Source organism: Notechis scutatus, chromosome 2, assembly GCF_049901735.1.
Source record: "Notechis scutatus isolate UNSWTSFEM ecotype Mainland chromosome 2, rNotScu1.2, whole genome shotgun sequence".
In the NCBI taxonomy this organism is placed as follows: Eukaryota; Metazoa; Chordata; class Lepidosauria; order Squamata; family Elapidae; genus Notechis; species Notechis scutatus.
The window spans coordinates 265478486-265748485 of NC_142010.1; the positions used below are offsets into that span (position 1 = coordinate 265478486).

The window sequence follows — 270000 nt, forward strand, 5'->3', positions numbered from 1 at the left end:
CCATCCATCCATCTATTTATCTGTTTTATTGCTTATTGTACCTTATGACTATCATTAAGTGTTGTATCTGATGGTTCTTGACTCTTGACAAATGTCTCTTTTCTTTTATGTACACTGAGAGCATTTGCACCAAGACAAATTCCTTGTGTGTCCAATCACACTTGGCCCATAAGGAACTCTATATTCTCTCTCTCTCTCTCTCTCTTTTGCTTGCTTATTGTTCCCTATGACTATCATTATCATTATCTTTTATGAACACTGAGAGCATTTGCACCAACACAATTTCCTTGTGTGTCCAATCACCCTTGGCCAATAAAGAATTCTATTCTATTCTATTCTATTCTATTCTATTCTATTCTATTCTATTCTATTCTATTCTATTTCTATCTATCTGATTTGATTGGTTATTGTACGCTATGGCTATCATTAAGTGTTGTACCTGATGATTCTTGACTCTTGATGAATGTGTCTTTTCTTTTCTGTACACTGAGAGCATTTGCACCAAGACAAATTCTTTGTGTCTCCAACCACACTTGGCCAATAAAAGAATTCTATTCTATTCTATTCTTTCTTTCTTTTTCTTTCTTTCTTTCTTTCTTTCTTTCTTTCTTTCTTTCTTTCTTTCTTTCTTTCTTTCTTCTTTTTCTTTCTTTCTCTTTCATTTTCTCTCTCTCTCTCTCTATCTATCTGATTTGATTGCTTATTGTACCCTATGACTATCATTAAGTGTTGTATCTGATGGTTCTTGACTCTGAGGAATGTATCTTTTCTTTTATGTACACTGAGAGCATTTGCACCAAGACAAATTCTTTGTGTCTCCAATCACACCTAGCCAATAAAAGAATTCTATCCTACTCAATTAACCAGTGGAACAGCTTGCCTCCAGAAGTTGTGGGTGCTCCACAGTGGTGGGATTCTACCAGTTTCCCTACTGGTTCAGTGATCGCACATGTTGCGTGCGCGCACACAGCTTTCCAAGCGCCAGCTGAGGCTCTGCCGCACCTATCAGCTGAGAGCATAAAGAACAGAGGGCTGACCCTGCGCTTTGCTCTTCTTTCTCCTGTCAGCTGATTGTCGGAGGCTTTTTTTTTACTGCTAGATCGGCTGAACCAGGCCAAACTGGTAGCATTTCACCCCTGGCGCTCCAACACTGGAGGCTTTTAAGAAGAGACTAGAAAGCAGGAACTTCCGGTTTGAGCTTCTTCAGCGACAGACCGAAACCTCGTCTCTGCGAGGCTTCGATCCGTGCTCACCGCTGGAGCGCCCCGAGCCGGCTGGTTTCGGGGCTAAGCCACCCCATAGAGGTGATGAAGAGGGGAGACTGCCTGCAGGGTTGAGGAGAGCCGCATCTCTCCTCCCCAGCTGGCCATTACTCCCTTTCGAAGGCGGTTGCAGCAGTGGTCAGAAATGGCCACCACAAAGAAGAACTCAACCGGAAAAGAATGTGCAGGAGGAAGATAAGAAGAGAAAGTTTTGGTTGACTGGGTCAAACAGCAAAAGCAACAAATAAGGTACCCTGGAATTGAAACTATTAAAAACAATAACATTGTTCCCGAAGAAGATTTTTAAGCTGCAAAGGAGAGAAAAAGGGAAAAGATTTGGTTTTCTCCTTTTCCTATACTGACAGCTAAGAGACTTAAGCAAGAAATTGGAAAAAAATCCACTTTGACATCAATAGGCATTTAATGCTGAAAATAAAAAGTCAAAGGGATAATAAAGATTTCTGGATAATTAAAAGCTTTTGAAAACAGGAAAGGAGAGAAAAAGAATAAAAGGGTAGGATCAGGAAGGGAGGAGGAGACTGCCTGGAATTAAAAAGAACTTACAGCAAAATCTCAACAAGACTTCCAAAAGATACATTCTAACTGAAATATCGCAACAAAAACCCCAGGAAGAGAAAGTCGAAAAAGAAATAAGAAGATATAACTCGGGACTATCTGGATTACTTGAAGATTTCTGGATTCTTGATAATTGTTTTGAATGACTAAAATCAATCGGGTGGTTGTTTAAAACTGTTTAAAATGGCCCCACTTTTAGAAGAACTGAAAATGGAACTTAAAAAGTACAAAGAAGATGCACAAGAAGGGAGAGGTTCTTTTGGCTTCGTATTTCAGTTTTTAGAAATGGAGATTTGGAATTATGAGAAGCAACAAGAAATGCCTGCAGAACAAGAAGATTGCGACAAAGAAGAAGCCATCTTTAATGAACAAGTAATCTTAGATTGGGGGGGGGAAGAAAAGGGGGGAAAGAGAATAGAAAGTTTAAGATTGGGAAAAACAACTCCCCCCCAAAAATAGAGTGAAAAATAAGTATAAAATCAGAAAGCAACAGAAGAGGGAAATGCAGAAGAGAGAATTAAAACTAGAGAGACAAGGGGGTAAAAAGGGGAGGGAGAAGATGAGAGGGAAGAAAGAAAGGAAAAGAAGTTATAAAGGACACAAGCAAAATATAGAGAAACAGGGCCTATTTAGAGATAATGGGTGAAAACTTAATGGAAAAAGGGATTCTGCAAAGGTACATAAGATAGTATGGTTACATTAGAAACAAATAATTTTAGAAAATATGAAACAATGTATGATTAAAATGTCTGATAAAATAGCTATCGTAATTCAGTGGAATGCTTGTCAATAAATAAATGTAACAAAAGGTATATTTAATGATTTATAAAACATGTGAAGAGAAATAAGGGAAAAAATTAATTATGGAGATTATATGTGTTTTTAAGGAAGTATGATATTTAATTGAAAAGAAGTGTTAAAGATGTTAAGATTTTAATGATTATTAATGATAGAAGTGAACTGGAATGGAATGAGGGTTTATAATTACATATATTTACAATCTTTCTTTCTTTTTTAAGAATATAGTGTGTATTATAAGAATGTGCCAAGCAGAATTCGATTGGAAGTTATGTATTATGTATTATATTGAAGGTCATAAACTTAAGGTATATATTGAAGTTTAAATAAGAGTTGAATGGATGTAATTAAAAGATATAAAGGTGCCATACTCCAATTAGTAACTACAGGAGAAAATTTGTTTAATGAGAAAAGATAATATGAAATTGAAACAGAACAGACAAAAGTATAAATATAATGATTTGAATTGAGATGAGATAATCAAAATAAAATTGAGAAAATTAAAAGAGGGAAAAACTATATAGAAAATGTAAAATAGTATAAGATATGGAATAGAATACAAAAAGGAGCATGAAATTGAGTTTTGTGTCTGTATAAAGAAGTTCAACCCGGGACCATGCTATTTTCAAAAAAGATGTTTTACTTGTATTTTGTGTGTGAGAAAACCCAAATAAAACTATTTTAAAAAAAGAAGAAGAGACTAGAAAGCCATTTGTCTGATATGGTCTGCTTGAGAGAGGGGGGTTGGACTAGAAGACCTCCAAGGTCCCTTCCGACTCTGTTATTTTGTTATTCTGCTAATTAACCAGTGGAACAGTTTACCTTCAGGAGTTGTGGGCGCTCCAACACTGGAGGCTTTTAAGAAAAGACTGGACAGCCATTTTTCCAGAATGATATATGGTCTCCAGCTTGAGCAAGGGTTGGACTAGAAGACCTCTGTGATAAAAATAAAAAATTTAAAAAAAACCTGGAGACACGTGAACAATATAGAAGAGCTTTAATATGAAGCTTTTGCAAAAGGGAATTCTGCTCATGGCAGAAGACATTTTCCCCAGGAGGGCTGGGGTTTAGATACAGGTTCAAGTATACAGTCTCTGCCCCTTTCCTGGGCTCACAATCTATCCAAGCTACATATCTCCCTACGCCACACCCATATTATTGTAGCATAACACCTGTTTCCTTGTCCTTGGAAACTACCTTCGTTTTCATCGCTTCTTCTTTCTGTTATGGTCCTGTTATAACCTTCCGTAATACAGTAGATCATTAACCAGTTCCTTTTGGGTCAGGATAACCTAGTATCTCCTTCTCATATCCTTATGCCAAAAAGTACAGACCTGCCGTTACTTTAGAACATCACAAGTTACAAAACATAATGTGTTTGTTAGATAGAGTTATATAACTGTCCAATAATCATTGCATAGTTCAAATATTGGATAAGTATGGCTTCCCTTCTGTTCTTCATTTCCACAGGTGTAACTCAGAATATGTAATTTCTACATATAACAGCCTCCAAGACCCCTTCCCGCTCTATCCCTGCTGAGACTGAGAAGCCACATTGAGTTCTGTTAAAGTACTGCAAGCTCCAGAAGTGTTAGGATTTAGAGCCCATCGCTGTGGTTGTGTGTTTGTGCCTTGCAGGAAGTGAAAGATGTTTATGCTTGATCTTTAGGAAATAGGCAGAGCTGAGATAGTAATAACACTCTTTATCAATATAACGATCTAATTAATCAAAATTTCTATTACGAAGAGAAAGAGAATAGAATTAATTAAGAACGTTCAGCATACAGATCAAAAGGAATTAACGCAATATATTGTATAAATAAGACAAGAACAGTGAGAAAAAGCTTGGCTGACAGGTAAATATTGGTGATGAGTGTATGCTTTGTGATTGGTAGAGATATAGTAAATTTGAAAGGTTTTAAGTATTTAAAACAAGGAAAACCTGAGAGAGTGGAATAAGTTGTAAAACAGAAATAAGTAGAGAAATTAGTAAAAAAAGAAAAAGAAAAAGAGACTAACCTAAACTAATTCTTAAAATAAAATATAAAGTGGATGGTAGTATGGGCAGAAGTAAATAGAAGCTTAAAAAATATGACAAGCGCCATAACATCAACCTTGAAAACGACAAAGAAGACAACATCTAACCCAGCACTTCTATTAAATAATAATTATCTTAAATTATCTTAACAATCAATTAATGTTTCAATAGGTGAGATAGTAATAACACTCCTCAATATAACAATCTAATTAACCAAAATTTCTTTCTATAGAATGGGGATGTATGTATTTCAATTCTTCACCCACCTGTAGATGATCCTCAAAGTGGAGAACTGCCATCGGAAAGGTGGAACCCCACCCAGAATGTCAGGTGAGACCTTCCCCAAGACCAAGAATCACTTTCTGCCCAACTGTAGTACAGGAAATCCTCGACATACGACCACAATTTAGCCCCAATTTCCAATCTACTAAGCGAGGCCGTTGTTAAATGAATTTTCCCCAATTTACAACCTTTGTGGCCACGCTTGTCAAGTAAATCACTGTATTTGTTAAGTTAGTTGACACAGACGTTAAGTGAGTTTAACTTTTCCCCCCATTGACCTTGCTTGTGCGATGGTCGCAAAAAGGGATCACATGACACCCCCCAGGACAGCGCAACTGTCGCAAATGTGAATCAGTTGACAAGCACCCAAAGTTTGATCCCATGGCCCTGGAGATGGTACAATGGTTGTAAGTGTGAAAGATGTAAGTGCAGAAAACGGTCCCAAGTCATTTTCTTCAGGGCTGTTGTAACTTTGAACGGTCACTAAACGAACTTCTGTAAGTGGAGGACTACCTGTAGAGCCCAGGAGGGCCCCTTCACGCATGCAGCCCCTAACCTGCCAGTCTGAAAAAGAAGGCCTTGGTAAGGCCACACCTGGAGTACTACTGCATCCAGTTTTGGTCGCCATGATGTAAAAAAGAGGTTGAGACTCTGGAAAGAGGGCAGAGAAGAGCAACCAAGAGGATGAGGGGACTGGAGGATAAAGCATACAAAGAACAGTTGTAGGAATTGGGGATGTTGAGTTCAATGAAGGGGGAATGCAGCGGCTCGGTGGCTTTCGGACATCCTGAAAAAGTGCCTAACCCCCTGGAATCAACCTGGGACATCACAGGAAGGCATCGAGGGTGTGAGGGAGCATCAGTCCATCGGGCAGTTGGGGAACACATGGACCCAACACGTTTTATATACTGTTTCTAGGCCTTTAATGGGGGACGTGGTGGCTCCGGGGCTAAGATGCGGAGCTTGTCGATCAGAAAGGTTGGCGGTTCGGCAGTTCGAATCTCGAGCGTAACGTAGTGAGCTCCTGTTCCTTGTCCCAACCTAGCAGTTCAAAAGCACATAAATAAATGCCAGTAGAAAAATAGGGACCCCTTTGGTGGGAAGGTAACAGCGTTCCGTGCGCCTTCGAAGGCATTGAGTCCTGCCAGCCACATGACCACGGAGACGTCTCTGGACAGCGCTGGCTCTTCTTTGGCTTTGTAACGGAGATGAACAGCGCCCCCTAGAGCCAGAAACAACTAACACGGATGTTCCAGGGGAATCTTTACCTTTAGTTTAATGAAAAGAAGGAGTAGGGGAGACAGGATAGCAGTCTTACAATCTCTCAGGGGCTGCCCCAAAGAAGAGGAAGGGGTCAATCTATTCTCCAAAACCCGTGAAGGCAGGACAAGAAGCAATGGGTGGAAATTCATCAAGGAGAAAAGCAACCCGAACTAAGGAGAAATTTCCTGACAGTTGGAACAATTAATCAGTGGAACAACTTGCCTTCAGAAGTTGTAAATGCTCCAACACTGGAAGTTTTTAAAGAAGAGGTTGGATAATCGTTGGTCTAGGGTTTCCTGCCTAAGAAGAGGGTTGGGCTAGAAGACCTCCAAGGTCCTTTCCAACTCTGTTTATTCTGTTGATGTGTGCTTAGCTCTGAGTTCAGTTTCTCCTCCTCCTCCTCTCTTTTCCCAGGACTATCCTACTGAGCGTAATCTCCTTGCTTAATGAGCCCAACACATTCTCTCCGGCAAACGTGGACGCCTCCGTTATGTTCAGGAAATGGAGAGACAGCAAAGGGAAAGACAAAGAATATGCGGAAATCATCCGGTAAGTCCACGATGGGAGCAACTGGTGGAGAAGGGGAGACGGTTTGATGCGGTGACTCTTTGGGATTCTCTGAGTTGGGCCGTTTCCTTGCAGACATTTCATGACTCTTAACTAGATAAACATCTTCAGCGCTAGAAGGGAGTGGGGTGTGAACAGGGGGGAAGAGAACTATGGAGTCCTTGGTGCTCTCTGAGCTTGGTTGGTTTTTTTGCAGACGTTTCATGACCTAACTAGGGAACGTCATCAATGCTAGAAGGGAAAGGAGGAGGAGGAGGGAGGACTGAGGGGCCCTTGGTGCTCTCTGAGCTTTGTTGTTTCCTTGCAGTCATTTCATGACCCCAACTAGCGAACATCATCAGTGCTCAAAAGGTGGGCAACTTCTACCACTGATAATGTTCCCTAGTTGGGTCACGAAATGTCTGCAGGAAAAAAACGAAGCTCAGAGAGCACCAAGGGCCCCAAGGTCTTCGTCCTCCTCTTCCACAAACCCTATTGCTTCTAGCACTGATGATATTACCCACTTGGGTCATGAAACGTCTGCCGGAAAACTACCAAGAACCCCACACTTGTCGTCCTCCTCCTGCCCTTCTCACCCCCTTCCTGTTCCTCTTCTCCCCAATCTCCACTCTAAGCACTGATGATGTCACCTACTTGGGCCATGAAGCGTCTGCAAGAAAACCACCAAGCTCAGAGAGCATCAAGGATCCCACAGTCCAACCCTGAGCTACAAATGGTGTAGAGCGGGGGGCACATCTGGCCCACAATGTGTTTAACTCTGGCCCATGGGGCCGGGCCGGAAATATCAAAGGACTGGCCTGCGGTGCCTCTGCCAGGCAAAATGGGCCGCAGGGTTGAGGGCGTGCGGTCATTGCACAGCCAATTTTCTGCCTCCAGCAGCACTCTGCCAGTCAAAACTGGGCCTCGCGATGGCCCGGAGGGGTCCGTTTTTGTCCAGCAGAGTGATTCAGGAGGCCATGGAGGCTGAAAATGGGCTGCACAGGACTTCGCGGGGCCTTGGTGCACCCCATTTCGTCCAGAAAGGTGCTGCAGGAGGTGTCTGTCCTGTCTTCCTCCCCTCGTTGCCTGCTCTTCCCCGCCGGGCCACGGAGCAGAACTATAATGCTGATCCGGCCCTCGACGAAACCCAGTTTGATACCCTCATTCTAGAGGAACATATATATCTCAGAGGCAGAGAAGAAATCCTAAGCTGCTGCTTCTCTGGGTCGATCAGGGAGTTTGCGGGGCTCCCCGAGATCAGCATAGTGAGCTCTCTTTGTTCATTGCCCCTTTGAGGCGATTTCGGTCCAAATGGACCATCCCGGCAGGTTGGATTTGGTGCTATCCTCCTCCAGAGCTCCCAAGGGACGCGTCGTCTTGCCACGACGCTAGCCATGCCCTCAAGAGTTCAGCTCTCCTCATCCAGGGGCACTAAAGGTTGCCAGGCAGAGCCAGGGAGGACCAGCTGTCTCTCGAGCCTTTATTATTATAGGTAGTCCTCAATTTGCGACCACAAGGGAGCCCCAGATTTATGTTGCTAAGTGAGCTCAGCCCCATTTTACAACCTCTCTTCCCTCCGTTGTTAAGTGAATGACTGCAGGTTAAGTGAATCACTGCCTTCAGGTTCAGACAGCAATGAGGCGGGGAAGCTTCTGGAACCAGTTCCTAGCCTGCACATGTGCAGAGCTAGAGGACGACAAGAACAATTGAGAAAGCAGGGTCGACTCAGGAGTAAGGCCACACCTCGGAGATGATTGGCCCCTCCCATGGAACATAAAAGAGGAGCAAACGGGATGTGAGCTTTTGCAGGAAGCAATTTGTTCGTCTGGTCAGTTCAAGCTTTGAAACGTTCTGTTTGACTCTGTGTCAGGTTTGGCTTTGCCCTGCCATGTCTGGCCATTCGTTCTCTGGCCGCATTCCAAGTGTGATAAGGTGGGTGTTTATAAACATTCCCGACAGACTGTTCGCGAAGACTTGCAGGCTGGGAATGAACGTAATTCACAGCCATGGAAATAAAAGAGGTTTTGCTGGGATTTAAGATTGTGTTTTCTGCTTTCTAAGGAAGCCTAAGGTCAGAGCAGAGGCTGACCTCAACCCCGCTAACTTCCCCTGCCCTCCCCCCCTTGCAGGAAACAAGTGCAGGCCACCAAGGCAGAGGCGGAGAAGGACGGTGTGAAGGTGCCCACCACGCTGGCCGAGTACTGCATCAAAACTAAAGTGCCTTCCAACGACAACAGCTCCGACTTGCTTTACGACGACCTGTACGACGACGACATCGATGACGAAGACGAGGAGGAGGAGGAAGAGGAAGACGCCGATTGTTACGACGACGATGATTCTGGCAACGAGGAGTCGTGACCTGTCCCCTTCTGGCCCTCCTTCCCTCCCTTCCACCTGTCCAGCCTCCCAATCATACTGCCCCGCCAGTTTTGCCAGAGGGGATGCAGCGGTAAAGCCATTGACCGTTCAGCAAAAAGAAGAAAAAGAAGAAAAAAGAGAGAGATACCTACAAAAGGGGCAGGCGGGTGGGGCAAAAAGACCCCAACCAAAACGTTGCATTTCTGCTTTTCTCCTCGTACGGATTCTCGATTCCGTCAGTCCTCCCCCCCCCCCGCCCCCCCCTCCGCCTCCATCACTTTTCTGGTCCTTTTGGCCTCGTAGCGAGAAAGACCTGCGCAGATGATCTTGGATCGCACTTCCTTTTCCCGTCCCATCACTGTGTTTTTGATTTCCCTCCCTCCCTCTCCCCTCCTTTTTTTTTAAAAAAGACAATACCTCTCCCCACCTGCCTCTCCCCCCCTGCCCCCTCCCTACCTGCCGTCTTCTGGAGAGTTCACAGTACAACAGAACAGGCTCGCTCTGTGTTTAGGTTCTCGAATTAAACCCAGTCTTTCATCAAGAGGTTTCGATGTATTTTAACGGCCGGCCGGAGACCATGGAAGGGGAGGGGAAACAACACTCTTCCCCCACTAGCTTGCGTAGAGACCCCCCTTCTTTCTGGGGCCTTCTTCGCTGCTCTCCTCGTGTGCGCACTTGTTTAGCCTTGTGGTGGTTGGTGCCGGTGGTGGTTTTTCTCCTTTTTTTTTATTTTTATTTTTTTTTCTTTTTCCCCCCAAGGCGGAGGGTGAAAAGCTTCTGTGCTGTTTTGTTTTTTTTTTTTGAACTGGGCCGCCGCCAGACCGGGTGCCGAGAAAGGCCCCCGCTGTTCCAGTTTCAAGTTTGCTAAGCTCACGGTCGGGATGAGGGAGGTGGGTGGGATTAGCAGCTTGGCGAGGAGGGCCGAAAACCTCCGAGGCAGATCGAGGGGGGGGGGGGAATCGTCCGAGTGGGAGAAGCGGTTTTCTTGTGATATGAATCTTCCAATAAACACGTCGAAACGCGCTCCGTTTTCTGTCCCGAGTTGCAGTGGTTGCATCCAGAGAACGGCTGCCCTTCTCCCCGGTAGCAAGAGAGCGGCGTCATCATACGGATGGGATCTGGAATGTGGCTTCTCTCCGGGAGACCCAGCGGCTTTCTGCATCCGGAGGTTTGCAAGTGACGCCTTGCCGCTGACGGGTCTTTCTTCGGAAGAAGCGTGCAGTCCTGGGGCTGGAGAGAGAAAAGAGCGGTTGCCCCAAAATATTGCTTAAACCGAGGCTCTGTCCAAGCTTGGCAACTTTTTAAGGCTTGTGGACTTCAACTCCCAGAATTAGCTGGCTGAGGGATTCTGGGAGTTGAAGTCCACAAGTCTTCAAGATGCCAAGCTTGGACAGAGCCCTGTCTCAGACCACACCAATGGTGGAGGGGAAAAAAAGAAAAAAAAGACTTGTCTAAAAGGAAACAAGGATCGCAGGTTGAAAATTCCCGAAGAGCCATTAGAAAACGGGGAGCTGGCAGGGGGAGTCTTTGGGGTGCATTGCTTGTGTTCCTTTTGGGGCAGTAGGCCTGATGCCGTCGGAGCGATAGCTTCTTGGCAATTCCATCAGCACCAACTGTCCAGATGAAGGGTTCCCCAAAAGAGGATTGAAGTGCTTTGAGGAATGACGGTGGGAGGCTCAGTGACGGTCTCAAGGGAAATCAGTCAAGATCCGATGAGTGTTTCTAGGGTTCCCCCCCCCCCTTGTGTTAAAACCCCTCTTCCTTTCCCCCATGCATCAAATTGCAGGAAAAGCGAGACTGCTGGGATGATCCCAGGTGCCCATCAAGAAATTTCGCTTCTTCAAACAGTGGCTTTTGCCTTCCACGCACCCCGTTTCTGAGCCTGGCCCTTGGGGGCCATGGGATCCCAGCTGGGAAGGGCCCACTGGGACCCACATTGACCCAGAGCTGCAGTTGGGTCTTCTTAGGTTGGATGGCACTTCCGAACAGGAGAAGGTTCCTTGAATGCTGAGCCCTTCAATTTTGCTTCTGGTCCCCTTCTGGTGGAAAGAAGGGGTAACTGTGGATGGGTTGTCTCCCTATTGGACAAGGAGGGCTGTCCAGAAGAACCCCAATTTGGGCGAAAAAACAAACGGATAAGAAGAAACAACGAGGGTGGACGGAACGATCAAAACGCATACTGCTTGGTTGCAAAGAGCCCAACTTTGGACAATCTTATTTTTCATTCCCTCCTGCGAGACGAACTTGTTAAAAACTCTGGAAATCTGCAGGAGTGGAGAACAGGAGCGGTTGCAACAGGCACCCCAAATGTCAGCCCTTGAATGGGGTTCTTGAAGGGTGGGGGGGTTATCTGTCCGTGCTGGGTCCAGCATTGGCGTCCTTAGCTTGGCTCGAACTGAGGTTGCCGCGTCTTTTCAGCTGTTTTTCCTTGTATTGTATTCTCTCCAGTGACTTGTATGCTGAAGCTTGGCGGTGTGCGAGATGCGTTACTCTGTCTTTCCCTTGGGCTACATTTTTAGAGGGTCTGGGGAACTCCCCGTCCCGTCCCGCAGCCAGCCAGGGCTGCGTCTCCTCCCCTCCGGCCAACGGACGTTCCTCTCTGCCCTAGCAACTTGCTGGTTTCCCCTTTCAGGATCCCACTGGTTTTGCTGAAAATGCGGATTGAAGAGATTGGAGGACAACGGTTTCCTTAAGCCATCATCCCCAACTCTGGGTCTCTTCTACCTTTTGGGTCTGCGTTTACATCTTTCCGATTTGAAAAAAAATCTCTTTCTAATCTCCGATTGGAGAATATACATCCAGGGGATGTGGGGGGAAGACCAGGGTCAAGGGGGAAATGCTGTATTTTAGTGTTGGATGCACCCAGCTAACGTCAACGTGGCCACTCCCAATAAATCAATTTTTTTTTACTCGAGACATGCGGCTAGAAACCTTTGATTTGAATGGGGGTGGATTTGTTGGGAGACCTGACATGTCGGTTACTTCCTTCTGTCCGTTGTTGTAGCAGCAGGAGCAAAATGTGACTTTTGGATAACCAAAAGCTTCCCACCCCATGCCAAGCCCCAGAACCGATCTGTGGTTCTTAAGTCGAAGGGTGCGAAGGCTCATGAGGGTACAACACTTGAGTTGACAATCAGTTGCTTCACGTTCGAGACCCGGTTGCTGCCAGGGGTGAGCTCCCGTCACTCGCTCCAGCTCCTGCTTAACCCAGTAGTTCGACACTAGACAACTGCGAGTAGACAAGTGGGTACCACTTCAGTGGGCAGCTTAATGGGGACGTGAAAGAAGCCCCCCCCCCATTGGGTGTCCACCAGGCAATGGTGATGTCACAGTTGAAATCCTTTCAATGTTGAAGTGCTTCAGCACTGCCCAACATTGACAATAGTAGTAGTAAGTAGCAGCAGCAGCAGTAGTAGTAGCAGATTCTTAAATTGCCAGCGATGACCTACCATTTCTGGAGACACTGAAAGTTCCCTCCATCGATGGTAAATAATAATATTTATTTATTTATCGAGATGATAATCTCAGTCTTCCCAAGCAATCAATTCCTGTGCATTGACCCCTTCCCTAAGTGACCAAGATGCCCACATGAACTGTTGGAGACCCACCCAACAGGCCCACGTCTTCCGAGACTCACTAAAGAAACCCAACTCTCGACGGAGTAGATGGCTTCTGTTCTCCGTATACTCATTCCTCTACCCTATGAAAAGAACGTTGGCTTCTACTTTTTGGCAGTGGCACATGGGTCTCCTTAGAGCTGCTGCTGCTGTGTTGCAGAGTCTTAGTTCAGTTACCGAACCACCCACCGAATCCGGTTGGGAAAACGAGACGGCAAACACTGTTGTTGATATGCTTAGAACTTTTATTAGGGGAGGGTCTGGGCTAAAAAATAAATGAAATTTCTGAAACCTTCATTGAGGTGAGGAGGGGGAGTTTTCTGGCACCCGCACCCTTCAGTCTTGGAGCCCCTCTTGAGAGGGGAGGAAGAACGTGACCGTGGAAGGCAGGAGGGCGTCCTGGCCGAGTCAAAACCCTGGCCAAGGAAAGGGAGCTCAACAGATTGGCAGACACCGTTTGGGGAGAAGCTGGACAGTCCAAGAACTGGCTACCGAAAACAAAAACTGGAAGATGGGAGTGAAGGGAGACTTAATAACCCTTAGCTTATTTCTTTCATTGTCCCCCAAGAAAAGTGCAAGGTTGCAATTTATAACTAAGCTGCCCACAACTGTTCAACCTTCCGGCTGGCGGGAATGAGGCCAAATGAGCGTCAAAATTATATTTTAAAAAAAGAAACTGGGAACAGATTTAAAAACTACTTTTTCTCGAGTCTCTGACTGCTTGCCTGAGCAAAGTAGTATTTTAAAAGTCAGAAAAGGCTTTCCGGGGTCCAATATATATATATATATATATATACATATATATATATACATGTATTTTAAAAAGTGGCACACTCTTGTCCTTCAGACGAGCACTAAAATCCTCCAAACTATACAAAAAAAAAGAGAGAGAGAGAAGCTGCCAGAGGGCCCGAAGGGGGAGCCAGTTTGCTTAAGCCCTCCTGATCGGGAAGAGAAATCAAAAACAGTCAGTCTTCAGAAACATGCGGGAACCACGGTTAGGCTCTACTACCTTTACAAATACATACATAAATATTTTACACAAAACAGCCAATCGGGAAGAGTCGCGGACGAGGGGAGTGAGTGGCTGCCAATTCTTCCCACGGGGTGTCTGAGCCGTGCCCTCCCAGGAAGAGCGGGGGGGGGGAATCTCTTCCCTCCGCAGTCGACGGTCTCCGGTGGAGGGTGGGAGCCCGAGAAGGACCTGGGCTACTTCGGGTTGTCTTCCTATCCTCCGCGCCAGAGCTTAGTTCGTCCAGTATGGAGATGTCCCGTAGGTGGTTTTTGTAGCCTGAGGTTTCTGCTGCAGGACACTTGGTTGGTTGCGCTGGATGGATCCACCCTACAGCGGAAGGGAGGGAAAAGGTATTATTTAGAATATATTTAAGGCAGCAGACATCTCCTCTGGCCGGTTGTATAAATCAAATATTAAAGGTAAAAGGTTCCCCTCCTTGCACATCCGTGCTAGTCGTTCCCGGCTCTAGGGGGCAGTGCTCATCTCCGTTACGAAGCTGAAGAGCCAGTGCTGTCCGAAGACGTCTCCGTGGTCATGTGGCCGGCATGACTGGACGCCGAAGGCACACGGGACGCTGTTCCCTTCCCACCAAAGGGGGTCCCTATTTTTCTACTTGCAGTTTTTACATGCTTTCAAACTGCTAGGTTGGCAGAAGCTGCTGGGACAAGGAACAGGAGCTCACTCCGTGATGCGGCGCTGGGGATTCGAACCGCCGAACTGCCAACCTTTCTGATTGACAAGCTCAGTGTCTTAGCCCCTGAGCCACCGTGTCCCCAAATAAAGGCCTAGAAACAGTATATAAAACTTGTTGGATCCATGTGTTCCCCAACTGCCCTATGGACTGATGCTCTCTCTCTCTCACACACACACACACACACACACGCACACTTCCTGTTTCCTATGATGCCCCAGGTTGATTCCAGGAGTTTAGGAGGTTGCAGGATGTCCCAAAAGTGCTTTTTCCAAAAGGCAAGTCCTCTTTCTTGGGTTTTGCTTCCCATCCAAGATGACAAAAACTTGTTTCTGCTGCTTTGTGAGGCCACACTGGGAATACTGCATCCAATTTTGGTCACCACTTTATAAAAAATATGTTGACGCTCTAGAAAAAGTGCAGAGAAGAGCAACTGAGATGATTAGGGGACTGGAGACTAAAACACATGAAGAACGATTACAGGAACTGGGCCTGGCTAGTCTAGGGAAGAGAAGCACCAGGGGAGACAGGAGGGCAGTCTTCCAATATTTGAGGGGCTGCCACAGGGAGGAGGAGGAAGGGGGTCAAGCTATTTTCCAAGGCACCGTTGAAGGCCAGACAAGAAACAATGGATGGAAACTGACCAAGGAGAGGTTCAACCTGGAAATAAGGAGGAATTTTCTGACAGGGAGAATGATCCACCAATGGAACAGAAATTGCCCTCGGAAGTTGTGGGAGCTTCATCCCTGGAGGCTTTCAAGAAGAGACTGGACTGCCCTCTGTCAGAAATGGTGTAGGGTCTCCTGCTTGAGCAGGGGGTTGGACTAGAAGACCTCTAAGGTCCCTTCCAACTCTGTTATTCTGAAGAAGCTTCATCAGTTCTGAAATATTTTCACATCAAAGCCCAAGAAAATCCAGTTGCCTTTTGGAGAAAGAACCTCTGGGACAACCGTAGCCTGGATGATGGAGACGCTTTTCAATCCAGGCGGAGGGCTCCTCCTGCGCCCTTAAAAGGGGCACCCTGAAACTTATCCCAATTTTTCCTCTGGGTTTAAACCACGGTGGGGAAGGTGGCTGTTCTCACGGAAGACCTCCCCTCAGCACCAGAATTCCTGGAGCAACGGTTGAGTAGCCTACATGACTGAAGACCTAAGCAGGGCCGACAGGTGTGGGGGGAGGGGCTTCACAGGCCTTCCTCTCTGTTTTGGAGATGGAGAGCGGATGGGTGCAGAGAGCTAAGAACCGATAGGATGATTTTAACAGACGGCCTTGCAAGTATTTCCTGAGCAAAATAAAAAAAATTCATAATTTCCTCCTAAATACTAAATGTGGAATTTTTTTCTAAAGTGACGGTTCTTTACTCCCTCCGTCAGGCCTGCCGCAACTAGGCAAGGGTATGCAGTACAGGCAAGTCCTCGACTTACAACACTTCATTGAGTGACCGCTGGAAGTTACAATAAAGTGACTTAATGAGCGTTTTTCACACTTACAACCGCTGCAGCATCCTCATGGTCATGTGATTGACAGTCAGGTGCTGGACAACTGATTGACATTTCACACAGTTGAAATCACCCGTTTTGGGTCATCACCCAGGGTGGCACAGTGGTCAGAGAGCAGGATTGCAGGCTACTTCTGCTGCCTGCCGGCTGCCTGCAATTTGGCAGTTCGAATCTCACCAGGCTCCAGGTGGACTCAGCCTTCCGTCCTTCTCAGGTGGGTCAAATGAGGACCCAGATTGTTGGGGGCCAGAGGTTGACCAGGTAAACCGCTTAGAGAGGGGCTGTAAAAGCACCGTGAAGCGGTATATAAGTCTAAGGGCTATTGCTGTTCCTTCCTTATCTTCTTTCCTTATCTTCCTTCCATCCATATTTTTCCTTCCTTCCTTCCTTCCTTCCCTTCACTTTCCTTTCCTCCCTCCCTCCCTCCCAGTGGTTAGAATGCAATATTGCAGGCTAATTTTGCCCACTGCCAACAGTTCAATCCTGACTGACTGGCTCAAGGTTAACTCAGCCTTCCCTCCTTCCGAGGTGGGTAAAACAAGGACTTCTTCCATCCTATTTCCTTCCTTCCTTCCTTCCTTCCTTCCTTCCTTCCTTCCTTCCTTCCTTCCTTTTCCTTTCCTTTCCTTTCCTTTCCTTTCCTTCTTTCCTTTCCTTTCCTTCCTTCTTCTGCTGCCTGCTGGCTGCCTGCAACGTGATTGACAGTCAGGTGCTGGACAACTGATTCACATTACACACAGTTGAAATCACCCGTTTTGGGTCATCACCCAGGGTGGCACAGTGGTCAGAGAGCAGGATTGCAGGCTACTTCTGCTGCCTGCCGGCTGCCTGCAATTTGGCAGTTCGAATCTCACCAGGCTCCAGGTGGACTCAGCCTTCCGTCCTTCTCAGGTGGGTCAAATGAGGACCCAGATTGTTGGGTGCCAGAAGTTGACCAGGTAAACCGCTTAGAGAGGGGCTGTAAAAGCACCGTGAAGCGGTATATAAGTCTAAGGGCTATTGCTGTTCCTTCCTTATCTTCCTTCCATCCATATTTTTCCTTCCTTCCTTCCCTTCCTTCCTTTCCTTTCCTCCCTCCCTCCCTCCCAGTGGTTAGAATGCAATATTGCAGACTAATTTTGCCCACTGCCAACAGTTCAATCCTGACAGACTGGCTCAAGGTTGACTCAGCCTTCCCTCCTTCCGAGGTGGGTAAAACGAGGACTTCTTCCATCCTATTTCCTTCCTTTCTTCCTTCTTCCTTCCTTCCTTCCTTCCTTCCTTCCTTCCTTCCTTCCTTCCTTCCTTCCTTTCCTTTCCTTTCCTTTCCTTTCCTTTCCCTTTCCTTTCCTTTCCTTTCCTTCCTTCTTCTGCTGCTTGCTGGCTGCCTGCAACGTGATTGACAGTCAGGTGCTGGACAACTGATTCACATTTCACACAGCTGAAATCACCCGTTTTGGGTCATCACCCAGGGTGGCACAGTGGTCAGAGAGCAGGATTGCAGGCTGCTTCTGCTGCCTGCCGGCTGCCTGCAATTTAGCAGTTCGAATCTCACCAGGCTCAAGGTTGACTAGCTTTCCATCCCTCCAGGGTGGGTCAAATGAGGACCCAGATTGTTGGGGGCAGAGGCTGACTCTGTAAACCGCTTAGAGAGGGGCTGGAAAAGCACTGTGAAGCAGGATAGAAGTCTAAGGGCCTCTGGCTATTGCTATTTTGACCAGAAAGAAAACCAGGGTTAGAAAAGTCCCCGACTAAGAGGGATCCAGCCACTCACCTGCCCGTCCTGCTGAAGATGATGGTGCAGCACCTGGGAATGTGGCTGTTGGTGCGCAGGCAAGATATGAAGGAAGGGCGCCGGAGCGTAACCAGCAGCAGCCCCGGGGTTCAGAGGCCCCGTGGAGCTGAGGGCCGAGGGCAGGTTGAAGGGGGGAGGGGTCCCGGCATGGAATCCCTGCTTGTCAAAAGTCTGGAAAAAGGAGAGACGGGAATGAAAATGGAAAGAGGCACCCTTTAAAAGTCCAGGGTGGAGAGGAGGGTAGAGAAGCATCATCTGTCGCAGAGCCGTTGGAAGGCCAGAAGGTGGCTGAAGAGCAGGATGTCAGGGTTCCGGCAGTGACCCCCCAATTAAATCACGAGTCTCGAGCCAAACTTCCAAAACTTCTAAAGGATTTATTGGGAGTTAACATGCCGGCACTGCCTGGGTGTAGCCGACTCTGAGGCACATCATTCATGGTCACCCTTGGACCTGGTTTTCCCTCCAGCCCCCTGGGTGTATCATAATTCATATTCTCCAATGGGACACCTCCATAGCCCAGAGTCATCAATCAGGCTCTCCAGTTAGAACTTTGCCTGGCAGAAACTTCAGTCACCTAGTTACTATCTTTGAAAAACTATTTATGGAATGCGCTTTCAATTTCCAAGCTGCCGCATTGCTCTTTCAAACCCCTTTCCCCCCTCCCTTTCTGTTGGCAACTCTAAGAAGACAATAGAAATATTTTATGAGTTGACACCTTTTACATTGGCTTTCTTGACAGCTGGACAGGACCACTAAGCCTTCATTTATTTATAATTTTTCTCCCAAATCCATGCTGCTGTCAGGGTTCCAGCAGTTACCCTATTTAAATCAAGAGTCTCGAGCCAAACTTCAAAAGGATTTATTGGGAGTTAACATGCCGGCACTGCCTGGGTGTACCCGACTCTGAGGCACATCATTCATTGTCACCCTTGACCCTGGTTTTTGCTCACCCCCCTGGGTGTATCATAATTCATATTCTCCAATGGGACATGTCCATAGCCCAGAGTCATCAATCATGCTCTCCGGTTAGATATTTGCGTGGCAGAAACTATCTTTGAAAACATTTATGGAATGCAGCTGCCTTCCCTGCTCGATCCAAGGGCACGGAGAGCAGAGCAGAAGCAAGCTCAAAGGGAGGTCTGCAAGGCTGCTGGCGAGGAGGCCGCCTCTCCTCGCAAGGACCACCCGGCGTGGAACACTGGACTTATGGAGAAGCCAGGGAGGAGTTTGTCTTTGTTGGGAACTGTTGTTTGCTTTGGCTTACACTCCCCCAGCTTTGACTCACACTATTGCCTGTGGCCTTTGTCCCTGGACTCTGGGCCTTTCCTCCTTGAGCTTGCATTTGCTTTGGACTCTGCCTTTGCAAAATTGGTCCGTTGCTTATTAGCTTTGGTTTGTGGGACTGTGGGAAGCTGCCTTCAGGGAAGGGTGGGGTGTTGTAGGGATGTTTATTATGAAACAACCAAGTTTGACTGAAGGCAGGACAAGAAGCAACGGATGGAAATTAATCAAGGAGAGAAGCAACCTGGAATTGGGGAGAAATTTCCGGGCATTGAGGACAATTAATCAGTGGAAGAGCTTCCCTCCAGAGGCTGTGGCTGCTCCATCACCGGAAGTTGTTAAGAAGAGACTGGACAACCATTGGTCTGAAATGGGATAGGGTTTCCTGCCCGAGCAGAGAGTTGGACTAGAAGACCTCCAAGTCCCTTCCAACTCTGTCTATTCTACTCTACTCTACTCTACAAAGCCCCTGAAGGCAGGACAAGGAACAATGGATGGAAGCTGATCAAGGACAGAAGCAACCTGGAATTAAGGAGAAACTTCCTAACAGTGAGAACAATTAACCTGTGGAACAGCTTGCCACCAGAAGTTGTGGATGCTCCATCACTGAAGGTTTTTAAGGAGAGACTGGACAGCCACTTGTGTCAAATTGTATAGGGTCTCCTGCTTGAGCAGAGGGTTGGACTAGAAGTCCTCCAAGGTCCCCTTCCAGCTCTGTAATTCTAAATTTAACAGAGCAATAAAGGATTCTACTGAGGCCGGCCTCTACGTAAGTTACCTGGGTCGTAACATTTGCAGGGCAGGGCAGGATACATCACTACCTGGTTCTTGGCTTACAAACTCTTTAAGAGAGTGAGATGGGATGTTAAAATGCCACCAGGACAACGTGGGGTCCAAAATATGAAGATGGTGATGACAACAATGCCAAGAAAATGCAGGTGGAGCTTCAGTGATGCTGCTCTGTAGCTGCCATCTTGATGTTTTGGACCACGCTCTCCTTGGGAGCATCCCTGGTGAGGAAGCTGAACACTAAATCAGTCTGGAAACAAAGGTGCTGAACTCACCTGAGCTTTGTTGTAGACAGAGCCACTAATGTCAGGCATACCTGTGTTACTTGAGCTCACAGAAACACCTTGGTGAGAAAGAGAGAGAGAGAGAGAGAGAGAGAGTTGTGTTAGCCATGCAAGCAGCCAGGGGGTGAGAGCATTTCCTATGACTGGACCTCCACAACTTCAAAAGGTGATGGGCAACCGTGTCCTTTGGACCTTAAGTGCTCAGACACCTTCCAAGTGCAGCTTCCTTTCGAGTGGAAGAGCCACATGGGTCACAGAGTGAAGCAGAGTTGATGCTCCCTTCATGCCTTAAGAAAACAAATTCCATTTTTCTTTCGGAGGAGAACAAACTGGGATTTTAAATGTATTACTCCTGCAGTTGTTACCCTGCTTTTTCCTATCCGCAGAGCACTAAAATCCATAGAGAATGAATGAATGAATGAATGAATGAATGAATGAATGAATGAATGAAATGAAATGAAATGAACCAACGACAATATAAACATTCAAAGTGTGGCAGAATGTCAGTTCTTAAAACAGTGGCCGTTCCCTCCACACTGGTGGAAGTCCATATTTGCACCACCCGCTGTTTGTTTTATTATATATTATATTTTATTTGACTTGGGTGCCACCCAACAGCATCAAAGCAAAATAACTCTCAAAATATGACCTAAAACAAGAAGCGACCAATGAAGTGAGTTAAAGCCAGGCAGAACCGTCTCCAGCACCCTCCAGAATGTCATCAGGACAGGGGCTGTCAAATCTCAGACCCAACTAGGGACCATCCTCAGTGTTGGAAGGGAGAGGGGCTTCGCTCTCTGTTAATCCGCAGGTGGCTTGTCTGGGTTGGTGGGAGGGGTCTTGCTGATTTCCTTGACTGGGCTGTTCTTTGCTGATTGATGGACCATCTGAGTTTGAAATTCCTTGATTGGGTACCTGGAACACTTCCCCCCAACACTGGCAGGGCAAGCCGCTCACGTAAAAACAAAGAGCCCCTCTCTCTTCTAGCACTGGGTGAAGTTACCTAGTTGGGTCATGAAACGTCTTGAAGAAAACAGCCAAGTTTTGAGAGTCCCAAGGACCCCACAGTCCTCCTTCTCCTCCTCCTCCTCCAATTCCTTGCAAAACCTGCTTCCTTCTAACACCAATGAGGTTACCTAGTTGGGTCATGAAATGTCTGCAAGAAAACAGCCAAGCCCAGAGAGCCCCAAGGACCCCACAGTCCTCCTCCTCCTCCCTGCTCTCCACAAACCCCACTCCTTTGTAGCACTGATGATGTTCTCCAGTTGAGTCATGAAACGTCCACCAGAAAACCACCAAGCTCAGAGAGCACCAAGGATCCCACAGTCCTCTTCTCCCTCCTCCATAATCCCCATTCCCTTCTAGCACTGATGGTGTTCTCTAGTTGGGTCATGAAACGTCTGCAAGAAAACCATCAGGCTCAGAGAGCACCAAGGACTCCACAGTCCTCCTCTTCTCCCTCCTCCTCTCCCTCCTCCTCCTCCATAATCCCCATTCCCTTCTAGCACTGATGATGTTCTCTAGTTGGGTCATGAAACGTCTGCAAGAAAACCACTAGGCTCAGAGAGCACCAAGGACACCACAGTTCACCCCTGAGCTCCAAATCTTCTCCTTTGTTAGAAAGAGAGCACCCCCTATATTACCTTTCCCTGCTCCACCTCCAGCTGACTTGTTTTGTGCTTGAGTGGCAGCAACATACGGCCCTTTGCTGTAGTCTCCAGCCACTGTCCCCTGGGTGAGGTCATCATAACCTGAAGGAGGGGAGGAGGAAGGAGAAAGGCCATCTTCATGGTTACTGTCATGATTGCAATTGCCCACCAAGCATCGCAGCCCAAAAGTGTAGGCGCTTCCAAAATTTACATTCCTTGGGTATAAATGATAACAACTACGATTATCTTCATACCCATCTTGAAAACTCAACATGGAACAGAAGTAAGAGAGTATCAATTCAATGAAATAGACAAAAAAGGGCAGAAGGAAACCTAGGTGGCTCAACTCTAAAGGACAAATAGGCTGAAAAACAGCTTCTATCCCAGAGGAGTAAAAATATTGAATTCTACTGTGTAGTGCAATATTAATGCAATCAGGTGTTTTAAATACAATTGTATAGAATGTGAAGGAAGGGTGTTTGCGTTTTATTTTTAGAGTTATAACGTACACAGAAGGTGGCATTTAATTTTGTTGTACGAGGTGCAATGACGAATCTGCATACAGATAGGAGGTTATACAACTTGCCTTGTGGTGTAACTGGAACAATCTGGAGCTGAACACACTCAAACTCATAGAAATGGTAGTAGATTTTAGAAGAAACCCTCCCACACCACCACCTCTTACAATATTAGACAACACAGTATCAACAGTGGAGACCTTCAAATTTCTAAGTTCTATCATATCACATGACCTAAAATGGACACCTAATATCAAAAATGTCATCAAAAAAGCACAAATGTTCTGTATATAATGTTTATATAATGTTCTTTATGCCCCAACTCAGAAAGCTCAAACTGCCCAAGGAGCTGCTGATCCAGTTCTACAGAGGAATGATTGAGTCCGTCATCTGCACCCCTATCACTGCCTGGTTTGGTTCTGAAACCCAACAGGACAGACACGGACTTCAGAGCATAATTAGGACTGCAGAAAAAACAATTGCTACCAACCTGCCTTCCATGGAGGACCTGTATACTGCATGAGTCAAAAAAGGGGCTGTGGAAATATCTACAGACCCCTCACATCCCGGACATAAACTGTTTCAACTCCTTCCCCCAAAACAACGCTATAGAGCACTGCACACCAGAACAACTAGACACAAGGACAGTTTTTTCCCCGAACGCCATCACTCTGCTAAACAAATAATTCCCTCAACACTGTTCAACTATTACAAAGTCTGCACTACTATTACTGTTAATCTTCTCATCACTCCTAATCATCCATACCCTCCCACTTGTGACTGTAGGACTGTAACTTTGTCGCTTGTATATTTACGATTTATATGGACTGTTTCCTACTGTGATTTGATGGCTTATTGTACCCTATGACTATCGTTAAGTGTTGTACCTGATGATTCTTGATGAATGTATCTTTTCTTTTATGTACACTGAGAGCATTTGCACAGAGACAAATTCCTTGTGTGTCCAATCACGCTTGGCCAATAAAGAATTCTATTCTTCCTTTCTCTTTCTTTCTTTCTTTCTTTCTTTCTTTCTTTCTTTCTTTCTTTCTTTCTTTCTTTCTCCCTTTCTTTCTTTCTTTCTTTCTCTTTTTTTCTATCTATATATCATCTATCTATATCTATCTGATTTGATTGCTTATTGTACCCTATGACTATCATTAAGTGTTGTATCTGATGATTCTGGACTCTCAACAAATGTACCTTTTCTTTTATGTACGCTGAGAGCATTTGCACCAAGACAAATTCCTTGTGTGTCTAATCCCACTTGGCCAATAAAGAATTCTATTCTATTCTATTCTATTCTATTCTATTCTATTCTATTCTATTCTATTCTATTCTATTCTATTATTCTATTCTATTCTATTCTATCCTATCCTATCCTATTCTATTCTATTCTTTCTATCCATCCATCTGATTTGATTGCTTTTTTAAAAACAAACTTTATTGATTATACAACTAAAATGTCAAACAAACACATGCACAACACACAGAAAAAAAAGAAAAAGGAAAAAAACAATTAAAAATCTAGCAATTCTATTATCAACAGTCTATGGTTCCTTGTTTGTTATCAATATTGGTGACATATTTACAAATACATCTTATTGCGAGTATATAATTACTACCTCTTTTACATTTTACAGTGTTTACTAATATATTTTCTATTTTTGTTCTATCTAGTCATACCAGCATTCCCAGCTTTTGTAATATTCCGATGTTTCTTTTTCCTTAAGTGCTAAGGTTAACTTATCCATCTCTGCACAGGCTGTTATTTTCTGAATGACCATTTCCTCTGTTGGAGTGTCTGCTTCTTTCCAACACTGTGCAAAAGTTATTCTGGCTGCAGTAAGAATGTGCAGTATTATATATTTGACTTCTTAAGAAATTTGTCTATTAAATTTCCCCAGTAAGAAGAATTCTGGTTTTAATTCAATTTGCTCCACCGTTATTTCCTCTAACCATTTTTTTTATTCTGTGCCAGTATCTTTGGGCTTCAGTGCAGGACCACCACATGTGAAAGAATGTTCCGTGTTTCTTTTTACATTTCCAGCAATTCGGATTCATGTTAGGAGACATCTTCGCTATTCTCGAGGGCAAGAGATGCCATCTATAAAACATTTTATAGGCATTTTCTTTATATGTTGCTGATTTTGTGATTTTATTATTCCTTGTCTAGACCTTTTCCCATTCTAATAATGTAATGCTACGTCCTATGTTTCTACTCCAAGCTATCATGTTGCTTTTGACTACTTCCTCTTCTAATTCTATCTCTAATAAATAACTATAACATTTAGTTATATTTTTTTATTTGGGCCTAATAGGATTTTATCTAATTGTTGTGGCTTAGCATAAATTCCAAAAATTTTCTTATCCTGACTGTATCTATTTTGAATTTGCAAGTAAGCCCACCGGTCTACTTGTAGCCCTTGTTCTTGGAGATCTTGCCATGATTTTAAAGTTCCTTGCGCATCAAGAAGGTCTTTGTATTTTTATCATTTTGTTAAGATCTCAATTATTTGGATGTATCATCGCCTCCATCATTGAGATCCAGCTTGGGATTTTTAAATAATGTTTATTTTATTTTATTCCAATTAACCAATAAGGAGTCTCTAATTATATATGTCTGTGGAAATAATTCTGTTTGGTTTTTCCGGTGTCCCATAAAAATGCATGCCATCCCCTCTGTAGGTCGTGGCCTTCTAGGAATAAGATTCTTTTATTCGACAAATTTACCCACTCTTTCAACCAAAGTAAGGAGGCTGCGCTATAGTATAGTTCCCAATTTGGGAGTGCCATAACCCCCCTGCTCTTCATATCTTGCATTGCCTTTAGATTTATCCTCGGTTTTTTTCCAAATAAATTTGGTGGTTATCTTGTTAAGTTCCACAAAGTAATTTTTATGTATTTTTATTGGTATTGTTTGGAATAAGTAAATACATTTGGGCAGAATGTTTATTTTTATAGTGGCAATCCTCCCTAGTAAGGAGATTTGCAATTTGACCCATATCTCTAAATCTTTTTTGACTTGTTGTAATAGTTTATTATAACTATTTTCCATTAAGGTTTTGCATTGAGCTGTCAGCCAAATTCCTAAGTATTTAACTATTTTTACTATTTGTAATCCCATTATCCTTTCCAATTTTAATTTCTGTTTTTCTGCTAAATTTTTAGTTATTAATTTTGTTTTTTCCCTATTGATTTTAAGTCCTGCAACTTTCCCAAATTGATCTAACTCTTTCAATAGTTCTTGACCTGTTTCAATTGGTTCCTCCATGAAAAAAAACCATATCATCCGCAAATGACTGGAGTTTATATTCTTCTTTCTTAATTTTTATTCCTTTTATTCCTGGGTTCTGTCTAATTCGTGTAAGCAATGTTTCCAAAGATAATATGAAGAGCAGGGGAGATAGTGGACATTCCTGCCTAACTTCTTTCTCTATTTTTATTGAGCGCGTGTACTCTCCATTAATTACAATATTCGCCTTTTGTGAGTCATAAATTGTAGTCACCATGTTTTCAAATTTAGTGCCTAAATTCATATTGTAAATTTGTTGGATTAGGAATTGCCAGTTTAGGTTGTCAAAGGCCTTCTGTGCATCCAAGAATACAAGGGCTATTTGTTTTTCCGGATGGGCTTCGTAGTATTCCAAAACATTTAGCACTATTCTTAAATTATTCCTAATTTGTCTATTGGGAAGGAATCCGTTTTGATCTTTATGTATATTCATTCAATATTTGCAATATTCATTCAATATTTTTTTAATCTATTTGCTATAATTGTGGTAAATATTTTATAATCAGTATTTAACAGGGAAATTGGTCAGTAATTTTGTATAAGTCATAATCGGATCGACGATATCAGTGTCTCCTTCCATGAATCCGGCATTGTTGCTGCAAGTAGGACCTCATTATATACTTCCACCATGAGAGGTCCTATTTGTTCTCCTATTTTCTTATAAAGTTCCCCTGGTATCCCATCAGGTCCTGGGGTTTTATTGTTCTTTTGGTTTTCTATTGCTGTTTTTAACTCGGCCCACATAATGTCTCTAGTTAACATTTCCTTCATCTCCTCCCCGATAGTTTATCATGTCCTCGTTTACCTCCTTCTTTTTATATAGATCTTCAAAAAATTTACATGAAATTTCTTTTTTCTGTTCTATTCCCTGTTGGGCATCCCCGTTTTCATCTATTAGTTGGAAGATCAATCTTTTTTGTTTTTCTTTTTTAAGTTTATAGGCCAACCACCTTCCTGGTTTATTGGCCTGTTCAAAAAATATCTGTCTAGCTGTATCCAACTTTGAAACCATTCCTTCTTGTTCGATTAAATTTAATTTATGTTTAGTTATTATCATCTGATTTTTCAATTTACAATCTTTTGGGGTGTTTTGTAGCTGAATTTCTAATTCTTTGATTCTCTGTTCCAATTTATTTTGTTGGGCATATTTTTCTTTATTTCTCTTAGCGGTGTATGATATCGTTGTGCCTCTTATTATTGCCTTCATTGTATCCCAAATATTCTGTTTCGTAGTTGCCTCATTGTTATTTTCTTTTAAGAAATAGTCTAATTCCTCCTTAAGTCTATTCATAAATTCTTTCTCTTTAATTAGCTGTGTATTTAAAGTCCACCTTTTCCTTGGTTTCTTCCTACCTTTCCACAATATCTGAATCGGATTGTGATCTGCTCATTCGCCTGGTAAAATTTCAGTCTCTTTTAATTCATTTACTAGCTCACCATTCATCCACACCATATCAATTCGTGTCCATGACTGATGAGGATTAGAGTAAAATGTAAATTGCTTTTTCTCAGGGTTTAATTTCCTCCACGTCTATCAGATTTAGTTCAATCATCATTTCCTCACATGTTTTCGGTAGTTCTCTTTTTTCTTCTCCCCCCCCCCCATTACTGTGATCTTTCTGATGGTCCACAATAGCATTGAAATTCCCCAAGATACAAATATTCCTTTTCTCTAATTCCACTATATTCCCATGTAATTGTTTAAAGAATTCCTTTTGGTTATCGTTAGAAGCATAAATTGCCACTAATAGAATTGGAGTTGATTTAATCCAAATTTGTAACACCAGAATTCTTCCATTGGGGTCTGTCCAAATTAAGTCTGCTTTCATGTCGTCCTTCATGTATACTGCTATCCCTTTCTTTTTCCTAAAATCTCCTGGCGACGTATACAAATTCCCTAGCTTGGGGCATTCTAGATATTTTTCTTCTTCCTTCCTTATATGAGTTTCCTGTAAACATATTATGTCTGCATTTTGTTTAATTAGTTTGGTTAGCATTCTTTTCCTTTTTATCCTAGAGTTTAGGCCATTTATGTTAATTGATAATATTTTCTTTTCTTTGTCCATCACCTAATTGACTCTTGCACTTTTTTCTTGTAATTACTCCTGTCTCTCTTTGTAGCTGATTGTGCATCTTTGGTTATTCTCTCTCTTGATGTTGTATATTTTTCGAGTTCCTATTATTCCCATCTCTATTCTTTTGATACTCTTGGTCGTCTTGCGAATTTGTTTCTAGTTCGTCTCTACTACTCGATTCTTCAGGGCCTACCAATCATTCATAGAATTCTTGGGCTTTTTCCACGGAGTCTACTTTAATTTTTCTTTCTTCCCATGTGATTAACATCCCCTCTGGAATTAGCCATCTGAATATGATACCTTTTTGGTTTAATTGGTTTGCCAAGAATTTATAATCTTGCCTGTGCTCTCTCACTCTTCTTGGGATTTGTTTAAGCACCAAGATTTCTTTTCCTTTATATGTAATTGTTTCTTCTCTAGAAATTTTATATATAACATCCCAAACTTTTCTTCTGGCAAATCTCACGTGGACCTCTTTTCGATATTTATGTCGTCTTGCGTAATTTGTGCTCACTCTGTAGACTTCGTCTAGCTCTTTCAGGATATCATCCTTATCTTTTTCCAACAGATCTGCAAATATTCCTGCCATCACTTGTTCCAAATCCTCTTCTTTAGACTCCGTTATGTTTTGGAATCTCAAATATGCTGTGGCCTTGTCCATTTCCAGATATACCAAGGAATCGTCCATTTCTTTGCTCACGTTTCTTAATTGCTCACCAACCATTTCCAGCTTCTTTTCCGTTTGTTCCGTCCTTTTCTCAACCTCCTTGATTGTTGATTCATTCCTTTCTAGTGCTTGCTGTATTGTTTCAATTTTTTGATCCAGCTTTGAGATGTCTAATTTCATTTCTGCCTTTAAGCTCCCCATCTCTTCTTTTAATTCATTTGTGTCAGCCCATGTTTCAATATGATTTTTCGCCATTATTTCCTGAAGTTTCAGCATGGATTCTTGTAAAGTAAGAAGGGTCGACTGGATATTAGCATTCGTGATGACAGGTTGTTTCTCTCCAGGTAAGAGTTTCTTCAATTGTCTTTTGTGCCATCACTGAGAGCGATGGCATCGCGGTTTTTTGTAGTGAAGTAGTCTTCTTCCCAGTTTTAAGTGTTGCGTTAGTCACAGAGGTCATTTCTTGTAAAATTTATTTTTGTTTTTGTATTATACTAAATATGTTGTCCCAAATTAGCATTTGCTATTGAAAAGTATCAGCTATATATGGCCACTACTCTAATTAATATGTTACAGGGTTAACCTCTCTTGTCAATATATATATTCTCCAGAACAATTTTAAAGCTATTTTCTAAATCAAATACCTGGATTTGTAGATCTTAATAATATATCAAATTCCTCTATTTAAATTTAACTACTATTAATCTGTATATCTATCATTTCAAATACTTACAAATCTAAATGAAAATATATCAACCTTGCTATACAATAACTAATTAGTTAATCTGTAGTAATCACAATTAGTCACAATTAATTATTTAATTCAATATAATCAATGCCTATAATCAAATTTCAATACCTAATTAATTATCACCTCCTTTTTTTGTACTATAACCAAATATAAACTTCAATATTTACTAATGTATCAATTAAATCATATATAAATTACGTTTACTACTTTTGAAAATCAGTTGAGTTGGTGTCAAGAAATAATTACTACAGTCAGCAAAGTTTAAAGGCTTAAAGTGTCTTAATGTAGTTGTTCAGTTCTTCGTCTCTAAATCAAAGTTTCTTTACCAAGCACACCGGAAGCACAGAATTGCTGAGTAATGTCTCTGGTTTCACCGTCTCAGCACACTCTCGGCTATAGCCGTTCCTCCTTTCGTTTAAAAGTCTTATGAGTCAATCTCTTCTTTTAATAAATCTCTGCAGCTGCAGTCCAATAATCCAAAAAGAGTCCAGTAAATTATTCAGTTTCGTCCGTGGAATATTTAAAGTTGTAATAAGGCTATTTAATTCCTCACTTCAGATCTCCCCCAATCTCAAGTTTGTCCTTCCAATTTTCCCAAAATCCACAATTCAACTCCTCTCGAAGTTCCCTTAAATTAAACTCGTTCTTTCTTTCTTTTTTCCCCCCAATTATTGTCAGTCATTCAGGTCCCTCCGATTCTCTTATCTTCTCTATCCGATCGCTCACGTTGTTATCCTCTTTCGTCTCACGAGCCCTTTCGCTTTCACCGCCACTCGTATCTGCTTTGGCTGCTGTTTTCGGGCTTCGCTCCGACGAAGGTTCTCCAATATTCAACGCTCAAATCAGGATCGCAAATTCTTTCACCCGCACTCTTCGTTCACCACAGTCTGTCACTCACTCGCTTCCTCTTGTATGTAACGATCCAGACTTCAGGACCACCATTACGGACGGTCTCTTGATGTCGGTCTCTACAGGGTCTCTCTGCGTCGCGATGAGAATCGCCTTCTCCACACCGCGACTTGAGTCTCCCCACACCGGCATGCTTCTCTACAAGATGTGTGCACCCCTAAGGGTCACTCCAACAGTAAGAGGAGATAGCGTGAAACCCAGAGCGAGCTTCAGCACCTCCATTCGTCCATATCTCGTCACCAGAAGTCCTGATTTGTGATTTGATTGCTGATTGTACCCTATGACTATCATTAAGTGTTGTACCTGATGATTCTGGACTCTTGACGAATGTATCTTTTCTTTTATGTACCCTGAGAGCATTTGCACCAAGACAAATTCCTTGTGTGTCCAATCCCACTTGGCCAATAAACAAAGAACTAAACTAAAAAAAAAAAGCAGGATATCAAACCGGTACAGCCAGTCCTCCCCATACAACCGCAAGGGAGCTCAATATTTACATTGTTAAGCGAGAGATTCGTTAAGTGAGTTTGGCTCCGTTTTTATGACTTTTCTTCTCCCGTTTGTTCACTGAATCATTGCAGTTCTTACTTTAGTCACATGGATGTTAAGTGAACCTTCCCCTCCTCCTGTGCCCTCCCCCTGAGCCAGGTTTGCAGTGGTCCTTCTGCCCTGCCCAAAGATGGAGAGGGAGCCCCCACCCACCCACCCCACCCAGCTCCTCCTGCGCCAGAGCTGTCACCTGCTCCATAACTGTGCTGGCTGTAGCTGCCGGCCTGCTGGAAGGGCGTGGAAGCAGCGTTCAAGGTCACGCTGTGCTGCTTGGCCGAGGCTGGAGGGACCTGGAGGAAGGTAAAGGGAGAAAGGTCAGAGCTTGGGGGGCCTCTGGGGACCCCATTGCAAAAGGCCTCTGGACATTCTTGGGTTTCTCCTCTCCCTTCTAATCCTGACAACGTTCCCTAGTTGGGTCATGTCTGCAAGAAAACAACCAAGCTCAGAGAGCATCGAGCACCCACAGTCTTCCTCCTCCCCCTCACAGTGATGATGTTCCCTAGTTGGGTCATGAATTGTCTGCCAGAAAACAACCAAGCACTGAGAGCATCTAGAACTCCCCAGTTCTCTTCCTCCCCCTCCCTCTGCTCCTCCTTCTCCCCCTCCTCTCCCCCTCTTCCTCCTTTCCTCCTCCTCCCTTCCTCTCCCTCCTCTCCCTCCTACTTTCCCCCTCCTCCTCCTCTCCCTCTTCCTTCCCCTCCTCCTCCTCCTCACAGCAATGATGTTCCCCAGCTGGGTAATAAAACTGCCTGCTAGACTACAACCAAGCTCAGAGAGCACCGAGGGCCACTCAGATGCAACAACTGTGGGAGCATCCCAGCTCATGCCCAACCGCCCTTCAGGACAGAGACTTACAAACATGGTGGGGCCGTACTGGAAAGCGCTGGGAACTCCTGGCACGCCGGCGTAGTATGGTAAGCCAGTGTAGCTGTAGCCGGGCGGCAACGTGGGGTTGAGGAAGGCTTGTTGAGCCGTGTGGTGGGCCTGGTTCTGGTTCTGCTGAGCCTGGGCAAGGGTGGTGGCGGGCACGGGCGAAGCTGAGTCTCCGCGGCCAAATTTCGCAATATCACCTGGACAGGAAGGAGGAAGTGACAAAACAGAGAGGTTCAGGGATGGACACGATGGCAATTCCTCTTTGCGATGGCTGGACAGGTTGTCCCAAAGGCGCTTCTTTTTCCTCAAGAGGCAACTGGACTTTCTGGTTTTTCTTTGAAGAAGACGTTTCACTTCTCACCCCAGAAACTTCTTCAGCTCTGACTGGATGGTGGGGAAGGGAAGGATTGAAGCTGGTCATTTGCATCCTTTTTAGAGAGTCGTTGAGGCCACTTGGAGGTTTGTCTGTGTCCTCAGGGTCACCTGAGTGGTGCAAATGGGTGTGGAGCTTTCTTGGAATTGCTGAAAGGATTGTGTTGAGCTCTGTTTCCTAAAGGATGTTTCAACAGTTCCCAGAAGGCCCCACATCCATTTGCAACTACTCAGGGGACCCCAAGGACACAGATAAACCTCCAAGTGGCCTCAACGACCCTCTATAAGGATGCAAATGACCAGCTGGTCTGTGATTCTGAACTTACGACTGCAATCAGGAACAGAATTTTCATTGCTAAGTGAGTTGTCCCAAAGGTACTTTTTTCAGGAGGCAACTGGAATTTCTTGTTTTTTTTCTTGGAAGACGTTTCGCTTCCCATACAAGAAGCTTCTTTAGTTCTGACTGGACGGTGAAGAATAGAAGGGTTTATACTTCTTGCAAACAGCTGGTCATTTGCATCCTTTGAGTGGGTTGTTGAAACTCCTGAAAAAGCCCCTTTGGGACAACCATGACCTGGATGACCGAGAATCTCTACGGACTTTTTAGCTATGCAATTTGGGATGGACACCCTTGGAATGGTGTGGGAATAGGAACGGATTTCCAGAGGAAAAATTGCAGACTACAGGAACCATTTGCACCATTCAAGTTACCCTGAGGACACAAATAAACCTCTAGGCGGTCTCAAGGACCCTCTAAAAGGATGCAAATGACCAGCTGTCTGCAAGGAGTATAAATCCTTCCATTCTCCACCCTCCAGTCAGAGCTGAAGAAGCTTCTTGTACGGGAAGCCCGGCCAGCAATACTATTTCAAGTCTTCCACCGGTACACCAAATGACTTTTTCACCCTTTTGTGCTTGGGGTTATTCATCACCTCGGTAAGTGTTTAGAACAGGGGTCTCTAAACTTCGCAACTTTTAAGACCTGTGGACCTCCATTCCCAGAATCCCCCAATCAACCAACAGGGAGTGTGAAGTCCACAAGCCTTAAAGTTATCAAGGTTGGACCCCCCTGCTCTGCACTCTGGGAGGTTCAACAGAAAGTGTGTGTATAGAAGGAGACCATGAGGAGCCTTAGATAGTCCAGATGAAAGACAACCTTGTGTCCAACCAGGTGAGCAAGAGTCCTGGAGGTGGTGTCGATATGATCCTGAACGTTTGGTCTTCTTGGAAGTTGACAGAAAAGGCATAGGAAGCCATGGACTCCCCCACTGTGGTAGCCATCGCAATGCCACGATCAAGCAACAGACAGCCTGGCATGGACACGGGAGATCCACAGCCCTACCTGAGCATTGCCTCACCTGAGTAAGGGTTGTTAGCAAGGGCTCCATCTCTGCTGGTCAGGTTCGCAGGAGCAGGGAATGTGATTCCATAGTAATCCTACCAAAGAGAAAGCAACACAACAATGTAGAGGTAGTCCTCAACTTACGACTACAATGGAGTCCACAGTTTCTGTTGCTAAGCAAGGCAATAGCACTTAGACTACACCGCTTCACAGTGCTTTACAGCCTCTCTCTGAGTGGTTTATAGAGTCAGCCTCCTGCCCCTGCAAAATCTGGCTCCTCATTTTACCCACCTAGGAAGGATGGAAGGTGAGTGAACAACTTTCAGGCGGTCAGAATCGAACTGCTAGCAGATGGCAGAGTTATCCTCCAATACTTCATTCTAACCATTGCTCCACCAGAGTTCTATATCTATCATCTGTCTGTCTGTCTGTCTGTCTGTATCCATCCATTCATCCATCCACCCATAGCAAAGCATAGCATGGCAATAGTGCTAAGACTTATGTACTGCTCCATAGTGCTTTGCAGCCCTAAACGGTTTACAGAGTCAGCCTCTTGCTCCCAACAATCTGGGTCCTCGTTTTATCGACATCGGAAGGACGGAAGGCTGAGTCAACCTTCAGCCGGTCAGAATCGAACTGCTGGCAGAGTTAGCTTGGAATGCTGCATTCTAACCACTGTGCCACCATGGCTCTCTCTATATATATATCTGTCCCTCTGCCTGCCTGCCTGCCTGCCTATCTATCCATCCATCTATCCATAGCAATAGCACTTAGACTTACATACCGCTTCACAGTGCTTTTACAGCCAGAGTGGTTTACAGGGTCAGCCTCTTTACCCCAACAATCTGGGTCTTCATTTTACCAACCTCGGAAGGATGGAAGGTTGAAGCTATGTTGAAGCCCTGAGTCTGTCTATTGAAAATGAAACTAACTTGCTTGCTTGCCTGCTGAAGTTACTTGCAAGATGTTTCTATCTGAGTTTGCTCCATGTTGGAGAAATCTACAACTGGTTTGTAAAATCTACTTAATATGTTTATAAAGATGTTAAGCCATCTGTGTTTATTTTTCTGGTGCTGAATTAACACTGCAAAAACTCTGGATAACTCGGGACTGTGCAACTGTCCTAAGTACATGCCAGTTGCCAAGTCTCCAAATCCTGTTTCTGTGACCACGGGGATGCTGCAGTGGTTGTAAGTCACTTTTTCCGGAGCTGTTGTGACCTCAGATGGTCACTAAGGAGAATGGTTGTAAGTCAAGCATCACCTCTATTTCTAAAACCAGATTGCAGCCTAGACTACAGGTAGTCCTTGACTAATGTCCGGTCATTTAGCGACGGTTGAAAGTTCTGACAGACTTAAATGCAAGCACCAAGGCAAAGTTAAGAAAGAATTAGTTGCTTTGAATCAAGTTATAGTAAATGGCAACATTTAAAAATTGCCATTTATGCAAGGGTGGGTTTCTACCAGTTCGCACCTATTCACTAGAACCGGTTAACATTCTAAGCAGTTTGGAGAACCGATTGTGAGAAGAAATTACTGGGCTAATCCTGTAAGGAAGGCAGGAAGGAAACATTCTGGTGTTGCTTACAGAGAAACTGCCTCTCCATTAACCCTTATTACATTTTTGGCAGGACTAGATTTCCTGTCTCAGGAACTTCTCTGGAGTTGTTTTTCCTTCCTTTGCTGGTACTTTGCTTGTGTGGAGTGACCATTCAAAGTTAGAATGGCACTGAAAAAAGTGACTTACGACCGTTTTTCACACTTACGACTGTTGCAGCATCCCCACAGTCATGAAAGGCCAGGCGACGAGATGCTGCCTCGATGTACCATGCCCAGCCAATAACATGACCACCAAACCATGTCCACCCAGTCACATGACCACCAAGCCTCACCCACCAACTAAGCCACGCCCACAGAACCAGTTGTTAAAAAATTTGAATCCCACCCCCTGGCATTTATGTAGTTAAAAATATATCTTGATTTTTTTTTTTTTTAAAAAAAAGAAATGATTCATGTTTTGTGGGTTCACTCAGGTGACCCCGGAATCTGAGCAAACCAAGCCCATTACTTTAAACTGGAGCCTCCTGCAGTTCTTAGAAGCTCTTGCGGCAGAGAAATAGGAAGAATAAGAGAGTAACAGAATTGATGTAACTATGGTCATGTTTGTATTGAAATTTAAAAACCTGGAATCACACTGCTTGCCAGAGAGATGTCCCCCCCCCCACCACCCCCAAAAAAAGAAGAAATGGAATAATGAAATTATCATGTCTGTTTAAATAATATTGTGATTGGCATTAGAAGAATGTATTGGACTATTGAATAATTAAACGATGAAGGACTATAATACGATATAAATATGTGTATTAACATTATAATCATATAAGTTGGATAAATGTAACAGGTATGATGAATGCTGTTACTGTTTGTTGGCACCAAAATGCATGATGCTTAGGTGAAACACTGTCTATGTATTGATGTCTATAAGCAGAATAAATAAAAAACTTCGGGGGGGGGGGGAGAGAATAACAGAGTTGGAAGGGACCTTTGAGGTCTTCTAGTCCAACCCCTTGCTCAAGCAGAAAACCCTTCAGACAAGTCCAAGTCTCTTCTTGAAAACCTCCAGTGATGGAGCACCCACAACTTCTGGTGGCAAGTTGTTCCACTGGTTAATTGTTCTCACAGTCAGGAAATTCCTCCTTAATTCTAGGTTGCTTCTCTCCTTGATTAGTTTCCACCCGCTATTTCTTGTCCTGACTTACTCTAAAGGCCCTTTTAAAGTAGGGGTTAAGTTATCGTTTTGGGGTGTAGAAAGGAGAAGGAACACAGCTTGGCCAAGTTTAAGCTGGACTTCAGTAACGTTTAAAGAACTGCAGCCCTCACTGTGCTCCAGGGTATTTCAAATTAATTCTTGGCATGCTGCCTTTTTTTCCTCCTGCTTTGTTTTCACATTCTTCACAAGAGCATGCAAGTAAGAAAAGCGCTTCACAGCAGTGGCTGCATGAAAACCTCTGAAGGAGACTGAGACATTACTTCCGTGTCCATATTTGGAACAGTCTTTCTCCGCCTCTCGCTTTCAGTTTCGGGTCTGTTTTATTTTCAGTATCTCAGCTCCGACTCTTAATTCTGACGTTGGAATTTCCCAAAAAGGAAAAAAAAAAGGAAAAAAGAAAAAAAATCCAGGGCTGATGCCCAGGAATTAATGCTGCCAAGTACTTAACAAACAATGCCTCGACTTGGCAGCATTCACAATTTATTTTAAACATCGAATAAAGGCGGAATAAAAGGAAGAGCGTTGGAAAGGAACCAAGGAATTCCGGTGGGAATAGAATAACGAGGTTAGAAGGGACCTTGGAGGTCTTCTAGTCCAACCACCTGCTTGGGCAGGAAACCCTTTACTCATATCATATATGTTAATACTATGTGATGTGAGTTATTGGAAGAGGCCAATGTTTACTGAAAGCAAATGATTGATCGACATACTGTAAAAGCGAGCTATAGATGTTAGAATTGGGCAGTTTTGCTCCTGGTTTGCCTCGGGGGAGTTATTTATGATTTGGACCTCTTTTAAAATAGCTTCTCGAAATATAAAATACAAATGAAAATGAAAATAAAATAAAATAAAGGAAAACTAGAATTACTGAATGGGGAAACTAGCATTGGTTACCTGAGGGAACATCCCTTGCCGGTCACATCTATCCGACCCATTAGAGCGAGGAGGCAGGAAATGCTGCGGGTCCCATCCCTGAGGGAAGATACACCTGATGGGACCCAGAAGAAGGGCCTCCTCCGTGGTGGCTCCCTCTCTCTGGAACATCATCCCCGCCAGAGATTAGAACGGCCCTGTGGCTATTCTGCCTTAGCTATTTTGCCATAGAACAAATCTTGCCCAGCACGTACACCACTCAGGGCAAATTCCACTGAAACTGACAGGATTAACTACAAAAGTCTGTGTCAGCTAGAAACTGTGTATTTGGTATTAAGACATGTCTACCTGAAAACTATCAGTCATGTGGTTTGCTCCTTGTGTCACGTATCTTGGTTTTAATGATTAATTCTGTAACTTCTTTGTTTCCTGCAATCACCCCCGCACCCCGTCTTTGGAATCAGCACAATAAAAGGGGACAGCGCAAAGCAATCGGGCCGCCGGGACAATTCCATCTGCCCCAGGCGCGATGTGTTTCCTCACCTAAAGAAACTGTTTGTTTTGTGTCTTTTCTTTGTGCCTTGGCACTCACCCTCGCGAGGGCTCCGCTAAATTATTTCTTGAAAGGAATTCAGCAACAGACTGGAGAATTGAATCAACGGACCGGTCGCTCGACGCGACACGGCCCCCATTCTAACTCTCTTCCAGAAGGCTCTGAAGAAGACCCGGTTCTGCCAGCGGGCCTGGGGAACTTAGAGCGGGATGGAGCCCATCAAATGGCTCCTGTGATCTGCTGTCGTCGGGGTTGGGTGGGTGGGAGTTGGGGAGTGACTTTTTTCATTTTTATTTTATTTTTTCCAGATGTTGTTCTATTGTACCTTAACTAATTTATTTGATTATTTTTGTTAGTTTTTATTGTTTTTTATTTTTATCATTTTTTGTTTTAAATATGGTTTTTACATTGTGTAAGCTGCCTCGAGTCGCCATAGGCGAATAGGTGGCAATATTAAATAAATAAATAAACAAACAAACAAATAAATAATCAAATAAATAAATAAATAATCAAATAAATAATTAAATAAAAGATTAAATGATTAAATAAATAAATAAATATAAATAAATAAATAAATAAATAATTAGATAGATAGATAGATAGATAGATAGATAGATAGATAGATAGATAGATAGATAGATAGATAGATAGATAGGCAGGCAGGATAGATAGATAGATGATAGATAGATAGATAGATAGGGATATAGATAGATAGATAGATAGATAGATAGATAGATAGATAGATAGATAGATGATAGATAGATAGATAGATAGGGATAGATACAATTTGAAAAGACAAAATAAAATGATGACAATAAAATGAGGGCAAGTGGATAGCAAGAGCTGGCAAGTGGTTAAAACAGCAAATAATAGGGCCAGCCCATCACTGTCTCTGTTGCCGCGTCCTGGACCAGTTGTCGCTTCCGAATACTCTTCAAGGGCAGCCCCACAGAGAGCGCATTGCAGTAACCCAGCTGGGAGAGGCCTAATGCAGAAGCGATGTCCTCTCACTTCGAGAGCATTACCGACGGCATTCAACCGCGAAAGATGATGATGACAGCAACCGTCATAAATGTGAATCGGTTGTCAAGCCTCCAAAAGATGTGACCATGGGAATAATGTGATATGAAACTGAATAAGTAAAATGATGAGGTAACTATGGTCATGTTTGTATTGAGATGTGAAACCTGGAACCACACTGCATGCCAAATGAGAATTTTTGATTTAAAAACGAACAAAACAAAAAAACAAAAATAGGAGAGGAAATGGAATAATGAAATCACTAGGCATGTTTAAATGACATGGTGGTTGGCCCTAGGAGAGGGAACTGAAATGTTGAAAATAAGCCATGAAGGATTATGATTTAATGCGAACATGTGCATTAAGAGATAGGATTGGTATTATTAATTCTGCTCAGGCTAAAATGTATGATATATGGATGCCACCACTGTTTATGTATTGTTGTGTACATGTAGATTGAAATAAAAAAAAAACTTGATTACAAAAAAAAAGGGGGGATTCGACCAGGGGGACACTGGAACGGTTGTTAAGTGTGAAAAACGGTCACTAAGTCACTTTTTTTCAGTGCCGTTGTTAACTTCGAACAGCCATTAAGTGAACGGGTGTAAGTCAAGGTCTACATATATACTGCAAGGCTCAAGGGTTGACTTGCAGGCAATGAAACCTCAAGCATATTATCCTAGCAGTGTTGGCCACTGGGGGGTCTTTTGGGGTGGGAGGAGGAGGTAGGAAATATTTTTTTTAAGGGGGGGGGAGCTGGAAGAGGTCCCATCTCAGCCACAAGCACCTAAGACTCACCAGCCCCACCAAAAGGGGGGAAAACCTCCATGGAAGATGAAACTGAAAACTGAAAATGAAACTGGGGAATTTGGGAGAGAAAATGATGAAAGAGAACATGGGCTACCAAGGGCATAAAAGAGGATGCCAGAGAGCCCTTCACTTCAATGGTGCTGCACCACAGAAGGGGACCCATCGCAGAACCCAGGTCCTTCCATGGCGGCCACATCGACTCCGGTGCCCATGGGGCTGCTCTGCTTGGTGCTCCTGCTGGCTGTCCCAGCCTCGGGACTTCACTGCAACCTTCTGAAAAGGCAACAGCAGAGATGGAACCAGCAAAGCATGGAGCTGTTGAAAGGCATGGAGGCAAAGCTCCCCCCGGAGTGTCTGCAGAAGATGCCGGAGGTCACTTTCCCCATAAAAATCCTCGGGATACGACAGCCACGGGTTGCCACCAAAGCCATCCTGGAGATGCTGCATGGATTCCTGCATCTCTTCAAGGAGGACCATCTGTGGGTCGCCTGGGATGCCACTTTGCGAAAAAGGTCAGTCCGTGGTTTTGTTTTTCTTCCTTCCTTCCTTCCTTCTGCGCGCGCGTGTGTGTATCTCTATAGAGGTAGTCCTCGACTTACAACGGTTCACTTAAGTGACCGTTCGAAGTTGCAACGGCACTGGAAAAAAAAGGGGCTTAGGAACGTTTTTCACACGGCCGTTGGGAGCATGGTCACGTGAACAAAATTTGGATGCTCGTCTTTATGACGGTGACAGAGTCCCTGGGGTCACGTAACCTCCAAGTCAACGGGGAAGCCCGATTCACTTAACAACCGGGTTGCTAGCTTAACAGCTGCAAGTGGTTTACTTAACCACGGGGGTGGGGGGGTGGGGGGCAAGAAAGGTCGTAAAAAAATGGGGCAAAACTACCACTTAAGCAATGTTTGCGCTTAGCTACAGAAATTTTGGGCTCGATTGTGGTCGTAAGTCAAGGACTTAACTATAGTAGGATGGGATCCACATAGTGAGACAAAGTGGTTGAGGAAAAGTAACTTTTTTCCTCTCAAGCCCTACTGTTTTGACCCAAAAGTGATGGTTAAAAAGGCAACTGGATGATTTTAATAAATAATTATTATTATTATTATTACTACTACTACTACTACCACTAGTATTACTAGTATTACTAGTACTACTATTACTATTACTATTGTTGTTACTACTACTATCATTATTACTATTACTATTATTTAATCTTTAGTGAGACTCACAGTCTTTGGGGCTGGTTGGTAGCTCAACAGCTCGAGTCCTAACCAAGGACCCAGGAACTGTTCAGGTAGCATCGGAGGATATAAACTGTTCCAAATAGGGTGTTTTTTTTGTAGAATCAGGGTATTCAAGTCTGATAAGTTCAGGATTTCCAGATAGCGAGGCAGCCCTTTAGGTATGGCTCCAAGGGCTCCAATTACAATTGGGATAACACACGATTTCTTTTTCCAAAGTCACTCAACTTCAATTATTACTATTATTACTATTGTTATTATTGTTATTATTATTATTATTATTATTATTATTATTATTATTATTATTATTATTATTATTATTAAATAAAATAAATAGCTGGGGAAATTTGCAGCCATCCGAAAGCAACGGAAAGGATTCTGATTTAATTCATTTTAAAACTCCATCTTGCTTTACTCCTCCAGGAGCTCAAAGCAGTAGGCAGAAGACTTACGTTTTCCCATTTTTCTCCCAACAACATCCCTGTGAGGTAGCTCCCAAAGGTGCTTTTTCAAAAGTCAACTGGACTTTCTTTGCTTTATTTTTCTTTGAAAACGTTTTTCAGCTTCTCATCTGAAAAGCTCCTTCAGTACTTGAGAACCGAGGAAGTTTCTTGGACAAGAAGCGAAATGTTTTCAAATAAATCCCAACGGTGCTTTTTTTTCAAAAAAAAAAAAAAAAAAGGAAACTGGGCTTCGTTTTGCCTTGAAGAGGTTTTGCTTCTTGTCCGAGAAGCTTCATCAGTACTGGCGCTTCTTCCAGCTGAGGCAGAACTGAAGAAGCTCCTCGGATAAGAAGCAAAACGTCTTCGAGGAAAAACAAAGTCCAGTGGCTTTTTGCAAAAGCACTTTTGGGACAACCCTGTTGTCCTCCGCCAGCGGCCTGTGGAGCTGGCAGCAGAGTTGGACAGTGGGGAGGAACAGGGACCAGTCTGGGGAGGGCTCAGACGAGGGATCTCCGTCTGACACAGAGAATGGGGCCAGGGCCATCTGAGAGTTTTGTGCTAACTCTGGAGCCTCCAGAATCTGACAGCAGCGAGGCAGAGGAGCAGAGGGAGCCTGTTCCCAGTGTGCGCTTGTGCAGAGCTGCCAGAAGGCAAGAACAGTTAAGACAAAAGGGGCGACTCGGGAGTAAGGCTTGGAGGTGATTGGCCCTCCCATAAGACATAAAGGAGGAGCAAAGGGACATGAGCCTTTGCAGGAAGCAACTTTGTTCGCTCTGGTCAGTTTAAACTCTGAAGCTCCGTGTGGACTTTGTGCTCCGTTTGGCCTTGTACAGCTAATGGGCAATTTAGTGTTGGCAACATTTCAAGGGAGATAAAGGTGGGTGCTTATCCGCCTTATCCCAAAGGATTGTGGCAGAACTTCTGTTGGACTATGCATAAACTGTATGGGACTCATTACGGGCTGGGAATGCATATAATTCACAGCCGTTGAAATAAAAACAAAGGTTGTTGGGAACAGCGTGTGATTGTTACTGTCTCAGGAAGCCTTGGTCAGAACAAACCCTGACCTGGATGACTGAGAATCTCTACCAACATTCTCCTAACTGTTTTGCCATTCTAGGTTTTTCAACAATCTGTACGCGCAAACTCAGAGACTCGAGAGGTGCCTCGAAGGAGAAAAACTGAGGCTGGGAAAAAGTAAAAAGGAATGGATGCACAAACTTCAACTGAAGAAGTATTTCCGCAGCATCGAGAATTTCCTCAAAGAGAAAGGACTGGACAGGTGCACGCAGGAGTTCATAAGACATGAAATCCAAGCAGATTTCATGTATATAGACTGGCTGACCGAGAGAATGTAGATCTATTTATTTTAATCTATTTATTTTATTTATGTATTTATTGGAGCTCTGCCTTTATATATTTATTTATTTTTACAAATGATACAAATGATTTATTTTTACAAATGAAGGTTGTATTAAATGTTACGTTCAATGAAAGATCAAATTAAGAGTTGTTTTAATGTGGGGGCCACAAGAAAGTATATGAAGATTTGATTTTGAACCAAACTGCACCCACTGGACTTTTCAATAGTTTTTTACGCGTTCTGTTATTTGATTTGTAATGATACGATTTGAAATAAAAGTGGGCTTTTCTTTAAAAAAAAAAAAGAGAGACTATACGTAGTCTTTGACTTAGGACGACTTACAACCATTTGTTTAGGGACCGTTCCAAGTTACAACGGCACTGAAAAAAGTGACTTATGACCGTTTTTCACACTTATGACCGCTGCAGCATCCGCATGGTCCCATGATCAAAATTCAGATGCTCAGCCACTGATTCATAAGTCCACTAGGAAACCAGATTTACTTAATAACCAGGTTACGAACTTATCAACTTCAGTGATTCACTTAACAACGGTGACAAGAAAGGTCATAAAATGGGGCAAAGTTCACTTTGGTCGTAAGTTGAGGACTACCTGCATGTAGGACTCCAGGCAGGTTTTATCCCAACAGTTCCTCTCTGGGACTCTTCATTTTGACTTTGGGGCAGAGAACTGGGTTCCATGCTTACATTTGAGGTGGAAGTTTTGGCCCTGCGTTATATTCCTTTATTTGCTTGATGGTTTGCATCCTGCCTTTGTTATTTTTACAAATAACTCGAGGCAGTGAACACATCCAACACATTTTCTTCCGCCTATTTCCCCCACAACAACAACCCTGCGAGGTGAGCTGGACTGAAAGAGAATGACTGGACCAAAGTCACCCAGCTGGGCTTTCATGCCTATGGTGGGACTAGAACTCCTTGTCTCCAGTTGGTTGACTCAGGTAGCTTTCACGGCTAAGGCGGGACTAAAACTCACCGTCTCCTAGCGATTGGCTCAAAATCACCCAGTCAACTCTCATGCCTAAGGCGGGATTTGAAGTCACCACCTCCTGATGATTGGCTCTAAGTTATCCAGTCTACTTTCATGCCTAAGGCAGGATTGGAACTCACCGACTCCCATTTTCTAGCCTAGTGACTTAACCACCAGACCAAACTGGCTCTCTTTAGTCTCTTAATAGAATTTATGTGTGGTACAACAGCACAGGTAACTCTCTAGTTTATGACCGGTTGCTTAAGGGTTGTTTGAAGTTAAGACGAACCTGTAAAAGAGGAGTTGCAAGCCAGTCCTGGGACTCGGCCCTCTCCAGAAAATGGAAGGCCGCAAACACAGCCCAGTTTGTGCCTTTTACAGTCAGTCCTTGACTTACAACCATTCAAAGAAGAGACCACAAAGAACAGGGAGTCAACCTATTCTCCAAAGCACCTGAGAAGGCAGGACAAGAAGCAACAGGTGGAAACTAATCAAGGTGAGAAGCAACTTAGAACTAAGGAGGAATTTCCTGACAGTTAGAAGCAACTTAGAACTAAGGAGGAATTTCCTGACAGTTAGAACAATTTAACCAGTGGAACAAGTTTCCTCCAGAAGTTGTGAATGCTCCAACACTGGAAGGTTTTCAAAAGATGTTGGATAACCATTTGTCTGAAATGGTATAGGGTTTCCTGCCTAGGCAGGGGGTTGGACTAGAAGACCTCCAAGGTTCCTTCCAACTCTGTTTCGATTCGATTCTATATTCTATTCTATTCTATTCTATTCTATTCTATTCTATTCTATTCTATTCTATTCTATTCTACTCTACTCTACTCTACTCTACTCTATTCTTTCCTGGTTCTGTTCTGTTCTGTTCTGTTCTGTTCTATTCTATTCTATTCTATTCTATTCTATTCTATTCTATTCTATTCTATTCTATTCTATTCCATTCCATTCCATTCCATTCCATTCCATTCCATTCCATTCCATTCCATTCCATTCCATTCTTTCCTGATTCTATTCTTTCCTGGTTTTATCCTTTCCTGGTTCTATTCTATTCTATTCTATTCTATTCTATTCTATTCTATTCTATTCTATTCTATTCTATTCTATTCTATTCTATTCTATTCTACTCTACTCTACTCTACTCTACTCTATATTCTATCCTATTCTAATTCTATTCTATTTTATTCTATTCTATGTTATGACGGTGCTAAAAAAAAAGGTGATTTATCGCCAATACTCACACATAATGACTATTAATACAATCCTGTCCCTCCAGCGAGGTCTCCTCAGATCTACCCTCCCAATTATGTTTCTTTTTGCCTTCAACAAAAGAGCAGGCTTCTCTTTGCTTAGTCATTTACCCGATGAATTATACGGTAAACCAACCCAACAGTGCCCGCAACAGACAGGAAACACCCTTCAGAGACATAAGGGAAGACCAGGAGCTTCCTTGACAGGTAAATGGAATGCCATGCTGGAGACAACTTTGTTACACTACAATTAATCTTATTGGTACTACACAGAAAGAAAAAAAATAAGTGGAGGCTAAAAAAAAACAGGAAGAACGGTTGCAGGAATTGGGATATATCTCATTTAATGAGAAGAAGGATTAGGGGAGACATGATAGCAGCGTTCCAATATCTCAAAGGTTGTCACATAAGAAGAGGGAGTCAATCATATTCTCCAAAGCACCTGAAGGCAGGACAAGAAGCAACGGGTGGAAACTAATCAAGGAGAGAAGCAACTTAGAGCTAAGGAGGAACTTCCTGACAGTTAGAACAATTAATCGGTGGAACAAGTTGCCTCCAGAAGTTGTGGGCGCTCCAAGTTTTTAAGAAGAGATTAGACAGCCATTCGTCTGAAATGGGAGAGGGTTTCCTGCCTGAGAAGGGGGTTGGACTAGAAGACCTCCAAGGTCCCTTCCAACTCTTGTTATCCTTTTACAAACAAGGCAGGAAAACTGCTCATTAAATGCTTCCTTGGGCGAAGGCTGGTAGCCCAATAAATGCACCCGGCTGAAACAACTGTGAGCGTACAACTGTGTGACACGCCAATTTCCCTTTATCCAGTCTTTCTTTTTTTTTTTTGGGGTGAGAAGGAAACACTCGTACATGAAGGTCAAGATAAAGCTGCCATTGCAGCATGAAAAGCAATCTTGTCTGCTCGCCTCCCTTGACAATTTGGAAGCTTTTATTGAAAACTATCAGAACTGCAAACCTACCTTGGTTTTTACAATTAAAGACACGGGAACGCTGAAGCTTATTCGATTCCACTTTCCATATACAATTATATATATATTTTAAAATGTATATGGAAAGTGGCATTTAAGTTTCAGCATTCCTGTGTCTTTAATTGCAAAAAGCAGAGTAGGCTTTCAACCTTTCCCTTTCCGATGGTTTTCAATAAAAGCTTAGAAATATATATATATTTAAAGACTCCGTAGTGAGAAAAGCATCAATAAAAAGGTCACTTACCACAGGCAGCCTGGATTGGAGCATCTGAAGATCGTCATAACCATAAATCTGCTTAAAGACAGAAAAAGCACACACGCAAATCACAAGGTTGGTGTTTCACTCCACAAACCCCACTTCCTTCTAGCACTGATGATGTTACCTAGCTGGGTACTTAAATGTCTGCAAGGAAACCACTAAGCTCAGAGATCGTCAAGGGCCCCATTGCAAATCGAATAAGTTCTGAGTCCAAGAAGATTCAGGTCAGGGATTACTTGTGAACGGAGGGCTTCCTCTTCTTTGCTTGTTCTCTGAATTCTATAGGGGGCCATAGTGTGCAACCCATAGACGAGATCGTGACTGCCCTACACATCTCCAGATTCAATCCGTGGCATCTCTTCCTTAGGAGAACACGTAATATACACATCCTGGGGAAATACCAACCCAACAGACTCTATACTGATTGCAGGATCCAATCTGAGGGCATCACCAAAACTGAAGGTTTATTCTTCCAAGCTTTTGGGCTGGTGCTGGAGCCCATCCTCCGGCTGTTCTACATGCTGTATTTATATGCTACATTTTTATATATGTGGAATAACTCAATGCACATATTCTGGGCAGAGAGAGAGAGAGGGAGGGAGGGAGACAAGAGACAGAGAGAGAGAGAGAGAGAGTGACAAGAGACAGAGAGAGAGAAAAAGAGAGAGTGACAAGAGACACAGAGAGTGACAAGACAGACACACACACACACACACACAGAGTTACAAGAGACAGAGACAGTGACACGAGACACACAAGAGACACACAGAGAAAGAGAGAGTGACAAGAGACAGAGAGAGTGATGAGACACACACATACAGAGGAGACAGAGACACAGTGACAAGAGACACAGAGTGACAAGACACACACACACAGAGTGACAAGAGACAGACACAGAGTGACAAGAGAGAGTAACGAGACACAGAGTGACAACACACACACACAGTGACAAGAGACACAGAGTGTGTGACAAGAGACACAGAGAAAAATAGACAAGAGACAGAGTGACAAGAGATATAGACAGAGAGTGACCACACACACACACACACATACTGACAAGAGACAAAGAGACAGAGTGACAAGAGATAGAGAGAGACACAAAGACAGAGTGACAGGACACACACACAGAGAGAGAATGACAAGAGACACAGAGAGAGAGAGAGAGACAGAGGGAGTGACAAGAGACACAGAGAGTGACAAGAGATACAAAGATATAGAGAAATAGACTCCAGCACCAGCTCAAAAGCTTGAAAGAATAAACCTTCGCTGCCCACAACCGACTCAGACTGAATCCTGCAACATTATCCAGGAACACGTATATTCACCTTGTACACTGATTGCATCAAAAGCCAGGCCAAAGTATGTTCTCCTTGATTTAATAGGGCAGACCACGGGGTCTTGTGCCTGAGGTTTGTAAATGGGTCTCACGGGACCTTTGCACGCAAGCTGCCTCCTCCTCCTCCCCCAAGAACAATTTGTGCTGGACTCTTCGCAACTGAATGGCTGACCCACCTCCACCCCAGAGCCCTCCCCAGAGCCAGTGGCTCAACGGTAGCAGGGCAAGGCAAGGGAGGGAAGGAAGGAAGGAAATGGCTTACTGGGTAGGCAGGCAGCAGCCCTCCAGGTCCAACAAAATACTGGTTATGCAACAAGGGGGGTACACCTTGGGGCAGGTTGGGGGGCGCTTTGCCTGCAAATAAAAAAAAACACCTTTAAAACAAAACACATCCTGCATGATAGCATGGGTAAAAAATGTTGGACATAGTATAGACTTAGCAGATTGGGAAACAATGTGGAATAAAAATTATACATTAATAAGATCAGCGCCCTATAAAGAAAATATGTATAAGATGTTCTATAGGTGGCATTTGCCCCCAATGAGACTAGCCAAAATGTACCCTAACATGAATCCAACATGCTGGAAAGGCAGAAAGAACCAAGGTAGCTTCTACCAAATGTGGTGCTTATGCCCAGGAGCCCAGAAATATTGCACTGAAATATGGAGTTGGCTAACAAGAGATAGTGGAAGAACGAACAGAATTTAAACCGGAATTGTTTCTATTGGGAATAGTCAAAGGGAATTACAGAAAGATTAAATATATTTTATTACACATTCTGACAGCTTCAAGGATAATATACGCACAATGTTGGAAACAAAATAATCTGCCTACTGAGGAATTAATAATTCAAAAAAATATTAGACGGTGCCTAAATGGACAAATTGACATTAAAACTTAAAGAGAAAGAAGAGTCGGAGTATTATGAAATTTGGTATAATTGGTATAATTGGCTGAATAATAGAAATAAAGATAAAGGTAATAAGAAAATTATAGATAAAAATGATTGTATATAAAGATGTATCAATGTAGATATCTGTATGAGATTGATGTGTAGAATAATTTGTAAAATAATGATGACACAATACTGTTAAAATCAAGATTAACGTGTGTTAAAGCTGAAAAAGAACAATAAAAATCACTAAAAAAAAACATCCTTAGCAAATGGGGAAAGAAGCAAAGGAGAGGACAGACGGTGTCTCGAGAAAGCTTGGTGTGACTTCCAATCCCAACAAAGAGGCAACGAAGACATTGCAAATCAAAATATATAGAGTGATAAATGTATAGAGAAGCATGTTATAACCATGGATATACAATAGATAAAAGTATGTTGTATCATATATCAAGTTTTTATTTATTTATTTATGCACTATACCAGGGGGTCAGCAACCCACAGCTCTGAAGCCACATATGGCTCTTTAATCCGTCTGCTGCGGGCTCCCTGTCGGCTCAAAATATGTGTCACAACCGCCAATGTGTGTGACACCTGGCGACACATGATTTATTGAGCTTTTCGACTCCTGGTAGGCCAACCGTGGGTACATCCAAGGAAAGTTTCAGAAGAAAACAGAATGCTTAATTCAAGTACTTAGGCTAGTTTTGTGGCCACTCAGGAAATAGTCAGGCAACGGGAAGGGTTTTGTGACTCCCGGCTTTTTCTTTTCTATGGGAAACGGGTTCCAATGGCTCTTTTGAGTGTTTTAAGGTTGCTGACCCCTGGACTATACTGTATGAAAATGGTCGTAACTAGGATGTATAACAGAGGTCTCCAAACTTGGCATCTTTAAGACTTGTGGACTTCAACTCCCAGAATTCTGGCTGGAGAATTCTGGGCGTTGAAATCCACAAGTCTTAAAGTTGCCAAGTTTGGGGACCCCTGATGTATAACATCAGGTCTATTTTTTTAAAAAAGTGCTGATACAACCAGCATATCGTTGTTGCAAAATTGAAATAAATAAATAAATTATGTATGTATGTATGTATGAAGCTACCATTACAGAGATCTCTGCCTTTATATATTCTATAAATACCAGGCCGACCACAAGGTCACAAGCAAAGCAACAAATTGCAATAGCTGGCATTCAGCTTTGTTCAGGTATTTTCCCACATCATTATAGTTGTGCTTTTAAAAGTTGTAGCAGCGTTTGGCAGAATCTCATCTGCCATCATCAGGCTTCTGTATTGTGTTCATCTGTGAGTCAGACTTTTACAGTGGTTTCAGTTTTAAATTTGGGGCTAGCCTACTGCTGTGCCAGATACTGCTGTGCTAGCCCAATTTAAAACTGAAACCACTGTAAAAGTCTGACTCACAGATGAACACAATACAGAAGCCTGATGATGGCAGATGAGATTCTGCCGAAACGTTGCTACAACTTTAAAAGCACAACTATTATGACGTGGGAAAATACCCGAACAAAGCTGAATAACATACATGTAAGTACCCGCGAAAACTTAAGAAAACATATACATACATACATACATATATAAAGAAGATAGATAGATATATCAACTATATTTATCTATCTATCTATCTATCTATCTATCTATCTATCTATCTATCTATCTATCTATCTATCTATCTATGAGGTTGTGGCAAGCAAAAAGAGATCCAGTAGATCACTTTGGTTCTCAGACCCCGCTCCAACCCGATCTCCCCCCAATGCCTTCCGTTTTGCCGTCTCTCTTCACTGGAAGTCTTCTCGGATCACCACAGACCGTTGGAGAGCAACTGAGAAGTTCGTTACTTAACTTAATCTTGAGGAGTGGGAGGGAATCTCATTGGTTACGTGTTGGGAGATCTTTTTTTTTTTCCACAGATGAAGCAGGCTACAGGGAAGTCCTCGAACTTAGCAACCCCAACCGAGCCAAAAAAAAATCTTCTGTCGCTAAGCAGGGTGGTGGTGGCGTTTGGCCCCCATTTTGCCAACCTGTCTTGCCAGAATCGTGCACTTAATCACTGCGGTTGGGAACATGGTTGTTCAGTGAATCTGGCTTCCCCGTGGATTTTTTCTTTGTCGGAAAGTCGCAAAAGAGGAATCCACGTTGACCCCGGGACACTGCAACCGTCATAAATGTGAGTCGGTTGCCAAGTGGCCGAATTTTGATTAAGGGACCACGGGGATGTTGCGACAGTCGTTAAGTGTGAAAATCATTCTTCAGTCACTTTTTTCAGCACCGTTGTTACTGCGAGCGGTCCCCGAATGACTGTTTGCAAGTTGAGGACTTCCTATGCTTTCAAACTCACAATAACTTCCACCTGGTGCCTTCAGCACTATCAAAAATCATCCGTTGTGGAGGCTTCTGTGGTTAAATTTATAGCCAACAAGAATGGGATTAGCCATGATGAAATTTATTTATAATATTCCATTTGCGTACAGTCCGATTCTCAACAACTCTGGGTTGTTCACAAGAGAACCTGAGACTTCAAATGATATCTCATGGGCTGCCCCAAAGGAGAGGCAGTCAAGCTCTTCTCCAAAGCACCTGACAAGAAGCAACGGGTGGAAACTAAGCAAGGAGAGAAGCAACCTGGAACTAAGGAGGAATTTCCTGACTGTGAGAACAATTAACCAGTGGAACTGCTTGCCACCAGAAGTTGTGAATGCTCCAACACTGGAAGCTTTTAAGATGAGATTGGACGGCCATTTGTCTGAAGTGGTGTAGGGTTTCCTGCCTAAGTAGAGGGTTGGACTAGAAGACCTCCAAGGTGCCTTCCAACTCTGTTATTCTAAATTCTATTCCATTCTTTCTGTTTTCTACTTTATATGGGGCAAAACTTCCTGAACCACTGTCTCACTTAGCAACGAAAACTTTGGGCTCACTGGTAAATGTCAGTTTGAGGATTATCTGTCACATGAAGCACAGTTTAACACACCCACCCTTGAGAAGTTTGAATTAACTCACTGATACAAGCAAACCTCAGACAATTGTGTGCTTCTGGTCACACAACAACAAATGAGGATTAATCACAAGAATGATTTGCTTTTGGTTCCGTAAGCATAATACTCAGCTAAAACTTTGGTGCTATGGTTCCCATAACTCGGTGATTCCATGTATTCTCTATGATAAAAACAGAATGGCAGCACTAGCAGCATAACTATGGCAAAACAAGGGCGCCACGGACGCATACGTGGTTCTAAAACAGGGTTACCAACATCCTAGTTAAAAGGCCAGGGATGCCATTCCAGAGGGGCAGGCAGAAATGGCCTGACAGTGAGAACAATTCACCAGTGGAACAGCTTGCCACCAAAAGTGGTGGGTGCTCCATCAACGGGAGGTTTTCCAGAAGAGACTGGACAACCGTTTGTCTGAAGTAGTATAGGGCCGGGATGGTGAACCTATGGCACGCATGCCACAGGTAGCACGCCGAGCCATTCGTGCGGGTATGCGAGCCCCAGCCAAAGTTAACCTGCATTGTGCATGCATGCGCCTCCCGGCTGATTTTTGGCCTTTTTCACCCACCTTTGGAGGCCAAAAAAATGGGCCTTCTGGAAATACCGGAAGTGCCGAAACGGGCCAGTTTTTCTGCCTCCAAAGACTGCAGAGGCTTCCCTCGAGCCCCCAGGAGGGCGAAAAATGCGCAGTGCAGGTAAGGGGGGAGGGTTGTGCGTGCATGGGCAAGGGGGGGGCAGGGCGCATTGCATTGTGGGTGCTGGCATGCGCACGCTTTCAGCACAACCACAACAAAAAGGTTCCCCGTCACTGGTATAGGGCTTCCTGCCTGAGCCGGGGGTTGGACTAGAAGACCTCCAAGGTCCCTTCCAACTCTTGATATTCAGTTATTCTAAAGCAGCTGGGCAGACGGGCTGCTCCTTGTTCCTCAAGGACGTCTCCTTGTAAGGATTTATAGACCCAAGAAGAGAATTTGCAAAACCTCCGCATCCTCTTTCTTTCTTGTGTCATTGCGCTCTGGACTGTTAAAAAGCTTCTGGATGGTTTTCAAGGGCAGCCCCATGTAGGTTGCGTTGTAGCAGTCAAACCTCCCAACTGAGAGAGGGGCACAACTGGCAGACCAGAGAGAGACCTGAGCCCGGGTCTTCCTGGCCCACAGCCACCACCGGCTGATGTAGCAGCTTTGAGTCCAGGAAGGAGATTGGATTATGTGTCATTCACCAATGAAGAGGTGCGATAGGTAGTCCTCGATTTACGACGAGCATTGAGCCCAAGCATTCTATTGCTGAGCGAGACAGCTGTTGTGCGAATTTTGCCTCATTTTACCCCCTTTCTGGCCGCAGCTCTTAAGTGAATCACCACAGTTGTTAAGTTAGTCACACGGTTCTTAAGTGAGCCTGGCTTCTCCCCCCTGGCTTTGCTTGTCAGACGGTCACAAAAGGGGATCGCGTGACCTCGGGACACTGCAACCGTCGTAAGTACAAGCCAGTTGCCAAGCATCTGGATTTTGATCACGTGACACAGGGAGGCTGCAAGGCTCTAAGTATGAAAAAAACGGCCGGAAGTTACTTTTTCAATGATGGTCACTAAAGGAGTAGTTGTAAGTCGAGGACGACCTGTATTCCATCCAAGGTCAAGAGAGAGAAGGTGCTCAGTCCTGGTGCACCCTAGAGTCCAAAATCATTCGGTCGCTTTGCGTCGGAGACAGTTCCTCCCATTACAAAAACAGCAGAGTCTTCAAGCCCTGGGAGAAAAAGGCTCACCTGGCTGGCTCACCTGGCTGGCCCAGGGCTCAAAATATATAATTAGAGATCATCAACATACCGAGGAGAGTGAACCCCAAATCGATGGTTGACTTTACCCCATGATTTCATGTCTATGGAGATTCTCCGTCCTCCAGGTCATAGTTGTCCCAACAGTGCTTTTTCAAAAGCCCACTGGACTTTTTGATGTTTTGGCTTGAAGATGTTTTGTTTCTCATCCAAGAAGCTTCTTCACTGTAGAACTTTTTTGGATGAGAAGCAAAATGTTAGGAGGGAGGGAGGTTTTTCAAAAGGCAACTGGACTTCATTTTTTTTCTTGAAGACATTTTGCTTCTCATTTGAGAAGCTTTCTTCAGTTCTTGGATAAGAAAAGAAAAGAAAAGAAGAGAAGAGAAGAGAAGAGAAGAGAAGAGAAGAGAAGAGAAGAGAAGAGAAGAGAAGAGAAGAGAAGAAAAGAGAAGAAAAGAGAAGAAAAGAGAAGAAAAGAGAAGAAAAGAGAAGAGAAGAAGAAAAAAGAAACCAAAAAAGAGAAAGAGAAAGTAAGATCAAAAAAGCAAGACCAAGAAAGAAAGAAACCAAGAAAGAAACCAAGAAACCAAGAAAGAAACCAAGAAACCAAGAAAGAAACCAAGAAAGAAAGAGAGAAAGAAAGAAACCAAGAAAGAAACCAAGAAAGAAAGAGAGAGAGAAAGAAACCAAGAAAGAAACCAAGAAACCAAGAAAGAAAGAAACCAAGAAAGAAACCAAGAAAGCAAGAAAGCAAGAAAGAAAAAGAAAGAGAAAGTAAGATCAAAAAAGCAAGACCAAGTAAGACAGACCAAGAAAGACCAAGAAAGCAAGACCAAGAAAGAAAGAAAGAAAGAAAGAAAGAAAGAAAGAAAGAAAGAAAGAAAGAAAGAAAGAAAGAAAGAAAGATCAAGAAAGAAAGCACGAGAGAGAAAGAGAAAGAAAGAAAGAAAGAAAGAAAGAAAGAAAGAAAGAAAGAAAGAAAGAAAGAAAGAAAGAAAGAAAGAAAGAAAGAAAGAAGAGCAAGAAAGCAAGCAAGAGAGAAAGAGAAAGAGAAAGAAAGAAAAGGTTGCCTTTTGTGAAAAAAAAACACCTTTGGGCCAATGATTCCATGCACATGTTGAATAAGGGGTGGGTGGGAAGAGCAGGTCCCTACAGCACCCCCACAGAGGAGGGGACCTAGGGAACAATCTCTCCATCATCCCCCCCCTCTCCCCCAGCTCTCACTGAGTGCAGAGCCATCTCCAATCCCGGAGCTCAGGATACCGTGATGAACGGTATCAAATTCTACTGAGCAGTGAAGGAAAACCACGAGAGACACCCCATGCCTACCCCAGGCTCTGCCAAGGTCAAGCATGACCAAGGCTGCCCTAGAGCAGCTGTCGCCGACCAGTGGGCCAAGAGAAAATTTTGGAGGTCAAAAATGGGCCTTCTGGAAATACCGGAAGTGTCAAACGGCCCACGGCCCACTGGTGGGCCATGAGAAAATGTTGGTGGGCCACAGAGAAATCTCACCCCAGAGCACCCCCAAAGTAATTAATCCAGGCTGCGCAGGAACACAAGGCTGTGCCGCCCACATGGCCCATGGGAACCCTCCCGGCCAACTCACTCCTTACCCGGCAAACTTGCCTGCTAAATTTCTATCTTCCCTTTTTCCGACCATCATCTGTTCTGCTGTGCTGGGAGATTTAGATTAGCTAGGAAGCAGGAAATGGTTGGATTTCTTGCTTTCTAGCTAAGCACAGCCGAACCTCCCTTAGGACTGAAGGTTTGCTTGCAAGCAAACCTTCAGTGCAGACTCAAGGCAAGCAAATTTGAGAGACTGAGCTAGCCGATGGCAGATAGATTGATTTCTGAATGAATCTGTGATTCTGTGAGCAACTCAATCTGCCTGTTTTGCCTGATTTTGAGTAAAAGTTGCTCTTTTTTATTTAAAAAAAATCATCAATATTTACATACATGGTGTGTTGTGAGTTAATTTTGTGAGTTTGCTTGCAAGCAAATTTTATGTGACAGACTCAGGTAGCAGATTGCAAAAAGGTAGATCTCTGAGTGAACCTGTGATTCTGTGAGCAACTCAATCTGCCTGCCTGCTTTGCCTGATTTTGGGTAAAAGTTGCTCTTTTTTTAAATAAAAAATTCAATATTTACATACATGGTATGCTGAGAGCTAATTTTGTGAGTTTGCTTGCAAGCAAATTTTATGTGACAGACTGAGCTAGCCAATGGCAGATACATTTCTGAATGAATCTGTGATTCTGTGAACAACTCAATGATTTTGGGTAAAAGTTGCTCTTTTTTATATAAAAAATTCAATATTTATATAAATATTTATAATATTTACATATAAGCCATGCCCAGCCAGTCCATGACCACCAAGCCACACCCACAAATTAGGCCATACCCACAGAACCAGTTAGTGGTCCCTGGGATCTAAAATTATGAGTTTGGTGGTCCCTGAGGTCCAAAAGGTTGGCAACCCCTGCCCTAGAGAACCTGAAACAGGATTGAAACAGGACTAAAATGGGTCTTAAGAGAAAACCAAAAGTAGACAAATCTGCTTGAAATGTAGACAATTGAGAATACAGGTAGTCCTCGACTTACGACCACAAGTGAGCCCAAACTTTCTGTTGCTGAGTGAGACACTTGGCCCCATTTTACAACCTTTTTTACGGGCACAGCTGTTGAGTGAACCACTGCCATGGTAAATGAGTGACATGGGTGTTAAGTGAATCTTGGCTTCTCTGTTGACTCTGGTTGTCAGAAGGTCGCAAAATGGGATCGTGCGACTCTAGGATGCTGCAACCGTCGTAAATACGAGTCAGTTGCTAAGCGTGCAAATTCTGACCATGTGCCAATGGGGATGCGAAAAATGGTTGTAAGCGTGAAATACTTTCCTATGTCGTTTTTCCCCCCCAAATGCTGTTTTAATTTTGAACTGTCGCTCAACGAACGGTTGTAACTTGAGGACTACCTGCGTTGCATGAAGTGAAAATGATCAAAATCAAGGGAGGAAAGAAGGAGTTTGCTGAAAAGAAAACTGGGGGGGAGGGGGGGACACAAAGCAATTATTTCTGCAAAAGGCTGCCAGAAATTCCTGTGGAAGGTAAAAAAAAAAAAAAGATTTTGCAAAACAACCTTCTCTGATTTTTGATGACAAAAATTTATCCATCTTTGGAGGAAACATCTCCAACCGTTGAGTTTTGAATTCAGTGCTTCCCATGCTGAAGGGGAGCCAGAAGATACGAGAAAACCCAATTTAAACTGACATCTCCTGGAAGAAATGCAACACAGGTAGTCCTGGACTTACAACCACAATTAAGCCCAAGATTTCTGTTGCTAAGTATGACATTGGTTAAGTGAGCTTTTTATCATCTTATGGACCTTTCTTGGCCCCAGTTGTTTCCTGAATCCCTGCAGCTGATAAGTTAATAACCCAGTTGTCACATGTTGTCGCATGTAACAATGCAATGCAACTGTCATAAGTACATGCCAGTTGCCAAGCATTTGAATGTTGATCACATGATTCAGCATGGGGATGCTGCGAAGATTGTAACTGTGAAGAACGCTCATCAGTCACATTTTTCAATGGTGGTGTAACTTTGAACTGTCACTCAATGAACTGTTGTAAGTCAAGGATTACCTGTACAGGAAGTTCTATCCCCCAATAACTGCTGCATGAACATGACCCTAATTTCCACATTTTGGGTGGGTGGGGGAATAAATGGAAATTGACTAGCAAGAGAAAGGGGATAATACGGATTCCATTCTAAGGTAAGAGTAAAGGTAAAGGTTCCTCTCCTCGCACACCGTGCTACTTGTTTCTGGCTCTAGGGGGCGCTGCTCATCTCCGTTACAAAGCCAAAGAAGAGCCAGCGCTGTCCAGAGACGTCTCCGTGGTCATGTGGCCGGCATGACTAAATGCCTTCGAAGGCGCATGGAGCGCTGTTCCCTTCCCACCAAAGGGGTCCCTGTTTTTCTACTTGCATTTTTTCATACCTTTGAACTGCTAGGTTGGCAGAAGCTGCTGGGACAAGTAACAGGAGCTCATTCTGTTACGTGGCGCTAGGGATTCGAACCGCCAACCTTTCTCATCAACAAGCTCAGCGTCTTAGCCACAGAGCCACCACGTCCCCCATTACAAGGCCCAGAAACAGTATATAAAACTTGTTAGGTCCATATTTTCCCCAACTGCCCATGGACTGATGCATGCTGTCTCACACACAATGCCTTCCTAATCCAGAACAACTGGACACAAGAACAGTTTTTTCCCAAAAGCCATCACTCTGCTAAACAACTAATTCCCTCAACACTGTCCAACTATTTACAAAGTCTGCACTACTATTACTGTTAATCTTCTCATCCCTCCCACTTGTGATTGTAGGACTGTAACTTTGTCACTTGTATCCTTACGATCAATATTGACTGTTTCTACTATGATTTGATTGCTTATTGCACCCTATGACTATTATTAAGTGTTGTACCTGATGATTCTTGATGAATGTATCTTTTATGTACACTGAGAGCATTTGCACCAAGACAAATTCCTTGTGTGTCCAAACACACTTGGCCAATAAAGAATTCAATTCAATTCAATTCAATTCAATTCTATTTCTAATTTGAATTCTATTTTTCATTCCTCTATTCTATTCCATTCCATTCTATTCTAATTCTATTGTACCCTATGACTACCATTAAGTGTTGTACCTGATGATTCTTGATGAATGTATCTTTTATGTACACCGAGAGCATTTGCACCAAGACAAATTCCTTGTGTGTCCAAACACACTTGGCCAATAAAGAATTCTATTCTATTCTATTCTATTCTATTCTATTCTATTCTATTCTAATTCTAATTCTATTTTTCATTCCTCTATTCTTGTACCCTGTGACTATTATTAAACGTTGTACCTGATGATTCTTGACTCGACAAGTGTATCTTTTCTTTTATGTACACTCAGAGCATTTGCACCAAAGACAAATTCCTTGTGTGTCCAAACACACTTGGCCAATAAAGAATTCTATTCTGTTTTGTTCTATTGTACATGCCATTCTATATTTCTATTCTATTCTATTCTATTCTATTCTAATTCTAATTCTAATTCTAATTCTATTTTTCATTCCTCTATTCTTGTACCCTGTGACTATTATTAAACATTGTACCTGATGATTCTTGACTCTTGACGAGTGTATCTTTTCTTTTATGTACACTGACAGTATTTGCACCAAGACAAATTCCTCGTGTGTCCAATCACACTTGGCCAATAAAGAATTCTATTCTGTTGTGCTCTATTCTATTTCCTATGATGCCCTAGATTGAGTCCCTATTTTTCTACTTTCATTTTTTTAACATGCTTTCGAACTGCTAGGTTGGCAAAAGCTGGGACAAGGAATGGGAGCTCACTCCATTACGCGGCGCTGGGGATTCAAACCGTGACCTGCCCACCTTTCAATAACTGCTGCATGAATGTCATCCTAATTTCCATGATTAATTTTTGGGGAATAAATGAAAAGTTGACTAACAAGAGAAAGGGGACAATACGGATTCCATTCTAACTTTCTCACAATTGTGAGGCCACACCTATTGGTTGCGGCTACTTAACCCTTTACGTGGAGGAATTTCACATATTTCCATGCATTAAAAAGCCAGGCATTTTTTTTTTATTTCGTAGGCCGTGTGCAAAGCGTGCTTTTTTTTAAAAAGCCAGTCTTTTTTTTTTTTTTTTTAAGAAAAGCATCCTGTTTTCAATGCTCAAGGGCTCAAATCCTCTCTTGCTACAGCCATGCGATCGGTTAAGATTGCGAACCTGAAGACGCTAAGGGAGCAGCCCGGCTGGTGGGAATTGGCAGAGAGACGCTGGCGGCATTCAGGCCGAGGCTGTGGGTGGTGCTGGCCAGGCTGGTGGCTGGAGAGGTGGTAACCAGGGTGGCGGCAACCGAAATAGTGTTGGCGGGCGGGAGCGCGATGGCATTCTCGACACTGTTGTGCTGGAAAGGAAAAAGCGGAGGCGTCAGGTTAAAAACAGGAGCAAGGAGACTGCAGCGAGGAAACTGTAAGCTTCGTCAACTACAAAAGGGATGTCCTCAGCGCTCTCTGAGCTTGGTGGTTTTCTTGCAGATGTTTCGTGACCCAACTAGGTAACGTTATCAGTGGTAGAAGGGAGAAGAGAAGGCGGAGGAGGATGGAAGGAGGAGGAGGAGAGGAAGAGGAGGAGGAGGGGGAAGAGGAGAGGACTGTGGGTGTTCTGATCAAGGCTTCCTAGACCGTAATTATGCACATGCTCATTTTAAAAACAAGTCTTATTTTATTGCAATGCTGGGAATTGTTTTCATTCCCAGGCAGTACTGAATCTCAAACAGTCCCTCGAGATAAGCACCCACCTTTCTCTCCTGTGAAGTGCTACCAATAACAGAAGTGTCAAATGAACTAGAAAAAACAACAACAACCAAAGTACAAAGAGCTTCAAGAATGAATCTGATCTGAATGAACAACTTTGCTTCCTGCAAAGGTTTCATCACCTTTGCCTGTCCTTTATACCTTATGGGAGGGGCAATCACCTCCCAGCCTTACTCCCGAGTCACCCCTTTTGTTTCAGCTGCTCTTGCCTTCTAGCAGCTCTGCGCACACGCGCACTGGGAACAGGCTCCCCCTGTTCCTCTGCCTCGCTGCTGCCAGACTCTGGAGGCTCCGGAGTCAGCAATTACTCCCAGGTGGCCCTGGCCGCCTTCTCTGCATCGGACGCAGGACTCTCATCCAAGTCCTCTCCAGACTCCCGGACTGGTCCCCTTTCTTCCCCACTGTCCAATTCCACTGCCGTCTGCACAGGCTGCCAGGGACCACAACAATGGCGTCCTTGGTGCTCTCTGAGCTTGGTTGGGTTCTTGCAGATGTTTCATGACCCAACTAGGTAACGTCATCAATGCTAAAAGGAAGGGGTTGTGCTCTCTATTTATATATGCAAGTGGTTTGGACAAATGGCTATCTAGGTTCTCCTTAAAAACCTCCAGTGATGGAGAACCCACAACTCCAGGAGGGAAAGGCATTGTTCCACTGATCTGCTTTCGCTGTTGGGAAATTTAGTCTAAGGGAAGGTATTTGTTTTCACAATGAAACAAAATTCATTTAGCAGCTTTTGAGATGATAAAGGAAAAGCTCAAAATTGCACCATTCAACGGTTCAGATAACGATACAGGTAGTCCTCGACTTACAATAGTTCATTTAGTGACTGTTCGAAATTACAACTGCACTGAAAAAAAGTGACCGATGACCATTTTTCACACTTACAACCATTAACAGCATCCCCTTGGTCACGTGATTAAAATTCAGATACTTAATTTTGGCAACTGGTTCACGTTTATGATAGTTGCGACCTTTTGACAGGCAAATTCAATGGGGAAGCCAGATTCACTTAACAACCATGTTACTAATTTAACAACTGCGGTGATTCGTTTAACCACTGTGACCATAAAGAACGTAAAATTGGGCAAAACTCACTTAACGAAAGTCTCGCTTAACGACAGAAACCTTGGAATCTGTTGTGGTTGTAAGTCAAGGGCTATTCGTGTTTATGAATCAATGCAGAAAAATCACCTGATGGCCAGTCACTGAAACAAAAGGATTTGTAAATGAGACGCTAACGGATCTGATAGAAAGCAACCTACAGTTCTTCGCCTGATTTTTTGTCCCCGCAACCTCCTGACACTGTATCCATGGAATTTGGAGTCAAGAAAAAACACTTATTGAGGAGTGTTAAATTCATAAAGGACCATTCAACCCAATACAGCACAACCAACACAAATCCTAAAAAGAATCACACTGCCATACATCAAGAATATCTCAGAAACCACCAAGAAACTCCTACAACCACACGGAATCTGCGTAGCACACAAGCCAACTCCAAGCCCATCAAAACATCCTAAGCAGACCAAAAGATCCAACAGCCCCAGAAGGAAAAACAGGAGTCATCTACAACATACAATGTGTAAGGACTGCAACAACCACTATGTAGGGCAAACAGCCTAGGCTCCAAAATCACTGCAGAAGCGGATTGCAGTCAAGAAATTAAAAGACGCTTGCTCCTGGGGAGGAAAGCTATGGCCAATCTAGACAGCATACTCAAAAGCAGAGACATCATCCTGCCAACAAAAGTGCGTAGAGTCAAGGCTATGGTTTTCCCAGTCGCAATGTATGGGTATGAAAGTTGGACCAAAAGGAAGGCTGAGCGCCAAAGAATGGAGGCCCTTGAACTCTGGGTGCTGGAGGAGAAGACTTCTGCGAGCCCCTTGGACTGCAAGACCATCCAACCGGTCAGTCCTAGAGGAGATCCAGCCTGACTGCTCTTTAGGAGGCCAGATCCCAAATGAGAAGGAAGGAGAGGAAGAGCCTAATGCTTGGGAGGAGGAGGAGGAGGAGGAGGAGGAGGAGGAGGAGGAGGAGGAGGAGGAGGAGTCACTGAAGCAGTTGGAGTGAGCTTAAATAGACTCTGGAGGATGGTAGAGGACAAAAAGGCCTGGAGGAACATTGTCCATGGGGTCGCGATGGGTCGGACACAACTTCACAACTAACAACAAAGGACAAACAGGCAGAAGACTGATAGAACGCATCCACGAACGCCAACAGGACAAAAATTCTTTAATTTCACAACATATTGACAGATTTATCCTTTCAATTGGGAAAATGTGACCAGGCCGAGTCCAAAAATGCCAGGGGATTTCTAGAAGCCTGGCACTCTGACAAATCAGCCACCCATAGACACATGGACGTTAACAACATCTATAGACTATGCAGAAGAGACCATCAACCAGCGCCCCCAAAAAAAAACAAACTCCAGCACCTCTCTGCAGGAATCAGCACTCAACTCAGCATAGATTAACTTCAGACCAACAATCCAGTAAATTAATCCCCCCGCAAAAAAAAAACTGTCAAAGAGCCATCAGCAAACAGCCCAACCAAAGAACTTCTGTCAGCCATTCCTTGAGCATTGAAGATTTGTCTTTAAATGAATCCAAACTCCGGCTCCTCTTTAGGACAATGATGGTTTATTCAATATATTGGCAAACAACAAATACTCTAAATCAGACAAGAAGGGCTAAAAGCCAGGCGAAGTTATTATCATGAGACACATCCGCACCACACTCAGGCCTATACCCAGTTCTAATTCTGCCCACGCCTAACCTATTATCTCTAAATGCTATTAACCCTATAACGTGTCTACATCCCTAACCTCTTCTAACCCTCACTAACTCATAGCCACCCGGTGCCACCTTCACCATGTCTTAATTCAATGCTTAATTACCACCTATATGTGCCCCAACCCGCTCTAACAATATGCACCACATCAATACATGAAAAAAAGCCATTTCTAGCCCCGCAGTTGTTTCAGAATCCATCCTGCAAGCTCACAGCTCCAGCGCACAAGCATCAATGCAGATCCGGCATCAGCAGAGCTAAGGTGATATTCTCTGTAGCGAACTCGGAGCCTGACAACTTCTAAGACCCACACAGACAGGCAAGACACCGGAATGTCAACTGACGGCAAACTGCATTCCCTTCTGACACTGATGATGTTACCTAGTTAGGGTAATGAAACGTCTGCAAGAAAACAAGCACCAAGGACCCCTCAAAGTTACTGTCTGGAGAGTGATAGAAAATCAGTTCAAGGTGTCTAAAAGGGGTAAGTGGGAAATCGATCTCAGGGAAAATAAACACCGATAAAGATGTCGTGGCGATGAGCATATTTCACGATTTGGGAGAGAAGTTGCTCTTACCGCCCCTTAATTTGCTTATATCTGTCGAGGCTGAGATATGAAGAAGTTAAGAATAAACCTGGGAGAGTGTAAACAATAATCATCTTCATTTCATCCCTTGTGGGGTGGAGTCCCGGGCAACTGAATGGAGCGCTAGCAGAGTGTTTTAAGGAACGGACGCCCTTCCTGTTGCCAATGGGGAGTTTTGTTCAGCAGATACATTCTGTGTCCCCAGAGAGAGAGAAATATCTGCCTCTACCTAGGATTGAACTCACAGCCTCCAGATTGTGAGGCGAGAGCTCCCTCTCTAGGCCACCACACTACTCTAGTAGGAGAGTGTAAACAATGCTGAAAATATATTAACTCTTCAAATGCCGAGTCTTCCCTGCGTATACACGATTCAAACAGGTGAAGCAATTTATTTGCATTGATCGCTGGAACGCTAAGCTGCTGTGCTAACCTAACAATATTTTGGTATTTTTTATTTATTCATCTTGTCGTGTTTATGCAGTGTATATAGGAGGTGGTGACCTTTTGAGAGTTGCATGCAACGAAATTTCATTTTAATGTATGCCGATTAGTGTCGATAAAGTTATTCAAAGTGTCGATAAAGTTATTCTAAGTTTAAAATCTAAGTACTATTTTTGCCCGTTTTAAAACAACAGAACTGTGTTTTAGTAACCAGAGAGTTCACCCTAAATCAGTAGGTTGTCTAACCTTGGTGACTTTAAGACTTGTGGACTTCCAACTCCCAGAATTCCCCACCCAGCATAGCTGGCTGGGGGATTCTGGGAGCTGAAGTCCACAGGACTTCAAGTCACCAAGGTTGGATTTCCCCCGTCCTAAAATGTTAAGTTAAATGGAAGACACCACGAGGACATACGTTTTCTGTGAAATTAAACAGGATGCTTCAAAATATTTCACTTGGAGACAGGACTCACCGTATGTGACGAGGCAGAAGAGAGGCTACTTGGATGATCTGAGAGGGAACTGAGCAGAAACCAAAAACAAAGAGTTATGTTACGTTCAGTCCGTTCTTATCTAAGCATCTCAAAAAACATTCAAGTCTCTGGCCTTCCTCAAAGTCAACAATCGTATGGAGACCGTCAGTTCAAGAATCTCAGAAGAACCTTTAGAACAGGGGTGTCCAACCTTGGCAACTTTAAGACTTGTGGACTTCAACTCCCAGAATTCCTCAGCCAGCTTTGCTGGCTGAGGAATTCTGGGAGTTGAAGTCCACAAGTCTTAAAGTTGTCAAGGTTGGACACCCCTGCCTTAGAAGAAAACCACCACACGGAAGTCTACCTGCCTGGGGAAAGTTTAAGCTACTGAAGATTTTGGGGTCCAATGTTGCTAGACCTAGGCCTCCACAGAATGAATGAAATGTATTTGTTTTATATCCTACATCATCATCATCATATTATTATTGTTGTTGTTGTTGTCGTTGTTAATACCAACTCAAGATGTGGATCATATTGTCCTTCCACCACCTATTTCCTTACAACAACAATCCTGTGAAGTGGATTGAGCAGAGAGTGAGTAATTGGGTCAAAGTCATCCAGTCGGCTTTCATGCCTAAGATGGGACTAGAATTCTCCATCGGTGATTGGCCCAAAGTCACTCAACTGGCTTTCTTGCCTAGGGTGGGACTAGAGCTCACATCTCCTCATGATTGGCCCAGTCACCCAACCAGCTTTCTTGCCTAGGGTGGGACTAGAGCTCACATCTCCTTATGATTGGCCCAGTCACCCAACCAGCTTTCATGCCTAGTTTCATACGGGTGGGACTAGAGCTCACATCTCCTCATGATTGGCCCAGTCACCCAACAAGCTTTCATGGCTAAGGTGGGACTAGAACTCAGAGTCTGCTAGTGATTGGCCCAAAGTCACCCAACTGGCTTTCATGCCTAGGGTGAGGTAAGAACTCAACATCTCCTCAGGGACTGGCCCAGTCACCCAGCCAGCTTTCATGGCTAAGGTGAGACTAGAATTCAGTCTCCTGGTGACTGGAGTGAAGTCATCCAGATGGCTTTTATTGCTAAGGTGGGACTGGAATTCATCATTTCCTCATGGTTGGCCCAGTCACCCAGCCAGCTTTCACGGCTAAGATGGGACTAGAACTCAGAGTCTCCTGGCGATTGGCCCAAACACACCACCATCTCGCTCCCAATCTGGGCACTTTCTGGATGTAGGTGCTTCCATTGCTAGAATTTCCCTAGCCAAATGGCCCTTCCCATTGCTGGGGATTCTGGGTGCCCCTAAGCTGAAGAAGCTGTTAAGATCTTCTCCCTTGTTCTTCTCATCAGTGCCAGGCCAACCAAGAAAAAGGAAGGCAGCTCAGAGTCATCCTGAGTCTTAGCAGGATGGAACACTTTTATCAATGAAATAAGCTAACTTATCAGGATCTCCATGAAGTTCTCTGCTCACACAGCGACTGGTGTAATGGAATGGGGTCTGGATTCCCAGGAGGGAGGGGCCGCATTCCAGAGGAGCAAGAAACAATGCCACTTAGATAGCTTGTGAGAGAGAAAGAAGGTGAAGACTGCTCCTCCCTAATACTTCCCAGAGCATATGTCTTATGGGGATGTCAGATGCTTTAGTTTGGCAAGATTCTGTCTTATCAGTGAGGAACAGTAAAGAAATCTGCTAGGAATAATCACAATGTGTGTTTGGGAGCTGGCTTCCCTTTTCCTTCCTCCCTTCCCCTTTCCTCCTTCCTGTCTTTCCTCCCTCCCTCCCTCCCAACACATTCCTTCCTCACCCTCCCTCCCTCTTTCCCCCTCCCTCTTTCCTTCCTCTCTCCTTCTTCCTTTCCCTTCCTATCTCCCTCCCTCCCTCCCTCCCTCCCTCCCTCCTTTCTCCAGATTTCCAGAAGAGAGGCTGAATTCCAGAGGAGCAAGAGACAATGCAGCCTAGATAACTTGTGTGAGAGAAAAAGGGTGAAGATAGCTCCTCCCTAATAGTTCCCAGGGTATATGATGCCTTATGGGGGTGTTAGCCTGCTTAACTTTGGAAAGGTTCTGTCCACAGGTGAGGAACAATAAAGGGATCTCCTCAGGAGAATCACATTGGTTTTTGGAGCCTGGCGACTGCCCACAAAGCTTTCCCCTCCCTCTTCTGCCATACCTGCTCAACTGAGAGAGGGAGTTGTTGGCCAAGTCACTTGATGGAGGTGCTGCCGTGTGAGAAGGTGCTGAAGGCAGAAGCAAAGAGGTGGAAGCCGTGGTGCTCGGCAACGAAGGACCTTGGGCAGGTAGCGATGGAGGAGAGGTTTCCAGCTTGGACGGGGGAATGGACGAAGCAGCTGCAAAGTTGGGGAAATGGTATTCAGACAAGGGCTGAAACTTCCCCAGCAAGATTATGGAAGTGAATTGTTTTGTTTGGGCGATAGAGAAAAATGGAAATATATCCAACCATTTGTGCCAATAAGGACTTGGGTTTTTGTTTTTTTGTTTCGGAAGGTGTGTTTCTGCTATGGTAGGATTCCTTCTCACAAGAGTTCAGGGGCCCTTTCAGCTACCTACTCCATCCCCTTCCAGGGGGGATGCAAAAAAGAACGACTGAGTCATACCGCAATGAGACTACTCTGCAATTAAAAGTTGCCCAGCTGAAATATTGTTGAAGGAAAACCAAAGATGCAAGACAAGTCTATCCCACCATCGCTGTTGTCCCAAAGGTGCTCAGAGAGAGTGCTAAGGACCAGGTGACTGTAAGGAATATAAATCCTTCCATTCCCCACCATTCAGTCAGAACTGAAGAAGCTTCTTGGATGAGAAGAGAAACTTCTTCAAGGAAAAACAAAGTCCAGTTGTCTTTAAAAAAAAAAAAAACACCTTTGGGACAACCATGTCTTGGATGACTGAGAATCTCCATAAACGCCATCACTATTATTGATTTATGACATCACTACTATTATTGATTTATGAATGAAGATACAACAGCCTTCAAAACATATTTTAAGGTGAAACAGATAGTCCTCAGCTTATAACCACAATCGGGACTAGAATATTTGTTGCTAAGCAAGAGGATAGTTAAGGAAATTGCACCTGATTTTATGACTTTGTTTTTGCCATGGTTACTAAGCAATTCATTGCAGTTAAGTGAACCACGTGCCCAGCACCCAACTTTCGATCACGTGGATACAGCGATGGTCGTAAATGTGAGGGCCAGTCATAAGTCACTTGTTTCAGTGTGGTTGCAATGGTCACTAAACAAATGATTTGTAAAACGAGGACTGCCTGTAATGGATAGAAAACTGACTTGCTGCTGCTCACTTCTGGAGTATTAAAACTGCTTTCTGCTGCAGCCGGAGAAATTGGCGAGGGGCAAATAATCCAATATTTAGGGTAAGGAAGAGTAATATGGACCTTATAATTTAAACTGTACAGCTGGGAGGGGAGAGGGGGTGGAAAAGGAGAGATAGGGAGCCTACCCTGTTTGGTTTTTATTCTACTATGAAAGTATTTTACACCAATGTTTCTCAACCTTGGATATGTGGACTTCAACTCCCAGAATTCTCCAGCCAGCCATGCTGGCTGGAGAATTCTGGGAGTTGAAAGTCCATGCATCTTAAAGTGGCCAAAGTTGAGAAACGCTATTTTATATCAAACGAGAAAGAGGTAAAAATGCTACGTATAAAATTCAACCACACTGAAAAAGTCAGCTTCTACCCTGCAGCGGGGCAGTCTTCACAATAAGCTTTTAATATTTTTAAAGTAAAGACACTGAACTGTAACTTATTGTGGGGTGGGGGGAGATTTGGGAAGCAAATCAGGAAGGGGGGGTAGAGAAACACAGGCACGGACGACATGCAGAAGCCGCCAAAAACTTTTCAGAAGCGAGATTTCATCTACTTACTGTCAAGAGATGGCTGCATTCGAACACCGCTGTGTCCATTCTGAAAGCCAAAAGAAAGGAATTAATTGATTCATTCAATTAAAAGATACAAAGTATATCAAATGATCCTCATGTGTTCCATGTCCTTCCTCTCCCAAACGTTTAATTATCACATTAGCTAATGTTCTCAACTTACAACTTATCACTTAGCAACCATTCGAAGTTACGATGGACTTACCGGTGTGTGTGTGTGTGTGTGTGTGTGTGTGTGTGTGTGGTACTTATGACCTGGATTTGAAGTTCTGATAGTAAAGGTAGTTTCCCCCCCCACATGGTCACATGACTACATTCATGAGCACCTGAAATGTAATTGTGTTTTATGATGGTTGATGTTTTGCTCAATATTGAGTAATAAACCAGCATTTATTTCTGGGTGTTGTTGTTTTTTTGGCAAAATTGTCCCCTAGTGACTGCATTAACCATCATTGCAAAAAATAAAAAGACTTAATGATGTCTTGACAACCGTCACAATTTATGACCATAATGGAAAGTCCTATTATGGTCTTTAATTCAAGGACTGAACTGTAAGGAAAGGATTAAAAATTAATTGCCTGGGAATAAAATATAGAATTTTTCTCCCATGCTCAGAGTTTTAAAACTTGATTGACGCTCCAGGTGGGGAAATCCGATTTGATCTGTTAAAAACAAAACGCCTTAACACCACAGAACACAATTGTGGGTGTGAAGGTGCCTGCCAGTTTAGATGCAGGGACAGGAGTATTTATAGCTCTTTCTCCCCAAACCTGTGAACGAATTTACACAATTAAGGATCTGCAGAACCTAAAAAAAAACACCAATTGCTAGGAATTACAGTGGGAAAAGCCCTGAATTCCTGCCCCGCTTGTCAGGTTTTCTGGATGAATCTTCCTCGTTCGTAAAATAAATCAAAATAGATTGATAGATTGTCCTTAAGGCAGAGTTGACTCCAAACTGGATGGGTAGATTCCAACTGGACAATTATTATTTGGGGGGGGGGTTACAAATCCATCAGCATTTCAATTGGGGTCTTCACTGCAGCCCTACAATTTGCCTCTCAGGCTGGAGGATTTTTGGACTGCTTGGCTGCTGATAATTAATCCTAAAATACTTACAATACTAGACAACACAGTAACAACTGTAGAGACCTTCAAGTATCTAGGTTCTATCATATCTCAGGACTTAAAATGGACACCTAATATCAAAAAGTCATCAAAAAAGCACAGCAAAAAATGTTTTTCCTGCACCAACCCAGAAAGCTCAAACTGCCCAAAGAGCTGCTGATCCAGTTCTACAGAGCAATTATTTAGTCTATCATCTGCACCTCTGTAAACTGTCTGGTTTGGCTCTGCAACCCAACAAGACAGACACAGACATCAGAGGGTAATTAGGACTGCAGAAAAAACAATTACTACCAATGTGCCTTCCATTGAGGACCTGTATAAGAGGGCTGTGAAAATATCTACAGACCCCTCACATTCTGGACATAAATTGTTTCAACCCCTACCCTCAAAATGATGCTGTAGGGCACTGCACCCCAGAACAACTTAGACATAAGGATAGTTTTTTTCCCTGAGCATAGCAAGAGCACTTAGATTTATATACCGCTTCACAGTGCTTTCCAGCCTTCTCTAAGTGGTTTACAGAGTCAGCCTATTGCCCCCAACAATCTGGGTCCTCATTTTACCGACCTTGGAAGGATGGAAGGCTGAGTCAACCTGGAGCCTGGTGAGATTGGAACTGCCAAATTGCAGGCAGTCAGCAGAAGTTGTTCTGTCCTCGGCTTCCCCAAAAAGCCCAAAGCAGGCTCTTTGTCCCAGCAAAACCCCTTTTATTAAACAAAGGTGAATTTCTTGCATCCACTTTCAGCCAAAGGCCTGGCAAACAGTCTTCCAAGGTTTAATGAGGAGCACAGCCCTGATCTAGCCTGGAGAGCTGCCAAGTAACTATTTCCAAACGCAGTGCTGACAAGGAAGGACTCGGCACGAGTCTCTGAGATGCACAGACAGACCTTCACAGATGCTGCCACAAACCGTTTCTTACAAAAGCCCCCTCCCCTTTTGCTCCTCTTTTAATCCCTATGGGAGGGGCCATTCACCATCCACCTGTGGCTTTACTCCCGCATCAATCCTGAGTTCGTAACTGCTCTTTTCTTTTGGCAGCTCTGCGCATGCACAAGCTGGGAACTGGCTCCAGCTGTTCCTCCTCCTCACTGCTGTCTGAGCCCGAAGGCAGCTGATGACTGCCAGCCTGCCCTGGCCCCATCTCTGCCTCTGATGCAGAGCCTTCCTCAGCCTCCAGGACTGGCCCAGGTTCCTCCCCAACCTCCTCACTGTCCGACTCTGCTGCCAGCTCAACTAGCTGCTGGCAGGCCACAACAGAAGTAGCCTGCAGTACTGCAACTCTAACCCCTGCGCCACCGTGGCTCATACTTACCATGACAGCCACCGAGGCGGGTTCTGACGGAGGCACCGAACTTTGGTATGTCACCCTGTTATGCGCAGAGGCCTGGTCATAAGAGGAGGAGGAGGAGGAGGAAGAGGCCGTTACAAGGCTAGTGCTCTGGACAGAGCAAGTCAGGCTGGATGTGGCGGCAGGGGTGACGTAGGCGGACTCCTGTACTGTATTGGACATTGGCAAAGAGGTATTCAGAGGTTCACTGGAAAAGGTAAAAACCACGTATTGTCTTGGTCAAGGTTTATTCAGGATTCACTCAGCAGCTCAAAGCTGGGAATACAGGCAGTCCTCGAGTTACAACAGCTTGTTTTGTGACTGTTCCAGGTGGCAACGGCATTGAAAAAAGGGACTTAGGAACATTTTTCACTCTTAGAACCACCGCAACGACCCCACAATTAAAACTCAGATGCTCGACAACCGACTCCTATTTATGGCGGTTGCAGCGTCCCCGGGATGTGGGGTGAGGTGGGGGTCACGCAATTCCCTTTTGCAACCTTCTCACATGCAAAATCCATGGGGAAAGCCCGATTCACATAACGACCATGCTGCCCACTGGACAGTGGCAATGTTTATTCATTGAAGAACCATGACAAGGAAGGCGGCAAAAGGGGGCAACGCTGACTTTGCAAACGTTTCGCTTAGCAACCAAAATATGGGGCCCGGCTGCGCTTGTAAGTCGAGGACTACCTGTAACATGAACGGGGAGGAACAAGGAATACTGGACAAACATTCCCACAACTTAAAAAGACCAGGTGGCCTTACAAGACATTCGAGTCCTGGCAGAAGTGAGGCAAAGTCAAGGAAACCTTCAAGGAAATCCAGCAGTTTATTGATTCAAGGCCAGGTGTGGCCTTTCTAAGGCTTTATAAAGCGGTACTAATACTTCACGTGATTTGGAGTCTATGCCTGTTTATACAACCCAGGACGCTATAAGCTTCAGCCCCTGAAAAATGCATTCCGAACGGTGGTGACCCAGGAAGTGAAAAAGCACCACAAAAGCACAACGCATAAGGCAAATGACAGGATTAAGATTCGTCCTCCTCCACACACACCCCAAGTTTAACCACAATTCTGTTCATGCTTTGGTAAAGCGTGAAAGACCTGGCTGCTTTCCCAGGCATGGGAAGTGCCAGTGGGTTTGGCCAGCGCTGTTGGTTTGCGGTGTTTTTGGCAGCCCCGGGTTGTGTTTTAAGTTGGTGGGGAAAGGCATGAGGTGGGACGGTTATGTAAATCGATTGAAATGAAGAAGGAAAAAAAGAGGTGTGTAGAAGGTTATGTATGCTTTTTGAGTCTCCTGAAAACGCTTCATCGGAAAAGAGGCTATAGAGGAAAAAGCATGGGAAAGGGGGCCGGAGAGTTCAAGCCACGAGATCTACAGTTTAATATTCTGTCTCAAGAGGCAGATCGAAAGCACCGAGCCAGAGGAATTATTACTGTGGGGCCTGGATAGTCCAGCATTTCAGGGAGATGTGTTGGGACAGGTTTTGCATAGTTCTCAGATGGTGAATCGGAACAGTGCCAATAAGAGAGAATATTTGTAGCTCAGGGTTGAAAAGGTTGAAGGGTGAGGGTGCTTGGTGGTCTCTGAGCTTGGTGGGTTCCTTGCAGACGTTTCATTACCCAGTTAGGGAATATTATCAATGCTTGGAGAGAGGGAGGGAGGGAGGGAGGAGGACTACTGTGGTGTCTTTGATGCTCTCTGAGCTTGGTTTTCTTGTAGATGTTTCATGACCCAACTAGGTAACATTGTTAGTGCTAGAAGGAAATGGGGTTTGCGAGGAGGAGGGAGGAGGGGGAGGAGGGGGGAGGACTACTGTGGTGTCTTTGATGCTCTCTGAGCTTGGTTATCAGTGCTAGAAGGGAATGTGGTTTGCAGGGAGAAGGAGAAGAGAAGGGAAGAGGGAGGAGGAGAACTACTTTTGGGTCCCTAATGCTCTCTAAACTTGATGGTTTTCTTGCAGACCTCAGATTACTCAACTAGGTAACATCATCAGTGTTAAGAAACTGTTTTCCTCTCCTGCTTCCTTCTTCCCAACCTGTCAGCTTGTGTAAGTCATGCTTGAATCCAGCATCATCCACAAAGAAATGGAACTGGATGCCGCCACCCCTTCCGAAGTTCTTAGCCTTCTCTGGTACCCTCATTTTCTAGGTAGGTCTTTTCAGGAACTCAGAGAGAAGTTTCAGCCTTACGTCCCTGCCTCTCAAATCGTCTCATTTCAAAGCAGCTCTTGTGTCAAGAGCCCAGGAGGGTCATCCTAACACCACCACTGCTCAAATGAACTCCTTTGTGCCCGTCGCATCCTGTGCCATCGTTGATGATGACGTGGACAGCCTCTCCTTGTCGTCCCCCCACCCTCCCTAGACCTAAAATCCACTTACTTTACAGGCTTGGTGTACAGGATATTACTGGGCGCTGGGCTGCTTTCGTAGCTTGAAGCAGGTCCAAACTCTGAGACTGCAGGTTCCAGCCCAAATTCAAGGGCTCCAAATTGTACGTTTAGGCCCGAAACGTCCGTCGATCCAGGCATTTCCACTGCAGATGAAGGGATCTGAAAAGGGACACAGCAAGTTTGTAACCAGGAATGCCAGCTGGGAAAAAGGAACATTTCCTGTTTAATGCATTTTATCAACTGTCATTGGAAAGGATCTGTCAGACCTGCCTCAACTTGGTCTTCTAAGTCAGGGGTCCCCAACGACACGGCAGCGGTCTGTGGCGTGGCAGAAACCGGGCCAGGCAAACAAGCAAACACGTCTCCTCTGGTCCCTAGAAAAGCCTCTCTCCACAGAATTGGTCCCTGGTGCCTTCACTCCATTTGTTGACAAATGTATAGTTTATTAGAAGTCAAGTGAATTGTGGTACAGGTGGTACCATAAATATGACCACCATTGAGCCCAATATTTACGTTGTTCAGTGAGAAATTTGTTAAGTGAGTTTTGCCCCACTGTACAACTTTTCTTGCCGCATTTGTTAAGCCAGAGGGTCCCCAAACCTGGCAACTTTAAGACTTGTGACACTGCGATGCTGGCTGGAGAATTCTGGGAGTTGAAGTCTTAAAGTTGCCAAGTTTGGGGACCTCTGTGTTAAGAGAACCATTGCAGTAGTTGTTAGGAATATAAGTCACCTAACAGCTATTTGGGTTAGAAATATATAAACCAGGATAAACATTTTAAAACTGTAACTTTTAAGAAAATGCAAAACTGTAATTAGGTGTGGTTTCTCAAAAGGCCATAAGATGGAGCCAGAAACCTGGTTTGTTTTAGTCTTAGTCTCAGAAGAGAGCGTGAGTGTATCTCTGTTTCCTTCTGTTGGAAAGTATTGCCGTTGCTCCATTTCTTCTAATTGACTGATATTACCGGATTTAATGTGTCTGATACTGAACTGTTTTTGACACTGGACTTTGATATTTGGATTATCCCTGGATTGAAAAACTGACTGATTTACCTGTGAATGACTTTGGATTGCTTGTCTGGACTTTGCTTAAACCTTTCTGGAAGTAAAAACCTACATTTACTGTACAGTGTATCTGTGTTCTGTGTGTATATTATTCAAACACTACTCTCAAATACGTCTCCCTGTATGCGCTCATTCTCCTAACGGGGAATTACCTCAACAGTAGTTAAACTGATAACCTGCTTGTTCAGTGAATATGGATTCCCCACCGATTTTGCCTGTTAAGAAGGTCACAAAAGGGGAATCACATGACTCCTCAGATGATCCGGTAAAATGGGACAGGCTGTCAGGCTCGTCTCGACTTGAGCCATGAGGAAAGAAAGACCTTCGACTCCCTTTTTGAAAGGAAAGGTTTACTTTTACTAAAGTCAGGCTGTTAACGTGTAAGCAAAGCTGGACAGGAATATTCTTGTGCCAAGCCCGTGTTTTCCCTCTTCCACCCCCCCAGACCATCATTGTCTAATGATATTCGAATTAGATGTTTTGGGAACGTCTTTTGAGGTTTGGCACCTGTTTGTAGAGTTCCACATTCCATTCTCACAGCCCTGTCCTTGATCGGCCAGTCTGTTCCGGATTGACATCTCTGGTTGCTGTAACCCTTTTATTCCTTCCCCCACTGCCTCCCCAATCTAACCCCCTATCCTGTATTTTATGGCAGGGTGGCACGGAAGGAGTGGTGCGGTAGCCTAGAGTTGGAGCTCTCTCGCCTCACAATCAGGAGGCTATGAGTTCGATCCTAGGCAGAAGAGACAGGTATTTCTCTCTCTGGGCATGATGAGAATATCCGCTAAATGTAACTCTGCATTGGTGACAGGAAGGGCATCCGGCCAGTAATCACTCAGCTCCGTTCAATTGCCCAGACTCCACCCCGTCATTAAAAGAAGAAGATAGCCACAGAAGTGGTGAATGCGGGAGATGGCAGACCTGACACAGGCGGTCTTCATTTGCATTCAGTTCAGCCACTTACCATAAATTCCCCTACTGTCTCTTGACCCCCCTGCAAAATTACTCACTTTTGAAACTGGGGGCGTTCTCCGCTTCGACAGCTTGATCTGCTTCTGCTGCGTTTGGTGGGCTGGCACCCCTTGATTTTCTGGAGATAGGCTGGAGAGTGGACTGGTTTTGTTGCCGGCCGCACAGCTGTCCACCAACAAGGGCTCCCGGGCCTTCTGTGAGGCGAAATATTCCAGTCCGGGCGGTGGGACGGCAGCTGCCTGTGAGGGTGGCGGTTGTTGCTGCCGTTGGGAAAGTTGACTCAGGACTGGCGACGGCTCAGGCTGGGATTTGAAGTCTGGACAGGATTAGCCAGGGGGAAAAAACCATGGAAAAACCATCATCAACCCTCACTTAAGCAACACCTGAGAGCAGAGGTAGGGAATAATGGCCCTTTGCTGACTTGTGGACTTCAACTCCCAGAATTCCTAAGCCAGCTGAGGAATTCTGGGAATTGAAGTCCAGAAGTTTTTAAAGTTGTTGTGATGACCTGGGACATGGCACAAAAATAACAAAGTCACAAAAGTAGATAAATTCCCTTTAATATCTCCAGCTTGGCCCCCAAAGTCCAGTTATCCTTAGCTGGAGATCAAACTCTTCCAAAAACAGCCTACAAAAGGAAGAAAAGCAGTACGAACCCAAAGGACAGATAAATAATAAAAAAAAAAAACCCAACACAAACCACCCTGAAGTAATAAATACGGCAGGCCAGGATAATACATTGCAGACTTCCAAAAGATAACCAAGCACCCACAGTTGGGAGAACACCGAAATTCAGATAATCCTCGACAAAGATAATGCACACTTTGCTTCCAGCAAGGTGTTGTGTGCAAACGCCCCACTTATATCCTGTTCTCCCAGCTGCAACTAATGAAAGGGATCGGGGCCCTTTTCTCTCCCATAAGCCATGTTGCTCCCTTCTCCATTTCTCCCTGCGTGCCCTAGGATGAAGAGGGGGTGACCCTGGGTCTTCCTTTGAATGCCCAGCTGGACTGTGCTTTTCCTCCCTTTCTTCCACAGCCATCGGAGTCACACTCCCACTCCCTGTCAGCTGCTCAATCTCCCCCTCAGAATCAGACTGCACCAAGGGCATGACAATTGTCAAGTTTGGAGACTGGTCCATAAGCTTAGGCCTGCCAGCCTCAACTCTCGCTCGAACTTCCTAACAGTGAGGACAATTAACCAGTGGAACAGCTTGCCTCCAGAAATTGTGGGTGCCCAGGTTTTCAAGAAAAGAACTAAGAGCCAGTTGTCCGGGATGATATAAGATCTCATGCCTTGGGAGTTTCCGGTTTGTCGGCTTCGCGAGCGGCAGGGATTTTGGAAGCTGCGCGATCCCTGCCGCGCTAGCCGCTTTGGGGGCTCCGACCCAGACGGGTATGGAGCTAGGCTGCCCTGCAGGGGCAGCTGAAGGTAGGGGATCCGGAGAAGGGTTTGGGGGTGTTGCAGACCCCTCCCGGCCGGCAGAACCCCTTTTCCCAGGACGTGCAGCGGCGGTCTGTAATGGCCTCCACAAAGAAGCTGGCAGCCGGGTAAGAATGCGCAGGAGGAAGTGGAGAAAGTGCTTGAGAGGAGAAAGTCTTTCTTGGTTCCTAGGACTCTAAGACATATTTAACAAAATTCCTGAAAAGTATGACTTTCTGAATGATACCTTCGAGAAGAGGAAAAAAAGCGGCAGTTTAATGGTGCTGAAAGGATAGCTTACCCTCTTTTTTTACGGAATAAAAGTGAACATTAAGAAACCTATTTTTTTAGGTGAAAACTGGCTCTAAGCGGTGAGTGGGAAAAGAGAGGACTTAAAAAAAATATTTGTATGCTAAGACTTTGTTGGAGGAGATGCCTTAAGGATTGAAAGACTAAAATATATTGTAATAAGACTTTAAGAAACAGATTTGGACTTTCCTTTTCTTTAATTGATACTATCCCAGGAGGAGAGAGTGGGAACTCTGTCTTGGTTTGGACTGACTGAGAACTTTGGGATTGTCTTATTTTTCCTTTGGAATATTTTGGCTGTTGTAAGAGAAAAGAAAAGAAAAGATTTATAATGGCTTCTTCTATCGAGGAACTGAGAAAAGACTATGAGCAAGCAAAACAAAATGGTAAAGCTGGTTTGAAAGAAGCCTTCCTTTTTTAGAAATGGCGCTTATTAACTATCAACAAACATTGCAACAGATGAAGACAGCAGAAGAAGAACAAAGAAAGGAAGCCATCTTTAATAAATCTCAGAACTCGACCAAGAGGGAAGGAAGAGGAAAAAGAAGAGAAATAAAGGACTTAAGATTTAAAAAACATTTAAGAAAGGAAAAACAAGGTGCAAAATCAATATAAGGATGGTAAACAAAAGGGAAGAGGAATGCGACAGAGAGAAGGAAGCCAGTAAGGCAGAGGCTAGAAGAAGGGGGCTAGAAGGGGGCTAGAAAGGTTTGTTGGGGGAAGAAAGAAAGAGAAAAGGTGGAGAAAAGTTACAAAGTTTTGAAATTAAATGAGAAAAAGAAATTTTTTTAGGGATAAAGGATAAGTATAATTTCTTCAAAGAGATTTTGCAAGGTACATAAGATTACATTGTAGTATTGTATCAGAAATAGAAAATTTAAATGGTTTGAGAGTTGATAAGAGATTAAAATGTTGGAATGTTAATAATGATTGGTTTGAAAATATAATATGAGGGGAGATTTAGAATATTAAACTTTAATTAAAGAGTTTATTAAGATTCTGGTATTGATGTTATTATAAAACTTTCATTATAGTATTTTGTTTTTAATATTTAAATCTATTGCTTAACTAGGTATTTAATTGTTTTAGATGTATTATTCAGTTAGAATGTACCAAGCAAAATCGGATTGGGTATTTTAAAGATTAATTTGATTAATTTAGTGGGGAGATAGAAAGGCATCATACTCTGATTAGTGATTTCAGGAGAAATTTCTTTCTTTTAAAAGGAATGAGACAAAGGTATAATAGAGAATGGACAAAAGATATAAATATAATGACTCAAATTAAGATGATTAATTAAGATAGAATCAAGAAGAGTGAAATATGTGGAGAAGTTAATATAGAAGACTTAGAATGGTAAATAAAATAAGTAATGATATGTAAGATGAGCCTGAATATAATTGAAGTCCGTGAAAAGAGAGATACCTGGGTCCAAGTTACTTTCCAAAAAGATCTTTTATATGTTTTGTGTGTTGTGTGATTATGTTGTTTTTTTGGGGGGGAATTAATAAAACCTTGTAGAAATATAGAATGAGAATAATGGTAACTAAGTCAGAAAGAAGTAGATGAAATAATAATAATAAAATTGAATAAGAGTGAAGAGAAATAAAGGGAAATTGGATAAGAGGTTTTTGTATGTTTATATGGAAATGGTTTAAAATAGTTTACCTGACTTGTTAAATTTATAATGGAAAAAGGTTTAAACATGTAATGGAAAATGATGACTTGTGTGTTTTGAAAATTAATAAAACTTGTTTAAAAAAAAAAAAAAATAAGATCTCATGCCTTGGACAGGGGGTTGGACTAGAAGACCTCCAAGCTCTCTTCCAACTGTTACTCTTACTTTTACTGAGAACAATTAACCAGTAGAAGTCTTCAGACGTTGTGGGGGCTTCCTCATTGGAGGTTTTTAAGAAGAGACTGGACAGTCACTTGTCTGAAATGGTACAGGATCTCCTCCTTGAGCAGGGGGCTGGACTAGAAGACCTCCAAAGTCCCTTCCAGCTCTATTCTGATGCTGATTCAGGAATTCTGGGAGTTGAAGTCCACAAGTCATAAAAGGGCCATCGTTCCCCACCCTTGCCTTAATTAATGATCGATCTTTTGATTTTTTAAAAATGTGATAAGTCCCTCAGTTATCTATATGTGAATTGGTCAGCCATATAAACCCAACAATCTGGGTCCTCGTTTTACCCACCTCGGAAGGATGGAAGGCTGAGTCAACCTTGAGCCTGGTGAGATTCAAACTGCCAAATTGCTGGCAGCTGGTAGTTAGAAGAAGTGGCCTGCAGTACTGCACTCTAACCACTCCGCCATCATGGCTCTATATCTATCTATCTATCTATCTATCTATCTATCTATCTATCTATCTATCTATCTCAATAACAGACTTATATGCCAATTCATAGTGCTTTACAGCCCTCCCTAAGTGGTTTACAGGGTCAGCGTCTTAACCCCAACAATCTGGCTCCTCATTTTATCAACCTCGGAAGGATGGAAGGCTGAGTCAACCTTGAGCCGCACAGGATTGAACTCCTGGCTGTGGGTAGAATTAGCCTGCAATACTGCATTCTAACCACTATGCCACTAGGGCTCTGTCTGTCTATCGTCCCTCCCCCTTCCTTCTCCACAATCCCCCCCCCCCCCCCCCCTTCCCCCCCCCCCCCCCCCCCCCCCCCCCCCCCCCCCCCCCCCCCCCCCCCCCCCCCCCCCCCCCCCCCCCCCCCCCCCCCCCCCCCCCCCCCCCCCCCCCCCCCCCCCCCCCCCCCCCCCCCCCCCCCCCCCCTCCCCCCCCCCCCCCCCCCCCCCCCCCCCCCCCCCCCCCCTCGACTCGCGACTTAGACTTATTTTCCACTTCACGGTGCTTTTACAGCCCTCTCTAAACGGTTTACAGAGTCAGCCTCTGGCCCCCAACAATCTGGATCCTCATTTTACCAACCTGAGGAGGATGGAAGGCTGAATCAAACCCTGAGCCAGTCAAAATCGAACTGCTGGCTGTGGGCAAAATTAGCCTGCAATACTGCATTCTAACCACTGTGCCACCATAGCCCTTTTTAACAACAATACACTGTAGGAGCTGAAACCCCCAAAAGGAATGTTTCATCACACAATGTTAAATTCCATTTCAACAAAATATGTGACTGTGTGTGTGTGTGTATGTGTGTGTGTGTGTGTGTGTGTGAAGAAGATGGGGTGGAGGGGAGGAGAGGGGATGTTCTACTGACTTGCTTCTTGCAAGTCTGAATACTTACCGAAATGGCTGAGGATCGAAGGCTGTGAAGTCGAAGATTTGACATCCCAGGATGAGGTTGGGGTTGTGGACACCGGAGAGGCTGTGCTGAGAGGACCCTGTGAGGCGAACTGGCTCAAACCAGGAGATTTCAATGGCTCCAAAATCTGAGGACCAGCAGAGTTGGCTAACTTTGAGGAGTTAAGTTCTCTGAATCCAGAACTCAGCACCGAAGACTAGGAAAAAGGAAAGTAGCAAATGTGAGACACTGAATAACATCCACGCTGCTTGTATTAAGATACTACAAAATAGGAAATATAGAATAAGGGCGTTGGAAGGGACCTCAGAGGTCTTCTAGTCCGACCCCATCCAAGCAGGAGAACCTTATATACCATATCAGACAAATGTTGTCCAAATCTCGTCTTAAAAACCTCCAATAGTAAAGCACCCACATCTTCTGGAGGCCAGTCATTCCACTGATTAATTGTTCTCATTGCCAGGAAATTCCTCCTTAGTTCTAGTATGATACATTATAAGGAGCAGACTCGAATTATATGTCACTAACAATGTAAACAGGGGTGGCCTTCAAAACATTTAGCAACCGGTTCTCTGCCCAACGGCTGGGTAGACATGGCCGTGGTGGGCGTGGCCTAGTCGGCCTCCTGCACCGTGGCAGAGAGGGAGAGCATGGAAGGATTGATACTCCTTACAGACAGCTGGTCATTTGCCTTCTTTTTAGAGAGTCACTGAGGCCACTTGGAGGTTTGTCTGGGTCCTCACAGTCACCTGAGTGGTGCAAATGGGTGTGGAGCCTCCTTGGAACGGCTGAAAGGCCATTTGCGCTACTCAAGATGACCCTGAGGAGACAGATAAACCTCCAAGTGGCCTCAATGACTCCCTAAAAGAGTGCAAATGACTAGCTGTCCCAAGGAATATAAATCCTTCCCTTCCCCACCATTCAGTCAAAAACCGAAGAAGCTTCTTAGATGAAAAGCGAAACCACTTCAAAGAAAAAAACCGGAAAGCCCAGTTGTGTTTTGCAAAAGCACCTTTAGGTTTTGTTGCAGACATTTTATTACCAACTACACAGCACCAATGATGTTGCCTCGTTTGGTAGTGAAACATCTGCAAGAGAACCACCAAGCTCGGAGAGCACCAAGGACTCCACAGTCCTCCCCCTCCTCCTCTCTGCAAATCCCACTCCCTTCTAGCACTGATGATATGACTTAGTTGGGTCATGAAACATCTGCAAGAGAACCACCCAGCTCAGAGAGCACCAAGGACCCCACAATTATCCCTTTGCAACCCACAATTATCCCTTTGCAAAAGACAAACAGGAGTTTCCATCGCAATCCAAAGCCATCCCATTTTGTTCTTCAAGATTGGCAGCAAGATCTTTGACCACGGGGTCCTGAGTCCCCAGGAGGAGGGACATTACCAAGTTTTGCGCAGAGTAAGTGTTCACAGTGCTTGGATTGCTTGTTCCCGAGGCCGCCGGAGGGTTGTGCTGGGAATTGGTGAAGACGAGCGCCTGGCCGAAGCCTTGCTGCTGAGAAGCATCGAAGGGTGGGGCCTCCAGGTCTTGGTTTGGAGCGCCAGGGTTCTGAAGCAGAGTCACCAGATCAATGCTAAGTATCGAAGGAAAAAAGAAAGAAAATTAAGAAGACGGAGGAAGGAAGCTAGGAGACAGGCCGGGAGGAATGAAAAGGAGCCAAAGATTCCTGAGTACACACAGCGGGGGAGACCAAGGGATGAATGGTGAAAGACCAGGACTGAAGAATCTGGGTTCAAGCCCACCCCCCAGCCACAAGAGTTCCCAAGGGGATGTTGGACGGGCCAACCTCTCTCAGCTCAATCTAACCCTTAGTCCCAAAGGGGCTTTTTTCAGGAGGCAACTTTGTTTTTCTTCTTTGAAGACGTTTCGCTTCTCATCCAAGAAGCTTCTTCAGCTCTGACTGGATGGTGGGGAATGGGAGGATTTATGCTCCTTGCAGGCAGCTGGTCATTTGCATCCTTTTAGAGGGTCACTGAGGCCACTTGGAGGTTTATCTGTGTTCTCAGGGTCACCTGAGTGGTGCAAATGGTTCCTGTAGTCTGCAATTTTTCCTCTGGAAATCCATTCCTACTCCCACACCATTCAAAGGGTGTTCATCCCAAAGTGCATGGCTAAAAGTCATCCAGGTCCTTTAATAAAGGTGCTTTGTTCAGGAGGCAACTGGACTTTCTTGCTTTTCTTTTTGAAGACGTTTCGCTTTTCATCCAAGAAGCTTCTTCAGCTCTGACCGGATGGTGGAGAACGGGAGGCTTTACATTCCTTGCAGGCAGCTGGTCATTAGCATCCTTTTAGAGGGTCCTTGAGGCCGCTTGGAGGTTTATCTGTGTCCTCAGGGTCACCTGAGTGGTGCAAATGGTTCCTGCAGCCTGCAATTTTTGAAAATCGATTCATACTCCCACACCATTCAAAGGATGAGAAGTGAAACATCTTCAAAGAAGAAAAAAAAAACCAGAAAGTCCAATTGCCTCCTGAAAAAAAAGCACCTTTGGGACAACCATGACCCGAATGACTGAGAATCTCCATAGATGTCTACCCGTTAGGTTTGCTGTCCTGGGGGAAAAGGGTGCCAGGACGAGGGAGAGAAGCTGCCTTGAGCTCTTACATCAAAGGGAGGATATAAATCTAACAAGTACATAATAAAGCTTGAGTCCCTAATACAAATAGTTCTCGACTTACAATGTTCACTTAGGGACCTTTCAAAGTTAAAACAGCACCGGGAAAACTGACTTATGACCATTTTTCACAACTGTGACATTGCAGCACCCCCCACGGCATCCGTTGCAGCATCCCCAGGGTTACGTGATTTACATTCAGATACTTGGCAACTGACTCATATTTATGATGGTTACCATGGGGTCCCGTGATCCCCTTTTGCAACCTTCTGACCAGCCATGTCCACGGGGAAGCCAGCTTCGCTGAATAACTGGGTTGCTAATTTAAAAACTGGGTTGGTAATTTTTAAAAAAAGAAGTGATTCACTTAACAACTGTCTCGCTTAGCAATGTATATTTTGGGTTCAAGTGTGGTCATAGGTTGAGGATTCCCTGTATGCCACAATAGTAGGGTTCTTTTTTATATCGTGGCGACCGAAAATGGATGCCGTATTCCAAGTGTGGCCTTACCAAGGCCTTATAAAGTGGTATTAGCACTTCACGTGGTCTTCATTCTGTCCCCTGTTGATGAAGTCTAGGATTGCATTGGCTTTTTTGGCGGCGGCTGCACAAGGCTGGCTCCTATTTAAGGGATTGCCTAAGATTCTTTCCACAGTTACTGCTACTGAGCCAAGTGTCACCTAACCTGTAGTACATTTGGTTTTTCTTGCCTAAATATATATTGTATATCGGACATTAATACAATCGAGCGAGTCCAGAAGTATTTCATGAGAAGAGTATTACACTCCTCTGCTCGCAACAGAATACCCTACGCCACCAGGGCTTGGACAACCTTGAACTACGCTGTTTATGGTTGGACCTAAGCGTAGTATACAAAATTATCCGCTACAATGTCCTACCAGGCAAAGACTACTTCAGCTTCTACCACAACAATACAAGAGTACACAACAGGTACAAACTCTAAGTAAACAGCTCCAAACTTGATTGCAGAAAGTTCGACTTCAGCAATAGAGTGGTCAATGCCTGGAATGCACTACCTGACTCTGCTGTTACATCCTCTAACCTCCCATTCCTTTAACCTCAAACTATCCACTATTGACCTCACCCCATTCTTAAGACGTATGTAAGGGGCGTGCATAAGTGCACAATCGTGCCTACCGTCCCTGTCCTATTGTCCCCATTTATCTGTACCTATTTCCTGTATTCCTACTCATGTTTATACTTTAAATCAATTTAGCAATTGACAAATCAAAATTAAATAAATAAATAAGCGTAAAACCTTGCTTTTTTCTATTTTGAAGCAACATCTCTACATTAGAAGGAGCTTCACTGTGGCTGTGGGGGGCATTAAAATTAAGCATTTGTGTTACATTTTCTTCAGTGAGGAGCTCAAAGTGCAACTCTGATGCAAGCAGACTCCAAAAGAACCAAAGCAATTTATCCCCATCTTTAAATTAGGGAAGCATTAAAAAAAAAACATACAGGCTTGTCAATTTGAGGTCTATATCGAGCAAGACCCTTGAACACATTATTCAAAAGCTGTTGCATGTCAGCACCAGCAGAGGAATGTCACAATTAGTCACAACTGGCTGACTTTATCTCCATTTTTTTTGACAGAATTACTAGCTTAATAGATTGGGAGAATGCCATGAACATGGTGTACTTTGACCTCTGGCAGAGCACTTGACTAAGTGTCTCACGATAGTCTCTTTAATTAAATGGCAAATTAATGGCTACAGGGATTTATAATTGGCTGAATAGCTGCACTTAGACAGCCATCATAAATCACTCCATTATCAGCTTGGAGAGCAGCATCAATCAAATTGGAGGGCCAGGATTCTCTATCCTGGCGCCTGTGAAGTCCAACGTTTTTATCAGTGAGTTGGGGGATCTAGGACAACTTGACACAGGAGGCTCATCTTGGGACAATTTAAAGGTAAAGGTTCTTCTCGTCTGGCTCTAGGGGGCGGTGCTCATTTCAGTTGCAAAGCCGAAGAGCCAGCGCTGCCCAAAGACGTCTCCATGGTTATGTGGCCGGCAGGACTAAACGCCCAAGGCGCATGGAACGCTGTTCCCTTCCCACCAAAGGGGTCCCTGTTTTTCTACTTGCATTTTTTACATGCTTTCAAACTGCTAGGTTGGCAGAAGCTGGGGACAAGTCATGGGAGCTCACTCCATTATGCGGTGCTAGGGATTCGAGCCGCCAAACTGCCGACCTTTCTGAACGACAAGCTAAGCATCTTAGACATTGAGCCACCGCATCCCTTATTGCAGGGGTCCCCAACCACCGGTCCCCGGACCGGTTATGGTCCGTGGATCATTTTTTACCGGGCCACAAAGCTTGGGCACCACCATCTTGTTTCAACGGCGCTTCCGGGTTTTCGGTTGGAAAGTGGTGTTTGGGTACTCGCACCTTAGTTTCGTCGAAGAGGGGGGGCGGCTTCGAACGAAGAGCCGTCCCGATGGTGGTGGGGTCTCGCGTTACTCTGGTACCGGTCCGTGGAAGAATAAATAATCGTGAAACCGGTCCCTGGTTCAAAAAAGGTTGGGGGCCACTGCCTTATTGGGACAACTTACTACAGGGCAAAGGTTATATAGAAATGGTAGAATAGAACCATCAAGGAAAGGAGGAACAAGGAGGGACAAAACAAAATCTGAATGACAAAAATTGAAGTAATTTTTAAACTTATTTTAAATAATTAAATAAAATTGTCGAATTGTCCCGGCAGTGAATTGTCCCGCAGCATGTTGGCTGTGGCAAGGTAGTCACAGTGAGTAGACCACGCCAAGTTGGCTGTGGCGAGTCACCCTATTCCGTGAGTTGGATGAAGGGGTTGTGAGAAAAACTATCAAATCTGCAGGTGACCCAGAATTAAGGTGAATGGCCAACATTTCTGAACAGAGAGAGAACATCTGTGGTTATGTATGAATCGTGGGCCAAAATAAACAGTGTGAAATTTGACAGGAAACATGATAAATGAAAAGTCACAAAATACAGGTAGTCCTCAACTTACAACCACAATTGAGGCCAAAATTTTTGCGGTTAAAGTGAGTTCCCCCCCCCCCCATTTTATGACCTTTCTGGCTACAGCTGTTAAGTGAATCCCTTAGGTTGTTAAATTAGTAACATGGGTTTTTTAAAGTGAATCTGGCTTCCCCATTGACGTTGCTTGTCAGAAGGTTGCAAAATATGAGCACACGACTCCAGGACGCTGCAACAGTCATAAGTACAAGCCAGTTGCCGAGCTTTTGAATTTTGATCATGTGACAATGGGGGAGCGGCCATGTGTGAAAAAAAAGTCGTGTCACTCTTTTCCAGTGCTGCTTTAGCTTCAGACAGACATTAAGGAAATTGTTGTATGTCAAGGACAACCTGTACAGTACCGTATTTTTTGGAGTATAAAGTACGCTCCAAAGCATAAGATGCACCTAGCTTTTGGGGAGAAAAACAAGGGGAAAAAAATTCCCTCTGTACCTCCCAGCCATTTGCCTCCTTGCAGCAGCTTTAGCACAGCCTGATTAGCACAAGCAGCTGATCGTCAGTTGGATTGGCTTCCCGATCGATGATCAGCTGATTCAGGCTGCTGTCAGATTCCAGCAGTTACTCCAATTAAATAATTTGTATATACATTTTATAGTTGACACCTGCAGGGATTGTCACAGCCTATTGCTGACTCCGCATACCCCATTTTTGGCCTCCGCACACTTTGTTTTCAGCCTCCGCGTGCCCCATTTTCACCCCATTCCAGGCGGCGGGGATCAGAATGGGTGGAAAATGGGGCACGCCGAGACTGAAACAAAGTGTGGAGGCCAAAAAATGAGGTATGGAAACAAAGTGTGCGGAGGCCAAAAATCGGGGGGTATGCTGTGACAATCCCTGCAGCCTGAAACAGCTAATCAGCGCCGGGAGGCCAATCCAACTGACGGGAGGCATTCCCGCCTCTTCCGTCCTCCCCGCCTCCCTCGCTGCGCGCCCCCGACGCGCGCTCCTTTCAGCCCAGCGAGCTCTTACCTCAAAGAAAGGCCAGGCTGGCGCTGCGAACAGCAGCAGCGGGTCTGAGCCGCCGCAGCGGAAAGAGCCACCACCCGTAGCCCGACACGGGAGAGCGAGCGAGGCTTGCGCCCGCCAGCCCGGGCGAGATTTGGGAACGAGGGGCAGGAGGAGGCACGCACACACCCCGCGGCTCACTTTCCCAGCTTTGCCCAGCCCTTACGGCTCTGGCGCGGCCCTGGCAGGATGAGCGGAGGATCCGGCGACGGGAGCCTCCCCACGTGGGGTTGGGCTGCCCTCTCGGGCAGGGGAGGCTTTGTAAAATAATTCGCTTTACCTCTGAAAGCAAAGGAAGACGGGAGCGCCTGACAAGTGTGTCTCCTCAGGGCTCGGGTTGCAGGGAGGAGCCCTGACTGGCCGCACGTGGGCTGCGCCCAAACGCCGCGGCAGCAAGGGAGAAGGCAGCAAGGGAGAAGGGAGAAGCGGTGGAAGGTCTCCGAGTATGAAGTGCCCCACCAACGGGCAGCACCATATCCGGGCATGCAACAAAAGCTAGCAATGCCAAGCCCCCCTCGCTCTCCCCCCATTTCGCATGCTTAATATGTGGCAGAACTTAATTTGGGGAGGGGCTTGAGCCTTGATTTTATGCCAATAAAACATGGTGGGGCTTCCTATTGGTGGAGGCGTATTGTTGGAGAAACACGGTACAATCAGCTGCTTGTGCTAATCAGGCTGTGCTGAAGTGGAAACAGGATGTTTCCTATTTGCTGCAAGGAGGCAAATGGTGAAGGGTGGGGGAGGCAGGTGGGCGGGGGCTTCGACAGCATTTGCTGTGTAAGACACACAGACATTTCCAGCCACTTTTGGGGTGGAAAAAGTGTGTCTTATACTCCGAAAAACATGGTATGTTCCCCTCCATGGAGAATCATCAGAGAGAAGCTGGATGGACAGTCACCTGTCCTAAATGGACAATGTACCTGGCAGGAGGCTGCAGGTGACACCTCTCGGGTTCAAGGTTTCAGTGCTTCTTGTCTATGGGTACATTTTAGGACCAACAATTCCATCTGAGAAAAAGGGCATCCCATAATAGCCATTAAAAGACGCAACATAGGAAAATATGTACCTTTGGCCAGAAGCGACATGGTTCTCGGCTGGAATTGATGAAGCTGTGAAGACCTTTGTTTCCGAAAGCTAAAATATCAGAGAAAAGAACAGAATGATATATTTCGCATTAATTCCCACTACCACCACCACCTGCAGGAGATAGCAAGAAAAAAACATTAGGTACCGAAAAGATTTTAAAGTACAGACAAAATTATATAACATTTGCAGGCAATAATTTACATGGATATGGGCAAAGTGTCAACTCATAAAACATTTCTATGGTCTTTTTAGAGTTGCCAACAGAAAGTGCGGGGGAAATCGAAAGTACATTCCATACAAAGTTTTTCAGAGATTGTAACTAGGTGACTGAAGTTTCTGCCACGCAAAAATCTAACTGGAGAACGTGATTGATGACTCTTGGCTATGGATGTGCCCCACTAGAGAATATGAATTATGATGCACCCAGGGGGTGGGGGAGGAACCAGTGTCAAGGGTGACAATGAATTGTGTGTCTCAGAGTCGGCGACACCCAGGTAGTGCCGACATGTTAACTCCCAATAAATCCTGCTTAGTTTTGGAAGTTTGGCTCGAGACTCGTGATTTAATTGGGGTAACAGTCGGAATCCTGACACAAAGAGGAAATGACTAAAAAACAGCACCGCATACATGTTTAGGGGAAGGGAAGGGTCTGAAAATATATCAGATGGATTCATTAATGTTCCTGGGAAATTAAAGGTTTTCCCCACACCGCATGTATGTTTAGATTGAAGGCAGCCTTCCCCAATATATCAAAGCTTCAGCCCACCTGCTCCTCCATGAATGTATATTCCAAACCAGAATAAAGTTCTTCAGGTCAGATCTGACCCTTTTCTGTACAGGTAATCCTCAACTTATGACCACAATTGTGTTCAGTATTTCTGTTGCTAAACAAGACAGAATTTTGCCACATTTTGTGAGCTTTCTTGCCATAGGGCTGAAATGCATCACAATTGTTGTTAGTAATATGGTTGTTATAGAGATTCACGTGATCCTGGGACACTGCAACCGTCATAAATGTGAGTCAGTTGCCAAGCATCTGAATTTTGATCATGTGACCATGGGGATGCTGCAACGGTCATAAGCCACCCTTTTTTTTTTTTTTGCTGATAGAATGTTGAACCGTCACTAAACAAACCGTTGTAAGTAGAGGAGAGATTGCCAGGTATAGATATGTCACTCTCATCCCACGCAAACTGTCTATAATGCCAATTTCACTCACGTGAAATCCTCATCCTGCGTAAATCCTAGCTGAATGCTGAAATATTTTCAGCGGGGAGAGGCTTCCAGGCACCGAGTCTGGAATCTTTTCCATGCAAAGAGAGAAGTTTGAGAGCCACTTGGATGTAAGGGTTAAGATGCTAGTCTAGGAACCTAGAATTGGAGTTCTACAACAGGAGTTCTAGTCTCGCTTTAGACATGAAAGCCAGCTGGGTGACTTTAGGCCGATCACCAGGAGATTGGGAGTTCTAGTCCCAGTTTACGTCAGAAAGTCTGCTGGGTGACTTTGGGCCAATCACAAGGAGACAGTGAGTTCTAGTCCAGCCTTAGGCATGAAAGTGGGTTTTGTAACTTTGGGGCAATCACCAGGGGATTGGGAGTTCTAGTCCCACTTTAGGCATGAAAGCTAGCTGGGTGCCTTTTTGAAGAGGTGGGGGAAGCGCCTTTGAGTCACCAACTTTCAGGAGAAGGAACAACATATCACAATTTTCTACCAGAGCCTCTTTCAAACAGAAGTTTTGTGCTTCCTTCCTAGGACTACTGGAGACCAGATTTAACAGTGACTGGTTAAATCCAGCAAGCACCTGTTAAGGAATGTCCCAAAGGTGCTTTTTCAGGAGGCAACTGGACTTTCTGATTTTACTTTTGAAGATGTTTCACTTCTCATCCAAGGAGCTTCTTCAGCTCTAACTTGGAGGGTGGGGATTGGAAGGATTTATATTCCTTGCAGACAGCTGGTCATTTGCATCCTTTTAGCAAGTGATTACTGGGGGTTTACCTGTGGCATCAGGGTCACCTGAGTGGGCCAAATGGGTGTGGAGCCTTCCTGGAACTCTTGAAAGGACTGTGTTGTAGATTGGAGATAGATGATGTATCCCTCCCTCTCCCTTGAGAGGGCGCTATTCACTCTGGACGCAGATGGCCTCTTTGACCCCTTTTCAAACCAGTGGTCATCTCTGTCCAAAATGTGGACTGTGCTGTCTTCAAAAGAGTAGCCTGTGTCTTTTAAATGCAGATGGACTGCTGAATCTAAATCCTGATGGGTTTGTTCTCCTAGGTTGTGCCATGTGTTTATGAAATGGCTGTTTTGTTTCCCCAGTGTACAGATCTGCACATGGTTCACTGCATTGTACTGCATAGATCACGTTGCTCAGTTTGTGTCTGGGCGTTTTATTTGTGGGGGTGGACAAACTTCTGTCTTAGTGTGTTCTTGGGTGACCTGGATGACTGAGAATCTCCAGAGACTGTTAAGGAATGTTTATTTCAAGAGGCCACAAATGCCCCAATAAATTGGTCGGTCAAACCCACGACACAACCCCTTCAAGCAACTTCCAAATCAAGAGAGAACTTGAAAAGAGTCTCTATATCCTAAAATAAACCAGCCTATAACTGTCCTCTGCTTGTGGGTGGAGCTGCTTGTCCCGGCCTGTCCAGAAAGGTAAACAGGACGCTGCCCATAACGTGGCAATTATGGGGTCACTTGAGCCACACAACAGCTGAAAGGTTTTAGGTTACACAGAAGCCTGCAAGATTTCTGAGAAGCAACTTAAATCTGCTTGTGAAATGCTGGCCAGAATCTAAGTGAGGCACAACAACAACATCAAAAAAACACCAAGAATTCCTTTCTGGAAAGGGACAATTCCTGAAAACCAGCAGCTGGTTTAAGTTGGGAGTTTTGCTGGAATCAAACGACCAGTCAGATTCTCTACACCAAAATTTCCACTCTTGAAAAGCAAACTCAGTTCCAGCCAGTTCTGAGGACAAACCACGGATAATCATCCCTTGAATGTATGTATGCTTTGTTGTTTTGGGTTATCTGAAGAAGTGATTTGAAGCTTCTCAATCAGACCAATGGTGTCATGGCGAACCTACGGCACATGTGCCACAGGTGGCACACAGAGCCATTTGTGCGAGCATCAGCCAAACTTACCTGCACTGCACTTGTGTGCGCCTCCCAGCTGATTTCCGGCCTGTTTGAGGCCTTTTTTGGCCTCCCTGAGGCTCAAGGGAAGCCTCTGCAGCCTCGAAAAACGGGCCTTCCGGAAATACCGGAAGTGCCTGTTTTCAGCCTCCGGAGGCCATTTTCACCCTCCCGGGGGCTCGAGAGAAGCCTCTGCAGCCTTTGGAGGCTGAAAAATGAGCCCGTTCTGGAACTTCCGGTATTTCAGCCTCCAAAAGCTGCAGAGGCTTCCCTCGAGCCCCTGGGAGGATGAAAACGGCCTCAAACGAGCCAAAAATCTGCTGGGAGGCACACGCATGTGCCATGCAGGTAAAGAGACGTGGGAGGTGTTGCGCCGTGCATGCGCAGGGAGGACAAGGCTCATTGCCTTCTGGGTACTGGCACGCGAAAGCGCGTGCACCAGTGCGTGTGCAATTTTCAGCATGGGAGCCGGAAAAGGTTAGCCACCACTGGACCAATGCAACACCTGTGGGCACTTTCAGCCATCATCTGCACAAGGAACAACAATAGAGTCAGGTAACCCTTGACTCACAAGCACAACTGAGTCCCAAATTTACGTTGTTAAGCGAGTTGTGCCCCGTTTAATGACTTTTCTTGCCCCGTTTGTCAAATGAATTCCAGCAGTTGTTACGTTAGCGACACGGTTGTTAAGTGAATCTGACTTTACTTGTCAGAAGGTTGCAAAAGGGGATCGCGTGACGTTGGGGCACAGCGACAGTCATAAATATGAGTCGTTTTGCCAAGCTGCTGAATATAAATCACGTGACTATCGGGATTGCTGCAACAGCCATAAATGTGAAAAATGGTCATAAGTCACTTTTTTTCAGTGCCACTGTAACTACGAATGGTCACTAAACGAATTATTGTAAGTCAAGGACGACCTGTACAGATAATCCTTGACTCACAAGCACAAATGAGCTTCAAATTTCTGCTACTAAGCTAGACTGTCGTTAAGTGGGTTTTGCCCCATTTTACGACATTCTTTGCCATAGTTGTTAAGCGAATCACTGCAGTTGTTCAGTGCAGTTTTTGAGTGAATTTGGCCTCCCCCTTGATTTTTGTTTGTCAGTAGGTCGCAAAAGGGGATCACGAGACACCAGGATATTGCAACCATCATAACTATGAGTCAACTGCCTCCAAATTTTGACCCCGTGACTATGGGGATGCTGCAACGGTCGTAAGTGTGAAAAATGGACATAAATCGCATTTTAGTGCCATTGTAAACTTAGAGTGGTCACTAAACGAATGGTTGTAAGTTGAGGAATACCTGTAGCTGTATTTTCCCTACAAGTACGTATTTTTTAAAAAAGTGCAGATTTTCAGAAAGTTGTGATAGCACAGATTTTAGGAGATCTATCTAGTCTCCACTTAAATTCTCTGAAAAAATATATCTGTTAACTCATAAAATATTTCTCTGGTCTTTTAGAGTTGTCAGCAGAAAAAGAGTGGGGGGAGCAATGCATTCCTTAAATGCTTCAGATAACTGGTAGGCAGCCGAAGCTGTTGGCGTGCAAGATTATTACTGGAGAGCATGATTGATGACTCTTGGCTATGGATGTGTCCCATTGGGGAATGTACATCCAGGGGGTGGGGGCGGAAGACCAGGGTCAAGGGGGAAATGAACGATGTGTCTCAGAGTCTGCTGCATCCAGGTAACGCCGACATGGTCACGCCTAATAAATCTTCTTTAAACTCTGAGAGATGCGGCTAGAGACTCATGATTTGAATGGGGGTGGATGCTGGAGCCCTGACCATATCTGAACAATTACCCCAGGATTAAACTTAGCCAAATAACAGTCAAGAGAGGTTAAAAGTGTTTAAAAGTCAGGCAAAGTATTCTGCAACAGTCTTTTCAAAGAGAACTGGCATGGCAAAATAACAAAAAACAACAAAATCTAGACTTACATCTTCGTTCCAGTCTTCGGCCGTCCATTCTTCTATTGAATTCTTCCATGCTCCTGTAGAACAAAGGGCTGGTCAGAAAAACTGCTCATTCCTTAAGGAAAACTGGTACCTTGTTAAAATTACAATTCCCAAGCAGCCAAACCCAAAATGGACAACGGTTAGGGATGTTAGGGGTCACAGAAATGGCGGTAGACTTTAGAGGAAACCCTCCCATACTACCACCTCTTACAATGCTAGACAACACAGTACAAGGAGTAGAGACCTTCAAATTTCTAGGTTCTATTATATCACATGACCTAAAATGGACACCCAACATCAAAAACATCATCAAAAAAGCACAACAAAGAATGTACTTTCTGCGCCAACTCAGGAAGCTCAAACTGCCCAAGAAGCTGCTGATCCAGTTCTACAGAGGAATGATGGAGTCTGTCATCTGCACCTCTATAACTGCCTGGTTTGGTTATGCAACCCAACAGGACAGACACAGACTTCAGAGACATTAGTACTGCAGAAAAAACAATGGCTACCAACCTGCCTTCAATCGAGGACCTATAAACTGCACGAGTCAAAAAGAGGGCTGTGAAAATGTTTACAGACTCCTCCCATTCTGGACACAAACTGTTTCAACTCCTTCCCTCAAAACAACGCTATAGAGCACTGTACACCAGAACAACTAGACACAAGGACAGTTTCCCCCCCGAACGCCATCACTCTGCTAAACAAATAATTCCCTCTACTAAACAAATAATTCCCTCAACACTGTCCAACTATTTACAAAGTCTGCATTACTATTTCTATTAATCTCATCACACCTTATCACCCATCCCTTTCCACTTGTGACTGTAGGACTGTAACTTTCTTGCTTGCATCCTTACGATTTATATTGACTGTTTGCTAATATGATTTGATGGCTTATTGTACCTTATTATTAAGTATTGTACCTGATGATTCTTGACTCTTGACGAACGTATCTTTTCTTTTATGTACACTGAGACCATTTGCACCAAGACAAATTCTTTGTGCGTCCAATCACACTTGTCCAATAAAGAATTCTATTCTATTCTATTCTATTCTATTCTATTCTATTCTATTCTATTCTATTCTATTCTATTCTATTCTATTCTATTCTATTCTATTTCTATTCTATTCTTTCTTTATTTCTTTCCTTTATTTCTTTCCTTTTCTTTCTTTCTTTCTATCTATCTATCTGATTTGATTGCTCATTGTGCCCTATGACTATCATTAAGTGTTGTACCTGATGATTCTTGACTCTTGACGAATGTATCTTTTCTTTTCTGTACACCGAGAGCATTTGCATCAAGACAAATTCCTTGTGTGTCCAATCACACTTGGTCAATAAAAGAATTATAATTCTAATTTTAGTCGAGGGCCACAAATTTTCCATGTCTTGGATTACAGATGTGATTACATCTGACAGGTTAAAACATGTAGGATTAAAACTATGGCCAGCCAAGCAATATTACAATATTACATTAGACAAAGAAGGTAATAATGATTCTGCCCTCACAGAAGCCAAAAATCCAAACTTTTTTTTTTTTTTTGGACAAAATCTTATCCACAGAAAACAGCCTGAGCTGCATGCAAAACCTGTAAAACCAACTCTCAGCTACTCCGTGTCCTATCCACCACAGAGGTGTAAGTGGGAGAACTGAGGTTAGGAAGGAACATCTGTTTCTCCGATTGTTTGAAAAATTTTCTGCTGTGGTCCAGGAGGTGCTTGTTATAGCAAATTATCACGCTAATAAAAATGATAAAAACGTATGAAAGAAGAGGGAAAGGGTACACTGAACCACACAGTTCAAAAGAGCCAGTTTGGCCTAATGGTTAAGGCATCAGGCTAGAAACTGGGAGGACATGAGTTCTAGTCCCACCTTAGGCATCAAAGCCGACTTGGGGTGTTTGGGCCAATCACCAGGAGACGGTGAGTTCTAGTCCCGCCTTAGGCATGAAAGCCAAGGGAGTGACTTTGGGCTAGTCCTCTCTTAGCCCAATCCTACTCGCAGGTTGATATTGTGAGGAAAAGAGGAGGAGGAAAGCCTACAAGTGTCCTCAACTTACAACAGTTTGCTTAGCGACCGTTCAAAGTTACAACGGCACTGAAAAGAATAACTTATGATCATTCTTCATTGCAACATCCCCATGGTCATGTGATTTACAGTCGGATGCTTGACAACCAGTTCCTATTTATGACCGCTCCTGTTTTTCCAAGGTCATGAGATCCCCTTTTGCGACCTTCCCAGAAGCAATGGGGGAGCCAGATTCACTTAACAACCAGGCGTTACTAACTGAACCGCTGTGCAGGTCATGACCAAATCAGGTGACAACTGAATTCCTGGAACGGATTACGGATGTCACCTGAGGCTCTGCTGTAATTCACTTAACACACATGGCAAGAAAAGTCGTAGAATGGGGCAGAACTCCCTTAACAAATCTGTCACTTAGCAACATAAATGTTGGCCTCAATTGTGCTCATAAGGCAGGAGAGTCTTCAAACTTGACAGCTTTAAAGGCTTGTGGACTTCAACTCCCAGAATTCCTCCTCCAGTCATGTTTGCTCAGGAATTCTGGGAGTTGAAGACCACAAGTCTTAAACTTGCCAAGTTTGAAGACCCTTGTCATAAGGCAAGGACTACCTGTATAAGGTATGTTCACCATCTTGAATTGTTTATTTAAAAATAATAATAAAAGGCAGGATAGAAACTAGAGTCTTCTAAGCTTTGGTTCAGGCCATCCTTACAAAAGCTGTTCTCTAGCCCAGGGATCTCCAACCTTGGCAACTTTAAGACTGGTGGACTTCAACTCCCAGCTTTGCTGGCTGAGGAATTCTGGGAGTTGAAGTCCACAAGTCTTAAAGCTGCCAAGGATGGAGACACCTGCTCTAGCCCAGTGGTCACCAACCAATGGGCTGGGGACCACTGGTGATCCATGAGAAAAATTTGGTAGTCCGCAGAGAAATGTCACCCCCAAAGCAACAATCCAGGCTGCACGGGAACACAAGGCTGTGCCGCCCACATGGCCCACGGAAACACAAGGCTTGCATCACTTGCATTGCGAACAACATGAGGTAGTGAGGGGAGTGGGGAAAGGGAAGAGGGGGGAACTTGCCCCACTTGCCCCACACGCCTGGCCTGGCCACTGGGCTGCTTCTTTCCGCTTCTTCCTTCTTCTGCTTTTGGCTGCACGCAAGGAAAGCAGCAAAAGTCTTTCTTTCTCTCCCCCAAACTCCGCCAGAAATGAGTCTTGGGGACCCTGCAAGGCCTCCTGCTCCAAGAGGCTGCACCGGCAAAGACTCATTTCTGGCGGAGTTTGGGGGAGAGAAACTGCTTCTGCTGTTTTCCTTGCATGAAACCAAAAGTCTCTCTTTCTTTGTCTCCCCCCGAGAATGGAGCTGGAGATGGTATCCTGCGATCCCAAATAAAGAATGATTTAAATAAATAAATTCAAATAAATAAATTCAAATCAAGAAGGTAGGAAAATGGGGTGGGGGTTTTCCTGCAGACTTTTTGGGGGATTTTCCCGGGGTCTCTGGTCCGCGGGATTTAAAATGATGAGCTTGGTGGTTCCTGAGGTCCAAAAGGTTGGTGACCCCTGAGTCTAGCCCACATGGCCAACTTCTTAAAACAGCCTTCCCAGCCTGCTACTGTGATAAATCATTTTTAAACTGCAAATTAACAGCTCATGGCAAAGACAGAAGAGCCAAGTAAAGTTCAGAGCGAGGACACCTTCGTTCTGTGTCACCGGGCAAAGTCTCCAGTAGTCAAAAAGATTTTTTTCTGCCAAAATTAAAACGCTTCATGTTTAGAAATCATTTCATAGGTGGCCATTGATTGTGTGTGTGTGTGTGTGTGTGTGTGTGTGTGTGTGTGTTCAGTGGGATTTCTAAAAATATTTTTCAGGGTTTTTATAAAATTTATTTTCTTACTTGGAAGTCGTGATACATATAAACTATATCGGGTAGTGAGGATTATCGTGACGCAAAGACATTGAAAGAGATTTCAAGTAAAGGTGTTTTAAAATTACTTAGGTAGATTTTATATAGTATGGAAAACTGGGCCATTGAAGATATTAAAATGTTTTCCTAAACGAGGAATATTCCCACCCAGGGGAAATATGAACTATGGGTTCCCAAAAACAAAAGGGTTTTTTTCCTTCAGTGCTTCCAAACCACTGGCAACTTTTCCAGCACTCGTGAGAATTCAAAAAGAATGACAACAAATTTACCTGGACTTTACATGTAGAGGACCCAGATTGTTGGGGGCAATATGCTGACTCTGCAAACCGCTTAGAAAGGGCTATAAAGCACTGTAAAGTGGTATATAAGTCTAAGTGCTCTTGCTATTGCTAGATGACATTTATTTACATGTGAGTTTCTTGGGGGCTATTTTGACCCCAAGCCACCTTAAACTAAAAAGAACACAGCCTGGCATGCCTCCATTGGTTTGCAAACCAGGAAATCTTAACTATGAAGCTATTGTAAAAACTTATCTTGACATCCGTCCTGCAAATATGTTCAGACTGTGTTTATTTTGCATTTCGGAGTGTCTCTTCTGTTCTAAGTTTAGACTAAATAAGTTAACACAGGAAAGAAATTTTAAAAAAATGGGTGCTGCAGTAGCAGGTGGAAAGTTTCAAACGAGCCAGTCTTCCAAGGTTGCCACAAAGAAGAGGGGGGGTCCATTTATTTTCCAAAACACCAGAGGGCAGGACAAGAAGCAATGGATGGAAGCCAAGGAACGAAGCAACCTGGGATTAAGGAGAAACTTTCTAATTGTTCTCACTTCCTAAGAGTGAGAACAATTAACCAGTGGAACAGCTTGCCTCCAAAAGTTGTGGGTGCTCCAACACTGGAGGCTCCTAAGAAGAGACTGGACAACTATTTGTCTGAAATGGTATAGGGTTTCCTGCCTGAGTAGGGGGTTGGACTAGAAGACCTCCAAGGTCCCTTCCAACTCTGTTTTTCTGTCTCTTCTTTGTGACACAGATCAGAGTATGATATGATATGAGCCAGCAGTGTGTGGTGGCAGCCAAAAAAGCTAATGCAATCCTAAGTTGCATTAACAAAGAGATATAATCAAGATCAAGTGAGGTACTAATACCACTCTATAAAGCCTTAGTAAGGCCACACCTAGAGTAGTGCATCCAGTTTGGTCACCACACTATAAAAAAGATGTTGAGACTCTGGAAAGAGTGCAGAGAAGAGCAACCAGGATGATGAGGGAACGGGAGGATGAAACATACAATAAACGGATGCAGGAACTGGGCCTGGCTAGTCTAGGGAAGAGAAGGACCAAGGGGGGCATGATAGCAGTCTTCCAATATTTGAGGGGCTGCCACGGAGAGGAAGGGGTCAACCTGTTTTCCAAAGCATCAAAAGGCCAGACAAGGAATAATGGATGGAAACTGACCAAGGAGAGATTCAACCTGGAAATAAGGAGAAATTTTCTGACAGTGAGAACAATCAACCAATGGAACAGAAGTTGCCCTCGGAAGTTGTGGGAGCGTCATCACTGGAAACTTTCAAGAAGAGATTGGACTGCCATCTGTCAGAAATGGTGTAGGATCTCCCGCTTGGGTGGGGGGTTGGACTAGATGACCTACAGGGTCCCTTCCAACTCTGTTAATCTATCTATCTATCTAAGAGTAAGAAAGAAAAATTCACAAGCAGCTTCGATAGAAAAGATCAAAATAGTGACGAGTTTGGCATAAAGTGGTTGCAACGGCCTTCCCCTTTTGTGGGGAGAAGTCAGGATAAGTGGTGGATAGAAAACCAAGTTCTTAGTTCCACATCATTCTCATTCTCTCTCTCCCTCTCCCTCACACACACACACACACACACACACACACACATCAATGGAAAACTCTTTTGAGGTTCTCTGAGCTTGCTTGTTTTTCTTGCAGACGTTTCGTGACCCAAACTGAGTAACACCTTCAGCACGGATGACGTTAGCCGAGTTTGGGTCACGAAACGCCTGCAAGAAAAAAACAAGCAAGCTCAGAGAGCACCAAGGAAAACCCTCCTGTCAACCCCGAGCTACAAATATTCCCCTTTATTGAAAACTGCTTTGCGGGTAAGATTACAGACAGCTCGTACGCCACCTATCCTTCAACTAGTCTTAGCAAAAGATGCACGCTCTGCTCTTATCGGGGAAACACACAGCCATTATCGCCTGCAATGATTGGCAATTTGGGAGAGGCTTGTAATCTGCAACCTGGTGGTTCCCTCACCTGTTCCTTCAGCTGCATCGTTTTCTTCCCAAGACTCCTGTTTTGCTCCAAAGCCGTCAGTGGCAGAGGAATCGGTGTAATCTGCAGGGTTAAATGTCCTACAGGTCAAGAGAGGTGGAGAAAGTCAGAACTCTTAGAAAAAGCGAGGCTTCGGTAATTGTCTGGTCAGTCTAGCCCACCATTTCCCCTTCCAACCTAGAGAGGCCTCAAAGGTTCTTGGTGCTCTCTTGGACTTGCTGGTTTTCTTGCAGATGTTTTATGACCCAACGAGGTAACATCGTCAGTGCTACAAAAGGGAAAGGAGGAGGACTGTGGAGTCCTTGGTGCTCTCTGAGCTTGTTTTCTTGCAGATATTTTATGACCCAACTAGATAACATCATCAGTGGTAGAAGGTAAAAGGAGGACTGTGGGGTCCTTTGTTCTCTCTGAGCTTGTTGGTTTCCTTGCAGACGTTTTATTACCTATCTAGGTAACATGATCAGTGCTAAAATGTTCCAGTCTAGTGTTCAGAAACATGTGCTTAGCATAATATCTTACTCTCCTGAGCACCCGTAGTCACTACTTCTATTCCCAGCAAAGTGAAACGAAAGTTTTAAGATCCTTAGTAAAGGCACAATCAGTGCTAAAAGGGAATGGAGTTTGGGAGGACTGTGGGGTCCTTGGTGCTCTCTAAAGTTGGTTGTTGGTTGCAGACATTTTATTACCCAACTAGGTAACATCATCAGTGCTAGAAATGAGTGGGTTTTGCTCTCAATTTATATTGCCCTGTCAGTGCTGGTGAGGCAGGTCTTGGAGAGTTTTGTTTGGGCTGTTTAAGAGGGACGCGGTGGCTCAGTGACTAAGACGCTGAGCTTGTCAATCAGAAAGGTCGGCAGTTTGGCGGTTCGAATCCCTAGCGCCACATAACGGAGTGAGCTCCCGTTCCTTGTCCCAGCAGCTTCTGCCAACCTAGCAGTTCGAAAACACTAAAAACTGCAAGGAGAAAAACAGGAACCACTTTGGTGGGAAGGTAACAGAGCTCTGTGCACCTTTGGTGTTTGGTCATGCCAGCGACCTGACCACGGAAACATCTTTGGACAGCGCCGGCTCTTCGGCTTTGTAACAGAGATGAGCACCGCCCCCTAGAGCTGGAAACAGCTAGCACGTATATGCGAGGGGAACCTTTACCTTTACTGTTAGCTTGCTTGGCAGTTCCTTGACTGGAACATGGTTTATTTCTTGATTGTTGGACTAATGTTAATCTTGAAATGTTAAATCTATGCTCAGCTGAGTACCGACTGCTAGTAGGAAGGTGTTTTGGTCTTTCAGATCCCTTTTTGATTTGTGGATTGTCTCTTTCCCACAGTATGTAGATGTTGGTTTATGTCCATGTGTCTATTGATGGACGATTTGTCGGACTGCCAGGCTTCCAAGAATCGTCTAGCATTTTGGGACTTGGCTTGGTCTAGGATGGTCATAGTTTCCCAGTTGAAACTATGGTTGAGTCTACTGTGAAATTACGAGTTTTCATCCTGTCTTCCAACTGCTAGTTGTGTTAAAGGATGCACTCTGCTAATCTTCTGTCTGTTTGTTCTACATTACCAGAATTACCAGAATAACAAGAGTTGGAAGATCTTCTAGTCCAACCCCCCCCCCCCCCCCCCCACTCAAGCAGGAGACCATTTCAGACAAGTGGCTTTCCACTAGTGTTGGTCCCAGTCTTTCCACTGTATGTTGTAGGTGGCTCCTGTGTTCACTCTTTCAGCTCAGTCTTTCAAACCCTCCGCTACCTCTGGGGATTGAAGCCAAGATCTCACGGGCTTTCTGGAGGAACCCAGACGGGTGGAAGGGCCACCAAGACTGGCCACATCCAGGAACCCTTCATGTTTAGCATCCACAGAAGTAGAGGAAATAGGATGAATAGGGGGGAAAGAAAAACTGTTTTAGTTTAACCCAAAGGTGTTTTTTTTTCCAAGAGGCAACTGGATTTTATGGTTCTTCTTGAAAGGAGTTTTGCTTCTCTTCCAAGAAGCTTCTTCTGCTCTGACTGGATGGTGGGAAAGGGAAGGATTTAAACTTCTTGCAGACAGCTGGTCATTTGCACCCTTTTGGTGGGTTGTTGAGATCACCTGGAGGTTTCTCTGTGTCTTCAGGGTCACCTGAGTGGTGCAAGTGGATGTGGAGCCTTCTTGGAACTGCGGAAAGGACTGTACTGTAGATTGGAGATAGATGACATCCTATCCCTCCCACTCTCTCAAGAGAACGCTGTTCAGTTTTGACACAGATGGCCTCTCTGACGCCTCTTTCAAACCAGCAGTCATTTCTGTCCAAAATATGGACTTTCCTGTCTTCAAAAGAGCGGCCTTTTGTCTTTTAAATGCAGATGGACTGCTGAATCTGGTCGTGATGGGTTTGTTTTCCTATGTTGTGCCAGGCGCTTACGAAGTGATTCTTTTAATTTAATTGCCGGTATGGATCTGAAAAGCATTTCCTTTTGAACTGGTCTGGTCCTTTCCAAAATGCTTGAAATGGGATATTTCACAACATGGAATGTTTTGTGGGTCTTCATACTCACAACTGTCTAAAACAACACACCCATAAAAGTGGATCAAGGCATAGATCAGCGGGGCAATATTGATACTTCATACGAAATTTCCAGGTTGAAAGGGGGGAATTGGAAAACTTTGCGTGGGTGTGGAGACAGAGGGAGAAAAACAACCTGTAGTGTAACTCAGCACAAAATAAGTCCCCTTAGATTTATTAGTCAGCACTGAAAAAAATCCCTTTAAATGTCAAGGTTGCTGTGATCTTTTTGTCCATTCAAACAGATCTGCTAACAAAACGTTGTCCTGTATGACGATTTATTCACTGCCACTTTACTTATTATAGTAAGTTATATAGCTGCCCACTTCTCAACTGTGACTCTGGGCAGTAAACACAAGGTCAAAATCATGCAAGATCACTAAAGCAAAAATAAGAAAAGGACATGGAGCAAACCTCCATCCCTTCTAAAGCTGATCATGTTACCTTGTTGGGTAATGAGTTGTCTGCAAGAAACCCACCAAGCTCGGAGAACACCAAGGACCCCAGAGTAAACAACAGCCTAATCAATGAATTACCAGGAACAATCTTATTAATACTGACAGGGCAAGCCATCTGTATATAAACAGAGACTAAGCCCCTTCCCTTCTAGCACTGATATTACCTAGTTGGGTAATGAAATGTCTGCAAGACAACTACAAACCTCAGACAGCACCAGGGGCTCTACAAGAGAACCACCGTTTCCACACTGTATTAACCTAGATCTTAAAACCAAGCTATCAATGCAAGATACCACTTATAGCTTTTATGTACACTGGCAGCTTATGCACCAAAGACAAGTTCCTTGTTCGGCCAATCACACTTGGCCAATAAAAAATTCTATTCTATTCTTTCCTTATTCTATTCTATTCTATTCTATTCTATCCCATCCTATTCTTTCCTTATTCTATCCTATTCTTTCCCTATTCTATTCTTTCCTTATTCTATCCTATTCTACTCTTATTGTTTCCTTATTCTATTCTATTCTATCCTATTCTTTCCTTACTCTATCCTATTCTTTCCTTATTCTTTCCTATTCTTTCCTTATTCTATCCTATCCTATTCTATTCTATTCTTTCCTTATTCTCTTCTCTTCTATTCTTTCCTTATTCTATTCTATTCTTATTCTATCCTATCCTATTCTTTCCTTATGCTATCCTATTCTTTCCTTATGCTATCCTATTCTTTCCCTATTCTATCCTATTCTTTCCTTATTCTATCCTATTCTATTCTATTCTTATTCTATCCTATCCTATTCTTTCCTTATTCTATCCTATTCTATTTAAAAGCTGTGGTAGTGCAATGGTTAGAATGAAATATTGGAAGTTAACACTGCCCACAGCCAGAAGTTCAATCATGACCAAACTAAGGTTGACTCAGCCCCCTACCATTCCGAGATCAGTAAAATGACGACCCAGATTGTTGGGGGCAAGAGGCTGACTCTGTAAACCACTTAGAGAGGGCTGGAAAACACTGTGAATTGGTATGTAAGTCTACGTGCTATTGCTATGATGCAATGAGATTTTATTGATTGGCCAGCTCCTCAAAGAGTCTGAGGGGGGAATGAATAGCCTACGGTCATCCAGCTGGCTTCCATGCCTAAGAAAGATTTATAATCTGGATTTCTGATTTGACTGGTTTTTTTGTCCTTTTTCAAGCTTCTTTGCTAAGGGAAATAGGCAGAAAGTCCTGCTCAACAAAATTTCCAGCCATGCATAGTTAAGCAGTATTGTTTGGTCCACATGTAATTAAAGTACAAATCTTACGTCCAACTTGCTATTAAAAACCTACCCCATGCCTTGGGCTGAAAATCTCCCAGTTCCTCTTCCTCTGGCCCGTCCAAATCCTATAGAAAAAGGAAGAACTTAATTTCAAAGGGCAAGGTGGATAAACAGAATTTCAAGAGGAAAACAAGGAAAGAAAGAAAAACACAATTTTTTTCTCCTTCTAAGGGTAAAATACTTCTGGATGCTCTGAACAGCTCATGGGAGAAAATCTGGTTCTACTTCTTTGTCCAAAAAGTAGGAAAGCAAGATCAAATTGATGAAGGCTCAGTTAAAAAAAGCCACAGGTCCAATAGAAGAAGAAGATATTTGTAGCGGAGGGTTGAACTTTGGATTCCTTGTTGCTGGGTTGTTTTCTTGCAAACGTTACATGACCCAACAAGATAACATCATCCGTGCTAAAAGGAAATGGGGTTTGCTCTTCGCTTATCTATCTATCTATCTATCTATCTATCTATCTATCTATCTATCTATCTATCTATCTATCTATCTATCTATCTATCTATCTATCTATCTATCAATCTATCTATCTATCTATCTATCTATCTATCTATCTATCAATCTATCTATCTATCTATCAATCTATCTATCTATCTATCTATCTATCTATCTATCTATCTATCTATCTATCTATCATCTATCTATCTCCTCCTACCTACCTACTTACCTACCTTTATCTACCTACATCTACTACCTACCTACCTATGTACCTACTTTTATCAATCTAAATCTACCTACCTCTACCTACCTACCTCTACCTACCTTTATCTACCTACCTTTATCTACCTATCTACCTCTACCTATCTACCTACCTATCTACCTAAATCTATCTACCTACCTACCTTTATCTATTTACCTTTATTTACCTTCATCTACCTACCTACCTACCTCTATCTATCTACCTATCTTTATCTATCAATCCATCCATCCATCCATATCTAGGGCAAGCAACCTGCACAGGTAGTTCTCAACTTATGACCAGAGTCGAGCCCAACTCTTCTGTTGCTAAGCAAGACAGTGAAGTGAGTTTTGCCCCATTTTACAACCTTTCTTGCCACAGCTGTTAAGTGAATCACTGCAGTTGATCAATGGCTTCCCCATTGACTTTGGTCGCAAAAGGGGATTGCATGATCCCAGGACACTACAACCGTCATAAGTACATGCCAGTTGCCAAGCACCTGAATTTTGATCATGTGACCACGGGGAGGCTGTAAAGGACGTAACTGTGAAAAACGCTCATAAATCATATTTTTCAATGCTGTTGTTAACGGTCACTAAATGAACTGTTGCTAGTCGAGGACTACCTGTATATAGGCAAGAGAGAAAACCCTTCCAGCACCGATGATGTTACCCATTTGGTTAAACCCGGGGTCTTCAAACTTGACAGCTTTAAGACTTGTGGACTTCCAACTCCCAGAATTCCTCCTCCAGTTATGTTAGCTCCAGGAATTCTGGGAGTTGAAGTCCACAAGTCTTGAACTTGCCGTGTTTGAAGACAACCAAATCTGCAAGAAAACAACCAAGCCCAGGGAGCACCAAGGATCCACAAGAATTTAGCCACTGCAGTCTAGGCCTGCCAATGCATCCAGTCCCATAGAAACGACCTCATTATTCAGATTGACTTGACTTCCAGAACATTTTTACTGCTCGGATTCCTGCCATCTTCTTTTTTAGCTGGGTCCTTTTCCATTCCCCTCTGTGTCTGACTATAAATCATTTTCTTAAACGATCAGTCGGTGCTCAAGGGCTGGTAGGGTTTTAAAAACACAGCAGGGATCTGGATTTACACGTCAACATCAACTGAGGAATTGGAAGCAGGCAGGCCCTTCACCTCTAGAGCAGAAGACAACAAAGGGGCAGAACAAGAAATGCAATATGTTATTCTTATTATATGTAAGAATGTAAGCAAGCAACCCCAGGTTTGCAGGACACACACACACACAGACACACACAGGAAAAATAAAAACTGAAATTTGCAACAGGTGAGCTGCCTACTTTGAGATACAGAATTTATCAGTCAACCCATCTGGAAAGGTGAAAGAAGATTTTATTTGGGTTTGTTTTTTTCTCATGTCTTTATTTTCTTGTCCCAAGGCAACAATGACCGAACGTGCTCTGAACCAGGGGTCGGCAACCTTTTGGACCTCAGGAACCACCAAACTCATAATTTTAAATCCCTTGGACCAGAGACCCTGGGAACATCCCCCCAAAAGGCTGCAGGAAAATTCCCCACCCCATTTTTCTACCAATCGATCATCCTTTATTTGGGATCGCAGGATACCGTCTCCAGCTCCGTTGGGGGAGACTTTTGGTTTCATGCAAGGAAAGCAGCACAAGCAGCAGAAGTCTTTCTTTCTCTCCCCCAAACTCCGCCAGAAACTAGTCTTTTCCAGTGCAGCCTCTTGAAGCAGGAGGCCTTGCAGGGTCCCAAAGACTCATTTCTGGCGGAGTCTGGGGGAGAGAAAGAAAGACTTTGGCTGCTTTCCTTGCGTGCAGCCTAAAAGGCAGAAGAAATGGAAAGGAGGAGCCCGGTGCCAGGCCAGGCATGTGGGGCACGTGGGGCGAGTTTCCCCCCTCTGGCCTTTCCCCCCTCCCCTTACTACCTCCTGTTGTTTGCAATGCAAGCAACGCAAGCCTTGTGTTCCCGCGGGCCATGTAGGCAGAGCAGCCTCATGTTCCCGCCCAGCGTAGATTAATTGCTTTGGGGATGACATTTCTCTGCAGACCATCAAAATTTTCTCGTGGACCACCAGTGGTCCCCAGCCCACTGGTTGGCGACCACTTCTCTGAACAACACTTTCTAATCCTCAAGAATTTTTGAGACATGGAAAGCAAGGTGAGAAAATGTTGGTATCAAAGATCCAGCCTATATTCTCACTACCATGTCTACATAAATACAGGTAGTTCTTGACTTATGACCACAATCGAGCCCAAACTTTATGTTGTTAACTGAGACAGTCATTAACTGAGTTTTGCCCCGTTTCACGACCTTTCTTCCCATGGTTGTTAAGTGAATCCCTACAATTGTTCAGTTAGTAAACATGGTTGTTAAATGAATCTGCTTCCCCCCTGGACGTTGCTTGTCAGAAAGTTGCAAAAGGTAATACGGGATACTGCAATAGTCATAAATAGGAGGCAGTGACCAAGTGTCTGAATTTTGATCACGTGACCACTGGGATGCTGCAACGGTCGTTAAGTGTGAAAAATGATCGTAAGTCACTTTTTTCAGTGCCGTTGCAGCTTTGAGCAGTCAGTGGATTGCCTGTATTGTAGATTCATTGCACAATAATGTTTTGTCCCACTGCCGTAGTTGGTATAAAAGCAATTAATACACAGACTGGACAGACGAAGAGAAAAAAAGTACTAGGGACTATGTTCCTGTCCTGATGATCTGACACATCATGCACTCTGCTTGTTTAGGTTTTATTAGTTATTCGGATAAGCAGCAGCCCTCTAGAAAAAGAAAGGCATTTTGACACCAGATCCCCAACCCTCCTAGGAAAAGAGACACTTGACTTTACCAAGTCTCATCCTGTTGTGGTTCGCCGGCAGCAGGTGCGGACGGCTGAGGTCTCGGAGAGCCAGGACCTGTGTGTGATGCAGGGATGGGGCCAGGACCATCAGAGAGTGGGGTGCTGCCTTTGGAGATTGTGGAGGCTGGCAGCAGTGAGGAAGAGGACCCCGGGGAGCCTGTGCCCAGTGCGCTTAGAGCTGCTCGAAGGAAAGAGCAGCTGCAGCAGCACGGGCGACTCGGGAGTAAGGCTGCAAGGTGATGGCCCCTCCCATAAGGGATAAAAGCCAGCCCTCAGAGGTGGGATTCTTTGCAGGAAGCAAAGAAGTTCTTGCACTTCAAGTCCTCATGGAAGTTCGGTCTATCCTGGTTTGTTTTTGGAGACTTTTGGCTTTGAATATTTCCTGGCACTTAATCTTGTGTTCTTGGCAGCCTTGCAAAAGCTTGACAGGGCTTGCTCTTATCTGGGACAATTAGATTTAATAGCGCTTTGCTGTGAATGAACAGAATTCGCAGAGATGGATTAAAAAGCTTTTGCTTTTATCTATGTTTTGCATTTGTTTGATTTGAACGAGGGCTTGGGTCAGAACACATCCGAAGATAAACCTTGATCCCTGATAATGATAAGCCCTTTTGCGAGAAAACATCCCCTTCCTCCAGGTTTTATTTGGGACTTGGCTATCAGATCTTCCGCCATCTTTCATGACAATGGCATCTTCAAATGAGTATTCAGCCCTAAAAATGTTCATAAACATGATGATGATTGATGATGATGATGATGATGATGATGATGATGATGATGATATCCATTCAGTCGTGTCTGACTCTTGGGAGATTCTCTGGGCCACGTCTCTCCACATCTTCAGAAATCAGAATTCAGAAACAGAATAACAGAGTTGGAAGGAACCTTGGAGGTCTTCTAGTCTAATCCAACCCACTGTCCAAGCAAGGGACCTTATGCCATTTCTGACAGTCTCTTCTTGAAAGTGATGAAGCTTCCACAACTTCCGAAGGCAACTTTTGTTCCATTGGTTGATTGTTCTCACTGTCAGAAAATTTCTCCTTATTTCTAGGTGGAATCTCTCCTTATTCAGTTTCCATCCATTGTTCCTTGTCTGGCCTTTGGGTGCCTTGGAAAATAGTTGGACCCCCTTCTCTCTATGGCAGGCCCTCAAATATTGGAAGACCGCTATCATGTCTCCCTGGTCCTTCTCTTCACTAGACTACACATGGCCAGTTCCTGTAACCATTCACTGTATGTTTTAGTCTCCAGTCCCCTAAACATCCTGGTTGCTCTTCTCTGTACTTTTTCTAGACTCTCAACATCTTTTTTGTAATGTGGTGAACAAAACTGGATGCAGTACTCTAGGTGTGGTCTTACTAAAGCTTTATAGAGTGGTATTAGTACCTCACTTATCTTGATTGTATCCCAACGTTAATACAATTTAGCTGTTCCAGTCAACAATTGGTTGATTGTTCTCACTGTCAGAAAATTCCTCATTTCCAGATTGAATCTCTCCTTGATCAGTTTCCATCCATTATTCCTTATCTGGCCTTCAGGTGCCTTGGAAAATAGCTTGACCCACTCCTCCTCTCTGGGGCAGCCCCTCAAATATTGCTTCTGATCTTGCACAATTTCCTTGAGTTGTTTAATGCTCTGGCTGGCGTCAGCTTTGATGGTGTCCATCCACCAAGTTCTTTGATGGCCTAGTTTGCTTTTACCAGTAACTTTTCCGAACATAATTGCTTTCTCCAGTAAATTTCCCCGCATGACATGGCCAAAGGAAGTGAGGCGCAGTTTTGTGATTCATAAACACAACAGCCCACTTTGCAGGTTATGCCAAATCCAAACCATAGGACCAAGAATAATGTTGACAAACGGATTTACGTTTAGAACATTCTTATATTCTAAAATCCTTCCATTCACCACCATTCAGCCAGAAGAAGCTTCTTGGATGAGAAGCGAAACATCTTCAAAGAAAAAATCCAGAAAGTCCAGTTGCCTCTTGAAAAAAAAAGCACCTTTGGGACAACCAGGACCTGGATGACTGAGAATCTTCATAGATGAGAAATGTTTTCAAAGAAAAAAACCAAGTCCCAATTGCCTTTTGAAAAGCACTTTTGAGACAACCATGAGCTGGATGATTGAGAAGCTCCACAGACAATGTTGACAAACATGCTTATTAGGGCGGCCAAGTTCTCTGCCGGGTGGCCAAGTCCAGCAGCCCAGGCTTCTGCCATAATCTGCATTCTCAGCTGTGCTTCTGGACTCCAGAGTTGACGGGCAGCTGGCAGGCCTGGAAGGAGACAACGGGGCCAGTTGCTCTGCTGGGAAACGTTCGTAGATTTTCACGGGTACAGGTATGCAAGTCTTGGCGTGTTCGGGTCTTTTCCCATGTGAGATTGAGAGCATCTTGGCAATGTTTCGATAAGGTCCCACTCGCCATCTTCAGGCTGGTGCTTTCGGCTTCGTGCTTGTTCGTGCTTTTTGCTCACACAAACACGAAGCTGAAAGCACCAGCCTGAAGATGGCGAGTGGGACCTTGTCGAAACGTTGCCAAGATGCTCTAAATCTTACATGGGAAAAGACCCGAACACACCAATACAAACATACATACATACATACATATATTTAAAGAAACTATGATTGCTTGGGGGAAGAATTTTGGATATGGGATTGATTTAGAGAAATGGCAAAAATTGTGGTCTCAAAATTATAAAATGACAACGTCAACAGCATATAAAGAAAATTTGTATAAGATGTTGGTGGCATTTTCCCCCAACAAGAATAGCAAGAATGTTCAAGAATCCAAAAAATGTTGGAAATGTCATCAGACACCTGGCTCATACTACCATACATGGTGGACTTGTGCGGATGCGAGAAAATACTGGACTAAAATCCACATGTGGTTGGAGAAAATGACGAAAAAACATATAGACCTGAAACCAGATATATTTTTATTGGGAATTTTACCTGAAATATATAGCAAAGACTTGAAATACCTGATTGTAAATGTATTAACAGCGGCTAGGATTGTATTTGCTAAAAACTGGAAAAATGAGAAGATACCATCACAGGAGGAAATAATTAAGAAAATATTGGAATGTGCTGAAATGAGTAGATTGACATTTGAAATTAGAGAACAAGAGGATATTTATAAAATTTGGGATCTTTTCTGTCAATGGTTAGATAACAAAGTAGAGTAATGAAATATGTAGATTTCTAGAAAATAATAAATATATAAAGATGTACTTTTTTTATTATAACTACAAAATGATTTTAGGATAGATTTGGGATGATAATATGAACTGTTATACAATAAATTAATTATGGTTATCTTGTAAAACATGAATGAATAAAAGTATAGTCAAATGATTGATTAATAATGATACTAAGGTATTTAGTTTTTGATTGACAATATGAGATTATATGTAATGTAATTGTAATTGAAGACTACGAAATGGAAGCACAAAACAATTTGTAAACCAACCAGCACACTGTATGTACACCTATGTTTTGTTTGTTTATGTTTGTTTTTAAAAACCAATAAAATTAAATAAAAAAAGAAAATAAAAAGGTGAATCAGGGGGGCAGTTTACCAGAGATTTTTACTGAGAAGGCTCCACAATCTTCTGCACAGCCCAGCCAATTTGAGACTTAACTACAGGTGGTCCTTGATTTACAGCAATTTATTGAGTGATGGTTGGAAATTACAAGGGCGCTTAAAAAGTAACTTAGGACTGTTTTTCACACTTACGACCATTGCAGTGTCCCCATGTTCATGTGGTCAAAATTCGGATGTAACTGGCACATGTTTATGAGGGTCGCCGTGTCCCAGGGTTGTGTGGTCCCCTTTTGCAACCATCTGACAAACAAAGTGTTCTGACGCAGCTCCCCAGACACGACAAACCCTCTGAAGTGAACTCAAAGATTCCTTTATTAGGAGCACCAGCAGCCCCGGGAAAAAGGTTCTCTCTCAACGCAGGCTAATAAATATGTCTGGCAGGGAGATGAATAGTTATCTGCCACATCTATCCATCTCCGCCCCCTCTCAGAGCTAGGGTGGGGCATCGCTACGTCCCAAAGACCGGCCCATAGATTTCCACTGCTCTCCTCTCCTCTGGCTTCTGCATGTCAGGCACTGGACCCAGCTGTTCCTCCACTTCCTCATCAGCCACCTCCAGACCTGGAGGCTGTTGACTCTTCATCTGAGGGCTGACGGATGGCCCAGGCTCCTCTCTCTCTCTCTCTCTCTCTCTCTCTCTCTCTCTCTCTCTCTCTCTCCTCCCTCCCCCTCCCTCCCTGCTCCCTCTCCTCTCCCTCCCTCTCTCCCTCTCCTCTCTCTCTCCTTCTCTTTCTTTCTCTCTCCTTCTCTTCTCTTTCTCTCTCTCTCTCTCCTCCTCCTCTCTCTCCCTCCCTTTCTCTCTCTCTCCCTCTTTCCCCTTTCTCTCCCTCTCTCTCTTTCTCTTCTCTCTCTCTCTCTCTCCTCCCTCTCTCCTTTCTCTCTCTCCCTTTCTTTCTCTCTCTCTCTCTCTCTTCCTCCTCTCTCTCCCTCTTCCTCCTCTCTCTCCCTCTTCTCTCTCTCTTTCTCTTTCTTTCTCTTTCTCTCTCCCTCTCTTACACTCTTCCCTCTTTCCCCTCAGAGCTCCCAGGTTGCCTTGATGCTGACCCTGACTCCCACCTCCTCCTCCTCCTCCTCCTCCTCCTCCGATTTGGCTACTGGAGAGGCCACAACACAAAGTCAATGGGAAAGCCAGATTCACTTAACAACCATGTGACAAATTTAACTGCAGTGATTCACTTAACAATGCTGGCAAGGAAGGTTGTAAAATAGGGCAAAACTCACTTTAACAAATGTTTCACTTAGCAACATAAAGTTTGGCCTCAACTGCGCTTGTACACGGAGGACTAACTACACAGTTTTAGTCTGCGCTCCTTTGTGGTTATCTGATAAAGGGGCAAATTCTGTCAATTCCAGTCACTTTTAAGCATTTCAGGCGATGCTTTTATTATTTGTATAAGATGTTCTTTTGGGCCACAACTTCTCTTATTCTTTTATTTCTCTTATTCTTTTTTTTTCTTATATGTACCTATTTCATGTATTCACAACTATGTATACATTTATACTTATTATCTTGTAAACAATTGGCAAATCAAATAAATAAATAAATAAATAAAACGTACCTTGAACACAATCACAAACCCAAAAGCAAACAACCCCCTGCAGACCTCCCATCCAAGAAGTTGCAAAAAGTGCATTGCGAAAGCTTTTCACCCAAACTGTTCCTTTTGAGGTGGGTTTCTTTTTTTAAAAAAAAGTTACGAGAGGTGGCTTAACTACTTGGACCACGAATAGTTGAGGAATATAAAAACACTGGTACTTTACCTCTCCCCTTGCCACGTTTGCCACGATCGGAAGGCCTATCCCCAGGTGGTGTTTCTACTCCATTTTCTTCTACTCTAACTAGAGAGGAGAGAAAAACAGAGATATAATCTCAGAGCGTACGTATCATTTTTACGTATCAGAGAGTTCAGTCGGATATTTTCAACTGTACACAAACGTTGAAGACAGCAAGAGGGGAAGGAGGGAGGGTGCAAGGATTGGTGGCAAACGTGACTGTTGCCACCAACTGTCTTTGTCCTAAGGTCAATGTGGTTAACCCCGTGTGGTAATCAACCCTTGTTTAACAACACACCTTCATTTTTCCACCGACTTGCAACTTGTAGCCTCTTTCCATTCATCTGCTTACACATTTTCATGCTGCCTTTCACTTACCTAAATGATTTGGGGCTGGGAGTTTTTTTGTTTCTGATGGAAGAGAATATTTGTAGCCCAGGATGGAACTTGGGGGTACTTGGTGCTTTCCCTTGGTGGTTTTCTTGTAGATGTTTCATGACCTAACTAGTTAACACCATCAGTGCTTGGAAGGAGTGGGGTTGGAGGAGGAGGAGGAGGAGGAGGAGGAGGAGGAGGAGGAGGAGGAGGAGGAGGAGGAGGAGGAGGAGGAGGAGGAGGAAGAGGACGACTGTGGGTTCCTTGGTGCTCTCTGTTCTTGCTGGGTTTCATCCAAACATTTCATAACCCAGCTAGATCACATCATCAGTTTGTATTGAGTGTAGGGGTCTGCTCCATAGCTTGCCCTGCCAGTGCTGGTGGGAATAGTTTCTCAGTTAGGGCAGTGGTCTTCTCCAACCTTTCTGGCTTGGAGGACTGGCAAAGGCAGCAGTGGAACAGCGCAGGGAAGGAGGGATGGTTTTGCACGAGCACGCTGCTTTCACAAATGCGTTGCACACACACACAACACTTCCATGGCCCGGTTCTGAACTGGCTATGGCCCAGCACTGGTCTGCGAACCGTAGGGTTGGGGACCCTGAGTTAGGGCACTATTTTCTGCCTGTTTGTCGGATATTAATCCCTGCTTATCTTGGTGTAGGTTGCTGGAGAGGATGTGTTCTGGGACCAAAACAAAGCATGCCGCAAAGGCCACCCTCGCTAGCTCTAATGATGTTACCTAATTGGGTAGTGAGACATCCACAAGAAAACAACCAAGCTTAGAAGCACCATGGTTTTCTGTTGTGTTTGTTTGTCTGTTTATATGGCAGAGTTGTTTTACTGAGTGTTACGGTGCCCTCGCAGTTTTGAAATGTCTGTGAGGCGTCCCAAGCCTTCTTCAAAGGACTGCAATGAAGGCTGTTCAGGGCCCGCAACTGAGAGTTTGTGAGCTGCGTTTCGCACATTCTCCATCACAGCCCCAAATCACCCCGGTGTTCTCACCCTGGGATGGAGAGGAATCAAGGACAAAGCAAAAGCCGATCGGGATTAAGCTACTTCCCAGGGCATCTGTGTGTGTGTGTGTGTGTGTGTGTGTGTGCACGTTTCTCCATCAGCCTCTACTGCAAACATACAACGAAGCAGCTCAAGCCCACTGTGTTGTGCTCCTTGTCGAGCTGCAAGCAACTCCACAGACCCCTCACATCCTGGACATAAACTGTTTCAACTTCTCCCTTCAAAACGACATTATAGAACACTGCACACCAGAACAACTAGGCACAAGGACAGTTTTCCTGCCCAAGCCATCCCTCTGCTAAGCAACTAACTCCCACAACACTGTCAAACTATTTACTAGGAGTATTACTATTCTTCTTCCCATTCTTCCTATTACCTATCGCCTTTTCTACCCTGTTTCTCCAACAATACGGCCTCCCCCAATAGGAAGTCCCAGCATGTTTTATAGGCATGAAGTGAAATTAAGCCCCTCCCCCCAAATTAAGGCCTATATTAAAACATGTGAAATGGGGGGGAATGGTGGGAGGGCTTGCCGTTAGGAAATACTTTTGTTGCACACCCGGATATGATGCTGCCTGCGTTGAACCCGATATGAAGTGCCCCACCAATGCCGAGGTCAACATCCAAGCCAGCGCTGCCTGCCCACCCGAAGATGCAAGGGGGGGAATTAAGTCACCCCCGAAAAGACAGCCTAGCCATTTTGGGGGGGGCTCAAAAAAAAAAAAGACCCGGCCTTATTATATGAGAAACACGGTACTTAGGACTATAACCTTTGTTCCTTGTAATCTTTATGATTATATTGTTTTATCTGGTTTCCTAGTATGACTTTGATAGCTTATTTAGTACCCTATGACTATCGTTAAGTGTTAAGTCATAAGATACATGATTCTTGATGAACATTTTTTATGCACACTGAGAGCTTGTGCACCGAAGACAAATTCCTTGTGTGTCCAAGCACATTTGGCCAATAAAGAATTCTATTCTGTTCTGTTCTGCTCTAGACACTATATGCTATAGGCTATACTCTACTCTACTCTAACTACGGCCACCCTGCACCTCGCAGTCCGAAGTCTGGGGACTTACACTCTCGACCACGGCTGCCCCCTCTTCCTCGTCTGTTGGGAGTTCCCCGTCCACGGCTTCCTTCTCTGTCCCCTCGCTTTTCTCTGTTCTCTTTGTTTTCTGAGCTCTCTTTTCCAAGGCTTTTCTTCTTGACTCCTACCGTCTCCCACGAAGTCTAGTTAGGCGGAGGAGGAAAACAAGACAGAACAATTCAAAATTAAAGACGGTCTTACAGAGCCTTGCCCAAACACCACCTCCAAAACCTCTCCGAAAACATTTTTGGACCCTTCCAGATACACCCGGACAACACTGGAGCAGGATTCTTAGAAAGGAAGGTACCGGGTAAGTCCTCGACATATGGCCACATTGGAGCTCCTTCCAAATTTTCTGTGGCTGAGAGAGAGACAGTTGTGAAATTGGCTTGCCTGGAGGCCTTTTGAAACCTTCTGATAAGCAAAGTCAATGGCAACAGCCAGATTCACTTAACAACCGTTTTACTAACTTAACAACTGCAATGATTCACTTAACAATTGTAGCAAAAAAGTCATAAAAGGGGCCAAAAACTCATTTAACAAATGTCTCACTTAGCAACAGAAATTTTGGGCTGAATTGTGGTTATAAGTTGAGGACTAGCTGTATTTTTTAGTCCCAGGAAGGGTTGAACAAAAATAGGACACTGGGGGAAAGGGTTTGTTTGTTTATTCATTCATTTCTTCATTTATTTGTTCGTTTGTTCGTTCATTCACTCATTCATTTAATTTCTACAGTTGCCCATCTCTATCAATGACTCTGGGAGGCTTACAATTAAAAAAAAAAGTACTTTACAATTTAAAATGCTAGTATTCCCCCTTTCACGCTTCAGTCCTAATGGAACTTTTTTTTCTCCAGCCTGTCATTCAGAAGATTTCTTCGCTCTCTGGCCTTGTGTCATGACTCCAAGGGAGAGGAGGAACAGCCCACAGGGAGTGGGAGTGTGGCTCCGGAGGTTGTGGAGGAGGCTGGGGAAGGGCAGAGGCTGGCTGAGCAGTCAGAGGAGGACCCAGGCCCATCCCCTCTCCATCCTAGGGCACGCAGGGAGGAGAGGATAAGGGAGAGACGTGAATGGCATGGTCTACAGGGGAGGAAAGGGTCCTGATCCCCTTCATGGGCTGCAGCTGTGAGAACTGGTTAAAAGGACGGACATGCGTATGGCCCAATGCTGGAAACAAAGCATGGAAATATCACTGGTCTGACGTTCCTCTCTCAGTTTGGCGTCCTTCCCAATGTGTGTTCCAATATCTGTGGACGTCTTCAAGCCCTTATCTTGCCTGGTTCCCTTAATTGCTTTAGTGTGGTTTGTGTTGTTTTTAACTCTTACAATTTATAGGCATTTTTAATTTAAATTTAATTTAAATTAAATTTAAAAAATTTGTAACTGCTTGTGGGGCAGTTTTTTGTTTCCAGTCAAGCATATTTGGAGCTTTGAAGCAAAGTGAAGGAATAAAAGGGGCTTCATCTGTTTTGGGGACGTGGGACAAATATTTTGTATCCCACCCTGAGTCATCACACCTTGCTAGGATCTCCAAGACACCGTACTTAGTAAAAAATAAATAAACAATAAAACAAAATACTAAAGATATTTATGTGTTTTTGCACTACACATGCCCTCATTTCTTTGAGACACTGCACTTATTCCTCCTTTTGCAAGGCCAGAGATGAGGGTGGCTGTACAGTTTTTCACGTTTAGGTCTTCTGTGCAAAAAGTGTGAGTTGCTGCCTCTGGTCACATCTTCAAGGGGAAGAGAGATTCCAAACAGCTCATCGGTCAGTGCTTAAAGTGCCAACTGGCTAGATATGGGGCTAGATAAACGGGAACACGAAAAAAGGGGTTCCTTGTCTGTAGAATGCTAAATTGCCTTTTATCCAACTGCTCGCTCACAATGCAGTGCACACAATGTGGACCACCAAAATTTTCTTGCGGCCCACTGGGGCCACTGAACTAGTGGGACTAAGAAGAAGGGCCTTCTCATTGGTGGCTCCCTCCGGGTGGAACATCATCCCTGTGGATATAGGGTTGGTCCCCCACCTTGACATTCTTTTAAATGGCCCTCAAGACATGTCATCCAAGTCATAGTTGTCCCAAAGGTGCTTTTTTTCAAGGCAGCTGGACTCTCTGTTTTTTTCTTTGAAGACCTTTCGCTTCTCATCCAAGAAGCTTCTTCAGCTCTGCACTGCTTCTCATCTGAAGCAGCTTCTTGCATAAGAAGCGAAACATCTCCAAAGAAAACCAAGATAGTCCAATTGCCTCCGGAAAAAAAGCACTTTTGGGACAACCAGGACCTGGATGATGGAGAATCTCTACAGACTTTTAGCTATACAATTTCAGTTGAACACCCTTTGAATGGGAGTAGGAATGAAGTAGGAATGATGTGGGAGTAGGAATGGATTTCCAGAGAGAAAAAGTGCAAACTACAGGAACCAGGAGCACCACTCAGGTGATCCTGAGGACACAGATAAACCTCCAGGTGGCCTCAATGACCCTCTAAAAGGATGCTAATGACCAGCTGTCTGCAAGGAGTATAAATCCTTCCCTTCCCCACTATCCTGTCAGAGCTGAAGAAGCTTCTTGGATGAGAAGCGAAAAGTCTTCAAAGAAAAACCAGAAAGTCCAGTTGCCTCTTGAAAAAAGCACCTTTGGATCCCTCAAGACATAGTTTGCCTGTGAGACTGAGGAACCCAGTGTGACATGAAGCCCATCAAGTGGTGTGTTTGTTTGCAGTCACCAGAGAGGTGGGAATTTATTGGATTTTTAAATTTGGGGTTATATTTCTGTAGGCAACCTAGACTCATCGTGAGTGAGTTGGGCAGCCACTGAAATTTTCTAAACAAACCAACAAGGGGGGGAAATCTGTCATCCTGTTGCCAATGTTGTCTTGGCTGCCTTATAAGCAAGAAGGCCAACTGAACATTAAGGAAACTGTCCTTAACTTCACAAAAGAGCAAAGGTTTCATTTTTCATTATCTGGATGAAAAAGAAAACTGTCCTGGCTTATTTCATGCACACTAGACCATAACCGAGGTACTGCCATAACAGAGGTTGCCAGCACTAGACCAGGGCCTAGACCATAAACACGAGGTTACATGGGAGACCACACAGACGGCACAATTCTTTAGAAGGGAAGAAAAGGATAAATTGGATGGCAGAGAGCAGATAATTAAGTAACGTAAAAATATCTGTTGTTTTTTTAAAGCATGCTCCTTTTCCTTAATGTGGGTCAGGTATGTTTGAATAATATTTTCTGAAATTTCAGATCCCAGAAAGATGAGAAAGGCAAGGTGGAGTTGGGCATTTCAATTTCCTGCATGGTTCATCGTGATGTTTTAAAATTCCGCTTTCTTGGAGAATAAGCAAAAGTTTAAAAAGCACACAGGAGCCTCGCCAGGAGAACATGGTTAATCTTCATATTTGCAGAAAAGTGATGGGAAGATATTAAATATTGGAGGCTGTTTATTCCACATTTCTGAGCTCTTAGCTCTGCAAGATTTGTCCTAAAAGGATGAACATTTTTCAGCCTTCACATTTCTCACTAAAAGTAGGAGGTCTTCCTCACAAATACTTTTAGAAAGGCAACTTTTTAAAGAACTCTAAAGGCTCTAAATTGAGCACTTACTGTATCTGAGCTTCCTTCCAGCAAGAGGTTGATTGCTCTGTTCACATCGCCATTACAATCGTGCAGAGCTACGATGCAGTCATCCTGATTCTTCCCTGTCACTTCCATCAGCTAAAAAAAATAAAAATAAAAACCCACATACAAACACATATTTTAAAAAAAGCAGCTCAGAATAACCAGGGTGACTTTATACAAGGAACAGAAATAAAACATGGCAGTGAGTGTGTCTGTATGTGGGAGTCTAATTAATATAAAATTACAACTGCTCAGATGGTTAGAGTCTACAGCAAGTTATAGATTAGCTCAGAATCACTGCTACTAACTTTAGAATTTATGAATTTAATTTGGACACAAATAATGTTTAAAAATGCAAATCGAAACCATGATGAGATCTTGGCACAATCTGGGATAGAAAACAAAAATAATGAACACATCCAAGGGCCCCACCTACCTCACTCCAAGGTGTGGGAGAATAGTCTAGTCCCCAAATATGCTTTTACTTCTTCAAGAACAATACAGCCAAAAGCCTGGGCTGAACTTGGAATGTAAAAGACTGTGGGATCCTTGGTGCTTTCTTACAGGCGTTTCATTACCAAAGTAGTTAGTGCTACCTGGGAGTGGGGTTTGCAGAGAGGAGTGGAGAGACCCTGGGGTCCTTGGTACTCTGTAGATTCGTGGTTTTCTTGCAGATGTTTCATTATCAAACTAGGTAACATCATCAGTGCTAGATGGGAGTGGGGTTTGCAGAGAGGAGGAGGAGGAGGAGGAGGAGAAGGAAGAGGAGGAGGAGGAGGAGGAGGAGGAGGAGGAGGAGGAGGAGGAGGAGGAGGAGGAGGAGGAGGAGGAGGAGGAGGATGATAACAACTGTGGGGTCCTTGGTACTCTCTGAGATTCATGGTTTTCTTGCAGATGTTTCATTATCAAAGTAGGTAATATCATCATGATGTTACTTAGTTTGGCCATGAAATATCTACAAGAAAACAGCCAAGCTCAGAGAGCACCAAGGACCCCACAGTTTAATCCCAAGCTACACAAATGTTACTTATCTGGGGACTCAAACTGATTCAGTTTCTTCATTCCACCCCTCCCACGCACAAAAACTTCCTATCAAGGAGGGATTGGTTTTACCTGCAAGCCATATTTCAGTTTCTCTGCTTACTTCACGGAGCCAAGACAGGCTTTTAGGGAAGGGATTAATATTTCCTGCATGCTCAGAGTGCAGACAGGAGCTACACGCATTTTCATGCTTGCACTGGTGGTGAAGAGGGGAAAAAGGGATAAAAACATCTGGGCGGGTCGAAGGAAGCCTCTGTGGCTCCCTGGGAGTCAGAGCCAGGACGAAGAATCTCAAGGATGGAAATCCACCTCCACAAAAAAGATCCCAACATAATTTTAATAGGATTCGTCACTTAATGTGGGTAGTCCTCGACCATAGTCCTTACAAGCATTTGTTTGGTAACCTAAAGTTACAATGGAACTGAAAAAAAGTGGCTTGCGACCATTTGTCACACTTACAACTGTTGTGGCATCTCCGTGGTCATTCAGAGGCTTGGCAACTGACTCGCATTTATGACGGTTGCAATGTCCCAGGGGTCACCTGATCCCCTTTTGCGACCTTCTGACAAGCAATGGGGAAGCCAGATTCGTTTAACAACCATGTTACTAATTTAACATCGACAGGGATTCACTTTACAACTGTGGCAAGAAAGTCCGTAAAATGGGGCAAAACTCACTTAATAACCATCTTGCTTAGCCATGGAAACGCTGGACTTAATTCTGTTCGTAAGCTGAGGACTCCCTGTATCTTGTTCTGGCTTTTCCACAAATCCCACCACTTTTTCTTGAAAAGTGTGATGACCCGGGGTGTGACACAAAAATAACAAAGTCACAAAAACAGAATAAATTCCCTTTAATGCCTCCAACTTGGCCCCAATGTCCAATTATCCTTGGCTGGATATCAAACTCTTTTTTTAAAAAAAACAGTCTTCGGAGGGAGTAAATGCAGTCCGAACCCAAAGTAAAATTAATTAGAAATTAAAAAACCAACACAAACTACACTGAAGGAATTAATACAGCCGGAGACATTCAGCTTCTCAGCCCATTGGAAGGAACAAACCAGATAAGTGGCACCTAATCCAGCTTGTTAGCATCCATGCAGTTGTCCTTTTATAGTCCTCTCAGCTTCACCCTTAGATCCGGGCCCCCTCCCCGCCCGCCATGTTTCTCCCTTATCCGCTCCTCCCTGCATGCCCTAGGATGAAGAGTTGATGGCCCTGGGTCTTTCTCTGAATGTCCATCCAGCCTGTGCCCTTCCCCAGTTTCCTCCACAACCACCGGAGCCACACTCCCACTCCCTGTCAGCTGTTCCACCTCTCCCTCAGAGTCAGACTCCAAAAAGATACAAGTAGTCCTTGGCTTAGGACCACAATTGGGACTAGAATTTCTGTTGCTAAGCAGGGCAGCTGTTAAGTGAGACACATCCAATTTTATGGCCGTTCTGGCCACAGAGAAATCACTGCAGTTGTTAAGTGAATCATGAGGCCATTAAGCAAATCTACTTTCCCTCCATTGACTCTGATTGTTGAAAGCTGGCTGGGAAGGTTGCAAATGGCCATCACACAACTCCAAATGCTGCAACTGTTGTGAATACACAACAGTTGATGAGCAGCTTGATCATGTGGCAATGCCGCAATGTTATTCAGTGCTATGTTGCCCTCAAATTGCCACTTAATGAATGGCCGTAAGTCAGGGACTGCCTATGCTAATCATCACAGCAACGCATCAGAAGGCAGAATTAATTCAGTTTCAGGAAGCAAGAGGATTTGGATACAGCTTTAGAATAGATAGGCAAGTCCTCCGCGTATGACCACAATTGAGCCCAACGGTTCTGTTGCTAAGCGAGACATTCGTTAAGTGAATTTCACCCCGTTTTATGACCTTTCTTGCCACAGTGGTTAAGTGAATCGCTGCAGCTGTTAAATGAGCAACACGGTTGTTGAAAGGAATCTGGCTTTCCCATGTACTTTGCTTGTCCAAAGGTCGCAAAAGGGGATCGCGTGACCCCAAGGGGACACTGCAACTGTCATGAATAGGAATCAGTTGCCAAGCATCTGAACTTTGATCACGTGACCATGGGAATGCTACAATGGTCATTATGTGTGAAAAACGGTCATTGGTTACTGTTTTCAGTGCTGTTGTAACTTTGAACGGTCTCTAAACGAACTGTTGTAAATCGAGGACTACCTATATAAGACCGGACTCCACTCGACTACATGAAACAGCAATCCCCTCTCCTCATTCCCCAAAGCAAAGCTGGGGTGGATACTGACTTGTTTCACTTTATCTTCGAAGTCTGCATCGTTCTTGTCGTATATCATTTGAGCCAGGCGGATTTGCTCTGCTGTGGCCTGAAAAAACACACACACACAAAAAAAAAACCATGAAATATAAGACGCAAATTTGCATTCAAAATCAAGTGTATTGCACCATAAGTCAGATTAAACAGCGTGGGAAGGGACCTTGTAGGTCATCTAGTCTACCCCACACACAAGCAGGGGACCCTACACCGTTTCTGACAGATGGCCGTCCAGTCTCTTCTTGAAAGCCTCCAGGGATGAAGCTCCCACAACTTCTGAAGGCAACTTCTGTTCCACAAGTTGATTGTTCTCCCTGTCAGAAAATTTCTTCTTACAACTGTAATTGAGCCCCAAATTTATGTTGCAATGTGAGAAGCTTTGTTAAGTGAGTTTTGACATATTTCACCGCTTTTCTTGCCACGTTTGCTAAGTGAATCAGTGCAGTTGTTAAGTGAGTGACGCAGTTGTTAAGGGAATCCAGCTTCCTCACTGACTTTGCTCGTCAGGAGGTCACAAGAGGGAATCACGTGACGTATTTATGACACTGCAACAGTCATAAATTTGAATCGGTTGCCCGGCATCTGAATTTTGATGGCGTGACCAGGGGGATGCTGCAGTGGTTGTAAGTGTGAAAATTGTTCATACGTCACTTTTTTCAATGCCGTTATAACTTTGGTCACTAAATGAACTGTTGTAAGTCAAGGACTTTCTGTACTTCCCCCTCCCCCCACTACTTATTTTCCTGCAACTTACTCTTCTATTTTTAATTCAGAGGGGGGTGAAATAAGACATTTTCTGTGGGTCTTTTCCCTGTCCAGCAACCCCATTTTAGATTATAAGCGAGTGTTTAAAAAATAAACGATTCCTAACAACAGTCCAACAGAAAACATTTGATTGAATATGAATATGAATAAGAGTGAATAGAATAGAATAGAATAACAGAGTTGGAAGGGACCTTGGAGGTCTTCTAGTCCAACCCCCTGCTTAGGCAGGAAACCCTACACCACTTCAGACAAGTGGTTGTCCAATCTCTTCTTAAAAACTTCCAGTGTTGGAGTATTCACAACCTCTGGAGGCAAGTTATTCTACTGATTACCATATTTTTCAGACTATAAAATGCACTGGACCATAAGACAAACCTAGGTTTAGAGAAGGAAAACAAGGGAAAAATAGTTTTTGGCCTCTGTGCATCCCGTTTTCTTCCTCCCCGGAATCCAGAGGCACTTTGCAGGCCAAATACGGGCCCGTTTTTGGCCTGCAGAGTGTTTCTGGACACCGGGGAGAGCAAAAACGGGACGCACGGATGATTTGGGAGGCCAAAACGGAGCTGTATTTGCTCTATAAGATGAACAGACATTTCCATCCTTTTTTTTTTTTTGGGGGTGGGTGGGTTGCGTTTTATAATCCGAAAAATACAGTTATTTTTCTAACTGTCAGGAATTTTTTCCTTTGTTCTAGGTTGCTCAGTTCTAGCTATTTCTTAAGACGTACGTGATTTAACCTACAGCACAGTAAAATGGACTAATATTTTATCAAATGAAACATAATTTCAAGGAGATTAGGAGCCGTAATTAGCACTCCAAAGCATAGTTAAAAAGCCTTAAGAAACTGTAAGTCTTTATAATGGCTTTAAGCACATCACATTAAGATGGTTCACTTGAATAACGCTTGGCTGAACAACAATAGTGACCTGGCCAGGGCTTAACACTAAGTCTTCTCTCCTTTAAGCAGAGCCAATTATAATTATGTTGGAAAGCAAAATAGTAAGTTATTGGAGCTGTAGAATTAGCACGGCTGGCCCTTAGATAACTTCCTCCGTTGGCTTTTAGGCTTCATGATCCAATTGATTAAAACATTTAAATAAATCATCGTAAAAAAGAATGGGAAGCTGATATTCTGTAAAACAAACATGCCTTCGGAATCATTATCCAGCTGTTTCTGGGGCCTATGAGCATTATTTAGAAAATAAATAATGGTGGGTGGCTGCAAATTGTTGCTTTTTGGGGAGGAATAAATTAAGGATTATATTTGAAATAATTGAAATGAAATAAAAAGATGTTTAGATTGAGATTAATGAAAGAACTTAGAATTAAACTTTATTATTATTATTATTAGGCAAACACATATTGTTTATCTTTATGTTTAAAAACAAATACCAAAGAATTATATTTGAAATAATTGAAATGAAACAAAATCGATTGAGATTAATGAAAGAGGCCAGAATTAATGTGTTTGTTTCTCTCCTTACTGAAAATTTGGAATGGAAAAGGCAATAATAGAATTAAGTATGCATATATCAATGTATAATTGCTGTCATATTTGTATGTAAAGATGATGACCCGGAAATATGTTGTCCACTAAAAAGAGATTTTTGTTTTTAATGTGAAAAACTGAATAAAGTTTCTTAAAAAAAAAAAAAAATAAGGTTCTTCATCTTCATCGTTCTTAAGTTTGTCTCCTGGCAACTAAATACATGCTGACATTAATTACTTTAATATTTTATCTTGTTCTTTTACAAGTAGACCTAGCCTTACCGCAACTGAGCCTAGAATTTCTGCCGCTAAGCAAGACCATTGTCAAGTGAGCTTTGCTCCATTTTATGACTTTTCCTGCCACAGCTGTGAAATGAATCTAGGCAGCGGCTAAGTTAGGAATATGGTTGTTACGTGAATCTGGCTCTCGCTTTGACTTTGATAACTTTTGTTGTCTTTTTTCTTTTTTAACTGCGAGCCCACTGGCACACAGTAAAAATGAAACGGGCTTTGTCAGAAGGTCGCCAAAGGGGATCACGGGACGCTGCACACGCCATGAATACATGCCTGTTGCCAAGCACCCGGGTTATGGTCATGTGACCATGGGAACGCTGCAACGGTCCCAAGTGTTTAAAAAAAACAAAAAACAGTCATAAGCAGGGGTGGGATTCAGCCGGTTCAGATCGGTTTGAGCGAACCGGATGTTACTTTTACATCTGGTTCAGCGAACCGGTAGTTCCAACAACTGGTTGGCCCCGCCCTGCCCTGCCCAAGAGTCTCCATGCAGCCCGTTTTGGATCCCAGGTAAGTGCAGGGGGTGCATGGAGCCCGGGGAGGTAGGAAACGGGCCATCCAGAGGCTCGTGGAGGGCGAAAACAAGCCCGTTTCTGCCCTCCAGGGCCCAGGGAGGGTCCTGGAAGTTTTGGAAGTCCGGAAATAGGCCCGTTTCTGGTCTCCGAAGGGCCTCTGGAGGCTTTTTCCACCCTTCCAGAGGCTCGAGGAAAACTTCCAGAGCCCGGGCAGAGCGAAAACGCCCCTCCTTCCCACCGTGGTGCAGGAGGCTGACTAGGCCACGCCCACCATGACCACGCCCACCCAGCAACCGGGCAGAGAACCAGTTGCTGAAATGTTTGAATACCACCCCTGGTCATAAGTCAATTTTTTCAGTGCCATTGTAACTTCGAATGGAACTGGGCCTGGCTAGTCTAGGGAAGAGAAGGACCAGGGGAGACACGATAGCAGTCTTCCAATATTTGAGGGGCTGCCCCAGAGAGGAAGGGGACAAGCTATTTTCTAAGGCACCTGAAGGCAGACAAGGAATAATGGATGGAAACTGAACAAGGTGAGATTCAACCTGGAAATAAGAAAAAACTTTCTGACGGTGAGAACAATCAACCAATGGAACAGAAGTTGCCCTCGGAAGTTGTGGGAGCGCCATCACTTGAGACTTTCAAGAAGAGATTGGACTCCCCTCTGTCAGAAATGGTGTAGGGTCTCCCACTTGGGCGGGGGGTTGGACTAGATGACCTACAAGGTCCCTTCCAACTCTGATTATCTGTTATCTGTTAAGTAAACAAATGGTTATAAGTCAAGGACTACCTATGCTTGGTTGTAAGTTGCCTCAAGTCTCCTCTAGGGGAGTTTGGTGGCCTATAAATTTAATAAATTAATGGGTTTTTCCAGCTGGTTATACCTCCCAATGGAGCTACTCTAGCCAATGAATGCGAACCACAGGTGATGATTTGCACTTACCATCTAAGCAAAACTGCAAATGTATTTAAAATTATGGTCTGAACTCTGACCTGGATGTAAACAAGTTTGATTAAACCAAGAAACACCTGGCATCTCTTAAGAGTCCACACATGTAGTTTCTGGCCAAAGTTAAACCGCACCGTTAAATATATTTGCATTTTTCATTTCAATGCACCAGCTTTAGTTTATGAAATTCAGAAAAAGGAAATCTCAGCAAGACTACGCATGATGCCACTTGGGGATAATATCTGACAACTCCCTGGCACGGGCAAGAGGCTTGCAAACATAATGGTGATGAACAAAACTAAATTTTCTTTATCCTGGCTTGTTATTTTTTTTTTTTGATTAGCCCAAAACTCCCATTAAAAAAAAAAAGAGCATAAACTGAGGAAGCATTTAGGGGAGAAAAAAAAAAAAAACATTTTTAAGCATGTAATTTGAAGAAGGACAATCCATCAGCGGCATCTGACGAGGTGTTTTAGTTACTCCTCCAATTGGAAGCCACGATTTTGCTGTGCTAAGCAGCTCTTGGGGGTCATCCGGTCGCCAGAAAAAAATGAAAATAGCAGGAGGATGACAGGATGATCGGTTTCATTATAGCTTTTCCTCACTGCCACTAGTTGAGAGAGAGTACAGACAGTCCTCGGCTTACAGTCACAACAGAGTCCAAAATTCCTGTCGCTGAGGGAGTTTTGCCCCATTTTATGACCTTTCTGGCCAGATTGGTTAAGTGAATCACTGCAGTTCTTAAGTTAGTCGCACGGTCGTTAAGCGAATCTGGCTTCCCGCATTGACCTTGCTTGTCTGGAGGTCGCAAAAGGGGATCTGTCATGCCCCAGTTGGAATCTGATTCTGAGGGAGAGGCGGAACGGCTGACGGGGAGTGGGAGCGTGGCTCTGGTGGCTGTAGAGCAGTGGTGTCCAACCTTGGCAACTTTAAGACTTGTGGACTTCAACTCCCAGAATTCCTCAGCCAGCAAAGCTGGCTGAGGAATTCTGGGAGTTGAAGTCCACAAGTCTTAAAGTTGCCAAGGTTGGACACCCCTGCTGTAGAGGAAACTGGGGAGGGCACAGTGCAGCTGTGCAGTCCGAGGAAGACCCAGATCCACCCCTCTTCATCCTAGGGCACGCAGGGAAGAACGGATAAGGGAGAAACGTGGTTTACAGGGGAGGAAAGGGCCCTGATCCCCTTCATGGGCTGCAGCTGGGAAGACTGTTTAAAAGGGCAAACTGCGCATGGCAAAGTTGCTGGAAGCAAAGCATGCATTATCTTTGTCAAGGCTTATCTGGGTTTTGGCGTTCTCCCAACTGCGTGTGCCTTGTTATCTGTTGGAAGTCTGCAAGTTATTATCCTGGTCTGTCGTGTTACTTCAGCATGGTTTGTGTTGGTTTTTTTTATTTCTACTTTATCTGTATTTTGGGTTTGGACTGCATTTCTTCCCTTTGTACACTGCTTTTGAAAGAGTTTGATCTCCCGCCAAGATAATTAGACATTGTGGGCTAAGGTGGAGGCATTAAAGGGAATTTATCTACTTTGGTGACTTTGTTATATTTGTGCCACACTCCGGGTCATCACAGGATCAGGTGACTCCGGGACATTGCAACCGTCATAAAAATGAGTGAATTGCCAAGAACCTGAATTTTGATCATGTGACCCTGAGGATTCTGCAGTGGTAATAAGTGTGACAACATGGTCATGAGTCATTTTTTTCCAATGCCTCTGTGACTTTGAATGGTCGCTAAATGAGCTGTTGTAACTCGAGGACTGTCAATAGGTACACTGAAAAACAGAACAAGAAGGTTTTTCAGCTTAGTCATAGTCTTCAAACTTTGGTGCTGGTTTTGGGGCACCCACACCCCAAATGTACAGAATACCTCCTGGCAAGGGTAATTTACAGACTTCACACGAGTGACATTCTTCTTACTTGGCCATCAACATGTTCAGGATGTAGAGACAACGCTGCCAAATTCCTACCTGGACTACTGGTTTCTGTGGTTGTGTCGGCTGCGCGGCTGGAATCTGTGGTTTTTCTCGAGTGCCCCGAGTACGTTCACTGCCCACCGAAGTCATCATATACAGTATATACAAAACAATGTATGTACAAAATAGAAAATCTGAAACGAGAAAGAAACAGGCACTGAGATTCAAGAACAAAGTGCAGACAATAGTCTAGGACCATGATGGTGAACCTATGGCACCTAGAGCCATTGGTGTGGGTATGCGAACTCCAGGCAAACTTACCTCACTGAGCATGCGCGTGCCCTCCCAGCTGATTTTCGGGCCGTTTGAGGCCTTTTTCGGCCTCCCAGAGACTCAAGGGAAGCCTCTGCAGCCTTTGTAGGCTGAAAACCAGGCTCGTTTCGTCACTTCCTGTATTTCTGCAAATACCGAAAGTGATGAAACAGGCCCATTTTTCGGCCTACAAAGGCTGCAGAGGCTTCCCTCGAGCCTCTGGGAGGCCGAAAAAGGCCTCAAACGGCCCGAAAATCAGCTGGGAGGCACAGTGCAGGTAAAGGAGCAGCGGGGGAAGGAGGGGGGGAATCACACACGCATGTGCAGGGGGTATGAGGGGGCCACAAGCATTGCAATTTTTGGCACAGGAGCCCAAAAAGATTAGCCACCAGTGATCTAAGATAGGGATCCCCAATCCATAGGCCGCGGCCCACCACTTGTCAGCGGCCTATTTGCAACCAGGCCATGTGATTGGCCGGCTGGTGTGCCGGCATCTGCGAATGCGCACACAGGTTCACTCATGCAAGCGTCACGGGGACTCACAGGCCCACTCTTGTGGGTGTGGGTGTGGGTGTTCGCAGCCCCACTCGAGTGAGTTGTGGCCCCACTCCAGCAAGCCACAGACGCTCATGTGCACGCACATGCCTGCCTCTCCCACAAAACCATCCCCTCTTGTCCCCCATCCATTCCCGGCTGCCAACCTGGAAAGATTGGGGAATTCTGGTCTAACAAGAACAGAAAAGGGACTGAGCTGTATTTGCATGTTAGATAAAACCATGAGCCTTTTTTTTTTTTTTAAATCAAAAGATGGTATTAGAAATTCACCGGGCTGGGGTCTAAGCAAGGAGAGAGGGAGGGAGGAAGAGGGAAGAGGAGGGAGGAAAGAGATAGGAAAGGAGGGAGAGGTGGGGAAGGAGAGGGAAGGAGGGAAGGGAAGGAAAGAGAGAGGAGGGAGGAAAGGGGAAGGGAGGGAGTGGGAAGAAGAGGGAGGAAAGAGACAGGAAGGAAAGGAGGGAGGGAGAGGGGCTGGAAGGAGGGGAGTGCGAGAGGGAAGGGGAAGGAAGAGAGAGGAGGGAGGAAAGAGGGGAAGGGAGGGAAGGGGGAAGAAGGGGAGGAAAGAGGGAGAGAGAGAGACAGGAAGGAAGAGAGGGAGGGAAGAAAGGAGGGGAGGGAGGGAGGACCTTGGGTGATTAAAATGACTTCTAAAATAACTAAAACTATCTGGGGAGTGTGGAATATGGGAGGGAGAATTTTGCACAGGATGTGGTTTCCTAAGGAGCAGGGAAGGCTGGCATTGAGAAGCTACCAAGTTCTGCACAAGCAATGTTTGTCTTCCTGCACAATTAAAATAATAACCTAAAAGATCAAAAGAGAATGAAAATAATGGCATAAAAGATACAAAGCGGTGAATTCTTTAGACGGATGGACTTTTTTTTAACTGTCACCTGTGTGTACTTAATTTACACCTTAAAGGGGGAAAAAGCCATGAAAAGAATCCACCTTGCTTACTCGGCAGAAAGGAAAGAGATGACAGATCTGTCGTTTCTGAATATTGCTAAAAATGAAATATGAAAGTGCCAGCTATCACCTATAAACCTACCCCATAACACACACAAACACACAAATACACACCCCTACACAGTGTACCACATATCAGAGACTGCCTTCCCAAGCTCATCCCATCCAAACATCAAGAGATGCCTTGCTAAAGAGGCACCTCCTCTGTGTGAAGTACAGATATTTCTCATTTAACAGCCGTTCATTCAATGACACCTTAAGAGATGACAGCAAAGATATGCCATATGTCTTAAGATAGGACAAGCAAAGACAAGAGGAAAGGTAGATTCACTTAACGACTGGCTTGGTTTACTTAATCACCATGTGTAATTACCCAAAGGGGTGTGGCACAAAAGCAACAAAGTCACAAAAGTAGGCAAAGTCCCTTTTAATACCTCCAACTTGGCCCCCAATATCCAGTTATCATCGGCTGGAGAAAAAAACTCTCTCAAGAACAGTTTTTAAAGGGAAGAAATTCAGTCTGACCCCAAAGTACATCTAAATTATAAATAAAAACCAACACAAAACACACTGCAGCAATTAACGAGACAGGGCAGGGTAAAGAATTGCAGGTTTCCAAAAGATAACGAAACACACCCAGTTGGGAGGACTCCGGAATCCAGATAGGACTTGACAAAGATAAATCACGCTTTGCTTCCAGAAAGGTGCTGTGCACAAACACCCTTTTTAAATCCTGTTTTCACAGCTGCAGCTAATGAAGGGAATCAGGGCCCTTTTCTCCCCCATAAACCATGTTGCTCCCTTCTCCATTCCTACCTGCATGCCCTAGAATGGGTCTTCCAATGAAGGCCCAGCCAGCCTGTGCCCTTTCCCAGTTTCCTCCACAGCCATCAGAGCCACACTCCCACTCCCTGTCTGCTGCTTGACCTCCCCCTCAGAATCAGATTCCAACAGGGGCATGACACCGTGGCAAGAAAGCTCGTAAAATGGGTCAAAAACTCACCTAACAACTGTCTCGCTTAGCAACGGAAATTTTGGGCCCAGTTATTTTTTTAAGTCAAAGACTACTTGCAAAACCAAAACTCCGTTGGTTGTCCAAGTCACAACAGAACAAGAATCACCCTATCTGAGCCTATTTATCAAAGTTCTTAAACAATGCTCTCTGCTCTGGTCCTGGCTAAACTGTTGAATAATTGTATTAATACTGTAAAGGCTTCTTCAGTTAACTTACACTTGGGAAGGAGACATCTATCTATTGCAATAAGAAACAAACCAGATTCTCTAATTTGCCAGAATTATCCAACCTATTAGCATTAAACTTAAAGTAACAATAGATCTGATCAGAATAGTCAGCTTCCTACCAGTAATAGCTCTTATTATACATGTAAGCAGTTGTGATTGATTATCCTTAAATTCTGTAAATTCACTACTAGACCATTCTTAAAAGAATCTCTTTTATAGTTTATCTATCATTACCACAAAATCTGATGCCATCATGAATAAAAGTATTAACGCATTAAGCACTTACAAGAAAATATTCTCATACACGAGTTAGGAATCTACTTTTTTCCTCTAATTACAGGCAGTCCTAGGACTTAGATCAGTACATTTAGTGAAAGCACTGACAAAAGTGACATGACCATTTTTCTCACTTACGAACAGAATAACAAGAGTTGGAAGGGACCTTGGAGGTCATCCAGACCAACCCAACACTCAAGCAGGAGATCCCATAACATTCTGGACAAAAGGTTGTACAATTTCTTTTTGAAAACCTCCAGTGTTGGAGCACCCACAACTTCTGAAGGCAACTTCTGTTCCACTGGTTAATTGTTCTCCCTAAGTCACACGTGGTTGTTAAGTGAATCAAGCTTCCCCGTTGACTTTGCTTGTCATTAGGTCGCAAAAGGGAATCACAGGCCCCAGGACATGGAAACCGTAATAAATGTGAGTCAGTTGCCAAGGATCTGAATTTTGATCACGTGAGCATAGGGACACTGCAATGGTGAAAAACAGTTGTAAGTCACTTTTTTCAGTGCTGTTGTAACTTTGAATGGTCACTAAATGAACTGTTGTAAATTGAGGACTACCATTACAGGGAAAACTGGATCCATCTGTAAAATTCATTTTCAGTGACTTAGTAAATGGGCTCAAACAATTCCTCCTGGACTAACCACAATATTTGGCTCATTCTATCCATATTATCATTCAGAAAAATGAAACGTACTGTCAGGAACACATCAAACATTCTCCTGCTGAGCATTTGCAGGTGACGTTTGATGGCAATGAGTAAGCCATCTTTCCAGAAATTCTATCTGCAAGTCTTAGTCAATTTTACTGGGATGAGCCTGAAATAAACGATTCTTTTCATTTTCTGCAAGTAATAGGAAATTTAGAGTAACTGGGGCAATATATAAGCGTATTTTAGACGAACTGAGGATTGTGATGGAATCTGGTCCCAATTGCCAGGAGGGAGGGGACGTATTCCAGAGGAACAAGAGGCAATGCAGTGAGTTTTGTCCCATTTCACTACATTCCTTGCCATATTTGTGAAGTGAATTATTGCAGTTGTTAAGATATTAAGATTGTTGTTAAGTGAATCTGGCTTCCCCTTTGACACGGCTTATCAGAAGCGTCATGGGGTGCTGCAACGGCCGTAAGGGGGAATAACGGTCCTAAGTCACTTTTTTCAGTGCTGTTGTAACTTCGAATGGTCACTAACTTGTTATAAGTTGGTTACAACAAACAGTTGTATATGCCTTGCGGAGGAGGGGGGGGAGAGGGGTGTTAGTATGCTTTAGTTGGGCAAGTTTCTGTCTATAGGGAGGAACAATGAAGAAATGTGCTTGGAAGAAACCCAATATGTCTTCCTTGGTTTTTGAAGTCTGACAAGAATAGAAAGGAGAACTTTCTTGTTTTGGTCCTGAGCTTTGCATGCAGTAATGGGTTAAGGGTCACACTCTGAGATCTTCAACGCGCTTGTTCTCCGGTATCACAATATGGCGATTCCTTTGAAGGCAGGCTCTCACAAGAGACAGCCAGCATAAATCCAGATATATTTTTTTCCTGAAGAAAGGCAGAATTGTCTTTATGCCTGCCCCACCCCTCCCAGGAGTCTCCATGTGGCCCGTTTTGGATGCAGGTAAGTGCTCTGGAAGGGCGGAAAATGGGCCTTTTGGAAGTCCGGAAATGGGCCGGTTTCTGGCTTCCGGAGGGCCCAAAAACGCCCCTCCTGGAAGTTCTGATAGGGCACGCCCACCATGGCCACGCCTACCCAGCAACCGGTTCACTGCCCGGTTGTTGGGATTTTTGAATCCCACCCCTGTGTACAGGTAAGTCCTTCGGAGGGACCATTCCTTTGAAGCTATGAAGGTGCTGAAAATAAACCCATCCTCAAAATTTCTGTGGTCACGTCATCACAACATGAGCACTTGGCAACTTATTCACATTTACGACGGCCGCAGCATCTTAACGTCGGTGTTCGCCATTTGAAACTTCATCACCGGCTTCCAAAGGAGCAAATCCAATAAGGAAGAGGGCAGGAAGTTGTATGTCGCAACCACTCAACATCGTGCTTAGCGGTGATTTGCTTAACAACCGCAGCTGCCGTCGTAAGTCGGTGAGGTTATGTGTTTACTTAACCACCATGCTGCTTAGTGATGGAGTCCCGACTGTGGTTCTAACCTGGAGCTTCTGAGAGCCTAAAGAGAAGCTCAAGGTACAGAATAGAATACAGAATAACAGAGTTGGAAGGGACCTGGGAGGTCTTCTAGTCCAACCCCCTTGACCCAGATGTCTCTTGATCTTGTGTTAAGGAAAGGAGCTTCCTTCAATCAGACTAAACACACACCTGAAACACTGTTTCCCTGGTTACCATTCAACAACCACCTTATTTTGCCAAACAAGGTTTTAATTTCTGGACTTCTTTCTTTATGTAACTCGAATTCTATTATCTAGGTTTAGAGATGCTGGAAAACAACTAAGTCAAATATTTGACTTCAGGGAAGAAAAGAAATATCACATAGCAATCCATGCAGAACAAATTAAAGCATATTATACAATCCTTGTGATTTCCAAACACCAAATGATTCAGTTAATTCACTGTCAAAATAAAGCAAAATAAATCCCAGAGATCATTTCTCAAGCTAATTAAGAGGTGAAAAGTTCATATATACAGGTAGTCTTTGACTTATGACCATAATTGAGCCCAAACGTTTGGTGGTTATGTGAGAGATTTTGAGGGAGTTTTGCCCCATTTTACAACCTGCCTTAACACAGTTGTTAAGTGAATCACTATAGTTGATAAGTTAGTAACCTGGTTGTTAAGTGAATCTGGCTTCCCCATTGACTTTGCTTGACAGAAGGTCGCAAAAGGGGAATCGCGTGACCTTGGGACACAGCAACCGTCATGAATATGAGTCAGTTGCCAAGCGTCCAAAGTTCGATCACCCGATCATGGGGATGCTGCAAAGGTCATAAGTATGAGAACAGTCATAAGTCACTTTTTTCAGTGCCGTAAATTTGAATGGTCACTAAATGAACTGTTGTATGTCGAGGACTATCTGTAGTGCTTGAAGTTCTCGTCTTGACTCATCCATCCGATATATGAGATTATCCTGAATTAATTGCTGATATTTTAATCAATTGAATTTCAACAGGTAAGACAGAGCACCAACCCTAAACGTGAATTAATAGAACCCAATTGCTGAGTTCACACAATAGAGCTGGGGTCACCAACTTTTCGGATCTCAGAGACCACTAAATTCATAATTTTAAATCCCGCGGACCACTAATATGATTTTTTTTAAAAAAAGATAAATAGTATTTAGTGCAATATAGAAAATGCAAATAATTTTTCTGAGGACCGCCAAAAATTTCTTGCACACCACCAGTGGTCCACAGATCACCAGTTGGTGACCGCTGCAATAGAGGCAGTCCTTGACTTACAACAGTTCATTTAGTGAATTATAACCATTGAAAAAAAGAGACTTCTGACCATTTCTCACACTAACAACCGTTGCAGCCTCCCCATGGTCAAAATTCAGATGCTTGGCAACTGACTCACTTTTATGATGGTTGCAGAGTCCCGGGGGGTCCCCTTTTGCGACCTACTGATAAGCAAAGTCAGTGGGGAAGTCCAGATTCACTTAACGACTGTGTTACTAATTTAACAACTGCAGTGATTCACTTAATAAAAGCGGCAAGAAAAGTGGTAATATGGGACAAAACTCACTTAACAAATTTTTCATTAACAACATAAAATTGTGGGCTCAGTTGTGGTCATAAGTTGAGGGCTAGCTGTGTATGCTCTTATCAGACAATCTAGCATGCTGTGTGAACCCAGTTTAAATTGGGTACAAGGAAACAACCCTTGAGAAGGAGAAGAACGTATTACTAACAAGGGCAGAAACAAAATCCTACAGGTAGCCCTGGACTTACAACCACAATTGGGGGAATTTCCACTTCTGAGCAAGGAGGTTGTTAAGTGAACTGTGCTTCATTTTGCAACCTTTTTGCCATTGTTGTTAAGCAAATTACTGCAGTTGTTAAGTGAATCATACTGACTTTGCCTGCCAGAAGTCAGCTGGGAAGGTTGGCGAATGGCCATCACGCGACCTCAGGATGCTGTAATCATTGTACACACCATCCTGGTTTGCAAAGTGGCCAAATTTTTATCATGTGACCACAGGGTTGCAGCAACAATTGTGAAGTGCAAAGACCAGTTACAACTCACCATTTTCAGTGCAGTTGAAATTTCAAATGGTCATTAAACGAATGGTTGTAAAATTGAGGCTTGCCTGTATGCAACCTCATTGCAACAATAGAATCCACTTTGTGACAGAGGAATTTGTGACTTGACAAGCCAACGAAACCCCAGGTTTAGAGAAGACTTATCTAGCATCCTTTAGATAGAATTCTTTATTGCCAAGTGTGATTAGACACACAAGGAATTTGCCTCCAGTGCATACAACAATAGTGACAGATCATTATCATAGGCGTTGTAAAAATACATTCATCATAAAACATTAGATATAAGCATTTAATAATAGTCATGGGTACTAAATAAGCAATCCACATAAATCATACTAGGATGCTAATTAAGCAATTTAAATTGTAAGATATAAGCAACAAAGTTATAGTCATAAGAAGAAAAAGGTGATAGGTAACAGGGGAGAATAATGGTGGTAATACTGCCTTTCTAGGTAAGTTTGACACTTGTGGGAATTAGTTGTTTAGCAGAGTGATAGCATTGGGGAGTGGGGGAGGGAACTGTCCTTGGGTCTAGTTGTTCTGGTGTGCAATGCTTTATAACAGGGGTGGGCAAACTACAGCCCGCGGGCCACATCCGGCCCGTTGGTCTGTCCAATGCGGCCTGCCTCTGAAAAAAAATCGCTGCCATTGGTCTGTCCAATCCGGCCCGCCCCTGAAAAAATATCGCTGGGCGTGGCATATTGCCCTGTGCCGCGTGGCCCCCAAAGCTGCAAAACAGTGCGGAGCGATCTAGGGGTAGGAAAGAAAAGAAATTTGCAAAGGCCTCGGCTGGGAGTTCAAATCATCTTCGAGTGCGACCTCTCCGAAGGTGAGTCCCCGCCGATCCCCCTTTTTTTTCCAGGGCTTCCAGGCTTAAACTTTGCAAAGGCAAAGCTTGCAGGCTGGAGCGTCTTCCTGCCGAGGAGCGGGAAGGGTTCCAACCGACGGGCGGGGCGGGCTGCTTGGAGCCACCTAAAGCTAGGCCGCTGCTGGTGGAGCCTTGCCCTGCCTTGGTGCCCCGCTTCCCAGCTCGGCGGTCCTGCTCGGGCGGCACTTTAAAAGCCTGCTCCCAGCACCCGAGCAACTTCCCAGCAACTTTCCGCTTCCTTTTAACTCGCGGGCGCCGCACCTGGCCCCGAGCCGGCGGAGGGGAAGCCCGGCGGGCGGGCGGGCGGGCTGCTTGAGGAGGCGACCGGCGGCGCCCAGGCTTCCCCTCGCCGTGTGGCTCGGGAGGGCGGCGCCCACGAGTAAAACGGCCAAAGTTGCTGGGAAGTTGCTCGGATTTCCGGGCTTCCAGGCTTAAACTTTGCTCAGGCGGCACTTTAAAAGCCTGCTCCCAGCACCCGAGCAACTTCCCAGCAACTTTCGGCTTCCTTTTAACTCGCGGGCGCGCGCCTGGCCCCAAGCCGCGCGGTGGAGGAAGCCCGTGGGCGGGCGGGCGGACTGCTTGAGGAGGCTCTGGCTTCTCCGCCAGGCACGAGCGCCTGCGAGTTAAAGGAAGCCGAAAGTTGCTGGGAAGTTGCTTGGGTTTCCGGGCTTCCAGGCTTAAACTTTGCAAAGGCAAAGTTTGCAGGCTGGAGCGTCTTCCCGCCGAGGAGCAGGAAGGATTCCGCCCGGCGGGCGGGCGGGCTGCTTAAACTTTGCTCGGGCGGCACTTTAAAAGCCTGCTCCCAGCACCCAAGCAACTTCCCAGCAACTTTCGGCTTCCTTTAACTCGCGGGCGCTTGTGCCTGGCCCCGAGCCGCGGCAGAGGGGAAGCCCGGTGGGCGGGCAGGCTGCTTGGAGGAGGCGACCGGCGGTGCTCCGGCAGCAGCAACAGGCAGTTCCACCCGGGCTCCGCTCAGGTGTCCGGCTGGGGCTGTCAGGAGTTGCTACCGCCGGCGCAGCTCCGTGCGGCTCCAGTCCCGCATTGCCTTGGGAATGAAAAGGCAAAACCAGGAGCCGCTGAGCCTGAGCCTCCGGTGCCGCTGCTCCTGTTGCAAAGCACCGCCGCGGCTCTTCCTTTTTGCCTTTCCCTTCCCGAGGCAACGCGGGACTGGAGCCGCGCCGGCGGTAGCAACTCCTGATTCAGGGGGCCTCCGAGGGGAGGGGAAGGAGGAGAAGAGGGGGGGAAGGGTGGGGGGGGGGCGATTCCCAAAAAATCTTGTGCTGACCCGGCCCGTCTGTCAAATTTTAAAAGTCAATGCAGCCCCCGAGCCAAAAAGTTTGCCCACCCCTGCTTTATAATGTCGTTTTGAGGGTAGAAGTTGAAACAGTTTATCTCCAGGATGCGAAGGGTCTGTAGATATTCTCCTCCATGCTGTGCTACGAGAGCCCAGGATAGGGAGAAGCTCCTCCTCCTCCGTCATCAAACTGAGTCTGCCAAAGCTATGAAAACCAGCCCATGCTGCTGGCCCCCAGTTTGTGTCCTTGTTGTGTGTGAGCAGCGTGTCTCTGGAGGTAGGAGCAGCAGCAGAAGGGAAGCAGCGAAAGCGAAACTAGCAGCTCCCGGGGATCCAGTGGAGCCCAGTGGTCGCAGAGAGCGGGGAGCCGCTCTCTTTTAACACCGAGGCTTCGGAGCTGGGGCTTTGGACCAGCCAAAAGTGACTTCGGGCCTGGGATCGCTTATTGAGGCAGCCTCCCCCACTGCAATTTATAGCACGCAGCCTGGGTAAGTCTTTTTGTCGAGAGTGAGTCGGAAGAGTCGGGACTTGGTTTTGGAGCGAGGCTTGCTCAGGCCTCACAGAGGGACGACGCCATTCACCTGGCCTCTAGTTAGGGCGGTACTTTAGTGAGGCATCTCTAAGCGCCTCCAGTGATTAGGCCACACAAAAATGGGAGAGCACACAGGCCCGATCTGACTGACCTACAGGGCCTTGAAGAGGTCCATTGTTCGGAGGTTGCCCAGAAGCCAGCAAAAAGGAGGAGGCCATGGGGCCATTCAGCCAAGAGGGAGGCAGCTGCAAAGATTATGGCCAAGGCCCTTCGCAACTACGAAGGCTTTGAAATCCAATCTCAGGGCCGAGAAGAGAAGTCGTGCAGCCTCGGAGAAACGATTTGCAAAGATCCTGGAGCAGAGAAGTGGAAGGAGCCAACCGCCTCCTCAGGCTGGAGATCTGCAGGCCGGCCTTCAGGCTGTATTCAGGGCTGGAGAGGCAGAACTAGGCTCCACCAGTTTGTCTTCAGGCATGGTCCCCAGAGAGAGCAGCTGAGATGTTTTCCCCTCAAGATTTGGGTAGATCTGGGCCTAGTTTTAGGCAGGCTGCCTGCATCCGATCCTCCGAGTAATTTACCCCAAGGTGGCCACAGACAGAGGGCGAAGGCCACCTTTACACCTACTACAGCTGCTGGCCTTCGCCCAGTGGATCCACCTATAAGCAGCAGTCCTGAGGATCTTAAGGAGATGATTTCTGTAGCCATCAGACAGGGGACTGCTGAAGGATTTCAGCAATTCCTTCACCCCCCGCTGGGGTGGGCCCAGGATTTTTCCCTACCTTCCCTCAGGTGGTCGCTCCTGAACAGAGGGGATTTCCCAGGCCCCCTGAGCCAAGGTTTCCATTCTGATTGGGGGCAATATGAGGAGAGGGGCTCTATGGACCCTTCAGACCAAAGTCACTCCTCCATGTCTGAGGAGGAGGAAGGGGAGGTTAGAGATTTCAATCTATCAGAAGATGAGGGATTAAACCCTGAACAACCCATTTTTTCAGGTCTTTCTAAGCCATCCTTGTTCAAATCTCTATTGCACAAGGCTCTAGTTACTGCCCAGCTGGGACCTGATGAGGTGGCATCAGAACCTTTGAGGGAAGGTTCAGCCCAGGGCGATTCTTTATTTTCAAAACCAATTGTTCAAGCTGAGGTGCTTCCATCACCCAAGTTATTTGTAGATCTGGTGCGTGAACAGTGCACCTCTCCAGGGTCTGGGCCACGCCCCTCATCCCATGACAGGCATTTTTATAATGTAGGCCCTTCCTTGGCCAAGGCCCTTCTAGTGCCACCAGTTGATGCTCCTGTGGTTGCCTCTCTCTCCACATCTGGGCCTCCGACAGAACCGGAAGATGTCCTTAAGACTGACGACAAGAGGTCAGAACAGACTCTTAAAACGTACTCATCAAGGCACAGCATGGGCGGTCCGAGCCTCCACCGCAGCATCCTTCTTTACAAGGTGTTCTCTGCATTGGCTGCGTCAGCTACACAGGATCGTTTGCCTCCTGGTGATACCAGGTCTCACCAGAACATAAATAAGATCATTGCTGCAGCAGAGTTTACAGCGGATGCCACCTTAAACTCTGCAAAATTTGCATCAAAAGCGATGGCATCCTCGGTGGCAGAGAGACGCCTTCTGTGGCTGCGCAATTGGCAGACAGACTTGCGTCAAAAATGGAAGCTTGCTTCTGCCCCGTACTCGGGCGAGAGTCTGTTTGGGGACGCCCTGGAACCATACCTGGTAGAAACCAGGGACAAAAGGAAGATTCTATCATGGTCGGTAAAGAGGTCGGATTTTCGTCAGGCTCCGTACTTCCTACCATCTTCCTTTCAACTGGAGTCCAACATCCGTTTTCCTCAGGGCCAAAGGGTGTTCCCTCCTCACCACGAGCAACAACCTGATCGATTGGGTAGACCAGCAGTTTTCCAGCAAACGGCCCTTTTGAGGCGGAAGAGGTTGTTCATTCGCTATAAATGACTGCCCTCTTTCCCCTCCCATTGGAGGTCGTCTGGCCTTCTTCACTTCATGGTGGGAGGAGTCAACTTCGGACACCTGGGTTCTCAGGACTGTGAGGTCGGGTCTTCAACTCAAGTTCCTCTCCCCTCCTCCAAGGTTTTTTGTCTGCTGTGCAATTTCTCCAGACAGTTCCAGATGGGCCCTCATGGAATCAGCCATTCAACATTTGGTAGGCATAAAAGCCATCCAGGTGAATCATAAAAGCCATCCAGGTGAATCAATGGGGGCTAGGGTTCTGCTCCCAGCTCTTTGTGATCCCAAAGGCCTGGGGGGGGGGCAATCCTCGACCTCAAGTCCTTGAACAAGTTCATTCCTTACAGATGCTTCAAGATGCAGCCTCTACAGTCTATTCTGGAGAGCGTTTGGGAGGGCGACCTCCTCTCATCCATAGACCTCACCGAGGCATATCTCCATATCCTGATCTGGCCCCTTCATTGCCAGTTCTTCGTTTTTGCTACAATAACAAGCACTACCAATACCGGGCCCTTCCATTTGGCCCCTAATCAGCCCTCAGGGTATTTACCAAGGTTCTAGCGGCATTGGCAGCGTCCCTACGCACCCTCCCTGTGAGGGTCCAATGCTACTTGGATATACTGATTCAGTCATCTTCAACCCACTCCTCCAGCAGTGACCTTTAGATCATGATGCAGATCCTGCAAGAACATGGTTTTTCCATAAACTTCAGCAAGAGTCATCTTCTACCGACCACCCGTCTCCTATACCTATGGGAGATCATCGTCATGACCCTCTGGGAGGTTTTCCTTTCCCCGATCGTCAAGCGAGTCTGAAGGACTTGATAAACCAGATTCAACAGCAGCAAACAGTTCCTTTGTCTCTACCATCCCAGCTCCTAGGAGAGATGATTTCTTGTAATAGGCATCGTGCCATGGACCCGCCTCCATGCCCAGAATCTGCAATGGTTCTTGTTGCCATTTCAATGGGCAGGAACCAGCCACTCATCCATCAAAGTCCGTGTTCCTCACCTGGAAACAAAAATTTATGGACACTGACTATTGAAAATAAACATCAAAGACGCTGATTGAAATAAATTACTGGACAATTGGATTGGACTTAAATATCAAAGAAAGGGAAAAATAAAAATTAAAAGTATATAAAAATGGCAGAACTTTGTGTGGAAATAAAATTTGAACTAAGAAACATAAAGGAAATGATGCATGAAAGAGTGGAAATGTGCAGTATTATACTACAAAAATTAGAAATGGCGACGCTGATTAAAGAAGAACAAAGAGAACCAGAAGGGGAGGAGTTGAATAAAGAGGAAACCAGCCTTAAAGAACAAGTGGAACAACAAATATTGAAACAAAGGAAAAAAAGAATAAAAACTAAAATTTGGGGTTCGATGGGATCATTAAAGGAGAATTGTTTGGAAAGTTAAAGAAAAGGGAATTACAAAAGAAAGCTCAAGAGAGGGAGCGGAATAAAAATTGGAGTAAGAAATGGAGGGAAATAATAAAGGAAAAAGGGGGGATTAAGAGAAAGGACCAGAAAATGAGGGGATGCAGAAAGCAAACAAAAATGAAAAGAAATTACAATGGGTAGATGAAGAACAGGAAAGGGGATTCTGCAAGGTAAAGTGTTGTGATATATAAGAATATAGATTTTAAAATGGAAAAGACTGGAACTGATATTTCTTTTTAAATATTTAAATATTTTTGTAAGAGTTACTGTTAAATTATATATCGGCGTATAACACGCACTTTTCCCCCTGAAAATAGGGGCAATGATGTATGCGTGTTATACGCCGATATAATGTTAAGAAGCCTTCGGTGAATGCTGCTGGGATCGGGGATCAAGGACACAAATGAAAGAAGGGGAGGGAGGAAGCAACCGAAGCCTGTCCTTCTCTCTGGGTCAGCTCTCTCAGTTGCTCTCTCGCTCCTCCACCAGCACAGGAAGAAACTGCTTCAAAGAAGCGGGGGCTTTTCCTGTCGCCTCTCCCCACCCCCACCCCGTCCGCCCGCCCGCCCGCCCGCAGTGCTCCAGTTTGCCTGCCTGCCTGCCCTTCGTTAATGGTTGAACCGGAACAGCTTCGGCTGAGTAAAAGAGGCGAATAGTTATTATTCTCAGCCGAAGCTGCTCCCAAACAACCAGAAACTAAGGCAGGCAGGCAGAATTTTTTAAATTTTTTTCCTGAAATTTCCCCTTAAAATGAAGATGCGTGTTATACGCCTGTGCGTGTTATACGCCGATAAATACGGTAAATATAACTGGTATAAATGTGGAAATGGACATGTATAATAATACTATTTACATTTAACAAAATGATGACTAAAAGTTAAAATGAATTATGAGAATTGCAATAGAAATATCGATATCAGTTTCTATAATTAGTTGAATAAGTTAATATTTTTGAAATAATTTAGAATGTAATTGAGGAAAAAATATGCGGAATCTGACTCAAAATATATATACATACATATGTGGTATGTAGCAGTTAGAATATTGTTATTCTAGAATGTGATAATCAAAGTGATTATAGTAAATTTCTATTATGAGTTAAGGGGGGTAAATTGAGGGATGTATAAGGGAAAGGTGTGGCACACTCAAATTGATAATTTTTAATAATTATTATAAGATGAAATTTATTGAATAACGAAATGAAATAATAGTATGTGATAAAATTTGCAAATGTAACACATAAAAGTATATAAGTATAATGAATATAGAAATGAAATAAGAATTTTAGATAACACTGTAAAATAGACATGAGAATATTTAAAGAAAAATGAAACAAGTTATGATACAAATTGGAAACGGATAAGAGTGATGAATATAAGAATATCTGAGAACATTTAAAGGAAAATGGGGAAAGTAATGATATGATATGAAATTGAATATGAAAGATGAATACGTAACTAAGGTCATGTTTGTATGGAAATGTAAAAACCTGGAACCATATTGTTCACCAAAAGAGATGTTTTTAAAATATAAAAATAAAATTATTTTTAAAAAGTCTGTGTTCCTCCAACGGTCTTACATTCATTCAGGTGATTCCAGTGGTGGCGGTCCCAGGCCATCAGGAGAGGTCATTTTTTTCAAGGAACCAGACAGATTCACCATCATGACAGATGCCAGTCTTTATGGCTGGGTGGGGGGGCACATCTGCAAAGCGAGATAGCTCAAGGTCGTTGGTTCCAGACAGACAGGTCTCGGCCCATCAATTGGCTCAAACTCAGGGCTATCTTCCTGGCTTTGAGACATTTCCGGGACAGGGTGACAGAGTCCCACTTGCTAATCATGATGGAGGTGGCCACCAAGGCCCGTGTCAACAGATGGGGGGACCCGGTCCAAATCCTTGATGCAGGAGGCCCAACATCTGGGGTGGTAGGCAGAGAGGCACCTTCTGTCCCTCAGAGCAGATCACATCTTGGGGGTCGACAACATCCAGGCCGACTGGCTGAGTCAAGCCAAGGTCAACCACTCGGAATGGTGCCTTCGCCCATCCCAGTTCCAGGAACTGCCCAACAGATTCGGTCCCCAGTAGTCAACCTATTCGCCCCCAGAATGAGCAGGTAGAAAGATTCTTTACCAGGTTCCCTACCCAGGGAGCAAAGGGGACCAATCCAATTCAGAGCAGGTGGCCTCCAGGTCTCCTCTACGCCTTCCCCCTCTTCCTATCATTCTGGCCATTCTTCAGAAGACGTTGGAGAAGGCAGAGCTGATATTCCTGGTGCCTCAAGACAGCCCCGGTACGACGACCTGGTGAACTTGTTGGTCACTTGACCGTGGAGAATCCCACCCAGCAGGATTTCCCTCAGCCAAGGGGCCTTACTCCACCTGGAAGCTCAGTGGTTCCAGTTGGCGGCATGGCGCTTGAGTGGAAATCTCTGAAAGATACTAACTTACACGATAAGGTGATAAAAACTATCCAGGCATCATGTAAAGCATCCACCAATCGCATCTATGCCACCTGGAGAGCCTTTTGCAGTTGGTGCTCTACGGCTGCCCAGGACCCTTCATCAGCCATTGTCTCTGATGTGCTGGTGTTCCTATAGGAAGGTCTGCAGACAGGTTGCAGCATTATCCTCAGTGTTGTCGTGGAATAATGATAACTCTGTCCCACCACCCATCAATACGTAGGTTTTTGAGGGAAGGCTCAAACCTGCATCCCCCAGTAGTTCATAGATATCCCACTTGGGATCTCCCAAAAGTACTCCAGTCCCTGATGGGACCCCCATTCAAACCTCTAAGGTCAGTGGGTCTCCATTACTTCACACTTAAAGTGTCCTTTCTGGTGGCTATCACGTCAGCCAGGAGTGTGTCGGAGTTGGCAGCTCTCTCTGTGAGACAGGACTTGTGCATTTTTCATGGGAACAGAGTGATGCTACGCTTAGACCGCACTTTTATTCCAAAGATCAATTCTTGGTTCCACAGGGCACAAAAACTAGTCCTACCGGACTTCTGCCCTAAGCCTCAACGTAAGTTGGAACACAAGTAGCAAACACTGGATGTGCGGAGAGCTCTCCGTACATATGTCAAACGAACTGCAACTTTTTGCAAGACAGAAGCAATGTTTGTGTCTTTCCAACCAGCCTCCTTAGGGACCAAGGCTTCCGCATCCATGATAGGCAGATGGATCAGGGCTTATATTTCCACAGCATATGAGACTTTATCCCTCCCGGTCCCCAAGAAGGTTACAGCCCACTGTACTACATCAGCAGCCTGGGCTACTCAGGCATCCATTGAGATTTGCAGGATAGCGACCTGGGCGTCGCCTTCTCCATTTATCCGGCACTATCAACTGGACTCCTTCACCTCTGCAGAAGCAGCATTTGGCAGGAGAGTGCTTCAGAAGGTTCTTCCAGTGTCGGAAAGCGGGGATCAGACGTAGACCCTCCCTTGGACATGCAGGCTTTGGTATGTCCCTATCCTGGACTCTCATAGCAGCATGGAGGAGAATGGGCGTTGGTAAAAGCTTACCTGTGGCGCCCTTTCTATACACGCTGCAAGAGAGTCCAGCCCCACCCTGTGTTTGTCTGGTCATGGCTGGGGAGGGGTCTTCTTACTGTTTTATTTTTCAGAGACACGCCATGTCTGTCAAGTTTCTTCGTCGAATAGCTGGGGTCCAGCCGCAGGGGCTGGCTTTTACAGCTTTGGCAGACTCAGATCGATGATGTAGGAGGAGGAGTCTTCCCCTATCCTGGACTCTCTCGCAGCATGTATAGAAAGGGCGTCTCAGGTAAGCTTTTACCAACGCCCATTTTCACAGCCTTCTTTTTGACTCGTGCAGAATACAGATCCTCAAATGGAAGGCAGATTGGGAGCAATTGTTTTTTTTTTCTGCAGTTCTACTTTAAGATTTACCGGAGATCAATACATATTATTCAACTAAGAATAGGTAATTTAAATAAATTCATCTGTTAAGCATTAGTCCTTCCCTCTAATATGGCAACCTGTGAAAAATGTCCCTCAAGCAAATAAGCTGTGAAACGGAAAGGTAAGCACTCACAAGGCCTTTACTTAAGCCATGTGTTTATTTCTATCTGCGTATATATATATTTTGACCACGCATTATTCAGAGTCTCGCGTTATGAGATAAAACAGGGAAACATAAACAGTGAATTAGTTAAAAACACAGACCTTAGAAACACACCATTATAAACAAGTTACACTAATTGCATTGAATAAGTGACGAAGAAGAAAAAAAGAACGTCAGGCCATGATATTAATAGCTCCCTAGTGGCTCAAGCCAACTTTTTCCTGGTATTGAACAGAAGACGATGGCTATGTCACTTTGGCCTCTAAAGCAAGAGCCTTCCAAAGCCACAACTAAGAAGGCCCTGCTCAGATAAGGTGCCACTCATCTTTTTGGAAGCTATATAATGGGAAGGTTATGCCTTCAAATTTCATGCACCAAATGAAACCAGGAACTATTACAGGTAGTCCTTGAATTACAAAAGTTCATTTAGTGACCATTCAAAGTTACAACGGCACTGAAAAAAGTGACTTAGGACCGTTTTTCACACTGTGCAGCTTTCCCAAGGTCACGTGATCAAAATGCGGATGCTTGGCAACTGACTCATGTTTATGACGGTCACAGTTTCCTGGGGTCATAGAATCCCTTTTTGTGGCTTCTGACAAGTAACGTCCATGGGGAAACCAGATTCACTTAACAACCGTGTTACTAATTTGACAACTACCATGATTCACTTAACAGCTGTAGCAAGGAAAGTCATAAAATGGGGCAAAACTCACTAAACATATGTCTCACTTAGCCACAGGATTGTGGGATTCATTGATGGTCATAAATGGAGAATTACCTATACTACCAGAATCTGCTAAGCAGAGAACAGAAAGGATCTTGACATTTTTCATAATTTAACACAGTAAATTTTCATTTCTAGCAGATGAGAAATTCCTGGCATCGATTATTAACAGCCTTGGGCAGTTTCCTGGCACAATGGCAGCAGCTTTAATTTACAATGCTTGCTCTAAAGATATTCTTGTAAACCAATTAACAAAATCAAGTTAATGTTAAGTTTTAAACACACATTGCTTCATTTATCATTAAGCAGAATTGGAAGCATGTACACTTACAACAATGGTTAATTATAAATCAAGAAAAAAGGATTTTAAGTTAAAGACCCCATTGTAAAATGAGTTTTCCCACTACATTTGATCTTGTATCTCAACAGTATCAGAAATATAATACTGGCTATTTCAGAAATGTTTCCTAAAATGTATAATTTACCGTCAAAAAAAGGATAATTATCTTTTAAGCCACTGAAAGTGAGGCTACACTATGGTCTGGGCTGGGTAATACAGTACATATTCTCTCACATCAGAACCACTGTCTGTGATTGCACAAATAATCTGTTATTCCTTTTCAAACTGCCACTAGTGTTAAAATGTCTTGTCTGAGAAGCTTTTGCCCACCACAGATGTAATTAATTGGTGTAATATCCTTATGATTATGGTGTGTGGTACCCAAATTTGCAGAAGGTAACTATCAACCATCAATCAATAACCCTAACTCCATAAGTGGTAGGGGTAGAAGAAAGCAGGAGACAATTGAAATTTTAAAAATCTAGTTGGCTACTTCCTGGTTATCATGTGAACACAGTCATTGTCATACCATAAGAAGGGGTAAATCCAAATCTATCCAGCTTCAAGAATTACTCAACACAACTTAGTTGTTACTTTTTAAAACGCACCTGCAACAGGGCTGAAACTTAATCTGAAATATCCCAGATTACAATTTTAATAATTTATCACATTCAGGATCCCAACAGCCACTACAACAGATGAACATTGTACAGTAAAGCATCCTTTAAAATCCTCAAAACGCTAGATGTAAATGCTTAACAGGCTCCCACATCCAATGACTTTACCTTGGCCACCCCGTGCCACATTTTTTTCAGTGGCAAGACTGAAAACGAGCAATATTTATCTTCTCCTTCTATTCTTCTTTCAAGCCTACTGTGGTAAGACTTTAACTCACCCCTAGCTCTGAATTTGTGACATCATTCTGTTGTCACAGAAAGAGATCTCAAGTCAAGATGGGCTCACAATGTACGTAAGAGTGAACAACCTCAAGAGTCTTGCATGTTTCCCCTCTTTTGCAGTTCTGAGAGACCCCAACTATTAAAATGTACCAGATGATTCCCTTTATCTAAAGGTAGGAAATAAAGTATAGTGAAGCCCTAACATAGGGCTTAAGACAGCCACTTAGGAAAAAAAACCTACTTTTTTAATGTTAATTTTAGTTGCTTGGTTTATTGTTTATTCTGTGGCTTACCGTTTTATGGATTTTAGAAGCCTGCCTTGAGATTTTAGAGATAAATTGAGGATAGAAATAATTTAATAAATGAACAAGTTAAAAACCTTGTAAGTTGCTGCTTGCTATTGGAGAAAACACCAATGTACAAGGGGCTGGAAAAAAATTAATACTTCAGTAACCAATACAAAGAAGGATTAGGGGTGACCTGATAGCGGTCTTCCAGTATTTGAGGGGCAGCCACAAAGAAGAGGGGGTCAAATTATTTTCCAAAGCAGCTGAAGGCAGGAGAAGAAACAATGGATGGAAACTAATTAAGGAGAGAAACAACCTGGAATTAAGGAGAAACTTCCTAACAGTGAGGACAATTAACTAGTGGAACAGCTTGCCACCAGAAGTTGTGGGTGCTCCATCACCAGAGGCTTTTAAGAAGAGACTGGATCGGTGGATAGACACTTGTCTGAAATGGCATAGGGTCTCCTACTTGAGAAGGGTTGGACTAGAAGACCTCCAAGGTTCCTTCCTGCTCTATTCTGATTGAAAGAGCAGTACAAAAGGATTCTCAAATTCAATCATCGTGTATTTCAGAGAATTTACCAAGTTTGATTTTTAAAAGGGTAGGGGAAACAGCACATGCTGTTGGACAAATGACTTTGTCTACAACCCTATGCCTAATAACTGAATGCACTAAACTGATTTCAATGCCTTGGGAATTGGGCCTGCCACCAACTGGTTTGGATTAACAATGGAATTCAGATCCTCATGAACCTTATCCCAAAAGATCACTGGCCACTGCAAGTAAAAGGGCATTCAACTATATCTTTCTTCTGATTTGACTATAAATAGTGACGGGATGTTTGGAAAAACTCTGAAAGGTGTTCCTTTAAAGATAAAACTTGTGCAGGAAAGAAACTTTCAACAAGCTTTTAACCTACATAGGAGCAGATTTGGCACTCGGCCTCCTTCGTCTGTGTTCAAGCCGTCTCTTCAACTCCTTCAGATTTTTGCTTACTATGTTGGTTTATTATAGACAAGACAGCTGCTAATAACATGAGTGAAGTGGAGGAGGGGAACTTTGTCCCTAGAAGGCAACCCCCCTGGATGCCATCTGTGCCACCCAATCCTCAGTTTGGGCTGGAAGAAATCTGCACCACAATGCTGGCTAAAAACTCAGCATCTTCTCCAAAACGCGCTGATTTCGTAACGGAAACCACCGCGGTTCCAAAGAGAAAGTCTTGAGCTAAAGCATTTTTCTTTCATGTTTCTATTTCCTGGCTATTAGCCCTAGGAATAAAACTACTGACTCTTTCGACTATAATCTTGAATTTATTGCCCTGCTGGATTGATTGAAAACACAAATCAAGCTGAATCATTACAGGTAGTCCTCAACTTACAACAGATGGTTTAGTGACTGAAGCTACAACAGAACTGAAAAAGGTGACTGATGACCGTTGCAGCATCTCCATGGTCACATGATCAAAATTTGGACCCTTAGCAACTGGCTTATACTTATGATGGTTGCCCCCCTCCGGGGGGGTCACGTGATTTCCCTTTTGCAACCTTCTGACAGGTAAAATCAATGGGGAAGCCGGATTCACTTAACAACCGTGTGACTAACTTAACAGCTGCAGTGATTCACTTAACAACTATGACTGTAAGGGAAGCCCGTAATATGGGGGCAGAACTCACTTAATGAATTCCTCACTTAGCAACAAAGTTTTGGTCTCAATTGTGGCTGTAAGTTGAGGACTACCTGTATAGTACAGACTCCAGGCGCCCACATGAACCACTGAGAGAGGAAAAACGCAGGTGGAAAGCACAGGCAAGAACAAGATCCCAGGGCAGTTAATGGGCTGAGGCATTGGGAGGAACCAGTACAGGTTATCCTCAACTTACAAGCATTCCTAATATGATTTGACTGCTTATTAGTAACCTATGACTATCACTAAGTGTTTGCATTATGATTCTTGACAAATATATTTTTATTTTTTCTTTATGTACACTGAGAGCAGATGCACCAAAGACAAATTCCTTGTGTGTCCAATCAGACTTGGTCAATAAAGAATTCTATTCTTTCTTCCTTTCTTCCTTTCTTCCTTTCTTCCTTTCTTTCTTCCTTCCTTCCTTCCTTCCTTCCTTCCTTCCTTCTACCTGATGATTCTTGACTAATGTATCTTTTTTTTATGTACACTGAGAGCAGATGCACCAAAGACAAATTCCTTGTGTGTCCAATCAGACTTGGTCAATAAAGAATTCTAGTCTAGTCTATTCGTTTAGCGACCAAAGTCACTAAAAGTCACAATGGCACTGAAAAAAGTGACTTAAGACCGGTTTTCACACTTATAAATGTTGCACCATCTCCAGGGTCATGTGATCAAAATTCAGACACTTAGCAGCTGGCATGTATTTGGTTGCCGCCTCTCAGGAACACATTTTCAACCATTCCAGCCAGTGTCCAACAAGCAAAGTCGATGGGGGAAGCCAAATTCATTTAACAACTGCACAATTCACTTAACAACTGTGGCAAAAAAGGTCATAAAATTAGGCAAAGCTCACTGAACCACTGCCATGCTTAGCAATTGGGTTCCATTGTGGCCATTAAGTCGAGGACTTAGTGTACTATACAAAATCTGTAAGGATACAGAGATCTGTACCTCCCCATACCAAAAAAAAGTCCATTTGTTATACGCTAAGCGAGACAGTTAAGTGAATTTGGCCGCATTTTATGGCCTTTTTTGTCAGTTAAGTGAATCACTGCATTTTTTAAATTAGTAACATGGTTGTTAAGCGAATCCGGCTGCCCCATTGACTTTGCTTGTGAGACGGTCCCAAAAGGGGATCAATCACGTGACCCTGGGATGGGGCAGCCGTGCCAGTTGCTAAGCGTCCAAATTTTGATCCCATGCCTCTGGAGATGCTGCAACAGTCATAAGTGTGAAAAAACAATAATCAGTCATGTTTTCCAGTGCTATTGTAACTTTGTACGGTCACTCAACGAATGGTTGTAAATCAAGGACTCCCTATATTGAGCTGGGGAGGAATCGCGGACTGTCCTCACAGCTGACTCTCAAAATATTCAGTGCAAAATAACCTTACCAAGCCCCTGTCCAAATTCAAGGGAAGTCTGCACTGCTAGAATCAAGCCAGGTTCTCCAGAAATATCAAGATGCTTAACAATCAGGCCTTTTTTTCCCCTCCAACTCCGAAAGAAGGATGTGACCCAAGATTTGGGCCCTGATCAAAGCATCCTGTTTCTCTCTCTCTTCCGCATCCACAAGCTTGGAACTTTAAAGGGAAACATGAGGCGGTTCCTAACCAGCCGCAGCCTCAAAAACCGAGTGCACGCATCTACCCCTACCCTCCTCCCAGCATAATAAAAAGCTCCAATAAACCGTGGAGGAATTCTATTAGCAGGAATATGCACAAAATTACAAGGAAGCAAACTTACAATCTTGAAAACTACAAATTTGGGCTTGCCTCCCACCATGAGTGAAGAAAAGGGGGGGGGAGGTCAATTCCTTGAATGAATGAAAATGTATTAGGAAGAGTGCAGAAAAAGAAGAAATCCCCCTTTCCTCCCCGCATAGGAAATGGCCAGAACTACCTCTGTAGTGGAATCTGTTCTCGACTATGCAATTTAGGCATCAGATTAAACCAGAAATGTCCAACCTTGGCAACTTTTAACAGTTGTGCACTTCAACTCCCCAAATTCCCCATCTGGTTGGAGAATTCTGGGAACTGAAGTCCACAGATCTTAAAAATTGCCAAGATTAGACATCCCTGGCTTAGAGGCTAGATTGCTTATATTTGGAGTTATCTAGCCCACTCCCTTCTAACACTGATGACATTACCTAGTTGGTTCATGAAACGCCTGCAAGAAAACAACCAAGCTCAGAGAGGACCAAGGACTGCCCACTTCAACCATGAGCTACAAATATTCTGCAATATCAGTAAGACTGTACAAGTAGTCCTTGACTTACAACAGTTCATTTAATGACCATTCAGTTACTGAAAAAAGTGATTCACAACTGTTTTCCACACTTGCGACCGTTGCAATATTTCCATGGTCACATGATCAAAGTTCAGTAACCAATACAAAGGAGGACTAGAGGTGACATGATAGATATATTCCAGTATTTGAGAGGTAGCCACAAAGAAAGGTGGGGGGGTCAACCTATTTTTCAAAGCACTAGAAGGCAGGACAAGAAGAGATAGGTGGAAACTAATCAAGGAGAGAAGCAACCTGGAATTAAGGAGAAACATCAGTGAGGACAATTAACCAGTGGAACAGCTTGCCACCAGAAGTTGTGGATGCTTCATCACTGGAGGTCTTTAGAGACTGGACTGAAATGGGGTCGCCTGCTTGAGCAGGGGGTTGGACTAGAAGACCTCCAAGGTCCCTTCCACCTCTAGTTTTGAGTCATTGATGTGGTCTCCAACTCCATGATTTTATGACAAATGGCTGCTTTAAATGCAAGGGTGCTGATATGCCAACTATGAAACATATTAGGTGAGACTGCCCATGATGTGTGTTCCCTAGAAGATTTGCATGAAGCAATGCCAGAGGTGATTCGTGGGACAGCTGAATTGGGACCAACTGAGTTATGGGACCACACTGTACCCCTGCAAACCTTTATAATTGACTATGTTTACTTCTCTTCTGTCATGTTCTCGTCATATATACTAAATAAATAAAAAGTGCAAGGGAGGCTACAATTAAGTCGACAGTGGCATAGAAGCAGAGAGCATCTGTATCTCTTTCCTGCCAGCCCTCAGTCATTCAGATTTGCTGCAACCCAAGAAGCTTGTTCCTCACGGCCAAAACATCCTAAGCTATTTTGGATTTTGATCTCACCAAAGAATGGAAACACAAATTGTTCAGGGCTTGTTTCTTCTGGGCCACAAAATGCTTTCCATTTTTCATGTACCCTTCTTTCTAAACAGTGCCCTTTGCTAGCCACATGGTGTTCAAGGCTGGCCTTGGGCCTTTCGCAAGCTTTGCTTTTGGTCTGGAGAAAAAAACCCTGAAAGCACAATTTTTGATGGGCTTTCAGATAATAATAGCAATTTTGATCCAGACTTCCAGTGTCAACAGCTGGAGCTTCAGCGTTTGCATTTACCCTCCCACTAACTACCATAACAGAAATTTATGATAATTGAGTCTCTCAGTTATGAAAAGACACGACTGAGTTATATAGCAACATGCCGTCACCATCTATCTTTATAATTCCAATTTCACCTTTATAGACGGGTTAATATTTTGGAATCTGTCTGGAAGAAACTGGTTTTGGACAAATGTTTTATGCTCCTTGGGATAAACTCCTGCCACAATCAGATTTTAGAGACATAGCTTTCCTTTAGAAAGCAGGAGGAAGATGAGAAATGTCTCAAAATATAAATTTGCTCCAAAATGAAAATCACAACAGAGAGGTCTAGTTCCTAGTCATTCTAAAATCAATAAACCACAGAAAGATTTAGTAGGAATCCGAAACAGAAAACTACCTAGTTGTCCTTCGATGACCTTGTAATAGTGTAAAAATTAAAATATTTTTAGTGGAAAACAATATTGTGGAACTATAGTTATAAGGATTTTCTGCTTGATAAATTTGAGAGAGAACAATATTATGCAATATGGTAATCTTACTCCTAATTATTTAAATAGCTAGGAGTATTTCCCTTCATTCCATCACACATATATTTATAAAAATCCATAGTTACAGCCATCTCCTATTTGTATTTCCAAGCACAATAAAATTGCATACAAAGCATAAGGTAAAAAAGCAAGCCAGCATAAATATTTAAACAGACCAGTGGAACACTTTTTTTAATTCTTAAAAAGGATTTTTTCCCCCAAGGATAAGGAATGATATCAAAGCTTATTCAATACTACAAAAACTTCACCAATACTAACATTAACTGTTTTATCAGATTATCTGGCTGTTCTGTTAAAATATGAAATAGTAATAAATAGGACTTGAATTTTTTTAAAAAAACATTTCATTTAACACTAGTTTGAGTAGTGACACAAATGAAACCCCCAAAATACACTCTACGCAGAATTCCTATTTCACACAAATGTTACTAGGGAAGATACAACCAAGACATACACAAAACAGCTACGCACAAACTAGCTTACATTCATGCCTAGGGAGACAAGAAAATAGTTACTGAAAAACCAAGGTTACACAGAATTATGTTCATGGCTCAAAAAAAATGGACACTCAAGAAGAGAAGAAACATTTCTAAAGTTGTTTTAACTTTACTTTTTTAAAGAAGTTTTTAAACCTTGGCCCACAGGGAGGTTGGCAAATCAAGCAGGAGGAACGCCTGGTGATATAGAATTCCTTTCCAATTCATGTCAATAAATTATCAAGCTGACCCCAACCTTAAAATACATTTTTAATTGGATCACTACTACTTGATTGTGTGGGAAATTGCCCTGGCTGAAACTTTAACACAACAAAGAGCTTTTTTAAAAGGCACAATACAGTACAGGTAGTCCTCAACTTACAACAGTTCGTTTAATGACCATTTGAAGTAACAGTGGCAGTGAAAAAAGTGACTTACAACCATTTTTCACACTTATGACCAATGCAGCATCCCCAAGGTCATATAATTTACATTCGAATGCTTGAGAACTGATTCATATTTAGGACGGTTGTAATGTCCCAGGATCACGTGATCCCCTTTTGCGACCTCTGACAAGCAAAATCAATGGGGAAGCCGGATTCACTTAACAACCATGTTACTAACTTAGCAACTGTAATGATTCACTCAACAAACGCGGCAAGAAAAAAATTGTAAAATGGGGGGGGGAAAAACTCACTTAACCAATGTGACACTTAGCAACATAAATTTTGGGCTCAATTGGGGTTGTAAGTCGAGTACTACCTGTATTGGAAGTGAACAAAACCGAGGTTTGAGTTTTCTGACCTCAAAATGTCCCTTACTGGATATATTCCAATCCCACTAAAACAAACTGAAATTCAGGTAGTTCTCGACTCACAACCATTTGCTTAGTGACCGTTTTTCACACTTATGACCATTGCAGCCTCCCCCATGGTCAAGCGATCAAAATAAAAGGCACTTGGCAACTGTGATGTATTTATGACAGTTGCAGTGTGCCTGGGTCATGTGATCTCCTTCTGGGACCTTCTGATGAGCAAAGTCTGAAATGATATAGGGTTTCCTGCCTAAGCAGGGGGTTGGACTAGGAGACCTCCAAGGTCCCTTCCAACTCTGTTATTCTAAAGTCAATGGGGAAGCTGGATTCACTTACCAGGTTACTAATTTAACAATTGCAGTGATTTACTTAATACATGGGGCAAGAAAGGTCATAAAATGGAGCAAAAACTCCATTAACTATTGTCTTGCTTAGCAACCAAACTTTTGGGTTGAACTGTGATCTTAAATAGAGAACTATGGTTACCTGTATTAAAGAAGGAATGATTCAGCGTAGAAATATTTTAGCGTCAGTGAAAAGAAAAATAGTAGAGTAATGCGTAGGTGCTCACATACCATCTTGTTTTGGGAAGATGGAAAGTGAAGTTATTTTGGCCAGGGCTGGATTACTGAATAAGCTAAAAAATATCTTAGTAGCCCAGAGCTTCTACTGCCATAACACAACCCTGGGGCAGACTACATCTTTTCCATAAAAACCTACCAGTTCAATGGACATCCCTCAACAGAATGGTCTAGTAATCCTAACCATTTTTGCTGTGTGAGAGTACTTTTGACAGTTATTGGTGCTGATGGGGTGAATTACTAAAACATTAAGGACCTTGGTTTCAGAAGATATAACTCCATATAAATACAGATTGAGGAAGACTAACTTAGTTCAGGGTTATATGCTGAAAGGTTATCAAAAGAGATAAATTGTTTTTAGAAACGGCTGGAAAGTTTCGTGTTTAATTATGCCGTGATTATTTCTTAATTTGCAGTTTACAAACTTTTAAAGCTTAGAATATTTAAGAAATCTTCAATCTCTGTGTGTTTCTTTTTAAAAAGAATGGGGTACTTGAGATTAACTGTATTCTTCACCCTACCAAATGATTTTAAAATAATAGCTTGAAGGAATGCAAATCTAATGCATTCAACAAAAGTTTTCAAGAAAGCAGAATTCAATCTGAAGGCATTTTGTCAACACCAGAAAAAGCTGCATGGTAATGCTTTCGCAATCTCCTTTTCTTTTGTTGTTGATTTTTCTCACAAACAGCTCCACATCTTGTCATTACAGAAAGGAGAGGAAATACTGAAGATGTCACAAATCCAGCAATAGAATTGTTCACAGTCGAACAAAAAATTAAATGAAATTTACTAAGCAAACAAATACACTGGCAGAAGAATTGTGTCCAACAATCTAAGCTGTACCTACAGTGAGGCAAATGTGGCATTGTTTTAGTGATACAGACACAGGGAACAAAAAATAAGTAAGCCTGTGCATTAAAGTCATGCTTAAATTAATATTATTATTAATTATTATTAAATTAATAATTTGAGGCTGTACATACAAATTTAGGCATACAATTTTTTTCTTTACCATCAAGTAAGAGGGATCTAGGAGTCCTAATGTGGATAATCACTTAAATATGAGCCAGTAGTGTGCAGCCGCCGCCAAAAAAGCCAATGCAATCCTAGATGTCATCAACAGAGGGACAGAATCAAGATCACGTGAAATGCTAGTACCACTTTATAATGCCTTGGGTAAGGCCACACTTGGAATACGGCATCCAGTTTTGGACGCCATGATATAAAAGATATTGAGACTCCAGAAAAAGTACAGAGAAGAGCAACAAAGATGTTTAGGGGACCAGAAGCTAAAACATATGAAGAACAATTGCAGTAACTGGGTATGTCTGGTTTAATGAAAAGAAGGACTAGGGGAGACATGATAGCAGTGCTCCGATATCTCAGGGGCTGCCACAAAGAAGAGAGAGTCAAGCAATTCTCCAAAGCATCTGAGGGCAGGACAAGAAGCAATGGGTGGAAACTAATCAAGGAAAGACCCAAAATAGAATTAAGAAGAAATTTCCTGACAGTTAAAACAATTAATGTGTGGAACAACTTGGCCCCAGAAGTTGTGTTTGCTCCATCACTGGAAGCTTTTAAGAGGGTGAAACAGCCATTTGTCTGGAATGGTATAGAATCTCCTGCTTGAGCAAAGGGGACTAGAAGACCTCCAAGGTCCCTTCCAACTCTGTTATTCTGTATTTTAATATCCAATTTAAAAGTTCACCAATGAGTACTACCATAAAAGCCCAAATGTATTAATTACTACAATAAAGAAGATCCAACAGTCCTAATAAAGTTCCATCTGTTGAATTTCAGAACTATGTTGTGACCTAAACAAAACCCAAATAACAGATTTTAAAGAAGGCTTGCATATTTTTCTTGATCCCTTCATCCTTACACCGCCTGTTTCTTGGGTGAAAGGGGACAATTGTTTCAAAAGTCAAGGGGGGCCCTTCCACTTCTCCAGCCAAAATTACCCCCCTAAACCCATTTGCTCATTTTAATTTCTTTTTCAATGTTCACTCAAATTAAGAGAAAAGCTTGAATTCTACCAAGCAACTACCGTACTTAATTGTTTCCAAGGCTTACTTAGAAGTGGAGACCAGTTAACGATCAACGATTCACTCCACAAGAAATACCAGTTTCAATTTTGCAGAATCATCTACTTCAGATATAAGCAACATGTGAACTATTTTTTGACTTTTAATTCACCTGTCCAGGACAGCAGTTCAACACCTGGAACACACTTTCCCTTTGTTGCCCTCTAGATCAGTGTTTCCCAACCTTGGAAACTTTAAGACCTGTGGACTTCAACCAACCAACCTTCCTTCCTTCCTTCCTTCCTTCCTTCCTTCCTTCCTTCCTTCCTTCCTTCCTTCCTTCCTTCCTCCCTCCCTCCCTCCCTCCCTCCCCCTCCTCCCTCCTTTCCTTCCTTTCCTTCCTTTCCTTCCTTCCTTCCTTCCTTCCTTCCTTCCTTCCTTCCTCTCCCTTTCCTCCACACCTCTCTTCCATCTATCTCTCCTCTCGTATGCATGGCTGGCTAAGGGGTTCAAAGAATCGAAATCCACAAATCTTAAAAGTAGCTCAAGTGGAAAAACACTAATCCTTGCTTTCAGCACAACTTAATAGTTAAGGCTAGGGCTATAATATCTGCAGGATTGGACATACAGGCAGTCCTCCATTTATGACCACCACTGAGCCCAAAATTTCCACTGCTAAGCAGGACAGTTAAGTTAGCTTTGCCTCATTGAATTATCTTTTTGCCAGAGTTGTTAAGTGAATCAATGCAACTGTTAGCAGCATGGTTGTTAAGTGAATCTTTGCTTGTCAGAAGATCACAAAAGGGGATCACGTGACTCTAGGACACTACAACCCTCATAAATACTTGCCTGATGCCAAGCCGTGCAATTTTGATCATGTAACCATGGGGATGCTGCAATGGTCATAAGTGTGAAAAATAGTCATAAGCCCCTTTTTTCAGTGTTTTGGTCACTAAACAAGCAAGTCGAGGATTACCTGTATACAGTTACTAATGTTACTCTGCCAAATAGATTCACCCTGCGCTCCCTGCTGTTACACCTGAAAACTGTTTTTTTAACTTTCACCGCCCCAAAAAGAAATGAGTCACTAGTCCACAGCAACAACAGACTTCACAAAGTAAGTTTATTTAAATTCTGTCCGTCTCCAGGACTGTGAGTTGGGTGGCTTTATATTTAGGTAATCCTTGACATAGGACCACAATGGAAGCCAAAATCTCTGTTGCTAACTGAGACATTTGTTAAGTGAATTTTGTCTCATTTTATGACCCCTCTTGCCACAGTTAAGTGAATCACTGCAATTCTTAGGAGAGTAACATGGTTAAGTGAATTTGGCTTCCCCATTGACTTTACCTGTCAGGACATAAAAGGGGATCATATGACCCCAGGACACTGAAACCATCATAAATACGAGTCAGTTGCCAAATATCTGCATTTAGATCACGTGATTATGGGGGGGGGAGGGCTGCAATGGTCTTGAGTGTGAAAAATGATCACTAAATGAACTGTTAGAAGTCTTACAACAGTTTATTTAACTACCATTTAACGTTACAACAGCACTAAAAAAAATGACTTATGACGGGTTTTTCACTTTTACAACCTTTCCAGCATCCCCACGTTCATGCGATCAAAAGTCAGATGCTTGGCCACTGGTTCATATTTATGACCGCAGCTGTGTCTTGAGGTCACGTGGTCCCCTTTTGCAACCTTTTGACAAGCAAATTCAATGGGGAAGCCAGATTCACTTAACAACCAAGTTACTAACTTATCAACTGCAGTGATTCACTTACCAACTCTGGCAAGAAAAGCAAAACTCCCTGAACGAATGCCTCGCTTAACTACAGAAATTTTGGACTCAACTGTGGTCGTAACTCGAGGACTATCTTTCCCTGTATATCATAAATAAGTCCAAACTCAGGGACTTCTCTGGAAAAGAGCCAGATTGAAACCTTTCTCCCACCAGCCTAACCCAGGAAGGGCCACACAAAGCAAGCAAGCAAAGAAGGGGAGAGGAGGCCCTTCTGTCCCACGCAGACCCCAGGCTGTGCCAGAAAGGGATGGGGGGATGGGAGATGGTCGATCCCGGGAAGGGAGCCAAGGGCGGCCAAGTCACCCACCCGGGGAAGGGATTGCTATCCTCCCAAAATAAAACTGGGCTCAAGAGAAGGGGAAGCTGGGAGGGGGCACATTTTCGGATTTTCCATGACAAATGCCAGGGCAGCCAGGCAAGGGTGGGGCACCCCACATAAACTTCTCGTCCCCTCAAATAGACTGCAAGATATGGAATCATAAATAAGAATTAAATATAAGTGGAAAGTGACCTCGAAGGGGGGAGGGAGGGGAGAGAATAGAGCTGCATAGGAATGGAATAATAAATAATAAATAAAAGTGATCTCAAAAGGAGTGGGGAGAGAATAGGGTGGCACAGAAATGGAATAATAAATAATAATACATGTAGAAAGCGATGGGGGGGGCAGAGAATTGGGTTGTATATAGAAATGGAATAATAAATTAATAAATGAAAGTAAAAAAAAGTTATCTCAAAAGGGAAGGAATAGAATAGGGGGTGAAATGAAATAATAAATTAATAATTAATAAAAGTAAAAAGTGATCTCAAAAAAGGGTGGGAGAGACTAAGGCTGCATACAGAAATGGAATAATAAATTAATAATAAATAAAAGTAGAAAGTGATCTCAAAAAGGGAGGGGCAGAGAATAGTGCTGCAAATAGAAATAGGATAAATTAATAAATAAAAGTAAAAAGTGATTTCAAAAAGAGGGGGGGAGAGAATAGGGCTGCATAGGATAATAAATAAATAAAAGTAAAAAGTGACCCTGAAAAGGGGAGCAGAGGGCTGCATATAGATATGGGATAATAAATAAATTAATAAAAATAAAAAGTGACCCTGAAAAGGGGGGGCAGAGAATATAAATGCGGTAATAAATTAATAAATAAAAGTAAAAAGTGGCCCCAAAAAGGGGAGCAGAGAATAGGGCTGCATATAGAAATGGGATAATAAATAAATTAATAAATAAAAGTAAAAAGTGATCCCAAAAAGGGGAGCAGAGAATATAAATGGGGTAATAAATTAATAAATAAAAGTAAAAAATGACCCTGAAAGGGGGGGGCAGAGAATATAAATGGGGTAATAGATTAATAAATAAAAGTAAAAAGTGACCCGAAAAGGGGAGCAGAAAATAGGGCTGCATATAGAAATGGGATAATAAATAAATTAATAAATAAAAGTAAAAAGTGATCCCAAAAAGGGGAGCAGAGAATATAAATGGGGTAATAAATTAATAAATAAAAGTAAAAAATGACCCTGAAAGGGGGGGGCAGAGAATATAAATGGGGTAATAAATTAATAAATAAAAGTAAAGTGACCCAGAAAAGGGGGGCAGAGAATAGGGCTGCATATAGAAATGGGATAATAAATAAATTAATAAATAAAAGTAAAAAAGTGACCCCGAAAAGGGGGGGCAGAGAATAGAAATGGGGTAATAAATTAATAAATAAAAGTAAAAAGTGACCCCGAAAAGGGGAGCAGAGAATAGGGCTGCATATAGAAATGGGATAATAAATAAATAAATAAAATAAAAAGTGACCCCGAAAAGGGGGCAGAGAATAGAAATGGGGTAATAAATTAATAAATAAAAGTAAAAAGTGACCCTGAAAAGGGGAGCAGAGAATAGGGCTGCATATAGAAATGGGATAATAAATAAATAAATAAAAGTAAAAAGTGACCCTGAAAAGGGGGCAGAGAGAATATAAATGGGATAATAAATAAAAGTAAAAAGTGACCCCGGGAAAACGAGGGGGGGGAATACAGAGGAAAATTGCTCTCCCCACCGAAAATTTCACTTATTCTGCCTCTTCTTTTATAAGGGGAGGGAGGGTTTTAACCGGGCAGCCCCCGGCAAAGCCCTTTTTAGGCCCATACCGGCTCAGCGCTGGGGAGCATGGGGCGTGTAGTCCGCGTGAGGGGAAAGTTCTCGGGAGCCCACCCCTTCCTTCCCTTCCCCCTCACGAAGAGGGCGGGTGTCCCTAAAAGTCTCCCTCAGGGGGTCGCGGGCCCGCCTCCTCCTCCTCCCCCCGCGAGAGGACGCCATTCTGAGGGGACGAAAAGAAAGGGGGGGCGCTGAGGCGCTTCTGAAGCCCCCCATCCACCCACCCCGCTCGCCCACCGCCCTGAGAGAAAACGGGAGACCCCCACACACACTCCGCCGCCCACGCGCGGGCCCGCGAACCCCCGCGCACCCCACCCCACCCCGCTCACGCCGAGGACGCGCGCGCTCGTTACCTGCCCAACGTGCTCACAAAGCGGCGGCGGCAGCACTGGCGGCGGCAGCGGCGGCGCCCCCACAGTCACGTGACTTCCTCCTCCTCCTCCTCCTCCTCCCCTCCGCAACGCGCGCGCGGCACGTGACCAAGCCGGAGGGAGGCGCGTTGACCGTCTTGGCCCGTCCCTCACCCCGAGTCGGCGCTTGCGCAGCAGGCCCCTCCGCCTCGCGCGCCCTCTTCTCCTCAGTATCCTTCTCGGGAGGTTCCCGGCTCCGCGTCTTCGGTCACGTGATCCTGACAGGGGCGGAGGAATAGGAATATGAAGGGGAAAAAAAAGGGAGGGGCAGGCGGGGGGGGGGGGCGGGAGGGATTCCGAAGGAAGTCTCTCGTTCCGGGGCTGCCCTACCTAACATGATCGATTTACTAGCGAATCCGGAGGGGGAGAGGGGGAGGGAGGAGCCGAGTGACGTCACCAACACGTGACCTCTCCGGCCAAAATAAAAAGGCGGGATCGCCGGTTCCCTGAGGAGAAAGTAATGGTGTGAAATTATTATTTGGTTTTGTTTTAAGAGGCATGTTATCCTGTAGCATAATTTGTTTCATTCGGTAAATTTATATACCTTCCCGTCTCTTGGGTGACTTTGAACCGGGTGCAAAGTTAAAAAGCAAAAAAAAATTTTTTTAACAAAATAACCGAAAACCCAACAAAAACCATTAAAAGACCCCAAAATATATAAGTACACACACAAACAGAGAAATTATATATAAAATGTAAATGTGTATGTGAATCCACCCAATAGCAATCAACCAGCCCAACCTGCCTCACAGGGTTGTTGTGGAGAAAATACAGGAAGGACTTACTAGAAATGTTCACTGCCTTGAGTTATGATAATTTGCTTAATGGCAGTGATTAGCTTAACAAAAAAAGATACAATTGGGCGCAACTCACTTAATGACCACTTTTGCTTAGTAATGGAAATTCTGGTCCCAATTGCTGTCGTAAGTGGAGAACTACCTGAACACACATGGAAATTAAAACAGTTGAATGCATGGTTGCATTGGGAGCCTTGCACAACAAATAGACAAAATAGCCTAGAATTCCACAATCTGAGGACATCTTAGGAAAAGGATAAGAAACCAAAAAAAAAAAAATGGAGACAAATTATTTGTGTGTCTAATCACACTTTGCCAATAAAGTATTCAATCAATCAATCAAAAATTCAATACAGTGTCTCAAAAAGTGCTTTTTTTTTTTTCAAGAGGCAGCTGGGCTTTCTGGTTTTTCTTTGAAGACGTTTCGCTTCTCATCCAAGGAGCTTCTTTAACTCTGAATGAAGAAGAGCAAAGCTGAAGAAGCTTCTTGGATGAGAAGCAAAACGTCTTCAAAAAAAAAACAACCCAGAAAGTCCAACTGCTTCTTGGAAAAATAAAAAAGCACTTTTGAGACAACCATGACTTGGATGATTGAGAATCTCCATAGACATTCAATACAGTGACTGAAGGAGAGATCTTTCCTGGGACTGTTGAACCCAGAACATTCTCCATAGAAAGTATTTTCTCTGCTATGAAGACAATTTCTCCAATCCATGAAACCTCCAGATCCAGAAGTTTGGCGCTCCAAAGAGTGGTGCATTGGGCCCTGCACAACAAAATGCAATTCAGTGGTGAGAAAAGCAACGTTTTAACACTTAGGCAAGAAAAGCCAAATGCAAAGGGATAAAATAGGAGGTGCCGATAAAGGAGAATATTTATAGATCGGGGTTGAAATGAGGGGTCCTCGGTGCTCTCTGAGCTTGGTGGTTTTCTTGCAGACGTTTCATGACCCAACTAGGTAACCTCATCAGTGCTAGAAGGGGGGTGAAGTTTATGGAGAAGAACAGGAAGAAGAGGAAGGGGAAGAATGGACTCTGGGGTCCTTGGTGCTCTCTGAGCTTGTTTTCTTGCAGACAATTTCATGACTCTAACTAGGTAACAGCATCAGTGCCTAGTAGGGTAATAAAACATCTACAAGAAAACTACCAAGCTCAGGGGGAGCACGAAACACCTCAACAGTCTTCTAGTACTGATGGTGTTACCAAGTTAGGGTAATGAAACGTCTGCAAGAAAACCAGCAACCTCAGAGAGCACTGAGGACCCCTTAGACTAAGACAGGGGTGTCAAACTCAATTTCATTGAGGGCCGCATCACGGTTATATTTGACCTCAGGGGGGCATGGCCAGCATGACATCACTTGTGTTGGGGGCGCCTGTGGTGGCCCGAGCCCTGCCAGCGAAAACAGGCCCCAAGCTCCATTTTTGGCTGCGACAGCCTCCTGCAACCTTCTGCCAGCGAAACCGGAGCTCGGAAGGGCCCTCGCAAGCTCCGATTTTGCTGGCAGAGGCACCGCGGGCCAGTCCTTTGTTATTTTCAGGGCGGTCCCACAGGCCAGATGTAATCCCCTCACGGGCCAGATCCGGCTCCCAGGCCTTGAGTTTGACACCCCTGGATTAGGAGATGCCTGGCTCAACAGAAATAATTTCAAGACGGAACTTGGAATCTTAGTGGACCACCACTGAAGTGCAGAGGAGACCCACAGAATTGAATAAGGGAGCTGGAGGCTAAAACATGAAAAACAGCTGCAGGAATTGGATATGTCTTATTTAATGAAAAGAACTAGGGATGACCTGATAGCAGTTTTCCAATATTTGAGGGGCTGCCCCAAAGAAGAGGGGATCAGCCTATTCTCCAAAGCCCCTGAAGGCAGGACAAGAAGCAATGGGTGGAAACTAATGAAGGAGAGAAGCAACCTAGAACTAAAGAGAAACTTCCTATCAGTGAGAACATTAATCAGTGGAACAAATTGCCAGCAGAAGTTGTGAGGGCTCCATCATTGGAAGTTTTTAAGAAGAGATGGGACAACCATTTGTCTGGGATGGTATAGATCTGTTGCTTGAGCAGGGGGTTGGACTAGAAGACCTCTAAAGTACCTTCCAGCCTTAGAATCCTGATTCTAATCCACTGATGGGGATTTGGTAGCCTTGGCTTTGTTTCCAGGCAGGGATAATTACAGATCTCAACATTTTTGCAAAGCTTAATCTGTTCAGCACTAACTATGGTTATTAGAGAGCTCTAATCGTCATGCAGCGTTGCTCTTCTAATGAAGATTGCCTGTTGGCATCAAATAACTAGCCAGAGGGGGAAACCCCACAAGAAGACACTTCATTCTGATAAATACAGCTGGAATCACTTTTCATTCCAAAACTTATTTGTGTTCTTATTTATTTAAAGCATTTCTGTAGCTGCCTATCTTTGAACCAACTTCCACTTATGAAACACAGTGGAACTTTTACAGGGAGAAGTTTAAGGTGTGTATGGAATGTAATCCAGTTCTCAAAGAGTTTATGAACTAAATTTCTTTTTTTTTTACAGGCAGATCTCTACATTCCGTCACACTGATGTTACCTAGTTGGCTAAAGGAGCTATCAAGCTCATAGAGCACCAAGAAATCCCTTGGTGCTCTCTAAGTTTGGTGTTTTCTCACAGATATTTTATTACTTGACTCGGTAACATCACCACTTCCTAGTTGGGTAATACAGATTTGTACCAGATTAACAGAGTTGGAAGGGACCTTGTAAGTCATCTTTCTAGTCCAACCCCCCACCCAAGCAGACTCTACACCATTTTTGACAGATGGCAGTCCAGTCTCTTCTTGAAAACCTCCAGTGGTGAAGCTGCCACAACTTCCGAGGGCAAAGCTGTTCCATTGGTTGATTGTTCTCCTTGTCAGAAAGTTTCTCCTTATTTCCAGGTTGAATCTCTCCTTGTTCAGTTTCCATCCATTATTCCTTGTCTGGCCATCAGCTGTCTTGGAGAACAGCTTGACCCCTTCCTCCTCTCTGTGGCAGTCCCTCAAATATTAGAAGACCGCTATCATGTCTCCCCTGGTCCTTCTCTTCACTAGACTAGCCATGCCCAGTTCCTGCAACTGTTCTTGGTATGTTTTAGCCTCCAGACCACTAATCATCTTGGTTGCTCTTCTCTGCACTCTTTGTAGAGTCTCAATATAATTTTTATAGTGTGGTGGGCAAAATTGGATATAGTAAAAAATATAAAAAATAATACCTACAAGAAAACTACCAAGTTGAGACAGCACCAAAGACCTCAGAGTCCTTCTCTTCTCCACAAACCCTTCTCTTCTAGCACTGATGATGTCACATAGTTGGGTCATCAAATGTGTGCAAGAAAATAACCAAACTCAGAGAGCACCAAGGACCCCATAGCCCCCCCCTTCCAGCTGAAAACGAAATCCTCTTTTTAACTATATTTTTAAAGGATTAAAAACATATGCAAAATACTATTGTTTTTAAATGCAGTCACATCCTGAGCATCCATAATTCAGTGCCTGAATTGTGTAGATTCTTCTTCCTTTCCCCCAAACTCTGTAGACTTTGAATGTCAGAGTAGCCTTTTCTGGTTATTTTTTCCAAAGTTGTTAAGCGAATCATTAAGCGGTCATTAAACAAATCTGGCTTCCCTCATTGCCTTTGCTTGTCACAAGCTGTCTGGGGCGGTCACAAATGGTGAACGCTGCAACCGTCATAAATATGAGTCAGTGGCCAAGCACCTGAATTTTGATCACGTGAACACAGGGATGCTTCAACAGACCCCAAGTGTGAAAAACGACCATAACTTTTTTCAGTGCCGTTGTAACTTCACTAAACAAATAGTTGAAAGTCGGGAACTACTTGTATGCTTTTTGATTTTCTTTCAGATCTGAGAGTGAAGGTGTTTTTGTCTACTAGCAGACTTTGTACGAAGGCAAACACCCAAGCTACATCAGCTGCTGAAGTACAGGTAGTCCTTGATTTATAATGGATCGCAAAATTTCTGTTGCTAAGTGAAACATTTGAGTGAATTTGTTCCCCATTTTACAACCGACCTTGTCAGTGGCTAATTGAATTGCTGCAGTTAAATTAGTAACACAGTTGTTAAGTGAATCTGGCTTTCCTTGGACTTTTGTCAGCAGGTCACAAAAGGGGAATCACACTGCAACTGTCATAAACATGAGCCAGTGGCCAAGGGCCTGAATTTTCATCGCTTGATCACAGGGACGGTGCCAAGGTTGTAACTGCGAAAAACGGTCCTAAGATCAATGCTGTTAACTTTGAACGGTCTCTAAATGAACCACTGAAATTCAAGGACTGCCTATAGGAGCATAGCTCCACCCTCCATAAGAATTGGGTCTCTGTGTGTTTTGTTCCTATTTTAGAAGCCTGAACTACAGAGGGCATGGCTGACCTGAGTTATGGGAACCGGAGCACCCAAGTTTTAGTTGAGTATTATGCTTACGGAACCAAAGGCAAATAGTTCTTGTGATTAAACCTCTTTCGTTGTTGTGTGACCAGAAGCACACCATTGTCTGAGGTTCGCTTGTATCAGTGAGTTAATTCAACCTTCTAAAGGGTGGGTGTGTTAAACTGTGCTTCATGTGACAGATAGTCCTCGAACTGACAATCACCAGTGAGCCCAAAGTTTTCGTTGCTAAGTGAGACAGTGGTTCAGGAAGTTTTGCCCCATTTAGAGTGGAAAACAGAAAGAATGGAATAGAATTTAGAATAACAGAGTTGGAAGGCACCTTGGAGGTCTTCTAGTCCAACCCTCTACTTAGGCAGGAAACCCTACACCACTTCAGACAAATGGCCGTCCAATCTCTTCTTAAAAACTTCCAGTGCTGGAGCATTCACAACTTCTGGTGGCAAGCAGTTCCACTGGTTAATTGTTCTCACAGTCAGGAAATTCCTCCTTAGTTCCAGGTTGCTTCTCTCCTTGATTAGTTTCCACCTGTTGCTTCTTGTCCTGCCTTCAGGTGCTTTGGAGAATAGCTTGATCCCCTCTTCTTTGGGGCAGCCCCTCAAATATTGGAAGACTGCTATCATGTCATTTGCCCCAAAGGAAAAAAAAATCTTGTTCCTCTTTCCCATTAGCTGAAGAGGAAAACCCCATTTCTGAAGACCCCCGTCTGCAACCTCCCCTCTGCAATTTCTCTCCTTTGGGGCATTCATAGTTGTTTACTTAAAAAAAAATCTAGAAACACAATCTATATGAAGCCGTTTAAAAAAAAACACCAATCTAAAAGCTGGAAAGCAACTAGTTTCAACTGAAGATTATTTGATATTGTGGATGCAAAATTCTGTTCGCAGAAGGTAGCTAATCGCCAGTTTTTAAAAATAAAAACAAACAAATGTGTGCCTATGCACTGGTTTAGAAGCAGTTGTGAACTGGGTATGTGTACAAGTACTTTTACGTGTGTGTGTGTGTGTGTGTGTGTGTGTGTGTGTGTGTAGATAGGTGGATGGAGATGGATGGAGAGAATGATATGGATGGATAGATGGAGGGATACCATGTTTCCCCCCAAATAAGACCGTCTTATTTTATTTTTTTTGCCATCAAAAAAGGCACTAGGTCTTATTTTCAGGGGATGTCATCCCCTGAATAACCTCACGTGCATGCATTGCCCCCAGCCTCCTTTTCGCTGTCAGAGGCCTTCAGGAACTTCTTCTTCTGAGGCCGGCAAGGCTTTCCTGAAGGCCTCTGCAGCCAATAAGAGAGCTCAGGATCGATCCAGAGCTTTATTCTCAGCTCCAGAGGTCTTCAGGAAAACCTTGCCAGCCTTGCCAGCTGCAGAAGAAATGGGCTGGCAAGCAGGTGTCGGGGGGTGCGAGGCCTGGCTACAACTGTCCAAAGGTAAGTAATAGGGCAGCTCCACCCCATCCCTAGCTTAATTTTTACCCGTCACTCTGGAGTGGGCAGGATCTTAATTAGGGCTTATTTTTCAGGGGGGGGGGAGGGCTTAAATTGGATGCACATATAAAAAAAATCAAGCTAGGACTTACTTTCAGGGTAGGTCGTATCTTGGGGGAAAACAGGGTATACATATACAGTAGATATATAGATACGCACACACACATACACACATGTAAACTTAACAGAATGTTGAAGTTGTGTTCCTGGTTCTCAGTGGTTGGTTGTCTTTAATTATCTCTCTCTTGAATTAACATGGTAGACTTTATAAATTAAAAAACGACAACGGAGGTCCCACATTGGCTCAGCGACGAAAACGGCATCCTTATAAAACCTGCACTTCTTAAAGATTGACCCAGAGTTTAGGGGCAGGGCAGACCTAACTCTGTGGCTTAGGTAGAAGGGTCTGCGGTATAAATACATGTTGATTTTTAATTAGATCATTTTTATTCCAGGAAAGGTGACCGACAAAAATACCTGCACATACATGTACACACACAAGTGTGCGCATGCGCACACACACACAGCCCCTGGGCTTTCATAGAAAGCTCGGCAGCAGCCGATCACATCGAGGAATCCTACCTCCCAGCGAAGTAAGAGAAGAAAAATGAGACTTATGGTCGGTCAGTCGGTTGGTCTGAGCTTGGGCCCAAAGACGCCACTGTTTGTTAGGAAATGCAATAAAAAGGGTGCCAACCCTCACTCTATCGTAGAAAGATCAAAGCAGGTCAACAACCACAACAACCACAACAACCCAAAAGAAATTTAAAAAAAACAAAACACCACCCCATTTTAAAAAATGTACAAAAACTTCTGGGAGACTCGACGGTTTTCCCTCCTTTAAAAAAAAAAAATGTGTGTGTGTTTTTTTAAACCCCGAGTGGCATCAAAACCAGAAGACGGGAAGGTCCACAAATCCTTTTGTTTTTAAAAAAGGAGAGGAAATGAAGGCGAGGGAGGGGGAGGAGGAGGAGGAGGAGGAAAAGGAGAAGAAAGCCACGCTTTCCAGAGGCTTTTCCTTTTTCAGGGGGGGAAAAAGCATCATTAGCTCCAGAGGCCGGCGTAATTCCCGTGGAGTCCAGAAGGGAGAGGGCCTCCTGCCACGAAAAGCTTCGTGCCCGACGAGTCGTAGCAGTGCGTGTAAACCGCGTTGGGGAAGAAACTGATGTCCGAAAAGTAATTCCTCCAGGTTTCGTCATGATTCTGTCAAAAAAGGAAGCGGACGTCAGTTAGCGATGCAACCCACTGCCTCCCCGAGAGCCGGTCTGTACGGGCAGTCCTCAGCTTATGGCCCACAATTATTGAGCCCTTTTAGTGGCCAGCGTCACAGCCGCTCGCCGAGTTTGGCCCTGTTTATGAGCTTTCCTGCCACCGTCGTTAAGCGAACCACTGCAGGTTGTCAAGTTAGTCACACAGTCGTTAAGTGAATCTGGCCTCCCCCGTGGATGTGGCTTGATAGAAGGTCGCAAGAGGGGATGACGTGAGCCCCGGGACACCACAACCGTCATAAGTACGAGTCGATGGCTAAGCCCCCACATTTTAATCATGTGTCAATGGGTTTGCTGCAATAGTTGTGTGAGAAATGTTCACTTTTTTTTGTTAGTGCCGTTACTTTGGTCATGAAACAAAAGTTGAGGACTACCTGCATCTCCCTGGGACCAAGGAAGACAGACAGGAGAAGCTAAACCAATTCCTGGTTCAGCCCCCACTTGCATCAATTGTGTGTGGCAGCAGGAATCGACTGACCAGCTTGTTACCCAATGATGTCATGGGCTCAGAATGAGGGACCGGCCCAAAATGACACCCTGTTGGATTGCTTGCCTAAGGCGGGACTAGAACTCACCATCTCCTGGTGATTGGTCCAGATTCACCCCGTTAGCTTTCATGCCTACGGTGGAACTAGAACTCACCGTCTCCTAGTGATTGGCCCAAAGTCACCCAGCTGGCTTTCACGTCTAAGGCAGGACTAGAACTCACCATCTCCTGGTGATTGGCCTAAGGTCACCCTGCCGGTTTTCATGCTTAAGGCAAGACTAGAAGACTAGAACTCACTGTCTCCTGGTGATTGGCCCAAGTTTCCACCCTGTCAGTTTCCATGCCTAAGGCAGGACTAGAACTCACTGTCTCCTGGTGATTGGCAGAAAACCACCCAGCCAGCTTTTATGAGTAAGCCAGGACTTGAACTCACCATCTCCTGGTTTCTAGCTGGACCAAACTGGCTGTCCCTGATTGAGTGATTGCTGGTGAAGTTTTGGAGTCCATCTTGCCTCTGTTTCAGCTGACCAACTATCAATTCCACCCCGATAATGCAGACTGCCGAAGGACAGACCTACGCGCAGCACCTGGTTTCTAAGACTCCCCGTAGCCTGACGACCCCTCCCGCGGACTTCTCGGGAGCCCCCGAGCCCCCCTAGTCTCCTCTTTCTGCAGCTACTCACCAGCCAACCTTTGCCGGTTGAGAGCTTGAGAATTTCACTTCCTGCCAATTTTGATCCGTAGAAATTCTGGGTCGGTTTCTCGTCCAGGAACCTCTGGGCTCGGATGTCATAAAACAGCAAGGAGCCCTGCCCGGTCCCCACCGTGATGATGTGCTCGTAGAAGCTCACGGAGCGAATGCCTGTCGCGGAAGAGGGACGGGGGCATTAGGGGACACCGGCAACCAATCCTGGCCCTGCAGGTAGGTCCTTGACCTACGACCACAGCTGAGCCCAAAACTCCCCTGGCTGGCTAAGCAGACAGTTGCTAAGTGAGTCTCGCCGGGTTTTACTGTACTTAAATTGCTGAAGTCACGTGAATGACGCGGTCATTAAGTGAATCTGGCCCCCCCCCCCCCCCATTGACTCTGCTTGTCCCCAAGGCTGCAAATGAGAACCCCCAGGACGCTGCAACCATTGTAAGTACAGGGAAAGAAAAGGGAGGGAAAGGGAGAAGAGAGAAGGGGAGATGGGAGGAGAGGGAAGGAAGTTAGGAAAAGAAAAGAAAAGAAAAGAAGAGAGAGAGAGAGAGAGAGAGAGAGAGGGAAGGAAGGAAGGAAGGAAGGAAGGAAGGAAGGAAGGAAGGAAGGAAGGAAGGAAGGAAGGAAGGAAGGAAGGAAGGAAGGAAGGAAGGAAGGAAAGGAAAGGAAGGAAAGGAAAGGAAAGGAAAGGAGAAAGAAGGAAAGAAGGAAAGGAAAGGAAAGGAAAGGAAAAGGAAAGGAAAGGAAAGGAAAGGAAAGGAAAGGAAAGGAAAGGAGGAAAGGAAAGAAGGAAAGGAAAGGAAAGGAAAAGAAAGGAAAGGAAAGGAAAGGAAAGGAAAGGAAAGAAGGAAAGGAAAGGAAAGGAAAGGAAAGGAAAGGAAAGGAAAAGGAAAGGAAAGGAAAGGAAAGGAAAGGAAAGAAGGAAAGGAAAGAAAAGAAGGAAAGGAAAGGAGGAAAGGAAAGGAAAGGAAAGGAGGAAAGGAAAGAAAAGAAGGAAAGGAAAGGACACAGGACAGGACAGAATAGAATATGTGGAATGGAACCCAATGGAAGGGAACAGAACAGAACGGAATAGAAAATATGGAATGGCATGAATAGAAATAGGAATAGGAATAGAACAGAAGGAAGAGACCTTGGAGGTCTTCTAGTCCATCCCCCTGCTTAAGCAGGACAACCTATACTGTTTCAGACTGTCTAGTAGTCTCTTCTTAAAGAGAGAAGGAAGGAAGGAAGGAAGGAAGGAAGGAAGGAAGGAAGGAAGGAAGGAAGGAAGGAAGGAAGGAAGGAAGGAAGGAAGCCTCTGAGTTTGTGGGGGGAAGAGCTGGATCCCCACACATTTTTCATACCACACCCACGAATGTTCCCCGGAAGGCATCCTTACCGCTTCCTCGCTCTCTGGAGCAGACAGACTTAACCTTGTGGGAAGGCTGTCGGGGGTCCAGGAGAGAGACGTGGGCCTGAGACCCCACGGCGTACACCGACCACTCCTGACCATAGGCCAAACAGACGTTCTCCCGGCAGTAGGGTAGCTTGGTGGAGAGGAGCTGCAAAAGCCAGAAAGGGGGGGAAAAAAACCTGGATGAACATTGGGGGACCCCACAAACCACGGAAAATCCGAAGGACATTTAAATAAGCCGAATCAGAGCCACTTCTGGATATATTTTACAGCTGGACGCCATGGACACCCTCCATAGCAGGGATTTCACACAAGGTACGCAATCCGCCACACAACTGAGATTGTAACCAGACCATACAGCAGGGGTGGGCAAACTACGGCCCGCGGGCCACATCCGGCCCGTTGGTCTGTCCAATCCGCCCGCCCCTGAAAAAAAATTGCTGGGCGTGGCGTATTGCCCTGCGCCGCGTGGCCCCCAAAGCTGCAAAACAGTGCGGAGCGCTCGGGGTAGGAAAGAAAAGAAGAACTTTGCAAAGGCCTCGGCTGGGAGTTTGAAATCACCTTGAGTGCGACCTCTCCGAAGGTGAGTCCCCGCCGATCCCCCTTTTTTCCGGGCTTCAGGCTTAAACTTTGCAAAGGCAAAGTTTGCAGGCGGGAGCATCTTCCGGCCGAGGAGCGGAAGAGGTTCCGCCCGGCGGGCGGGCGGGCTGCTTGGAGGCGGGCTGCTTGGAGCCACCTAAAGCTAGGCCGCTGCTGGTGTAGCCTTGCCCTGCCTTGGTGCCCCATTTCCCGGCTCGGCGGTCCTGCTCGGGCGGCACTTTAAAAGCCTGCTCCCAGCACCTGAGCAACTTCCCAGCAACTTGCGGCTTCCTTTTTCCTCGCGGGCACTCGTGCCTGGCCCCGAGCCGCACGGCGGAGGGGAAACCCGAGCACCGCCAGGTCGCCTCCTCCAGCAGCCCGCCCGCCCGCCGGGCGGAACCCTTCCGCTCCTTGGCGGGAAGACGCTCCCGCCTGCAAACTTTGCCTGTGCAAAGCCCCGAAACCCGAGCAACTTCCCAGCAACTTTCGGCTTCCTTTTAACTGCGGGCGCCGCCTGGCCCCGAGCCGCGCGGCGAAGGGGAAGCCCGGCGGGCGGGCGGGCTGCTTGGAGGAAGCGACCGGTGGTGCTCCAGCAGCAGCAACAGGAAGTTCTGCCCGGCTCCGCTCAGGTGTCCGGCTGGGGCTGTCAGGAGTTGCTACCGCTGGCGCAGCTCGCGCGGCTCCAGTCCTGTGTTGCCTTGGGAAGGAAAAGGCAAAACCAGGAGCCGCTGAGCCTGAGCCTCCGGTGCCGCTGCTGCCGTTGCAAAGCACCGCCGCGGCTCTTCCTTTTGCCTTTCCCTTCCCGAGGCAACGCGGGACTGGAGCCGCGCAGAGCCACACCGGCGGTAGCAACTCCTGACTCAGGAGGCCTACGAGGGGAGGGGAAGGAGGAAGAGGGGGGAAGGGGGCGATTCCCAAAAATCTTGTGCTGACCCGGCCCGCCTGTCAAATTTTAAAAGTCAATGCGGCCCCGAGCCAAATAGTTTGCCCGCCCTGGTATAGGGTCTCCTGCTTGAGCAGGGGCTAGACTAGAAGACCTCCAGAGGTCCCTTCCAACTCTTGTTCTGTTCTGTTCTACTTATTATTCTATTCTACTTATTCTATTCTATTTTCTAGTCTATATTATTTATATTCTGCATTCTATTCTATTTTCTATTCTCTTGTTTCTCTTCTCGTGTTTATATTTTTATTATAGTCTCATCTCTTCTATTTTCTCTTCTACTCTACTTATTCTTTTCTTCTCTTCTCTTCTCTCTTCTTATTCTTATTCTATTCTCTATTCTATTCCCTATTCTGTTCTTATTCTCTATTCCATTATTCTCTTGTATTCCATGAACTTCTGTGGGCAGGTGTGAAGGGAGTTACCTTGGACAGCATGTGTTCCGCTTTCCAGAGGTGAAAATATCCATCCAGAGAAACAGCTCCCAGTTCCTGGAAGAGAAAAAAATATTAACCGTTCAGGCAACTGGGACGTGAAATTTTCCGCTTCCACCCCTTAATAATTAGCCATTTTGATTTTTTTCTGAAAACAGAGGCTGAGTTTACAGGCAGGTCGTCCTCAACTTACGATCGCAATTGAGCCATTGCTTCGCGAGACAGTTGTTAAGTGAGCTTTGCTCCCATTTTATGACTCTCGTCACAGTTAAGTCGAATCACTGCGACTGTTAAATTTAGTCACACGGTTGTTAAGTAAATCTGGCTTCCCCACTGACTTTGTCAGAAGGTTGCCAGAGGGGATCCCACGACCCAGGATCCTGCGACCATCATAAATGTGAACCCATTGCCAAGCGTCCGAATTTTGATCACATGACGAAAAAGTGGGAAAAGCAGCTTTCTTCCAGTGCCATTGTTACTTCAAACAGTCACTAAAGAAATGGTTGTAAGTCAAGAACTACCAGTATTGCAGAAATCTTCAGATTGCTTGGTTTTGGCTTAGCACCATCCGAATGTAGCCATTATCATCATATCTAAATGATGGTTTACCGCTTAGCAGGGCACTAGACCAGGGTAGCTGTCATGCCCCTGTTGGAATCTGCTTCCAAGGGGGACGTCAAGCAGCTGACAGGGAGTGGGAGTGTGGCTCTGGTGGCTGTGGAGGAAACTGGGGAAGGGCACAGAGGAAGACCCAAGGCCACCCCCTCTTCATCCTAGGGAACGCAGGGAGGAGCGGAGAAGGGAGCAACGTGGGTTACGGGGGAGAAAAAGGCCCTGATTCCCTTCATTAGCTGCAGCTGGGAAAACAGGATTTAAAAAGGGTGTTTGCACACAGCTCCTTGCTGGAAGCAAAGCGTACATTACCTTTGTTTGTCAAGTCTTATCTGGGTTCTGGCATCCCCCCAACTGTGTGTGTTTCGTTATCTTTTGGAGACCTGCAATTCCTTATCCTGCCCTGTCTCATTAATCGCTGCAGCGTGGTTTGTGTTGGTTTTTATTTATAATTTAGATGTACTTTCAGTTCAGACTGAATTTCTTCCCTTTAAAAACTGTTCTTGGGAGAGTTTTTTCTCCAGCCGATGATAACTGGACATTGGAGGCCAAGTTGGAGGAATTAATTTACCTACTTTTGTGACTTTGTTGCGTTTGTGCCACGCCCCTTTGGGTCATCACAGTAGCTGTCTGCGGTCTAAACAAACTATTGTTAAGTCGAGGATTACCTCTAGAAATACAGGGAAGCCTTTGACCGGTCATTTAGTGACCGTTCAAAGTTACAACAGCACTGAAAAAAGTGACTTATGACCATTTTCCAGAGTTACGACCTTTGCAGCATCCCTGTGGTCGTGTGATCAAAATTAAGACACTATGAGAATATCCTAGGAAAAATGAAACAAGTTATAACATGAATTGGAATTGGATAAGTTTAGTATTTAATACTAACAAGGAAAATGTGATATGAAATTGAATAAATAAAATGAATAGGTAACTATGGTCATGTTGTCATATTGAGATGTGAAACCTGGAACCACACTGCTTGCCAAGTGAGAATTTTTTTTATTTTAAAACAAAAACAAAATTGGGGAGGAAATTGAATAATGAAATTACTAGGTATGTTGGTACTAGGTGGTTGGCATTAGGAGAGAGTATTGAAATGTTGAAAATAAGCAACGAAAGATTATGATTTAGTGTGAACATGTGTATTAAGAGATAGAATTGGTATTAATTTTGTCTATACTAAAATGTATGATATATTGATGCCACACTGTTAATGTATTGCTGTGTATGTGCAGATTGAAATAAAAAAAACGTGATTACAAAAAAAAATTAAGATGCTTGGCAACAGGCACGTACCTATGACTGTTGTAGAGTTCCAGGGTTGCATGGTCCCCTTTTGTGACCTTCTGACAAAGGTCAAGGGGGAAGCCAGATTCAATTAACAACTATGTGGCTTACTTAAACAACCTCGGGGACTAACTTAACAACTGGGGCAGAAAAGGTTGTAAAAAACAGGGAGTCAACTCATATTTCTCTGCCAGCAGAAAGGGAGGGGAGAGCAGTGTAGCAGCTTGCAAACTGAAAGTGCATTCCATAAATAGTTTTCAAAGGTAGTAACTAGGTGACTGAAATTTCTGCCCCGAAAAATTCTAACTGGAGAGCATGATTGATGACTCTGGGCTATGGATGTATCTCATTGGAGAATATGAATTATGATACACCCAGAGGGCTGGAGGGAAAACCAGGGTCAAGGGTGACAATGAATGATGTGCCTCAGAGTCGGCTACACCCAGGCAGTGCCGGACATGTTAACTCCCAATAAATCCTTTTGAAGTTTTGGAAGTTCAGCTCAAGACTCATGATTTAATTGGGGGTAATTGCCGGAACCCTGACACAGGGCAAAACTCACTTAAGAAATGTCTCACTTAACAACGGAAATCATCTTCTTTAAATGACCCCATAATCCCTTGGCAGGGTGGAGTCTGGGCACCTGAACGGAGCTGAGCATTGCCTGGCCAGATGCCCTTCCTGTCCCCAATGTGGAGTTTTATTCAGCAGATATACTGAATGTCTGCCTCTACCTAAGATCGAACTCACAGCCTCCTGATTGTGAGGCGAGAGCTCCATCTCTAGGCCACCGCACCACACGCTTAACAATGGAAACGTTGGGCTCAATTATGGTCGTACGCCGAGGACTACCTGTCTCTGCATTTGAATTGCTTCGTTGTCCCAACCTTGTTCCTGTTGTTGAAAGCAAGCGCCCGGACTTTGCAGTTGGCTGGGTTGGTGTTCTCCTTGGGTATGTCCTTCAGGGCCCTGTGGGTGATGTGGGCATAGACGGGGACGGGTTGCGACAGGTTGCGCCGGGCGTCACTCTTGGCCAAGACGTCATCCGTCACTTCCCAGAGGCCCATTGAACCATCTCGGGAACCTGCCGGAAAGAAGCCTGTTCAAGCCCACTTCGAAAGCAGGTCCAAGAAAGGAGAATATTTATTCATTCGTTCAATTTAAAGAACGGTTGCTGGAATTGGGCGTGTCTAGCTTAATGAAAAGAAGAACCAGGGGTGACATGATAGCAGTCTTCCAATATTTGAGGGACTGCCCCAAAGAAGAAGGGGGGTCAAGCTATTCTCCAAAGCACCAGAGGACAGGACAAGAAGCAATAAGGATGGAAACTGATCAAGGAGAGAGGCAACCTGGAATTGAGGAGGAATTTCCTAACAGTGAGGACAATTAACCAGTGGAACAGCTGGCCACCAGAAGTTGTGGCTGCTCCATCCCTGTTGGTTTTTAAGAAAAGATTGGACAGCCATTTGTCCAGAATGGCATAGGATCTCCTGCTTGAGCAGGGGTGGGATAGAAGACCTCCAAGGTCCCTTCCAACTCTGTTAATCCACAGAGGGAAAGCCAACTTAGAACTAAGGAGAAACTTTCTAACAGTGGAGGCAATCAACCAGGGGAACAGCTTGCCACCAGAAATTGTGGGTGCCCCATCTCTGGATGTCTTTAAGAAGAGGTTGGAGAACCATTTTTCTAAAATGCTATCGGGTCTCCTGTTTGAGCAGGGATTGGACTAGAAGACCTCCAAGGTCCCTTCCAACTCTGTTATCCTATTCTATCCTATCCTAATTTGTAGGCTGTCCAGTAAGTCCGGATGGCTTAGAATGTTAAAAAAGGACAAAACTATACGAAACATGCATATAGTGTGAATAAAATATTATAAAATATGAATTCGATATGTTTCGCATAACAGGTTTTACTCTTATCACTGGAGAAGGCAGAAATATTATTATAAGCTAGATGATAGATAATTGATTTATAGATGATAGATGAGATAGATGAATGATATACTGTAGATAGATGATGAATGAGATAGATGATAAAGATAGATGATAGATGAATGATTAGATAGATAGATAGATAGATAGATAGATAGATAGATAGATAGATAGATAGATAGATAAGATAGATGAATGATACAGATAGATGAGATAGAGATGATATAGATCAGTGGTCCCCAACCTTTTTTGTACCAGGGACCAGTTTCAAGCACAAACACTTTTTCAAGGACGGGGTGTGTGTGTGTGTGTGTGTGTGTGTGATGTTGTTACCTAGTCGGGTAATAAAACGTCTGCCAGCAAACCACCAAGTTCAGGGTGCGCCTGGCCCTGCCTCCTCAGCCCCATCCTCAGGTGTCTCCTCCCTCCCTCAGGTGTCTCCCTCCCTCCCTCAGGTGGCCTCGTTCCTCTCTCAGTCGCTCTCTCGCTGCTCCACCAGCCCAGGAAGAAACTGCTTCAAAGAGCCGGGGCTTTCCTGTCGCCGCAGCTCCTCCGAGCGCCCGTTTACCCCCACCCCGCCCGCCCGCCTTCTGCCTGCCTGCCTGCCTGCCTTCTTCATTTCGGAGCAGCTTCGTCTGATAAAAAGAGGCGAATAGTTATTATTCTCACCAGAAAGCGAAAAAGGCAGGCAGGCAGGCAGAACGGAGCACTGTGGATTGAACCGCGGGCGGGCGGGGTGGGGGTGAACGGCGCGCCGGAGGAGCTGCGGCGACAGGAAAAAGCCACCACCCCCGGCTTCTTTGAAGCAGTTTCTTCCTGGGCTGGTGGAGCAGCGAGAGAGAGCGACTGAGAGAGGAACGAGGCAGGAGGAAACCAAGCCGCTGAGCCAGAGAGCAGGACAGGCTTGTTGCTTCCTCCCTCCCCTTCTCTCATTTGTGTCCTTGATCCCGATCCCAGCAGCATTCACCGAAAGTGAAGAAAGCCGCCATTTTTAATTTTTTTTTAATTTGCGGCCCGGTATAGAGTGCTCCACGGACCGGGACCGGTCCGCGCCCGGTGGTTGAGGACCCCTGATATAGATGATAGATGAATTAGATAGATAGATAAGATAGATGAATGATACAGATAGATGAATGAAATAGAGATGATAGATAGATAGATAGATAGATAGATAGATAGATAGATAGATAGATAGATAGATAGACAGACAGACAGACAGACAGACAGACAGACAGACAGATGTAGGAAGGTAGGTTGGTAGGTAGAGGTATACGTATAGGTAGAGAGAGAGAGTAGAACACAGTGGCCTCGAACCTTGGCAACTTTACCACTTGTGGACTTTAACTCCCAGAATTCCCTAGCCAGCATGCATTGGCTGGGGAATTTGGGAGTTGAAGCCCACAAACCATAAAATAGCCAGGGTTGGAGACCCCCTGAAAGTTGTAATATTTTTATTCAACATTTTGTTTATATCTGGGCTCATGGCTGTAATGAAATTTAAACACATCTCCTCTAAAAAGTATGATTTATTTGAAAATAATAATAATAATAATAATAATAATAATAATAATAATAATAATAATAATAATAATAATAATAATAATAATAATAATGTTTTGAGGGTTACCAGAAACAGCCATCGTATCACTAATCCATGCAATAGAAAATATCCAATCTTTGTGTCCATCCTAAAAAGAAAGAAAGAAGAAATAACGTGAAGGCGAAGAAATCAGGTGATTGTAGCACAGTCAATGCTCACCAACCGTTGAAGAAATTTGAACATATTTTTACAGTACTTGAGTACAGGTACAGTACAGTCCTTGACATACGACAACTGGGACCAGAATTTCCATTGCTAAGCAAGGCATTTGTTAAGTGAATCATATCCGATTTTACTACCTTTTGGGGTTACCGTTGTTAACTGAAACTGCCGTTCTTAAGTGAGTCACCTATTAAGTGAATCCAGCTTTCCCCATTGACTTTGCTTGTCAGAAGCTGGTCGGGAAAGGTCACAAACGGGGATCACGTAACCCGCAGAATAGTGCAAGCGGCGTAAGTACATGACAGTTGCCAAGCACCCAAACTTTTGATTACATGACTATGGGGGCGCTGCCACGGTTGTTAAGCATGACAAGTGGTCATAAGTTACTTTTTTCAGTGCCAGCGTAAATTTAGTGAATGGTCGCTAAATGAACTGTCATAAGTCAAGGACTAACGGCGTAATGAAAAAGAGAACAAGCTGGCTCAATCAATTGCCTTTTAATGCCTCTGTCAACTCATAAAATATTTCTCTGGTTTTTTTAGAGTTGCCAACAGAAAGGGAGTGGGGAGCAGTGCAGCAGCTTGCAAATCCGAAAGTGCATTCCATAAATGTTTTCAAAGATAGCAACTAGGTGACTGAAGTTTCAGCCGGGCAAAATTCTAACTGGGGAGCCTGATTGATGACTCTGGGCTATGGAGGGGTCCCATTGGAGAATATGAATTATGATACACCCAGGGGATGGAGGGGAAAACCAGGGTCAAGGGTGACAATGAATGATGTGTCTCAGAGTCGGCTACACCCAGGCAGTGCCGGACATGTTAACTCCCAATAAATCCTTTTGAAGTTTTGGAAGTTTGGCTCGAGTCTCGTGATTTAAATGGAGGTCAGTGCCAGAATCCTGATAGCCTCAACAATTCCATAGGGATTTTAAACGACTCTTCACCGAAGTTACCAAGACAATACAGGTAGTCCTCGACTTACAACCCAAACAGAGCCCAAAGTTTCGGTGAGTCATTTGCAAAGTGAGTTTTGCCCCGTGTTATGACCTTTCTTGCCTCCGCTGTTAAGTGAATCACTGCAGTGGATAAGTTAGTAACCCAGCGGTTAAGCAAATGGCTTCCCCCGTTAACTTTGTGTCAGGGTTCCGGTGATTGCCCTAATTAAATGACGAGCCTCGGGCCAAGCTTCAAAAGAATGCAAAAGATTTATTAGAAGCAACATGCCGGCATTAACCTAAATGAAGCCAACTCTGGCATATGTAATTTACAGTTACATGTGACCAGGCATGATATTCCCCTCTGGAAAAAAAATCGGGGCCGGCCAAAAGAGACCCCCGCCGCGCGCCAAGAAATCGCACACACAACACCAACGCTACACACCCTTCCTTTCCAGCTGGTCAGGTGTGGATCAGCTCCCGGAGCTGGGCAGCCGTTTCCCTGGTGGTGGGGCCAAGGCCGCTACCGGGAGCACCGCTGCTTTCTCGCCAGGGCCGGGCGGTGGTGTGTTGCATGGAGGCTGGTCTGTGGCTGCCCAGCTCCCTTTTCCTGCCGCTCAGCAGCCTCCGCTCACACCGCCCGGGCTCCACTCAGGTATCCGGCTGGGGCTGTCAGAAGTTGCTACTGCCGGCGCGGCTCCGTGCGGCTCCAGTCCCGCGTTGCCTTGGGAAGGGAAAGGCAAAACTGAGAGCCGCTGCTGCCGTTGCAAAGCGCTGCTGCGGCTCTTCCTTTTGCCTTTCCTTCCCGAGGCAATGCGGGACTGGAGCGCGCAGAGCCGCGCCAGTGGTAGCAACTCCTGACTCGGGGCCTCCGAGGGGAGGGGAAGGAGGAGAAGAAGGGGGGGGGGAAGGCGATTCCCAAAAGAATCAGAATTCCGATTTTAATCGGAAAAATATCATGTCTGCGTGACCCTGTTTCCCCCCTCCCCCGGGTGTGTCATCAATCAGATTCTCCAATAAAGCACATCCACAGGCTGGATGTCATCAATCACATTCTCCAATGAAGGATTTTCGGGGCAGAAGATCCGGTAGCCTAGGCTACAATCTTTTTAAGATGCGGGTGGAATGTACTCCTGGTTTTAAACTGATGTACTGCTCCTTCAGATTCCCCACCCCCTTGTTTATGGCAACTTGAAAACATGCATTGGAATGCTTTACGAGTTGACACTTGGTCTGTCGGAAGGTCGCAAAAGGGAATCACGTGACTCGGGGACTCTGCAACAGTCATTAAGTACACGCCGGTTGCCAAGCCTCTGGATTCTGATCAGGTGACCACAGGGATGCCACAAAGATTGTACGAGTGAACAACAGCCCCAAGTCACTTTTGGTCAGCACTGTTGCAACTTTGAACGGCCACTGAACGGACTGTTGTTAAGTCGAGGACTTCCTGTATCCAATCCGACCCCTCTTGAGAGCTCGTCTCAAAGCTCTCCCCCCCTCTTTGCCCCTGGAAAGAAACTTACGTCTCCCACGCAGATGGGATCGAGGGTGGGCAGGCGATAAATAGCCAGGCTGTTGGGGTTATCGCCCCCGGTGGCCAAGAGGGTCCGGGAAGGGTTGAGCTCGATGGCGTGGATCCCACAGCCCTGCTGGTTGACGATGTGGGGCTCTCGGTCCTTCAGGATGGGGATCTTGGTGATCTGCCCAGTTTGGACGTCGACTACAAACAACTGCAAGAGACGAGGGGGTGGCGGGGAGAGACATTTCAAGAAGGTATTATGGATTAGGAAGCTACACGGAAAGGTGAACGATGGGCTCATTGATAGCAGAGAATATTTGTAGCTCAGGGTTAAACGGTGAGGTCCTCGGTGCTCACCTTTGCTTTCTTGCAGACATTTCACAACCCAACTAAGTAACATCATCAGTGCTAGAAGGGAGGAGGAGGAGGAGGAGGAGGAGGAGGAGGAGGAGGAGGAGGAGGAGGAGGAGGAGGAGGAGGAGGAGGAGGAGGAGGAGGAGGAGGAGGGCGACTGTAGGATCCAGGGTGCTCTCTGAGCTTGGTGGTTTTCTTGCAGACATTTCACTACCCAGCTAGGTAACTTCATCAGTCCTAGAAGGGAATGTGGTTTGTGGAAAGGAGGAGGAGGAGGATGACGACTGTGGGGTCCTTTGTGCTCTCTGAGTTTTGTGGCTTTCTTTCAGACGTTTCATGACCCAGCTAGGTAACGTTATCAGTGCTAGAAGGTGTGGAGTTGAGAAGGAAGAGGAGGAGGACTGTAGGGCCCATGGTGCTCTCTGAGCTTACTGGTTTTCTGGGAGATATTTTATGATACAAGTAGGGGACATCATTAGTGCTAGAAGGCAATGGCGTTTATAGAGAAGAGGAGGAGGAAGAGAATTGTGAGGTCGTTGGTGTTCTCTGAGCTTACTGGTTTCCTTGTAGACATTTCATGACCCAACTATATAATGTCATCAATATTAGAACAGAGTGGGGTTTGCAGAATTAGGAGAGGAGGGAGAAGAGGTTGTGGGATCCCTGGTACTCTTTGAGCTTGGTTCTTTTTGCAGACATTTCATGAGCCAACTAGGTAACATCATCAGCGCTAGAAAGGAGTGGAGTTTGCAGAGAGGAAGAGAGGAGAACTGTGGGGTCCTTGGTGCTCTCTGACCTTGGTGGTTTTCTTGCAGATGTTTCATAACTCAATTAAGTAATGTTATCAGTGCTAGAAGGGAGTGAACTTTATGTGGTGGTGGACAAGGAGGAGGAGGAGGAGGAGAATCGTGGGGTCCTTGCTACTCTTATGAGCTTGGTGATTTTCTTGCGGACGTTTCATGACCCAACTAGGTAACGCTATCAGTGCTAGAAGGGAGTAGGGTTTGCTCTTCACCAAGAACAGTCCCTGACAACAACGACAGGGCAAGTCCCTAGTCTATCACGGGGGAAATCAATAGCCCACCCCTGATCTGAGGTACGTACAACTTTCTCATTCGTGCATTACAAGCATGACGGCTCCCATTTCTGCATGGAGGGCATCACCTTCCAGGAAACCACGGTTATTAGTACGCCAGATATGATATCCAATGAAATTCAGGAGCGCCCAAACCATGTTTAAGCACCCCGAGGCAGAAGCCCAGAGGGACCTTTCTGATCGTTCCAAAATCAAGTCAGAAAAGCAAGTCAGTCTGATAGAGGAGGAGGTGATTAAGAAAAGAATGGAATGTGCAGAAATGAGTAGATTAACATTAGCAATTAGAGAGCAAGAAGAAAAAGAATATTTTAAGATGTGGGATTTATTCTATCAATGGTTAGATAGAAAAGCAGGAAATTGAAGTATAACACAATAGTAATGATATGTTATAATCGATTATTATAGAATGATAATATGAATTAAAAAGTAAAATCATTACTCCAAAGAATAATATGGATTTGAAATTAAAGTCTAATGATGATGTAATAATAATATAATATGTAAAGTTGACTAATGTAATATGAATGTAAACTTTAACTTGAGGAAAAAAACTACAGTTTTCGTGCACAAGAAATACGTACCAACTGACACACTGCATAATTGAAAGAAGACTTTATTTGTTGTTTTATGTTTATGTTTGTCTATGTTTGTTTTTAAAAATAAAAAAAAAACTTTTTTTCAAAAAGAAAAAAGAAAGAAAGAAAAGCAAGCCAGGTGCAATTAGTCAACAAGACACCATTTAAAAAAAAAAAATTAAAGCCTCATCCAGGCCGATCCAGTTTGGCCGCATTTTCTCCAAGCTCTGCCAGTCAACAAAAAGGGACACACCTGTTGTGTGTACGGGGCACACCTGGTCTCCTGACCTCCTCTACGCAGACGTTGGAAGCGAGATGTGGCCAAAAATAAAGACAAATTGCAAAAAAAAAAAAAACAACACCTGGCAAAAGGAGAATAATTCCTCAAGGCCTCCGGGGTCTTTTGGACAAGGTGCTTGGATGCAGCAACGAAACGTAGTCCTTAACTTACAACCATTCATATTGGGCTGTATTTGGAACACGGGTAGTCCTCGAAATATGACCACAATTGAGCACGAAATTTCTGTTATTAAGGGAGACTATTTCTTAAGCGTGTTTCCCCCCCACTTTTTATGTTTTTTGTCACCGCGGGTAAGGGAATCACTGCCGTTGTTAAGTGAGAAACACGTTTGTTGAGTGAATCTGGCTTCCCCATTGACTTGGCTTGCCAGAAGGTCGCAAAAGGGGAATTGCGTGAACCTGCGACTGTCGTAAATATGAGTCAGTGGCCAAGCGTGTGAATTTTGATCACATGATCAGGCTGCAAACGTCATGTGAAAAACGGGCGCAGGTCGATATTGTAACTTTGAACGGTCACTACATGAACTGTAGTACAGGTAGTTCTTGACTTGGACAAGGGGTTAGATGGGGAACTCATCAAATCTGCAGACGACACCAAGCTGGCAGGAATAGCCAGCGCTCCAGGAGATGGGCCTAAGATATAGGTGGATCTTGACGGACTTGAACATTGGGTGCTATCTAACAAAATGAAATTCAAGAGTGAAAAAAGTCAGGTTCTGCATTTAGGCAAGAAAAACCAAATGCACAGGTACAGTATATGTGGTACCAGGCTCAACCGTGAGAGAGGGATCTTGGAGTCCTAGCGGACAATCATTCCTTGCTCCTGTGTACAGGTATAATATAGGTGTTACCTGGTTTAACAGCAGTAACTGTGAGAGGCATCTCGGAGTCCTAGTGGACAATCCCTTAAATAGGAGCCAGCCATGTGCTGCAGCTGACAAAAAGGCCAACGCAGTTCTAGGCTGCATCAGCAGAGGGACATAATCAAGATCATGTGCAGTGTTAATATCACTTGGGAAGGCCACACTTGGAAGACTGCATTCAGTTTTGGTTGCCACGATGTAAAAAGGATGTTGAGACTCTGGAAAGAGTGCAGAGAACAGCAACGAAGATTAAGGGAGGCTAAAACATACAAAGAACAGTTGCTGGAATTGGGCATGTCTCGTTTAATGAAAAGAAGGACTAGGGGAGACATGATAGCTGTGTTCTAACATCTCAGGGCCTGCCCCAAAGAAGAGAGAGTCACCCTATTCTCCAAAGCATCTGAGGCAGGACAAGAAGCAATGGATGGAAACGGATCAAGGAAGTTGGACTACTTCATCCCTGGAAGCTTTCAAGAAGAGACTGGACTGCCATCTGTCAGAAATGGTGTAGGGTCTCCTGCCTGGGCAAGGGGGGGTTGGACTAGATGACCCACAAGGTCCCTTCTAACTCTTTGTGAATCTGGTAATCAGCCGAGAAGACCTCCAGAGTCCCTTCTAATTCTGTTATTCTATTCTAAGGAGAGAAGCAACCTGGAACTAAGGAGGAATTTCCTGACAGTGAGGACAATTAACCAGTGGAACGGCTTGCCTCCAGAAGTTGTAGGTGCTCTAACTGGACGTTTTTAAAGAAGAGATTGGATAACCATTTGTCTGAAGTGATGTAGAGTTTCCTGCCTGAGCAGGGGGTTGGACTAGAAGACCTCCAAGGTCCCTTCCAACTCTGCTATTCTATTCTATTCTATTCTATTCTATTCTATTCTATGCTATTCTATTCTATGCTATGCTATTCTATTCTATTCTATTCTATTCCTCTCCTCTCCTATTCTTTTGCATTCTGTCTACTCTACTCTATTCCTGCTCCTGCTCCTGCTCCATTCTATTCTATTCTATTCCATTCCATTCCATTCCATTCCATTCTCCTATTCTATTCTATTCTATTCTATTCTATTATTCTATTCTACTCCTATTCTTTTGCATTCTGTCTTCTCTACTCTACTCTACTCTACTCTACCCTATTCCTGCTCCCGCTCCCGCTCTATTCTATTCTATATTCTATTCTATATTCTATTCTTATAACCATTCGTTTAGGGACCAAAATTACATTGGCACTGAAAAAAAGTGACATGATCATTTTCCCTCATTCTCACATGATCAAAAATTCAGATCTTTGGCAACTGATTCATCTTAATGACTGGGGTCACGGGATCACCTTTTGCGGCCTGACAAGCCGAGTCAGTAGGGAAGCCAAATTCGCTTAACAACTGTGTTAGTAACTTAACCACTGGAGGGGATTCAATTAAGAAAAATAATGTGTGGCAAGAAAGGCCGTAAAATGGAGCACAACTCATTTAACAACGGTCTCACTTAGAATGGTTGGGCTCAGTTGGGGTTGTAAGTCAAGGACTATCTGTTCAGCACTTATATTACTGAAACCAGTCAAGAGCTTTGCAGAACAGTAACACATTCTCTCTCACGCATACACACTCACACACAGACCACACAACACAGAAGGCAAAATGTCTGCAGTCTAGGTGAGAGGCAGGCAATACATGAACTGAGTTTACTTGCTGCAAATCGTTAATCATGGTTTCCAGCTGCAACAGCTGGCCTCAGAACAAATGCTAAACCAAAAATAAATCCAAGCCATGTTATGGCTGGGAAAATCAGAACTGTTCCTTCTTATTTTTAATAAAAAGTAGTGGGGGGTGGAGCCCATTTCTGGGCAGAAACATTTCATTTCTCTAACATGAGGGATGGAAAATGAGCTACTGAAGAATTTACAGAGTATTATGGGTTAAACCATAGTTGGTGAAGAGAAAAGAGAAGAGTTGGAAGGGACCTCAGAGGTCTTCTAGTCCAGCCCCCTGCTTAGACAGGAAACCCTATACCATTTCTTATTTCTTATATTTCTTCTATAACCCTATAAATTAACCTAAATCACTAAGCCAACTTCAATGAAGCCAGAATCCATTCAACTTGGTCAGGCAATAAAATTGAAATCTTAATTTGAAAAGGGGGCATTGAAAGAATATCTGAAGGACAGAGAAGAAGATGCACTGAAGCTCGTAGGCCTGGAAGGCCTACCAGCTACAGGTGAGACCAAACCGGCCTACAAGAAAGACCCAATGAAGAACAGAATGGCAGCATGGGAAGACAAAGTATTACATGGCCAATACATCAAATGCTTCCCCCCCACCTGCAATGAAGCTGAAGAAACAGGGGGGACCACCTGGTAAGCTGCTGCCAGAAGATTGCCCAGGCTGACTACAAACAGTGGCATGACCAAGTAGCAACAATAGTGCATTGGAAGATCTGCAAGAAATATCATTTGCCTGCAAGCAAGAATTTGGTGGAACCATAAAATAGAGAAAGTCATAGAAAATGAAGAATTGCACTGGGACTTTAGAATTCGGAGAGACAGGCACCTGCCACACAACACCCTGGACCTAACAACTGTCGATTAGGCGGTTGTCTGGAGGCAGCAGAAGAGAAAGAATTAGAGAAGATCATAAAATGCAAAGACCTATAAATAGAAGTCAAATGACTATAGCATAAGAAAGCAAAGATAGTACACCAACAGTAATAGGTGCCTTGGGTGCAATCCCAAAACAACTGCAACCCCACTTAATGGTTAATTGGCATTAACAAAAAACCCATTAGTCAATTGCAAAGGTAGCTTTGACTTCGAACAGCTTCCATCCTGCGACGATAAAACCTTTAACATCATAAAACATCAACATCTGCCTATCTCAGTTCCTTGGGAAGAACTCGATACGTGAATAAAAATGCCAAATCCAGTTTGAACATCTGGATAACTGTGATGAGCCATAATTTGCAATTAAAAGATGGGGAGGAAGGGAGCAAGATGCACACAGGGAGAGGTATCTTCTCTTAATCCAGAAGTCTCCAAACTTGGCGAATTTAAGACTTGTGAACTTCAACGCCCAGAATTCCCCAGGCAGTTTGTGGACTTCAACGCCCAGAATTCCCCAGCCAGCCATATTGGCTGGGAAATTCTGGGAGTCGAAGTCACAAATCTTAAAAATTGCCATTGGAGATCCCTGTCTCATTCCTACTGTCACCTCCTGTCGCCTGTGTGGTCCAAAGTGATTTTATAAATTCACACATTTTTTTAAAATGCCATTTTTCCTCTCACCTTTCTGCCTGGTGTACCCTGGAGGACTAATGGCAAGAGTTACCTTTTGTGCCATCCATCCGCTGGTGGAAGAAACACCAAGGCAATGACCACAGGAACGCACACTTACCGTGTTGCATTTTGTCCCACACACCACTTGCCGGTGGTTCAACCACTGCGATGCAAAGACTTTGTTAAGAGTGCCCAGGTGAAATTCTCTTTCCTTCAGCAACCCAGGCAGCTGCTGAGCCGCGTACGCATGCAACAAGCGGTGGTAGCTGGACTCGTTGGAAAGCCGCACCTCTCGTCCTTTCAGGTAGCACACCAGGGACCGCTTCACTGGAGGAAGCCTCTTCCTTTTGTGAACTGAGTGATCCCAGCCGTACTGCGGGAAAATTAATGACAAGAAATCGCTCATGAGTCGCAGTGGCACAGTGGTCAGAGTGTGGTACTGCAGGGCTACTCCTGCTGCCTACCAGCTGCCTGCAATTTGGCAGTTCGAATCCCACCAGGCTCAAGGTTGACTCAGCCTTTCGTCCTTCCACGGTGAGTAAAATGAGGACCCAGATTGTTGGGGGCAAGAGGCTGACTCTGTAAACTGTTTAGAAAGAGCTGTACAAGCACTGTAAAGAGGTATAGAAGTCTAAGTGCTATTGCCCTTCCTTCCTTCCCTTCCTTCCTTGAGTAATCACAGTGGTTAAAATGCATTATTGCAGGCTAATTCTGCCAACTGTCAGCTGTTCGACTCTCACCAGACTCAAGGTGGATTCAGCCTTCCATCCTTCCAAGGTCGCTAAAGTGAGGACCCAGATTGTTGGGGGCAAGAGGCTGACTCTGTAAACCACTTAGAGAGGGCTGGAAAACACTATAAAGCGGTATATAAGTGTAAGTGCTATTGCTATTCCTTCCTTCCTCCCTCCCTTTTTTCATGTTTCCTTCCATTCATATTTTCCTTCCTTCCTTCCGCCAGAGTGGCACAGTGGTTAGAATGTAATACTGCAGGGTACTTCTACTGCCTGCCGGCTGCCTGCAATTTGGCAGTTCAAATCTCACCAGGCTCAAGGTTGACTCAGCCTTTCGTCCTTCCAAGGTGGGTAAAACGAGGACCCAGATTGTTGGGGGCAAATAGGCTGACTCTGTAAACCACTTAAGGGAGGGCTGGAAAGCGGCATACAAGTCTAAGTGCTATTGCTAAACCGGAGCTCCCCAACGTTAGCGGCTTTGCCAACAGGCGAGGGGGAGAGGGGATGGTTGCGCGCAAGCAACTGGCAACTGTGGAGCTCCCTTTGCGCGATCGGCTTACATGTGTGGCAGTCGCTCACTTAAATGGAGCGTGCACAGTCGCCCGCTTCCGTCTGGTAAAACTCGCAGGACTCGTTTTTCTCGCCGTGTAGATGTATACATCCGAACGACACTGTTGTTATTTCTCTGGGTCATAGATGTGTGTATGTACATGGGTATATATGCATTAATTTTTTTTTGGTCATGTTTAGGTAGTATTATGTTGTGGCATAGTGTTATGTTGTAGTGTTATGTAGGCAACGAAATTTAATTTTAGGCATGCTGATCAAGTGTGCCTTTCAAGTTATGCTTCTGTCCTATTCTTCTATTGTATTGTACTGGGTGTGCTCGCCCCTTGCTTGGGCAAAGAAGAATGCATGAGCGTGCACTTGCAAACAAACCTGGCAAGGAAGGTCGTAAAAGGATGCAAAATTCACTTGACAAATGTTTCACTTAGCAACAGGAATGTTGGGCTCAATTGGGATCGTAAGTTGAGGGCTACCTGTCCCTTATTCTACTGGGGCTCTGATGTGGATGTGCTTCTCTAAAAAAACAACGAATCCCCCCCTCATTAGCTGAAGGACCCCCCCTCCCATAAAAACCCCCTTCTGCTTGATTATCTCCCAATTCACTTTTAAACAGGCTGTTTATACAGTCCTCCTTTGCATAATTGTTCCATTTTGCATAACTTTAAATTGTTGCTCAGACAGCAAGATTCACTTAACAAATGTCTCACTTAGCAACAAAAATGTTGGGCTCAATTGTTGTCCTAAGTGGAGGATTCCTTAGTACTCCAAAACTATTGTGTTTTATAACTCCAAAGTAACGTTTGTAAGTCACTCAGAGTCATCTGTAGATGAGATGGACAGTGCATAAATCTAAATTATTAATTACTGTTATATGATAACATAGCATACATACATAAACATACACACACACACACACACACACACACATATATATATATATATATATATATATATATATATATATATATATATATATATATATATATATATATATATATATATATTCTTAAGTTTTTGCAGGTACTTACATGTATGGTATTCAGCTTTGTTCGGGTATTTTCCCACATCATTGTAGTTGTGCTTTTAAAGTTGTAGCAACGTTTGGCAGAATCTCATCTGCCATCATCAGGCTTCTGTATAGTGTTCGTTTGTTAGGTATATAATTCAGAATCTCATTTGCATTCTCACGAACACAATACAGAAGCCTGATGATGGCAGATGAGATTCTGCTGAAACGCTGCTACAACTTTAAAAGCACAACTATTATGACGTGGGAAAATACCCGAACAAAGCTGAATAACATACATACATACATACATACATACATACATACATACATACATCATACATACGAATTCCCCCCTCACACACACACACACACACACACACACACACAAAAAATATATACATACATAAAATGATATGTAATACATCCCTAAGTAATAAAATAAAAAATGAATAAAAATAAAACATAGAAGGAGCCAAGCCCAGATGGTTGGCTTGAGCTTAGATAAAGTCCAAACTCTTGTAGGATTCCTGCAAAAAGCTTCGGCTAAACTAGCATAACTTAACCGTGGTGTCTTAAAGATGGCTGGACTGCAATTCCCAGAATTCCACAGCCACCTTTGCTTACCAACTCCGGGTTTTTAGAGGAGGGCTCTCCAAACTCAGCAACTTGAAGACTTGTGGACTTCAAGTCCCAGAATTCCTCAGCCAGCCATGCTGGCTTGGGAATTCTGGGACTTGCAGTCCAGCCATCTGAAAGTGGAGAGGGTGGAGCAATGCTGAGCTCGGCTGTTATTAATCGGCTCATTAAATCACCCCAACTCTTGTAGCCTCGCCTCCTCCCCAGCCAAAGAGGCGTTAATCCTTTCCTGCCCCTCCCTCCTGCAAACACGGGATACAGAAGAAACGCGTTCACACGACCTCAGCCCCAAGCGGGTGCCCTACGGGCCGATCTTGGGGTGCAAACCCCCGTACACCCCGTAAAGGGACCCTCTCCCCTCTTCGGGACCGGCTCCAAGGCCAGCCCGGGCCGCCCACCTTCCCCGGGCCGGGCCGCTTGATCCCCGCCGCCGCCCAGGCTCCCTCCGTCGGTTCCCTCCGCCCCGAAACATCGCCGCCCGGTCGGTTACGGGGCTCCGAACGCCAAGCCGCCCGCGCCCCGCACGCCCCCCTCCCCACGGCCGATGGGCGCTATAGTCCCGGCTGGGAGCGATGGGCAAGAGGTCCCGAAGGTCACCACCCAAGGGAGGAAGAGGAGGGAGTGATGAGCTCTGTAGTCCCAGCGGGCAGCGAGGGAGCTGCCGCTAGGAAGAGGGGAGGGAACGATGGGCTCTGCAGTCCCAGCGTTGAGCGATGGGCAAGGGGTCCCGAAGGCCACCGCCCGTGGGGAGGATGGGAACTGAGGTCCTGCGACCCCCGAAATGCGGTTAGGAAGAGGGCAGGGCTCTGTAGTCCGGGTCGGGAGCGATGGGCAAACGGTCCGGAAGGCCACCGCCCGCCGGGAGCATGGAGGCTGGAGTTCCGAGACCCCAGACGAGCTTAGAAGAGGGCAGGGAGCGATGGGAGCTGCAGTCATGCCATTCCCTTGAATGGGAGCGATGGGCATTGTAGTCCTGGCTGGGAGCAAGAGGGTTGGGAAGGGCACCGCCCGCCGGGAAGGATGGGAACCTTCCTTCCCGAAGTCTCCTCCCCAAGATACGCTTAGAAGCGAGGAGGGAGCGATGGGTGTTTTAGTCCAGGATGCGAGCGATGGGGAAGCATGGGACCTGAAGCCCCCAAACGCACTGGGGGACGACGACGATGGCCGCTGTATCCCCTGATAGGATCCCCGTTTCTGGCTGGGGGCGATGGGGAAGGTAGTCCAGCGCCCATATCCTCCCCCCGTCAGCGTGCTTAAAAGAGGGACGGGGACGATGAGGGCTGTAGTCATCCCATCCCCTCGAGTGGGAAGGAGAGGGGCTGTAGTCCCGGCTGGGGGGCAATGAGGAAGGAGGCGGGGAGCATAGTCCCTGTAGTCCCCAGAGGCGCTCAGAAGAGGAAAGCCAGCCATGGGGACGGCAGTCCTCCCCTCCCCTCGAACGGGAGCCATGGGCTCTGAGGTCCCGGCTGGGAACGATGGCCGCCACAGTCCAGCGCCCCCTCCCCCTAAGTGAGCGTCCTTAGCCGTGGGAGAGGCCCATGGGCGCTGTAGTCCTCCCACCCACTTGAACGGGAGCCATGGAGTCTGTAGTCACGGATAGCAGGGAGGAGAACCAACCCGGACCCGAAGCCTCCAACCCCCCCTCCCCACGGGGCAGCGAGCCATGGGAAAGGCGCCTCCTCCCCCGCCGCGGAGCGAATGGGACTTGTAGTCCCGCCAACCTCCCAGCCGGGGGTGGGAGAGGCGATAGCTGCTGTAGTCCCGGGGTGACGGGGGGGGGGGAGCGATGGGCGGCCACCCACCTGCTCTCCGCCGGGCCCCGCCGCGGAGGCGGCCGCTCTCCTCTTCCTGCTAACTGTCTTCCTGGCCATAACGGGCGGGGGCGACTCGGGCGCGGCCCCGGCCCGGGCCCCGCATGAAGGGGGAGGGGAAGGACAGGGACAACCGCCGCCGCCGCCGCCGCCCCCGACGGAGCATGGGATGCCGCCGCCGGTCGCCACCCGTCCGCGGTCCTTCCCGCGCCGTCCACCGGCCGGATGCGGCTCACGACATTTTCCCGCCAGCCCGCGGCGGGAGGCCAGCAGGAACGGCTCGACAGCGCCGCGCTTTACGGCTAGCCCCGGCTTGGGGGAGAATCTGCGCAGGCGCGCGAGACAAACCACGCCCCGTTCTCCCAGCTCGCGGTTTCCCAGCAACGGATTCCCCGCCAGTCGGACTCGAGTTGCCTCTGCTGTCCCGGGGATAAACCAACCCTGCACTGGGCAAGCGCAGGAGAGCGAGCTGGGATCGGTCGGCCGCGGAGGTTTTTTCTGATTGGTCAAAGCGCGCGTTGGGTGGGGGGGGGAGCACGCGCCATTGTGGTTGTTATGGCGCCCTCTAGGTGTCGCCAGGGGAACCTTCCATGGCTATTTATTAGGAGTATTTATTTATGATCATATAGTCCTCGAGTTACGACCACAGCGGAAGTCAAAATTTTTGTTGTTAACGGGAGACCTCAGTTAACTGGGTTTTGCTCTGTTTTACGAATGTTCTTGGAACAATTGTTAAGGGAATCATCACATTTGTTGAGTTAGTAACACAGTCGTTAAGTGAATCTGGCTTCCCATTGACTGAACTTGTCAGGTTACAAAAGGGGACACTGCGACGGTCATAAAGTCGAGTCAGTTGCCAAGTGTCTGAATTTGGATCAGGGTGACTCTGGGATGCTGCAATGGTCATTAAGTGTGAAAAATGGCCATAAGTCACTTTTATTCAGTGCCAATGTAACTTTGAACAGTCACTAAATTAGTCACTAACTAATGATCACTAACTTGAGGACCACCTGTAATAAAGAAACAGCGAGATGCATAAAGGCAGTCCTGGACTTATAACAGCTCATCTAGTAACCACTGAAAGTTAAAACGGCATTGGCAAAAGTGACATTTTACGACCGTTTTTCACTCTTACGACCGTTGCAGCATCCCATGTGATCAAGATCCCCTTTTGAGACCATCTGACAAGCAAAGTCACTGGGGAAGCCGGATTAACTTAATGACCGTGTGACTGACTTAACTGCAGTGACTCACTTAACAACTGCAGCAAGAAAGAGCGTTCAATGAGGCAAAACTCCCTTAACAAAGGTTTTGCCCCATTTTATGACACACTTTTGTGCCACACTTGCTAAGCGAATAGCTGGCGTAGTTAATAACTTCGTTGTTAAGTGAATCTGGATTCCCCATTGACTGAGCTTGTCAGAAGGGGGATCCCGGGATCCCCAGGACACTGCAACCATCATAAATATGAGTCAATTGGCAAGCATCTGAATTTGGATCAGATGACCACAGGGACTGTGATGACCCAGGGTGGGATACAAAACAAACAGAGTTACAGAAAACAGGTGAAGCCCCTTTTATTCCTTCACTTTGCTTCCAAGCTCTGAATATTCTTGACGGAAACCAAAAAGCTCCCACACAAACGGTTACAAGAAGAAGGGAAAAAGCAACACAAACCAGCCAAGATAAGGGCTGGAGGATGTCCACAGATAACACACCCTGGGTAAGTTCCAAACTCAGAAAGGAACAATAAACTAAAGATATTTCCATGCTTTGTTTCCAGCGCTTGCCTATACGCATGTCCATCCTATTAACCAGTTGTCACAGGTGCAGCCCATGAAGAGGATCAAGGCCCTCCCCTCCTGAGTAGACTGTGTCTCTCCCTTATCCTCTCCTCCCTGTGTGCCCTGGGATGGAGAGGGGATGGGCCTGGGTCCTCCTCTGACTGCCCAGCCAGCCTCTGCCCTTCCCCAGCCTCCTCCACAACCTCCGGAGCCACACTTCTACTCCCTGTCAGCTGTTCCTCCTCTCCCTCTGAATCAGTCTTCATCAGGGGCATGACAGGGACGCTGCAATGGTGGTAAGTGTGAAAAACGGTCATAAGTCACTTTTTTCAGTGCTAACTTTGACCTGTCACTAACTGAATGGTTGGAAGTCCAGCATTTTGAGTGCCTTCTGTTTTTTTTAATTATCATTATTTTGGACTCTGTTCCCAACAGCAGTCATGAAAACTTTTGTCTGCTGGTATTATCATCTTGAATTGAATTCTTTATTCTTTATTGTCATTGTACGTATATACACAGTATACATACAACGAAATTCACATAACACCCAGAGACCAGACTCAACATGCACACGCACATGACAATCCCAAAACACCTCCCCACCTGCCAAAATTCCCCACCCCCTAAAAATACACAAGCATCCACACAACAGACCAATAATACCGTCCAACAGCTCACTGGTGGTGGTCTTTAAGTTCATTGTTAAGTGCCATTATAACTCTCAGATAAAAAAAAAATTCAGAAAACTCGTGTGGTCCGAGTTTGAATGGCTCTGTATCTTCTGCCAGAAGACAACAGTCCACAAAGATTGTGAGCAGGATGGGAAGAGTCTCTGAGAATGTTGTGCAACTTCCTTAAACAGCGCGATGCAAAGATGTCATCCGAGGCTGGTAGCTGGAGCCCGATGATCTTCTGGGCAGTTTTAATGATTCTCTGTAGAGCCTTTTTTGTCCGCTACAGAGCTGCTCCCCTACCATGCAAGGATGCCGCATGTCAGGACACTCTCAGTAGTGCTGCGGTAGTAGGGCAGAAGTAGATGCTGAGATAGATTTATCTTCCTGAGCATTCTCAAGAAGTACAGCCTCTTCTGTGCCTTCTTTACAAGCATGTTAGCATTCATAGTCCATGAGCAGGCTGTTGCACTACTCAGGTGACCCTGAGGACCCAGACAAACCTCCAGGTGGCCTCAATGACCCTCTAAAAAGGATGCAAATGACCAGCGGTCTGCAAGGAGTATAAATCCTTCCATTCCCCACCATCCAGTCAGAGATGAAGAAGCTTCTCGGAAGAGAAGTGAAACATCTTCAAAAGAAAAAACTAGAAAGTCCAGTTGCCTCCTGAAGAAGCACTTTTGGGACAGTTTGGCCTGCATGACTGAGAATCTCCATATAGACAATCGTCTGGTCTTTCAAAAGGCTGGAAAAGTAGAGGTAGTCTTCAGCCTATGACCACAACTGAGCCCAAAATTTGTGTTGCTAAGTGAGAAATTTGGCGAGTTTTACCCCATTTGACAACTTTTCTTGGTACATTTCTTAAATGAATTACTGCAGTTAAATTAGTAACACGGTTGTTAAGTACATCTGATTTCCCAGCTGACTTTTTATCATTTATTTGTTTTTCATTAAGCAAATATTTAAAAATAATAACCAGAAAGGGCATGAAACCACTGAGAAAATTGTCCCACAATACATTTATATATTTTTAATAAATGTATTTTATATATATTATACATTTATAATATATATTATAAATTCTTTTGGGAGTGGGAATCAGAATTTAATTTTTAATGTGTCCTAGTGTTTACATACAGTAGAGAAAGTGACCATAAAACTTTTCTTATCTTATTTATTTTATTTTATCCTATCCTACCCTATCCCGTCTCCTGGACTTGGAAGTTTGGAGTATCCAGGGTTGAATAAATTATTATTAATTTAATTCAGGATTGAAATAAATCTGCCCAGCATCCATAATTATTCTACTAAAGCAGAGAATTTTATGGTCAAAGGGATATTAGAAAGAAGCAGACAAACTGTTCTAATCAGGAACAAGCAAAATATTACAAAAGCCATTGCTTATTTATACAAAAGAAGGAACTTACCGTGTTTATACAGCATTCTAAACAAAATAACCAACTACATTTTAGTTTGGTGCCTGCTGGTAATGTGCGCTGTCTGATTAATTCTGCAGCGTTTTGCAATCCCAGAAAAATTTGACCAAATTATTATCAGATTAATCATGGTAAACATGTCATGGAAAAGAGCCAGCAAGTTCAGGTTGACTGGGACCTATTTTCCAGCGAGCTAATTAGAAGAAGAAAAAAAACGTAGGTTACTACTTGAAAAAAATTATTTCCAAAAGCATAGTTTAAGTAGCAGCAAATTATATTATTTCTGAAACTATTAGGTTGAATTTGGAAGGGATGTTTTGGGCCACATGGAAATATTAAATTCATATCTGCCTGTTACTCTTTTATTTGTTTGCTGAATTTATGGAGTGCCGCAACCTGAAACTCAAGGTACTTCCTTATACTTATAAGGCAATGAGGTGGCTGTGGTAAACTACATTCAAATGAAGTTCAGTTAAAATTTAAAGCACACAACACCTGACTTAGGCCATCCAGAATAACTGCTTTAAGTAGTTCCTGGAAGATTAATTGATGAAGTCGATGAAAAGGTGTGGAGCCCTTGATGCTCTTGGAGCTTGGTTGTTTTCTTGCAGGCATTTCATGACCCAGCTAGGGAACATCATCAGTGCTAGAAGAGACTGGGGTTATGGAGAGGAGGAGGACTGTGGGGACCTTAGTGCTCTCTAATCTTTGTTGTTTTCTTGCAGCCATTTCATGACCCAACTAAGTAACATCATCAGTGCTAGAAGGGAGTGAAATTTGTTCTCTGATTATTTGAATTTTTTTTCAGATGATCTGGATCTGATGCTCATTTGTCAGTAGATCCCACCAGCAGGAGAAAGGGACTGAAACCCGGGGGATAAATTCAAGATTATTGCAGACATGCTGCAGAATGCTAGCTCTCCATTTCTATGCATGGGGAGATGTATCTCATTAAGAGAGAGAGACCTCCTAGCCTTTGGATGATGACATGAGCCACCTAGTTTTCAGGAATTTGTATACAAATGGCTTGTCAGTGTTGATGGGAGTGTTCATTGTGCTTTCATGTTGTTATTTAATGCTTGATTGTTTGTCAGAGTACGTTGTTCCTTCATTGGGGTATCATTAAATGCTTGATTGTTGGTAATCCTGATGTTAATTCCTGATTATCTGGGTGTTGATTGTTGGTGAGGAACTGTTTTGGTTTTTTCATTTCCTTTTTAAATTTAAGAGGATTAGAAACTTCCACACTTCATCCTGGCCAACGGCTTTATTTGTTGCGCGCCTTCACGTCCTAGCAATTTTCTGAGCAAACCCCTGCAGTTTTCTTGGCAGGTTGTCAGAAGGGTTTTATTTTCTTCTTCCATGGCTGAAAGAAAAGGACTGACACAAAGTTTACCCAGCTGGCTTTGGGCCTCAGGTAGGGTGCCAAACCCAAGCTCCATCCTCCTGAGTCCATTACAGGTAGTCCCAGGGGTGGGCTGCTGGGGCCTGGCAGGGGCTCCGAGAGCCCCCAATAACCTCAGAGAGACAAGCAGTGAGGGAAAGCTCTTAATAGGCTTAATTGAACTTCTGGGTGTTCAGCCAAGAGCATTTCACACCTGGTAAAAGTGTGGCAAGCTAGATAAACAATCCACTCAGCGCTTGTGAGGGAGAGCCATTGAGAAAACCAGGTAACATTGCCTCTGAGGGGATTAATTCCCAAATAATAAGAATCACATAATTCACCAGAAACTCCACTAAGACTCCAAGATCCCTCTCACAGTTACTCCTATTAAGCCTGGTTTCACCCAGTCTTTTATTTAAGTGTTAAATGCACGAAATAATAAACAACTTTTTGGTGTGTGTGTGTGTGTGTGTGTGTGTTTAGGTAATTAGGGCAAAGAAGCAACATCCAGATAGCAGATAATCAGAGCTGGAATGGATCTTGTAGGTCATCTAGTCAAACCCCAAGCAGGAGACCATACACCATGAGTTGGCCACACCCACCCAGTCACATGACTACCTAACCACACCCACCCAGTCAGTCATTAGGGCAGAGAGCCCCTTGTTAAACAATTTGAAGCCCAACACTGGGTAGTCCTCAATTTACAACCATTCACTTAGTGACGGTTAGGGTCTTTTTGTTCATTGCAATGTGTGATGCTACTCAGATTGGACCCTGCAAATTGTAGTTCCGTGTAGATCATGTTGCAATCCTCCAAATGGGAGAGGTGACCAGGTGATCCCCAAATACAGGCAGTCCTCGAACTTACAACGGTTCCCTTAGTGGCTGCTGAACAGCATTGGAAAAAAAACTGACGACCGTTTTTCACACTTAACGGCCGTTGCGGCATTCCCCACAATCCCACGATGAAAATTTGGGGATGCTGCAACTTTAAGTGTGAAAAAGTCACTTTTCCACTGATGTCACTTTGAGTGGTCCCTAAACGAATGATTATAAGTCGAGGACTGCCTATATACTAATATAATCTTTTTTTTTTAAAATCCCAAAACCCAACCAGTTTTTTACTGGAATAAAAAAATAGAAAAAACCCTAAAGGCGCTTCCCTCAGGGCCGGGTCAAAAGGTTTGGACCACACTTCCCATCCTCCCCTGCGAGCGAGCGAAGAACACGCCCCTCTCCCCCCGCCTCTCATTGGCCGCCTCCTTCCGCGTCGGGTGACCGAGGAGGTGACGCAGGGCGGCATCGTTGGAGGTAGAGGCGGAAGAGGCGGAGCGGGGCGGGGCTGGGACGGAGAGACAAGATGGCGTCGCCCCATTACCGAGGACTGTGTGGAGGAGGAAGCCGGTGGGCCTTCGCCATCGTCGGCCGCGAATTATAACTCGGAGCCGCCGCGCGGGGGTCAGGAGAAGGAGAAGGAGGAGGAAGAGCGGCCGCAGAGTTCGAGGCGAAGCCGCCGGGGTGAGTAGGCCTCAGCGCCGGCGTCCCCTTATTTTCCGGGCGCCGCTGAGGTAAAAAGGCCGTTTTCTCCTCAGGGAGGGGAGGGGTCGCGCGGCGTCTGCGCAGGCGCAGTGCGCCCGGGGTTTTGACGCTCGCCCCGGGGGTCGTGAGAATCCCGGCTCCTCCGGCTTTTCCTTCGGCCCAGCGTTGCCGGGAAGCCGGCCTTGTCGTATCTCGGCGCCCTGGGTCCGCCCTCCGCCTTGAGATTAGACTCCTCCGGCTTTTGAATGGGCCTCTTGCCGCCCTCTCGGCCCGTCGCAGCCGAACCCGCCCCGCTGAGAAGGTGGCTCCCCTTTCCCCGCTGCCTTTCTCGGACCGAATTTGTGGGGGGCGGCGGCTTCCCGGCCTAGTACTTCGGGGGCGGGGAGAGAGGCTTAGGCGACCGAGGGGAGTTTTCAAAGCCTGACCTTGGTGGGGTGGATTAGGAAAAGAGAAGCGGACAGGATACTTACTGGTTTGTGTAGCTAGCAGGATCGGCCTTGTCTAGCCCCCCACCCTCCCGCGCAAAATAGCTGGTCTTAAGGAGAGATCCCTGCTAAGAGAGTGGACAACCAAACAGGGCTTCTTGCTTGAGAGTGGGGGTTGGACTAGAAGACCTCCGAGGTCCCCTCCAACTCTGTTATTCTGGTTTTGGTGGGTGGCCATAACGATCTTCAGGAGCTAGAAAAGGGGGAGTGTAGGGTCAGCAATGAATGTTATCAATGAAAAGGAAATGATTAGATAGATAGATAGATAGATAGATAGATAGATAGATAGATAGATAGATAGATAGATAGATAGATAGATAGATAGAAAAAAGAAAGAAAAAGAAAGAAAGAAAGAAAGAAAGAAAGAAAGAAAGAAAGAAAGAGAGCAAGCAAGCTTTATTGGCCAAGTGTGATTGGGACACAAGGAATTTGTCTTCTGTGCATAAACTCTGAGTGTGCATAAAATAAAATACACTCATCATAAGATGCAACACTTAGTAATACTCATAGGTTACTAATAAGTAATCAAATCATAATAAGAAACAAAACATAAGTTGTGAAGATAAAAGCAACATGGTTATAGTCATAAGTGGGAGGAGATAGGAATATGATGGATGAGAAGAAGAATAGTAATGCAGTCTTACTGAATAGTATGACAGTGTTGAGGGAATTATTTGTTTAGCAGAGGGATGGCATTTGGGGGAAAAGTGTCCTTGTGTCTAGTTCTGGTGTCCAGTGCCCTATAGCATCTTTTTTTTGGGGGGGGGGGTGTATTTTGTAATGTTTGTAAATCGGGGGTTGAATGGAGGGTGGTCTCTGAGATAGGTGGTTTTCTTGCAGACATTTCATGACCCAACTGGAGGACATCAGTGCTAGAAGGAAGGGGGTTTTGCTCTCTGTTTATACATTGTAACAACCTGTCATATTGGTGGGAGTGTCTTCTCCTTGGTATTTTCTTGATCAAGGTTTTCTCCTTTTCTACTGTGTTTTCGACTTGATTGTTTGCCTGGTACCAATAGAAAAGATTTGTATGAAATAATTGAAAAGAAGATTTGTAGCTCAGGGTTGAATTGTGGGGTCCTTGGTGCTCTCTGAGTTTGATGGTTTTGCATTGGGGAAATGTTAGCTTATTCAAAGGAAGTTAAAATACAAAATGCTGAAATATTTAAAAAAGAACAAAAGGAAAAAAGCAACAAAAAAGACATTAACAAGAAAAAGTCTCTTTAAAAGAAGAAGACTTAACTGTTAATCTTGGCTGTTTTCTTATAGACATTTCATGATCAAACAAGGCCACATTGTTGAAAGTGTTAGCTAGTTGGGCAATGAAACATCTGCAAGAAAACCAAGCTCTGAGAACACCAAGGGCCCCACAATCAGTGTTATAGCCTGAAATTTTAATTACTAGACCATATCAGTCTCACTTTAGAGATAGTTTGGACTAGGATCTCTGTTAGGGTTTGAGGATTAACCCCTAGAAGAGTATTGCAGCAGTAGTCAAACCAAGAAGCCAAAGGAGAGCGGAAGGGCCCCAGAGTATACACACACTGAACACAAACACTGTTTGTAGTTTAAATAGTTTTTAATCCAGTTAGAGTTTAAGCATTGTCATTCAGTCCATTAAGTCATTCACCGTATTTCCATCCAGTAAGACTCACTAGTATAGTCCAAGTTAAGAGTCCTTGCAATATCTTTATCAGCCGATAAAGATATCTTCTCCTCCTCGGTTTCACTCTCCAGAGAAACAAACGCTGGATATTCAGTAAACAGTAGCAAACAAAAACAGTTCAGTCACAGGCACTCACAGTCAGCAATCTCAGTTAGTCGCAGTAGCACACAGTAACAGCCAGCACACAGTTACAGTCAGCTTTCCAGCTTCTAATGCTTCCTTATATTGTAACTTCTAACCGCACCCTTAATCGGCTAATTGCCTGCTGCATTGTGCTTAAAGTGATAAGCACTTAAACCATGATATCTAAGTTTTATATATTTATTCACCCAAACCATATTTGATATCAATGTTATACCTAACATACTCCCCTTTTGGGTGAAATAAATATATAATACCTTTACAATCTAATCCCATATTTTTCACAACTCTCCTGGTGCTTACTGGCACCTTGGGCTTTAGTAAAATTATCAGCTAAATTGTCCTCCGACATACAGTACTCTAGCTGAATCATCTTACTTCTTACAGATTGTCTCACGTTTAGGTATCTTAGATCTGTATGCTTGCTTCTTGTTTTTACTCCAATATTTGTGGCCATTTGAATTGCTGCCTGATTATCATCATGTATAATTATAGGATAATCTACAGTTATACCTATATCAATTAACATTTGTTTATACATTATTAATTCTGTACATAACAATGATAAACAGGAGAATTCTGCCTCCATAGTAGACAAACTTATATGCTGTTGTCTTATTGACTTCCAGCCTATTAATGTATTACCCAGCATTATGGCTGTTCCTGAAGTCGACTTTCTAGTGTCTCTTTCTGATGCAAAGCTAGCATCTGCATAAGCACACAGAATTAAATCACCCTTTGGTTCTAAATACAATGAATAATTCATTGTCTTTTTAAGATATCTTAATATCCTCTTAGCTGCATTCCAGTGTCTTTCACATGGTGCAGAATTGAATCTAGCCAACTGATTCACGCAATACGAAATATCTGGTCTAGACCAATTACTAATATAACTCAAACTACCAATTAAAGATTGATAAATCACCTTATCAAACTCCGGGCTTTGTTCATCAGTGTTGCTAAACTACTGACTCATTGGAGTCTTAGCTGGCTTACAAAGCTCCATCTTGTAATCTTTTAGTAATTTGCTTATCTTATCTTCCTGAGATATCTTAAAACCTTTCCGTGTTTTCTTTATATTCAAACCGAGATACTTCTTTATCTCTCCTAATTGCTTGATCTTTATTCTCTTTCCTAATGATGCTATTATTTTATTTGCTTCATCATTAGTTTCAGTTATCAATGCAATGTCATCTGTGAATAGTAATAATAATGATACTTTCCCATTTGTCTCCCTCTTAAACAAACATGGATCGGCTAAACCAGCTTTAAATCCTATATTGTCTAGTTCCTTTACAATATACTGGTTCCATTCATAGCCTGATTGTTTAAGACCATAGAGGCTTTTCTTTAACAACCAACAATCATTATTATCCTTATTTTCACTTTTAATACCAACAGGTTTTTTCATATAAATAATATGTTTTAATGGGCGTGCAAGTAAGCAGTTTCCACATCTAGATGGTTAACTATATAGTTTTACTAGCTGCCCACACTAAAGCTGCCCTCAAAGTTGCTGCCTTAAGACTAGGTGCAAACACCTCATCATAGTCATTAGCATTCTGCCTAAAACCTTGGGCTACTAATCTTGCCTTATGGATTAAATTACCATCTTTATCTATTTTTACCTTAAATATCCATTTGCAGCCAATGGATTTCTTTCCTACAGGTAATTTAGCATTTTCATACACCTTCATATCACTTAATGAATTCAGTTCCTTATTCATTGCTGCATACCATTTTCTTTTTCCTTATTAGGATACTTTTTAATTTCTTCAACAGAATTAGGAACTTGATTAATCTGGCACACTGTGTTAGCCTGGTACCTATCAGGCGGTCTAGATACACGTGTAGTTCTTCTGGGAATTACAGGGCTTACAGGAGGACTTTGTTGAACTACTACCTGTTCATCTTCCTCATCCTGTTCAGCTATTGAATCTGTTTCTTCCTTTATGGGCACTATTTCATCCTGTATTTGTCTCTTTACTTTATTTTTAAAGTTACAGGGATAACTAATGGGATTTCTATAGGATTCAATAATTACATCTTTATTGGCATCCTGTTCTAATTTCTCCCATCCTTCATGTTCTAGAAATTTGGCACTAGCACTACATAACACTTTAGATGTGCCTTTCTCCCAAAATCTATATGCCCTATGGTTTGCCTGATAACCAACGAAGAAAAATCTTTTAGCTCTATGTTGCCCTTTTTTTCTGAGTTGTGCAGGAATATGCACCCATGCTGGTGCACCAAATGTGTGCAGGTAACTTAGATCAGGTTTCCTGCCATGCCATCTGGTGAATGGAATTTCACCTGTTGTTGTATTAACAACGTTGTTCAATATGTTATTAGCACACATTGTAGCCTCCCCCACAAAGAATCAGGTAACCCAGAATCATTTAACATTGTTCTAACCATTGCCTGTAGTGTTTGGCCTCTTCTTTCAATAAAAGCGTTATGTTCTGGCCTGTATGGAGCAGACTTCTTATGCTCTATTCCAGATATCTTAAGTCTGTTCTGGAATTTGTTATTAATAAATTCGTACCATTATCTGTCACCAGGGTTATCAGTTGTCGTTTAGACTTTCTTTCAGCAAACCTAAGCCAATTGAAAAATGTTGATATGTTTCAGTTTTGCTTTTCATTAAATAGCAAAACCCATATCTAGAATAATGGTCCATAATGCTCAGTATATATCTAGCACCCCCATACTGGGTTTCTTTGGACCTATGATGTCTGCAAATACTACTTCTAAAGGTTCTTTTGTTTTGAAACCATTTAGCCTATTTGCAGGCAATACTTTGCTCTTATCTTCACAGCAAACATTACAACGCAAATATTTATCACAAGGTTTTAACCTTATTCCTTCAGATAACTCAACTGTACGTTTTAGCATTTTAAAATTTACATGCCCCAAACGCCTATGCAATAAATGGATACATTCTTCATGAGGCTTTATATTATTAAATACAGTCTGAGCCTCCCCTTTCTTACTATTATCTAAGACATATAATGTTCCATTTAAAGCTGCAGTTACCCTTTTGTTATCTTTTTCAATTATGCAATTATTATCTTTAAAAGTAATTACATAACCTAATTTATCTAATACCCTTACTGAAAGCAAATTAAACTTTAGTTGCGGTACATACAACATTTTTATATCCTGGTTTATGTACGGACAACGTGCAAAACCTTGACCTTTCGCTTTCAGGTTCCAGCCATTGGCAAGAAATATATGTTGAGAACTTGTAGACATTTTTATAAATTTTGTCTTATCTCTTGTGATGCAGTGGGATGCGCCACTGTCAACCACCCATAAATTATTCTTCACATCAGAGTTGGTAAACATGGCTAGTTCAAATGCGTTCTTTGGCTTTTTTACATTCTGGCTTTTTCTCTTTTTGCAGAATCTTGCCAAATGTCCTCTGCCTCCACAATTAAAACACTTTTTAATTGTGTATGCCGTCGAAGATAAATTCTCTTCTTCCGGGTGCTTTATTTTTCTTTGCTGGTTTCTTTCAAGCTTTGAAGATAATTTCTCTTCTTTCTTATCTTCTCTCAGCTCGTCACGCTCACGCCTTCTTCTGGCTTCTTCTAGTAGCCTGCCTGTAATCTCGGTTAATGAGAGGCTTTCTTTTGGCAATACCTCCAACGAAGTCACATAGTCATCATAGCTTTGATCTAATGAAGATAATATTATGTAGACTTGTTGCAGTTCATTAAATATAAGCTCTTTTTCTTGCAAATCTTGAAAAATGCTCTTCATACAGTTTAAATGAACTAACATATCTCCATTCCTCTGAAGATGCGTTGAAAAAGCTTCCGTGTAAGATTTATATGTGCTCCTACACTGTCCCGAACATAAATCTTCCTGAGGTTCTCCCAGCAGTTTGCAGCATTTTCTTCTCCACGAATATGGACAAGCTGCTGATCACAGAGAGTCAGTCCTATGATGCATAAAGCCTGCTCATTCTTCAGTTTAAAGTCTTGTAACTTTTCTTTATCATCATCATCAGCAGGATCCCATCTACTCACATCTGGTGGGTTTGCTATAATGTCCCACAAACCTTCTCTGCGTGAAGTAAACTACATTTCATTGACCATGAAACATAGTTTGTTCCATCCAGCCTGGATATCATGGACAGTTGTGACAAATTTACTTGTGCCATTACTCTTCAGATATTTTGACTATTTTAAACTAATTAAAACAGTTTGTTTTTACAGTAATGTGCAACTCACACCAACTCTCTCTGCTATATCCTGGTTAGTTAGACTATGCTGCTGGGCCCATAACCAATGTTAGGGTTTGAGGATTAACCCCTAGAAGAGTATTGCAGCAGTAGTCAAACCAAGAAGCCAAAGGAGAGCGGAAGGGCCCAGAGTATACACACACTGAACACAAACACTGTTTGTAGTTTAAATAGTTTTTAATCCAGTTAGAGTTTAAGCATTGTCATTCAGTCCATTAAGTCATTCACCGTATTTCCATCCAGTAAGACTCACTAGTATAGTCCAAGTTAAGAGTCCTTGCAATATCTTTATCAGCCGATAAAGATATCTTCTCCTCCTCGGTTTCACTCTCCAGAGAAACAAACGCTGGATATTCAGTAAACAGTAGCAAACAAAAACAGTTCAGTCACAGGCACTCACAGTCAGCAATCTCAGTTAGTCGCAGTAGCACACAGTAACAGCCAGCACACAGTTACAGTCAGCTTTCCAGCTTCTAATGCTTCCTTATATTGTAACTTCTAACCGCACCCTTAATCGGCTAATTGCCTGCTGCATTGTGCTTAAAGTGATAAGCACTTAAACCATGATATCTAAGTTTTATATATTTATTCACCCAAACCATATTTGATATCAATGTTATACCTAACAATCTCCAAGTTTTATACTGTTATATTTCTGTGATTGATTTACCTGGCTATGGGACACAAGGCAGTATCTCTTTGACAGATATGCCCCCCCGCCAAAGCCCTCACTGTTTTAGTATAGCTTCTGCAAGAATGTACATGGTTTTGTAAGAATAGGATACTAGGCCTCTATGTTTTCAGAAATTAAACTCACGTTTTAGTGAGGCCTTGAAATACTGTACATAACCTTCCTGCAATGATACCTGAACCTTGTGTATATGTCATTATAAATTCATGCACACTTGGCAGGTTGTGATGTCACTCTATATTTTATATGTAAGAAAGTGCCTAAGAAATATTTCTACATGTCTGTAAATCAAAGGAAAGAAAACTTGATTTTCAGGGTGAGATAACTTGTTCTTTTTTTTTTCTTGAATGAGATCTCTTAATCATGCAAGGGTACTTAAGCACAGTCTGAAACATACTTAAAGATCAGAAGTGGGTTTTAACTAGAGGCAAAGTCCTTTCTGAATTTGGAAGATTATTCTTCATCATTCTCAAATAAATGTAGGCCTCCTTTTACTGGTGTCTTGGAAGTATTTTGCTAGACAAAACCGGTCTTTTCTCTTTGAAGTAATCACAACTGGTATAAGGGCATCTCACACACTCTGATTCTGATCTATAACCAGTAGAAATAGTAAGGTCTTGTATAGTGCGGGTTATAAGGGAAGTTGCATATTAATATATTGTACTCTTCTTAATTTGGGGGATGGCATCAATAAGGAACTGGATTCAATCAGTCACTGTTGATCATTGACTAATTACTCAAGTTAAAACTTTATGAATCATTGTTGATTAATTTGGTGTTCTACTCTTCCTAGACTTGGATGTCAGGTTTTCATACATAATTACATGTTAAATATATATTTGTGCCTATTTTTGTTTAAAATATTGACAAAGGAAATTAAAAATGTTACTTTTTTGGGACAGAAATGGTTAATGATCCCTGTGATGTAAAACGAGTATGAAGATGGAAAACTTTCAGCTTGGATTTTCAGAAGACAGCTGGGCACACAAAGAGGACCAACAGATTCAGTTTAGTTTTAGTTTAGTTTATTGTAATTGCACATTGTACAACAAAATTAAATGCCACATAACTATAAAAATAAAATACACACGCCCTTCACATTCTATACAACTGAATTGAAAATCCCTGATATGGCATTAGTGTTACACTCTACATTAGAATTCAATTGAGTTACTGCTCTGGGATAGAAGCTGTTTTTCAGCCTATTTGTCCTTGTTTTTATTATCCGTACCGTCTGCCAGATGGTAATAGTTAAAAAAAAGAGTGCCCAGGATGAAATGGATCTTTAAGAATGTTTTGAACTTTCTTAAGGCAGCAGGAGCGATAAAGCTCTTCCACAGAAGGGAAAGAGCAACAAATGATCCTCTGGGCAATGAAGTTAACCCTCTGGAGCGCTGTCCTATCTGCCCCTATGCAATTGGCAAACCATTCACAGATGCAGTAAGTTAAAATACTCTATGGTGCAGCAGTAGGTGGTGACCAGCATTTTCAAAGATTCTTACAAAATAAACTATTTGTAAGTACAGATATTAGAACAATTAATACTGATTCCGTGAAATATTGGAAGATCATAGAAAATGTTGGCCTTCATAAAAACTGACATAATAAATACCTTGAATGCAGAAAAGTGAATTGTGTTTAAATTCAGAGATGAAAAGGCTTGCTGTCTTGTAACAGATTTCAGGAACTGTCAAGGAAGACTTTTAAATAGGGAAAATATAATTTATCTGTGGAATGATCCTTGGAAAAGTTAGATATTAGAAGGAAATATTCATATTAGAATATGAATATTGAAGTATGAATACTACATTCCTTTTATTTTGAAATATGTCTGATTTTATTTAATCCTTACAGTAATTAAGCAGCTACAGTTAAAATATTTAAACTTTCCAAAACAACTTGAGCATGAACACTTTTTATAATATACATTATATTATAATATACATAAAAAGATGTTGGGACTCTGGAAAGAGCGCAGAGAAGAGCAATAAAGATAATTGGGGGACTGGAGGCTAAAACATAAAGAACGGTTGCTGGAATTGGATATGTCTAATGAAAAGAAGGGGTGACATGATAGCAGTGTTCCAATATCTCAAAGAAGAGGGGGTCACCCTGTTCTCCAAAGCACCTGAGGGCAGGACAAGAAGCAATAGGTGGAAACTAATCAAGGAGAGAAGCAACTTAGAACTAAGGAGACATGTCCTGACAGTTGGAACAACTAATCAGTGGAACAAGTTGCCTCCAGAAGTTGTGGCTGTTCCAGTGCTGTAAGTTTTTAAGAAGAGATTGGACAACCATTTATCTGGAATGGCATAGTGTTTCTTGCTTGAGCAAGGGGTTGGACTAGAAGACCTCCAAGGTCCCTTCCAACTCTGTTATTCTATTTTCAATGTAGAAGTATCTGCGTTCATCCAAAAGATGCTGGCAGGTTATCAGTAGGGTAATTCTCATTGTGCATCAGTTCCATTTTCTGGTTTATATTGCTACTTACATGTTTATACATTTTCTGAATAAATAAATTTTGAACACCTTATAGATAAAAATATTTTATAAATGTGATATTAAGTTTCTGCTAAAGTTTTATTTGCTTCAAACTCCCTTTTAATTAAGCCATAGTCCATTAACTGACATGCAATACAATATGTTTAAGGTACAGGTTGTTCTGGACTTAAAACTACATTTGGGACCAGAATCTTGGTTGTAGAGTGAAGCAGTTGTCACATGACTGATTCGCCAATGATCACAAGTCTGGCATTCCTCAATGCAGTTGTTAAATGATGTGCGTGTTATTAAGTGGAAGATATCCAGGTAAGGAGTGGGAATTGCCTCAGGGAGGTGGGGGAGATCTTTGGAAACCTGCCACAGGCCACTTTTGAATGGGTCTCTACTCAGAAGCTCAAAATCCTCCCTGTCCAAAACAGGATTTTTCAGCCTCTGAGAGGAGAGCTACTTGTGTGCAGCCTGCACTGGAACTTCTCACTCCCCCCCCCCCCTTCCGGAGGCACCCTGGGCTTCTTATTTACTGTGCTGCCTCTCTGATTGGCTAAAAATCCTATTTGGATTTCTGTTCCCTCTTGCCTCTATGGCTGGCTGAATGCTCTGCCGCAGGAATTCGGCTCTATGCTTGCTTGGTTTTCGGCAGAAAATTCTTTTCTGGCCAGTAGCCAGAGCTGAAAGAAGTCTCTGACAAAATCCGAAGAAGCGCCTTGTTCTTTCAACCAGCCCCAGAGGTGAGAGGGAGTCCTCTCTGCAGGTGGCAGCAGCTTGCAACTTTTCCTGACGGCTTCCCCAATGACTTTCTGGGGAAACCACCGGCAGAGGAACTTGCAAATCATGACCACACGATTGCAGGGTGCTTGGCTACCCATCATAAGTGCAAATAGGTTGCCAAGCACTTAGATCATGATCACAGGGTGTGTGTGTGATATTTTGTAATTGTTGGAAGCTCTTTGCTGGCCATAAAGCAGTCTTTATTTTGAACTGTTGTTAAGTGAAACTGGAAGGCAAGGCTTATCTTTATTGCACAAGTTATTGTGGTTGCAGCTGGAATTATTTTTTACGGTTTTTTTTATTTTTCTGTTGATTAGAATGAGAAAACTAGACTTTCAAAATGTTTACAGGAAGAGATTTAAGAGACTTCAAAAGGTAGATTGTGTAATATAGAGAAACAGGGCCTAATTAGAGATAATGGGTGAAAATTTAATGGAAAAGGGGATTCCGCAAAGGTACATTAGATAGTATTGTTATATTAGAAACAGAAATAATTTTAGAAAATATGAAACAATGTATGATTAAATGTTTGATAAAATAGTTATCGTAATTCAGTGGAATGCTTGTTAATAAATAAATGTAACAAAATGAATATTTAATGATTTACAAAATATATGTGAAGAGAAATAGGGGAAAAATTAATTATGGAGATTATATGTGTCTTTAAGGAAGTATGATATTTAATTGAAAAGAAGTGTTAAAGATGTTAAGATTTTAATGATTATTAATGATAGAACTGAATTGGAATGGAATGAGGGTTTATAATTACATATATTTATAATCCGTTTTTAAAAAAAAAAGAATATAGTGTGTATTATAAGAATGTACCAAGCAGAATTCTATTGGAAGTTATGTATTATGTATTATATTGAAGGTCATAACCTTAAGGTATATATTGAAGTTTAAATAAGAGTTGAATGGATGTAATTAAAAGATATAAAGGTGTCATACTCCAATTAGTAACTACAGGAGAAAATTTGTTTAATGAGAAAAGATAATATGAAATTGAAACAGAACAGACAAAAGTATAAATATAATGATTTGAATTGAGATGAGATAATCAAAATAAAATTGAGAAAATTAAAGGAGGGGAAAAACTATGTAGAAAATGTAGAATAATATAAGATATGGAATAGAACACAAAAAGGAACATGAAATGGAGTTTTGTGTCTGTATAAAGAAGTTCCACCCGGGACCATGCTATTTTCAAAATAGATGTTTTACTTGTATTTTATGTGTGAAAACCCAAATAAAACTTTATTTTTTAAAAAAAGGTAGATTGTGTAACAGTTACACACATGAACAACAGGTTTCAGAAGTTTGTGATATTCTCACTGTGTTACGTAAGCTGAACTGCAAATATCATGGGGTTTTCCAAACAGAAATTTGTTCTCAGTACAAATTTGCTATTTATCGGTAAAATAAAAATCACCCATTGAAGCCTAATACCTAATAATTTATTCTCAATCATGAAAACTTCTGAAACCAGATCTGATGCCAGATCTGACTAAAACTTTCCAGAAGTCAAGATTGCTAATTAATAGTGTCAAAATATTTTCAATTTGACCTGTTTTGAATTCGAAACAACTTACTTTAAACGTGTAAAAGGATGTTTTGATCCTCTTGGAAACATCTAAGTTTCAGATTCTTCCTGTCTTAAGATGAAAAAAAAAAACTAGTCTTACATTCAAAATAAGGTGTTTCCTATGGTCTTTTAGAAAATAATCATTATTAAATTTGTCACCTATCTCTCCATGGGGCTACTCTAGGCAATTTGCAACCATAAATAAAAATAAAAAAGGAAGCTTAAACAAGCGAAAGTAAAAATAATAGAACAATAAAATAAACTGCTGTGATTATGGACTGAGTCACTGCAGGCAAGGTTCTCCTCTGTGTTAGCTCTTCCAGTTATAAAATGGATAATTTTGTAAAGAATGTTCATGAAAGGGCAGAGGTTTCTTTCTGTACTTTTTAAAAATTATTCTTGACATTTTTTTTTTGCTTTGCATGAAAGAGATGTCATAATTGTTTGTTTGTAGGGATTAAGGATAGTTCGGCGTTACATTCTTACCATTAGCCCAAATTTGAGATCTATTATTACCCTTTAACGCGGATAAAGTTCCCAGTTTTTTATGCTTCCTCATTTATCATAATGCTGTATGTTATACTAATTTAGTTGCGTGAAGTCAATATCAGATTGGCTAACTCACCCTTCTTATTTGCAGTTTGATAACAACAAATTTCTTATCTTTGCTGTGATATGAAGGACCCCAATTCAGATTTTTTTCTCTTTCTCAAATAATTGTCACAGTTCCCAACATTGTCTACTAAATAGGTAGAATTGCTTATATGCTTTTTAAAATAAGTGTTTGAGGAGTGGCTATTTAATGCTATGTAAATAAAAGATTCTTACACCCACCACGAAATTGGGCTAAACATGGATACTGGTTTCAGTTATTTGCTCTTTCAACATGAAAGTACATGGCAAAATAGTACAGAGTTGAAACATCAAATTATTCAATTATTTCTCCTTTGCAATGTTTGGCCCTTCGAGTAGAATCCAATTATCCCTTTGATTCCAGTCTGTGAGTATAAATACATATGGAGTGTATCAGAAAGGTTAAATTACTTGAGCATGTATTTCTTGTAAATAGTAGAACACCCTGCATATGTTCATAAAGTATTATTTTCTTATAGTACAGTGTCATTGATATTCAGTGCAATAATCACAGCATGTGTATGATGGGATAAAGCTACCTTTTAATGAGCTGGAAAATTGTTGCATTGATTAGAAAATTGATTTTATTGCAGACTGCCTAGCCAAATTTTCCTGTGGTAACTTTTTATCAAGACAGTGCAGTGATAGAGCTGGGTGTATCTCAATGCAAGGAATAGAAGTAGTCCTCGACTTACAATAGTTTGTCTAGTAGCCGTTCAAAGTTACAGCAGCACTGAAAAAAGTGACTTAAGACCATTTTTCATACTTAGGACAGGTGCATCATTCCCATGGTCACATGATTTAAATTCGGGTGTTTGACAACTGGTTGGTATTTATGACGGTTACAGTTTCCCAGGATCACATGATCATCTTTTGCAAACTTCTGACAAGCAAAGTCATTGGGGAAGCCACATTCACTTAACAACCATGTTACCAATTTTAACAGCTTCAATGATTCACTTTACAAATGTGGCAAGAAAAATCATAAATGGGGCAAAACTCCGAATTTCCCACAACATAAATGCTGGGCTCAATTGTGGTCATACTTTGAGGACTAGCTATACTGTGTGCCTTTTAACTTTGCTTTCTAGTTGGTGTAATTTCCTATTTTGAACTCTCTGTTTTCTGTCTGTGTGATTGAGTAAGGTTCAGCGCCTTATATGGAGATGTTGTCTGTTTCTAGAAAGTAGGGTTTGCATAGTGGTTTTGTGACAATGGGCAAATTTTCTCCAAAGCATTTAGTTTTTATTTTTCTACCTTTTAAAGCCAGGTTCTTCAGTTCATGAGATAAGGAGGTCTTTCATTAGGTATTCCACTATAGTCATGGTGAGATAAGTCTTGAAATGGAGGCAGTCCTCATTTAGCAACCATAGTAGGGAGCTGCAACTTGATTGTTAAGTAAAGCAATAGCTTAGCAAAACGGCTGTTTATGATCTAGCTTCAGCCCTCCTTTGCTTTACAGACCTGCCATAGTAAAGACAAGGAGTGGCCACAGTTACTTTTTCATCACCATCATAACTGCAAACAGTTGCTAAATGAGGCAGTCACTAAATGAGGACCATCTGTAATCTGTTCTATAAGGAAAACAGCCACGGGCAGAATAGTAATTTTTATTTTTGCTGCTTATCCCTCTTTTTCGTCAGAGAATCATAAGCCTAATACTTTCTTATCAACTGTCACTTATAAGTCAGATTTACGTTTATTAAGATGTAACCTGAAGATGTACTACATCGTGCTAATGAGCTTAGAGCTGAACTATTGAGTCATTGATGTGCTCTGAGCTTGTTTGTTTGGAGATATAAGGAGGCCTGACTTATGACCACAATTGAGCCCAAAAATTCTGTTGCTGAGCGAGGCACTTAAGTGAATTTTCTAACCATTTTCTTTCTTGTCACACTTGTAAGTGAATCACTCAGTTGGTAGATCATTAACCTGGTTGTTAAGTGATTTATCTGTATTTCAGTAATAATGCAATAAAGACAAGAATAGGCCCCGTGACATCTTTTCAGAATTCATCCAGAATATTAAAAACTTGTAAAGGAAATATTTGTGTCTTGGGATTGAAATGAGGGGTCCTTGATGCTCTCTGAGCTTGGTTGTGGGGTTGTTGTTTTTTTTGGCAGATATTTCATTACCTAAACTAGGATCAGTGCTAGAAGGGAATGGGGTTTGCTCTCTTTTTATATACAATATAACCCCACTCCCTTCTAGCACTGATGATGTTACCTAGTTTGGGCAATGAAATACCTGCAGGAAGACAACCAAGCTCAGAGAGCACCAAGAACCCCCTCATTAAAATCTTGATTTGGTCATAGTTTGCCAAGTGTAAGGCTTCCTTTCTGAACTACTCTTAATGTTGGCAAATTCATCCTTGATCAACTGAAGACCTTTGAAGAAAATGAGATTAAGAGACCTAAGTAATGAATTATAAGGAATACACATTGTGTTTTGGAGTACTGTATTCGAGATAATTGTTACCACACTACTTGGATGAAGCTGACATGAATGATGCAATCAACTTCCTGGAAATGAGATTTCAAGAGCTGAATAATAGAAGTTGATTGATGGTGTTGATGTGATCCATTCAGTCGTGTCCAACTCTTGGCGATTCTCTGGGCCAGGACTCTCCCCATCTTCTGATCTTGCATTGCTTCTTTGAGTTGTTTTATGCTCTGGCTAGTGTTAGCTTTGATGGCGTTGGGAGAAATGTCCATCTGGGTTCAGTTCCAAGTGGGAGGAAAGACACTGGAAACACGGCGACTGTTTGGAAAGATGGCTTTAATTGTGGACAGGACCACATGCCTTGGAACTCCTGGGCGAAAAGGAAAGAGATGCTGAGAGTCCCTTGGCTTTATGTCCTCTCTGGGCTTTGAACTTGCTTCCTGTTCCTGTAGCAAGAAATGTATCCTGATTGGTTGTCAGTCTCCCGTGGGGCCATCCCATGGTAGCTTGGTTGAATCTTGCTGGGTGATGCAATCTTCCCAGGTGCCATGTGGTGGGTAGAGGGCTAATCCTATCATGCCCTGATCCCATCACCCTGGAGCTGAAGGTGGGGGCAGGGAGCTGCAGGAAGCTGCTTTGTCTTTAAAAACATGTTTCTCCTTTTTTCATCCAGGGAAATACAATATTCTGCCTTTTTAATATTTCCTAGAATATTTCATTCTTCTAGGACAGGGGTGGGTGCTAACTTTCTACAGTGGTGCCCAGCCACCATGTTCTTCGGTGGCCTGGTTTCCTTTTACCATTAACTCTTCCCAGTATAATTGATTTTTCCAATGAATTCCCCTACATGACATGGCCAAAATAAGTGAGACAGTATCCTGATTTTGCCTTCCATGGACACGTCTGGTGTTATGTCCTCCAGGCCTTGCGTGTTGGTCACTTCTCCTGTCCAAGGAATAGCAGGCGCCTTCTCCAGCCCCACGGCTCAAACGAGTCTTGCCTTTATAAGGTCCAACTTTCACAACCAGAGGTAGCTCCGGGGAACACTGCAGAGCGGACAAGCCTACATTTGGTTGCCACGATGTCCTTGTTTTTCCAATAACTTCATTACTTATTTTTAGATCCGTTGCCTTCCAGTTGTTAGGCAGAAACAATGTGCTTGATCCTACAAGAAAACTGGTCAAATCATTAACAGATTCAAGTCAAAGTCCTTCCTGGCAGCATGCATTTGCTATTTCAAGGTCTTACAGTTCTTGCTTTAAAAGGAAGGTACGGAAGGAAAAACTGGTTACGAGCTGTTCCCCTTATCTCTTTGGCAGGGATATGTGGACTCTTAATAGATCAGATCCTATATGAGCAGAATTTGCTATTGGCCAGTAACACTGTGCAAGACACTTGATAAGAAGGTGGGTGTTTGACTTCTTCTCCAAAGCACCTGAAAAGAAGCAAAGGGGTGGAAGCTCCTCAGAGAGAGATCCAAACTGGAAATAAAGAGAAATTCCTTGAGGTTTTCAAGAACAGATTGTACAACCCTTTATTTGGGGTGGAGTAAGGATTCCTGCTTTGGGCAGGGGGCTGGACTAGAAGACCTCCAGGTTCCTTTCTAGTTCTATGATTCTAAGGTAGGCCAGGTCAAGGTACAGACATACCGTAAATGCTACTTTATTGTAGAACAGGTAGAGCCCCAAATTATCATTGCTAAGCAAGACGGTTGAGTTTTGCCTCATTTGATGTCTTTCCTTGCCACCATTGTTAAGTGAATCACCGCAGTTAAGTTAGGAGCACAATTGTTAAGTGAATCCGGCTTCCTTGAGTTTGCTTGTCAGAAGATCGCCGCAAAAGGGAGAATTGTGACCCTGGGACACCGCAACCGTCCTAAACACATGCCAGTTGCCAAGCCTCTGAATTTTGATCAGATGACCACGGGGATGCTATAACAGTCATAAGTGTGAAAAATGATCCTAAATCCCTTTGTCTGGTGTCGTAACTTTGAATGGTCACTGATGTTTGTAAGTCAAGGACTAACATGTATCTTGAGGAGGATTTCAAGAGACAAGTTTATCTCTACTTCATCTCATACTAAACATGAAAGTCAGGGCTATTTTGAGTTTTTTTATGCTCACACCTCTCTCCTCTGAATTGTGTAATGTTTTCTGCAAGTTTCTCAATGATCGTTTCGTATATTCTCCAAGGTGCTTCCCATATTCCTTAACAGAAGAGAAAGGGGACAGAGCAAAGATCTTTTTGCTTTTTTCTTTAATTTGGCTCTGATGCTTATGCCCGTCAATTTTCAAGTCTCATGAAATATGGCAGCCTTATATACTGTGGTGGACATGCTGACTCAGTCCTTATGCCTTTCTAAACAGGTGCCTCTGTCACCCATCTCGTGCCTCTTCTTCCAGTTCTTCATTATTTGAGGTGGTGAAAGATTATCTGAACATCTCTTTAAGTCAATGCCTTGGTAATAATTTAAATAAAATAAACCGGTCCATGGAACAGCGGGTTGGGGACCTCTGTCCTAAGCTTGATAGCTCAAAATTAATTGAGCTGACTTGAAGATTATTGTTGTTTAGTTTAGTTTTAGTTTAGTTTATTGTCATTGCACCTTGTACAACGAAATCAAACACCATCTTTAGTGCACATCATGACCATGAAAATAAACACAAACACACATCCTTCACACGCCACACATTGAATTGAAAACCCCTGACACTGCACCAACACTCCACTATACAATAGAATTCAATAGAGTTACTGCCCTGGGATAGAAGCTGTTTTTCAGCCTCTTTGTCCTTGTTTTTATTATCCTGTACCGTCTGCCAGATGGTAATAGTTCAAAAAAAAGGGTTCCCAGGATGAGATGGATCTTTGAGGATGTTTTGAACTTCCTTAAGGCAGCGGGAGCTATAAAGCTCTTCCAAAGAGGGGAGAGAGCAACCAGTGATCTTCTGGGCAATGATGTTGGAAGGCTAGGTTAGGGACAGATCATTATGGACAAAAAACTACGTTATTGCAAAGAGCTTAATGGCTTCATGCCGCATAGCCTTCAAGATGGTGGTTCTCCAGAAGATCAGGGCTGCCGTAAATTCCCTGATTCATCTGGAATTAGACCAGCAAATGTCATCCCCATAGTTTGTCCCAAAGAACCTGTGGCTTGTGGTGTGAATGCAACCATCGGCTGGGTTTCCACAGGACACTACAACTGTGTAGTTTGTGGGATCCCACTGATGGTCTTCACAATTGAGCAGACCAGGCCCTCACTTAATACGGTTTGTTTTAGCCTAATGCAGATTTTTGCCAACCCAAATTTAAAGTTAACTGAGTTAAGATCCAGTCTAAGCACCACAGTTGCTCTTTTAATCTTCCCCTAATAATATATATATATTTTTATATATTTTAAATGCCTGGGCTGCCAAGAAATGTCAGGAAATAGCTTGAATAGCTGCATCTTCTCATAATTCTTGGGTTTGGGGGTGTATGCCAAGAACAAAGAACCCTCCTTGCAAGGAAAATCACCACATCTCCCAAGTCTGCAGCGTGCCAGGACTGGGAACAAAAAGGGCCTTTGAGCTGAGACTGAATTTTAAAGACTTTTAAATTTAGCCCTGTTTCTCCAAAAACCACCAGTTGTTTGTTTGATAGTTGGGCACGATGGGCACAGATCTGCCCTCTGGGTCACTTATGTTTTGGCTACCGGGACTCTCCTCAAATTTACTCAGTTTCATTGGACAAATAGATGGAGGGATCACACGAAAATACAACAAAGAAAGGGCTGTTGAAGGAAACGGTAGCTTTTTGCCTTCTAGTTGTGCTTCACCTTTCCTGAATCCTTAAAGAGGTTTGTGGAAACTGAATGGTGCCTTGTACACAGCTCCAGTGAGGCTGAAAGGAAGAGATGGTCATTACAGGGAGTCCTCAAATTACAACTGTTCGTTTAGGGACCATCCAGATTTATAACGGCGCTGAAACGTACGTGAATCATGAGCATTTGCCACATTTTTGACCATTGGAGCATCCCATGAGCCCGCAATCAGAATCTGGACAATTGGCAAACTGGCTGGTCTTTATGACGGCTGCAGCGTCCCGGGGGTCATGTGATCAACTTTTGGGAGCTTCTGACCAGCAGAGTCAATGGGGGCAGCCAGAATCACTTAACTCTCTTACAAACCAGCAGCTGCAAGTGATTCGCTTAACAACTGTGGCAAGAAGAGTCATAAAATAGGGCAAAACCCACATTTGTTTAACCCCAGAAATTTTGGGCTCAATTGCAGTTGAGGACTCCCTGTAGTACAAAATTGAGTAGCAGTAGGAAGATAATCGAAACTTTGTTTCCTGAGAACAGAATCAATTTCACCTGGAAGCATAAATAGAAGGGGAGAAAATGAAAAGTAATGATACAATGACTACATCTAAAAAAAAAAAATATGGGCAGGAGTTGAGGACAGAAGAGGGATGAAACGATTCTTTGGACAGGAAAAGCAATCCAGGGTGCAGCTGGAGGGCATCCTTTTCCAGAGTTCCTATATTTCATTGAATCAGTGAAGCAGAGCCTTTGGCTCCTGTCTAGCTTCTTGCTGTCATTTTCTTTGGTTTGAATGGGGTACGTGCCCTTAACATAGTGAGCCGAAAGGAGGCTAAATTGGACCTTCCCCATGGAGCCTGGTTTATAGGGAGGGATGCCCTGGGTCAGGCCTAGCTAGCCAAGATTAGCTCAAAGCTGGAGGTAGATTTAGAGCTGTTTCAGCTTAGAAGGGGGTATAATTGGACAGAGGCTTTAAAAATACTGCATTGTGTAGAGAAGGCAAAATTTCTATCATAATATGTTACTTTATTTATATCCCACATTTATTACTTTATAAATAACTCCTCCTCCTCCTATTTTCTCAACAAAAATCCTGTGAGGTAGGTTGGACTGAGAGAGAGGGACTGGTGCTTCAGATGACTTTTATAGTTAAGGCAGGACTAGAACTCCCATTCTCCTGGTGATTGGGCCAAAGTCACCCAACTTTTGTTCTTAGCGCTGGACTGAAATTCATTGCTTCCTGGCGATTGGCGCAGTCACCCAGCCAGCTTTTGTGTCTTAAGATGGGACTAGAACTCCCAGTCTCCTGGTGTTTGGCTCAAAGTCACCCAGGCCAGTTTTCAGGTCTAAGACAGAACTAGAAATCACCATATATGAGAATAAGAACCCTTACAAAACACGATGCATCTCCTTATTTGGATAGGGAGAAAACTTCAGTTTGCAAATACGACATGATACGGTTCAAAGACAAAAATAATTCATATTTCTCTGGACTTTTTATCGGCTGAGTTTGCGAATGAGAAGTAAAACAGTGTCTACCGCACAAATTCAGTGGTCCATCATCCTGTACAGCCTATTTATAGAGAGAAGATTGTCGTTGCGTATGGAGGAATAATGCCAAGAAGTGGCCAGCAAACACAGCTTGAATGTATTTTACGTGCCAATTTAAAATTGTAATAACAAGCTGTCCCAGTTGCTACAGGCCTTTGCAAAATATCATCTGTTTTGGAATTGTTGACTATGGCGCTCACTGAATTTCTCCTTGTTTTCCCTGATCTGGTTTGCCTCAGTTGTGGTTTCCGACCCTATCACAAAAAATGGGAAAATAATGCCTTAACACTGGTCTGTTTTAAATTTGATTTTAAGATCAGGTGTATAAAATTAGCTATTTCCTATTGTCTATTTAACTTGCAAATTTTGCAGTACAGATAGTCTTTGACTTACAACCTTTTCTTTAGTGGTTGTTCACAACAGCACTGAAAAAAGTGACTTATGACCGTTTTACAGCCATTCCAACATCCCCACAATCGAGCGAGTGATCAAAATTCAGATGCTTGGCAACTGGCATGTACTTACGACGGTTGTTGTGTCCCTGGGTCATGTGATCCCCTTTTGTGAGCTTCTTACCAACAAAGTCAATGGGGAAGACAGATTCACTTAACGACCATGTGACTAACGTAACAAATGCAGGGATTCACTTAACAAACAGTGTCAGGGAAGATTGGAAAATGGGGCAAAACTCACTTAACTGTCTTGCTTGGCAACGGAAATTTTGGGCTCAATTGTGGTCGTAAGTCGAGGACTAGCTGTTCTTGGGAAAAATACAGCTTGTAGTTTTCCTGGTCAGGTGTACTAAATTGTGCTGTACAAGATCACGCACAGATTACTCATCTAGTTGTCGTTCTCCCTCGAGCCGCTCGGAGCATCCAGAGACTGGGATGTGCTTCTGAGTCCTCTTCTTGCAGGCTGAGCTTTAGATGAGGAAACGCCCGCCCCTCACGTGGTATCGCGCAGCGTCTCCCAGTCTTTTGCTCAGCCTCGAAGAGTCAGGCTGTGTTTTCAGAGAGCTCCTTGGCTGATCGTACATTTCTTGCCTATTTCTTGCCTATTCCAACTTCGCTCTTCATAAGGTTTGCCTTTCCTTCCTCCTCCTGCGCAAAGGGTCTGGACTTAAGGGAAAAATTTCCCCGTCCCTGGGGCGGCTGTGGGCTCGCAGCGCGATAGCGCGACCCCCCACCCTTATCAGATCGCGTCGCTGCCTCCGCGTTGCCTCGTGGCACGCATTTCTTTTATTGCTGGATTCCCCCACCCTAAACGCCGATCAGGAGGGTCATCGCCCCTAGGGCCCTAGGAGCTGAGCTGACCAGCAAGCCCTCCTTTTCCGTCCCGAAGGCGTCCCGACGGTTCAGCTTGCGGTCGCCATTTTGGCTCCGCATCGTGGTCGGGCGCCATTTTTAAATACTTTAGCTGCGGTGAATTGGAGCTCCAGGCCTTGGGTTAAAGCTTAGCTGCCCATCTCTTCCACCTGGCCCGCTCCTTTATTACTTGTTGGCCTCCCGCAGCCCGTTTCGGGGCGAAGTTGCAGCCCCCTCCGGTTTTATTTTTCTTGTCTGAGGCCTGCTGCCAGAGGCTCTCTTCTACCATAGGCCTCAGGCGTTTATTTGACTGATTGGCCTGTACTGAGATACAGTTCTCCCTGTTACGGTTACTGTTTCTATAGATTTCAAAAAAAAAAAAAAAAAAAACACCAAGAGTTCAATTCCTGACAGAGGGTTTTAATCCCATTGAAAAATCTGTGGCTACAATGCATATTATCCTTGATTTGCAGCAGCTTGTTTAGTGACTGTTCAAAGTTACAATGACATTGAAAAAAAAAATAATAATAATATATATGATATTTTTAAAACCAGGGGCTGTTTAGCTCCTGAAGCTAATGTATTGCATATTGTCACCTAATGTGAAATACAAATACAAAAAAAAAAAAAAAAAAAAATTCTTTTTGTACACCAATATTTCTCATAGATATATAGAGGTATACGTAGAACCTGTATATTCACCTGGTATAAAACATAAAAATAAATAAAGGGAGAAGAAAAATTACAAATTAGAGTATATATATTTCTGTTATCTCCGTACATAACAAATTCCAAAAGGGAGCGGGCCAGCTTCATCGTCACCCGGCCTCATCCAGGCCTGATCTGGGCGAGCCAACCGCCCTTGCTAGTATTTATTATCTAACATGGCAGACGACAATCCCTCTAAACGTCCTTCCTTGAAGGCTAAGGCAGAGTCCCACTACTTGCGCAGGCAGGACAAGGAACCTAAGGGCTCTAGACAGGACAAGGAACCTTCCAAGGCCTCCCAACGTGACGCCTCAAGGCGCCACAAAGCGTTGGAAAGAGTCTGACAGGCGTTCAGGAGTCCCGCCCGGAGCCGTCAATACTCCGTCTCCAACCACTTTTACACCCACTGCTGCTGGTCTGCGCCAGGACGAACCCTCTACCTCCGAGGTTCCGCTCACATCAGGGCTTGGATGGAATCAGCCATCCGCCAGAGCATTGCAGAGGGACTACAACACATGACCAGATCAGTCTTCTCTCCATGAGCCTCCGAGCACGACTCTTTATCCATCAGATCCTTCCACAACCGGTCCCCCGGTTGATCAGGTACTCTCTCAGAGGGACAGCCCTCCTCCGGTTGGGGCCCAGGTGGAGGAGGAAGGGACTTTGGGGATTTCAGGGAAGAGGAAGAGGACTCCCAGATGGGATCCTCCCGCTACAGTGAAACCCTCTTAGAGGCTGACATCATGGAGGGGGAGATGTCGGAGGACGAGGGCACTTCCCCGACCAACCCACTTTTGGGGGCTGTTCAAGCCGCACATGTTCAAGTCCCTCCTCCTTAAGGCCAAGTATGTCTCTGGCCTTCTTCCCCAGTCCCCTGCAAACCTTCCCCCCGTCCCAGAGGGCCCGGAGGACTCCATTTTCACCCAACCAGTGGTGGAAGCTGAGGTCATCCTTCCCCTTCCATCTTCGTGGATCCGGTAGCGAAGCAACTCACCTCCACAGGGACCCCTCCTACACCCTCTAGCCAAGACAAGAGATTCCTTAATCTCGATTCGGCACTATCTAGCCTTCTGAACATTCCGGAACTTGATGACCCCATTGTGGGTCTGGTTTTCTCCTCTACCCCTTGTGAGGCCCTAGAGGCCTTGAAACCTGATGACATGCGGGCGGAGTTGGCGCTGCGCAGGGCCCACCTATATGACGCCTGGGCCATTAAATCAGCTATGGCGCTTCCTTTTCACAAGGTCCTCTATCCGCTGGCTACGCCAGCTCAAGGAACACGCCCCGCTCCCAATCTCAGAGCACACCACGACATAGCGAAGTTAGTGGCTGCAGCCGAGTTCTCGGCTGACGCCACTTACCAGTCGGTAAAATTCTCTTCCAGGGCCATCACATCGCACGTCACGGCTCGCCGCATGCTGGCTCAAACACTGGCAGACGGACGTAAAGAATAAGGTCAAGCTGGCCACTGCTCCCACTAAGGGAGATAAACTGTTTGGCCCAGCTTGGAACCACTGTTGGTCGAGGACCGCAGTAAGAGAAAGTATCTACCCCCTTCCCCGCCCAGATACCCTAGACCCCCTTCCTTCCGATCCCAGGACCGCACGGTCCCGGGCGACAGGACCAGACGCGGTGGTAGCTACAAGAGACCCTTTCGGGATCGGGAGGAAGGCCCTACCGCAGAAGGTGGAGCCTCTTCCTCCCTCCCCATTGGCGGCCGCCTCAGCCACTTCGCTGCCCAATGGGACATATCCACATCCGATGCATGGGTTAGGGACACAATCAGGTTTGGTCTCGCCCTGGAGTTCAGGTCCGCCCCCCTGATTATTTCATCCCATCCCCCTCCTCAAGGGATCCTCAAACGTGCACCAATGGATGCAGCCATCCATCATCTTCTTGACATCCAGGCCATGCAACCTGTCCCTCCGAATCAGGGAGAAAAGGGCTTTTACTCCCATCTCTTTGGGGTGCCCAAGCACTCTGGGGGTTGGAGAGTCATCCTGGACTTGAAACGGCTCAACCGTCACCTTATCCAGCGTAGGTTCAATATGCACTCCTTGCAATCTATTCTTTTAGGCTCCAGGCGGGAGACTGGTTATCTTCCATAGATCTTTCGGAGGCATTCCTCCATATTCCAATCAGGGCCCTCCCATTACAAATTCCCCAGGTTCTGTCATAATAGCCTTCACTATCAATACGTGGCCCTACCCTTTGGACTGGCATCGCCCCCGGACCTTCACCAAGGTCCCGGCGGCCCTGGCGGCTCATCTCAGGAGCGTTCCGTCCGCCTCCACTGCTACTTGGACGTTATCCTTATTCTATCCCCGTCCAAATCCCAGGCAGTCAGGGGATACCAGGGTCACCCTCTCGCCTTATGGGCACACGGGTTTCTAGTCAATTGGCAAAGAGCCAACTTACCCCTTCCACCCGAATCAACCTCTTGGGTGCCATAATTTATTCCGTTTCTCAAAGAGTTTTCCTCTCTCCGGAGAGGTTCCTTAGCATTCAAGCCCTGGTCAAACAGAGCAGGCGTTCAAGGAGGGTGGCCTTGCTGGACTTCTCTGAATTGTTGGGCAAAATGGTGTCACCCATCTCTATTATTCCCTGGGCCCGTCTACACAGTAGATCCCTCCAGTGGCTCCTGCTCCCGTTCCAACGATCCGGAAGAAGCAACTCGAAGGCCAGAATCAGGGTCCCTCCAAGGGTCCTCACGTTTCTTCTCTGGTGGACCAATCCCGCCATCAACAGAGGCCACCTCTTCGCGGAACCTCAATGACTCTCCGTCACTACGGACGCAAGCCTGTCCGGTTGAGGCGCTCATCTCGACTCGCTCTCGGCACAGGGCAAATGGTCGCCGACCGAGCAGAGGTGCAGTATCAATTGGCTAGAGCTTCACGCTGTCCATCTGGCCCTGTGCAGTTTTTCCTCAGATCCGCAAACATCACGTTCTCGTTCTCACGGACAACGTCACGGCCAATGCCCATATCAACAGGCAAGGGGGCACCCAGTCCATCCAGCTAATGAGGGAAGCCGGCGCCTTTGCCGCTGGACAGAATCCAACCTCCTATCTCTAAAAGCCGAACACATCTCCGGAGTAGACAATACTCAGGCGGACTGGCTGAGCAGGGCCACGGTGGACCAGGCAGAATGGCGTCTCCATCCATCCCTACTCGAAAGCGTCCAGAATATTCGGCCTTCCGGTGGTGGACCCTTTCGCCTCTCCGTCCAACACTCAGCTTCCACGGTTCTTCTCCCGGTATCCGTCTCACCGGTCGGAGAATCACAACGCCATGCTTTGCCCATGGCCCCCAGGGCTCCTATATGCCTCCCCTCCGCTCCCGTTAGTTCCCAGAGTAATACAGAAACTCATTCAGGAGAGGGCAGACCTTCTCCTGGTGGCTCCCTATTGGCCCAGGCGACCGTGGTTTGCGGACCTCCGCTTTTTATCGGTAACGCCCCATGGAGGATCCCCCAGACTGGGTCTCCCTCTCTCAGGGGCCCCTTCTGCATCCGGAGCCTCAATGGCTCCAGTTAGCCGTCTGGAGGTTGAGCGGATCCGCCTGACTAGTGAGAAGCCCTCAGTCAAGTCATCGACACTATTTTGGCCGCCAGGCGACCTTCCACTACACGAATTTATGATGCCACTTGGAAGGGGTTCTGCAAGTGGTGTAGCGGGTCTCAGATTGATCCCCTCTCTCCCTCTGTCCTCAGATCCTAGAATTCTTCAGGAAGGCCTTCGCAAGGGGCTCGCACCTAACACCCTGAGACTACAATTTTCTGCCCTCTCGACCGTGGTCTCCTGTGATAACTACGGTTCCCTTTCTCATCACCCCGAATTAGATCTTTCCTTAGGGCGCCACCAACCTGTGCCCTCCCACTGTTCACAGGTTCCCCACATGGGACCTCATCAAGGTCCTCGTTTATCTTACTCGTTCCCGTTCGAGTCTTTGAGGGATTCATCCCTTCAGTTTCTCACCTTTATGGTAGTTTTTCTAGTAGCTATTACTTCTGCTCGTCGAGTTTCGGAATTAGCAGCTCTGTCAGTCAGGAGCGATCTATGCGTGTTCCATGCAGTCCGAGTGGTCCTTCGTCCCGACCCCACCTTCCTACCAAAAGTCAACTCTCCCTTCCATAGGTCACAGGATCTGGTTCTACCAAACTTTTGCCCTAGGCCCTCCAGGGGCAGGGGGTCCTCTGGCACTCCCTAGATGTTAGAAGGGCCTTGCGTATATATATTAAGCGCACTCAATCCATGAGAAAGTCGGAATCCCTCTTCCTATCCTTTCAACCCAGGTCACTGGGGCTTAGGGTTTCTCCTTCCACCATCAGTCGCTGCATCAGGGCCACCATTGCGAGGTGCTACCTTTCCCATTCCTGCCCGCTCCGGGTGGAATAACCGCCCATTCCACCAGAAGTGCAGCCACCTCGGCGGCCTGGGCCACGCAAGCCCCCATCGCTGACATTTGTCGGGCAGCCACCTGGACCTCTCCGTCCCCGTTTATCAGACATTATAAAATAGATACGTACGCCTCAGCGGAGGCCTCTTTGGCCGACGGGTCTTACAGAGGGTCATCAGTGATCCGGAGGGGCCTTCGGGCCAGACGGAGTCCCACCCGTAGGGACAGCCCAGCTTTGGTATGTCCCAGTCTCTGGATGCTCCGAGCGGCTCGAGGAGAATGGGCGTTGGTTCTTACCTGATACGCCCTTCTCGGCGAGCCGCGAGGAGCATCCAGCCCCACCCTAATTTCTCCGTCTGGTGGGGACTCTTGCTTCAGCCAAGGAGCCAATAGTAGATTAGAAAGAATTAATAACCTCTCTTCTCGTTATCGCAAAAAACTGGGGAGACGCTGCGCGATACCACGTGAGGGCGGAGCGTTCCTCATCTAAAGCTCAGCCTGCAAGAAGAGGACTCAGAAGCACATCCCAGTCTCTGGATGCTCCGAGCGGCTCGCCGAGAAGGGGCGTATCAGGTAAGAACCAACGCCCATTTTCGAGTTGCAAATAGAGCACAGTTAAGGCAAATTATGTCTGTGTCCATGTTTCAATCTGACTAGAGCTGGAAGGGACCTTGGAGGTCGTCTAGTCCAACCCCCTGCTCAGGCAGGAGACCCTATGCCATTGGCTAAATCCACCTGTCTTCAACTTACGACCACAATTGAGCCCAACATTTCTGTTGCTAAGTGAGAAATTTGTTAAGTGAGTTTTGGCCCATTTTACAACTTTTCTTGCCGCAGTTAAGGGAATTGCTGCAGTTGTTAAATGAGTAACACGGTTGTTAAGTGAATGTGGCCTTCCCCATTGACTTTGCTTGTCAGAAGGGGATCATATGACCTCAAGACTGGTAATGTCATAAATGTGAGTCAGTTATCAAGCATCTGAATGTCAATCATGTGACCATGGGGATGCTGCAACCGTCATAAGTCTGTAAAACGGTCATTAACTTTTTTTCAGTGCCGTTGTAACTTCGAATGGTCCCTGTGAACTGTTGTAAGTGGAGAACTACCTGTAAATTAAATACATTTTTTAAAATAGCTGATTAAATTCAAAATAGTTTAGATTCAAAAACCGTGCTAGGCAGTCATCTTAGTTTGGAGGAAAAATCCCTCTAGCTTAAATATATTGAAACCTCCCAGATCGGTGGGTCTTTCATGCCAAGGTTGAAAGTAGATAAATTTCAAAGATGGTTAATTTAAATCTAGATTTACAATTGGAATCATAGTTGAAAATGTGTATTAAGTGCCTATTAAAAAAACCATGACCAGGGATCAAGGAGATAATTAGGAAAATAACACTTGCTTTTATTTGCTTGCACATGCTAATATGAAGATGAAATGTAAACTGTCAGTCCCAATAACCAACTAACAGTGCAATAACCAAAGTCAAGCAAACAAGGTCATTAATGCAATTTAAAATCTGGTGATCATTCCTTCCCCTCTTAGGCTGTCAGGGTAAAAATAACTTTCAGGGCTGTTCTTGAATGGAGCTGATTCAGCTCCTTAAACTCCAGGATATAGCTTGATGCTAAGTCATATTTCAAATTTTAATGAAAATGAATATGAAAAAAACCCTGGTTAAATAATTGTGTTGCACACAGTTCAATAACTTCTGAAAATGAACTCTCTGTATAAACACTAAATAATCCATGCGATATCAAACAAGAAAAATATACTTTTATTAGAAACAGTGATGGAACCCTGCTGACCAATGAATAAACCATGATTTAAAGCATTGAACTGACACCTCCCGACCAGTGATGTCAATACAATCCACCCTGGTTTGCCATTGTAGTGGGATTTCTGTTTTATTTTCGTGTCGACCCTTAAGCCTTCCAACCTTTTCTTTTTTTACAATATGCAATTCAACAGAATAAAAATCAGCTTAATGTAGCTTGATGTACGTAGCTTGATGTACAAGTTGCCTAAGTAAGGTTTGAAGAAAGCTTTCAAAAGAATGCAGTGGTAATCACTGTTAGAGATTAATAGTTTAAAACCCACTAGATACCTGGATGAGCTTTCAGTGAGATCAGTTAGTGATGGCGAACCTTTTGGGCTCAATGTGTCAGAAATTTGGAAAATGCCTAACTTGACTTTGCTGGCGTGTCTCTGTCTCTGTCTCTCTCTCTCTCTCTCTCTCTCCCTTCTCTCTCTCCTCTCTGTCTCTCTCTCTCCTCTGCCTCTCTCCCCTCCTCTCCCCCCCTTTCTCTCCTCTCTCTCTCCCTCCCTCCCCCTCTGCCTCCCTTAACCTCCTCTACCTCTCCCTGTCTCCTTTCCACCCCTCCCCCCCCCCCTCTCCCCCCTCTCCCCTCTCTTCTCCCCCTCCCCCTTCTCTCTCTCTCTCTCTCACACACACACATCTAGAAAGTCTAGGACAGTGTGCCACAGCCAACTCACCACAGGACAACTTGCTGCAGGGCAAGAGTTACACTAGCGTCAAAGACATGGTGAAGTAGAATCATTAAAGCAACGATGCAAAAGTTAGGATGACCAAAATCAAAATATTTTTTTAAATTATTTTAAATCCTTCAATAACATTGAATTGTCCCGCGGAGGGCTGGCCATGACGAGTTGGCAGCGATAAGTTGGCTGCGGCTAGTTGTCCCATTCCGAATCTAGGCACCCTGAACAGCTTCACTTGCTAGCAGCCCGAGGTTGGGCCAGAAGTGGGGAGCCAGCCCCCCCCCATCCCTAGTTGCCACTGTTGCCTCTCAAAAAGGCCGCCTTCCACTGTTCACACACATGTGCAGGCCCTGGTCTCAACCCGCCTCCAGAAACCCCACAAGAACAGGCCGTGCTTTTGGGAAGAGTTGTTGCATGTTGATGAACTCTGGGGTGTCATCCCAAAACAATGAGGCTGTATCACCTTTGACACTCATGTCATAGGCTCATCATCCCTGGACCTAGGATGTGGAAATCGGGCATTTGAAACCCCAATGGACATAGTCACCAATAGGAAAGCTCTCAACTGTTAAATTTTGAATCATAAACTCATTTGCAGGGTATCTGGACCACTCCAATCAGCAGTCTGGGCAGAGTAACTGCTCCCTTAATCTGACTTAGAGTGAAAACAGATACCTGGGAGTCCAAAGTTAAATCCAGAACCACACAGTCTTCTTATGATAAAGCAGAGCTTTGAGGAATTCCTGTTGCATACATTAAGCTGAACCGATGTCTACAATGGAGTTTGTCATATATGTCATGTGTCAGGATTCTAGCAATCACTCTAAATTAAATCATGATTCTCGAGCTAAACTTCAAAAAACTTCAAAGGATTCATTAGAGGCGACATACTGGCACTGCCCTGTATGAAGCCAACTCTGGCATATGTAATTTACAGTCACCTGTGACCCTGTTTACCCCCTCCCTCGGGTGTGTCATAAATCACATTCTCCAATTGAGCACGTTCATCTGGGCAAAAACTGGTATTTTAGTTACAATCTGTTAAAGATAAGAGTTGGAATGTACATTCACTTTCAAACTGCTGCATCTGCTCTTCCAGATTTCCTTCCCCCCCCTCCCGCCCCCATGACAACTACTAAAACAGGCATAGGAAGGTTACTAACTCTGCTTTTTACAAATGTCTTTCAGATTCTCAATGGCTTCTAAGAAGTTGGGGTCTGATTTTCACGGTAAGTGAATGGCCAGGGCTGGATCTGTGTTGTTGAGGTAATTCGCCGTTAGGAGAATGAGCGCATACAGGGAGACGTAGTGAGAGAAGTGTTTGAATAATACACACACAGCACACAGATACACTGTACAGTAAATGTAGGTTTTTACTCCCAGACAGTTTAAGCAAAGTTCAAGATAAGCAGTCCAAAAGTCATTCACAGGTAAATCAGTCAGTGTTCATTTCAGGGATAATTCCAATATCAAAGTCCAGTATCAAAAACAGTTCAGTAACAGACTTACATCAACGATCAGTAACAGTCAACTCTCTCCAACAGAAGGAAACTGAGACTCACTCACACTCTCTTTTGAGACTTCCTGAGACTAACACCAAACAACCCAGGTTTCTGGCTCCATCTTATGGCCATTTGCAGAACCACACCCAATTGCAGTTTTTACATTCTCTTAAAAGACATAGTACTAAAATGGTTCCTGGTTTATATATTTCCAACCCAAATAGCCGTTAGGTGACTTATATTCCTAACATGTGTTACCCACCTGGAAGTCGTTTCTCCCTGGTTATTACATGAAGGATTCTGACCAGAGGATTTAATGGTTCATGGAAACTCAGTAGGCTTTAGAAATAGCGCTCGCCTTACGACCATAACTTGAGCCCAAAATTTCCATTGCTAAGCAAGAGAGTCGTAAAGTGAGTTTTGCCCCATTGGTCACCTTTCTTACCAAACTTGTTACGTGAATTGTTGCCGTTGTTACATCAATAACACAGTTGCTAAGTGAGAATAGAGAAAAACAAGACATATTTCAGTATTGACTCAGCATACATGCCTGGAAGTGGACAGAATTAAGCAATTTCTTAATTTTTTCTATTGTTACACTTACTACAGAGAGTATTTTGCATCTGGTCTTAATTGTACATTTTTGGGTACTAATAAATAGCAGGAGGTCCTCTCCCACCTAAAGTTTTCCTAAGCATGTACTGAAGTGATGCAAAGCCTGTGCTATGCAGGCAGTCCTTGGCTTATGATGGGTCATTTAGTGACTGTTCCAGATTATGATGGATGTCCTCAAACACCACAGGAAGACCTTGACTGATGACCATCATTGAGGCCAAAATTTTTGTTGTGAAGTGAGACATTTGTTAAGTGAATTTTGCCCTGTTTTACGACCTTTTTTGTTAAGTGAATTACTGCACTTGATGAATTAGCATAAGCTGGTTGTTAAATGAGTTTGGCTTTCCTCATTGACTTGGCTTATCTGAAGGTTGTAAAAGGGGATCATGTAACCCTGGGTCACGGCAACCATCATAAATATGAACCAGTTGCCAAGCATCTAAATTTTGATCACGTGATCATGGGGATGCTGGAAAGGCCGTAACTCTGAAAAACAGTCATAAGTCGCTTTTTTCAGTGCCGCTGTAACTTTGAACGATCACTAAAAGAGCTGTTGTAAGTTGAGGACTACCTGTATTTACAACCCGATGGGAAAGTTATCACTCTGAAAGTTATCACCACTCTGTGGTGACCTGACTTATGACCAGAATGATGTAACTTCATAATTCCAAGTTCAATTGCAGCTGTAAATCAAGGATTCCCGCATTTGACCAAGGCACCCAATTTAAGAATACGGTGTTAGATACTTTTGGTGGAGAAGAACTTCAGAGAATTGTTCTCTTACGGAAGGCCGGTCTCCAGAATGGAAAATTGCACAACTCCTGTGCCCTGTGCGGAATTCTTGGTTGTGAAAACTTCTCTATAACTTATCCCTGGTATTAGACATTTGATGGGAATTTGTGTTCCCAAAAGGAATGGAAATGGTGGTCAAGGCCAGCTTTCCTTAACCCAGCTAAGAATTCTAGAAGTTGTAATCCCAGCACGCTTGGAAGGCTGACTTAGATAGAGGTTTTCCTTGCAGTTGCTTGGTGTCTTCTAGTCTTAACAGAGGATAGAATCCAGATCACATGAAGGGTTAGTACCACTTTATAAGGCCTTGGGAAGACCACACTTGCAATACTGCATCCAGATTTGGTCACCCTGACATAAAAGAAAGATGTTGAGACTCTGGAAAGAGTGCAGAGAAGAGCAACCAAAAATAATAAGGGGACTGGAGGATAAAACATACGAAGAACAGTTGCAGGAATTGGGTAGGTCTAGTTTGATGAAAAGAAGGACCAGGGGTGATATAACAGCAACCTTCCAATATTTGGGGGGCTGCCCCAAAGAAGGGGGCGGGGGTGTGTGTCAACCTATCCCCCAAAGCACCTGAATGCAGAATAAGAAGCAATGGGTGGAGACTAATCAAGGAAAGAACCAACCTAAAAAGTAAGGAAAAATTTCCTGACCGAGAGAACCATCTTATCAGTGGAAAGAAGTTGTGGGTCCTCCATCGCTGGAGGTTTTTCAAGAAGAGATTGGATAGCCATTTGTCTGAAGTGGTATAGGGGCTCCTGCTTGAGCAGGGGGTTGGACTAGAAGACCTCCAAGGTCCCTTCCGACTCTTATTCTTTTCTGTTCAGTCAGTGTTGTCTCCTAGCCATTGCCCGGACAAGTCCCTTCAGGTGTTTTTGTTTTGCCAGAAGTATTTCCTCCTTGCCTCCTCTTTAGGTCTGAGAGAATGACTGGCTCTAAGTGTGCCCAGGGTTTGTGCCTTAGGCCCTAGAACCAGCAGTCTCCCAGTTGGGCCTGTTCCTTCACAACCGACACGGCTCTAGGGCAGGAGAGTCCAACCTTGGCAACTTTAAGACTTGTGGACTTTAACTCCCAGAATTCCTCAGCCAGCTTTGCTGGCTGAGGAATTCTGGGAGTTGAAGTCCACAAGTCTTAAAGTTGCCAAGGTTGGACTCTCCTGCCCTAGACTGAGTCAGAAGTTTTATCCATTATACCACACTGAGCAAACTGGATAAGTAGGAGATCTGCGTTGATTGCTAAACTGCTAAATCACAGTCTGATTTCTTCCGTCCAGGGTCCTTCAGTTACCTTGATGATGTTCCATTCAGGATAGGAGAAAAATTCAGAAGACCAGCGAAAGTTGGCCTCCCCATTGGTTTCTATTTGCCAGACTCTCCCCAACTGATAACGGAAGCCCAGGTGAGTCATAAGTCCTGGACATTTTTTAAAAAATAAAGGATGCTTTAACCCGTTTGCTGAATCGCAATTGACATGATAAGGAACGCCTAGCACATTATCTAGTTCCTAATTCATGTCTCTGGTGAAACTCACCTCAGTTTAAACCTCATTGGGTTGATTCCTTGTGTTCCCTTAAACCAGAACTGCTTTGATTTGTTTGCACCTCTGCTGCGTTGTGTGTAGAAGCCAAAGAACAAAACAATAGATTTGCAGTGGTCAGTACTTCTTTGTTAATCACCAGGGAGAACTTAAGTGGAAGTTGCAGTCAAAGGAAGAGATCCTCTTTCTTTTGAAGTTCCTCCTCTTTTGAAGATTTTAGATTCCGATGCGTCCTCACAGCCAAGGTGTTTTGACTTCATACTTGGCTTTTGCAGAAGTTATCTTAATAAGGGCTCCTTATTTGGCTCTCAATAAACTACGCAAAAGGATCTGTAGGTGCATTTCCTTTAGAGGAAATACCTTTGCTCTCGGAGTACTTCAGTTTGTGGGGTCCTTGGTGTTCTTTGAGCTTGGTTGTTTTCTTGCAGACTTTTCACAATCCAGCTGGGTAACATCAGTGCTAGAAGGGAGGAGGGGGGAATGTTCTTATTTTATATACTAGTATACAAAAATGAGAACAAATCCCATTCCCTTGTAATACTGATGGTGTTATCTAGTGTGGTAATGAAATGTCTGCAAGAAAACAGTGAAGCTTAGAGAGCACCAAGAACCACACCGTCATCGTCCTCCTCCTCCCTCTCTCCTTTTCCTCTTCCCTCCCTCTCCTTTTCCTCCTCCTGCTCTCTCTTTTCCTCTTCTCTCTCTCTTCCCTTTTCTCCTTCCTTCTCCATCTCCACCACCACCACTTGTCCTTCTTTCCACAACCCCCCCGCTCCCTTCTAGCACTGCTGATGTTACCTAGCTGGATTTCGAAACACCTGCAAGAAAAACCACAACACTCACGAGCTACTAAATCTTCTCTTTGGTTGATTCTCCGGTCGATTACCACGATTTCTCTCTCTCTCTCTCCAGTATGACTTCTCTCTGGAAAAGAAAACGATCGAGTGGGCCGAGAACATTAAAAGAATCCAAGCTGTCCAGCAAGAAACCGAGCGGAAGGCCAGGGAGACGCTGGCCAATGTGAAGGGGGGCTCAGAGGAGCACCTGCCCGAGGGTTGCGGCCTGGGGGCTGCCCTGTCTCTCCCCATCAACCCCATCCTGGCTGGCCTGCATCACAACTCCATCCTCACTCCCACTCCGGCCAACAGCAGCGCTTTGAAGCAAAAGGTCCTGAGTCCCTCCCACACCAAGGCCGACTTCAACCCAGCGGACTTCGAGTGCGAAGAAGACCCCTTTGACAAGTTGGAGCTGAAGACCCTGGATGACAGGGAAGAACTGAAGAACATCCTCCAGATCCACGCCGACACCATGGGGCCGATCGTGGCCCAACTGCTGGACGGCGGCTTGCCTAAAGTGGCGCCCCCGTCGGTCTTGCAAGACCAGGAGGTCCTGGCCTCTTTGGAAAGGGCGGCTTTGGACCTCAAGCCCCTCCACAAACCCAACGGTCTCGTGACCTTGCCCCAGCTGGGTGGGTGCGAGAAGATGTCCCTCTCGCCCGTGACGACGGTCAGCAACATCAAGTCCCTCTCCTTCCCAAAGCTGGATTTGGATGAGAGCGACTTGCAGGCTGCAAGGCTGGCGAACACCTACCGAGCACACAACGGCACTTTCCTGGGCGCTTTACCGGACAAAGCCAATGAACTGAATGGACACCATGGGACCGGGGCTCCTGCCTTTGCCGTGGACCCTGGCCTAGACACGCGAACGCTATCCTCCGTGTCCAGAGGTCCTTCCCAGCCCACCTCCGTAGCATGTACAGAAAACATTCCGGCTCTCACTACAGCCACAGCGGTAAGGGCTGCACAATAGGAGAAGTGCGCTGGGGTGTGTGTGTGTTAAAGCATGAGCTTCGATAGGAGGAGGAGGAGGAGGAGGGGTTGTGATGGTGGGAGCTGTATATTTTTCTCTCTCACGATTTTTATTTTGTTCAAAAGATCAAAATCCAAAGGTGAAAAAATCAAAGAGACACAGAACAAAACTAAAAAAAAACAATGTACCGTATTTGCCGGCGTATAAGACGACTTTTTTGCCCTGAAAACATGCCTCCAAGTGGGGGTCGTCTTATACGCCGGGAGGACTCCGACTCCCACTTCGAGCTTGAGTTGCAGCCGGGAGGGAGGCTGGGGGAGCGGTGTGTGTGTGTGTGTGTGTGTGTGTGTGTGTGTGTGTGTGTGTGGCGGGTGTCACTCGCCACGCGCTGCGCAACCTTTCCCCCTCTTCCTTCCTTAGCGGTGTGGGGAGGAGAGGATTCAAGATCCTCACGTGCGGCGTACTTTTCTTTTTCTTTTTTTCTTTTTGCACGCAGGTTTTGCATGCGGGCGGCTGTAGGTTAAGGATGGGGAGCCCCGGGTGGGTTATCAGGTTTTACGGTGCTTCCAACATGTGCGAACGGTGGGAGAGCGGAGAAGAGAGCGAGCGAGCGCCCGCTGTGTGAAATCCTGCCGTCAAAGCAACACTGGGGAGGCAGGGTATAAATTTACCAGGTTAATGTAGCAATGGTGATTAATGCCCAGAACATTGTTTTGCGGGTATTGGGGTGTGTGTGTGTGTGGTGGTGGTGAGGAGAGGTTGTCCTTTGAATGCGGAAAAGTAGGTGTGACCTTGTGTAGGAAAATAAAGAGATCCTTTTAGCGTGTTTGGCTTCTTTGCCTCCCCTCGTTCGTTTTGACGTGGAGATAATGGCCTTCGGGCGGGAGGGGAAGAAAACGGTAGCTGGATCATTTCAAATTTCACTTACTCTCCTGCCTCACTTCAATATGTCTGAGCAACTCCAGATACTGGAAGACTTTTTGAATGAAAGTGTTACCTCCATTTTTTTTTTTTAAAGAGGGCCACTTGGGGAAAAAAAAAAGATTCTAAGGAATTCCTTGTTTCTTGATTAAAGAGAAGGCATTGAATATACTGTTCCTTGGCAGCCTTTTCAGTGTCCGGGTTTTGGTGTGTGTGTGTGTGTGTGTGTGTGTGTGTGAGAGAGAGAGAGAGAGAGAGAGAGATCAGCTGTATTGAGAAGAGAACGTTTCCTGTGTTCTCATTTTATTTACAACATATTTTACGCTTAATGGTAAGCAATGAAAAATATTTTTAAAACTCATTTCTAAACTCCATAGCTATTGGCATATTCTTGGTTCAAAATTGGATTAGCTCATTTCAAAATTGTCCAAAGCAGAAAAGTGCCAAAAAAAAAAAAAAGTGCAAAAGTGGAAGGTGTGTGGAAGAGGGGGTAGTCTTATACGGCGAGTATATAACAAACTCTATATTTTGAGTGGAAATGTTGGGGGTCGCCTTATACGCCCAGTCGTCTTATACGCCGGCAAATACGGTATTTGTGGCTGTTTTGTACTAAATGCCACTTTATAATGCCTTAGTAAGTCCATACCTAGAATACTGCATCCAGTTTTGATCGCCACACTAGAAAAAAAAGAGGTTGAGACTCTAGAAAAAGACCAACCAGGAGGATGAGGGGACTGGAGGCTAAAAGATATGAAGAACGGTTGCAGGAACTGGGCCTGGCTGGTCTAGGGAAGAGAAGGCCTCGTGGGGACACAGGATAGCAGGGTTACAATATCTAAGGAACTGTCACAAAGAAAAGGGATTCAGGCTATTCTCCAAAGCCACCTCAAACCAGGAGAAGAAGCCATTGAGGGAAACTGATCAAGGAGAGAAGCAACTTAGAACTAAGGAGGAATTTCCTAACAGAACAATTAACCGGTGGAACAGCTTGCCTCCAGAAGTTGAAAATGCTCTAGCTGGAAGTTTTAAAGAAGAGATTAGATAATCATTTGTCTGAACCTGGTGTGGAGTTTCCTGCCTAAGCATTAGAACTAGACCTCCAAGGTCCCTTCCAGCTCTGTTATTCTAAATCAGGGGTCCCCAAACTTGGCAACTTTAAGACTTGTGGACTTCAACTCCCAGCTGGCTGGAAAATTCTGGGAGTTGCAGCCCACAAGTCTTAAAGTTGCCAAGTTTGGAGACCTCTGTTCTAAACGGCATGATATTCTAAATGGTATAAATAAAAGCCATGTTCCCCAATCTGGACCGATTTTTGGGAAGACAGAAATTAAGTGGGTGATGGAATACAGATGATCCTCGGCTTACGATTCGTTTAATGACCAAAGTTACAGTGGCACTGAACATTACCCACCCAAACCCCAGTTTCACACCTGCAGCTGGAAGGAGGGCAGTGGAAGGCAGCTAAAATAGGGAACACAACATTTTCCATGTGGAAAAACAGGATAATTTTTAATTACCCCTAGCATATGTCAGTCTTTTTTCTTACAGTAGATGGACATTGTATTGACCACTTCGTTGAACTGTTTACCGTTAGTTCCAGGTCTCCTTCATCAGTTAGCTCTGATCCTGTTTTTACAGGATCAGAGCTAATGGTTACAACTTTTTTTTGTACCTTTGTAACTTCGAACTTCACTAAATGAACAGTTGTAAGCTGAAGACTTCCTTATATTGTTTTTATCACTCAGAACAATTTAGTATCAATCAGCAAACTTGATTATATTACTAGTCACCTCGGATTCTAGGTGTTTTATAAATACAGGTAGTCCTCAACTTACAACAGTTCATTTAGTGACCAGAGTTACAATAACAGTGGAAAAAAAGTGACTTATGACTGTTTTTTCACACCTACGACCCTTGCAGCATCCCTATGGTCATGTGACCAAAATTTTGGCTGGGGAATTCTGGGAATTGAAGTCCATGGAGTTTCAAGTTGCCAAAAACGAGAAACGCTGGTGCCTGAATGGGAAGTAGTCATTGTTGAGTTAGCCCAACCCCTGAAGTGAAAGGAGAGTGGGTTTTTGTGTAGAGCCTGCGTGGATTAAGCCCTAATCCTGTGGTTCTAGTTATTTTTTATTAACGCTGCTTCTTTGAAAGTTGGGTTTTGCCCCTGCGGGCTTGGTCTGGCGGTTTTATCTTGTGAAGCTTGGTGGGCTTTCTCTGCTTCGGTATGAAGACTTGGGCTGTGAGAAGCCGGGGTGGCACCACTGGTAGAATGCTGTATTGCAGGCTACTTCTGCCGACTACCAGGAGTTTGATCCCTGAATGGCTGAATGGCTGAATAGCTCAAGGTGGACTCAGTCTTCCATCCTTCTGCGGTCGGTACCATGAGGACCCAGGTTGTTGGGGGCAATAGGCTGACTCTGTAAACTGCATACAGAGGGCTGTAAAGCACTGTGAAGTGGTATATAAGTGGTATTTCTAAGTTCTGTCTGTGTGTCTATCACAGAGGTCTCCAAACTTGGCAACTTTTAAGACTTGTGGACTTCAACTCCGGGAAGTTTGGGGATTCCTGGTCTGTCTGTCTGTCTGTCTGTCTGTCTGTCTATCTATCTATCTGTCTATCTATCTCTATCTATCTATCTATCTATCTATCTATCTATCTATCTATCTATCTATCTATCTATCTATCTATCTGCATCTCAGAGTCGTGGTGCTTAGTGGTCAGATTCCAGTATTTCAGGCTAATTCAGCTCACTGCTAGCAGTTCGATGCTAACTGGCTCGAGGTTGACTCGTCCTTCCATCCTTCCGAGGTCGGTGAAACAAGGACCCAGTTTGTTGGGGGCAACAGGCTGATTCTGTAAGCTGCTTAGAAAGGGCTGCAAAGCACTGTGAAGAGGTATATAAGCACTGTTGCTATTGCTGTAACTCTGGCTTACCTTATTGGCACATGGCCTAGTCATATTCTTTGGGATCTGCCCAGAATAAGACCGGAATAAAAAGGAAACTCTTGTTGTGTTGTGGAGGAAGTGAGGCTGTCACCTACACCAAGGGGCCAGTATTGGGCTGCCTGGCAAAATCCTGGCTCTGTGTGGGCAGTAAGAGGTTGTGGCACTTAAAGGGCATTTAAGTGCTATTTCAGTTGTTTGTTGGCCTCTCAGGGTAATAAAACAGAACATTGCTGAATCAGGAAGTGCATGTTCTCTACCCTGGCAGCTGCTCTTTGGAACAGTCTCTCCCCAGAGGTCCAGGTAGCTCTCATCCTTGTGATGCTCTGGAAGGCTTTGCAAATTGGATGCACTCCCAGGCATATTTCTTCATGTTTTGTTTCCTTTCTTTTTATTGCGGGATGCTTGGTACTCTCTGAGCTTGGTGGTTTTCTTGCAGACATTTCATGACCCAAGTAGGTGACATCATCAGTATATCGTTTCTTCTTCTTCTTCTCTCAGCTGCTCTCAAATAGTTCTGAAGTTGTATGGCATCTTGTGTTTCCCCGAAAATAGGACCTACCCCCCCAAAATAGCCTGATTTTTTTAAGTGTGCCTAATACAAGCCCTACCCCCAAAATAAGCCCTACTAAACGTAGGTGGGCGTGGCCAGCACAGGAGGCAGTGAGCACAAGTGGCCGGCCGTGCAGTGCAGGTGTGTTGTAATCAGGTGGGGGATTACCTGTCCAGGCAGCAGGCGGAGGCAGAAAGAGAGGGAGGCACATGCCACAGGAAAGCTGAGAGTCAGGCCAGCTGCAGGAGGCTCATCTTTGCGTCTCTTGGCTTGCCTTCCGTCCCGTGCCTCTGCCTCTATCTGCTGCCGGTGCCGAGGCGGGAAGACGAGCCTCCCACAGCCACCCCGCCCGCTCCAGCTCACCAACTTAGCTTTCCTGTGGCCTGTGTGGTGCATCTGGATCGCCTGTCTGCCGCCACTCCCCCCAGCACCTCTGCCTCCGTCTCCTGCTTGGACAGGGAATCAACTCACCTGTGGTGTATGGGCTGCGCACTCCAGAGTGCGCCAATCAAGGGACCGGCAGGCTGTAGCTGTGCGCATGCTGGGTGTGTGTGTGCGTGTGCCCAGCCTGGCTGATCACCCTGACATCACGTATCCTCGAAAATAAGCCCCAGTGCTTATTTTGGAGCGCCCCCCAAAAAAATATAAGACTGGGTCTTATTTTTGGGAAAATACAGCACTTTTAGAAAGCAAGGCAGCAGCTTAAAGCTAAGATCGGGTTTTTATTTCTACATTGATGCAAGTGTTATTTTTTTCAAAGCCGAATATTTTATGAACTCTCAAGTGCTTTCAAACGGTTTTCTCAGAAGCTCCGCCTCAGACTTGTAATATGTTTTCTAGTTTAAGTTTGAGCTCGTGGCCATTTATTTATTTTTGACAATGGACAAACTGGACCTCAAGCCAAGTCCTTCTTTCTTTTTGACTACTTTCACTTTAAAGATGCAAGGGAGATGAGCAGTGCCAAAACGTAATGGATCAATACATAGAAAAGTAGGTGGATTGTTGGGTGGAAGAGAGAGACCCGGGTATAGTTTGAATGCAGTGCAAGTTTTATTTCACGCTACCTCTACAAGAACCTGATCTACTAATGGGCATGGAAATTTGTGCCAGGTAAGAATCAGTGGAATTCAAAGTGGGCTGGATTTAGATCTCTTGTTGGAGCAAAGATAGACTTAGGACATGCTTGACCCCTCCCTCGGGCTCAGCCTGGTCCTCTCCTACAGTGAGGGATGAATAGAGAGATAGGTGCAGATAGAAGAGGTAGGTATAGTTAGAAGAGATAGGTAGATAGGTAATAGATGACAAAAAGGTAAAAGTAGGTAGGTTGTATTAGCAATAACACATAGACTTAGATATCACTCCGTAGTGCTTTACAGCTCTCTCTAAGCGGTTTACAGAGTCAGAGTCAGCACATTGTCGTCGTCCCCCCCCCAACAATCTGGGTCCACATTTTACCAACCTCGGAATGAGAGAAATCTGAGTCAACCTGAAGATTGGCAGGATTTGAACTGCCAAATTGCAGTCAGCTGGCAGTCAGCAGAAGTAGCCTGCAGTCTAACCACTGCATCCCTGCAGCTCTAGATAGGTAGATAGATGACAGATAGATGGATGGATGGATAGAAGGATAGCTAAAGGGATGGATAGAGGGATAGGGAAGATAGAGGGATAGATAGATACAGTAGATGAGGGATGGATAGATCGAGGGATAGGGAAGATGGATGGATAGATTAGAAAGATAGATGATAGATAGATGGTAGATAGATGGATGGATAGAAGGATAGATAGAGGGATAGGAAGATAGATACGGTAGATGATGGATGGATAGATAGAGGGATAGGGAAGATGGACAGATTAGAAAGATAGATTAGAAAGAAAAAGATAGATGATATAGATAGAGGATGGATGGATAGATGGATAAATAAATGCCTGGCTGAAGGCTTCCACTTTGACTTGGGAGCAGCACCTGTGTTCTGCCTTCCCCTCAAATGCTCCCTTTCTTTACCTTTTCTTAGGTGACTCACCAAAGTTTCCTGACCTCTCAAGTGCCCAAGACCACCACCACCACCAGCAGCAGCTGCGCCAAAGGGCCCGGCATCTTCTCCTATGGGGACGTGCTGCAGGACCTGCCCCCCAGAGAGCGGGAGTGTCTGGAAATCGCCGTGGGCATGGGCTATTCGTACGAAGAGGTCTTGAAAGCGATGAAGCGGAAGGGGCAGAGCATAGAACAGGTAAGAGCGGGGAGAGGGGGGAGAAGGCAGCGAGGGCTGGGGCTTGAGTGCTCAGAGGTGTGACGTCCCCCGTGTGTGCCTTGTCCTTTTGGGCTTGAAAGACTTAGCAGCAGGTCCCAGAGCTTCTGGGGCTTTGAGGGAGGGAGGGGCAGCCTAGGAGATCACAGGTAGCCCTCCACTTACAACAGTTCAAGGTTACGAAGGCCCTGAAAAAAGTGATTCCTTACGATCATTTTTCAGTTGCGACCTTTGCATCGTCCTTATGGCCCTGTGATCCAAATTCTGGCGCTTTGCAACCCATATTCCGTTTCCCGGGTCCTGTGATTTGATCCCCCCCTTTTCCAACTTTCTGGCAAGCAAAGTCAAGGCGGGAAGCCAGATTTACTTAACAACCGTGTCACTAACTTCGTTACTGCAGTGAATCACTTAGCAACTGTGGCAAGAAAGGTCGTAAAATGGGGCAAAACTCACTTAACAGCAGAAATTTTGGGCTCAGTTGTGGTTGTAAGTCAAGGGCTAGCTGTATTAGTTACCTATTTGTTTAATTATATCCCACTTTTATTACTTTTTATAAATAACTCAAGGCGGGGAACATAGCTAATGCTCCGTCCTTCTGTTTTCCCCTAACCGGTGAGTTGAGCTGAGAGAGAGAGGGACCGGCTCCAAGTCATCCAGCGGCCTTTTAATTGTTTTCAATTAGACTTGAAGAACAAGCATCTGAGCTCCTTTCTCTCTGGATTCTCTGTGTGTAGATTCTGGAATACCTGGTTGTCCATGGGCAACTCTGTGAGAAGGGCTTTGATCCTCTCCTGGTAGAAGCTGCTCTCGAAATGCGTCAGTGCTCGGAAGAGAAGGTGAGCATTCATTGGTATAGCAATAGCCCGTAGACTTCTATACCGCTTCACAGAGCTTTCCGGCCCTCTCTAAGCGGTTTACAGAGTCAGCCTATTTGCCCCCAACAATCTGGGTCCTCATTTGACCCACCTTGAGCCGGTCAGGATCAAACTGCTGGCAGTGGGCAGAGTTAGCCTGCAATGCTGCATTCTAACCACTGTGCCACCATGGCAGATGATAGATAGATAGATAGATAGATAGATAGATAGATAGATAGATAGATAGATAGATAGATAGATAGATAGATAGATAGATAGATAGATAGATAAGATAGATGATAGATAGATAGATAGATAGATAGATAGATAGATAGATAGATAGATAGATAGATAGATAGATGATAGATAGATAGACAGACAGATGATAGATAGATAGATTAGATAGATAGATTAGATTAGATAGATAGATAGATAGACAGACAGACAGACAGACAGACAGATAGATAGATAGATTAAATACAGACAGAATAGCAGTTCTATACCGCTTCACAGTGCTTTTTCAGCCCTCTCTAAGCGGTTTACAGAGTAAACCTCTTGCCCACAACAATCTGGGTCCTCATTTTACCTGGCCGAAATGGTACCAGATCTTCTGCTGGAGCAGAGGGTTGGACTAGTCCAGGGGTCGCCAACCTTTTGGACCTCAGGGACCACCAAACTCATAATTTAGATCCCAGGGACCACTAACCGGTTCTGTGGGCATGGCCTAATTTGTGGGTGTGGCTTGGTGGTCATGTGACTGGCTGGGCATGGCTTTCATGTAAATATTATAAATATTTATATAAACATTGAATTTTGTATAAAAAAGAGCAACTTTTACCCAAAATCAGGCAAAGCAGGCAGGCAGATTGAGTTGCTCACAGGATCACAGATTCACTCAGAGATCTATCTATCTGCCATTGGCTAGCTCAGTCTCTCACGTAAAATTTGCTTGCAAGCAAACTCACAAAATTAACTCACAACACACCATGCATGTAAATATTGAATTTTTTATAATAAAAAAGAGCAACTTTTACCCAAAATCAGGCAAAGCAGGCAGATTGAGTTGCTCACAGAATCATTCAGTGATCTATCTATTTGCCATCGGCTAGCTCAGTCTCTCAAATTTGCTTGCCGTGAGTCTGCACTGAATAATAGAACCTTCAGTCCTAAGGGAGGTTCGGCTGTGCTTAAAGCAGAGCCGAAGATCTAAGACTAGCTAGAAAGCAAGAAATCCAAGCATTTCCTGCTTCCTAGCTAATCTAAATCTCCCGGCATAGCAGAACAGCTGATGGTCAGAAAAAGGAAAAATAGCAATTTAGCAGACAAGTTTACCGGGTAAGGAGTGAGTGGGCAGGGAGGGTTTCCGTGGGCCATGTGGACGACAGCCTCATGTTTCTGCGCAGTTTGGATTAATTGCTTTGGGAGGGTGCTCTGGGGGTGAGATTTCTCTGCAGCCCACCAAAATTTTCTCATGGCCCACCGGTGGGCGACCGCTGAACTAGAAGACCCCTTAAGGTCCCTTCCAGCTCTCTTCTGATTGAATTGATTGACCTGTGGACTTCAACTCTCAGAATTCATGCATGGCTGGCTGAGGAGTTCTGGGAGTTGAAGTCCACAAGTCTTAAAAGTTGCCAAGCTTGAACATTCCTGATGGGCCATCTTTTTTTTCACTGCCTTGGGCTCCCCTCGAAGCCAAAAACTCTGTTATCCACGAAGACTCCGTAAACCATCTTGGCAGCTAATATCTCCCCTTCCTTCCTTCCTTCCTTCCTTCCTTCCTTCCTTCCTTCCTTCCTTCCTTCCTTCCTTCCTTCCTTCCTTCCTTCCTTCCTTCCTTCCTCCCTTCTCCCTCCCCCCTTCCTCCCTCCCTCCCCTCTCCTTCCTCCCTCCTTCCTTCCTTCCTCCCTCCCTCTCTCTCTCCCTCCCTCCCTTCCTCAGGTCACCGAGATTCTCCAGCTCATGAGCAAATTTCAAGAAATGGGCTTCGAACTGAAAGACATTAAAGAAGCTTTGCTATTACACAACAACGACCAGGACAACGCCCTGGAAGATTTAATGACCCGAGCAGGTGCCAGCTGAAAGGCGGGAGTGGGCGGGGCAATCCCTCGCTGCTTCTGGCCACCAGTGGACACCCCCCCCTTCCCGCCATCGCCAGGCGGGTTTTCTCTGGTGCTGCGGGAAGGAGAATGCCACGAGGATCCTGCGTTCGAGATGCTGAATGCAGCTGAAAGAGCTGGCCCTTTGCCACGCCCTCCCTCCGGCCAGCTGTGCCCACCCACCCAAAAGAGAGTTCCACCGCTTTCTTCCATTAAAGTTTTAAGTGCCCTTCCCCCACATTTGTGTCTGGGCTGAGTTGTGCAGACAAGTGTCAGGCTAGGGTTTTTGGCCTCCCCAATCTCCTCTCCCCCCTTCCCCAGTCCCTTTGTACTGGACTCAGAGACGCGTCCCCCCGACTCTTGGACCGCCAACTACTACGCTCGACTTCCTTACAACCGCTTTCATTTTGTGTGCCTGCTCGTACCGCAGACTTTTTGAGAGACTTTTTTAAAAAAATCAGTTTGATAGAAGTGCAATGGAAAGAGTTTTACTCAAGGCGGGGAGGGCCGGAAGGAGGAACTTAGTATAAGCTTAGTGCAACACTGGTCCGCTAATGGCCGTTGCGCGCCCCAGAGAAACCGTATGGCTTTTTCTGGGGCGGCGGCCCTGGCTGCTCCTGTATTTCTGCCCGTTCACCCCCAACTCCCCCAAGATAATAAGCTGTGAAACCTTTTTGCCCCTTGCCTCTTCCGTCTCTCTCACCCAGGAGATTTTTTTGGGAACTGTCCCACCCGAGCTGATCGTTCGTCCTCCTATTTATAAGCCCCGTCCTTCTGGAGAGACAACGCGACGGTCAGTTTTTAATGTAAGCGTGTGAAAGTGGCGGGGTAGATTCGGTCTCTTGTCTCTTTCTCAAGCACTTTCTTTATAATATTCACCTCATTGGTTCCGTTGTTTTTTTTTTTTCCCCTTCCCTCACAGTTATAATTATTAATTTAGTCATAGGAATCAGCCTTTGGGTTTGGATAGCAAAAAAGTATTACGTTGTACATGTTTAAAGGGTTTAAAGTCATAAAATATATATATATATATAAAAGCAGTCTTGATCCTCGAAGTAATTTGCTAAGTATTTTGGCTCTGCAAGAAAGATAACTAATAAAATCTTACAACGTGGCTTGTAGTGTTCTCGGACTTTAGGAGAGATTAATCTCTTTTTTTTCTCTGTATGAAAATCCAGTTTTAGGATTTCCCCCATTAGCGTGCTGTCAATAACTAGCATTATTTGGAAACCACAGAGTCAGGGAGAGTATTCCACTTTCCTTCATCCTAAAATAAGGGATTACCAATACGGCACAGGAATCGATCTCATGACAGCTGTCTGTCTCTGTGATGACCCAGGGTGGGGTACAAAATAAGCACAATCACAAAAAACAGGTGAAGCCCCTTTTATTCCTTCACTTTGCTTCCAAGCTCCGAATATCCTTGACTGGAGACAAAAAAACTCCCCCACAAGCAGTTACAAGAAGGAGGAAATGCCACTTAAATTATAAAGAGTAAAAAACAACACAAACCAGGCAAGATGAGGGCTGGAGGAGTCCACAGATAACAGAATACACACTAGGAAGGACGGCAAACTCAGAGAGGAACAATAAACTAGAGATATTTCCACGCTTTGTTTCCAGCACTTGCCCATAAGCATGTCTGTCCTCTTATTCAGTTGTCGCAGCTGCAGCCCATGAAGAGGATCAAGGCTCTGTCCTCCCGAGTAGACCACACCTCTCCCTTATCCTCTCCTCCCTGCGTGCCCTAGGATGGAGAGATGGGCCTGGGTCCTCCTCTGACCGCCCAGCCGGCCTCTGCCCTTCCCCAGCCTCCTCCACAACCTCCGGAGCCACACTCCCACTCCCTGTCGGCTGTCAGCCTCCACCAGGGGCATGACAGTCTTTTTCCAAGAAGTGCCATCTGGGGCATCGTTCCTTGAGATTTTAAAGAGAGGAACCCTTCATATATACAAGTAGTCCTCTAATTATAACCCTAATGGAGCTTTCTAAGCTGTGTTGGAAAGTGCATCATTGATAGATCAGCTTTTAACAACTCTTCCATTATGGTCGTTATGTGAATCACTTTTATCTTTAAAGAAATCCAGAGTTCACAGTGGGCATATTTTACTGGAAACCAGAAGTAAACATCCGGTTCAATCAAAAACTCGTAAATTGTGGTTGCGTGATTATGGGATGCTGCCAATGGCTGGAAATATGCGGTTGCCAATAGCAACAGCACTTAAGATTTACATACCAGTCTGCTGTCTTTTATGAATACTCTGGGTACACATCATTACGTCAGCATATTGTCCCCCCCCCACAATCTGGGTCCTCATTTTACTGACCTCGGAAAGATGGAAGGCAGAGTCAACCCACCAAGCATCCCAATGTGCAGTCATGTGACCCAAGGGCCCTGGTGTCGGAACTTCAGAACCTGGTCACAAGTCAAGGACTGCCTGTAATTGTCAGACAATCACATTCTGTAAACCCCAAGACCACGTTTGTTTAAACCTGTTGAGCTTCTGGCTTTTATGTCCTCGACCCAACATTTGTAGAACTTGAATCTGAAAAAAACTCGTCAATCATTTCCTGGACTTGACCTTCCATTTCCTTCTCCGGGAGGGCAGCAAGGGGGGGTGACAGCAGGCATCATAAGGGCATTGTAGTCCTGAGTAACCATGAATCGGTCCTCTGGGATTAAACACCCCATGACACTTCATGTGCTGACCCAGGCTGAACAGAACCACGAAACAGACTCCTTTGTCCCGAAAAACCCCTTTTTATTTGGTTAATGTGAATTCCTGGCATTCGTATCCAGAAAAGTCCCGGCAATAATCTTTCCCAAGTTTAAGTGCAAGAACAGACCTTATCAATCCTTGAATAGTTGCCAGGCCGAGAGCTTTCCGGTTCTAACGCTGTAAAAGGAAACACTTGGCAAGGAGTCTCTGTGAGGCACAAACTCAGATAACCAAATCTTCACACTACTTAAACGAACTAATTGTCTCCTGCAAACACCCCTCCCCTTTTTGCTCCTATTTATTCCTTATGGGAGGGGCCATTCAGCATCCACTTGTGCCTTCTGAGTCGACCCCTGTTCCTTAGTTGTTCCCTTCTGACAGCTCTGTGCATCTGGAACAGGCTCCAGCTGTTCTTCCTCACTTATTTCCGACTCTGAAGGCATCTGATAAATGTTGGACGGCCCTGGCCCCATTTCTGCCTTCCCGACTCCAGGACTAGCCCAAGTTCCTCCCCAACCTTCTCACTGTCCGAGTCTGCCACCAGCTCTACTGGCAGCTGTTGGGCCACAACACTTCGCTAGGGTTGACTTCTCAGTTTTATTTAGGTTTTTAACCCTTCTTGGGCGGATCTGCACACTGCTTTAAAGCCTACGGGAATTTGCTGGCTCAGCAGTTAAATAAAACAAAATAAATGTATAATTGTAGGCAAGCTAGTTGAAATTCATTCATTTTAGATGGCCTGGCCGAAAGGTGGACTTGTGTGTGTGTGTGTGTGTGTGTGTGTGTGTGTAGAGCAAGGGAAAGAGTACACTGCCCTAAATTCAAACACAGTTGGACAGGGCAACCTTTGCATACATACATATTGTGTGTGTGTGTATAGAGAGAGGGAGAGAGCACACTGCCCTTTAGACAGACAGACGGGAACCTTTATATACAAGTGTGTGTGTGTAATAGCTTTTAAAGTAATGCTAAAAAAGCATTTAAAAACCCCTACAAATATAAAAATACAGCGGCAAAGAAAACACATAGAAAGTGCTTTTAAAAAAACAGAAACGAAAAGGATAATGCGGAGTCTGCAAGAGTCTACTCGGGGCTTGGGACCGTGGCAAAATTTGGAGCCGAGATCATTCACACCGATCCTAAAGCTGCAGACGGTTAAATGCATAATAAACCAGCCGAGATCTTGAAACGGCTTATAAAGACGAGAAATATGAAATGGCGTAAAAGCACCGATTCCTCCTCTTGGAACCCTGTGTAAAAAAAGGTCTTCCCGTGAAAAGAAAAACTACCAAATCCATGGCAAGCAAATCATGAATGAATTTTATTTACAGTGGCGTCAATATTTTCCCCGGCTTTGCCCTCTTCTAAAGGACCAGCTGTGCCGAGACGCCACATCACTCAGTTCCCTGATGCGAAGGTGTGTAGCTGGAGGGGACTTCTGGCGCCACCGCACATCGGCATAATTACGCTCTTCGCCCTGGTGAATTATTCTTGCAATCAAACCATTGAATTACATTTGGATCCGGGTACTTAATTTCGAGGGCATTGTCACGAAGGCAGCAAATTCCGAAGCAAAATTTCAGTATAAAACGACACGCATATATTCAAACTCATTCTAACTTAAAATTCATATAGCATTTGCCTCAATCAACATCCTTAAACCCCTTTAACCACCTTCACTTATTAAAGGTATTTAGTCACATTTTCTTTGGTATGGTAAGGCAAAAGTTTAAAAAGAAATTAGAGGTGCTCAGTTCATCTACTGGGTTTATATCTATTTTTATGCATTTCTGACACTTGCTAAAATAGTTAGCACCGTTTCCTCTTTTTGCAACCACTTTCTACTGTGGTTTTTTTTTTTTTAACCGTTGAGGAGCATGCGTGACCATTGCATTCTGGGCCCTAAAACATACATGTAGGCTCGAGGTCAAATAGGTAAGTTTCAGATCCTGTTTGGTGGGACTAGTCTGCAATCTCCATGACCAAATGGCACCTCACATTGGAATTACTCGGCGTAGTAGCAAGGATGGGCTACTGAACCGAAGTCAAAATAATGCCTGTCTAGACATCATCCTCGGTGGCCTCAGCGACTGGCTCCCAACTCTGGCTGAATCGTGCTCTCACTGTGACCACTAGCGCGTTCTACTTCTGCCCCCTAAATCTTCTATCTTAAAATCCCGAGAAGAATCAAGACAACCTATGGTGTATCTCATGACAATGATGCTTCAAGGCCCACCAGGTTGGAAGATAAACCGGCTCCGTTCCCTCTGCTCCACAGTTACTATTTCTTTCAATACTCTTTACTGCTGATCTTTGAAACTGCAGAGCCAGGGCCTGAAAGCATGTCGGGAGAATCTTCTACTACCTGCCGAATTCAAAAATCTTGTGTAGTTGCTGTTGTAACAACTGTAGAACTCATCGGTAGGGTTCAGGAAACCCGTCCAGCGAATGTCCACCCCGGTGCAAATATTTAGCGGAGCCAGTGTGAAGATTTCAGGTAGAAAGGTTGCCTTTATTCCACCTGCAGGCTTTCAAGTCATCCCTTCTCCACCTTTTGTCCCTCAAATTCCAAATGAGTAGGCCTTTAGTTTCGTGGTGGGTGTCTCAGTGGACTGACAGCAGCTAATGGGGCAGCTGAAGTATTAATGTAGAATTTTTGTTAAGTGGGGAAGTGGGATGATGCAGCCGCCTTTGTCCAAACACCGAAGTTTGCTCACAACTCAGACATTCCTCAGAGCCACCCAATGACAGCCAGGCAGGAAAATCTGGATGACTTGGGGAGGAGGTGATCTTCCCCTCCCCTCCTTTCTGTCAACAGATCCCGGAAGAGTTTGGGGCTTTGAAGAACCCAGGAAGGAGAGGAACCGAGTTCCCTTCAAATGTACTTTTTTCAGCTTCTTCCCAAAACATGCTAAGCATGACAACGGGATCTCTTTGGCACTTTGAGATGCTGTCCGTAGCCGGTCTGGCTCTCGCGCTTCCTTACTAGGTGGAGGAAACTGGTAGCAGCGGGGTGCCACTCGAGGGAGGAGCAAAGCAGAGCCGCAGCCGGCTTCGTGCACGGCGGATGCATTCGGCCTTCAGGCTCAGGATTTCGTCCAGCTTCATCAGACAGTCCTCAAATTCCTGGCAGAAAAAGGATTGGCAAGAAAGAAAGACCAGCGGGGTTGAAATGGGAGCAAGACTCACTTAACGAATGTCTCACTTAACAACAGATTATTTTGGGCTCAGTTGTGGCCGTAAGTCAAGGACTACCTGTATGCTGATATTCTGTGATTGAGATGTCCATTTTTATTGTTTCAGAAACAGTCCTCTTGGAGGCAAATAAATTTAATAAACAAATCAGTGAATCAAAGGCCCTCAGGGAGAAAAATGGCAGAGCTGCTCTTCGGAGCCTGTCGGAGAGGAGAGTTCGAGAGGTTTTGGCAGCCTTCCTCTTCTGGGTGTTGCGTTCAACGTGTGGAAGAAATTCCCTTGACAAACCCTTCTACCTGTTCTGTCTACGTCAGTGGTCCCCCACCTTTCCAGTGGGGGAGGGAAGAGGGGATGGTTCCACACAGGTGCCCAGGGAGGGTGCTTGCGCATGAAACTCCATTAGTTGGTGTGCAGGTCTTCTAGTCCAACCCCTTGCTCAGAAGGAAACCTTACACCATTTCAGACAAATGGTTGTCCAGTCTCTTCTTAAAAACCCCAGTGATGGAAAAGGAAGGAAGGAAGGAAGGAGAAGAAAGAAGAAAAGAATAGCAGAATAACAGAATAAGAGTTGGAAGGGACCTTGGAGGTCTTCTAGTCCAACCCCTTGCTTCAGGCAGGAAACCTTACACCATTTCAGACAAATGGTTGTCCAGTCTCTTCTTAAAAAACCCCAGTGATGGAAAAGGAAGGAAGGAAGGAAGGAAAGGAAGGAGGAAGGAAGGACCTTGGAAGGAAGGAAGGAAGGAAGACAAAGGAAGGAAGGAAGGAAAAAGGAAGGAAGGAAGGAAGGAGAATAACAGAATAAGAGTTGGAAGGGACCTTGGAGGTCTTCTAGTCTAACCCCTGCTTAGGCAGGAAACCCTATACCATTTCAGACAAATAGTTATCCAATCTCTTCTTAAAAACTTCCAGTGATGAAGCACCCACAGCTTCTGGAGGCAAGTAGTTCCACTGATAAATGGTCCTCACTGTTAGGAAATTCCTCCTTAGTTCTAGGTTGCTTTTCTCCTTGATTAAATTTCCACCCGTTACTTCTTGCCCAGTTGCTTCTTAAACAGCCCAGTTCCCAATGGGCCACAGCCCAGTCCTGGGGTCATGGCCTGGGGGTCAGGGACCCCTGGCCTAAGAGATAACATCGTGGGTCAGGAAGACCCACTGAGCGAAGCTTGGAGAGGCCTGGAAAACCCATTCAGAAGACTCACCAAATCTGACATCATGCCCATCAAGTTTTCCTCCCGAGAAGACAGGGCGGCCATTTCGTCCAGCTGCTCCTGATGGGTTTGAAGAACCAGCTGCCTGCTGGAGACAAGGAAAGAGAGCTCTCTGACCAAAAGGCCTTACGGGTGACTCCTCGACTCAACAACCGTTCATTTGGCGACCATCCGAAGTTACAACGGCAGTGAAAAAAGTGACATGATGGGTGTCAACCCTGAAGCTGACTTGACCGAAGCCATTTTGAGGCTTCAAGTGTTGCCCCACTGGAGCTGAGGGATAGGGAGGGGGGAATAGTGATAGCTGGGACTTTGTAGCCAAAACAAAATCATTTCTCTTGGGAACCAAGGTCATTCTCACACCTGGTAAGAGGCAGGAGTGGTGGTGTCACCAAGCAACCAGACGGAGCTGTGATTGGACCATGTGACTGACTGTTTTGAGAAATTGGAAAAACTTTTAATTAGGTGAAAACCACGAGAACCTTCAGTCGGTTTTCACCAGATCTCTCTATATAAAAGCAAAATACTGTACATCAAAGTCACAATAAAGTTATTCTATCTATCTATCTATCTATCTATCAATCATCCAACATCTATCTGTCTGTCTGTCTGTCTGTCTGTCTAACAATTATCTATCCATCCATTATCTGTCTATCCATCTATTATCCATCCATCCATCGATATATGTCTATCTATCCATTACCATATCTTATCTATCTGTCTGTCTGTCTGTCTATCTACCCACCTACCTACCTACCTATACCTACTTACCCACCTACCTCTCATCTGCCTGCCTATGTGTCTTATCATGTATAAATACCATCTATATCTATCTGTCTGTCTGTCTATCTACCTACCTACCTACCTACCTAATCTCTATATATCGTCTGTCTATCTATCCACCTATTATCATATCTATCCATCTATTATCTATCATCTATCTCTCTACTCACCTTCCCAGCACGTCCTTCTCCTTCAGGCCACCTTCAGCCAACTCCATCGGCCCGCAAGCCTTCCGCAAGTTCTTTGCGGTTTCAGCCACCGTCCCCTTGGATTCAGCCCTCGAGTCCTGCTCTGCGTCCTCACAGTTGTGCGTATCCTGGGCTTCTTCCTTCCTGCGGGCTTCTTCCAAACGCCGCAGCTCCATTGTCCAGGGGGGAAAATCCGAGCGTGACGGGGGGCTTCGTTCTGAGAGCTGCTCCTTCCCTGCATTCTCAGAACTGGGTAAAGCATTTGGAGTGGAAGGTATTCCTCCCCTATCGACAGGACTAACCGGAGCCAAAGGCTCAGGGGTCTCTTTCCCCCCCCAAACCCAGATGGTCTGAATAGCTCCACGAAACGGCAATCTTTGCCACTTCGAGATCGGAGTCGCGGAGGGTTGAATATTCGCTTGTTTGTAGGTCTCCGCCAAGCGAGGCCCTTTCCTCCGTGTGCCGAGGAAGGAGTTCGGCCACAGGACTTTCACCAGTGTAGCCACAGATACATTCACCAAAAGCCGATGTGGCTTCCAAGATGGCAGCTTCCCCCGGACAGCCACAAGACTGAGGAAGCCACTGGCATTTGGCCCCCGGAGAAAGACCCGGCTCGGTTTTTCTACCCCAGCAATTTATTTCGTAGACGCTGGACGCAGGGGCGGCGTGCCCGGCGTCTTCCTCCCAGCACCTGCTGGGCCCAAAGACGTCCTCTTCGTCAGTCCTCTTCTTCCCCTTGCTCTCTTCTGCTGGTCCCAAGTTCAGGAAGGATGCGGACAGAGGTGTCATCGCGTCATCAGCTGGGCCCATGGGAAAGTCTAAAGCTCCGCGAAAGCCTGTTCCTTTGGGGAGGAAAGATGGCAAGATGGCAGCGAGAGGCGGGCTTTGTGTTCTCTTCCTTGGCGGGGAGAAGTGTCCATCGGGGCAACCGGGAGACGGATCCGAGCATCTCGGTGGCTTCTGCTCCACGGGTGATTCTTGAGGATTTATCTTCTCACCTTCCTTCGAGCAATAAGGTTTCTCCGGGACACCCCTGTGCGGTGAGGAACCCACTGCCAATATTTCTCCTGAGCTCCAATCGCACAAACTTCTACCGCCTTCCTCGTAGCTACTGGACTCTTCCTCGCTTGGTAGCGCTCTTCTTCCCGTCTCAAACGCGTACCATTGACAAAATAGCTCCTGCTCGTCTTCTCCGTCCCGTTCTTGGAGCCCGAAATCTCTCCGATGGAGGAAAAAGGAGTTCTGGCTGCTTTGCTTTCGAGCTTCCCTCTCCACCTTCTTCCGACCGGGGCCGGGAGAGAAAGAGTCCTCGCTGAAGTCGCTGTCGTCCAGTTCCTCGAGCTGCATGGTTTCGTCCCGGCCCTGAGGGGACACGGAGTCAGGGCAAGGGGCCTCCGGCCTCACCTGGACCTCCTGGGACTTGTACCGAGCTAAAAACTTTTCCAAGGGCTGGTAGTTTAATTTCTGCTGGTGGAGAGGAGGCTGCTGGAACTGCCGGTGATAAAGCCGCAGGTGCTGCTCCCGGTCTTTCTGTTGGGAGGAAGCGCCCGTCCAGGCTGCCACGCACTGATCCGCAAAGGGTCTCCCGGGATCTTCCTCGTGATCTGAGCCATGATGGGAAAAATCAGCCCTGGAAACCAGTTGCTTCTGCACCGGATCGACTTTCGGACACGTCCCCCTCTGCCTGTCCTCCTGGCCACCTTCTCTCCTGGCCACCGAGTCCTTCCTGAAGCGACTTTTCTCAGACATTACCGCGGGTTCCTCCGCCAGCAACTTGGATGACGCCTCCGCCTTCGGGATCCCTCTTTCTGCGCCGGCGCAACTGGGCCACGGAGCTCCCAGAGGTTCTTTGCGCCCCTGTCCCTTCGGAGTGGAGGAGAAAGGAAGGTGGTGAGCTGGCTGAAACAGCAAAGGGGTCTTCGTCTTGGACAAGGGTGTCGGCATCAGAGGGTGATGCATCCCCAGCTTGACTTTTTTGGGAGAGCTTTTCCCTCCAACTTGGACGTAAGGAGAATTCTGGATACGCTTAGGAGACGTGTGTCCTGCTGCTCGGGGTCTGCTGGCAATAGGGGTGCAAGATTTCATCCCTCTCTTCAGCTCTTTTACCCTGACAATGAAAAAACCAGGAATTATATTATTTATTTGTATATCAAACCTTAAGTACCCATTTCCCTTAAAGAGGGGCTCAGGTCATCCTGAACGATTTCTAGGCAACTTTTCAAAGATGCTTGCTGTGGCCTGTCGGCCGCCGGCCCCTCCAGCAGCCGAATCAGAGGAGGAGGAGGAGGAGGAAGGGTGGGAGTCAGGGTCATCATCAGGGCAACCTGGGAGCTCTGAGGGGGAAGAGGGAATGGAGCTGGCAGAGAGAGAGAGAGAGAGAGAGAGGTGGAGCCTGAGCCGTCCGTCAGCCTTCAGTTGTCAACACCCCCAAGGTCTGGAGGTGGCTGATGAAGAAGAGGAGGAACAGCTGGGTCCAGTGCCAGACAAGTGGATGTGCAGCAGAGAGGAGAGCAGTGGAAATCTATGGGCTGGTCCTTGGGATGGAAGAGCCACTGCTGCTACGAAGCCCCACCCTACCTCTGGGAATAAAAGGCAGGGGGCGGAGATGAATAGGGGTGGCAGACAGCTATTCATCTCCCTGCTGGACGGACTTGTTAGCCTGCGTTGAGAGAGAAACGTTTTCCCGGGGCTGCTGGTGCTCCGAATAAAGGAATCTTTTGAGTTCACTTCAGAGGGTTTGTTGTCTTTGGGGAGCTGGGTCAGAACAGCCGCACTGACACAAGGTGAGATGCTGATAAAGAATAAAACCCAGTTCCCATTGAATGCAATCACAGCCCTTCAACCAGAATGAACAGCTGTCAGCAGGATGCCAACAAGTACGTAAGATTGTAGGCAAGGAAAGAAAAATTGGTAAGAGATTTATGGAGTAGCTCTAGGTTTTCCAAGTCTTTGAGATGTGTTTTAAGCCCTTTGAAGCGGATCAAATGAGGAAACAGACTCTACAAACATCCTGGAATCACAGCTTCCTTCCCTTTGTGGCCACCCATAAGACCTGGAGATCAGAGCCAGTAGCATTCTAAGTCAGATATCCCATTGGGCAATGGCAGAGAACAGCCCATTTGCAGTCCAGCCTGAGGGATTTGATCATTTAGACCAGTGATGGTGAACGTTTGGGGCATAGCGCATCAAAAATCCAGAAAACGCCTACTTTTATTCTGATGTATTATGGATAAAAGGGGCTCCTTCCCTCCCTTCGCTTCGCTTCCCTCCCCTTTTTTCTTTTCTCCCTTTCTGCTCTCCAATCCTTCCCTTCCTCTTTCTCTCCTATCCCCCTCCTTTCATTCCTCTCCATTCTTTCCTTCTTCCCTTTCTCCTCCTCTCCTGTTCTCCCTCTCTCTCCACTCCCCTTCCTTCCTTCCTTCCCTTCCTCTTTCTCTCCTATCCCCCCTCCTTTCTTCCCTCCCTCCTCTTATTCCTCTCCATTCTTTCCTTCTTCCCTTTTCCTCCTCTCCTGTTCTCCCTCCCTCCCTCTCTCCACTCTCCTTCCTTCCTTCCTTCCTTCCTTCCTTCCTTCCTTCCTTCCTTCCTTCCTTCCTTCCTTCCTTCCTTCCTTCCCTATCCAGACCCTGTAGAAGTCACACAAGAGGTCTCTGGAGTCTCCGAAAACTGTCAGCTTCCAGAGAGAGTCCGAAGGCCTGCTGTGTCACCAAAGATGCAAAAGGTGCCACCTGTGACTCCTGCAACACAGTCCCACCACGACTGACCTAGACTTTTCTCTGGTTTTAAGCCGGTTCTGCCACTTACCTGTCGGCATAGCGCAAGGTATTCAAGGTGTGCTCTGTGGCCACGTGGCTGGGTGACACGTTGGCAATCATGCACGTCTTGGAATTGCCAACAAAAGAGTCCTTCAGGACCTTGAGCGGGGAGAGAAGAGACAGGTAGACCTAGTTCAGGGGTCTTCCAACTTGACAGCCTTAAGACTTGTGGACTTCAACTCCCAGAATTCCTCCTCCTCCAGTCATGTTAGCTCAGGAATTCTGGGAATTGAAGTCCACATGTCTTAAACTTGCCCAAGTTGGAAGACCCTTGTCCTAGAGGTATGACCACAATAGAGCCCAACATTTCTGTTGCAAAGTGAGACATTTGTTACTAGGGGGTCTGATTTTATGACTTTTCTTGCTACCATTAAATGAATCACTGAAGTTGTGAAGTTAGTCACGTGGGAGAGAGAGAGAAGAATGTAGAATTGGGGGGAAGCCGAGTCAGACTCTAGTAGTACCTGGGTCAGTTTGCTTTGTCTGAAGGGAGTGTGAGCGTGTTCCTGATCGAGCGCACGGATGCATTCTTTCAGCTAGAGAGACAGAAGAGAAAAAACGTTATCACACAAGACCCTACCCATCGGCTGTGAGCGGGAGCCCCTTTCTCACAAAATCAGGTTGAACCTCACAGTTGAATTTCCCAGAGATAGAAAGAAGGGGGCATTGCAACGCGTGTCTCCTCCTCCAACGTTCTGCAAGAGCTCCGTCAAGGTATTTCCTTCCTACGTCCAAGGGGTTAGAGGGAAGAGAAACTCTGTCACTCAGGGTTCAATTGTGGGCTCCTTGGTGCTCTCTGAGCTGGGTGGTTTTTCTGGCAGACGTTTCATGATACAAGTAGGTGACATCATCAGTGCTAGAAGGGAGTGGGGTTTGTGGAGAGGAGGAGGAGGAGGAGGAGGAGGAGGAGGAGGAGGAGGAGGAGGAGGTCGATGACTCTTGGGTCCTTAGTGCTCTCTGAGCTTGGTATTTTCTTGAAGATGTTTTCTGACCCAACTAGGTGACATCCTCAGTGCTAGAAGGGAGTGGGGTTTGTGAAGAGGAGGGGGAGGAGGACTGTGGAATCCTTGGTGCTCTCTGTGGTTAGTGGTTTCCTGGCAGACATTTCATGACCCAACTAGGTAACATAATCAGTGTAGAAGGGAATGGGGGTTTGTGAAGAGGAGGGGGAGGAGGAGGATGGGAAGGACTGTGGGGCCCTGGGTGGACTCTGCCTTTGGTTATAGCTAGTTCTGTCAGTGATGGTGGGAGCATTCTTGGTGGTTTCTTGATTACACGCTACTTGTATATAAACAGAGAACTCGTCCTTCTTCTTTCTAGCACTGATGATGTTGCCTAGTTGGGTAATGAAACATCTGCAAGAAAACTATCAAGTTCAGAGAGCACCAAGGACCCTTTTGCTGCTATCAATTCAAACATAGTAAAAGCACTTCTTCTCTAAACAAATGGAGTTGGCGGTTTTCTTTCTTAGGTTTTGAATAGAGGCAGTCCTGACATTAGTGTTGTGGTTCGCCGGCAGCAGGTGCGGATGGCTGAGGTCTCGGAGAGTGAGGACTCGGATGAGGGGCCTGCGTGGGATGTAGGGATGGGGCCAGGACCATCAGGGAGTGGAGTGCTGCCTTTGGAGATGCTGGAGGCTGGCAGCAGCGATGAAGAGGCCCCCGAGGAGCCTGTGCCCAGTGCACGTGTGTGCGGGGCTGTTCGAAGGAAAGAGCAGCTGCAGCAGCACGGGCGACTCGGGAGTAAGACTGCAAGGTGATGGCCCCTCCCTGAGAAGATAAAAGCCAGCTGAGAAACCAGAGTTCTTTGCAGGAAGCAAAGAAGTTTTTGCACTCAAGCCTTGTGGATGTTCGGACTCTCTTAGTTTGTGTTTGGAGACTCTTTGTGTTTGAACTATTTCTTGGCAACTTTATCTGGTGTTCTTGGCAGCCTTGCACCACCTTGACAAGGCTCGTTCTTATCAGAGACAATTAGTTTGAAACAGCCTTTTAACCGGGAAGGAACGGAATTCATAAAGAATCATTAAAAGGTTTTTCTATTACCTCTGTTTCGTGTTTGTTTCCTTGGAACAAGGTTTGGGTCAGAACAATTAGCCAAGATCTGCTTTATCAGCCAACCCGGTCTACCATGGGGGCTGAGACTCAATATCAACCCACAGGAGCGACCAGGAAGAGTCCGGAACCCTGAAAGCAGCCCCTCCTTGGCCACACTGGGTTCAAGATGAAGAAGACCGGCTGGAGGAGGTGTAGCTGGAGGAGGAATCGGTCCAAGCCAGATGGTCACTAGGGTGTATGAAGCTGGAGGACCCTGAGGCGCATCCACCGGGGGGGTGACTTTGACCGGAGGGCATCAAGGATCATGGCCAAATCCTCCCGCCCAACCCTGACCAAGCAAATGCTTGAGCCACATGAAGTGCAGCCTTCAGAGGAACCTGGGTTTACTTACTGCTAGAAGACTCTGATTGATTTCTGCTCCTTCCATTTTTGTCTGCCGGTCCGAGTCTTTGGCATCAGCCGCCCTCTCGCTGCCAGCCAGGTCAATAAACGAGATTCTGAAAGGCAAGGTTCAGTGATTTCATGTTCATCTGCCCAATGAAGTTGTACTTTCTGCGGCCAGGTAGACTTTTATTCCTAAGCAGTGATTTGCTGAAGGATATTGAAGTACATCTCAGATCAACTTCAAAAAAAAATCACACCACTCTTGGATTCAATAGTTCAAGGAAGAGAACAATAACCCATCAAGACAGTAAAAGGCCCCGTGAATACTTCCAGCTCAGGAAAGAAAATCAGAAATGAAATGGGGGAAATTGCCTCCCACCCAAATGTTTGGGCCGTCTTCTAATGATCTATCATGATTATCTACCAGGTTATCTGAGGGACCGTCTCTTGCCGGTCCCATTTAACCGACCCACCACAGCGGGGAGGCAAGGAATGTTGTGGGTCCCATCCCTGAGGGAAGATACACCTGGTGGGACCCAGAAAAAGGGCCTTCTCCGTGGTGGCTCCCTCTCTGGAACATGATTCCCGCCAGAAATTAGACTGGCCCCCAATTACAGAAGGCGCTGAAGACCTGGTTCTGCCAGTGGGCCTGGGGAACCCAGAGCAGGATGGAGCCCATGAAATGGCTTTTTGCATGATGTGTTGTCACTGGGATGGAGGGCTATTATATTGTTTCATTAATTAATTATTTGATTATTTTCTTCTATTAGTTTTATTTTTTATATATGATGTTTTTGGATTCATGTATGCCGCTTTGAGTCGCCACATGCAAATAGGCAGCAATATCAATTTTCTAAATAAATAAAAATAAATGATGTAGAAACAAATGGTGTGATTCATTTAAAAAGCTCCTGCCCAGTAAACGACAAAGAATGTTCTTTCTGCGCCAACTCAGAAAGCTCAAACTGCCCAAGGAGCTTCTGATACAGTTCTGCAGAGGAATTATTGAGTCTATCATCTGCACCTCTGTAACTGGTTTGGTCTTGCAACCCAACAGGACAGACACGGACTTCAGAGTAATTAGGACTGCAGAAAAAATGATTACTACCAACCTGCCTTCCATGGAGGACCCGTATCCTGCACGAGTCAAAAAGAGGGCTGTGAAAATATTTACGGACTCCTCACATCCTGGTCATAAACTGTTTCAACTCCTTCCCTCAAAACGCTATGGAGCCCTGCACACCAGAACAACTAGACACAAGGAGAGTTTTTCCCTGAATGCCATCACTCTGCTAAAGAAATAATTCCCTCAACACTGTCCAACTATTTACAAAGTCTGCACTACTATTAATCTTCTCATCGCTCCTTATCGCCCATCCCCTCCCACTTGTGACTGTAGGACTGTAACTTTGTCGCTTGTATCCTTACGATTTATATTGACTGTTTCCTAGTATGATTTGATTGCTTATTGTACCCTATGACTATCATTAAGTGTTGGACCTGATGATTCTTGACTCTTGATGAATGTATCTTTTCTTTTAGGTACACTGAGAGTATTTGCACCAAAGACAAATTCCTTGTGTGTCCAACCACACTTGGCCAATAAAGAGTTCTGTTCTGTTCTGTTCTGTCCTATCCTGTCCTATCCTATTCTATTCCTATTTCTATTTTATCCTAAGCTGAGCTGAGCTGAGCTGATGCTGAGGTATTCTGAAGGAACTGGCAAGGATGCCCAGCCACCTTACACCTTTTAAGACAGCAGCAGGTTCAAGGAAAGCCTGCTATTTCCCCTTCTTCTGTGCTCACCTCCCAAAGACTCGGTGTGTGGGGTCTTTCATCTGAATCTGGATGATGGCATGGGACCGGGAAGAATCAGAGTTGACGCCAGTCGCTCCTGTGCTGCGCTCTTTCCCTCCTTTCAGAATAACCTGGGGGCGGAAGGGGTCGAAAGCAGGCAAATAGGAGGGTGGGGAAATTGCACAGTAACAACATTGCGGGGTTCTTCATGTTTTCTGAACTTGGCTGTTTCCTTGCAGACGTTTCATGACCCACTTAGGTAAAATGGAATAGAATGCTTTATTGGCCAAGTGCGATTGGACACGCAAGGAATTTGTCTTTGGTGCAGCAGCTTTCAGTGTGCACAAAAGCTATAAGGGATAAATCATGATCATAGCCGTCATAAAAATAGATAAAAGTGCAAGAATGGGATTTGCTCTTGGTTTATACAGAAGTGGCTTGCCCTGTCAGTGTGGGAAAGCCAAACAGAGGGCAAACTCTTCCCTTTTAGCATGGATGAAGTTACCTAATTTGGTAGTGTAACGTCTGCAAGAAAACAACCAAAGTTGTTTGAGAGAGAGCACCAAGGACCCCTCATGTCAACCCTGAGCTACAAATGTTCTCTTCTAGCACTAGCACTTAGCCATATACCGCTTTATAGTGCTTTGCAGCCCTCTCTAAGCAGTTTTCAGAGTCAGCCTCTTGCCCCCAACAATCTGGGTCCTCATTTTACCCACCTCAGAAGGATGGAAGGCTGAGTCAACCTTGAGCCTGGTGGGATTCGAACTGCCAAATTATAGGCAGCTGGCTGCAGAAGTAGTTTGGATGTCCTGCACTCTAACCACTGCGCCGCAGAGGCTCATTCTATTGGTTGGTTTCTCTTTCTTGCTCTTCCTCTTCGTCTCCCTCCCCCCCTCCCACTCCTCCCTCTCATCTTAATACTAGACCAACAATCAAGCAATAAAAAACAGCCTAATCAAGGAACCACCAAGAACCTTCCTACCAGTACCGACAGGGCAAGTCACCTGTATATAAGTAGAGAGCAAATTCCACTCTCTTCTAGCACGGTTGATGATACCTGTGTTTCCCTGAAAATAAGGCTGGGTCTTATATTAATTTTTGATTTAAAAGACACATTAGGGCTTATTTTCTGGTTTAGGCCAACATTTGGGGAAATATGGTACTAAATAAATGCGTCTGGCTTAACAATCTTAACTGGGGCTTATTTTGGGGGGTAGGGCTTATTATTACGAGCATCCTGAAAAATCACGCTAGGGCTTATTTTCTGGTTGAGTCTTATTTTCAGGGAAATACGGTATCCCTCCCACTTGTGACTCGCTTGTATCCTTACGATCTATATTGAATGTTTCCTAGTATGATTTGATGGCTTATTGTACCCTATGACTATCATTAAGTGTTGTACCTGATGATTCTTGACTCTTGACGAATGTCTCTTTTCTTTTATGCACACTGAGAGTATTTGCACCAAGACAAATTCCTTGTGTGTCCAATCACACTTGGCCAATAAAAGAATTCTATTCTATTTTATTCTATCCAGTATGGTAGTGAAATGACTGCAAAAAAACCAATCAAACTCAGAGGCTACCAAAGACCCTACACTGATCACTATTATGGGATAATGTCACAGTCAAGCATGAGGAAGATTGAGACATGGGTCTTCCAAGTCACAGCTTCCTCTTCAAACTTTCAGACCCCTTCCTCCCCACACCCCAGTGTGCCTCCAGAGCTTCCAAAATTCTCCAAATTTTCCCTTCTTGTCCTCATTGGTGACCTTCTTTCCCAAAATTTACCCGATAAGGTAGGAGGTGTGAGAACAGCAAGAGGCTGAAGACAAAAGTTTTCCATTACTATAAACACAAGAGGATAAATTGAATTCTACAGGGTCGAAAATTACCTCCAGGAGCAAGTTGACTGTGTTCACGTGGACTTCGCGCAGCCCAACTATTTGTACAACATGTTTACTATCTTCCCTTGCAAACAGCCTGCAGAGAAACCCTCAGAGATTAGTAAAGAAACTTGGAAAGAAGTGCGATAAATGGCTTTAAAAATAAACTTTGAAAAAGTATTGGTTACAATATATATGGAGAGCGTCAGCCATCCAGGTCCTGGTTGTCCCAAAAGTGCTTTTTCAAGAGGCAACTGGACTTTCTGTTGTTGTTTTTTTGAAGACGTTTCGCTTCTGATCCAAGAAGCTTCTTCAGTTCTGAATGAAGAATGTCCCTTCTTTCAGAACGGGTGAAGCTTCTTGGATGAGAAGTGAAACGTCTTCAAAGAAAAACCAGAAAATCCAGTTGCCTCCTGAAAAAGCACCTTTGGGACTACGGGTTACAATGATTTCCCATAAAATATGGTCTAGGCAGATTAAAATATTTCAGCTATTTGGAAATTATTCTGATGTGCCGTAAAGGAATAATCAGACAGCAGCAATACCAGTATAAAAAGATACAGCTAGTCCTTAACTTACATTCATTTAGTGACCATTGAAGTTTCAACTGTACTAAAAAAAAATGGCTTATGACCATTTTTCATTCTTATGACTTTTACAGCTTCTCCGTAACCACATGATCAAAATACCTCTTTCTTCCATTTAGCAGATCGTAAAGCTGCCCACAGTAGATCTCATAAAAGCTGATCCAGACATGGAGATCTTTCCTAGCCTGAGTTGTTTCCAGTTGCTTGAAGATCTCCTTAGCAGCCAAGGCGTAGAGGCCGGGGGTTTTATGAGTACCAAACATGGTGTATGTTTTCCCTGCCCCTGTTTGTCCGTATGCAAAGCAGGTGGCATTGCCTCTGCAACCAAGGAAAGGTTAAAAATAAGCATAATAAAGCTTTTGTTAACAGACTTTGGTATGTTCCATGCTGTCTAGGTATGCTCTATATTTATTTGAATAGCGCTATCTTCTTTTAACAACCCCATAATCCCTTGCGGGGTGGAGTCTGGGCCACTGAACAGAGCTGAGTGTTTACTGGCTGGATGCCCTTCCTGTCACCAATGTGGAGTTTTCTTCAGTAGATATTATTCTCAGTGTGACCAGAGAGAGAAAATACCTGCCTCTACCTAGGATCAAACTCATGGACTCTGGATTGTTGAGGCGAGAGCTGAAAAAGGGCAAACCCCTCCACCCCGCCAAAGCCCATGTCAACTAAAAAATACTTCTTTGGTCTTTTTAGTTGCCAGCAGAAAGGGAGGGGAGAAAGTAGTGCATTCCTCAAATGCTTCAGATAATTGCTAAGCAGCCGAAGCTGTTGGCACACATTATTCCTGGAGAGCCTGATTGATGACTCTTGGCAATGGATGTGTCCCATTGGAGAATGTACATCCGGGGGGTGGGGGAAGACCAGGGTCAAGGGGGAAATGAATGGTGTGTCTTAGCGTCGGCTGCAACCAGGATACGCCGACATGTTAACTCCTAATAAATCATTTTTTTTTAACTCTGAGAGATGCGGCTAGAGACTTGTGATTTGAACGGGGGTGGATTTGTCGGAGCCCTGTCACCCCCCCACACAAATATCTCAACTCCTGCAGTCTGCAAATGAAAAGTCAAAATAGTGTTCAAGCGAAGTGGAAATAAAGAGAGATCAGCTTCGGAAAGGGAACGGACAGGTGTCAGGCTGAGACGCTGAACTCACCCTTTCTTTTGAAGGTTGAGATGCAAATGGTCTCCAGAGGCTCTAGCCTTTACGGCAAGAGCAAAACTACATGACAAAAGCAGGCATGGCTCAACTCCTGAGCCACAAGTTGAGGGCAGTAGTTGGTTTGCCTCCCACAATCTCATCTGAAGGTTAAATTCACAGTATTGGTGCCGATGGCTTCCTCAGCTTCATACATTAAATTCACTCGAAATGAGAAATAATCCTTCTCTCTCGGGTCCGAGGATAAAAGGCAAGCTAGCCATGCTTCTCAAAGGCTGGGTTAGGCTAAAACCAGAATGTGGCTTCTTTGCTCTCGGTGTGGTGAGGCTTCTAGTTTAGGAGTTTTTGCAGGGCCACCAATGTAATATCCAGCTACAACTCTTTTAAAGGAGCCGCCTCTTTTGCTGGGAGGGCACAGCTGCAGGCGGGTGTGACAAGTGGGCCCAGTGGAAACACCTGCCGACAGCTGTGCCCTCTTAGCCAAAGAGGCGGCTCCTTTAAAGAGTTGCAGTACCCCAAATAGGGCACAAGCTTATTATATCACACTGTGTGGGGCAGCAAAGAGGAGACTAGACAACTGTCGTACTGAAGGAGGCCCATGGAGTCTTGAAAGCTCCATCCACATCACCTCCTTTGATTGTCTGCAGTGCTAGATCAGTCTTCCCAAAACTGATCCTCTTGCATACATGAAGACTTCAGTTCTCAAAATCACTCGAAAACTGAAGACTGATGAACTGAAGGGTTTGGAAGGCGTAAGAAAAAATGCCTTCAAATTCAAAAATGTCGCAAAGAAGAGGGAGTCCATTCATTTCCCAAAGCACCAGAAAGGAGGACAGGAAACCATGGATGGACACTAACCAAGGAGAGAAGCAACCTGGAATGGAGGAGAAACGTCTTAACCAGGGGTCGCCAAACTTGGCAACTTTCAGACTTGTGGGCTTCAACTCTCAGAATTCCTCAGCCAGCTATGCCTTAAAGTTGCCAAGTTTGGGGACCCCCTGTTTTTAACAGTGAGGACAATTAACCAGCGGAACAGCTTGCCTCCAGAAGTTGTGGATGCTCCAACACTGGGGGAAAGACTGGACAGCCACCTGTCTGAAATAGTATAGGTTCTCCTGCTTGAGCAGGGGGATGGACTAGAAGACCTCCAAGGTCCCTTCCAGCTCTATGCTGATTCTGATTCTGAAGACTGAAGGCCGAGACCGTTGAACGACGGGAATGAGGAAATATTCAACAAATATATAAATTATTCTACCCATTAAACACATGTTGAATCAGAGGATGGGCCGTCTTCAGGTACACATCTTGATTGGAACAGGACTCCCCAAAGACTTCGTCGAAGTAAAACACATGCTGCAAATAACAGAAAGGACATTTAGAGCAAGAAAAAAGAGTTTGATTCCTTTAGCTGGGCATAACGGCAGCGGACATAATCAAGGGACCTGGTCTCATGCCAAGTTATGAGGAGTTGGGGTGGTTCTGATAGGGAAAAGCCACATTAAACCCGCCGAGAAGCGGCACCATCAGCAACAGCACATAGAGAGACAGGTGGGGGGGAAAAATAACCTGTCTCATTCTATTTCAAGTAGAGGTGTCTAGGGAAGAAAGTAGTGGGTGTAGCTGTATAGAAATATGGGGGAAATTTAGATGGTCTTAAAAAGGCAGTAGTGTAGTCCGTTGAATTGAACAAAAGTTGAGCTATGCTAAGAATTGTAAAGAAAACTTTATCTCTCCCCGCCCCCATCTCCCCCTCCCTTCCTCTCTTCCCCTCCCCCTCCCCTTTCTTTTCCCCTCCCCTTCCTCTCTCCCTGCCCCTCTAGAATAGAATATTTACTTTATTGGCCAAGTGTGATTGGACACACAAGGAATTTGTCTTGATGCAAATACTCTCAGTATACCTAAAAGAAAAGATACATATTCTTCCCCCCTCTCTCTCCTCCCTCTCTCTTCCTCTTCCCCTCCCTCTCCCCCTCTCTCTTTCTCTCTCCCACTGCCCCTCTCCCTCTCCACTCTCTCTCTCCCCCATTCCTCCTCTCTTCTTTCACATACTCATTTACTCTCCTACCCCCACACCCCCACACCTGCAAGATGTACTGTGTGAGGTCAACTGCCTCTTTCTTCTCGTGGAGCAGAAGCGTCTCCTTGTCTTCCACCGTGAGGATGTTCACTTCTCCACGCCTCTCTTCTCGCAGACCAAGGGGCCGTTTTCGCACACACACGCGGATCTTGTCCGTTTCGGTCCACGGGGTCTCTTTCTCACCAGCGGTCGTTCTACAAAAGACAGGATTCCAAAGGGGCCGTCAATCATGTCTTACGTGCCAAAGGATATAATGCACCCATTTTTTTTGCATTTTAAACCTTGGGTTTAGAGTCTTCGGTATCCCCCTTTTATTTTAGGGTGGTAAATGCCATTTCCCATGGATTCTCTGTAGTGACTGTGAAAGGGATCAGGGTTCCTTAGCAGATGGCCATTGAGTTACGAGCCCAAAAGGGCCAACGCAGTCCTAGGCTGCATCAACAGAGGGAGAGCATCAAGAGATAAGAGCATATCGCTCTGAGCTGCACTAAGGAGGCCATACGTGGAAGAGTGGGTCAGTTCTGGCCACCACGATACAGAAAAGGTGCCGAGACTCTAGAAAGGAGGAAGAGAAAGAGCCACAAAGCTTATAAAGGGACTGGAGCCGAAACCGTACAATGAAGAGTTGTAGGAAGAGGATTCAGGGGAGAGTTAATACCGGTAGCAGCCTTCCACTACCGTGTTTCTCATATAATAAGGCCGGGTCTTGTTTTTTTTTTTTTTGAGCCCCGAAAAAATGGCTAGGCCGTCTTTTCAGGGGTGACTTAATTCCCCCCCCCTTGCATCTTAGGGCGGGCGGCGACGGCTTGGATGTTGACCTCGGCATTGGTGGGGCACTTCGTATCGGGGTCAATGCAGGCAGCACCATATCCGGGTGTGCAACAAAAGTACTTCCTAACAGCAAGCCCCCCACCATTCCCCCCATTTCGCATGTTTTAATATAGGCCTTAATTTGGGGGGAGGGGCTTCATTTCATTTCATGCCTATAAAACATGCTGGGACCTCCTACTGGTATTGTTGGAGAAACAGGGTACTTGAGGGGCTGTTTCTTGATGCGTTCTCCAAAGCACCTCAGGGCAGGACAAGAAAGGACGAGAGGAAAGTGATTAAAGAGCGATCCAACCTAGAATTAAGGAGAAATTTCCTGCCAGGGAGAACAATTGATCAGGGGATGGTTGTGGGTGCTCCATCACTGGAGGATTTATAAGAAGAGATTGGGTGGCTGTTTGTCTGAAGGGGTAGATGTTTATGGAGATTCTCGGTGTTCCAGGTCATAGATTGCCACAAAGGAGCCTTTTTTTCCCCCAAGAGGCAACTGGACTTTCTTGATATTCTCCGAAGACGTTTTGCATCCAAGAAGCTTCTTCAGTTCTGACTGGATGGATTTATACGCCTTGACTTATACTGATACCTACTGAGACTTATACTCAAGGGCCTTTCCCTTTCAAGGACCTTTGAGTATAAATAGGTATAACTATAAATCGAGGAGTATAAATCCTTCCCTTCCCCATCATCCAGTTAGAGCTGGAGAAGCTTCTGGGGTGAGAAGCGAAACGTCTTCAGAGAAGAAAACCCAGAAAGTCCAGTTGCCTCTTGAAAAAAAAAAAAAACTGAAATAATGCAGGGTCCTGCTTGAAGAGGGGGGACAGAGGACCCAAGGTCCCTTCCAACTCTTGTTATATGTGCAGGGCAACCACGCCCGTGGCACATCCGCCCCTGGTCTTTTCGCCCGCCAAGATTGGTACAGAATTAAGGTTTGATGTGTTGAATGATTGCATTCATTTGAGGACAGGCATTTCGACACCAGGTCGCCTGTCAAATTTTAAAGTCAATGTGGCCCCGAGCCTGTTTGCCCACCCCTGCTCTATGTTCTAGTATAGGACAAAATATTTGTCATTCCCCTGTTGGAATCTGATTCCGAGGGGGAGGTGGAACAGCTGACAGGGCGTGGGAGGGTGGCTCCGGAGGTCGTGGGGGAGGAAACTGGGAAGGGCACAGGCCGGCTGGGCACCCAGGCCCACCCCCTCTTCATCCTAGGGCACGCAGGGAGGAACGGAGAAGGGAGCAACGTGGGTTACAGCAGTGGTGGGATTCAAATTTTTTTTACTGCAGGTTCTGTGGGCGTGGCTTGGTGGGCGTGGTGTGGCTTCGTAGGTGTGGCTTTGTGGGCGTGGCAGGGGAAGGATACTGCAAAATCCCCGTTGTCTCCCCACCCCATTAACCTGCATTCCAGCTCCATTCTTCTACGAGGGCAACGAAAGAAGGGAGGCAGAGAATAGATGGGGATGGGGCCAGTTAGAGATGGTATTCCAAACTACTCAAAATTGCCACTACCGGATCTCCAGAACTAGTCAGAACCTGCAGAAGACCACCTCTGGGTTACGGGGGAGGAAAGGGCCCTGATTCCCTTCATTAGCTGCAGCTGGGAAAACAGGATTTAAAAAGGGCGTTTGCGCACAGCACCTTGCTGGAAGCAAAGCGTGCATTATCTTTGTCAAGTCTTATCTGGGTTCCGGCGTCCTCCCAACTGTGTGTGTTTTGTTATCTTTTGAGTTCTGCAATTCCTTATCCTGCCTTCTCGTTAATTGCTGCAACGTGGTTTGTGTTGGTTTTTATTTATAATCTATGTGTACTTTGGGTTCGGATGGAATTTCTTCCCTTTAAAAACTGTTCTTGGGAGAGTTTTTTTTCTCCAGCCAAGGATAACTGGACATTGAGGGCCAAGTTGGAGGAATTAAAGGGACTTTACCTACTTTTGTGACTTTGTTGCTTTTGTGCCACGCCCCTTTGGGTCATCACAACATTAGCCCTTTCTCCATGAACAGAAATGGCAAAGGAACTATCATTACCTGGTGTAAGAATGAGGCACTCCGTAATTGTAGCCTGAGATATGAGCTACTCTCTGCACAAAGGAAATGTCAGCATCTCCTAGAACATCATTAGATGAACCTGGAGTTGGAACCACCAGCTGGTCCTCTGTCCAGCTTGCAGGTGCTTTTAAGCAGTCCTTCCTGGGTCTTTTGTGGACCGAATCACGGCCAAACACCACAGCGGCTTCCTCTTTACCCTCATTGGAAGAATCGGGAGATAAAGCGCATGGCCCAGATTCCAACTCTTTTTGTTCATCTTTTCCCTCGGAATCAAAATGGAGTTGTCTCCGTGGGCCAGATCGGGTGAGCTGGGGTCGCAGGCGGCAGCGGGCACTTTTCTGGAAATCTTCCTGTTTTTTCCTGACCGCTTCCTCTTCGGCCTGCAGCATCTTGATGATTCGAATGAGCTGGAAGAGGCGCTTCCGGTCCTTCATGTTATGAACCCCAAGTTTGCTGTAATCCTTCATGGAGACCTTGGCAAGTTCGTCGATCTTCTGGAAGCCGAGGGCAGTAAAATGCGGGTAATATTTTTGGAGCTCCGCCTCACAGAGGCATTCGTACAGACAGGAGGCCATCTTCTTACTCACAGTCGCCTAAACTGTTAAGAAAAGAGTTTCAGGGAAACTTAAG

At 44.5% G+C, this 270000-nt stretch overlaps 5 protein-coding genes across 6 annotated transcripts in view; 2 read left to right on the plus strand and 3 right to left on the minus strand.

Moving 5' to 3' along the window:
• UBE2R2 (ubiquitin conjugating enzyme E2 R2) overlaps window positions 1–10146 on the plus strand; it is a 66093-nt gene extending 55947 nt beyond the window's left edge. Inside the window, exons 3-5 of the mRNA XM_087958712.1 lie at window positions 4907–5004; window positions 6634–6768; window positions 8895–10146. Coding sequence (XP_087814838.1) covers window positions 4907–5004; window positions 6634–6768; window positions 8895–9123 — 462 coding nt within the window. The 3' untranslated portion in view covers window positions 9124–10146. The remainder of the gene's footprint in view (window positions 1–4906; window positions 5005–6633; window positions 6769–8894) is intronic.
• A 2819-nt stretch (window positions 10147–12965) lies between these two features.
• On the minus strand, window positions 12966–160821 carry UBAP2 (ubiquitin associated protein 2). 2 transcript variants are annotated; one of them, XM_087958714.1, is made up of 28 exons: window positions 160710–160821; window positions 126901–127040; window positions 120896–120973; window positions 117567–117677; window positions 113938–114091; window positions 111454–111531; window positions 102563–102617; window positions 98213–98310; window positions 91967–92019; window positions 86864–86931; window positions 80521–80710; window positions 79105–79318; window positions 74161–74438; window positions 72076–72245; window positions 69676–69898; window positions 67225–67264; window positions 65494–65671; window positions 63310–63358; window positions 58429–58609; window positions 47223–47314; window positions 45610–45657; window positions 33090–33168; window positions 31342–31556; window positions 30677–30776; window positions 21717–21824; window positions 20065–20132; window positions 17699–17890; window positions 12966–14082 (listed from the first exon to the last, which is right to left on the minus strand). In XM_087958714.1, exons 2-28 carry the CDS (start codon window positions 126997–126999, stop codon window positions 13987–13989), a joined length of 3315 nt encoding a protein of 1104 aa, XP_087814840.1. In that variant the 5' UTR covers window positions 127000–127040; window positions 160710–160821; the 3' UTR covers window positions 12966–13986. The 2 variants fall into 2 exon arrangements, with proteins under 2 accessions (XP_087814840.1, XP_087814839.1); XM_087958713.1 differs by having other exon boundaries at window positions 45610–45660.
• Window positions 160822–167673: 6852 nt separating this feature from the next.
• On the minus strand, window positions 167674–192779 carry DCAF12 (DDB1 and CUL4 associated factor 12). The gene is made up of 9 exons (XM_026687533.2): window positions 192524–192779; window positions 187897–188151; window positions 181327–181533; window positions 178735–178795; window positions 176064–176260; window positions 173266–173331; window positions 171307–171469; window positions 169909–170087; window positions 167674–168673 (listed from the first exon to the last, which is right to left on the minus strand). The coding sequence occupies exons 1-9, from the start codon at window positions 192590–192592 to the stop codon at window positions 168515–168517; spliced, it is 1356 nt and encodes a 451-aa protein (XP_026543318.2). The 5' UTR covers window positions 192593–192779; the 3' UTR covers window positions 167674–168514.
• A 6321-nt stretch (window positions 192780–199100) lies between these two features.
• UBAP1 (ubiquitin associated protein 1) lies at window positions 199101–245757 on the plus strand. The gene is made up of 7 exons (XM_087958759.1): window positions 199101–199325; window positions 229958–229998; window positions 232955–233079; window positions 234130–235008; window positions 241460–241675; window positions 242428–242529; window positions 244486–245757. The coding sequence occupies exons 2-7, from the start codon at window positions 229965–229967 to the stop codon at window positions 244624–244626; spliced, it is 1497 nt and encodes a 498-aa protein (XP_087814885.1). The 5' UTR covers window positions 199101–199325; window positions 229958–229964; the 3' UTR covers window positions 244627–245757.
• A 2901-nt stretch (window positions 245758–248658) lies between these two features.
• Window positions 248659–270000, minus strand: part of KIF24 (kinesin family member 24) — a 31715-nt gene continuing 10373 nt past the window's right edge. The window contains exons 2-14 of the mRNA XM_087953944.1: window positions 269350–269968; window positions 266505–266694; window positions 265679–265776; window positions 263365–263580; window positions 262685–262772; window positions 260800–260921; window positions 259001–259106; window positions 257020–257091; window positions 256545–256654; window positions 253078–254847; window positions 252723–252989; window positions 251761–251854; window positions 248659–250489 (exon numbers count right to left, since the gene is read on the minus strand). Coding sequence (XP_087810070.1) covers window positions 250349–250489; window positions 251761–251854; window positions 252723–252989; window positions 253078–254847; window positions 256545–256654; window positions 257020–257091; window positions 259001–259106; window positions 260800–260921; window positions 262685–262772; window positions 263365–263580; window positions 265679–265776; window positions 266505–266694; window positions 269350–269945 — 3870 coding nt within the window. The 5' untranslated portion in view covers window positions 269946–269968 and the 3' untranslated portion in view covers window positions 248659–250348. The remainder of the gene's footprint in view (window positions 250490–251760; window positions 251855–252722; window positions 252990–253077; window positions 254848–256544; window positions 256655–257019; window positions 257092–259000; window positions 259107–260799; window positions 260922–262684; window positions 262773–263364; window positions 263581–265678; window positions 265777–266504; window positions 266695–269349; window positions 269969–270000) is intronic.

What these genes read in the sequence shown, in the direction of transcription:
- UBAP2 (XM_087958713.1), bottom strand. Translation starts at nt 126,999, where the DNA reads ATGATGACTTCGGTGGGCAGTGAACGTACTCGGGGCACTCGAGAAAAA. An exon ending in GGGCAGCCGTGGTCGAGAGT is followed by an intron (nt 111,532 to 113,937) that starts GTAAGTCCCCAG and finishes TCTCCTCTCTAG; the next exon opens with TTAGAGTAGAAGAAAATGGA. An exon ending in CTGTCTACAACAAAGCTCAG is followed by an intron (nt 17,891 to 20,064) that starts GTGAGTTCAGCA and finishes TCCTTTTTCCAG; the next exon opens with ACTTTTGACAAGCAGGGATT.
- DCAF12 (XM_026687533.2), bottom strand. Translation starts at nt 192,592, where the DNA reads ATGGCCAGGAAGACAGTTAGCAGGAAGAGGAGAGCGGCCGCCTCCGCG. An exon ending in CGGAACACATGCTGTCCAAG is followed by an intron (nt 171,470 to 173,265) that starts GTAACTCCCTTC and finishes TGGCTTTTGCAG; the next exon opens with CTCCTCTCCACCAAGCTACC. An exon ending in CTCCAGAGAGCGAGGAAGCG is followed by an intron (nt 170,088 to 171,306) that starts GTAAGGATGCCT and finishes CTTCCGCGACAG; the next exon opens with GCATTCGCTCCGTGAGCTTC.
- UBAP1 (XM_087958759.1), top strand. Translation starts at nt 229,965, where the DNA reads ATGGCTTCTAAGAAGTTGGGGTCTGATTTTCACG. An exon ending in GTTGGGGTCTGATTTTCACG is followed by an intron (nt 229,999 to 232,954) that starts GTAAGTGAATGG and finishes TCTTCCGTCCAG; the next exon opens with GGTCCTTCAGTTACCTTGAT. An exon ending in AGGGGCAGAGCATAGAACAG is followed by an intron (nt 241,676 to 242,427) that starts GTAAGAGCGGGG and finishes CTCTGTGTGTAG; the next exon opens with ATTCTGGAATACCTGGTTGT.